Source organism: Triturus cristatus, chromosome 12 (genome assembly GCF_964204655.1).
Source record: "Triturus cristatus chromosome 12, aTriCri1.1, whole genome shotgun sequence".
Lineage (NCBI taxonomy): Eukaryota > Metazoa > Chordata > Amphibia > Caudata > Salamandridae > Triturus > Triturus cristatus.
Genome location: NC_140595.1, coordinates 598,688,909 through 598,977,266, shown reverse-complemented (window position 1 = coordinate 598,977,266; position 288,358 = coordinate 598,688,909). Strand labels below are relative to the sequence as shown.

Below are 288,358 nucleotides of genomic sequence, written 5' to 3'. Positions count from 1 at the left end.
GGAGGGAGCGTCATACGCAGTGGTGTTGCATAGGGCGGCCGAGGCTCTCAACCTTGAGCTTACTATGGTGGCGGTCAGGACTAACCTCCTAACAAGGTGCTTCAACCGGCTGCGAGCTCTTCGGAGCCCTTGCTGCTGTTTAATGAGGTCCTTAACGATGTCCTTTAGGGCACGTGGTCCAGGCCCAACACGGGGGCTCCCATGGAGAGGATGATTGCCCGACTCCACCGCCCGGCTTCGGGCGACCCCACTTTCCTCTCCCAGCACCCCACCCCGTAGAGCTTGGTAGTCCAAGCCTCCACTTCCAAAAGCACATTCCCTAGCGCACCAGCGGAAAGGGAATCAAAGAAACTGGACCATCTTGGAAAGAAAATGTTCTCTTCCACCAGCTTAGGACTGCGGTCAGTAAACACTGCATGTCTCTTGGGCCGTTATTCCCACTCAGTGTGCTGGTGCTGCCTCAGTGTCCGGAGGAGGCCCGGGCAGTGCTCTCCCAGGCCGTCGCTGCCGGGAGGGATGCAGCAAAGATTACCCTCCGTTATGGGCTGGACCCCGCCGATTCTCTGGGCAGGACTATTTCAACGTCGGTAGCGCTTCCTCGCTACACCTGGATCATATCGACTGGCTTTTCAGGTGATGTCCAGAAAACCTTGATGGACCTGCCTTTTGATGGCCGTCGCCTTTTTGGCGACAACGCAGACCATGCTCAAGAGCGTTTCAAGGAGTCATGGGCTACGGCAAAGTCCTTGGGCCTCTCTACCCGCCCTGCGCAGTCTGCTTTTCGCCCCTTTCGTGGCTACGGAAGGTGTGCCACGGTACGTCCCGCCCAGAGCCACAGGCCGCAGCAAGTTACCCAAGCTACGTGCGGCCTGGGACGTGGGAACAACCATCGTAGTTCTGGGGGCCAGCGGGCAGGCCAGTCCACCAACCCCCACCTCTGCAGCATCCTCAAAACGGCATCAAACGCCAATGGGCGGCAGGATTCGCCATCACCTCCCCCACTGGTGTACCATCACGTCGGACAGGTGGGTTTTGCAAATAGTCCGAAGGGGCTACTCCCTCCCCTTTGTGATTACCCCTCCACCCATGCCACCGAGATACCACCGCATGTCGGAGGATCATCTGGCCCTTCTCCAGCAGGAAGTTATGGCTATCTTTGCCAAGGGAGCCATTGAGCGCCTTCCTGTCCCAGAAGTAGGTCGTGGTTGTTACTCCCACTACTTTCTGGTCCTCAAGAAGGACAAGGGCCTGCGTCCTATCTTGGATCTCAGGGATGTCAATCACTTCCTCCGGAAGGAGAAGTTCAAGATGTTGACGCTTGCTCAGGTCTTGTCTGTCCTCGACCCGGAAGACTGGATGGTAGCGTTGGACTTGCAGGACTCTTATTTTCACATCCCCGTCCTGCCGGCCCACCAGCGTTACCTACGGTTCACGGTAGGCGACAAGCATTTTCAGTTCACCGTGCTCCCCTTTGGCCGTACCAGCGCCCCTCGGGTGTTCACGAAAGTGATGGCGGTGGTCGCAGCTCATTTGCGCAGATCAGAGGTTTCAGTCTTCCCCTATCTCGACGACTGGCTGTTGAAGGCGGGCTCACCTCAGGCAGTCATCTCCCACCATCACACTACGGCCAACCTCCTGCATTTGCTGGGGTTCTCCATCAATGTGCTGAAGTCACACCTGATTCCCTCTCAGAAGCTCCTCTTCATCGGAGCGGTTCTGGATACGGCGCGGTTTCGGGTCTATCCTCCCAAACAGCGAGTCTGGGATATTCGGGCTATGATTCTGATCTTTCAACCTCTATCCCGGGTTTCGGTCAGAATGACCCTGAGGCTGCTGGGCCTAATGGACTCCTGCATCCTGCTGGTAAATCATGCCAGATGGCATATGCGGGCTCTGCAGTGGGACCTGCAGTTCCAGTGGGCGCAGCATCAGGGTAATCTGTCCAATTGCGTCCACATCTTGGAGGGCACTGCACGACACCTTCAGTGGTGGCTCACGAACCAGGATTGGGTCAATGGCAGATTCCTCTCCCTTCCCTAACCAGACCACACAGTGGTGACGGATGCATCCCTTCTGGGATGGGGCAGCCACATGGGAGAGGCGGATATCAAAGGCTTCTGGTCTCCAGGGGGAGTCCGGGCTCCATATCAACCTTCTGGAGCTCCGGGCGATTCGTCTTGAACTGAAAGCATTCCTTCCCTCTGTCCGGTCAAGAGTAGTGCAGGTGTTCACGGACAACACCACCGCCATGTGGTACTGCAACAAGCAGGGCGGGGTGGGGTCGTGGACCATAGGTCAAGAGGCCCTTCTCCTCTGGACATGGCTTGAACATCAGGGCATATCCCTGGTGGTTCAACACCTGGTAGGTTCTCTGAACGCCAGGGCAGAAGAACTCAGCCGCAGGTGCATGGTGGTTCACGAATGGCGTCTTCACTCGGAGGTGGTGCATGGTCACTTTCAACAGTGGGGAGAGCCTTGGTTAGATCTATTTGCCACCGAAAAGAATGCGCAATGTCAGCAATTCTTCGCGTTGGAATTTCCAAGGCGGCAATCGCTAGGCGACACTTTTCATCACGAGTGGAGTTGCAGTTTATTGTACGCCTTTCTGCATATACCACTTCTGTCCAGAGTGCTGAAGAAGATCAGGCGCGACCGGGCCCAAGTCATTCTTGTGGCTCCGGATTGGGCACGAAGAGTCTGGTATCCCGAGCTGCTCAACATGGCCATTGATCCTCCAATCTAGTTGCCTCTTCGGGAAGATCTTCTGTCACAGCAGCAGGGGACGGTCCGCCACCGGAACCTGTCCAGCCTCCACCTCCTTGCATGGAGATTGAGCAGCGGCAGTTGACATCTTTCTACCTGCCTCCTGAAGGCTGTGATGTAATCTGGGCAGCCAGGCATCCCTCCACTAAGACGGTATACGCCTACCAGTGGAACAAAGGCTGTGGATCCCCTTTCTGCCCCTCTTTCTGAGGTCCTCTTGTTTCTTTTTTCTTTAGCCCAGCAGGGCTCTGCTCTGGGCACTATCAAGGGCTATCATTCGGCCATCTCTGCCTTTCTTCGGCTTCCAGATCAGCCTTCCCTTTTCAAGTCCCTAGTTGTAAGTTGCTTCTTGAAAGGCATAACTCATCTATTTCCTCCTATTCCCTTTGTTATGCGTCAGTGGGACTTGAACCTGGTTATAACTTATTTAATATGCGCTCCCTTTGAGCCGCTTCACAACTTTCCTTTAAGGCTCTTGACTCTCAAAACTGCGTTCCTGGTGGCCATTACATCTGCCAGACGAGTGAGTGAGCTCCAGGTGCTTTCTTCTAAGCCTCCTTTTCTCTCTGTACATCCCGACAAAGTTGTCCTTAGGACTTGTCCATCCTTCCTGCCCAAAGTTGTCACTGCCTTCCACATCGGGCAGACTATCACTTTGCCCACCTTCTTTCCGCCTCCGCATCCTTTGAAAGAGGGAGAGAGGCTCCACCGTCTGGACCCAAAACGAGCGCTTTCTTTCTATCTGGATCGCACAAAACAGTTCTGGGTGGATGACCAACTTTTTGTTGGCTATCTGGGTGCCAAGAAAGGTCGAGCCGTACACAGGCGAACTATTTCTCAATGGTTCATTTTTTGTATAAAAGCATGCTATTCTCTGGCTAAAAAGGAGCCTCCAGTGGGGCTATGCGACCATTCCACCAGGGCGACGGCAGCCACTACTACTTTGGGAAGAGGAGTCCCCTACATGACATCTGTCAGGCAGCTACATGGGCATCGCTGCAAACGTTTACGAAACACTACAGTCTGGACAGCCAAGTCCAGAGAGATGGCATCTTTGTCCGTTCTGTTCTCCAGGACTTTCTGGTTTGATCTTGGTTTGCAGACCCACCACCGGGGTTGGTATTGCTGGGGTATCTATTCTAAGGTAAGGAATCTATAACTAACGTGTTTCTTTCAGGTGAACAAGTTACTTACCTTCAGTAACGGTATATCTGTAAGAAACATTAGTTAGTTATAGATTCCTTACCGCCCCACCCATCCTCCCCGTTCTGCAAACTGATTTCTAGTGTTAAGGACATCCCTTCAGGGCCCTAGTTTTGTGCACCGGTAATCAGTGTCTTGCTTGGCTCTGCGTTTCGGGTGTGGAAAGTCGTATATAGAACTGACGTCAGCACGCGAGGGCAGCGTCTAAGTAGCTACCGTGGCATCATCCCGGTGACCACGACGCCAACGACGGACACGGAGCCGACCAAAGCTACCTTCCGACGCGCAGAGGTACTGCTGACGAAAAAACTTTCCGGATCCAGTCTGACACCTGGGGGTAATTCTAAGGTAAGGAATCTATGTCTTAAAGACCTCCAGGAGCCCCCTGCTCCCATCATGCACCACAGGTGACAGTTAGGCCAGTTCTTTTTTCCGGCTCCTTCTTTGAGGATCCTGGAGCTTCAGCTCGTCAGTTTTTGATTATTTCAGAAATTGGTTTATTTCATCTTTATTTGACATTTTTGACTGCTGATAACTGTTTTCAGTTATTTTCTGACAAATTTAACAACTATTTTCTGTCAGAAATGCCAGCTTTATTCAACAAATGTTCTTCCTGTGGGAAGAAAATGTGAATATCAGACCCTCACTCTGTGTCCATCGTGTGTTTGCCATCTTCACACAACCCAGAGAAATGGTACTACTGTCAGCAACTCTCCAGAAGAACTCTGCATGACAGAGAGAAGATTAGACTTAATGCCTTGCTGGAGAGAGGAAAAGGACATTCTAAAAGTGGCCTTGAGAGCAATCCTGCCTTCAAAGAGCCCTCCGCACAAGAAAAACACAGGAAAAGGCGTTGAAAAAGGGAGCCGTCGAGATCGACTTTGGAAAACCAAGTAAGGCATGCAACAATGTCGAGGGACAGATCGCCGTCAAAGCGACGAGAACCTCCGTTACCGAAAAGTAAGTCAACGTCGAGGCATACTACTTTGGCTCGAAGTATGTTGGTCCCGAGAGACCTAAGACCACGTCAAAACATCCGTCGACGAGAGGTTCGACGGCAAAGATACCGCCGCATGCCTACAGGCAGCCGGCGTCGAGGACTTCGCCACAGTCACGCCGATGGCTGCTGAAGAGGTCGAAGTCGAAGACACTGCAGAAAGTTCATAGACGGTCGGCATCGAGGACTCCATCACAGTCCCGTGGACAGTCGAAGACTTCCTTGCATAGACAAGAGTCCTCCAGTATCTCCCCGCAGGAGCGGTCGACGTTAAAGGCAGCACATTCCGTGTCGTCGGCTAGATATTGTTCAACGTCGAGGGAGAAAAACCCTGCAGTCACTTCAGGAGAAGTGCCAGAAAGGCTGAGGTCGACGTCGAGGACCATATTTCGACGTCGAGGGAAGGGTCATCATCCCCTGGCATTAACATCATACAGATTACACCGAGGGATCTCCGGTTCCAAGAGAAAAGACTCCTCCTGTCAATCTTTCCCAAAGATGGCTAGAAAGCATGCGACACAGGAAGGTTCCACACACAAGTTCGGTCTCAAATTTCTCCAGAACATACTCTCCCTCCAGAGTCTCTGGTGGGACTTCTCCTACTGCATCCATGAGGGCTTCACCACGCTGGTCCCCGAGAAGGGATAGGTCTCCGTCAGCTCGACGCTCACGATGCAGGGCATGGGGGCCATCAGGATCTCGTCCTTATTCCACACCAAAAGAAGGAGACGAAGGTCACCGTCATGGTCCACATCTTCAAGGTCTTCCATTAGAGACTATTCTCCAACTCTGCTACACCTCCATCCAGAGTGTCCCCAATTGACAATATAGGGACTTTTAAGGAGGTTCTATGCTGGGGTGCCAGCAAACTGAACATTAATATATCAGCACCGACAGTCTCTACATCTGTCATTTTCGAAACCCTGCATCACAGATCCTCAGCAAGACTTTTGCTCTTTTTAGTCCCAGACGTTTCTGACCCCGGCTACTGTGGGTTCAGCTCCCCCACGTATTTCCAAGAAATACAAGGCCCCAGATCAGAATCCGCTTTTCCTTCAATTGGATCCCCCTCCAGACTCAGTCATAGTGGTGGCAGCCAGAAAGGCACATTCAGGGACAACCTCCTCCTCAGTTTCCCCAGAGAAGAACAGTAAAAACATGGACTCTCTGGGCAAAAGAATGTGTAACACTTCGGCCTCAGTGATGAAGGTGGCTAGTGCTTCCGCTCTCCTGGGGAGGTTTAACAGATCACTCTGGGACTCCTTGTCACGGTTCACAGAAAATCTGCCGAAAGAAGATCAGCAAGATTTTCAAGAAATCCTGCAAGAAGGTGGCTTGGTGGCAAACCAAGTTATTAGTGCAGCGGTAGGCGCATCAGATCTGGCTGCCCATGGCTACTCCCATGACATCTGCTCTAGACATTCAGCTTGGCTGCCTCTCACGGGGCTGAACCTGGATGCACAGCGGGGAATTGTGAATCTCCCTTTCAATGGCTCCTCTCTATTTGGATGTCATGCGGACGATGAGATCTCCAAAATGAAAACAGAGTTGGACACTATAAAAGTCGTTGGATTGGAAAAGCAAAAGGAATTTCTACGGAAGTTGCGTCTTTACAACCGGCGCTCCTTCCAGCACAGGGTTCAAATCCCTCACTGGTTCAAACCCCTCACTGGTCCACTCAGCATCAATATCAACCCAGGTCTCACTACCACCAGAGAAGGCCTGGTAGAGGAAGTGGAGCTGCTAGATCGTCATCTTCTACAATGAAACAAACAGCAAAGCAATGAGCTATGGCTTCCTCCGTACCCGTTAACCACTCCGGTGGGGAGAAGTATTATTTTTCATCTGGAAGAGTGGAAGAAAATAACAAAGGACAAGTGGGTGCTGAATATTGTGCAGAATGGCTATTTGCTCAGATTCAAATCCCCACCTCCTTTAGTACCTCCGCGACAAAAAGTTCTCCAAAGACACCACTTGAATGGCAAACTTGAACAGTCTTCTGCAGAAAGATGCCATAGAAGCAGTCCTGGTTCCACAAAGAAGACAAGGAATATATTCTTGTTATTTTCTGGTTCAGGAAAGAGGCCCTACCAGAGAGTACAGTACTGACCAATACTCGACCTGAGGTTTTTAATCAAATTTATCCGCAAAGAAATATTTTGAATGTTAGTGCTGCGCCAAATCTTACCTCATCTACACCAAGGGGCCTGGATGTGTTCTATAGACCTGCAGGACGCCTACTTTCATGTTCCGGTATCCAAGAAACATCGGAAATTTCTGCGATTTCAAGTGGCTCTCCAACATTTCCAATTCAAGTTTCTCCCGTTTGGGCTCAAATCAGCTCCCCAAGCTTTTTCGAAATGCATGGCAGTGGTGGCAGCTTTTCTTTGCAAACAAAGGATATTCATATAACCTAACCTGGACGACTGGCTCCTGAAAAGCTTGTTGCCCACTCTGCTTCAGAGTCATCCCTCAACTACCAAGCAAGCTGGGCCTACAAGTCAACTGCAAAAAGTCAATTTTCAACCCGACCCAGAAGATCCACTACCTGGGTGCTTCCCTGTATACCGCAAAGGCAAGCTTGTGTCCTTTGGAGGAGAGGTTATCCTCAATCTTGGAGAAATGTCACAATCTTCTTCTTTGAACAAAAGTCCGATTGGCCGTACTCTGCTCGTCCTGCGTGCCTGCGCGCCTTGAGTGGTACTTTACGTGAGAATACTTTTTATGGCAGCCTACTCAGCAACCCCACACACATACCTACTCCCTGCTGACGAGAGGCAACTACCTCGAAACACGTGTCCAGGGATGGCTAACGCGACACTCATTTTCACTTTAAACTTTGGCATAGGCGTACTCGCCGACGCTACTTCATGGACCACAATGCTTTGGGGTAACACGCTGGTAGGACGAGCAGAGTGCGGCCAATCGGACTTTTGACAATCTTCTTCTTTCTCAGCATCCCACAGTCAGACAGGTGTCATCGCTGCTGGGATCAATGGCATCATGCATCTTCATAGTACCAAACGCCAGGTTAAACATGCGTTCTCTGCAGCAATCTCTGGAGGACCAGTGGATGCAGATACCGGGGCGCTGGGAGGACTGCGTTTCTCTTCCGCAATCTGCCAAGGATTCCATCAGATGGTGGATGAAGCAATCCCATATACTGAAGGGAGATCCTTTTCACTAGGACCTTCCTACTCAGACAATCGTCACGGATGCTTCCCTTCAAGGCTGGGGGCTCATATGGGTCCTCTCCAAGTGCAAGGGCTTTGGTCAGAGGCAGAACAAAGGTATCACATCAACCTTCTAGAGCTGAGAGCCGTACACAAAGCTCTCAAATCACTGTTCCCTTCTCTCCAGTCTCGCTCCCTATTGGTTCAAACGGACAACACCACAACAATATATTATCTGAACAAACAGGGAGGTACCAGGCCGAGACCTCTCTCTCTAGAGGCTCAGACCATCTGGAAATGGCTTCTCGCAAGAAATGTAACCATTGTGGCGATTCATCTTCCGGGAACTCTCAACGTCCAAGCAGACAACCTAATTCGGGACTTTGTCGAATCTAACGACTGAGTGCTCAACAACAAGGTCATGCAAGACATTTTCCACCAATGGGGAGTGCCATACATCGATCTGTTTGAAGACGCGGCAAACGCAAAATACCCGTCTTTGCATCCAGGTTTCACCAACCAGGTTCACGGGGTAATGCCTTTTTGATAAAATGGTCTCAGACATTACTATATGCCTTTCCACCAATCCCGTTGATTCCTGCAGTGATCAACAAATTCTACATGACCAACACCAGAATGATACTGTTAGCCCCAGAATGGCCTCGTGAGTGGTGGTACCCGGACCTTCTTCAGCTATCAGAGGTTCCACACAAGAGGTTACCATGCCGTCTAGACTTGTTGTCCAAGAACGAAGGAAAAGTGTTTCACCAAATCTTTCATCCCTACGATTGACGGCATGGCTCCTGAAGTCCTTCAGTACGGACACTTAGATTTACCTTCGGAATGTATGAACATACTCAAAGAAGCCAAAAGATCTTTCACCAGAAAATCATAAACTTTCAAGTGGAAGCGATTTTACTTATGGTGTATGAACAATAGTCATCTTCCCGTTTGGGGTCAAGTGAAGGGAAAATACTGGCACCCTCCCAGGAGCAAATGAATGAAACTCTCCAGACATAGCAGGTTTGCTCAGAAACAGAGCGAAATGTATTTATTGGTACCAAATTCATGCATCATTGCTAATTAGCAAGGAAGAAGTCAGGACTCCTGCCTTAGGGGCTCTTAGGCTGCTTCTTCGCAGAGTGGCTGGTTTCTGGGTGCTATATACGTTTAGTAATGCCATGTCAGCGGAACTAGAATAAGGCAACAAGCCAAATATGGCTAACATGGATGTGAAAGATCTGCACCATGGCAATTATAAACAGCTGGATATGGGCAGTCGAGAAAGGCTGGCTCGGCACTGTGTAAGCAACTTGCACAACCAGATTAAGAAATATCATGTAGTCAGGACAAGAAAAGTGACCTCTAAGGGGTACAGAATAGCTGTTAAAGCTTGTCCAGTCAAGGTCAGATAGGAAGCCCTTTGGAGATCCAGGCCTCATGTTACTGTGATATATGTAAGCATGATATCTTTTGAAGTGCATACGCATGAATTTATATGGATATTCATATATATTTTGCAACAATCTTCCCTTTTGGATAGACCTATCCAACATTAGTGTAAAACCAAAATAAAAAATAAATATATATATATATATATATATATATATATATATATATATATATATATATATATATATATATATATATATATATATATATATATATAACATTAGTTGCATATCTTTGGATGGCAATACACACTGTTTGCATAAAACGCATATATTGTCACATTGATACATCCTGATGAGATCATTATTATATCAGCAGGCTGTTGTAATACCGGCAGCATACTCATAATTAGGTGTCCAACAAATATTGTTTGCTCCATGCAATGCATCAGGCTACATTGTCACTACATTGTCCAAATATGCTTAAAGAATGGGGCCATGCTAATTTGGAATCCTCGACTAAATTGCTGCAAATATTGGTCAAGTACGCTATTATCGATAGAGAGGCATTGATGGTGGAGATTCAAGAGATCAATGACCTACTGGCAAAGTTTGAGCCTAATGTTTTAATTACTGAAACACGCAAATCAATTAATGAGAGGCTCGAAAAACAGGAGGACAAGATTAAGGCGCGTAAGGTGTATAAATTCGCCCGTGATAAGGATGATTATGCCCAGGGTCGCATCTACACCTTCGCTAAGAAATTCGATAATGCGAAAAGATCCAAATTTGCGCAACAGGCACAACAACTTAAATCGGCTAGGCCCACAGATCGTGCAACAACGTCTAGCTCTACTGTGCTCAATGAAGCCATAAATATAAACCAGGAGCCAAGTGATGTTGAATCTTTAACAAGCGGACCTTCGTCGGATGAGGAAGGCTGCAGCACATGGGACCCGAATGCTATTGTTTTAGACTTAGGGGAAGAGGTGGATTTTTTAGTGTCGGACAGGCTCCAAACACTTCGACCACGAACCAAACCACCACCGAGGACTCAACAGCAAAAAGAGCAAGATGTAATAAAAGGAGGAGTGAACGTCGGAAAAAACATAAAGTCGCCCAAAAAACAAAAAAAGCAATATTGGCGAAAAAAGCATTAACAAACAATGAATTTATCCACAGTCACCCTTTCTGAAGCCGAGAAACAACTACTAAGTCTTGGATTAACATACTGTCCGGTTTCAGACTTCAACTATACAAGAACAAGGGTTGATATCTATCTTTACATCAGAAAACTTAAATTAAAAAAGTTCTTTTGTGTCAAGGAGGGTCAAAATGAAAATGAAATTAATCCAACCATTGACACTGCTGTTGCAAAGAACCCCTTGAATTTGCATGCGAGAGACACCAAAACCTTTTTGACAATGCATCAACTGGCGACAAATGATACGATTAATCTTGAAATGTCTTCCACTCAGGAGGAGCTTAGAATGGCCTCGGTTGAACAATTAGGAGCCAACCCGAGTCCGTTTAAACCTAAATCAAAATTTGTCCCGGTAATGCCTAGGGATTCTATTGATGTTTTTCAAGATATAATTGTAGATGATCTTAAAAAGCTGCACCATAGGATCAAGCACAAAAAAAGATATAAAAGCCAGCATGAAAAGGACTATACATTGTTAACCAAAAAATTGAGTGATGATTATAGGATTATTGTGGCCACTGCTGACAAAGGAGGTAACGTGGTTATCTGGCCGCAGGAAGCCTACTTCAGGGAAGCAATGAATCAGCTCAACAATCCATCATGCTACTCTAGAAGTACCATCAAGGACTTCAATGAAGCTAGAGAAGTCCTAAAAAAACTTTTGATGAAATGGAAAAGAGAAGGCATGATTTCTAAACAGGAATTTGAGTTTCTTCATGTTGAGCATCCTTTACTACCAAAATTATATCTTTTACCCAAGGTCCACAAACAAGTTGTTCCAGTGCCTGGGAGACCTATTATCTCTGCCATTGCGGGAGTAGCGGAACATGTGACTGAATATATCGACTACTTCCTGCAGGACTTGGTTAAGGGTCTTCCCACTTATATCAGAGACACTGGGGATTTCATTGGTAAGATCAAAGATGCTGGTTGGAGCGACGATATGCTATTTATCACCTTAGATATCGAATCGCTTTACACAAGCATTGACCATGCATCTGGGCTAAAGGCCCTGGAATTTTTTCTGGGCAAAAGGCCGATTAATTGTTACAACCACAACAAATTATTGATGGAACTTACCAGTTGGTGTCTCAATAAAAACTTCTTTCTGTTTGGAAATGACATTTACATTCAGAAGCGTGGTGTGGCGATGGGGGCATGCTTCTCTCCCAGCTATGCATGTTTACATGTAGGCTGGTGGGAGGAGCATGTCCTCAGACTAACACACCATGATATTTACAAAGAACATGTGGCACTTTGGGTGCGATTTATTGATGATGTTTTTATCTTATGGTGTGGTGATGTTGCCAGTGCGACAAATTTTGTCACTGAACTTAATACCAATCAGCAAAATCTTAGATTCACCTCTTCTATCAGCAAGTGTGAAGCTGTTTTTTTGGATGTTAAAGTATTTGTACATCAGAATCATTTGGCCACTAAACTTTATCGAAAAAGCACTGCTGGAAATAACACTCTTCATGCCAGCAGTGCGCATCCTAAACATGTTATCGATAATATTCCGTTTGGAGAATTGTTGAGGCTCAAACGGATTTGTAGTGAAGCGGATGATCTTAAAATATGTACAACTGAAGCTCTGGAAAGATTCAGGCAAAGAGGCTATAGGGAGTCCATTTTGAGGGATGCAGTTCTCAAAATGGAAGCTAGAACCCGTGAGTCATTATTTTTAACAACATCTAACTCTTCTGTTGACAGTGACTCTACTAACAGTAGCCAGACCCCCAGGCTCATCATAGCCTGTAGCAAACAGGCGAGACAAATCAGGTCCATTGTTCAAGAACGATGGCCGATATTAAAAACTGATTTGGTCTTAAAACCCAGGTTATCTGATGGGCCTACAATTACATACAGGAGGGGACCCTCTTTAAGGACCCAAGTTTGCCATGAGTTTCCCGAGCTCAGAAAACAAGAAGGGTGGTTGAAATCCCGGCCGGGATTTAAGCGCTGCTCTACATGTAGAGCGTGCAAATTTGGTAAAAACACCAACCAATATTGCACACCTTTCAGCCCAGATCCATTTAATATACGTGGATCTTTTACATGCAAAACTGAATTTGCTGTCTATGTACTAACGTGTACCTGTGATCTTAGATATGTCGGGAGTACCCGGCAACCAGTACACGTTAGGATTCGTCAGCATTTACGTGCCATTGTAAACAATGATGCAGCGTATCCGGTGGCGAGGCATTTTAAGGCTTGTCATAATAACAATCTACAATGCCTTAATTACTTTGTTATTGCCTCAGTTCCAAAAATCAAGAGAGGGGGTGACCGTGATAAAATGCTGAGAAGATTAGAATCTGAATACATTTTAAAACTAGACCGCAGATTCCCTAATGGGCTTAATGCAACTGAGGATCTACATGTATTTCTTTAACTTTGCATTCTGTACTGTATTAGGTTAAATCTCTATGGAGTGTATTGCCCTGCCTGCTTCCGCGCATATAGATTATGAATTTCCAGTTTTTTTGATCCCATTTTCTTTTTACACTTACAATTCTATTTTTCCTAATGTGTTTAACTACGTGATTTAGGAATAGATAAATGTATATTTTTTTACTTCATTAATCAGACATAGACTCCTAGACATGTCTGTTTGGACCATACTATTAATAATAGTGAATTCACTTGCAATGCTTTACAACATCTTATCATATCTCAACTCTCGGGTGCTTAACAATACAATATGATCATCATTTTGATTATGCTAATTGCATTATATGCGCTTAGATATTTTTTGTATTTTTATCTCCATGGTTTGGTACTTGTATCCACAAAACAAATTTAATCATTGACAATTTTTGCACAATTTTTTGTGTTTACATTATTGCGTAATTTGCACATTATTTGTATATATATTGAATTTTAATCGAGAATATTTGCACTTTATTGCGTAATTTGCACAGTCAATCAAGTTTGGATATTACTGAACCAATGAATATGGAGTTTTATGTATTTCATACTAAATAATGATCCTGAGTTTGTTTGGATTTTAACCTGTTACTCAATTGCACAGCATATTCAATGTGGTCCAAAATGTATTGTTTGGAAAACAGACTTTCGAGGTTGGAGTAGTGTGTCTTCACTTTCTAAATGTCACATGGTGCAAAAAAATGGTGAAAAAAATGCAGCCAATTGAAAGTCTTGTTGTATAAAATGGGCTCATTTTATTGAACTGATTGTCTGTGAGCAAGGGCGGATGCCCGAAACGCGTCAGATATTTGTGAAGACTCGGCTTTAAAATAAATTAACAACTATTGTGCCTGACTTTGGATCTGCGTGGTTTCTGTTTTCCGTGGACACGGATTGTTTGGAGACTGCAAACATGGGATATATATATATATATATATATATAAAACATTAGTTGCATATCTTTGGATGGCAATACACACTGTTTGCATAAAACGCATATATTGTCACATTGATACATCCTGATGAGATCATTATTATATCAGCAGGCTGTTGTAATACCGGCAGCATACTCATAATTAGGTGTCCAACAAATATTGTTTGCTCCATGCAATGCATCAGGCTACATTGTCACTTAGTCACTCAGTTCCCGGGCACTTTCTGCAAGTGTCAGTAATTTAAAGGCACGCAGTGAGCAGTCATCTGCTTCTCCTCCTGGTCCTGTTCAGGGGCGGTTTCACGGACCTGCCCTGCGTTGTCCTCTTCAGTCTATTTTTCTGCAGGTGCAGACCATCACCTTTCTTCGAGACTGCGTCATGTACTTCACTCACCAGCATCAGTTTATGACACGTCCATCTGACACTTTATGATGGGCCCTCGTGGATCGTAGAAATGGTCTAGTCTGTCCTCTTCTTGTGTTGCTCAGGTCCTCTGGTGACAGATGGTCATCAATTTCTAGTACCGTTCTCTCAGGCGTTGAGGTGCTGCCCTGCATTTTGTCTCCTCATTCCATTCATGGCGTTGGTTCACCGTCTGTGGTCCAATCCACCTGGAACTTAAAGAAACAGCTTTTATTTTTCTCACCATCACCATGTCTCCATAATCGCTTTAGAAGTCTTTGACACATTGCAGGCAGTACTAAAGTCAGAGCGTCAGGCCATTTCAGGCCTGTTCCGTCAGCTGCCTTTACTAATAATCTGTTTTTTTTATTTTTATTTTGGAGCTCATTTACTCCTGGCCTCAAGTTGGAGGGTGGTATGGCGTATGTATGTTATACTTTATTCCCCAAAACAACCTCTTTATCATAAATGTAGTCACTAAGTGATCTCCTTCTATCGCTATTTATGCCCTGGTGGGTCCTAACCTTGGAGAGCTGGATTTCCTGAAGCACTGTGCCCCAGTTGCTGCATCATTCTTCCCTGTTGGACACACCTCCATTCCTTTTGAAAACGTATCCACCCACACCAGTAAATATTTAAATCCATTCACTGGGAAGCAACATGCATCTGCGCATTCATCCTCTCTTGTGCAATATCAGAGGGTCCCTGCTCCAGTCTTGTAAGGGAAAGGAACATACTGCGTGGGGACACAGGCATCTCATCCTGGTAGGCCCACACTCTCTTCATTATTCAGCTCACATCCATCATTAATCCACCCTCTATGTTCCTCTGGTGTTGCAGACCATTGTGCTTCCTTTACATTAACTTGCAACAATTGTCTCTGAATGAGCTGTATTTTTGGGAATGCTTTATTCATTAGTCCCATCTGCGCTGGCTGTAACATGCTTTCATTTAATGCTGTGTCAGCGATGGCATCACCTTTGACTAACTTAGTATTAGCTCCTGTGTAGGCTTCACATTTTATTACCGCTATCCTGGTGAATAATAGTATTGGTTTTACCAAGATCCTTACTAAAGGACCATTTTTAATAAGGCGCCCTGCTTCTGTTATGAATCCGTGATACTTCCACAGCTGGCCACAAATAAGAACTGCAAAGCATAATGTGAGTTAGTGTAAATATTAACAGTTTTACCCTTTACTAGTATTCATGCTTTTGTTACAGCATACAGCTCATCTTATTGGGCAAATGTTCCAGGTGGCAGAGCTGCACCTCAGCTTTGTTGTCTGCTATTGCTATGGCATACCCTGCTCTGTATTTAGTGTCTATCAGTCTGCTGAAGAAACCATCAGTGTTCCACTCATATAGTTTGTCTCTCCTAATAGTGTCTAATCTTGGCGTGGTGCACTTTTCTACAATCTCAACACCAACTTAATTAGGGATCTCATCTATCTCTAAGAGAATGGATCTCATTAGAATAACCTATTGCAGGTAATCCTTTTGCCAAATTAACAGGTGGGCCTCTTATGACATTGCAATTAGACAACATGGTGCCATTATAACCTGTGTGCCTGCCAGCAGAAACATTTTGTGTCGATCAAGCAACAACAATAACCGTACCAAATGTGGCACCTAGACAATACAAGTATAGTCCAATACAATGAGAGCCGTCCTCTTCACCATCACAGCTGCTGACCCCTAATCACTGCAGAAAACAAAGTCACATAGTTGTGTCCCACAGGCCTTTCTTTTCCAGTTGTGTCAGCACACCATTGGCAGTACCACTACATTTGCAATGTTATTTTGCTCTTAAACAGAGATGGAAAGGCAGTTTGTAGTCAGGCAGTCCCCATGATGGTGCAGTACACAATGTCTCTTTCAATTTCTTGAAACAGTTTGCAAGTTCATTAGTCATAGCATCTGCATTCATGGACACATTGGTGGCAGCAGTTCATTATCCCCAGGAAGGACATCATTCCTTTCTTGGTGGGCAGGAGCTGAATGCCCTGAAACAATTTTATTCTGTCAGGTGGCATGCGGCGTGTACCTTGGAATATCACAAAAACCCCAGGTAAGTCGCCTCTTTTTGGCAGCACTGGCATTTTGACAACAAGGCTTTGTGTCTTCTCACCTGGAGGTAGTTCAGCAGAGCTAGTGTCTTTTTCACAGGCTTGAAGTGATGGAGATGTCACAAGGAGGTCATCACCCTACTGCAAGACGATGCTGCTACCTTCCAGGCATAGGTGGTCCAAGTCTCTCTTTACTGCCTGCGCCTTGGCATTGGGACTCACAGTGAACGAAGTGTACTGGGTATCCCAGCACGATGGCAAAGAGGCTTCCACTCTGTAGATGGACTTTAATGCTAAAACCCACTGAGGAGAGAAAAATACTCTGCCTCTACAGGTATAAATAATAATATAGTACTGGTGTCAGGCACATCATGCTGTAAGGGAACCACAAGTTCGTAAGGTTATCACTTTATGGGGACAGCATGTTTTCACCACCCTCTCTTTTTTAATTTTATTTATTTTAAATATCACTTTATGGTGAGGGCATTTTTTCAAACCTCTCCGTTCCCTAGTTCTATAACCTTATTGTCAGTTATGTGTACATCCATCCATTTCCTTTTCATATGTAACAAACTGCAGTCTAACAGCATCATTCTTCATCTCTCAACACATCCACACGTACTTTACAGGGGGTGCGTACAACAGAGAATACCTACTGAAGCTGCAAGCAGCAAGTGCCCTGTTCTAACCTATCCTTAGGTATTTGTGAGTAAATTCCATTTATTCAAAATAAAAATATATGCTGCTGCAAAAAATTATATTTATTTATAATAAAATTGTGAAATGTATCCATTTATCTCCCACCTTAGTGGAAACATGAGATTCTCCTTGGGCGTGTTTGATACATTCATCCTGAAACACTGGGCACAATAGCACTGATGCCATACTCCTATCTACTCTCTGGTATCTACGCTGCGTCCCTTGATAATGTTATTCAGTAGGATAAACCCCACCCTACATATCTCCTACAAAGGTATTATTTCTCAAGAAAACAGTGCTATCCCCATCTGCTCCTAAAAGAATATACAATATTTCCTTTAGCTAATGGTACCTAAACAGATCTGTGGTGTCCAATCTAGTTCAAGGAAGGCTTAATCAAGGCCATAATTTCATTGTAACAACTAGGTAAATTCTTCCATTTATTAAATGTAGTTAAATTACTAATGACGATATCCTGAATATTAATTATTAACATGAATTCATCATTAATTTGACCCTAATTGTTCTAGGCAGATGATAGCCTCAGACATCATTAGAGCAAAGTTTACATTACCTGTAGTGTTTTATCTTACCATGCTATAATCAGGAACTTTAATTAATACAAGGTATTAAGTTATTTTTAAACTACTCTTCAACATTACAAGCATGTATTATATATCTATTTTATTTCTATTTAGAACAAGTTGCACTCTAGTGTACGGTTGCTTAACACGTGTTTCATGTTTTCTACACAAAGCATTTGCTGTAGACCGAAATAGAAGCAAAAACTGCTGAAAAGGAATATCTTTCCCCTTCAACCAAATACAGCCCTTATTTATTTATTTTTATTACTACTACAAGGTCTATAGACTAAATGTACAACTTGCATTTACACAATTATAAATGTACATGTATACATCAGGAAATGCTGTGCTGCTTTCATTGTCTAATGTAGGCCCCTAAAAGTGGAAATCACACACAGTCACAGTGGCTAACCTCAGATAAAAAAATGCTCAAAAACTCCCTGTGTGGACATTTTGCTTTCGCAGTGCTAGTTAGGGCTAAATACAGAACTTAGCCTCTGACCCTTAAACCTGTTGTCCCTTGTCTGAGCAAAGTTATCCCCATGTGGCCATCACATTTGAAAGTATCTCTCGAGAAGCATGACTGAGGGGCGTCCGTCCTGATATTTGAAAGGTAGAATCTAACTTCCGTTTTTTTAATACTTATTTTTATTCGTGTGCAGTGCACAGTGTGCTTTCTAGATCCAAAAGAATTGGCTCCAAACTTTATTTTTTTGAGAATACCATAATGCGCCAAGAACTATTGTGCATTAAGGCGTGTGATGTAATTCCCATGTCTCTAGAGCTACTCTTTTTGCATAACTTTTAATTGTATTTGAGACTGCAGCCATTAGGCCATACTAGAAATCATATTTTAAGTTTGTCACTAAGATACAGTAATATTGTCATTGTTAGAAAAACTAATATTCACCCTTTAATTTTAGTGCACAACATATTTAACCATTTAGACATTGAAATCTTAATGCGTACTTTGCACATGGTAATATTTTACATTACTAAATATTATTGAATTTTCACAGTAGTGTTATTAGACATTATAAAGATCCTAAAAATGCAAAAACGATTTTAGTACAATCACTTTTAATAATTTTTACATGTAGTCATTATTGAATAATAATCACTAACCCTTTTGGTTGTGTCTACGTATGAATAGCAAGCCTCATTCCTTTCATTTTGTCTTTAAAAGCATTTATTTACAACACTTACAAAACTTATTTTGAAGCTAAGCACAGAAACTTTAATGAAACATAGAAAGTTTGTTTCACCGTTTAGAAATAAGTAGTTATTTACGGTTTAGAAATAAGTAATTACTTACTTTGAGATTCACAAATGAAGTTGTTAGGAAAGAAAGCAGGAAAGAAAGTCCTAACTTTTATCCCTTTTCTTTTATCCAAAATAATCAACTTATATTTCAAACTTTCAAGACTATTTGTCTTTAAGGCACTTGTTTGTATGTGCTATTTGATACTAATTTAAAACCTAGTTGCCACTGTCTTTACTTGTAGCTTGTGCCTGGGTCGGCCCTGTCTTATTTATCCAGCTGTGTTTTATGACCGGCAGGTGTCAGCTTCTACACTTTTCAGGAGAGAAGGCAGCAGCTGGTGCTGGGACTGAGGTCAGTTCATTCTATTAAAACCTTGGCATTCCAAGCCAGTCAAAATCTATCGTTTGCAGTGTGGTAAAAGGGAGGACGCTTTTATTTTAGCATTTTACCCGTAAAGTAGCCACTAATTACTCATACAATGTGAATGCTTTTAATATTTAATATCATGTATCTAAGGAGAGTGATGTAACCTTTTGCACAGGAGCCTTATTGAAACTCTAGGCCTGTGTGCAAATTTTACTGCTACTTTTAAAATTTGTTTTTTGTCTGTGAGGCCTACTCTTTTCCTATTTAGTGCCTTTTCCTAGGAAAAGTGAGTTTTAACATTGCCATGTTACAATTATTATTATTTTTAATTGTATATAGGTCTAGCTATACTCAAAGGTTTCAGAGCGCTATATTTGTTATGAGAACATTTACAAGTGGTACAGAAAACATGTAAAAATATAGTCAATTGTAATGCAAATAGTAGTCACTAGACATGATGCAATAAATTCTTCTAGAGTCAGATATCACTATTTTGAATATGGTGTGCGTTAGGTTAAATAAGATACAGCCAAGACACATGAGATTTATAATATTATTAATATAATGTTTTTGTTACCTTGAAAACTGTCCTGAAGAAGGTGATAATTTGCTAACTCAGCGAAACGCAGCGTCGACTTCTCGTTTTCTTGTAATCCATCTGTGTACGAATTGGTTTTTATTTCAATATGATATATCTTTGACTTTTGTCCTCATGTGATTCATCTGTGTATAAATTGCTTTTTAAACTAATATGAGATGTTTTTTTAACTCCATTTGTGTAACATTTATTTGAATACATTTTTTTTTAACATTTGATCTTCCATGTGACACTGACTCTCAATATTGAAAAAGTTATAAATATTTTATGTCAATTAAACTTTGGTATTGTAAACTACCCATGATCCCGATTAGATGATATAAATACGGAATAGGGACTTTTTTGATTTCCTTTGTCTGTACAGAAAACATGAACAATCCTTAATACATCAATTATGTACAGAAACAAACACAAAATATCTTCTATGATACACAGGACAATGTATGCAAAGTCCATTCTCTTTTTATATGGAATGCTAGGCATTTCTGCCTCGAGATTTAATTCTAATTTTTACCATTGTGGGAATATAATAATTTAATGTTCAAACATCTATACTTTGTTACTGCTTCACTTTTCATAGTAGCGCGCAGCTACTTAACATATTTTATATAATTCAGATTCTTACCTTTATCTGCAGGGCTATCTAGTGATGATTTGTGTTGAACTTCTTTTTTTCTCCTGCCAGTTTTTAAACAATTTTCTAGTGGGCTTTCCATGATTTTCTTCTGAGATCCACTCTCATGAAATCTTTTTTTTTTTACTCACAATGTGCACTTACACCCTGAAAGATAAATACAAAAGGTCTCCTACGGAGGAAAAGTTGTTAGGTAATGGATAGAATGAGTTAAAAAGAGGAAAATCAACAGTTAAGGACCAGCCTGTGAGAGCACATATAAAACCATTTTGTTTTTCTAATGGGCTAATGCGCTCCATTTTTTATATGAAGATCAATACCCTATTTAAATACAGTCATTCATCCATGACATAACTACGCATATTTCAAAATCATTTCCCTGTGTTCCGGTGCAACCCGCAAATCAGAAGTTCCACTCACTATATTCTGGGAGGTTTTACCGTATGTGCTCTATTTGGTCAAATCGGGCTTTCAGTTTTCCTCTATAAAAGTTAATCTAGCAGCTATCACTGCATACAGAAAGTCCCCTACACAAGTTTCCTTTTTCCAAATTCCTGTGGTTAAGGATTTTCTTGACGGGATAAAAAAGGTTTACCCACTGATCAGATCTCCATCTCCACCTTGGGAGCTCAACATAGTTCTGGCTAAATTGATGGGTGCTCCTTTTGAGCCTATTCACAAAGCTTCTCTGCAGCACTTGTCATGGAAGGCTGCTTTTTTAGTGGCCATCATCTCTGCTCGCAGGGTTAGTGAGATCCAGGCCTTGTATTGTAAAGAGGCCTAAATCGTTTTTCATGCAAACAGTGATTTTGCGAACTCATCTGAGCTTCCTACCTAAAGTGGTCTCGGATTTCCATATTAATCAGGCTATCACTCTCCCCACATACTTTCCCAATCCCTCAAATCCTCCAGAGAGGTCCCTCCATTCACTACACCTCAAGAGGGTTCTGAATTCTATTTAGACAAAATGAAGGCCGTGAGACAATCAGACCTCCTATTTATAAACTATGGTTCCATAAATACTGGTTCTGCAGCTTCCAAAAAGTCTATCTCCAGGTGGATAGTGTCTTGTATATCTTTGTCCTACCAACTAGACAACAAAGCCCTCCCGGGCAAACCTAAGGCTCATTGTACCCGGGAAAAAGCCTCTACCACGGCTCTCCTTAGGAATGTACCTATTGCAGAAATGTGCAAATGCAGCCACATGGCGATCAGTTCATACTTTCACTCGCCATTACTATTTGGACTCCGACACACAGGCGGATGCTCAGTTTGGGCAATCCTCATCAAGAAATTTGTTTGGATGATTTAATGTTAAGTTGCTATATTTACCTTTCTTTGTACTGTTGCTCTTCCGCGAGGAAGTGGGAATGGGCGTGTTACTCTATTCACTGCTTATGACTATTGATGAGTATCACCTGGAAGAGAAGGATAAGTTACTTACCTGTAATCCTAGTTCTCTTCCAGAGGTATACTCGTCAAAGTCATAAGGATCCCTCCCTCCTCTCCGGACGAGTATTGACAGTATAATAGCGTGCTGTCTGCACCTTATGCCCTGGTTCCTACAAGTTAGTACACCGTAAAAAAGAACTGACCTAACTGTCACCTGTGGTGCACGATGGGAGGAGGGCGCTCCTGGAGGTCTAAATGGCACAGTGTCCAGGATCTTGGAATTCTTAAAGGCTGAGTGCCAGTTTTTTAGTACTGTAATGTTTTTTCATCTATGCAGCCTATGGGATAATTGCCTGCTATTACTTGCCTTTTTCTCCGAAAATAAAGGGCTGTGTTGGAACACTATTGGAGTGTATGTTCTCTGTTACAGTATTTATTTGTGAGATTATTTTCTTTTAATGAAAAACCCATGTAATATTGGCATATTAGCCTATTTGAAGTATAATAGGCTGCATGTTTATATATGTATACATGTATATATGTATGTTTTGGAGGTACTCTATACTTTTTTACCTAAACATACACATATATATGTATTTGTGTATATGCTCCGGGGTCCCGCACGTGGGCGGGGATTATTCAGTGCTTATGACTTTGATGAGTATACCCCTGGAAGAAAACTAGGATTACAGGTAAGTAATTTATCCTTCCCTCCCCTCAGTTCCCATCCCTCCTCTCTCAGGCCCTGAACAAGAAAAAATAAATAACAAAAACCAACATATCGAAGTACTCTGGTAAATCCTACATGCGTTTACCTTGTATAGGCCAGACTCTTTTTACAATAAGCCTCTATTCCGAACTGGCAGAGATGTAGTGCTCATATCCTGGAGGAGCATGCCACTAGAGGAACGCCCCTGGAGAGATATCTAATGAGGGCCCCCCATGTATATTCAAACTTTTTGTAATTGTCCCTGAAGATCTCGCTCATTCTTTCCATCATAATGGCCTGCCACAACCGAGCATGCCACTGGGTCAGGGCTGGGGCCTCCCTCTGCTTTCAGGCTGCTGCTATTGTAAGTTTTGCTGCTCCTTGGCAGAGCCATATGAAGTTGCGGTCAGTTTTTATTTGATATTTCAAAGCAGAGTCTCTTAAGCCCAATAGTGCATAGTCCGGGGAGTCTGGGATTGGGTACCCCAGCATGTCTTTAACGTGGACCAGAATCTCAGACCAAAACTGTAGAATTGGTGGTCAGTCTCACCATATGTGGCGGAAGTCGCCTAAGAGACAACAACCCCTCCAGCATCGGTCTGACGCATTGGGCAATAATCTTTAGAGTTTGATGGAGGATAAGTACCAGTCATAGAGTACCTTATAGTGGGCTTCCCATTGGCCTAGCGAGCGATTGTGGCGTGCCACATCTTTCCACAATACCTTCCACTGCCCTCCGATATGTCGCGCCCCAATGCACGCTCCCAAAAGGTAAAGTGATGTGGTTGCTGGGTGGGTAGCATATGGAGTAATAGGGAGCATATGAAAGATATAGTACCCCTGGTTGACATAGCCCCGTTCACAAAGCTCTCCGTTTGCGTAAGCTTCCTAGTCTCCGCCTCCCTAATTTCTGGGCATAGTGCCCAATGATGCAGTTGCATATTGTGAACGTGTTCACCATCTGAGAGTTGGAAATCTCGTTTACCGTGTTAGAAAGTGAGAATGTCCCAAATTGTGAAACAAGTGTGATAGTATAAGACATCCCCCCTCTTTATATGCATCAAATGATCCTGGTTGTAGCGCTGGCGGAAAGGAACGGTTATAGTGTATTGTTGTGAAAGGGGAGGGAAATGTTGTCCACGCTGTCAATTTTACCATCTTATCACCTGCTTTTAGCGTAGTTTTCGTGGGGGTGCTTATCTATGCATTCAGGGGGCAATCTGTCTTTGATTTCCATAGTAGATCCCTTATGACTCTTCCCACTATCGCCCTGCCCACGTGGAGCCAGTGCCTATCTGATTCTCTGGGACCATTCTGTAATTAGGTGTAACTGCGCAGCTTTATATTATAGGTTACAGTCTAGGAGCACAAGGCCCCCTTCACCTTTTGGATGTCTCAGAAATTTTAAAGAAAGGCAGACTCTTTTGTTTTCCCAAATCTGAACAGCAGTGTTCAGAGTGTGGCCAGGTAATTCCTCTAAAGGTCAATTGGCAGGCTTTGGAAGAGATGTAGGAACTTCGGTAAGACTACCATCTTTATTTCGTGTATTCTGCCAAGCCAAGATAAGTTTAAGGTCACCATGCAACTTTCAGAGGAGGAGAGGGTCTGTTGGCCTGAAAGAGTTTTGAAATTTTGGGGGTTAACATGATGCCTAGATAGGTTAGCTCTCTTTGCTCACTGAAAGGCGTTTGCTGACACCAACGCCTCCATCTCCACATCACGGAGCGTCAAATTGAGAAGTGAGGATTTTCTAAGTCAATTCGGAAGCCCGCCACTTCTTCAAAGAGTTGAATTTCTCTCTTCGGAGCAGCCAAGGAGACATGCGGGTCCTTGAGGATCACCAGTACATTATCGGCATACAGTAAAACCTTATGTTCCATTGCTCCAAAATAAATGCCCTTTATCTCCTGTGTTGCTCTTATCCTTGCTGCAAGAGGCTCTATACTCATTGCGAAGAGGAGAGGGGGGGGGGAGAGCAGGCATCCCTGCCTCGTTCCTCTCTCCAAATGAAACTGTTCTGAGCTCACTTCATTACCAATGACCCTGGAGCGGCATAATTGGTCCGGATCATTGCTATAAAGGCCTCGTAAAAAACACATTTGTTTTCAAGTGTGAAATAAAAAGGCCCAATCAAACCGATCGAATGCATTCTCGGCATCTAGACCAAGCATTACTGCTGGGATATTTTTGGGGGTATTCTTCTCTATCAGATGTATCACCCTCTGGATATTGTCGTGTGTCTGCTGGCCTTTCATAAAACCCAAAATGATCTGGGTGGATCAGATCAGGAATCAGGTTCTCTAGTCGCGCTGCCAGGATTTTAGGGTATAGTTTTGTGTCTAGGTTGAGGAGTGCAATGGGACGATAAGCACCGCACTTCTGTACATCTTTTCTGGGCTTCGATATGACCGTAATGGCAGCCTCCCTTATTGTTGGAGTTACTCTTCCAGTTTCTGCAATGTGATTCAAAAATCAAGGTTAAGTGGCGGATCAGATCTGTGCTATATGTTTTATAAAATTGGGCAGTTAGACCATGAGTATATCGTCTGTCTCATCTCCTCCACTCTGATAGGTGCCCCTAGGTGTTCATTTTGGGAGTGTAGCACTACATGTAGATAGTTGAGTTGGGAGTGTAAATTAGTGTGCACTGCTGTGTATAGAGTCTTATAGAATTGTCTAAAGGCCTGTGCCTTTCCCTAGTCTGATGTTTCCATTTCTCCTGTCTGGTGACTTATGGCTCCTATATAGTCTTTTTCCCTGCGTATTTGTAATTGTTGTGCTAAGTGTGCCCCCACCTTGTTACCTAGTGTGTAGGATGTTTGATTATGTCAGAGGAGTGTCAGTTCTGCTCTGTTAGCATATATTGCATTATGTTTCCCTTTCACTGCTGTTACTTTCCGTTGTAGCGCCAGAGTAGAGGTTAGCTTATGGGCCTGTTCTAGGGTGCCTAATTCTCCCTCTAAGGTCCCTCTGTACTTGGTCCTCTGTTTGTTTAGTGTCGAGATTACATCACACATTGGCCACTTAAGACCATCTTAAACGTATCCGAGTTATTAGTGGGGGAAGTATCTTGGGGGTTGTTCAGCTGGAAAGATTCTCTGATGTGCTTGTGGATCTCATCCCGTAACTCCCTATCCCAAACTAAAGCATGGGGAAAGAACCAACGCTTATATAAATGAGGGGGGTCAGTCCACTCAAGGGAGATGACCACCGATGCGTGGTCAAAGATAGTTATTGAGTGGATCATCTCTTTCCTAATTTCTTGAGCCAGAGTCTGGCTAAGAAACACATAATCTAACCTTGAGTAGGTACCATGGATATGTGACTAAAAGGTATATTCATACCTTTGGTGAAGCTACTCATTTGTGCCCTGTGTGGGCGGGTGCTATCCGTGCTAGAGTGCCATGTGAGATTAAAGTCTCCCATGAGGATAATATCTCCCTCAGAAAAGCCTCCTAGCAGTGTCAGTAGGGTTGTCATATGTGCTACCTGGCTAGTATTAGGTGCCTATGTTGCTGCAATAGTGCATAGTCTTCCCTGAATCCTGCTTTTTACCATGACCACTCTCCCCTCCTTATCCGTTTTATACCCCTCTGGTTGTAATTTCAGTGTGGAATGGAACATGGAGTGCTACCCCATTGTGTTTCTTGGAGGATCTGTATATCGGGGGATATGCCTTGTGTTTTAATCTACGATCCTCCCATCTCCTAATATGAGCCTCTAGTAATGCCACAATGTCATAATGATGATCTAGTAAATATTTCCATATTTTCTGACGTTTGGTCGGTGCATTAGGCCCCCTAACATTCCAAGTAAGGACTGAAGGACTGTGACTACCATGGTGGTGACTGAGCGATTCCCTCCTGCATCTGAGTAGTCACCTTTCCGTGCCTTTCCTCCTCCCTTTGTCTCCCCCCCCCCGATCTCTCCTTCCTCATCCCTTCCCTGTACCTCCCCTTCTTATACAGTACCATGAGTATCTTGTAGCCGGTGTTTCCCAGTATACATGGATCCCTGAGTACCTGTAAACAAAAGGTACAAAGACAAAAAAAAAACAACTCCAAAAAACAAACTGGTTGCGACAACCGGTCCCAGATCTGCTCCACTAATATGACTGGCAAAAATCATGAGTGGCGATTAGAATCAGGTCCACTACCGGGTCCGCTACCATCGCTGTTGTGCTGTAATTACATGTAGGGATTCCATAGCGATAGTAACATGTTCTTTGTCGATTCTTGTCCGTCGAATAAAGAGTGTTACAAATTGGAGAAGGTAAGGAGCATCGCCTGGGAGGCGCCGGTCCCTGCTATTGTATTTAAAGTGGTCCACGGAATTAAGGCCCCACTCTTTGGCAATGTGTAGGACTTTGTAAGTGCAGACATGGGGTCGCCGCCGGCAGGGCCAAGGCTACTTCATGGGTTCATCCGATCAGTGTTTCTTCTGTTTGGGCGGGCTGCTGTTAGAGCCACGGACCCTCTCCTTGAGGCCCGGCCGAGTCTACTCCCAATGCCGTAGACGTGTCCGGCCCATTTCGGTCTTCCGGTATCCTGAATTCCAAAAGTGTTAGAGCTTCCTCTAATTCTGTAAAGTGGTGGGTTTTGTTGCGAAACTCAAAGCCCAGTCCAACAGGGTACGTCCAGCTGTATTTAATGTTTTCTTGTCTGAGTTTATCCATGACTGGTCTAAACTGTTGTCATCTGGTTAGCGTCGCCGGTGCTGCAACAACCTGGTACAGTGTGCATGTGGCTCCCGGAAACAACACTGTGTTGAATTTTCTGGCGGACGGTAGGACAGCTTCCTTCATTTTAAAGGAGTGGAAATAAGCTAGGACGTCTCTTGGACTGCTCCCGTCGCCCGGCAATGGCCTTCCTACTCTGTGAACTCTAATTTTATCTTCATTGTGGTTCAGCCTAGGAGTGCAGCGAAAAGACCCTTCACAAAGACCTCCAGATTTGGCCCTTCCGCTCCCTCTTCCAGGTTCCTGATCCTAATGTTGTCTCTTAGATACCTGTTTTCCAGGTCTTCACTTTTTTGTAGGGCTGCTTGGAGTTGTGTTTGGAGGCAGTGTGTGACATACTTTATCCTGTCTGTGCGCTGTTCCAGCTTTTGTGTTTTAGTTTTCTTCTTCCAGCACCCTGCCCCCCACTGAGTCCACATCGTGCCGCAGTGCTGTGAGCTTCTCGTTCAGGTCCGCTTTCAGCCTCTCCAGTGAGGTGGCCGTGTCCGCTTTAAGCTCTTCCCTTAGATCTTTTTTTAAATCTCTTAGTGAGGTGAAAAGGTCTTCCATTGTGAGCGCCATTGTGTCTCCGTTGTCCGAAGCCCGTCGGTTGATTCAGGAGCCCGTGGGAGCAAAGTAGCTGAACACCCTGTTGTTTTGCTGCTTTTTCAGCGCCATATAGAGGGTCACTGTGCAGGAGATCCTAGCTGGGAAAAGGGGGCCCGAGTCCAGCCGAAGGGACTCCCCTGAGTAGGCTCGTCTTAATCCGATGTGTGTAGAAGGGGACATATATCTCGCACAGCTTCCACCCGGGGTAATGCCCTACCCGGTGAAACTACTGGTGTACCCCCCACAAACGTTTTGTGGCGGTTCAGGGCCCCCGGTGCCCCCCTCTGCTTTTGTTGAGCCCCTGGCCTGTGATTGGTTCTGTAAGGGGGCAGTGGGGCCCTATTGTAAATGAGGGGCTATAGTAAATAGTCCCCTGCCAGCTAAGAATCGTCTTCTGTTGCTCCTGTATCTCCTGGGGCCCTCGTGTTACTTATCACTGGCCTCGTGGTGCAGTCATTTGTCCGCCATGTTGAGGTCAGGCATCGTGGCACGGCCCATCTGCAGCAAGCCCCTGGAGTGTCTGAAGACAGGCCTCTGCCCCCGGACCTACCATCTCACAATCCGCTCTGCTCCGGGGTCTCAGCCCACTCCCGCTCTCACGACGACGACGCTGCTGCTGCGCCTCTCATCTACTGGAGCCGGGCTGCCGGGCCACCATCATGAGGTCAGGCAGGCTGCGACCCTCAGCCCTGTCGTCTGTTTGTGGCGGTGCCAGTAGAGCCCCCAGCACCCCGGCCCGCCTCTGCTCTTCTCCGCTGGTGTCTACGAGGATGGAGGATCCCCCGGCGTGCCACTACGTCCTCATGTGGGGGAGCTGCCTCCCTCCCTGTCCCGTCTTGTCGTGATAGGGCAGCATTCAATGCAGCACGGGTGCCGCTGGTCTCCCCGGCTTCTCCACCAGATCCGGCTTCCTCTACCTAACACACCGATGCATTAGCCCAACACCTGGCAGCTGCTCCGCAGTTGGCTCCTCTGCACAGCTGACCGCCAGTCTGCTCCTTAGCTCCTCATCCATCTCCATCCACTCCTGGTCTGCGTCCTCTGTTCACCAGGCAGGCTCGAATCAAGGTCCTGCTTTATCTAATTTTGCATGTTAGATTGGTCTTTGCGGTCTTTACCCTGCATTTCTTTGAAGTTGGCAGCGGAGCCGTTGTGGATTACGTCCACACGGCCATCTGGCTGGCCACGCCCTCTTCGGTGACATTTTAACATTATATCTGCCTACTTGGTTGGATGGTGATGTTTTCATGTCTCCTTCACTAACAATATTATTAGAATGCATGGCACAACTGAAAGACCTGTTATTAAAAAAATATAGTAGTAAAACAGTCACAGAAGTGAATGCTTTTTAAACTTAAATGTTTTCTTGCAAGCATATAATGGCCTTGCCTGGCCTTTGACATATGCTTCCTTTTAAAAACATGAACCATTTCGCCATATTGCCACAGCCAGACATTTTGGCTTTGCCAATGCTTGTTTTCACTTGAAATGCTCTCCACGTAAAATAGTATTCTTTCAGAACTCCAACAGCCTTTTATTGTATGCGAAGAACTGTATGTAGTAAGATCTCCCAACTGTTCATTTACCCTACTCTGAATATAATCATTCTGACTTCCACTTCAGCGCTCAGTTGGCATGTGTATTCTGGTTGTTTTTGTAAATTTATTCAATTCCCAGGCAGGTTTACTTTGGTGACAGCAGGCACTGTGAGTATCAGTAATAAGCAATAGCTACTCTGCAGGCTTCTCCTGCTTCAAGGCCCGAACCCTATCCATCATTAATTCAGCAACGTGTTCCTCGTTATCAAAGATTCAGTTGCTCAGCAACCCTCACACCAGTAAGTTAGGATCTGCAAAGCCTCTCCTCCATTCACCATCATCTCACTCCAAACGGAGAATAATTTCAACATTTACTAAATTGGTGCCTTTTAGTCAAAATCAACACAGTGCTTATGAAAAACGTCTCTACTTGTTAATAAGCCCCGTCTATTACATTCTGCTCTATGTGTTTATGGCTAATTGTTTGTATGTGTGCAGCAGTCGTATTATTCATCCTTCTATTTCTGCCAAAATGTTATGTTCTCTACAACTACGCAGCATTAAAATGCTACTTGGGAACACTAAACGCCCGGGAATTTGGCATCAATACTTTGTTCAGATATTGAGTTGTTTATTGGGCAATCGTGTGACTCATGAGTTGTTTGTGAAAGACAGTAGTCAGCTTGTTTTGTCCAGAAGTGATTGTTCACATCTTAATGATTTCTGGTTTTGCTGTCGAAGGGGGAAGCAGTAGACAAGACGTGGCAACTGCAGAAAGCAAACACAGCTTCTAGATCTCCATGTACTTTTTGTTTCTGCTGCTGCATTTATGACTGTAAGAGTAGACCAGTGTAGACCGGTGTTCACATCAGGGATGCCAGGGATAATAAAGAGCAACACAGCAGTAGCACCTGCTATCCCTGCCTACCCCATATACATTCTATTTCAATGTTTTTTTAAGGTTTGTAGGATGGGGTGATATTAAACGTGCGTTTAATGTCACCCCCACTTCTTGCTGACAATATGTACCTGGCTCTGAAGCTGGTTCCTTAGTATCTTGTAGGGATTATTATCAGTCAGCTTTTTTCATTTCAGGGATCCGTGTCTCTCATACTCTAGAGATTCGTATGGCTTTAAACTTTATTCATTTCCATACTACACACAGTACGTAATATTATTGCAATTCTGAACAACATGTTGAACTGTCCATTGTTTACATATATCTTGCATAACAGTGTTTGCAGGTTAGTAACAGACAATTAACCAGCAGAGAATATAGTACCCACTGCCGTGCAGTGCTCGTATATGTGGTACTATCAACTCTAAATATGTTAAACTATAAATTGCCGCCCACCCCCACCAACCACCCGACTGGTGGCAGTCTTCTTATGCCTTCTTCTCACCCCTCTCTTCTGTAGTTGGGAGAAGCCCAGGTATTCTTCACCATATTGTTACTGCAGTTTGGTGCACATGGATATTTGGCTAATCCGCTATGCTACTTGTTGCAAAGTCATCCTGTGCCCTGGGCACCCCCCAACTTTTTGCTGACTGATACTGATGGTAACTGACTCTGTCTGACCCTGGGCTCTTGCTAACCAGGCCCAGGGCCACTGCTACACTGAAAGAGACACATTAGAATCCAGTTAAAACACCTACATACACTGGAGTACACAATGGTATAGTGGGGTGCCCCTGTGATGAAGAAGTCAGTTTAAAAACAGTCCTGGGTGCCAGGACTGCTTTTAAAAAGTAAATTGTGCCCAAACTCGACTTTGGGGTTTGGGGCACTTACAAACTGATAACCTACAACGTTTTGGCATATTAGGCACCCCCATGGTCTCCCCTAGGTGCCCCAGGGGTGGGGGGGTCAGATATTTATAAGGTAAACCCTTATCAAATGAGTTTTAATATGCCCTGAGTCAAGTGAAATTTCACATTTCACTCCCCACATTGTGGTAAAGTGCTGCTCAAATCGACTTTGATGCTAGGACCACTGTGGAGGGAGGATCTGCAATAGTCCTACAGATTCAGGACTGTAGGAATATTGCCTATAGTCTCCCCTAGTTGCACATCGGGTGGGGTTCCTGTAGATGTAAGACAAGTACTTATAAAATATGTTTTTGTAAGTCCTGGTGCTGGAAAAATGGCCCAAGTCATTTTTCCCATTGCAAATTCCCTGTTACATAGGTTAACATGGTAGGAAGTGATTGATGTATAACTCTTGATAGGAGAGGGCTAGAAATACCATTCAAGACTTCCCAGAACAACATCATATTATTGAATTTCTCCTAAAGTGTACATACAAGAAGTGATAAGACTTTCTTGTTTGTAAGTCCGAATTCAGCATTCCAGGGGTCTGCCCTGATTGGTCAGAGTTAAGTGGATTAGCCAGGCTGCCTTGTAGAGGTGATAAAGAGCCCCTGGGGTTAACCAGCTCTGCTGGCAGGGCAGTGTGCTCTTCCATAGGAATGCCAGGCCAGGGGGAGTCGTCGTAAACTATGTTCTTCTAAGAGGAGAGCAGAGAACAGTATCATTTACTACTCTGAACTTCCCACCTTAGGCAGATCGTAGGATTAAGGAAGGTATGAGCAGATGCAGGGGGGAGAGTCTAAGTAAATTAGCCTCCTAGGGTTGTGTTTAGCCAGCTCTTACCTCCTTGCTGGAAAATCAGCCATTATGGATTTGGAAGATTTGATGCACTCTGGGACAAAATAATGCCACAGTCTACATGATGTGGTCATATCTTGGAGGAGTTACCCGGCTCCCAATGGTCAGAAGTGACCTGCTTGACCCAGAGAACTTGGAATAAGTGTCTGAGAGGGGCAGAGCCCTCCAGATCTGTTTCTTGAAACTTAAGAAAGCAAGACGTTGCCATGCTGATAATTTTGAAGTGCAATTTCTAAGGCCTGCCCTCTGAAGACTGCACCATCTGAAACTACAGACCTGTGGACTACCTTGCTGTAAAAGAACTAAAGAGTGGACTTCCCTGCAGCTACAGGTTAACAGAGCTCACCTGGACATCCCCACAAAGAATTCCCAGCCTGGAGTACCAGTGGATTTGTAACGGTTTTGTTCAAGTGGATTGCGGAATAGAAGTTTCACACTTTCAAGGACCCTCTTGGAGATTCCAGAACCTTGGATTGTGTGTTGGATACTTTGGGACCCGCAAGCAGAACTTCGGGAAGGAGTTCTAACTGGACCCAGCCTGCTGGAGAAGGCTGCACAACACGTTGGTGAGAAATTCTCCAGAACAATTTCAATGTGTGTCCCTGTCAGAGAAAACGAAATGACTAGTGGATTTATTTTCGATTTGGTGTCATTTAAAAGATAAAAATATTACCTATTTTTATAAATTGGTGTTGGATTTTTATTTTGTGTTGTGTCTTAATTATTTACTGAATTTGTGTTTTTAAATGCTTTACATACCTGTCTTTGAAGTTAAGCCTTCCTGCTCGCAGCCACGTTACCAAGGGTTGAGCATAGGAATAATTTTCTAAGACCTATGCTGAGTCCTATCATGTGTTAGTGCCTTATTGCCAGTGGCAGACCTACATTTGCCCCTACCAATAATCCACTTTCCAACACTACTGCAATTGTATTGTAATTAGATTTACATAGCAAGCACGTACTGCCCCTGGTGAGGCATTGAAGTGTTTAACGCTGGACAGGATGCTGCTCCGGGAACTCATGGTTAATAGTTATTTAGGTTTTATTATGTTGCAGGTATGACTTTCAAAAAAGATTGTAATGTTTTTTACATTTTGAAATGGAATGAGGACAGTTTGCAGGAATACAACAATAAAGATTAGGCAAACATGCATGTTACTTAGAGTAGGCTATGCTCAGACTTGAGGGACATGCAGAGAATGGAGATAAAGGAGGTAATTTGAAAGAAAAGAGTATTAAATCAAGATGAGTTTTTTCATATAGATTATTGGGATTACAGAGGAGGTTTTGGAGATAGCATGCACATTAAGGATGCAAAACTGTAGAAAGAAACATTATTTGCATGTGAGATTGTAATTGTATTTGTATAGCGCTTACTACCCCTGACGAGTGCTTTTCGGCGAGTAGCATGCTTCTTTGGAACCTAAAATTGCTGAATTAGGTACTTATCATAGGCACTACAACCAGGGGAACAGTTTGTCCACTGCTAGGCTACCATTAGACCACCGCTTCAGTAAGTGCAGCTAACCAACTCAGGGGTTGGAAACATAAAGTAATGGCTGGGCGCTTATATAGGGAAGTACCGAGAGCTTTAGGCCCTGCGCTTGAAGGAAGAAGGAACCTCATGATCATAGGAATATGAGAAATAATAAGAAATTATGCAAACATTGAAAAGGAGACACTGCAGATACTAGGGCACGTCTTCTAAAGTTCAATGTTTAAGTTTGGCTCACAGTATTAATTAGAAATGCGAAGTGGAATCTCTTTGCCTGCCCTTGGTTTAGCACGGCGCAAAATGGAGGTGAGGACAGCTCCCCCAGAGAATGGAAGTGTATTACCTGCATTCCTGCTGCAGAAGGGTGGAGATCCAGATACGGAAGTAATGAGCTGAGAGGAAGGGCCCCCTTTAGAGATTCCATGAAGATTTTGTTATCATAGGCCTGATGATTAGTTCCTCCTGAGCCCTGTCATTTGGTTGATGGTGAGGGAGAGGGCTGGACTGTAGTTTCTGTTGTTGAAAAGGTGAGAAAGTTTCTAGGTCAGGCCAGCCCTTGGTCTGCCCTAATTGCATCTTCAGGAAGGTTAATAACAGCCAGGTTCAGCAATCAAACACTTCATTGGTCTTGTGTTACGAGTTTTACTTACTGGAAACAGCCCCAGTGCTACCTGCAGTGAGAAGCATCACTATACACAAAGACCTTTTGGACACCAGTCTTAGGAAGACACTTGCAAGAGAACCTAATTAAACCGGTTCGACAGTGTGAACCACTTGCTGACTGTGGCCTACCCTGTATCATAACTGTCACACTACTACAGAAAATATTATGTTATGAGTACAGAAGCTCTGCAAATATGATCTGAATGCTCGGATAGATTTTCTATCATCCGTTTGGATAATAAGGATGGCAAATTCTCTATTAATATGTCTTTACATGCATACATTGAGACACTGATCATGTGGTGCCTATAAATATTTCCACCTAAGCAAGTTTATTGTCATTTCAGATACAAACCAACGATGTTAGTGCAAGTATGAGCATACAACACAAAAAATAAAACATTTTCTTATGTACACCCAATCCAGTAAAAGCCACGAGAGCTAATACACATTGCTTCTGAATTCATAATTCCGAACATTTTGACATCATGATTGTTGTGATATTATTTTTATAAATTATTTTTTTATTTATTAGATTGCACCAAAAAACAGAAACATACATGTCTTGCTTTACAAGTCAGCAAAAATTGTTACACATACAAAATATATGTCTCTAAGCTTCTACATGTCAGAGTTCACTTTGAAAAAATAAAACAATGCAAACCTTTTGTTATAAGACCCAGTGGTCACAGTAGAAATATATATTGGACAATACAGAAACCTCTCTAAATTCCTCTAATACTATAAGCTTGCTAAGTCGGGCAACAGGAACATAGATTGATATCCTCACCGCTTGATTAGCATATCTAACATTGCCCCAGCGCATCTGGTTAAGCAGGAGGTGGACTTGCATTCTGAGGAGCCTGTCCAGCAAGGCACATTTGGTACAAACCCCAGAAATGTTTTGGTCGGCTACGAGGGGAAAGTAACTTACTATACAGTTCTGTCTCTGTGTTGCAGTATAACATATCATGCGACCACTCCTGCATGGTAGGGGGAGGGCCCATCTACGCCTAGCAATAAGCATGCCCATTTCAACTAGTCGCCTAAGGCCTTTTTTGATTCTCTTAGTGTATCCCAGCAGAGCTATTATAGGGTCAGGAAGCAATGGCATCTCAACTATATCGCTCAGCGTCTGGAACACCTTTTCCCAGAACTTGGCAATTAACGGGCAAGTCCAGGCCACATGCAGAAAGTCCACCGGACAAACCCTGCATCGCTCACCTTCAACTGACTCGCAGACCATATCTATGTAACCGTTCTGGGGTGTTGTAAACTCTCTGCAAATATTTAAAATGAATGAGGTGGTGCCGCCCATTTAGGGACTCTCATTGCCTCGCAGCAGCATCTCCAAATGTCATCATCAATGTTTATACCCAGGTCCCTCTACCACCCTAGGCTAGGCTTTGTGTAAAAGTGTTTGCGGTAAGCCTGTGCAATGCCATAGACCCTGGACACTAACTTTACAGGAGTTTCTGCCTGGAGTATACTGAAGGACTCCGCAGGCACACGCCGGGAGCTTCTCTGTGCTATCTCTTTTTAAAAAAAAAACCTGAAATCTATTGTTTTTACTTGTGTGTGCTACTCTCCCTAAGCCCTCCTGAAACAGCCGTGAAGCGCTGCATAGCGCCGGCTGCAACGACCGATACCACGCCATTCAGGCGAGTCCCTGGGCCACGCCCACATCACAGGCCACGCCCCCTCCGTCAGGCAGCCTATAAAAACGCGCCTTGGTGAGCGCCGCCTCGAGAAACTGAAGGACTCCGCAGGCACACGCCGGGAGCTTCTCTGTGCTATCTCTTTTTAAAAAAAAACCTGAAATCTATTGTTTTTACTTGTGTGTGCTACTCTCCCTAAGCCCTCCTGAAACAGCCGTGAAGCGCTGCATAGCGCCGGCTGCAACGACCGATACCACGCCATTCAGGCGAGTCCCTGGGCCACGCCCACATCACAGGCCACGCCCCCTCCGTCAGGCAGCCTATAAAAACGCGCCTTGGTGAGCGCCGCCTCGAGAAACTGAAGGACTCCGCAGGCACACGCCGGGAGCTTCTCTGTGCTATCTCTTTTTAAAAAAAAAAAAAACCTGAAATCTATTGTTTTTACTTGTGTGTGCTACTCTCCCTAAGCCCTCCTGAAACAGCCGTGAAACGCTGCATAGCGCCGGCTGCAACGACCGATACCACGCCATTCAGGCGAGTCCCTGGGCCACGCCCACATCACAGGCCACGCCCCCTCCGTCAGGCAGCCTATAAAAACGCGCCTTGGTGAGCGCCGCCTCGAGAAACTGAAGGACTCCGCAGGCACACGCCGGGAGCTTCTCTGTGCTATCTCTTTTTTAAAAAAAACCTGAAATCTATTGTTTTTACTTGTGTGTGCTACTCTCCCTAAGCCCTCCTGAAACAGCCGTGAAGCGCTGCATAGCGCCGGCTGCAACGACCGATACCACGCCATTCAGGCGAGTCCCTGGGCCACGCCCACATCACAGGCCACACCCCCTCCGTTGGCTACATCATGTGTTGCCACCGGAAGCGCAGCGGACGAGCGCAGCGGGAGCGCCGTTTGCGCGCCGAAGGCGCGCCTAAGGCAAGCCCGTCTGCGCCCGTCCGCGTCCCGGACGCAGCCAGCGCCAGCCCCCTTGCAGCTGCCCCCCTACCCTGTAACCGGCTGCGTGTTCCCTACTCTCGTGAGTATTTAATTGCACTGAACACTAAATCTTGCTCCTGTTCGAGTCAATGGGACCTGGCGGTTGCTGTTCAGTACACTTGTCAATCATGCTCATTCCGCTCTCAACCTACTCTACCAGCCTCCACACAGTGTGCTACTGACCCGTCTAGTCTCCGGGCCGGCTTGATCAATGCCGCAGAGACGTTTTAATGCAGGGGCAAAGTGGGCTCTGGCCCAGGGCCCCAGCCTTTCAAGGGGCCCCCTGACAGAGTCAGCTCCGTTCTCCAGAGTTTTGCCCTAATGACCTTGAATATTTCTTAAACAGATTATTTTAAATACTGTTTTCCTCTAATTTATTTTTTATGTACCTGATGTGTGAGTCTAGTACAGCCATTTTGCAGAGAAATGTTGTGTTTGTTTCATGAAATATACATAAAAAAAGTTTATTTTAGATCAAAACAAGGCCTAACATATACGAAATGGGAGGGCGTCACAGAGATGATTTGCACTAATATTGGTGAGCTGCTGCTGTGTTACAATATTGAAAACACACAGACCTATCCCTGAATATTAGATTTAAACTCATTTAGGGCCTTATATATGAGAAGTGATGCATAGCTGTGTGAAAACAAGGATGCGTCACTTCTTAGTGCGCCCTCCTTGCGACATGATGGATGCATCATATTTACTGTATGACGCATCATGTCGCAAGGAGTTACAGATACATCAGTATTCCTGACATATCTGTAGGCGCAAAAGTGATGCATTGCTGGGGTGTGTCTGAAAATTGACGCAAGTCCAGCAATGTGTCCTTTCACATGTGGCAAGCCCCTTGTGAAAGGGCCTACATCAGTCTTATGCCTGCTGTGAGGCAGGTGTAAGATATTGACGCAATGGCGTCCTAGAAGTGGTGCACTGAGTTCTCAAAGATTTCAATGTGCCACTTCTATGAGGCTTTTTGGGGGGGGAAAACCCACCCTGCATACATTTTACCTGGCGCAGGTATAATGTGGTGCAGGCAGATCTTTTGGCCACCTAGAGCTCCAGTCAGGCGTTTCTGGATTCTTTTATGTTATGTTAGTGGGTTTATAAAGCGTGACAGCTGCACCAGCAAAGAGGCGTCCCGGCACTGACAGCAATGAGGTGACCAAGATCAGGGAGGGCCCAAGGAGGCCTATGAAGTGGGAAAGAGAAAGGTTTTGATGGCTTTCCTAAATTCGAGGTAATTATGGAGCCCCCACATGTGGGCCGGCAGCGCGTTCCAAAGGATGGCCGCTCTGTTCCGAAAAGAACTACCTCCGGCACGAACCCTCCTAACCAGGGGGGCCACCACCAGGTGTTGTCCCATGGAGCAGAGCTGGCAGGACGGAACATAAGGTAGAAGCAAGTCAGTCAATATATTAGGAGAGGCAAATTTTAGAACTTTAAAGGCTTTGCAGAGAGCCTTGAACTCAATCCGCCTAGCCACAGGCAGCCAGTGGGGACGGCGAATAGCGTTTGTCACTGAGCAGGCTCTGTGCAGACCGAGGAGAGATCTTGCGGCCGCATTCTGAACTCTCTGTAGCCTATGTATTTCTGTCTTGTTTGCTCCCAGATACAGTGAGCTAGCGCAATCAAGTCTTGACATAATCAAGGCCTGGATTATAATTTGCCTGGTGGGAGCATCAAAGAAGCCCAGAATGGGCATGAGTCCTCGCAACAACCCAAAGCAGGTTCCCGCCACCTTTTTCATTTGAGTCTGGAAGTTAAGGGAAGCATCCATCCAAACCCCTAAGTTCTTCACTGCCTGCTTGGGAGAAGGGCAGTGCCTAGGCTCTTGGGCCACCAGAGCTCATTCCATAGACCATGGTCCTTTCCTATCAACAACACCTCCGACTTGTTGGCATTAAGTTGGAGACAGTTGGCGGTCATCCACTCGGCGACTACCCCAAGATCGCCTTGAAATTTAAAAGCATCCTGCTTAGAGTCGCTCGAGAGAGCCACCACCAACTATGTGTCGTCGGCATAGGAGACCATGGTCAGCCCTCTGCTCTTGTCTACTGTGGCCAGAGGTTGTACATGTAGATTGAAAAGCAGAGGGCTCAGGGAAGAGCCCTGTGGCACCCCTTGCTTGATGGGAAAGATGCCAGAGGTATACGGGGGAGCTATCACCTGAAACATCCTATCAGCAAGGAATGAGGCCAGCCACTTCAGGGCTGAACCAACAATTCCAGCCTTCTCCATGCATCGCAACAGAATGGCGTGGAACACTGAATCAAACGCGGCACTGAGATCCATAAGGATCAGTGTCGATGTCTGCCCAGCATCCAAAGCTGTCCACAGATGTTCTGTCACTGCCAAGAGCGCCGACTCTGTGCTGTGGCCAGGGCGAAAGCCATTTTGGGAAGGGTCAAGCCTGTTGTTGGAATTCAGGTGGTCCGTGAGGAGGGAGTTAATATAATATTACCAAAGAAAACAACTTCAGTTTTGTAAGGATTGCACTTCAGCTGATTGATCTTAAGTCAGTTAAAAACCTTTGTGAGGCAAGACCTAATCATTGCCCTATCAATGTCAGTTCCTTTTTCACATGTAAAAATCGGCATAGGAAACAATTTTGGCACCCTCTTCCTCTACCAGAAATTCAAGGGGGATAAATATATATTAAAAAGGGTAGGGCTGAGAATGGAGCCCTGAGAGACACCTACAGTCATGGCCGGAACCGGGGCTGGGAAAGGGGGGAGCCAGATGTCCTGAGATCGGTTTTCCAAAAAGGATGACATCCATGTTAAGGCGGTCCTCCCCAGGCCGATGTTAGCAAGTCTCTCCAGGAGCTTCTCATGTGGGACCGTATCGAAGGCTGCCGACAGATCAAGCAGTATCACAACAGCCTTGCCTCCCTGGTCCAGCTTACCTTTGACAAATTCAGTCACTTCCATCAGAGCGGACTCCGTACTGTAGTTTGCCCTAAAACCGGATTGGGACTCAGGAAGGAGCTTCCCATCTTCAATGTGTTTTTGGAGGGCCTTGTTTACATGCTTCTCTAATACTTTGGAGAGGTCCGGAAGAAGGGAGATTGGCCTGTAGTTTGCAGGGTCCGTCGGTTTGGCGGTAGCTTTTTTTATCAGTGGGAGAATCTTAGCATTCTTCCATAAATTTGGCACGTTGCCTGAGGAGAGGGAAGCATTAAAGAGCTGGTTTACCATGGGGTTTATGGTGGGAGCCAATAGGTTCAGGATATTCACTGGACATAGGTCGGTAGGAGAGTTGGAGTTAATGCTTTGGAGAAGGGTCAGTGACTCTTCAAGCTGAAACTCAGGGAAAGCTAGTAAGATGGAGGATCCAAGAGGTAGAAGGTCAGTTCTTCCTCTGAGATGTTAGTGAAGGCTTGTTGGATCATGGAGATCTTTTTGTGGAAGAATTGAGCTATTTGCTTAGACCATACTTCCATGCATGGCTCTTCCTTTGTGCCGGCTTTTGGTGCGGTAAAGGATTTAACTATGCTAAAGATTTCCTTACTCTTATTTTGGGCATTTTTTATCTTGGTTTTAAAGAAGTTTTTCTTGGCTGCCTTCACAAGAATGTAATGAGCTTTTAAGGTGTCTTTATACACCTTCCTGGCCTCAGGTAGATAGGATTTACGCCATTTCTGTTCCATTTTTCTACAATTTCTTTTGCTAGATCTGAGGGAATCGTTAAACCATGGAGCTGGTGGGACCAACCCCTTTGAGGAGTGGGAAAATACCGGTACTGCTGCACCAATGTTGGTTCAGAGCCATGAATCTATTGAGAGGGCGTCCGAGTCGGGCGGCTAGACAGCTCTGGTGAGGAACGACCGAGGGAGTCTGCTAACATCGGGATGGATATTTTATGGAACGTCCTGTAATTAGGAACCCTCTGCCCTGCGTTAGCCCGAGGGGCTGTGGCAGAGTTGGGAATGACGAATTTTAATAAGAGGTGGTCAGACCAGGTAATGGGAAGAGCTAGGCTTACTGATATGTCAAAGTTGTGAAAGATTTGGTCTAGGGTATGGCCCTTTCTCATGGGTGGGCGAAGAAATAGATGGAAACATGTTGCAGGCCTGCAGCATCTCCAATAAGGAGATTGTTTGAGGGTCATTTCATTTCATTAAACTTTATTCGGTGTGTAGAAACAACCATAAAGGTATACAGAAAATACAGTACATCGCGAGTAGTTCATAACATAAAAAGTCATAAAATGTCATTAAAAAGATAGTACAATTACATCAAATCATCAAGAATTCAGCGCTCCATGGGAATAATTATGCTTTTACGTATATTAAGTGCATTTATAATAAAAAGCGCCATGTTAAAACAGACCCTAGCATCGCTGAGCTCGGAATTTTTTTTTGCTGCAGCAAGATGTGATCCACCACCAAATGCGAGCAAAAGTGGTTTAAGGTAGTAAATTCTGAAACCAGTATAAAATTAGCAAAACAACATAAAGTGCACTGTGCTCTGTTTACTTTGTCCATCGCATGGGCACGGAAACGTGTTTGAGGGACAGGATTTTTATGGGAAACGCAACCAAATGATGGACAATACCCAATCTTAGTCTAACTAGGGCAAAGCGATGCATGGGATTGTGTATAGGTCAGCTAATCCTGGCAGCCCTGTACTTGGTTAAGCGTTAGATAAAACATAACTGATGGTTTCTCATTCTCACTAACTAGCCGGGTTTCCCTCCTAATCAGAGACGTTTTAATGCAGGGGCAAAGTGGGCTCTGGCCCAGGGCCCCAGCCTTTCAAGGGGCCCCCTGACAGAGTCAGCTCCGTTCTCCAGAGTTTTGCCCTAATGACCTTGAATATTTCTTAAACAGATTATTTTAAATACTGTTTTCCTCTAATTTATTTTTTATGTACCTGATGTGTGAGTCTAGTACAGCCATTTTGCAGAGAAATGTTGTGTTTGTTTCATGAAATATACATAAAAAAAGTTTATTTTAGATCAAAACAAGGCCTAACATATACGAAATGGGAGGGCGTCACAGAGATGATTTGCACTAATATTGGTGAGCTGCTGCTGTGTTACAATATTGAAAACACACAGACCTATCCCTGAATATTAGATTTAAACTCATTTAGGGCCTTATATATGAGAAGTGATGCATAGCTGTGTGAAAACAAGGATGCGTCACTTCTTAGTGCGCCCTCCTTGCGACATGATGGATGCATCATATTTACTGTATGACGCATCATGTCGCAAGGAGTTACAGATACATCAGTATTCCTGACATATCTGTAGGCGCAAAAGTGATGCATTGCTGGGGTGTGTCTGAAAATTGACGCAAGTCCAGCAATGTGTCCTTTCACATGTGGCAAGCCCCTTGTGAAAGGGCCTACATCAGTCTTATGCCTGCTGTGAGGCAGGTGTAAGATATTGACGCAATGGCGTCCTAGAAGTGGTGCACTGAGTTCTCAAAGATTTCAATGTGCCACTTCTATGAGGCTTTTTGGGGGGGGAAAACCCACCCTGCATACATTTTACCTGGCGCAGGTATAATGTGGTGCAGGCAGATCTTTTGGCCACCTAGAGCTCCAGTCAGGCGTTTCTGGATTCTTTTATGTTATGTTAGTGGGTTTATAAAGCGTGACAGCTGCACCAGCAAAGAGGCGTCCCGGCACTGACAGCAATGAGGTGACCAAGATCAGGGAGGGCCCAAGGAGGCCTATGAAGTGGGAAAGAGAAAGGTTTTGATGGCTTTCCTAAATTCGAGGTAATTATGGAGCCCCCACATGTGGGCCGGCAGCGCGTTCCAAAGGATGGCCGCTCTGTTCCGAAAAGAACTACCTCCGGCACGAACCCTCCTAACCAGGGGGGCCACCACCAGGTGTTGTCCCATGGAGCAGAGCTGGCAGGACGGAACATAAGGTAGAAGCAAGTCAGTCAATATATTAGGAGAGGCAAATTTTAGAACTTTAAAGGCTTTGCAGAGAGCCTTGAACTCAATCCGCCTAGCCACAGGCAGCCAGTGGGGACGGCGAATAGCGTTTGTCACTGAGCAGGCTCTGTGCAGACCGAGGAGAGATCTTGCGGCCGCATTCTGAACTCTCTGTAGCCTATGTATTTCTGTCTTGTTTGCTCCCAGATACAGTGAGCTAGCGCAATCAAGTCTTGACATAATCAAGGCCTGGATTATAATTTGCCTGGTGGGAGCATCAAAGAAGCCCAGAATGGGCATGAGTCCTCGCAACAACCCAAAGCAGGTTCCCGCCACCTTTTTCATTTGAGTCTGGAAGTTAAGGGAAGCATCCATCCAAACCCCTAAGTTCTTCACTGCCTGCTTGGGAGAAGGGCAGTGCCTAGGCTCTTGGGCCACCAGAGCTCATTCCATAGACCATGGTCCTTTCCTATCAACAACACCTCCGACTTGTTGGCATTAAGTTGGAGACAGTTGGCGGTCATCCACTCGGCGACTACCCCAAGATCGCCTTGAAATTTAAAAGCATCCTGCTTAGAGTCGCTCGAGAGAGCCACCACCAACTATGTGTCGTCGGCATAGGAGACCATGGTCAGCCCTCTGCTCTTGTCTACTGTGGCCAGAGGTTGTACATGTAGATTGAAAAGCAGAGGGCTCAGGGAAGAGCCCTGTGGCACCCCTTGCTTGATGGGAAAGATGCCAGAGGTATACGGGGGAGCTATCACCTGAAACATCCTATCAGCAAGGAATGAGGCCAGCCACTTCAGGGCTGAACCAACAATTCCAGCCTTCTCCATGCATCGCAACAGAATGGCGTGGAACACTGAATCAAACGCGGCACTGAGATCCATAAGGATCAGTGTCGATGTCTGCCCAGCATCCAAAGCTGTCCACAGATGTTCTGTCACTGCCAAGAGCGCCGACTCTGTGCTGTGGCCAGGGCGAAAGCCATTTTGGGAAGGGTCAAGCCTGTTGTTGGAATTCAGGTGGTCCGTGAGGAGGGAGTTAATATAATATTACCAAAGAAAACAACTTCAGTTTTGTAAGGATTGCACTTCAGCTGATTGATCTTAAGTCAGTTAAAAACCTTTGTGAGGCAAGACCTAATCATTGCCCTATCAATGTCAGTTCCTTTTTCACATGTAAAAATCGGCATAGGAAACAATTTTGGCACCCTCTTCCTCTACCAGAAATTCAAGGGGGATAAATATATATTAAAAAGGGTAGGGCTGAGAATGGAGCCCTGAGAGACACCTACAGTCATGGCCGGAACCGGGGCTGGGAAAGGGGGGAGCCAGATGTCCTGAGATCGGTTTTCCAAAAAGGATGACATCCATGTTAAGGCGGTCCTCCCCAGGCCGATGTTAGCAAGTCTCTCCAGGAGCTTCTCATGTGGGACCGTATCGAAGGCTGCCGACAGATCAAGCAGTATCACAACAGCCTTGCCTCCCTGGTCCAGCTTACCTTTGACAAATTCAGTCACTTCCATCAGAGCGGACTCCGTACTGTAGTTTGCCCTAAAACCGGATTGGGACTCAGGAAGGAGCTTCCCATCTTCAATGTGTTTTTGGAGGGCCTTGTTTACATGCTTCTCTAATACTTTGGAGAGGTCCGGAAGAAGGGAGATTGGCCTGTAGTTTGCAGGGTCCGTCGGTTTGGCGGTAGCTTTTTTTATCAGTGGGAGAATCTTAGCATTCTTCCATAAATTTGGCACGTTGCCTGAGGAGAGGGAAGCATTAAAGAGCTGGTTTACCATGGGGTTTATGGTGGGAGCCAATAGGTTCAGGATATTCACTGGACATAGGTCGGTAGGAGAGTTGGAGTTAATGCTTTGGAGAAGGGTCAGTGACTCTTCAAGCTGAAACTCAGGGAAAGCTAGTAAGATGGAGGATCCAAGAGGTAGAAGGTCAGTTCTTCCTCTGAGATGTTAGTGAAGGCTTGTTGGATCATGGAGATCTTTTTGTGGAAGAATTGAGCTATTTGCTTAGACCATACTTCCATGCATGGCTCTTCCTTTGTGCCGGCTTTTGGTGCGGTAAAGGATTTAACTATGCTAAAGATTTCCTTACTCTTATTTTGGGCATTTTTTATCTTGGTTTTAAAGAAGTTTTTCTTGGCTGCCTTCACAAGAATGTAATGAGCTTTTAAGGTGTCTTTATACACCTTCCTGGCCTCAGGTAGATAGGATTTACGCCATTTCTGTTCCATTTTTCTACAATTTCTTTTGCTAGATCTGAGGGAATCGTTAAACCATGGAGCTGGTGGGACCAACCCCTTTGAGGAGTGGGAAAATACCGGTACTGCTGCACCAATGTTGGTTCAGAGCCATGAATCTATTGAGAGGGCGTCCGAGTCGGGCGGCTAGACAGCTCTGGTGAGGAACGACCGAGGGAGTCTGCTAACATCGGGATGGATATTTTATGGAACGTCCTGTAATTAGGAACCCTCTGCCCTGCGTTAGCCCGAGGGGCTGTGGCAGAGTTGGGAATGACGAATTTTAATAAGAGGTGGTCAGACCAGGTAATGGGAAGAGCTAGGCTTACTGATATGTCAAAGTTGTGAAAGATTTGGTCTAGGGTATGGCCCTTTCTCATGGGTGGGCGAAGAAATAGATGGAAACATGTTGCAGGCCTGCAGCATCTCCAATAAGGAGATTGTTTGAGGGTCATTTCATTTCATTAAACTTTATTCGGTGTGTAGAAACAACCATAAAGGTATACAGAAAATACAGTACATCGCGAGTAGTTCATAACATAAAAAGTCATAAAATGTCATTAAAAAGATAGTACAATTACATCAAATCATCAAGAATTCAGCGCTCCATGGGAATAATTATGCTTTTACGTATATTAAGTGCATTTATAATAAAAAGCGCCATGTTAAAACAGACCCTAGCATCGCTGAGCTCGGAATTTTTTTTTGCTGCAGCAAGATGTGATCCACCACCAAATGCGAGCAAAAGTGGTTTAAGGTAGTAAATTCTGAAACCAGTATAAAATTAGCAAAACAACATAAAGTGCACTGTGCTCTGTTTACTTTGTCCATCGCATGGGCACGGAAACGTGTTTGAGGGACAGGATTTTTATGGGAAACGCAACCAAATGATGGACAATACCCAATCTTAGTCTAACTAGGGCAAAGCGATGCATGGGATTGTGTATAGGTCAGCTAATCCTGGCAGCCCTGTACTTGGTTAAGCGTTAGATAAAACATAACTGATGGTTTCTCATTCTCACTAACTAGCCGGGTTTCCCTCCTAATATTCATATTTAAGTTTCTCTGATGGACAATTTACTAAGTGATAAAACTTCAAGGGGGTTATTCTGGATTGACATATTAAACATTTTGCTATACACAGAATTGATATAGCTTAGCCAAGGGATCATAATGGCGTTGTCCAATTTAAGACTGTCTTGGATAATTGCTTTGGTAAAGCTGGTTTTGTCTTTGGACCATAGAGAATGCCAAAGCAATAGGGGGCGTGATGCAACTACATCTGTGAGGTACTGTAGTCCGACTTCTCTGTGAATAATCTCAGATGAAGCCGAGGTAGGCAGACAAAGTAAGCGTTTTAGGAAAACATTTTCCTTAGTCTGCAAAACTTTACTATTAAAATAACTCCATGCACCAGCCCCATATGTTGCAATGGATAAAACCCTTGCCTTATAAATTTCAGTCATCTCCTTAACTGGTCTGGAGCCCAACTTGGCAGAAAATCTAAAAATGCCATGTGTACTTCTGTCCATTTTACTCTTAACTTAATGAGTTCACGAGTCCAGGAGCCATTACCCGAGAAGGTAATGCCCAAGTAACAAAATTATTCAACAGGAGCCACTGGTATTTTATTCAAAAGGAACGATCTACAGTTTTTTAACCTTGGACCGACATGCCATTGTGTAAGTTTTACTTTTGTTAATGACCAGTTTCCGTGCACCAATAAAATCCCCCAAAGCATCCCTTAGACGTTGCAACCCCAGAGGGGTCCTGGCCGGCAGGACCGCATCATCTGCGTACTGTAGTATCGGAATGGGGCACCCATCCACTTGTGGGACATCAGCATGGACAGTTTGCAAAGTCTGACCCACCCCATTAATAAATAAAGAAAATGAAATAGGGGCTAAAACACAAACTTGTCGAATGCCACGTTTAACTGCAAAATGATTAGTGCATTCTCCCAGAGAACCGTTGCACTATGGGGGACCCCCTCTAAAGGCTAGGGAAAAGAGGGGAAAGAACCAGAGACCACTAAATATGCTCCCTCATAGCCTATCTATTCCTTACATCAAGGACTTGCTCTCTCTTGAGCTATCTCATGCATATAATCACAACAGTGACACTTGACATTTACATTTTCATTACTTTTATTATTTAATTGCTTTATATATTTTAGAACATTTCACTTTTCTTTTTCTTTTTATGTGTATCTTTCTTTCATTCAAATAGAAAAAACTGATTATGAAAATTCGTACAAAAAACAAAATCATCACAATAATTACATAAAATTTCACATGCACAAATCCATTTAATAGAAAAACAACCCCTGGACTAACTTCAATAAATACATCCATATCACAGCCATTCGAACACATACATACTCTCACAAACTTCATACAACCAGCATCTGAACAAGGTAGAGGTTATGTGTGACGCAGAAAACCTCCACAACCAAATAGATTTTTATGTTCAGAGAACAAGGCTCAACATCAGGTCGACGCGCGTTTCGGCGGTATATGAAGAGTAGTTAGACCACCTTCATCAGGACCTTTCCAGATACCCACATCAATATCACAGCAACCAGGGGACAGGGTCAAAGGATTTATGGAAAATTGACAAATGGCAGCTATTCGTATAGTCTCATTATAATAAGTGAAAGAATCCTCCCTATATTTTCAAGGCAAGTTCCTTAGCAAATGCGTAGTTTCAATATGTATGAGTCCTGGGGCCCAATGCGTGAGGAAGTCAAGCTTTTTCCAAAAGTTGTTGATAGGCAAGACCATAGAAGACCTTCTACGTTTTCTTTCATCAATTTGTATTCCTCAGTCGATTTTTTTCTTCCCCCACTTAACTCTGTTAGAGTTTCAGAGTTGTTACACGACTTGTGCGTTCTGCTTCTCAAAGTACGGATGTCTGCATGCGATGGCCCACAGTTCTCCAATTGAGAACCATAATTGCTTACCAAATTCTCATACAGTCTGGCCCGGAAGCTCACAATTGGTCTAGAGCAGTGGTCTTCAAACTTTTTTGCTCAGAGCCCCCCAAAGCAAAATGTTTTGGAGTCGGGGCCCCCCTGCAAAACTTTATGGCAAGGATCGGAAAACAGGAGATGCAGGGCTGAGCGCAGAGGCAGAGCTTTTGAGATCATATCATGGATACTTTTTTTTTGTGGCTCATAATCCACAATAAATGTGAAACATATAATGGGGAAAATCATCAAACAATAACAGAAATTGACTAAAAACTGTTCTCTCCATAATTTGGTTATTGTGAGCCCCTCACACTCCTGGGCTCCAATGCTACTGCACTTACTGCACTAATGATAGCTGAGGCCCTAAGTAGAAGTCTACCCTTCTCTGCCTCTTTCACAACTTACCGACCATGGCCATGACTCCAATCTCGAATCAGGTTATCCATCAATTCAATCTCAGTGAGAAATAAAAGATCAGGCTGTAGGTCATAAATGTGTGGCTCATGCTTTTGCATAGAGCAACAATTTAAAAGGGTGGCCTTTAAGTCCTCTGTTTTCTTATTGTTTTTACACTTATTGTTCGTGGGAGGATCTTGGGTGCGAGTTTCCTGGGCTGGAGGAGAGACCAGTTGCACTTATTGCATCAAAAGTCTACCTCCAAGCTCATATCAGCCGCTGTAGACTGACATAATGGTAGCTGCCTAAGGCTAAGCAGTTTTACCTGTTGTAATATAGTGTAAGAAACTCACCGGAGGGAAACTGGGCAGCATGGCTGGATCCGGACGCCTCCGCGAAGCTGACGAGCGCAGACGGGCTTGTCTGTTTGCATCGGGAATAGATAGGCTAATGCCTGTGATGCAAACTGGATCACTAACGCAGCTGAGGAAGCGGAAACTGCGTGGGCGGAAGTGAGGAGCCCGGTAGTAGCCCCAGCCCTCCGCACAATCTGCGTATAATCCGTGGCGGACCAGGACTGGAGGAAAAGCGAGATGCGAAACGGAGCAGCTAAGGAGGTGTAGGCAAGCAGAATCAAGTAAAGTGCAAGTGCGCGTAGGTAGGAGAAATTGTTAAAAAGCACAGAGTAATTCAGCCACACATATACAATTTAAAAAGTATTAAAAACCTAGTAGCAGGGCAGGATACACTAAATCCTGCCACTGTCAGCTGTGTGCGTCCGTTTGCAGCGGGACTATATAGGCTAATGCCTATGATGCAAACTGGATTGCTACCGCAGCTGAGCGAATGAAAACTGCGTGGGAAACAGGAACTCAAATTGGATCATGAATTCAAAGCTGTTCTGAAAAGGGGCCCCCAAAATATGTTTGGCCCAGGGCCCCCAAAATCCTTAAGATGTCCCTGCTCCTAATATTCATATTTAAGTTTCTCTGATGGACAATTTACTAAGTGATAAAACTTCAAGGGGGTTATTCTGGATTGACATATTAAACATTTTGCTATACACAGAATTGATATAGCTTAGCCAAGGGATCATAATGGCGTTGTCCAATTTAAGACTGTCTTGGATAATTGCTTTGGTAAAGCTGGTTTTGTCTTTGGACCATAGAGAATGCCAAAGCAATAGGGGGCGTGATGCAACTACATCTGTGAGGTACTGTAGTCCGACTTCTCTGTGAATAATCTCAGATGAAGCCGAGGTAGGCAGACAAAGTAAGCGTTTTAGGAAAACATTTTCCTTAGTCTGCAAAACTTTACTATTAAAATAACTCCATGCACCAGCCCCATATGTTGCAATGGATAAAACCCTTGCCTTATAAATTTCAGTCATCTCCTTAACTGGTCTGGAGCCCAACTTGGCAGAAAATCTAAAAATGCCATGTGTACTTCTGTCCATTTTACTCTTAACTTAATGAGTTCACGAGTCCAGGAGCCATTACCCGAGAAGGTAATGCCCAAGTAACAAAATTATTCAACAGGAGCCACTGGTATTTTATTCAAAAGGAACGATCTACAGTTTTTTAACCTTGGACCGACATGCCATTGTGTAAGTTTTACTTTTGTTAATGACCAGTTTCCGTGCACCAATAAAATCCCCCAAAGCATCCCTTAGACGTTGCAACCCCAGAGGGGTCCTGGCCGGCAGGACCGCATCATCTGCGTACTGTAGTATCGGAATGGGGCACCCATCCACTTGTGGGACATCAGCATGGACAGTTTGCAAAGTCTGACCCACCCCATTAATAAATAAAGAAAATGAAATAGGGGCTAAAACACAAACTTGTCGAATGCCACGTTTAACTGCAAAATGATTAGTGCATTCTCCCAGAGAACCGTTGCACTATGGGGGACCCCCTCTAAAGGCTAGGGAAAAGAGGGGAAAGAACCAGAGACCACTAAATATGCTCCCTCATAGCCTATCTATTCCTTACATCAAGGACTTGCTCTCTCTTGAGCTATCTCATGCATATAATCACAACAGTGACACTTGACATTTACATTTTCATTACTTTTATTATTTAATTGCTTTATATATTTTAGAACATTTCACTTTTCTTTTTCTTTTTATGTGTATCTTTCTTTCATTCAAATAGAAAAAACTGATTATGAAAATTCGTACAAAAAACAAAATCATCACAATAATTACATAAAATTTCACATGCACAAATCCATTTAATAGAAAAACAACCCCTGGACTAACTTCAATAAATACATCCATATCACAGCCATTCGAACACATACATACTCTCACAAACTTCATACAACCAGCATCTGAACAAGGTAGAGGTTATGTGTGACGCAGAAAACCTCCACAACCAAATAGATTTTTATGTTCAGAGAACAAGGCTCAACATCAGGTCGACGCGCGTTTCGGCGGTATATGAAGAGTAGTTAGACCACCTTCATCAGGACCTTTCCAGATACCCACATCAATATCACAGCAACCAGGGGACAGGGTCAAAGGATTTATGGAAAATTGACAAATGGCAGCTATTCGTATAGTCTCATTATAATAAGTGAAAGAATCCTCCCTATATTTTCAAGGCAAGTTCCTTAGCAAATGCGTAGTTTCAATATGTATGAGTCCTGGGGCCCAATGCGTGAGGAAGTCAAGCTTTTTCCAAAAGTTGTTGATAGGCAAGACCATAGAAGACCTTCTACGTTTTCTTTCATCAATTTGTATTCCTCAGTCGATTTTTTTCTTCCCCCACTTAACTCTGTTAGAGTTTCAGAGTTGTTACACGACTTGTGCGTTCTGCTTCTCAAAGTACGGATGTCTGCATGCGATGGCCCACAGTTCTCCAATTGAGAACCATAATTGCTTACCAAATTCTCATACAGTCTGGCCCGGAAGCTCACAATTGGTCTAGAGCAGTGGTCTTCAAACTTTTTTGCTCAGAGCCCCCCAAAGCAAAATGTTTTGGAGTCGGGGCCCCCCTGCAAAACTTTATGGCAAGGATCGGAAAACAGGAGATGCAGGGCTGAGCGCAGAGGCAGAGCTTTTGAGATCATATCATGGATACTTTTTTTTTGTGGCTCATAATCCACAATAAATGTGAAACATATAATGGGGAAAATCATCAAACAATAACAGAAATTGACTAAAAACTGTTCTCTCCATAATTTGGTTATTGTGAGCCCCTCACACTCCTGGGCTCCAATGCTACTGCACTTACTGCACTAATGATAGCTGAGGCCCTAAGTAGAAGTCTACCCTTCTCTGCCTCTTTCACAACTTACCGACCATGGCCATGACTCCAATCTCGAATCAGGTTATCCATCAATTCAATCTCAGTGAGAAATAAAAGATCAGGCTGTAGGTCATAAATGTGTGGCTCATGCTTTTGCATAGAGCAACAATTTAAAAGGGTGGCCTTTAAGTCCTCTGTTTTCTTATTGTTTTTACACTTATTGTTCGTGGGAGGATCTTGGGTGCGAGTTTCCTGGGCTGGAGGAGAGACCAGTTGCACTTATTGCATCAAAAGTCTACCTCCAAGCTCATATCAGCCGCTGTAGACTGACATAATGGTAGCTGCCTAAGGCTAAGCAGTTTTACCTGTTGTAATATAGTGGAAGAAACTCACCGGAGGGAAACTGGGCAGCATGGCTGGATCCGGACGCCTCCGCGAAGCTGACGAGCGCAGACGGGCTTGTCTGTTTGCATCGGGAATAGATAGGCTAATGCCTGTGATGCAAACTGGATCACTAACGCAGCTGAGGAAGCGGAAACTGCGTGGGCGGAAGTGAGGAGCCCGGTAGTAGCCCCAGCCCTCCGCACAATCTGCGTATAATCCGTGGCGGACCAGGACTGGAGGAAAAGCGAGATGCGAAACGGAGCAGCTAAGGAGGTGTAGGCAAGCAGAATCAAGTAAAGTGCAAGTGCGCGTAGGTAGGAGAAATTGTTAAAAAGCACAGAGTAATTCAGCCACACATATACAATTTAAAAAGTATTAAAAACCTAGTAGCAGGGCAGGATACACTAAATCCTGCCACTGTCAGCTGTGTGCGTCCGTTTGCAGCGGGACTATATAGGCTAATGCCTATGATGCAAACTGGATTGCTACCGCAGCTGAGCGAATGAAAACTGCGTGGGAAACAGGAACTCAAATTGGATCATGAATTCAAAGCTGTTCTGAAAAGGGGCCCCCAAAATATGTTTGGCCCAGGGCCCCCAAAATCCTTAAGATGTCCCTGTCAATGCCAGATCTCTGGTAAAACATTCTAATGAAATATTCGAGCTACTAAGTGACAACGAGTTTGACCTTCTCTTTGTCACCGAAACATGGCTCAATGACACATGCAACCCAGTGATCGAACTTGCCATCCCACGTGGCTTTAAAATTATCAGACAAGACCGCCCCCTAGGCAGAGGAGGTGGCGTAGCAGCCATTTTTCGGGATAAATGGACCTTTTCTCTAGACCCTATGGGCCCATCCATTGATGCTGAGGTACTCCATTTTTCTCTCACTTTAGGGGCTCACTTTACCTTAGGTGGATCTCTGGTTTACCGACCACCTGGCCACGCAGGAAAATTTCTAGAGGCACTAGAGGACATGATAGTCCCACGCGCCCTGAAATACCCCACATATCTCCTTCTGGGGGACTTTAATATCCATGTGGACCAGCTTGATCTATCCGACACAGTTCGGCTAAACGATGCGTTTGCGATGGCCCAACTGAAACAGTGGATCAAGGCTCCCACTCACTCAGGGGGTCATGCCCTTGACTTAGTATGCACCAATTTTAATATAAATATGTCCGAACCTGAGAAATTAAACTGGTCTGATCACATGCTAATAAGATTCTCCTGGCCCTTGTCCCGCCCTGCTGAGACCAACCAATCTGTGGCTCATACACAGAAAATTAATTTAACTTCACTCTGTGACCATCTCGATACCTCTCGCCCCTCACTGCCTTCAGAAATTGAACCAGCAGTGAGCGTATTCAACTCATGGATTAAAGAAGGTGTTGCTCTCTCAACCAAATCAGGTCTCGTCTGTAGAGTTCGCTCCTCCCCTTCTAAACCCTGGTTCTCCAACACCCTCCGCGATCTTAAATCAGGCTGCAAAAAACTCGAAAGACGTTGGAGACAAGCATACCTCCCTGAGGCCAAGAAAGAACTTAGAACAGCTCAAAGGAAATACTATGCTGCAATTAAAGTGGCAAAAAGCTCATACTATGAAGGGCGTATTTCCAAGGCCAATAACAACAGCGCGGAAATCTTTGCTGTTGTTAAAAGCTTTGTCTCCCCTTGCGCCGCTCACCCTCTTCTAGCCTCATCGGCAAAATGGTGTGAAGAACTCTCTGTGTTTTTTGTGGAAAAAATCGATAAAATCCAAGATGATCTGCTCACTGTATGCAACAATTTCCCAGCCTCTATGACTACTCCCATTCCCACTATGCCCACTTCTACGGATCAGTTTGCCCTCTTCACTCCAGTGAATCCAACTGAGGTCGCGAAAATTCTGGCTACCCTAAAATCGGGTTCCCCAGCGGACCCCTGCCCAGCCAGAGTCCTTGCGGGCCTGGCCAACACAGTCGGCCAAGAGGTGACGCATATAGTGAACCTCTCCTTTTCCAGCGCCACAGTTCCAGCTTGCTGGAAACAGGCAAAACTGCTACCACTCCTTAAGAAAAATGGCCTAGATCCAAAAACTCCCGCTAACTTCCGACCCATCTCTTTACTGCCAGCTCTAACAAAGATATGCGAAAAAGTTGCATTCTCACAGCTGGACCGATTCGTAGAAGACTCTCAAGCTCTCCACCCTGCGCAATCAGGTTTTAGAGCTGCCTTCAGCACAGAGACGGCCCTGGTTGAGGTCTCTGAGGCTATCCGGGAGTGCCTAGACGGAGGTGGCAGAGCGGCGCTGATTTTATTGGACCTCTCTGCCGCCTTCGATACGGTCCCTCACTCCCTCCTACTGACCAGACTAGCAGACATTGGCATAACTGGCCCTGCCCTCGGTTGGCTGAGATCTTTCTTAGATGACAGGTCCCAGCAAGTGTGGATGCCACCTTTCTCTTCCTCTCCCAAAAAACTCTCAACTGGCGTACCACAGGGCTCCACCCTGAGCCCCCTGCTTTTTAATGTCTATATGACCCCCCTTATCTATCTTGCGGAACAGCTGGGGGCCAAAATTATGGCCTACGCCGATGATACCCAGCTCTTGTTTACATGGCCCAAAAACAACCTTGACACGACGAGAGTCCAATTTTGCCTATCATCGGTCTTCCGCTGGCTGGCCTTGGCTCAACTTAAGTGCAATGAGAGCAAATCTGAGATTCTACTGTACGGCTCCTTCCCAGATAATTTCTATGATTCTCTCTGGCCCACCGATTTTCCCAGCCCTAAATCCACAGGTGGACCTGCAAAAAACCTAGGAATCTGGTTCAGCAATAATCTCAGATTTGAAGATCACCTGAAAAAACTCACCGGAATCTGCTTTTCCACTCTTAAAACTCTACGCAGATTCCTTCCTTTGCTTCCGCGATCAGCTAAGGAGACGGTCATTCGCGCTCTGATATTATCCAGACTGGATTATGCGAATGCTCTCTACAGCGGACTCCCAGCCTATCTGATCCATCGCCTCCAAGTCATCCAAAATGCTGCGGTCCGGCTGCTGTTTAACATTCCCAGAAGATCTAGCGTTCGCCAACCACTCCGAGACCTTCACTGGCTTCCAGTGGCACAAAGGATCTTATTCAAGATTCTTGTGTTAGCATACCGAGCACTCCACCTAACAGGCCCAACCTATTTGAGAAAAAGATTCTCTCTCTATGCCCCCAACCGCCCTCTCAGATCAAGCAATCTCCATCAAATGACTGTACCAAAGTTCAAATATAGCAGGCTTGGCGGACAATCCATTTCTGTTAGAGCAGCGAGAGCTTGGAATACCCTGCCTCTGCAATTGAGAACAGCCCCTTCCATTATGGCTTTCAGGAAAGGCCTAAAAACCTACCTATTCAACACCAATGCCTAAAGGCTGCTCCTCCCTTGCATTTACTGCGATCTGTCCCCTTCTTTTTTCTCTTCGCGCCAGGATACTATACTATTTAGTAGCAGAGCGCGTTATAAAAGCCTCTATAATATAATATGTGTAAGCAAGGTAACCTCAGGGGGCTCAGTCATATCTCCCAGAATCTCGCGAAGGGAATGTCGCACCCTATGGAACTGAAATTGCACTAAAGGAGTGGGAGTAGTGCCAGCCGGTACTGCTTCATACCACGTAGGGCTTTCCTATCCAGGAAAAGATCAGCCACCACTTTGATGTTCAAAGTTTGCAGAGCCCTCATCAGCGCCCTGTCTCCACACACCTGCAGCCAGGAGCACCAGTCCAGCGGAATGAGCGGGGAGTAGAGGATATTGCAGTTCTGCCGTTTGACCAAGTCTCGCCAGGCGTGGACCGTGGAGTTTATAGTCGAGAATTCCCGTGCGGCGATCTAGGAGACGGAACAAACTCATGAGTAATTTGGAGGGAGAGACTGCTACCTACTCAACATGTAAATGTGAAGGATCTTGCATCTGGTGAATCCAGTGAAATGCGTGCAAGCTTTGTGCAACCCTATAATACAGGTCTAGATCCGGGGCTCCCAGCCCACCTAAATAGTAAGGGAGAGTTAAGACCTTCCACTGTTCTCTAGGCTGTTTGCCTGCCCACGCCAGTTTAGTTAAAATAGTGGTGATAGTTTTGAAAAAATGAGCTGGGAGGACCATCGGTATGTTTAAAAATAAAAATCGAAACCTCGGCAGTATCACCATCTTTATCAACGAAACCTGCCCCAAGAGCGATAAAGGTAAACGGGTCCAAAGTTCTACATTGTCTTCTAGTTTAGCAATTGCCCGTCCATAGTTCTCCTTAAATACTACCTCCGGGTCCGTATGAATTTGCACGTCCAGATAGTGCATAGGCTCCGTGGTCCAGGTTAAAGGAAAGTCCAGGTCTATGGGAGTAGTAGTAGCCGTCAATGGGAATATAATGGACTTAGTCCAATTAATTTTCAACCTGGAAAGATCGCCAAAGAGAACGACTTCCCGAAGTACGGGGGACAGATTCTCAGCGGGGTTCCTGATATAGAGCAAGGTGTTGTCTGCATACGAGGACACTAATAAGTTGTAAGAGGGAAACCTAAGTCCCTGGAAACCATCCCTAATAGTGCAAGCAAGGGGCTCAGAGAAGGGGGGACAGCGGGCATCCTTGTCTAGTACCTCTGAAGATGAGCACAGGGGTGGTGACCATGTCTCCCGTGCGGACCCCGGCTGTGGGTGTGTCATACAGCACCGCAATCAGCTTCAAGAAGACCACGCCCACCCCAATCCTTTCCAGAACTGTACGCATGAATGGCCATTTGACCAAGGCGAACGCTTTTTCCGTGTCTATAAATACCGCTGTTGCCTTGACTTCAGGTCTAATATGTTGGAGTGCCCCAAAAAAAGTACGCAAGTTGTACGTTAGATTGCGGCCCGGGACAAATCCTGCCAGGTTTGGAACCAGAGGGGCTAAATGATTAGCAAGTATTTTAGAGTAAATTTTGGTATCTACATTCAACAAGGACAGTGGGCGGTAAGAGGAACATTCCTCGGGAGGCTTACCAGGCTTGAGAATAGTGACTATCATGGCTTCGCGCATTGTATGGGGGAGTCGCCGAGTTTCATATAGCTTTTCAAAGAGTGTAACTAGATGTTGGGTAAAGAGGTCCACGAACTCTTTATAAAAGGTTTAGACAAAAGGTTCAGCACTAAACAAATCTTAAAAGTTTAGCATCAGTGTTCAAAGCAGTAGACATATGGAAAGATATCCAAATCCAAGATGTGAGTTTCTTAACGGATTTCTCTTTATTTCTTTTTTTTCACAAAGGCAGAAGATCATAGCCAACGTGTTTCGTCTCCCAAAGAGACTTCTTCAGGGCTTCCCAAAGTAAAAACTGTATATTCATACAGGCGCTTGTATATATCAATTGTTTCAAAGTCCCGTGTTCTATGTGATGAACAATCTCAGCAGTGGCATGGTAACCCGCAGCTCCGTGGTGGATATGTTCATGTTCCATGGAGTCGACAAGATATTTTGTCATTTACAAATGATTTCCCAAAATTGAGAGGGAAACCAGTTGAATTGTACAAACAGGTTGAAAGGTTTGTGAAGGTTTCGAAGGTTTTGTTGAAAGACTTGGATGGTCTGTTTGACATAGTAGTACCTGCTGATTTATCGACAAAATTTAAGATTACATTTGATTGGCCTAGTGATGAGTATCCAAGAGACTTGAAAACAGGAGCCCCCTCAGATGATTGCTGGAGCAGAGTTTTCATTTAGAAAATTCAGGGGCTTTTGAAGCTCTAGTATGTCTATGCGTTTTATTAAATATTAATAAATAACAAGTAATTATTTGTCTTGTGCAAGTGTGTTTTTTTTTATTAATCAATCCGTTTGTCTTAGCATAAGAGAAAGTTACACGAGGGTTAGCATACGTGTGCTGTTTCTGTTTTCTAAAAAATAACGTGCAAGTTTTCATGTTTAAACGTTGCTGTGTGCTGTTTATTTTGAGCACAAAACGCTGTCTGAATTAATGCTTTTTTATGTTGCGAGAGCTAGATAAATGCATACACATAAGGGTATTAGTGGGGTTAACACTGTTTAATCATTATGCTGTAGTAACGTTGTTTTTATTTCTTTTAATTGAGATGGTCTATTGTGGCCTATGGAGGCCTAGTCCATGATGGCTGATTTTGTGAGCCTGGCCTCGAGTGAATATGTGAAAACTGAGACGAGGGAGACCCCTGCTGGAAATGGTCTTGAAGTTGGCTGACCATGGTCCTTGAATGAAAATTTCCATGAGGACGCAGCAGTTTTGGAGGATCTCCAAAAGAAATGGAACATCATGGGTAGCCTTGGGAGACAAAGAAGTTTTAGAAATGAACAATGAACTGTGGCTCGGCTGCCGAGGGAAGTTGAACAAATCGGATACTTAAATAGTATCTTGGTTCCTGTTCCGTAGTTTCCGTCTTGTGACTTTTCCTGAGCGGAGATTTTCAGATGTAGCAATGTTACATTTCTTCCTTCTCGCTCTGCTCAGTGATTCAATGTATTTTGCAAACTTTATGTGTGTTTCCATTGTAATTTTTACTATAAAAAATGTTAGCTTAGGGAGGGATTTGCCATTTGCCATTTTGCCTTTGCCGCGTGAATCTACGTTGCTGAGGATCGATGCTGAGGATTTCGTCTTGAGAGACTTTACCGAGAGACGTGTCCTGACCCGTTCTGACACTTAGTTAGAATAGGTAACTATGAGAAATGATTTATTCTGATTGATTTACTTTGACTAATTTTAGATAAAGCAATATAATTTTAAACATGGTGTTGAATTTTCTTTCTTGTCAATTATTGGGTTTATATTTCTGATCATTATTGTATATGTTGTGTAGATTATGTTATTGATTAGGACAGTCACAAAACCAGATCTGATCGACCTGATATTGATGCAGGGTGTTTAGGTGTTTTCTTTCCACAGGTTTATTGCTGGTAGAGTATTTGAGCGTATGTTAGTGAAATGGGCCCTAGCGTATGATGAATGTATGTGCGTGTAACTGTGTGATTACTCTATCCGTGGTAGTGGGCATATTTTAGATACCCTGATCTCTATCAATTTCCTGGTAGCAGAGATAGGATGGTTTTGATGGTTGTCTTGATCTGATAAGATTGCTTGTACATTAGCTTATTGATTATTGATTTTATTTTGTCGATATTGGTATATGTACTAATACTTTATGTTGAAGTCGTCATGTTGAGTTATATGTAGTGCTTCTGGAATTTGGAGGCTGTGGTAGCAGTTCCGTAGTAGGGCAGAGGAAGGTATATGCTGCTCTCGGGAAAGACGGGATTGTAAGGAATAACGTGTGACAATTGAAGTTGCGCGTTCACATTGTCTGGGTTCCTAATCAGTGACATTGTCGTATGTTACTATTAGAATATATTTCTGGTATATAAGGAGTGTGTATCGTAGTGAAAGTTATCTTTGAAACTCTGGTCTTAAGTCCCAGGGATCCGTAAAGGATTTCCGTTAAAGCTTATCGCGGGAGGAGTAATAGGTATTCTCTGAGCTTATTTGAGGAACTGGGCAGAAGTTGCTTAGTTAATGTATGTTATAATTCTGTAGTGGAGCAGATTGTGCGCTGTTCTCGGGAAGCAGGATTCTGTGTGCATGTACTATATTTCCCTTGCATGAATGTGTGTGAATGTATATACATTTATTGATTGTAAGACTCTTTGGATAAGTCCTAGAGGAAACAGTTATGAGATGTATGAAGGTTGTTGACTCTTGAAAAATAGACTCTCTTTTACTATTCTGTGGTTAGCGAAGCAGACAATGGAGATGTTTTTATGTTGTAACTAATAGATTTTGTAGAAATCTTGACACAAAGTCTACTGAGAGATTTTGTAAAGGAGGGGTAGACGAGTGACAGAAGACAGGAGACAAGCGACTGCAGCGACTGTTGACGTCAGAAAGTCCGCGCTCTGATTGGATAGTGGATCAGAATAGGGTTCGCGCTAGGATTGGTGCGTTAGTGTGAGTCGCGCAGGGATTGGAAGAGCTGTGTAGTGACGCAGACGCTCCAGGATTGGTGCGTTAGTGTGAGTCGCGCTGCTATTGGTTGAGAAGCTCGTATTGTATATTTATAATACGGAGAGAGTAGAGAGTTTTGGTAAGCGCTAAAATGTATTACCAAGAAGAAAAAAAGAAAAAAACATTCTTTGGGAAAGTTAAAAAGTGGTTTAGCAAGGATAAAGAGGTTAAAACGAGAGAGGGTGAGTTGCTACCTCCAGTGAAAACACCTGCATCCTTCATGGTTGCGAAATATGGATTACATACCTGTATATGGTTGCAGAATTGGGTTAGGTATACTAAAGAAGATGGTGTTCTAGCATTTCCAGAACATGGTTCATTTAATTTGGCCGTGTTGAGAAATTTACGGGAAAAGATGGCATGTCTGGACCCGAAGCCAAGACCTACACAGTTCGAGGCTTTAGTGGAATGGGAAGAGGAAGTTCATGAGCGAGAAAAGCAAAGATCTGGAGGGTATTACAGGAATATGTTTGGAAGGAGACATGATCGTGAAACACATCATGATCGGATGAAAAGGTGGCGAGATGTTAATATGTCAGAGGGATTATATCCTATGAGAACAATTGAAGAAGGAGCAGTTGGAGTTAATGAGTATGATGATGAGGTCTTAAATGACATGATTTACAAGAGACCACCTCCATATAGACCAGAACCAGATGAGAGTACACCAGTTGTTTCTCCGATAAGAGATACAGTCTGTATTATGGAGAAAGAAAAAGTGACACCTGAATCAAGAAGTAGTAGTTCTTTCAGGGAGAGAGAGAATCGAAGTAGTGAGGAAAATGCCAGAAAATTAGCAAAAACGACAACAGAACTGACTGAGAAAATTAGGGAGTTAACGAAGAATCTGGAAGCTGTTACGGTGCCTGTAACTATAGGTCCGGTTATTCCTGTGTTTGACAAACAGAGAGTAGGTGAGAATGGACTGGTGATTCCATATGTTGGGAATAATCTGACAAATTCAGTTGGTCCTTCAGGAGATTCAGATAAAAGAGCAGAAAGAAGTGACCTGAGACAAACAAGACATGACACATGTAGTGAACTATTGGATGCTAGTGAACCTAGTTGTTCAGGGATGCCAATTTTAGAACCGCAGAAAAGAGTGGTTCCAGTGAAAAAAACTGCTGAAATAACAGTTGATGATTTGAATGATTGGATGAAAAAGGATAAGGATTCACAAATTATTGATGTGGCTAGGTTACGTATAGAATTAGAAGAGCTTGTGACAGGAACAGTTCCAACAGAAATCCTGAAGAGTCATCATGATGGTGAGCTGTTGTTTATGTGTAAAAGTATTACCTGGAGAGCAAGGAATACTCATGACAGGCTAAGAACAATAGCAAATGAGCAGGGAGTTGACATTGATAAAGTGAAAGCTTTACAGAAATCTTACAGGATGGATTTTACAGAGAAGGATATTGAAAATTTGAATGCTACTGGTAGAACAGGACAGATTAAAGAAATGGTAGCATTATTGCGAAGATGGGGTGATGTAGAAAAATGGAAGGATAGGTGGTATAAGAAAAGAGAGGAATCTGAAGATAGAACAACTTATTCAGCATTTCCAGTGAGAGAAAAGGAGAAACCGGTGAATAATTATCCTATGAGAGAAATACCTGGAGGAGGATATGTACATGTTCCATGGACCAGACAGGATATTTTATCATTTACGAATGATTTCCCTCGATTGAGAGAAAAGCCTGTCGAGTGGTATAGGCAGGTAGACAGGTTTGTGAAATTGTCAAAAGTGCTGTGGGTTGACCTGAATAGTCTGTTTGATATAATTGTTCCAGCAGACTTGTGGACTGAGTGTAAAATAGTTGTGAGTTGGCCTACTGAGGAATATCCAAGAGATTCAAGAACAGGGGCACCAGATCCAGAGGTAATGAGGAAATATGATCAGGTGATGGTATACCTGAAGAGTAAAGTTCCTCCAAAAGAGACAGACTGGGTTAAGATAGATCGAACACAACAGGAAGCAAAAGAATCAGTTCATGCTTTTTACGAGAGGCTGATACTGGCTTTTAAACAATTCAGTGGAGATGAACACCTGGGTGACAAAGATTTGAGTCACTTTGTATACAGATTTGTATATGGCCTTAGACCTGAAATTGGTGAGAGGATTCGTGAACACACAGTGGATTGGCAGAGTAAAAAAGTAGATGAGATCCTGAGACATGCAAAATACTTCAGTGATGAAATTGAAGCAAATCAAAGAAAGCTGAAAGAGAAAGCAATGTGGGCACAAGTGAAAGTTGCGGAGAGACAGGAAGCACAGTTAGTGGAACAAGCGAATAATCCAGGAAATAATGCAGGAAATAGACCCAGATATGCAGGGAAAGGAAAAGGAAGTCTTGAGGAAGCGAAGAAAAGGTTCCCTTGTCACAACTGTGGCCAACTGGGACATTGGAGATCTGAATGTCCTAATCCACCATTAGTGAGTAATGAGAGTAAACCTTTAAATCAACAGGTGCAGAACCAGAATGAAGGAAATAATCAACAACAACAACAACAGAAAGTTGTGAGACAGCAGAGTCAAGAGCCAAAACCGCCCTTGCCGCAGAATAGAGGGGTACAAAAGTATAATCAGGATTCAGGATTCTACAATGATGAGCAGGTAAACAAACCAAGACGTTCTAACAAAGTACAGCAGTACTTGTTACAGAGTGAAGGGAGTGAGTCTGAGGGTGATTATTGACGGTGCCGAAGAGAGGAGGAAGAGTGCATACTTGGTGCAACTCTAGAAATAGACCAGGCAGGACCATTTGTGGATGGGAAAATAAATGAGGAGAGTGTTACTTTTTTGGTAGACACAGGTGCGACAAGATCAACTGTCAGGTCAACAGATGTTAGAAATCTTCCTCTCTCGGATGAAGCAATCCAAGTAGTTGGTGTAGCCAATACACAAATCAGAACACGTCTTACTGAACCAGTAAAGGTACAGATAGGGAAATTTTCAGACATGCACAGATTTATTGTCTGTGACACGAGTCCAGTGAACTTGTTAGGTAGGGACCTATTGTGTAAGATGAACTGCACAATTTTTTGTACACCAGATGGAATAGCTTTTGAGACACCAGATGATGATGTTTTCTACCGAATGACTCTAGAAAATAGAGAAAGTGAGTTAATTGGTACATTTGCTGTGTTTAATCCGGAGGATTTGCCTCAAGAGCTGAGAGACACAGTGAAAAGAGCAGTTTGGGATTTTACAGGAGAGGATGTGGGATTGATGAATAATGTAGATCCAGTGAAAATTGCAGTGAAAGAGGGAATCACATATCCTAACATTCCTCAGTACAAAATGACACCAGAAATAATTGAAGGGATAACTCCTATAATTGAGAAAATGATTCAGCAAGGAGTTCTAAGAGAACTACTGAGTAGTCCGTGTAATTCACCGATAATGGGACTGAAAAAGCCTAATGGGAAATTTAGGATTGTACAGGATTTGAGAAAAGTTAATCAAATTGTGGTGGCATGTTGTCCTATTGTGCCAAATCCATCAGTGATTCTGTATCAAATTCCACATGATGCTGAGTGGTATACAGTGATTGATTTGTGTCATGCGTTCTTTTCAATTCCATTGCATCATGACAGCCAACCGATTTTTGCATTTAGGTTTGGCCAGCGTATTTTAGCATGGTGTCGTATCCCACAGGGGTATACGGAGAGTCCTTCGATATTCAATCAGTTATTGAAAAGATCGTTGGAAAGTCTGATCATGCCTGAGAGTTCAGTACTAGTACAATATATTGATGACCTGTTGGTGGCATCAAAGACACGAGAAGCTTGTGAAGTGGATACCATAGCTTTACTGAATCATCTGGCAGATGGAGGGTTAAAGGTATCTCCAGCCAAATTGCAATTTTGCAAGAAAGAGGTGCATTATCTTGGACACAATATTGAAAAAGGTCTGAGAAAAGTGACTACTGACAGGATCAGAATAATCAGAGAAATGAAAGCTCCAAAGACCCAGAGAGAAGTGAGAATGTTCCTGGGTATGGTGGGTTATTGTCGTCAGTGGATAATTAATTTTTCTCTGATAGCAAAACCACTGATTAAATTGACAAAAAGTGAAATGACAGATCCATTGGATTTGGATGCAGAACAATTGGCAGCATTTGAAGAGCTTAAAAGTAAAATGTGTGAGGCTCCAGCTTTGGGTATGCCTGACTATGAAAAAGAATTTGAGCTGTACTGTAGTGAGAGAAATGGATGTGTACTTTCAGTGTTAATCCAGAAACATGGACAATTGAGAAGGCCTATTGCGTACTTCTCATCAACACTTGACCCTGTAGCTGTGGGTTTACCAGGTTGTCTGAAATCTGTGGCTGCAACATGCAGAAGCCTGGAACAGAGTGAGGGAATTATAATGGGATATCCTGTAAGGGTATTCGTACCTCACAATGTGGCGATTCTTTTGACAAGAAGTAGAACTCAGTACATGTCACATAGTCGATTGACTAAGTATGAAAAAGTGATTCTGGGAGCATCAAATGTGACTTTAGAGAGATGTGTGAATGTGAATCCAGCGACACTTTTGCCAGACATTGAAAATGTGGGTGTGAAAATGGAAGATGATCATGATTGTTTGGATGTGCTTGAGTACTGTACAAAACCAAGACCAGACATAAGGGATATTCCCTTACCTGAGAATGACCATGTGTTGTTTGTGGATGGATCATGCTTGAGGAATGATGATGGTGTGTTATGTGCAGCATATGCAGTGTGTAAAGTTTCAGAGGTCATGGAAGCATCACCATTGAAAGGAGTGAAATCTGCGCAAGTTGCTGAATTAATAGCATTAACAAAAGCTTGCGAAATTGGGAAAGATTTGAGGACGACTGTGTTGACTGATAGTCAGTATGGATTTGGAGTTGTGCATGATTTTGGCCAACTTTGGCTACAAAGAGGTTTCTTGACATCGAGTGGAACTCCAATAAAGAATGCTGAAATGATTGGAAAATTGCTTGAGGCGATACAGCTGCCTAAGGAGTTAGCAGTTGTAAAGTGTGCTGCCCATGGTCAGGGGGAGGATTTCATAACGATTGGAAACAGGTACGCCAATGATGTTGCGCAATACTGCGCCAAGACAAATCAGTCCATTAATAGGGACAGAGAAAGGGAAATGTCTTTTCTTTCTGTGATGTTTACTAATGTCCTAGAGACCTGGGATGAAGTGAAGCAGTTACAAGATGAGGCAGGAGAAGAAGAGAAACAAGATTGGATTAAGGCAGGATGTGCTCCAAGAGAAACAGACCATGTTTGGGTCTACAGAGATGGCAGACCAGTGATGCCTAACTCAATCTTGTCGTCAATGGCAAGGATGTATCATGGCCAGGGACATTTGGGGAGGGACGTGATGGTTAGGTCGTTTAAACAAACCTGGTACAATGCAAAGTTCAGGTCAATTGCAGAAAGCATTTGTCAGAGGTGTTTAGTTTGTCAGCAATTTAACACTGGGAAAAAGACAGTGGTGAGTCTGGGAACAATAGGCAGAGAAGGAGGTCCTTTTACAAGAATGCAGATTGATTTCATTGAGATGCCCCAAGTGAACAGACTGAGGTATGTTCTAGTGGTAGTCTGTTTGTTTTCAAGGTGGGTGGAAGCTTACCCGACTAGAAGAAATGATGGATTAACAGTGGCGAAGTTACTGTTGAGGGAGTTGATTCCTAGGTACGGGTTTCCAGTTACAGTTGAGTCTGATAGAGGTAGACACTTTCAAAATGAGCTCATGGGTTTGATTTGTGAAGCATTGAAAATACAGCAGAAGCTACATTGTGCATACCGACCAGAGGCTGCTGGTGTGGTTGAGCAGATTAATGGCACGATCAAGAATAGGATTGGAAAAATGTGCTTAGCCACTGGCATGAAATGGCCAGATGTTTTGCCTCTAGTTCTGATGACAATGAGATCTACTCCAGATAGAACTACTGGTTTGAGCCCGCATGAGATAATCATGGGACGTGCTATGCGCCATGCATTCGTGCCTGTCAATAAGTTGGTGACAATAACTGATGACATGATTTTGGATTACTGTAAAGGCCTGGCTGACGCAGTTCATTCTGTGTTTCACCAGGTTGGAGAAGAAGCTACCACACTTGAGAAGAAGCAAGCCCATGATCTGAGTCCAGGAGACTGGGTGAGGATTAAGGTGCACAGGAGAAGAAATTGCTTGATTCCAAGGTGGGGAAGGCCGAGACAAGTTATTCTGACTACGACGACTGCAGTAAAGTGTGCTGGAGTGAAGCACTGGGTACATGCAAGTCATACTCTGAGAGTTCCAAACCCAAAAGAAGGGACTGGTAAAGAGTATTTTGAAGAGTCAGATTCCAGTGATGGTGAAGATACTGAAGATACGGAATCAGTGAGAAAAGAAGCAGAGAGAGCTTCAAGAGAATCACTGCGAGTATCAGAGAAAAGATCAAATTCTGTAAGAGAGCCTGAAGTTTCAAACAGCAGTGAAGGAAAAAGAAAAGAAAAGAGAAATCACACAGAGACTACTCCTGAATCAGAAGAGGAGGAGATTGAAGAACCACTTGAGATTATATTTGAAGAAACAGGGTCAGAAAAAGATAGAGAGGGACAGATTGCGGAAGACCCCCGAGGAGGTGTAGGGAACATTCTTGATGAGCTAGGTGAAGGGACAAGTAGACAGCAAGAAGATTGCGTGTCGGAGACCCGAGGAGGGACAGGAGTAGGGAAGTCTCAAACAGTGGTGAAAAAATCTGTGGAGAAGAAGAAAGCTGCTGGAAAACGGAAACAAGAGGCACTTGAAACAGATGATGAAGATGAACAAACAGAGGGTCGAGTTCTGAGAAAGAGAACTTGGATTGGAGAAAGGAGTAATAAAGAAACAAAGCCGAAAAAGGTGTTAAGAGGAGACCGTTGGCCTAACAACAGAGTTAAGAGGCTGAGATACAGAGTAATAAGAGCAAATTCATCAAAAGCTGAACAAGTGAATGAAGTTTCGAGTCAAAGTTCAAAAGCTGAAGGAGAAGAATCAAAGGAGTCAAACGAACCAGTGGAAATAAAAAGAGTAAGAAGACCCAACCAAAAGTACAGATCACCGGAATGGTCTTATGTGGCACTGTCTGAGGGAGGAAAAGAAGAAACAGTGACTCGAGATAATCCGGAAGTGGTCTTGAGAGAAGTGGTTGAGGAAGATACTGGTGAAATTCTGAAAGTACTCTTGACTGACATTGGAGAAGAGTCGAGTACTGAGGATTTTGATGTTGGAGATCTGATACAATTTGATGTTGAAGAAATTGAAGTGAAGAATGACAAGTATCCAAACTGAGTGAAAGAAGGATTCACTTGGATCAAGTGAACGAAGAGATCATTTGGATAAACTGAAAGCTGAAGAATTGCTGAAGAATTGAAGAAGTTCAAACAGTAGTGGAGTAGTAGAGGTTAAACTAAAATGGCTAACATAGAGGATAATAGAAATAGATGTGCCTTCCTTAAGAGGTGGTGTAGGATGTGCTGCTGTTGTACTGGATTATTAATGCTTCTATGGGGTGTTTTAGTTTTATTAGTTACTTTTAGAGTAGAGTTTGGAATGCATATAGAAAATGTGACAAATGTAGAGAAAAATTCACAAAAAGTAGTTCCAATTAGAATTAGTAATGCTTACATACACAAAGATAGGTCAATTAATAACTTTTCTAGTAATGTTTTTTCGAAACTGTTATATGAATATGTGAAGACAATGGAAGTAAGGGATTTCTACGTTTGTATGCAATTACCTGCATCTGTTTCAGAGGGTGTTACTTATCACCATTTACCAGCTACATATGGTATTTTTTGTAGTATTTTGAGTAGTGTTTTTTATTTGTTAGGGAAAATAGATTATAAGATGTCTAACAGAGATAGTATTTTTGGGCACTTGCCAATGAACAAAGAGCTGAATCCAGCTAAAGAAGCTAACACTTTTGGTGAGATTTTTATTGAAGAAAAAGGATTAACATTAGATTACATTTTTAAGAATAATTTAACTTGCAGTTTGAAAGAAGAGGAGAAAGCTTTTCTGGATATGGTAGAGGAAAGGAGAGTGAACATGCATGAGAAAGGGGGAAAATATGAAGTGAGTGAGACAATTTGGGACATTGAGATGGGAAAAGAGTTGAGAAATGGGGCTAGTCCAACTTTAGCTTTAGATGCACCGCAGAAGGGTAAACTTTGCATTACAAGAAGGAAATCCCAATATGATACATATTTTGTGGGAACTAGTGAGTGCCATGATACATACTTCATTGCGACAGGTTGGGGTTTCAGAGGTGGAGAAGATACAATTTTTCCAGGAGTGTACTATGTTTGTGGGAACAAGGCTTATTACAAGTTGCCTGACCATTGGTATGGCACATGTTATGTGGGCCTGGTTTTTCCTAAGATTTTTCATACAGATAAAATAAGAGATGTAGAAGATATTAACTTATTAACACGTTTTAAGAGAGAAACTTGGTCTGAAATTGTGGGTGATATTTTTGGGGTTTTGATTCCAGCAGTGGGAATTTCTTTAAATGCTTATGGAATTCGGAAACTGTCCACAGTGGTTGATCGCTTATCGACAAATACCGCAGGAGGGTTTCTTTTGGTGAATACGGAGTTAAGTGCTGTACGTGCCATGTCTATGCAAAATCGACTTGCCCTTGATATTCTATTGGCCAAGGAGGGTGGAGTCTGTGGAATATTGAAAGTTCAACATTGTTGCACTTACATTCCTGACGAAAGTAAAGACCTAAAGGTCTATATCAGAAATATTACTGATTTGCATGAAGAATTAGTACCACTTGAAGCTGGGAGTTTGTGGACTAAAATAGCTAATAAAATGATAGCTGTTAAAGATTTTATTGCAAAGATAGGTAGTACTATTATAGGTAGAATATTGTTTCCCTTGTCTTGTATAATTGTGGCTTTATTAATAATAAGATTGGTGTGTGTGTGTTGTAAAAACAGGGGAGGGAGAAAGAAATTGTATAAAAAAAACAAGAGGTTGAAGAGAGAACCTCAAGAAATTGAACTAGAAGAATTAAGGGAGAGTGTTTATTTAGAGACAAAAAGGGATGATGAAAGAGTGACTGGTGTTTAATGTTGTGTAAGGGGAAAAGACATTTCTGATTTCTCCTAAAATGGGACTAAATTTTCACTAATTTTTTTTTGGGGTTTATTTGGTGATAAAATCACCAAAGGGGGGATTGCTGGAGCAGAGTTTTCATTTAGAAAATTCAGGGGCTTTTGAAGCTCTAGTATGTCTATGCGTTTTATTAAATATTAATAAATAACAAGTAATTATTTGTCTTGTGCAAGTGTGTTTTTTTTTATTAATCAATCCGTTTGTCTTAGCATAAGAGAAAGTTACACGAGGGTTAGCATACGTGTGCTGTTTCTGTTTTCTAAAAAATAACGTGCAAGTTTTCATGTTTAAACGTTGCTGTGTGCTGTTTATTTTTAGCACAAAACGCTGTCTGAATTAATGCTTTTTTATGTTGCGAGAGCTAGATAAATGCATACACATAAGGGTATTAGTGGGGTTAACACTGTTTAATCATTATGCTGTAGTAACGTTGTTTTTATTTCTTTTAATTGAGATGGTCTATTGTGGCCTATGGAGGCCTAGTCCATGATGGCTGATTTTGTGAGCCTGGCCTCGAGTGAATATGTGAAAACTGAGACGAGGGAGACCCCTGCTGGAAATGGTCTTGAAGTTGGCTGACCATGGTCCTTGAATGAAAATTTCCATGAGGACGCAGCAGTTTTGGAGGATCTCCAAAAGAAATGGAACATCATGGGTAGCCTTGGGAGACAAAGAAGTTTTAGAAATGAACAATGAACTGTGGCTCGGCTGCCGAGGGAAGTTGAACAAATCGGATACTTAAATAGTATCTTGGTTCCTGTTCCGTAGTTTCCGTCTTGTGACTTTTCCTGAGCGGAGATTTTCAGATGTAGCAATGTTACATTTCTTCCTTCTCGCTCTGCTCAGTGATTCAATGTATTTTGCAAACTTTATGTGTGTTTCCATTGTAATTTTTACTATAAAAAATGTTAGCTTAGGGAGGGATTTGCCATTTGCCATTTTGCCTTTGCCGCGTGAATCTACGTTGCTGAGGATCGATGCTGAGGATTTCGTCTTGAGAGACTTTACCGAGAGACTTGTCCTGACCCGTTCTGACACTTAGTTAGAATAGGTAACTATGAGAAATGATTTATTCTGATTGATTTACTTTGACTAATTTTAGATAAAGCAATATAATTTTAAACATGGTGTTGAATTTTCTTTCTTGTCAATTATTGGGTTTATATTTCTGATCATTATTGTATATGTTGTGTAGATTATGTTATTGATTAGGACAGTCACAAAACCAGATCTGATCGACCTGATATTGATGCAGGGTGTTTAGGTGTTTTCTTTCCACAGGTTTATTGCTGGTAGAGTATTTGAGCGTATGTTAGTGAAATGGGCCCTAGCGTATGATGAATGTATGTGCGTGTAACTGTGTGATTACTCTATCCGTGGTAGTGGGCATATTTTAGATACCCTGATCTCTATCAATGTGATGCAGAAATATTACCAAGTAATTACTTTCTTGAAAGGGAATATTCCTCCTAAAGAAACAGATTGGGTAAAAATAGTTAGAACCACACAAGAGCCAAATGAATCTGTTCATGCGTATTATGAACGCGTGTTGCAGGTGTTTAAACAGTATAGTGGCTTTGAGAACATTGGAGATAAGGATATGGGTCATTTTGTGTATCGGTTTGTGTACGGTCTGAAACCAGAAATTAGTCAGATGATCGAACAGCACATGTTGTGCTGGCAGGGAAAGCCCATTGATGATATTTTAAAGTATGCCAAGTACTGTGGCGACGACATTGAGGCCAGGCATAAAAAGTTAAAAGAGAAAATGATGTGGGCACAAGTGAAATTGGCAGAACAACAGGAACCTAAATTAAATAGTCAAACTGATAGTCAGATGAAAGAACAGGGCCAGAGTGATAATGCAGTCAGTGGTGGTAAATTAAGAGGACGAATGGGTCGAGAGGATGCAAAGAATAAGTTTCCTTGTCATGGGTCTGGAAAGCTTGGACACTGGAAAAACAAGTGTAAGAATATTCAGAATAATAATGGGCCAAACCAAAATTTAAATCCACAGACGCAGAATGAGGTGCTTAAGAATCAACCGCAACAGGTAGTTAATCAGCAGTGTCAGGTGCCACCTGCCCCTATGCCAAATTTTGTGAACCAGCCAAAGTACAGTGCGGACACCGGATTTCAAGGAAGTGGTAAGAAAAATTCTGTGATTTCACAATACCTTTTGCAAAATAACAGTGACAGTAAGCATGAACAATGACGGTGCCTGAGGGGGAAGGAAGAGGAGTGCGTACTTGGCGCATCCTTGCCGGTGTATCAGTCAGGTCCATTTATTGATGGGAAAGTGGAAAGTAATGATATCACTTTTCTGTTGGATACTGGTGTTACCCGTTCTACTGTGAGAACAGCAGACATTCCAAACCTACCCCTCTCGGGAGAAGCCATCCAAGTAGTAGGTGTTTCAAATAAGTAGATTAGAACCCCAATTACAAAGCCTATGGAGGTGCGCATCGGAAATTTTAAAGACATGCACAAATTCGTGGTTTGCGACTCCAGTCCAGTGAATTTGTTAGGAAGAGATCTACTATGCAAAATGAACTTCACAATTTATTGCATACCGGATAGTGTTGTTCTTCAAACCCCTGATGAAGATAAGGTATATTAAATAATGTTAGCTAAACAAGGTACAGAGGTAGATGAAATGTATTCTTTAATGACTAAAGATGACTTACCTGAAGAGCTAAGAATAACTGTGAATCCAGAAGTATGGGATTTCACTGGAAAAGAAATGGGACTAATGGCAAATGTAGACCCAGTGAAAGTGACTGTGAAAGAAGGTGCAGTTTACCCCAACACCGACAGTATAAAATGAGTCCCTAGTCAAAGCAGGAGTAGCTTCTGAGATTGATCGAATGATTAAACAAGGCATCTTAAAAGAAGTAATTAGCAGTCCTTGTAATTCACCTAAAATAGGTCTTAAAAAGCCTAGTGGAAAGTACCGGATAGTACAGGATCTGAGAATAATTAACAAAATTGTAGTGCCTTGTTGTCCGGTAGTGCCAAATCCAGCAGTGATTCTGTATCAGATACCCTGGAATGCAGGCTGGTTTACTGTAATTGATTTGTGCCAAGCCTTTTTCTCAATTCCTTTGCATCCAGATAGCCAGTACCTTTTTTTTCGTTTAAATATGAGGATCCTATTTTGGCATGGAACCGAGTTCCTCAAGGGTATACAGAAAGTCCCTCAATTTTCAATCAAATACTGAAAAAGTATCTAGAGGAGCTAGTTATGCCTAGAAATTCAGTTCTAGTGCAGTATATCGATGACTTACTTGTAGCATCGAAATCCCGAGATGACTTTGTTACGGATTCAGTCGCATTACTGAATCATTTAGCTGACGGAGGACACAAGGTGTCACCAGAAAAATTGCAATTTTGCCTAACAAGAGTTAAGTACTTGGGTCACCAGATAGAAAGGGGAGTGAGGAAAGTGACCCCTGAAAGAATTAAAATAATAAAGCAAATACAGTTACCACAGACCCAAAGAGAGATCAGAATGTTTCTTGGAGTGGTGGGATACTGTAGACAGTGGATTGTAGGTTTTTCCTTATTAGCAAAACCATTGATTCAGATAACAGGAGAGAGAGGGAAAGATCCAATAGTTTGGGATGATGAAAGCGTGGAAGCATTTGTAAAGTTGCAAAATTGTTTATGTGAGGCCCCAGCTTTAGGTATGCCTGACTATACAAAATAATTTTCACTGTTCTGTTGTGAGAGAGAGGGTTGTGCACTTTCAGTCTTAACCCTGAGACATGGAATCAAGCCGACGTCCAGTAGAATATTTTTCTGCTATCTTGGATCCTGTGGCTTCTGCATTAACTGGCTGCTTAAAAGCAGTAGCTGATACCTGTATGAGTCTGGAGCAAAGTGAGTCAATCGTGATGGGACATCCGGAGAAAGTTTATGTTCCACATTCAGTCGAGATTCTTTTAACAAGAACTCGAACACAGTATCTTACCCCTAGTCGGATGACTAAGTACGAAAGAATAATTTTAGGAGCAAAGAATGTGACAGTGGTTAGGTGCACTATGGTGAACCCTGCTACTCTATTACCACATGCACATTGTGAAGAAGTGAAAGATGAAGTAGATCATGATTGCTTAGACGTGACAGAATTGTGTACTAAGCCCCACCCTGATATACAGGAAGAGCCTCTGAAAGAGCCCGGCCATGAATTTTTTGTCGATGGCTCTTGTTTAAGGCTCGAAGGAGGACGACTGAGTGGAGTTTATGCTGTTTGCAAGATATCCGGGGTCATTGAAGCATCCTATTTACCTGGAGTCAAGTCTGCACAAGTAGCCGAATTGATAGCTTTAATAAAAGCATGCAAAATTGGGAAGAATTGAAAAGTGACCATATTTATTGATAGCCAATATGGTTACGGGGTTGTGCATGACTTTGGCCAGTTTTGGATGCAGAGGGGATTTCTGACTTCTTCAGGATCTCCCATAAGAAATGGGAAATTTGTGAAAGAACTGTTGGAAGCAATACAATTGCCAAAAGAACTAGCAGTGGTCAAGTGTGCTGCTCACCAGTCAGTAAAAACGATGTGGCGGCTGGTAATCGATACGCTGACCAGATTGCTCAATACTGTGCAAGAAATAATATGGCAATAAACAAAAAGGTTGAAACATGTGGAATCAACTGCCAACTTATGCTATTCTCAGCTTTTGAAACATGGGATGAGGTGAGACAATTGCAGGATAAGGTGGAAGTGAGTGAATAGGAGAACTGGACAAAAATGTCAGGTTTTGAAAGGAGGGCAGAAAATGATGTATGGGTTTATCCTGATGGCCGACCAGTGATGCCAGACTGCTTGCTCTCACAAATGGCCAGAATGTATCATGGAGACACTCATGTAGGCAGAGACGCCATGATCAGACTTTTCAGACAAGATTGGTATAATCAAAGGTTTAGGGTAGTCGCAGAAAGTCTTTGCCAGCGATGTTTAATTTGTCAACAAATAAATCCAGGCAGGAAAACATTGGTCAGTTGGGGGAAAATCGGAAAGGCAGAAGGACTATTCATAAGATTACAACTAAATTTTATATCTTTACCACCATGCAGGGGAATGAAGTACGTCCTTGTCATAGTATGTTTGTTTTCATGTTGGGTGGAGGCATACCCTACTAGAGAAATGACAGTATAACAGTTGCCAAATTATTGTTGAGAGAGTTGATTCCGCGCTTCAGATTTCCAGTAACTTTGGAATCAGATAGAGGACCTCATTTTAATAATGAAATAATTCGGTTAATCTATGAAGCATTTAAAATTGAACAGAAACTGCACTGTGTATACCGCCCAGAGGCTTCTGGAGTGGTGGAGCAATTGAATGGCACAATCAAGTCAAGATTGGTAAAGGTGTGTGCATTCACATCACTGAGTTGCCCACACGCATTGCCTCTTGTACTGATGGGACTCAGAAGTATTCCTGACAGAAAGACAGAACTGAGTCTCCATGAAATTCTCATGGGAAAAGCAATGAGACAAGCATTTATACCAGGACATACATTTCTGAATATATCTGATGATCTGGTATTAGACTATTGCAAAGGATTGGCTGACCTAGTGCGTTCTGTCTCTCACCAGGTTGGAGAAGACGCAGTTGCCAGGCAGCCGGATCAAGCACATGATTTGAATCCTGGAGACTGGGTGGTGGTGAAGAATCACACCAGAGAGTCGTGCCTAGAACCCAGGTGGGATGATCCATGGCAGGTTATACTGGTCACTACTGCTGCAGTGAAGTGTGCAGGTTTGCCCAATTGGATTCATGCCTTCCACACAAAGAGGGTTCCAGCCCCTGATGAAGAGAGACCGCAACTGACTCAAACATTTGAGGCTGCTGAAGGTTGTGCAGCCGAAGAATCTAGAGTAACACATTCTGAAGAGGCTGACAAAGAACAACCGAGCACAAGTCCGGAGGACTGGATACCAGTGGTTGACATACCTGAAGTGATTATTCAAACAAGAAGCAGAACACAATTAGAAAGACAGGAAACTAGAGAGGACCAGATAGGTGTAGAAGAACAGGCTCAGGAAAGGGTGAATAAAGCTACTGGAGACCCTGAGCTGGACCAGACAAGGAAAGAAAAACATACTCAGGCAAGCAAGCAGTCAAAAGAGCCTGAGCAGGGACAGACAGGTATAGAAGAACACGTTCAGGTCGCAGAAGAACAAATTGTAGTAAGACCTGAACAGGACCAGTTAGGAGAAGAAGAACAAGTTTGGGTGGAAGAAGAACAATTTGAAATAAAGCCCGAACAGGAACAGATAGAGGAAGAAGAACTAGTTCAGACAGATGAAGCCACAATAAAAAGACCTGAACAGGGACAGATAGAGAGTGACTCTGAATGAAAAGAAAACCAAATTGTGCCACAACGTAACGAAAATAAAAGAGCTCTTGAAAGAGACAAAGAAGGTGAAAGTGCAGTACAAGCTAAAAGGGGCAGAAAAGGTGATAACTGGCCAGGTTGAGTCAAAAGGTTAAAATATAATTTGAGGACAACAAGTGAAAATCCTGAACAAGTGAATGTGGTTACTAGTCAGTCAACTGTGAAAAACAGTCGAAGAAGCCAAAGACTGAGAATCTTGAACAATAAGTTCAAGGGTCCTGAATGGACCTACATGATTCTTGAAGAGTTCGAGAATCTAGATTTAAATTAAGAAACTGATGAAGAATTAAATGGAGAACAGATTGACGAGGGGAAGTGAGGTCTCCTTGAAGTAACAAAGAAATAAAATTCATAAAGAAAAGAAGAGGAATCTTCTTAGATTAAAATGGCTGAAGACAGGGTTGCTGGAAGACCAATACGAAATTGTATAAATAAATTTTGTAGGGTTTGCATATGTAGTATTTTATTAGTGGTCATAGTGTGGCTATTTTTAACAGTAGCAATTCCTTATCTTATGATAACAGACAAGAAGAATGACACAGACACTAATGAAAAGACAGCTAACCTGAAAGGAGATAGAGTAGAATTGGAAGCATCAGATAAGATAGGTGTACATCACACAGTGACAGATAATGACACTTCTTTAGTGATTGTTTTTTTTTTTTAATTGGAAACGTAGTTTATTGGTTTTCTGAATATTACAACTTCTGCCGACCTCAGTATACATCAGAACAGATCACTATCGATACATTCGGCAAAGAAGCTCAATAATAATAAACAGGGAGACAAATAACTGTGAGTGACCAGTGGCCTAATCCGGAACAACAATGTCCATGTTCACTGCCACGGAATGTCCATACTCTTCAACCTCGTCCAATGTTGACTCTTGAAATATACAATAACTACTCTGAATGTAACATAAGTCCCCCCCCTCCCATCTCCTCCCCCATCCCAACGAGATTAGTGATTGTTATGTTTGTATGAAATTAGCAGCTTCAGTAGCAGAAGGAGTCACATATCACCATTTACCGTTAACAGATGGTATTTCATGTAGCATACTGACAAGTCTATTTTATAGAACAGGGAAACTTCAGTATTATTATTCGAACTTAGATGTAGTGTTTCCAGAAATTTCTATTCAAAAGAATATGAACCCAGTACCTAGTAGTCTAGATGCACAGTTTATGGGTGAATTTTTCTTAACAATGAAGTCAATAGATATGGCAAAGGCACACGAGAACAACCTAACATGTTCATTACGTGAAGAAGAGAGAGTGTTCTTGAATTTAGTTGAAGAAAGAAGACAGGATTTCCAAAAGAAGGCTAATGAACAGAAAACCCATATTCCACCATGGGCTGAGAAAGAGGGAATTTATACAGTTGGCAAGATTCATGCTGCGATGTCCCTAGACTTTGTAAAGACAGGGAAGACCTGCATCCATAGATTAAAGACAGTCTATAAAAATGTATTTATTGGTTCCAGTGAATGTGAACATATCTTTCTAATTCTGGGAGGTTGGGGACTAAAAGGAGGAACAGACCCAGTATTTCCTGGTGTTTACTATGTATGTGGGAATAATGCTTATTATAAGCTGCCAGCACAGTGGTACTGTAGTTGCTACTTTGGGATTGTATTTCCTAAAATTTATCATGTAAAAAGACTCACTGGAAGCAATGAAAACACTAATGAACTAACACGAAGAAAAAGAGCTTTTTTTTCAGAAATAATAGGTGACATGTTTGGTGCATTGTTACTGTTAGACCTGGCACCTTGGCGTGAGTCTCCCTTCCACTTTTTGTCGCTGTGCCTCATGTGTTTTGCTGGTATTAGCTGCTCAGAGCACTGTGCCACTGCCAACCAGTGCCACAGTGCAAGTGTTCCCTATTTAAAATGTATATGTTGGTTGGATTCCATGATTGGCTTATTTGGTTTACTGTCAGACCCCAGTAAAGTGCACCAGGAGTGCCCAGGGCTTGTAAATACAAATGCTGCTGGTGGGCTTGCAGCACTGGTTGTGCACCCACAGAAGCGGCCTAGTAAAATGTGTCTAAGGTCTGCCATTGCAGAACCTGCGTGCAGTCTGGTACTGTCATGCTGACTGGGCAAGTGCACCCACTTTCCAGTCCCTAAACCTTCCCTTAACTTCATATTAGTCACCCCTATGGTAGGCCCAAGGGCAGGGTGCATTGTAAGCATAAGGTAGGACAAGCCCTGATGTGTGTGGTATGTCCTAATAGAGAATTACAGCCATTTTCGTTTTTCACTATTGCAAGGCTACCTGTTCCCATAGGCCAGAATGGGCTGCTAGAATTGTTACATTCTATGATCCTAACAGACCTAGGGAACATGGTAGAAATTCGAGTTTAGTATGCCTGAACTCAGAATAATAAAATACATCTTTTAGTAAAGTTTATTTTAATATTCTGTGTTTGCAAATACCACTTTTAGAAAGTTGAGATTTGCTTGCCTAACCATTTCAGCCCGCCTCTGCTATGATGTGTATCTGCCTGTCTGGTTTGTGTGAGTGACAGGGCTGGGGAAACCCAGAGGGGCAGGGCTAGGTAGCCTGGTGGTGAATAGAGAGATTGACATCCAGATGGGTGGGAGGAGTGCACCTGGACTCTGAATAGGGCTGTGCTCTGCCACCACAATGCTGGCTCCACCTCCTGTGGAGCGGCTGTCTCTGCCCTGCACCCTGAATAGAAAGTCAGAGTCATGTCAACAAAGTGCTCAGGAACTGGTTTGGACTGGGCAAAGGCCCCTCTACCCCAGAGGAACAAAGGAATTAGGGGTATAAGTATTGGGACCCTGCTCCCAAGAAATTAGATCCTGCTTGACAAGAAGAACCTCTGCCTGAGGAGAAGGAACTGGGAAAGCTGTAAGGAGGAGTACTGTCCCTGACCAGGGGGATTGGCCTGCAGTGGTTGCCTTACTGCTGAAGGAGAGGAGAAAGACTACAAAAGACTTTATTTCAACTTGTGCTTAAAAAGATCTCCAAGGGCTTGGAATAGAGCTTGCCTCCTGCTGAAGTCTCTGGAACAACAGACTTCACCCCCCAGCTCCCCAGAGTTCTTTGGAAGTGCCTGCTGCTGTTGTTGGGCCTTCTGAGGGACTGCGTATCGCAAGGAGCTTGAAGCGCGACTCGAGGAGAAGCGAGCCGCCGTTGGGGCTGTTGTCGTCGCATCTCGTAAAGTGTGTCGCCGCTGCAGCATCGCATCGAGCGGAAGCGTCTCGCATCATCCAGGAAGTGTCTTGCAACGCCGAAGGAGCGTGTCGCCATCGCAGCCATTGTAGCTGACGCATCGCACCGCATCAAGAGAAGGGTCTCGCATCGAGGAAGAAGCGTGTCGCCATCGCAGCCATCGTAGCTGTCGCATTGCACCGCATCAAGGAAAGCGCCTTGCATCCACGGAGAAGCGTACCGCCGTCGGAGCTGCTGTCGTCGCATCGCGTAACGGGGTGTCGCCGCTGCAGCATCGCATCGAGCGGAGGCGTCTCGCAAACGTCGGAGAAGAGTGCCGCTGCCAAGGCCGCTGTCGTTGCATCGCGTAAAGTGTGACGCCGCTGCAGCTGACGCATCGAATCGAGTCTTCTCGCAACATTGGAGAAGCGTAACGCATCTGGAAGATCTTCACGTCTTTATTTCTTTGCACCAAAAACTTAATCGCATCAACATCGTTGCAACACTTTCGTTGCCCTGCGTGTCGCATCTAAAAGGTACATTGACTTAAAGTGTCGCATTTAAGAACTTAAGAGAACTAAGCAAAATTCTACCATCTAAAGTAACAGTATTGTTTATTTTTGTCGTTAATGGTCTTGTGGTAACTCTATATAAAGAATCCTTATTTTTAATATAAAACCTGTGTGGTGTCCATTTGTAGTGTTGTCACTGGGCTACTGTATGTGTTCACAAATGCTTAACCTATAACGCTCTGCGATAAGCCTTGTCTGCTCGTGCCAAGCTACCTAGAGGGTGAGCAGGCTACCCTGACTAGAGGAAAGGTTCCCTGCTTGACACAAGTACCTACCTGTGCCAACCAGAGAACCCGGATTCTAACAGTTACCTTCAGTGGTAGTCATTATGAATTTGCATAGAATCTGTCAATTGTCAACAGTAGTTGATCGTCTATCGACTGATACTGCTGGGGGTTTCTTGATGATTAATACAGAAAATTATTAGCAAAAGAAGGCGGAGTCTGTAAAATGTTGAAAGTGCAGCATTGTTGCACTTACATATTGGATAAAAGCACAGAAATTAAAGGCTCTATTAAGAATATCACGAAACTTAAAGAAGAATTGAAACCAATGGATGTTGACAGTGTATGGGAGAGACTAACAAAAAGTGTTTCTTCAATAGGGACTTGGTTTACTAATTTTGGGAAAGGTATTATAGGTCAAATCTTATTTCCATTAGTTGGTATAACAATAATAATCTTAACAATAATGATATGGTGCAAATGTTGCAAAAAGGGGAGGAAATATGAAGTAAATGTAAAAGGAAAGAAAAGGAAATATGAAGATATACAGCTAGAAGAGATGAAGGGAGAATTATATCAAAAGATGAAAGATTTGAAAATTAAAGATGAGGACGAGAACTAAAAGAATGGAAAGGGAATTGAGATGTGCTAAAGTTGGCATCTGGTTGGGAGGGGCTATTTTGTGATGGCTCAAAATGCCAACTGAGAGGCGATTGATGGAGCAAGGACTCGTAGAAAAGAGACTTGCTCGGAAGCAATCCTATCATGTAACTCATAACCTTGTATTAACTATGTATTGTGTAAATTAATACGCATCACAATCTGACATATAAGATGGAGAAGCTTGCCTACGTGTCTTGCTAACAAGTATCTCAAGTGAAATTCTAAAATGGCCGCTAAACGGGGGAAACTGTATTGCGCATGCGTCAACTGCATCTACACAGTATGACGAGCTGTCGCGTGGAAGAAATTTCTTGCGCCTGCACAGACGCTTTTAAAATGGCTGCTTGAAAAGCTCACATGCTAAGCATCTGCTCTGCTGGAACTAAACCAAGCTGTTTTACTAGTGCTAATGCGGGAAAAGCATTTATAAGTAAATGGGATTAGAGTAGAGATAGGTGGTATCCAGTGAAACCATTTAAAAAAATATATATATATTTGTCTCTTTGACTGTCCTATTAGTATGCATTTGGGCCTCTCGTGTGAGTCTGGAGTCCATAACTCACATGATCTCCGCACATGCGTGGTGTAAGCGAGCCGAAAGAAGTGATGTGACTCTTGAACACAGTCCAAGGTCGCAAAGGATACATACCCTGGGAAACAGTCTGAAGACCTCTGAAATGAATAGGAACATATGAAATTTATACTTTTGTGTCTGATAAGATGTGAATACGGCTGGGAAATAAAGATTTATGAATACAAATGAAGGGGTGGGATCTTTGAACAATAGACTGAAAGACTAAATTGAAAAATAAGCATGGTGTGATGATCACCCCCCCCCCCCCCCCTTGCCTGTCCAATCAGAGTTAGTAATTCTATGGTATTGAAACATTAATGGGTGGTATCTGAAAACTGAAAAGTATAATTGAGGTAGTTTTAGTTAGTGAGAAGGAGTTTTGCTGCAGAGCTCTGGATGCTGTCGGAATGACGAGCGAATGCTTATGAAGGATAGATTGCAGAACCATCTATCTAAACTTAATTAATTTAGAAGATGATCGCGGAAGAATCTCGAGGAGGAAGAGAGTGGCAGAGAGGGGTGCTATGCAAGTGTCGGTGTTAAAAAGGTTATCTATCCTGTCCTGATTCCTGTCCTGAAGCCTTTGTCACCTGATATTTCCCGGGAGACCCTTAACAGCTCCTTGGCCAGGGGGCTGGTTTGCTCACCATTCTTGGTAAATATATTTTCGTGAATGTGCAGATGTGCTTTTCTCTCTTTTCTGAGCAACGTCATTGTTTGAGTATGATTATTTGTTGATTGACAGATTAATTGAATCTTCCTTCCTATGAGTGACGGAGACTGTGCTGTACTTTGAATGGTTCACATGAAATTAATTTAGATAAAGCTTTTAAAATGTTCCTGAGTGTGTGGTCATTTCATTATAAAGAAAAACAATTAATGTCATTTCACCATCAACTAGTTCAACTAATGGTCCATTGACCAGAGGACAGAACTTTTTAATTAGTGAAAGATTAGTTAAGAATGACCGGTAACTAATCTTGAAGTAAGAAACAACTGAAACTTTGACTCCAGCGGGTTTACTAGCCGAGGTGTGTGTATGTGTGTTTATGGGCCCAGGTAAGTATATGGTATTGGAGTATCTGTTGCTGATTCACCGCTGTATCAAGACCACTAGCGCCACCTTCCGTAGCTGTTACCTACTAGGGAATGCTCACGTATAGTGTGATGCACCAACATATCCCGGACAATTGGCCTTGTATGTCCCAATGGGTAACAACGCTACATTTGGCTGGGCAATCAAGATGTAGCACACTCATTGCCTGAAGAAACGATGTTGCTGTAGAACAGAAGGGACAGTCTGAAGTGGTCTACATGCAGACGGAAGTGGTGCAACGACAAACAGATGTACTGTATTGACACGGTCAAGAAAGAACACAATCTAGTCAATAGTTTGAAAGAAGCTATTTTGTGATTCAGTGACCAGTAAAGGACCTGTCAAGTGACTCAGCAGTTGAACAGAGAAACTCTGGTTACATGTGGAAACCCTGACTTTAGGTTTAAACATAGTCAATTATAAACTGTGAGTCTGAACCAAGGGGTAATTCTTCCACTCGCCAAGTATTTGAATGATATGGAGTTCTGGGGATCTGAGTACTTCTTGAAGTAACAATGCACTCTGTGGGAGGGTTTGTGTGTTTGGAATGTGGTAATATTCTGATAGTGATTCCTGTGTCTCTGGGGTGGCTTTGCTAAGCAGTACATTCCAGTTTCTCTCTATTTGTTTAGGGCTAATGAGAGTGTGAGCAGATGGATGACATTCTTTTACATTGTCATGGATATCATGATCAAACTAGGTATGCAAATTTGCCAGAGATTGAGAATGAAGTCTACAAATATAGTGTGTGCATTAAAAGATGAGACACCTCTGTGTCCAAAACATCGTGTGGGTTTTGAACGGCATTATTATGGGTGACATCAACATGTGCGTTTGTGAGTGTGTAGAGCTATGTATTCTAGTTAAAAGATGGCAGGATCTGTTAATGCTTTACTGCTGGGATTTGAAAGTAGGAGAAACAATGTGGCTGAAGGCAGATCTCGTTGTGGCCAAATAAATATGTTGTAAATGTAGTCAGGCAGATATCAACAAGCCATGGCGTGTGTGTGAAAGAACTTGAAGGAAAAACCCAAGCTGAGTTGGAGTCACGCACATTGCAGTGAGTAGTGGAAGTGACCACAAGTTGACTTTGCACCCATAGAGTTTGTTGGAATGGGAACCACTAAAAGAACGAACTTGAAAAGTATAGTGGTGACATGGTGTTGTGTGTTAGAGGGAGAAAACATTACTCAGGACGTCGGGAGAGTTCAAGGTGTGAATATGGACATGATAATAGACTGTAGTTAAAAACGGACACGAATCTGTGAGGAAAAATTCCAAGATGTATTTATTGATAAAATAATTTTAAGTACAGGCTCCACAGGTACCAGGTATATCAAGTTGGCTTTGTAGCTTCAGACGCACCATAGAAAGAGTTTGATGTCAACAGTGATCCCCAAGTGCTTAAGTGTGGGTGTATCTAGAGAGGCTGTCCAGATTATAACAATTAGATTATTTTTCCCCATCTCACTTGGTGGAAGTTGAGGTTCTTTTCTCACCTTACCTCACTGGGAAGAAGGGCTGGTTCCTTTCTCCGCATAGATCACTAGATTGCTCAGCTGGTCTCCTTCAGCCCTTAGTTTGCTGTTTTTGGGAGCAGGTTAATTACTCAAAAATGAACCTCTGCTTCATTCATCCCATTGCTTCACTGAGTAGGTGGGCTAGTACGTTTCCATCAACACCTTTCTCACGGGTAGGAGGGCTTGTACTTTTGTCCACTTACCTCACAAGGTCGAAATGCTGATTATTTTCTAATATTGACGTGTACTGTAAACCAGCTTACGATCTTTCCTTACATCACTGCTTATGAGAGAGAGGTGGCCCCTTTCTCTCCTTATTACACTGGATCTGAAGTCTGGTTCTGCTCTCACTTTACCTCACTGGACTGAGGATGTGGTTCTTTCCTTCACTCTGAAGAAAAGCTGGTTACTATCTCCCTTACTGTGTTGCACTGAAGGGCTGATTTTTGTATCCCCTTGCTGCTCTGTGGAGGATTCTTGGTTGCAATAACGGATAGCAGACTTTGCTCATTATCCTTCCTTTCCAAAAATCTTCTTCGCTTGAATGGAAAGCTGCTTCTCTTTCGCCCTTGCCTTTTTTGAGTGCTCCACAATGCTCACTGTGTAGATGAACAAGTCAGGTTCCTCTTTTAGACGGAGGGACGGCTACATTCTCCTTTTATTTCAGTAGTCTGGATTGCCATTGAGTTTCTTCATTATCTTGCTAGGAAGGAGGTTTGGTTACTTAGTTCTTAACTTCACTGGGTAGGGAGATTAGCTCGTTGTATGCCTTGCCTCATTATGTTGCTCACAAGGAGAACTGGTTCATTGCTTCATTTACCTGAATGGGTATGAGCTATAGACTCTTTCTTGCGTTAAATCACTGGATGTGAGAACTGTTTCTTTCTGCTCATAACTCAGTATATAGAAAGGATAGTTATGTCCTCTAGTTTCTTCACTGGGTGCAAGTGTCAATTAATGTAGCTGCTGTCCTCCCTGCAGCGAGTAATTGGTTCCTCTCTCCTCTTCCTCACAAGGAATGACAATGGATTCTTTTTTCACAGATCTTACCGTGTCGAAGGGACTGAAGTACTTATTGCTCCCTTTCCTAAGTGGGAAGGCGGTTTGGTTCCTTCTCTTTAAAATGGCTGGCTGCTTTCTCCCCTTGCCTAACTAGTAGGAGAGCTGGTTTAATTAACTCAATGAGCAGAATGACAGGTTCCTCTTGCCTCACTGTGTACCTTGCCTCGTACCTTCTCCCCTTACCTGACAGGGTAGTGGGAGTGGCACGTTCTCCCATTTGCCTCACTAGGGAAGGTCTGCCTACTTTCTTCATATATTTTAAAGGATCTGTGCAATGGTTATTCACTGCCTTGACTGGTTACTTTCTCCTCTTATTTCGTGGTTGTGTTCTACTATTGCCTCTGAAGAATGGGATGACTGTGTTCTCCTCTCCCCTCACTGGGTATGAGAGTTTTTTCCATTTCTCATTACTTCTCTAATTATGATAAATGGTTTATTTTATCCTACCGCTGAATGTTATGTTCGCCCTTTCCCTCTCTAAGAGGAAGGACTAGTTGTCTTCTCTTTTTATCCCTACAGGCAAGACTGCTGGTTCCTTCCTCTCCTTACATCACTGTGTTAGAAAGGCTGTTGCTTTCCCTATGGATTTACTAGGTAAAATAGCTCCTTAATTGCTCCCTTACCTCACTTGGTAGGAGACTGGTGACCTTCTCTCCTTACATCTTGGGGTGGTGGGCTGGTCCACTTCACCTATCCTCCTGGCTGGTTCCCTTTCCCATCACCTCACTGGGTGGAAAATGTTACTTTCTTCTCTTTACTCGCTGTGCAGACAGGCGAGTTACTTTATACCATTCCCTTGCTGGGTTGAAAGGCTGATTCCTTTCTCCTCTTGCTTAAGTAGCTAGGCAGTCTCAATGCCTTCCTCGTTAGGGAAGAGAGCAATTTTATTTTGCCACCCCCCCACCCTGCCCCTCCTCAAAGGTTAGGGTGGGTGGATGGGTGATCCCTTTCAGTCCCTTACTTCACTGGGTCAAGCGCTGCTTGTTTCCTCTCTATACCCCAGTAGGTAGAAGGAGTACCGTTGCTTTATTCCCTCAACTCACTAGGTACAGAGCTTCCTGCCTCACCTCAACCGGTTTGGAATGACTATGTAGCTAAAAAGCATTGATACCTAAGCTGCTTACCTTACTAGATAGGACGGCTGGCTCATTGCTGCCCATACATCATTTTGTAAGCAGAATTAACCTCTTCCCCTGTTACCTCACTGGGTTGTGGCGTGTTTCCTTTTAGGCAATACTCTGCTGAATAGGAGGGTCAGCCCTTTCTCAACTTATGTCACTAAATAAGGATTGATTCCATCCTCCCCATACAGACTGGATCCTTTCAGCCCCCATACTACTACTCAATCCAACCGAGCTATTTGATTTTCCACCTCTGTGGGCTCTTCTTCCCTCCATGCCCACCATGTCTTATTACTTCACCATTCGTAGCGCCCACCCTCTTCTGCCTATCTCTCACCCCTCTGCTAGCATTCATTTTTCTCGTGTTCCCTTGTTTTCGTTGTCCATCCCCAGGATCTCTAGCTCAGTCCGCCTTTCCAGCAAAACCAGAGACCCGGGCTCGTGCGTTGTTTTCCATGGTTGTCAACACACAATCTGACACCAGGAGAATAGTTCCGCTCCCGTCTCCGCCCCTGTTGTAGTAATGGTTTCTTCCATTTGGTCCTGGGGCGGTCTTTGGACAGGAGACTGTGGGGAGGCTGGCAGCCACTGGAATTCCTTCCAAGGCACCAGTGCAGGATTCTGGAATTAGACGCTCTGGACGTGTGACCAACCCGTGCTTTGCCCGAGTGAGCTGCTGCAGTGAATAATTGTGACCACACTTCATTTACCGTGCCCCACGCCCATGGGTGGCAGCACTCGAACCGCAAAACGGCAACATAACGAGACTTTTCCTTTAGATTTTAATGAGCAGGTGCCCTTTACGAGACGCTGTTTGTAATATGAGGCAGTTAAGAGTTGGGCCAAGTGTTGATTCTCGTGTGGATTTTGATGAAGCTCCTCCCGGCACGTCAGCTCTCCTAATAGGTCTTTAGTCTGCTCGCTGCGTGTTTGGCCATTAAAATAAGCATGTTTATATCGTGGATGCCGTGACTGAACTCAGGGCAGGCTTTAGGGCGGTGCGACCGGTGCCACCGCACCGGGTGCTGGCTTCCTGGGGGCGCCGTGTTTGCAAGTTTATTATGTTTTTGAAGCACCTGCTGCAGCGTTTCTTTCCTCCGGCAATTGCCAGGCCTCACAAAAATGTCAAGATAACTCGTGTGATTAATTATCCTCCTGGAGAGAGCTCAGTGTTTTGTATAGTTGAGGTTTTGACCTCTTTGAAGTTAGCGCAGAGGGTTAATATGCCTGCTGCAAAGAACGTGTACCAAGTTGATTTCAGAGTACATATAATGTGAACACATCAGCAGGTTACTGCTTTTAAAAGAGACATCCTTTTGTTACTGGCAACTTAAAGTCCTAATATTCAACAGTGAGCTATTAACGTTCATCACAGAACTGCATGCATACTGCAAAGCATACATTAGAACATTGATTAATGTTGCATAAAGGGTTAATCTGACTAGAAATCGATTCTTATTAGTAAAGAAAACTCCCAACTATGCGGTTTCTTTTTCGAGTGTGTGCTTCTCCACACCAAGCACTCTTAAACTATACTGCCTACCAGTATGGATGACATGTGACGCCTACACTTTTAGTTCTTTGGCTTATGTAAACATTTCCTATACTCTGATTTAAAACACGTATGATTGATTGTCTCTGTGTAATGTGTGTGTGATGCAAAGTGCTCTGACACCCTACACTGGTATGAGTGGTGCTATATAACTAATTCAATGTATCTGAGAGAGTGTGGTTATGGAGACTGTTAAAGGGTGCTAGTGAGAGAATCTGTGGTGGAGGTGGACATTGGGGGGCCGCCAACAAACATTGTTGCACAGGGCGCCACCAGCGCTAAAGCCGGCCCTGACTGAACCATCCTTTTCTAGTTAAGCGCTAGTGTAGCGCTATGTAACTTCCGCTATAGTGATGTCACTCATGCCCTGACTTGGCAATATTCTCTGATCAGAAGGTGTTAGGATTCCTCAAGTATCAAGAACACAAATGATAAAACTGATAGCACCACCAGAAAAAAAAACAGTTCATTACCTTTGACCCGACAATGGCGTCATAGGAAAGCACTTCCTATGGGCTCCATGAACTGGCATAGCAAGAATGCCATCGGGCTTGTATGCCAGATTATGGTATACTGAAATATCGTCTGACATAAATATCATCTACAAAAGTATTGTCCCATTGGGTATAGATTTTCTGTAATGAAGTCCAAAATGGCGACATTTTTATAAACTATATTTAGGACACAATATTTATGTCAGATGATATTCAGACCATGCTGGTCTGTGCCACAATGCCACAAGGCCTATTGCAAGCGACAAAAAATGGACTCTCTTGCCCCCTGGGTTGGATATTATGCAACAGCCATTTTCAGATAGGGGGGCTCACACCCCTGTGTATAAACTAGACTTGCACTAATGACAACTACACCCCTGGGACTAGACGGTATGACTGTGTCTTTTTATCCAAGTACAAATGAGATAGAGCTGGCTACCGTCTCCTTCCTTACCCTTTAGAACAGTGCCAGTAACTCTAGCATAGCGAGGGTGCCAGGCATCCCAATGCTGGTGAGGAAAATGACCCTTCGATCCCACATATAGTTAGTAAGAGAGAAACATAATTGAGTTGCTGTGGACTGCTTATACTAATGTTAGCTACCTCCCTGCTGCGAGTCATGTATTTCGAAGCACTGCATGGCCATAATAAGGTTGTTGCTATTTTTTACCTTTTCATTGAGCTGCCATTTAGCAGTTTGGTTAAATCTACAGAGTTCACAAAAAACACTAGGAGTACTCAGAATGACATGAACAGAGTGACTGCATGCTGGTATGTGGCAGCTTTATCAACCAATCAATCAATCAAGCATTATCAAAGTCAGTTGACAGCTAAATGCTTCCTGGAGTGACACCAAGCATTGTCTAAGACACATATCAAAAACTGGAAACAATTCTTGACTGCCTTGTTGAATAACCAAGTATCCAGATACTCGCAAAATCGGGCGCCTCTTTCCTGGCAGCGTCTAAGGTCCTATGGTCGACGGTGTAAAAACTAGCAGGCGCAGCAGGACCAGAGCTGGGCCCCCATTGTTGGGGGCCACAGCCTCAGATCATGTAAGACAGAAGGCAGCACTGTCTCTGTAGCCATTTCTGTAGTAAACCCAATTTGAAATTCATCTGGACCTTCCAAAGCTTCCAAAACATTGCACAGATTCTCAGCAACTACTATTTATTGGGCCTTAGCTTCTTCCGGAAGCAGTAAAACAAGGGGCATCTGCCTGAGCCGCTTGAATCCTAGATATGCAACATGAGAGATCCCTTGTTTAAAGCTGTAGGTACCCACGCCATGCAAGAGTTTAAACAAAGGGTCACGTCCTGGCATAAAGCAGGTGTCACAAACTCAGCGATTCTGCTGAGAAACCGATTTTTCAGAGGATAAGGGGGGGCCCCTGATTTCAGAAATGTCAGTAGATTCTCACCCATATTGAAGTTAAAAATTGGTGAACGTTGCGATTTAGAACCCTGATTGGTTTTGACTAGCGAGCAATGAGAGGCGCCCAAATCCCAGAAAATAAATTTTGATGGGTTATAACACCGACCAGTCTAGCTCTCCATCACTGAGGTGACAATCTGCAAGATTTCTCTGTTTATTATTTTGCAAATAAGAAGTTACTTGAAAAGAGAGAATTCCTAAACTTTCTATGATATATCCTGTTTTGCTCTTTAAAGTTTTCACAAGTTGTGGGATCATAACGCCTTTGTTTTGTTCTTTTGCTGTGCTTCCCTCAGCACAGATTTGACCTAAGCTGAGTCACCATTAATTCAATGTGCAGGTTTTTGATTCACCATTATAATTTTCATTTTCTGTGCTGTGCTTTAGAGACCTTTCTGACATCTGGTTCACAAATTCCATTAAAATGAGGGCAGAGTTAGAGAGCGGTCATTCTTGGACATCACCCAGCAGAAAGCTACAACTGAAAAAGTTCAAACGTTTTCTTCCTATTGGCTCTAATGATCAGGTCATTGCCCCTTCTTCACCATCGTCCCAGTTTGCAGTCTCGCAGTTCGAGCCTCGGCTCCATGATCAACAAGGTCAACTACAGCTACCAACCCACTCTAAACCCACAACCTTAAGCCATGCGATTCTCCAATTAATTGTCTTGGTGCCTGGTGCATAGGTCCAACAAACTTGCTATGCAAGTGCATATTTATTTCTTGTTGTTAACTTCAGTGGGTTAATAATTTTGTGAACAATATTTTGGACACTATGTTTTTGTCAGACGACATGTATGCAACAATATTCTGGTACCATACAACACCTGCAATATGCATGAAGCATGACCCGCTGACTGGAGGGTTAAAGGAGATAGCTGGGAGATTATGAAGTGTAGGGTAAAGAAAGCAAAGGCAGAGCTACAATCAAAGGGAGAGCAGCTACTACTGAGAGAATGGGAACTGGATGGAGAAAGCAAAACACAGGGATTGCTGAAAGACAAGAAAGTAAAAATAATAGGCAGGGTACAGAACAGGGAGAACAGGAATTGCTGAGAAGGGAAAGATAAGAGCAAAGGGGATATATACTGCAAGGGAGGAGAAAGCAGGGGAAGGTGGAACTCTGTGCAGAAGCTGCCAAGATTTAATAGAATGAAATTTTTTCTAGCTAACGTAACGGAAAGTTTCAATTTTATTAAGGACTCGGAGGCGAGGATTATGCCTTCTATTCTTCACTTTATTACACAGCAGCCATCCTTTAAACAACTGGCTACATTTCCCATCAACCCTGGGTAAACTGTAGTCAAACAAATTAACCAATGAGCACTGTCCATAGTCCACCAATAGGGGCCTTCCAGCACCCAGATAGTCTGCCCTCACTGGCCCTTCCTCCTCTTTCTGAGCGCAAAGTCCACCGGCCAAAACTCCTCGGGCGCCCTGTTAATTGGAGTCCGACCCTAAGGAGGCGAAAAAGGAGCCATCAATCCACAAAGAGAAACTGATGTCAGCAGAACACAAACATTATATGGCAGACAATCAAAGTAGAACTTGGTAGAGAAATCAAGGAACAAGCAATGGAATGCATTACAAACATACAGGAGGCGATGTCAGCTGCCACAGTATAACAACTTCAAGCCCACCATCAGAAACAGCACCCCAAAAGAGTTACTTACTGGAATACGGGGAGGGAATCCTGAGATGATCCCTAGGGTGGGATAATCCTCGCCTCCGAGTCCCTAATAGAATTGAAACTTTCTGTTACGTTAGCTAGGAAAGTTTTCATTCTATGTCAGGACTGGAGACAACGATTATGCTAGTTCAAAGCTTGCTCACCACGAGGTGAGCCATATCCAGCACAGGCTTGAAGTAAAACCTCTTAAAGGTTGAGTCCGAAGACCAATCCGCAGCGTTGAGGATATCCTCCAAATGGGCGTCCAAGCCAAAAGCCTTGGAAGCCAAAGCCCCTCTGACCGAGTAGGCACCAAACTCCCTCAGGCTGATTCCTGCTTCCTGCATAACCCACCTAACCCATCTAGCGATGGTGGGGGAAGAAACCGCCTTAAAAGGTTTGTGGAGGGAAATGAGGAGCTGACGCTCCCCCGAAGGACGAAACTCCTTTGTCATCTCCTCGTAAGCTTTCAAGCAACCAAGTACGCACAACTTGGGGCAGTCCGGGAATTCTGGGTAAGAAATTACTCTGGTGTGACATTTTGTCCTTCTGGAAAGAGTGAAGGTCACCCCAGAAGGGGTGAACATTCTAGAGGAAATATCCAGTGCCCTCACATCGGAGACTCGTCTGCAAGAAACCAGACAAAGCAGCATAGCCAGCTTGGCTGACAGTTCCTTCCTGGCGAGGAACCTATTGGGCTGCCAAGATAGGAATAAGGCTGAGTAACGGTGCTCTGGAGGCAAAGATAATCGCACACCCCTGAGTAGTCTGCACACCAGAGGGTGTTCGCCAACCGGAGCATTACCCACAGGCACATGACCCGCTGAAATAGCAGAACGAAAGGTGTTGATAGAGCAATAAGCGAGGCCCTCAGAAGCCAAATGGGCTAGAAAATTCATGATGTGAACCACATCCGTGTCCACGGGATTGCCACCCCTTCGCAGACACCAACAGGATCCCAAGCGGATCTATAACGCTTGAGGGTACTGTCTGCCCATGCCTTAGCCATTAGTTTCTCAGCTGTTGCCGAAAGGCCCGGGACTTCCCATCGTCTCCGGTAATCCTCCACGCGACAAGTCGTAACGAGTTCTGCAGAACTAGAGGATGAGGGACCTCGTCGGGATTGAGAAGAAGTTGAGATAACAGGAGGAGTAGGATTGGAGAATCCCAGGAAAGTTCCAGAAGAACTGGAAACCACACCTGAGACCTCCATAGAGGAGAGAGGACTAACAGCTCTGCTCCCTGCCGCTGGACCTAAGCCGTGACCCGGGCCAGCATCGCAAAGGGGGTAAACGCATAACCCCATTCTAGGCTCCAATTTTGGAGAAAGGCATCTGTGGACACCGCTAGGGGGTCCGACCTCCAACTGAAGTAGTGAGGAAGTTGATGGTCGAGCCTCGAGGCAAAGAGGTTGATCGAGAGAGGACCCCAAAGGTCGTTCAATTGACAAAACACCCCTGGGTCCAGCTTCCAGAGGCTGGAATCTCTGAAATTCCGGGACTGAAAGTCCGCCACAAGATTCTCCCGACCTGGAAGATACTCCGCAGTCACCGAGACGTGATGCTCCAGGCAATACTGCCTAAAACCGGCGGCTAAGTCAGAGAGGGCTTTGGACCTGGTGCCTCCCAGGTGATTGATATAGCGGACCGCCGAGATGTTGTCCATCTTGAGCAGGACGGAAGATTGAATCCAGTCCCTGGTCCAACAACGAACCGCAAAGGAGCCCGCAAGGAGCTCCAAGCAGTTGATGTGCAAACTGCGTTCCTCTCGAGACCATAACCCTCCTGTAGAAAACTGTCCGCACCTGGCGCCCCAGCCTTGATTGCTGGCGTCTGATTCGATAACTAAATCTGGTGCAGACCCGAAGATGGCACGTCCGTTTCAAGTCTCCATGTGTTGTAACCACCAACTTATTTCGCCCCTGGCCTCACCTGACAGGAACACTTTGTGGGAGTAAGGGAGCCCCCTGCGGAGGTAAGACTCCTTGAGGCGTTGCAGCGCGCGGTAATGCAGGGACCCCGGGAATATTGCCTGTATAGAGGCTGAGAGCAGGCCCACCACCCGGGCCAGGTCTCAGAGGGACACCTGGGCCTTGGCTAGGGTACGTCTCAGCTCGTGACGGATATTCGTAATCTTTCGAGAGGGGAGGCTGAGAGAAGAGGACCTTGAGTCGATCACAAAACCCAGAAACGTTAGAGTCTGTGATGGAGAAAACATCGACTTTGTCTCGTTGATGACAAACCCCAGTCCCTGAAGGAGGTTTACCGCCATCTGAAGATGATGAAGGCGGCGACGCGGGCAGGCGTCCATGATCAGGATGTCATCGAGGTAGATAATCATCCAAATTCCCCGAGCTCTCAACCATTCCACTACTGGATGGAGGACCTTGGTAAAGCACCAAGCGGCCGAAGAGAAGCCAAACAGGAGGGAGGCAAATTCGTAGATCTGGTCGCGCCAAAGGAACTGCAGAAAACGGCGGTGGGGAGGGAAGATCGGGATCACCAGATGGGCGTCCTTCAAAACAAGACGGACCATCCAATCATTTGGGCGCAGCATGTCCCGAAGGAGATGGATGCCCTCCATCTTGAAGTGGCGGTATACCAGCCACTCATTGAAGCTACTCAGATTTATTACCGGACGCTTTCCTTCATCTGTCACTGATTTTCTTTCGCACAATGCCAATGCTGACACAACCTTAGCGACGCAGTGGGCGGCACTGAAGGCAGTCCTCAGGGGAGAGTTTATTGCCCTCTCGGCCGCTGACAATTTAGAGCGTGGACGTTAGCGGGAGGAACTTACACAAAAAACGAGGGAATTGGAGCAAATACATCAGAGGACGGGCGCCCACAGAGTGTGGCGCCAGCTCAAAGCAGTACGGCAGCAACTGGCGGCTCTCGATCAAGATAGAGCTGAGTATGCTGCCCTGCGACTACAGCCCGCCTACTATACTGGTGGGGATAGGTACGGGCGCCTTCTCGCCCACAAGCTCCGGGAGGTTCGGAAACGCCAGGGGGACCGCGAGATCTATAAAGAGGATGGCACGAGGGTTACCGAGGACAGGGATATAGCCGAGGCATTCCGTGAATTTTACGCAAACCTGTATGCCAGCTCCCAATTGAATGCTGATGATGGGGCTGCCTTTCTAGACTCGGTTACGCTCTCAACTTTGACCAAGCCCCAGGCGGATCAGCTAGACAGAGACATTCGTCCGGAGGAGGTGATTGCTGCCATCTCCCGGTTGAAAGTGGCGAAAGCCCCTGGTCCGGATGGCTTCACCGCCATCTTTTATAAGAAGTTTTGCACTCTGCTAGCGCCCCTCCTCACTCAGCTATTCAATTCCTTCTCCACTGCGGGTGCAATTCCCCCAGACCTTTTGGGGGCTCATATAGCAGTCATCCTCAAGTCGGGGAAAGATCAGACTCGCTGTGGGGCGTAACGTCCCATTTCGTTGTTGAACATCGATCGTAAGCTTTATTCGGGGATATTGGCCAGTCGGCTAGCACCCTATATGCCAGGTCTTATTGACCCGAATCAGGCAGGGTTTATCCCAGAGCGTCAACGGGTCTTGCATCTGGTTGAAAAGGCCTCCCGTACAACGGGACAATACATGCTGCTCACGATCGACGCTGAAAAGGCGTTTGATCGTGTCCATTGGCCCTATCTGGAGCAGGTGTTGCTACGGATGGGTCTGGGAGAGAAATTTCGCACCCATATTTTTAACTGCTACAAATTTCCGTTGGTGTCGGTTCGGGTGAATGGCCACACGTCCTCCAGCTTTCCTATAACGTGGGGCGCGAGGCAGGGGTGTCTGTTGTCGCCTCTGCTTTTTGCTGCCTATATGGAACCCCTCGCCCAGAAGATTAGGCAAAATCCAGAGATCTCAGGAATTAAGTTTCGGGGCTACGTTCACACCATCAGCCTCTACGCGGATGATGTATTGCTCTCTTTATCTAACCCGCGGGAGGCATTGCCGGCCTGCATGATGGACCTGGACACCTTCGCACGGGTCGCAGGGTTCAAGGTGAATGCCGACAAGTCGTTAGCCCTTAGTCTCTCCCTGTCTCCAACCACCCAGGAGTACCTGCAGAGCTCACTCCCTTTTCAGTGGGCGGAGGATTCGGTTCCATATTTGGGGATTCAGTTGGCCTCTACACTTCCGAGGGTGGTGGCCCTCAATTATGCAGCCCTGCGTCGGAAGTTCCGCAAGGAGCTGGAGTCATGGAAGTATTACCCTCTTTCGTGGCTGGGCAAGATTTCGGCGGTCAAGATGACCAAATTGCCACAGATCTTATACCTATTCTGCACCATTCCCCTGCAGCCACCAGCAGAACTGGCCCAGTTTATTTATTTTACGGGCGGAAGCCGCAAATGAAGAAGTTGTTGTCCACTCTCTCACCTGAGAGCGGGGGGCTCGGGATTCCCGATCTTCAGCTTTACTTCCGGGCCGCTCAGCTGTGTCACCTGGTGGAGTGGAGCCGCTGGGAGTCAGAGAAACATTGGCTGTTTCAGGATCAAGCGGTAGCAGCCCGACCTCTGCAGGAAATCCCCTTACAGCGTAAACAACATAGGCCTCCTTATCGCTATGCCTCCTACATCACCCGTGTCCCTCTGGAGATATGGGACCGCACCAACGTCTCTCATGACTTCACTACCTTCCCCTCCCCGCTTACTCCCCTGTTCGACAATCCGGAGTTCGCCCCCGGGATGGATTCGGTAGCCTTTAGTGGGTGGAAGCCGGCTGGATGCCGTTTTCTCTATCACATGTATGATGCCGATGGTGTATGCCCGTTTCCGCAATTCAGGCAGGAATACGGGCTGCCGGAAACGGAGCGGCTCCGGTATCTTCAGGTTCGGCACTGGGCGCTCGATGGGAGGGTTTGCCCATTTGCAGATCGAAGGCTTTCTCAGTACGAGCGATGGTTAGTGACGCGCACGTCGGACAAACAGTTAATCTCCGATCTGTATAGAATGCTGCAAGCGCGATTCTTACACACTTACAACCCGGGTAAGACGCGATGGGAGAGGGAGCTGGGCAGAACTCTGACACACAAGGAGTGGGAGGTAATTTATTATAGGGCCAGACATTCAGCGTATCATATGGGACTCACGGACAAGTTCACAAAGGTTGCGACATATTGGTACTACACCCTGGAACGCTTACACGCTATGGATCGGACGAGGGACGCAAAATGTTGGAGGGGTTGCGGGCAGATAGGCACCCTGTCCCATTTACTCTGGGAATGTGAGTATGTCCAGCCATACTGGTCTCAGGTGCTCGATGAGGTGGACAAGCACTTTAACACTGTGATACCGCGCTTCCCGGCATATACACTATTAGGCCTCCCCAATCCCCTGACCTACCCGCTTAAATCACGTAGGGGTTGGCAGATAGCCATAGCGCTGGGCTCAGCGACACAGAACATACTGATCTATTGGCGCACTCCCAATACTCCAACTTTCACGGGATGGCTATACCGGTTGTGGCATGTCCTAGGTATGGAAAAGCTAACGCTGGCGGGGGAGGGCTCCCAATACGGGGAGCTGTGGAAACCCTTTTTGACGCTGTTGTCCTCCGAGTTTCGAGAGGTTACTTGTCCCTGCTATCTGCGCTTGCTGCGCTTATCCGAGGAGCAGAAGGGAGAGTAGGGTTCATGACCTGCAGAGGCAGCGGGGGGTGGGGCTGATGGACGTGGAACGAGGGGAGGGGTGGGTAGGGGTTGGGGGAGGAAGGGGGAAGGGGGGGGGGTTTAGAATGTTTTATTTGACGGCACCTTGCTGGTACTTCTTATGGCGTCTCCGGTCTGGGCAAAGTCTGGCTTGGATCTCAAGCATAGGGGTAAGGGGCCTACCCATTTCCTTTGGATCCACAGGGTGTTGATAATTTCCTTTGTTGGTGCTTTTCTGTGTGTTTTGAAATATCAATAAAAGGTTTAAACCATAAAATGCACGCGCCGCAGGAAAACACCATCGCGCCCCCTGACGGGCGGAGGATCAAGGGTGACCAGACGGGCCGTGTAGGAGTCAAAGGTCCCGCACGCCAACGACATGCGGGCACACACACCACTAAATCATCACAGCCTGACAGAAAAACAAAATTGAGGCCGGTGCGGGCTCGTCCCTGTGCCGCCTCGGCAGGCAAGAAAACTGAAAGAATGGGCGGCAGGCCCACGAACACCACAATGGAAAAGCGCGTCAGGCAGCTAAATGCGAGCGCAGAACAAGCCAATAATAAACAACAGTGGCAAAGTATGCAATAACGCTGCATAAACCAAATGGAAAGCTCCTCAGGCAGCTGAACAGCTAGCGCATAACAAGCCAATATTAAATAAACAGTGTCAAACAGGCAATATAACAGATCATAAGCAATGAGGAAAAAACACTTAGCTTGGCTGCTGAGCGGCGAAGAAAGAGGAGGAAGGGCCAGTGAGGGCAGACTATCTGGGTGCTGGAAGGCCCCTATTGGTGGACTAGTGACAGTGCTCATTGGTTAATTTGTTTGACTACAGTTTCCCCAGGGTTGATGGGAAATGCAGTCTATTGTTTAAATGATGGCTGCTGTGTAATAAAGTGAAGAATAGAAGGCATAATCCTCGCCTCCAGTCCTGACATAGAATGGGGAACAGCAATTGCAGTCAATAGAGAGGAAAGAAGAGATAACTGGAATTCTGAGTAATGGAAGGGCCTACTGATAGGAGAACGAAGAGGAGACTGGATAAAAGGTAAAGCAGGGACTGTCTAAAGGAGACAGCACAGGCACCAGGAACTCCTGAGTGCTAATCATTAGAAGTGTTTGGAGGCAATTTCTCTCAGCCAAAGGAACTATTGGATGAAAGGCTATACTTTATACAGCCACGTGGAACTCGGCGTCTCTCATGGCGCGTACCTTCCCGATGATAACTTTCCCAATCTACTGGGATGGTACGTGAATACTGACACTTTCTGAAACCTTGCTGATTAAGTTACACTAACTTTGGGTTATTCTTGGGTATTACCTTCATATGCATGTCTATTGGATTACAGGCACATTAACTTTTAGGCATTTCTCAGGTCTTCGCTTTGTAACCGCTACCAGTAATTGACGCTCTAACACCAGGATCCCTTTGAGGCTGTTAATTTAACTTTTCATTTGTTCTTTGTTGGTTGAACTTGAGACGCTTTATTTATTCTTTCACTTTTTTCATTTTTTTAATCTACCCTTTTAGATCGCATGCTTAACGGTTGCGTTATGTAATTGAGCTCAACTTTGAGCCTACATTTATCGCACCTGTATATAGTGATACTCTTTGATTTGGTTACTTTTACACAAGGAATTCGTTTTTCAGCCAACTGAGGCTAGCAGGCATTGATTGTATTCACAGAGTGATTATGTTTTCCTTCACTTTCCTTTGCACGTGTTTTTTCACCTTTTTTGTCACTTTAAGACTACAGTATTGATTGCTGGAAAAAGAAAGGCGCCGCCGCCTGCAGCCGTGGTTTCAAATGAGCGCGCAGCAGGACGCTACGCTGCTTTGGGGGCCTTGGACTGCCTAAACAACGGGACTGCGAGGACCTTGGTGCATTGCGCTCCGCTAACTCTGCTCACCTGCTCCTCTTCCCGCTGGTCTCTCCACCCACGCCACGCCTCGCGGCCCCCGCTGCGCGGGAGCCGCTCGTAGGCTCCTGTATTTAAGATCTGGGCTGCTGCACTTCAGGCTGGGTTTTCTTCACGCTCCTTGTGCCCAGGACGCTACACTGCTTTGGGGGCCTTGGACTGCCTAAACAACGGGACTGCGAGGACCTTGGAGCATTGCGCTCCGCTAACTCTGCTCACCTGCTCCTCTTCCCGCTGGTCTCTCCACCCACGCCACGCCTCGCGGCACCCGCTGGGCGGGCGCCGCTCGTAGGCTCCTGTATTTAAGATCTGGGCTGCTGCACTTCAGGCTGGGTTTTCTTCACGCTCCTTGTGCCCAGGACGCTACGCTGCTTTGGGGGCCTTGGACTGCCTAAACAACGGGACTGCGAGGACCTTGGAGCATTGCGCTCCGCTAACTCTGCTCACCTGCTCCTCTTCCCAAAGCCCCGCCCCCCCTCATTATTTATTTCCGGTCACGTATTTCCGCAGCGCAGATCGCAGCGCGGGCGAAGCCCGGGCCAAGGGCGGGCCCGTTGTATCCCGTTCGAGCCCGCAAGAGACCGGACCGGGCCACCTCCCTTTCATTCACGGACTTGTGAGTAGGTTCCTATAGGGGTTAGTAATCACACTGTTGTATTGTTGCTGGTTGACAGAGTTTAGCGGGTAAAGTGGGTGTTGGGCATTGCATGTCATAGCTTTGGGTGCTCTGGCGCTTACTCCTCCCGATATTCTGATTATAGCGCAATGGCCACCAAAGTGGGCAGGAATCTTGCCCGTAATGACAACCTCACGGGCACCTTAGATAATTTTATTATCAGAGCTAACTCAGTGATAGATCAGGGCATAGTTCTAATGGAACGCAGAGTTTCGCAAGAACTTGCACAGGCCAGACGTTCCTCTCTGGGTCCTCTGGCCTCTGCTTGTACCCCCCGAGCCATCGAGGGTACTCCTAACTGCCCAGGCGCCATATCATCCACACTCCCACTGACCCAATTTATAGATGACACACCACAAAGTGACACTACAAGTTGTGATGAATTATTATCATCTCCGAAAGCTAGATCCCCCCCACCGTTGTGTTCAGGCCCTACCCTGCGAAATAAGAAGGTTAAAACTCTGACAATGCCCTCGAAAAACAAATCCAAAGCTCCGAGTGGGAAAAGAACCTATCCTGGGGCTACTAAAACCCTAAAGCGGCGGGATAATCTAATCATTGAAGCTCCCAGTATGTTAAATGAAGATCCCGAGTCATGTACCCCGCACCTAGCTGCCCCTACTGTTACAGTTGATGCAAGTGCCTCTTCTAACATCTCGCTTCAAACTGAAGGGGTTGCAACAATGTTGCAATTTAACTCATTGCTGCACACCTTACTCGATCCTATTATTAAAAGGTTAGATAGCATAACAACCCACCTGGCACAGCTTGAGACTCACATTAATGGTGCATTCGGAAAAGTCCACAATACCACACACTTGCAATGCTCCTGCCAATGCATCCACAATAGCAGGACGGACGGAATAACACCAGCTGCACCTCTAAACCACCCAAACACTCAGCTACTGTCTAACCACCCTGCAACAGATCAGGCAGCTTCTGATCATATTGCCAACTCAGCACCTTTCCAACTTGAAGACAGGCTCACTAACACCCAACTACCTGTTCCTATCATTCCAGCATCTGTTCCTGTGGCAAAGGGTGGTGATAGTGGAAGATCGTCAGGAAGGGGAGATCTGGGAGAGGTACTTGGGCCCACTTTGACAATTGATTTACCTCCCGAATCATGTCCCCTTGTGGTCGTTCTCACAGGCGTCCCTGAAATCGGTGAAGCCACCACAGAAGATTTTAACTCCCTAAAGAATAAGACGATGCAATGGCTGTGTATCCACAGGCCTCTGCCCCCCCACGCCAGCAGTGAAATTATTATGGTTAGAAGGGTGGGTTGGATAGGGCGCACCCCTAAAACTATACAAGGTGACTGCGTCATAGTCAACTTCAGGGACCCCAAAACAGTGGAGTACATATGCAGGTGGGGATCCTCCCACCCTGAAACTAAAATTGCAACCTGCCCACTTACTTCTTTTTACCCTAGTGAATCTGTGTCACGGCAAGAAACTGAATGGACCCTTGTACCCCATTCCCGATGGGGGCGTGTCGGGAAAACAAGGCGAGAAGTCCATACCCTGCAACGCACTTCCATTCCCCTTTACAACAGGTTCAGCCAGTTAGATCAGGTGGATTGACTGATTAGGTCGCTAGATGGAACTCAGGTTTCCAACCAGATTGAGGCAACTCGCGAAGGCGGTATGCTCTCCTGCATCAGGGAGGTTCCTTCCCCCCCTGGAGGGCCCAGTTCTGGCCACTTCCTAGAGTGTATTGGCTGTAGTCCCAGCGAGCAACACCTCACAGAAAATCCAGCCAACGATAGTATTGCTTCCGTGGCCCCCATTGATCCTAATCCACCGGAGAGTTCTTCCAATTTGCCTGTACTCCTATCCCCACCCATAACCCACGCTCAACACATGACTATAACATCTTGGAACGTGGCGGGAATAAGTACTAAACTCAAGTGCCCTGAATGAGGCACTTTTGTAGATACTTTCGATGTGATTCTATTTCAAGAGACTTGGGCTAGGGAGGGAGCACACAGATTGGGGTATGTGGCCTTTAACACCCTGGCGCGATGGGGAGGCATTGGGAGGCCGTCCGGTGGCCTGACCACGTGGGTTGGTATCCATCTGGGCTGCAAAGCAGAATTAATTCAGACCAACTCAGCTGACATCTTATGTGTCTTACTGACATGGCCACCCTCCTTCAAACTAGCACTAATTAACGTCTACTCCCGCCCTACAGCACTGGCAAGGGAATCCAACACCATCAGGGAACTCTCAGCTTTTCTCGACTCTTTAAATCGGGAAACCAAGTATATAATTGCAGGAGATTTCAACTGCCATTATGAGCCCTTACTAGGGATGAACGAGGGGGCCCTGTTGGAAGAGGATGAGTTCTGGGGAATTCCCCCCTGCAACTCTGCTCCAGCTAAGGCTTGGTCCCCGCTAGCCACACAGATTATGTCCCTTACCCTCCACAATTCAGTTAGGGCGGTTAATGGTAGGAAACCTTCGGACATCCCCTCTAGGTCCACGTACAATAAAAAAGATCATGAATCTCACCTAGACTATGTCATGGCTGAGACTAGGCTTTGGCCAAAGATCGTGGATCTGGAGGTACTGCCCACAACTGACAGCGATCATAACGCTCTGGTGTTAAAGATGGTATCCCCCCTTGTTTCAAGGCGACAAACCGAAGTGCCAACTGATCCTGGCCTTGTTTTATCCAATAATAGGCGGCGAGTCAAATGGGTGAAACTGCGAGAGAAGAGGGATGCACTCTCCAGCTTATATTCAACCATCCTCCCTTTCCTCACCATGGCAAGGGACATCCTGATCGCAGAAGAGCGTTCTGTTCCTCCTGCGAACTTGCTTACTCTCCACCAGGATCTGGTGGATACGCTAGCCGATATTTTTAATCCAACTGTAACGACCAACAAACCTACGGCGCCCCGCCCTTCCTCCTGGTATAATGCTGCGTGCAGGAAGTTAAAAACCACACTGGTGAATGCAATTAAGGATGGTACTGATAGCTCAACTATTCGTGCTCTCAGACGCTCCTATAAGGAAGTAATGGAACAGGCAAAAATTGCCTGGGACTGGGAGCGCTGGCACAATCTTGCCTCTGCACTTACTAATAAGGAATCGCGGAGATCCTGGGCAATTGTGAATAATGGGACTGCTGAACCCCGCAACGCAATAGAAGTAAATTTAGATCCTGGGGTTTGGGAATCACACTTTAAGTCTCTTTATGCAGGATCCTCCGACCTAGACGTTCTGCATTCACATTCTTACACACCTGGAGACGATGAGGATGAGACCCTGGTTTTTACTCACGAGGATATCACCACTGCCCTGGGAAAACTGATGTGGGGCAAAGCGCCAGGTTTAGATAAGCTTCCCGGTGACATGTTCAAGGATCAGCCCTTGATTTGGGCACCGTACCTGTGCGCTCTATTTAATACTATCCTGCGAGGTGCAGAAGTTCCAGGCTCATGGTTGGGAGCTGAAATTATACCTATTTTCAAAAAGGGATCACCCCTGCTCCCAATAAATTACAGACCCATCAGTCTCATTGATGTCCCCCAAAAAATATTTGCGTGACTCATTCTAGATCGTTTGCAAGAGTGGATCAATGAGAACGAAATTCTGTCACCCTACCAGGCAGGATTCAGGAGTAAAACATCTACTACGGATCAGTTATTCCGTCTAGCTATGCTGTATTGGAAGACTGTCACAATAGAGGGTGGCAGCCTCTATATGGTGTTTGTTGATCTCCGTTCAGCATTTGACACCGTGCCAAGGGGGAAACTGTGGGCTGTTCTCCGGGATATGGGTGTACCCAATGTTCTGCTGAATATACTAGTGAGACTGCACACACAGAATTTTGCACAGGTCAGGTGTGCGATGGGGAGGAGTCTTATCTGCGAGGTTCCCGGTAAACAAGGGAGTCAGGCAAGGGTGTGTCCTTGCCCCCACCTTGTTTTGCCTATATGTGAACGGGTTGATTTCCTGCCTGGATGCAGTACTAAACAACGACGCACCCAGGCTGGCAGGTAAGAAAATCGCGGCCATAATGTTTGCCGACGATACTCTTTTACTATCTAAGTCACCCATGGGGATACAGCGCATACTGGTAGGGTTTCATGAATTTTGTATTGATCATGGTCTACAGATCAACGTAGACAAAACCAAATTCATGATTTTTAATCCTCCACGTCGCACCAGACCCCCTCCTATCTTGGACACAGTCTCGCTTGAGAGAGTGCAGACCTTTCAATATCTAGGTGTCACATTGAGCGAAAACCTTTCCTGGGTGCCCCATCTCTTAAAATCCCAGCTCAAATTGACTCAAATAGCGGGTGGAATACTGAAAATGAACAATGCCTCAACATACAGGCCCATAAGCCCAGGGCTTGAAATTTATAAATCCAGGGCAAGGGCAGCGTCCTTGTATGGTGGGGAACTATGGGGGCACGTTGTGAGCCCCGAACTAACCAAAGCAGAGAACAGATTCCTGAGGCAGCTGCTAATGCTTCCACAAAGTACTCCCCTTATTCCTCTAAGGCTCGACCTGGGCTTACTCCCTATCCAGGAGGAACTATCTATTAAACCCCTTAGATTCTGGAGGAGATTATGGTTAACTCCCGAACTCACACAATATAGAACTGAACTGCAGGAAGTATTAAACTTGAGCAAAGCTGTGCATATTCCCTGGCTTTCCTATGTTAAACAGGAATTAATGTTAATGGGTCTTGCAGACATGTGGCATCAGCCAGCGATTGCCTGTAGTGAGATTTCAGGAAAACTGCTTACCCAGTCATATAGATCTAGATGCACTAGTGTATGGTTGCATGATTCACGTAATGGTCTTATGGTAAATTCATTCCTAGAGATAAAAACTGTATACCTTTTTGAGGACTATTTGAATGTAATCTACCCTATATTGGCCAGAAAGTTATATATCCAATGGAGGTTTGGCTGCCTCCCTCTTGCATGCCTTACTAACAAGTGGTCTAGCACCGGGGTTTCTAAATGCCCAGGATGCGGCACGGACATAGAGAATGAATGCCACATCCTCTTCTTCTGTCCCATGTATAGCAGAGCCCGGAAGCACTGGATTGTACCTGTATGTAGGAACCTGGGCTTCCGCAAACATGCTGATGCACTTAGAATTTTTAAATCGAACACAACAGGTTATATTGTGTTTGCACTTTCTAAGTATCTTCATGCATTTTGGATAAAAAGGAGTTTTTTAATTCGAAACAGTGCCTAGACAAATTTGGGTTGCCAGCTGCAAATTTCAGTATTGATGTGTTTTTTACTGTGTATTTTAATGTACTGTGTTTTAAATGCTGCTTTTATGGCCGAAACTGGTAGAAATAAAGTATTATTGATTGATTGATTGATTGATTGCTTGTTTGGTAGTACCTAGATTCATTTAGTTTATTGCATCATTCTAGGAATTTTCCCCTGATGAAAAGCTGGTCCCGAAATGCATTGGGTTGTGTTAATACGGATAACTGATGAATACATGCTCAAATAGTGTGATTAGATAACACTGTACCTATTGATGAAATTCTAGGCTGATAAAGAAGATTGTATTTATTATCATTGACAAAATTGTGTTATTACAGAGGAATCTACATTCAAGAATTCTTAATGGTGTGCTAGATGGGGACGTTTCTCCTTCTCAAATCTGATTCATACTTCTATTGATTAGAAGGCGATACTCACTTGCACCCTTCAAATTGTTGACAAGGATTACCATTGTTTAGTACTCAGGAGTGCGATTGTCTCTTATCTTGTTCAACTCCTTAGCAGCGAAGTTTTTAGTTTGCATGTGTGTGATAGTGTACTCTTGTCATGGTACATATGTGTGATGATGCAATGCCTTGTGTGTGATAGTTTGGTGTTTTATGGCAAGTAGAACAAAATAGGCATGGTCATGTAATAAGTTTGATACACAGCATCCCATGTGGTGAATTACTAAGAGCAGAACGTAATATCTGAAAGAGACAATTAGTTATGGATTCCTCACCTTAGAATTACCCCCTAGGCGTCAGACTGGATCCGGAGAATTTTCTTCAGTAGTTACTCTGCGCGTCGGTAGGTGGCATCGGTCGACTCCGCGTTCATCGTTGGCATCGTGGTCGCCGGAATGACATTGCGGTATCTACTTAGACGCCGTCCCTGCGTGCTGTCAGTTCTTTCTTTTTCCGCGCCAGCCAGCGCAGATCTGGAGAGAGCGGTACCTTCAATCACGTTTTGACTCTCTTTTTGCGACTTTTTGTCGGCATCTTTTTGAGTTGTTTGACTCCTGGTGCACGTAGGGATGTCCCATTCTTGAACCGGCTTCAAGGCTTGCTACTCCTGTCGCACATTGATGTCTGTTACGGACCTGCACCTCGTGTGCCTTTGGTGTTTGGAGCTTGAGCGCGACCCGAAGTTGTGCTCCGACTGCCAGGCCATGAACCTGAAGTCTTTGTGGGAGCGGCCCCGGAAGCTTCTCGAGGCCCGGCAGTCTGCTCCGTGCCGTTCAAGTTCCCAGTCAAGAAGGAGGTCGCGGGACCGGTTGCGGAGCCATCACCACCACTCCTCGTCGAAGTCTTCGTCTTCGGGTAAGTCGAAGCACAAGAAGAAGGGGAAGAAGCACTGTCGCTCTTCGCGTTCTCCCCGTCCGTCGGCCGACGCGAGGATGGAAGTGGAAGATAGTCGTCCGGCTCCACTCGTGGAACCTGTTGGGTCGACTCCGGCCTTCCAGGAAGCCGAAGCGACCCCTGCCCAACTTCGTAGCTTTTACGAAGCCCTCCATTCGATCTATGGGCAGCCCGACTCTGCCAGCGTGCCTTCGGGCCCCGCGGACTCGGCTGGGGGCTCTATGCCTTCGATGCCGGCGGCTTCGGCTACAGTGCCGCAGGGCCCCCAGGGATCAGGGTGTGGATCCGTATCAGCACCGGTCGACCTCGTGACACCTCCTCCGGCGCCGAAACCAGTGGCGACACCTCCACTCCCTCCGATGACGGTTGTGTCCCCAGCCGACGTCGAACCTTGCCTCCCCCTCGACGTGGACACGGACCTGGACCGGTGTCAACCGACGTTGGGACCGGCATCGACCGGTACTTTTGTACCACTGTTCTCCCCTGGTGTTCCCCATCGCCCTGAGTGGCTACCAGAGGAGGGTGAGGAGGACTGGGAGGGGTCTGTGGACCCTCTGGCAGACCAGTTAGAGGAACTGGACTGGAGAGAGGAATTGGGTGAGGCCACCTCCTAGATCTTGGCATGCTATCTCCCCCTACCGTGGCTACGGAGGAGGGTGCATCTTATGCAGTGGTGTTGCGTAGGGCAGCTGAGGCCTTAAACCTTGAGCTTCCTACGGTGGCAGTCAGGCCTAACTTACTGACCAAGGTGCTTCAGCCGGCCGCGGCCTCTTCGGAGCCCCTGCTGCCGTTCAACGAGGCCCTTACAGACATCCTATTGGGCACTTGGCTCGAGCCCAACAGAGGGTCTCCTGTGGACAGGATGATTGCCCGACGCCACCGCCGGGCCCCGGGCGACCCCAGCTTCCTCTCCCAACGCCCCACCCCTGAGAGCTTGGTGGTCCGAGCCTCGACTTCCAAGTGTACACTCCCTACCACACCATCTGATAGGGAATCCAAGAAGCTGGACAATCTTGGGAAGAAAATGTTTTCTTCCTCCAGCTTAGGACTGTGGTCGGTGAACACTGCATGTCTCTTGGGCTGCTACTCCTACTCTGTGTGGGACACGGTTGCACAGGTGCTGCCGCAGTGCCTGGAGGAGGCCTGGCTCTGCTCTCCCGTGAAGTGGCCGAAGGGAGAGACGCAGCAATTTTCGCCATCTGATATGGGCTGGACACCGCCGACTCGCTAGTCAGGACGATTTCAACATCAGTAGCCCTTAGACGCTACGCCTGGCTGTGGTCCACTGGCTTTTCGGGTGATGTCCAAGCTACACTTTTGAACATGCCCTTTGATGACCGTCACCTGTTCGGTGACACAGCAGACAATGCCCTTTAGCGCTTTAAGGACTCCAGGGCTATGGCCAGATCTTGGGCCTTGCTTCCACCTCTCACCCCGTGCAGTCTGCTTTTTGCCCATTTCGTGGCTACGGAAGGGGAGCTACAGGCCTACGCAAGCTGTCCAGCCTATGTGCATCCGGGGACGTGGGACCCACCGTCGTGGGTCTGGGAACCAGCGGGCGGGCCAGTCCACCAGCGCCCCCTCTGCAGCAGCCTTCAAACCCTCCTAGTCCGACCTCTCAGGGCCACCAACCGCCAGTGGACAGCAGGATTCGCCATCACCTCCGCCACTGGCTCAACATCACGATGGACAGGTGGGTTTTGCAGATAGTCCGAAGGGGCTACTCCCTCCCCTTCGAGACTACCCCTCCATCCATGCCACCTCAATTCCATCGCATGTCGGAGGATCACCTGGCCCTTCTCCAACAGGAAGTTACGGCTCCCTTGGCCAAGGTAGCCATTGAGCGAACTCCTGTCCCATTAGTAGGTTGTGGTTGTTATTCCCACTACTTTCTGGTGCCCAAGAAGGACAAGGGCCTGCGTCCTATCTTGGATCTCAGGAACGTCAACCACTTCCTCTGGAAGGAGTTCAAAATGTTGACACTAGCTCAGGTCCTGTCTGCCCTCGACCCTGGATGGTAGTGTTGGACTTACAGGACGCTTATTTTCACATCCCCGTCCTGCCGGCCCATTGGCGTTACCTACGGTTCACAGTAAGCCATGAGTACTTTCAGTTTAATGTGCTCCGCATTGGCCTTACCAGCGCCCCTCGGGTGTTCACGAAGGTGATGGCGGTGGTCGCAGCTCATCTGTGCAGATCAGGGGTTCCAGACTTCCCCTATATCGCCGACTGGCTGTTGATGATGGGCTCGCCCCAGGCTGTCGTCTGCAGACTACGGCCAACCTCCTGCATTCGCTGTGGTTCACCATCAACGTGCCAAAGTCACACCTGATTCCCTAACAGAAGCTCCTTTTCATCGGAGCGGTTCTGGACATGGCGCAGTTTCGGGTTTATCCTCCCAAGCAGTGAGTCCGGGATAGTCGGGCTATGATTCCGATCTTTCAGCCTCTATCCTGGGTTTCGGTCAGAATGACCCTGAGGTTACTGGGCCTCATGGCCTCCTGGATCCTGCTGGTGGACTATGCCAAGTGGCATATGCGGGCTCTGCAGTGAGACCTGAAGTTTCAGTGGGTACAACATCAGGGGAATATTTCCGATTGTGTCCATATCTCGGAGGGCACTGCACATCAATTGCAGTGGTGGCTAACAAACCAGGATTGGGTCAACAGCAGGTCCCTCTCCCTTCCCCAGCCAGAATTCACAGTGGTGACAGATGCATCACTTCTGGGGCAGGGTGGCCACATGGGAGCAGCGGAGATCAGAGGCCTCTGGTCTCCGGCGGAGTCCGGGCCCCAGATGATCATTCTGGAGCTTCGGGCGATCCGCCTTGCACTGAATGCATTCCTTCCTTCTATCAAAGGGAGAGTAGTGCAGGTGTTCACGGACAACACCACCGCCATGTGGTACTGCAACAAACAGGGTGTTAGGAGGCACTTCGTCTCTGGAAGTTGCTGGAACATCAGGGTATGTCCCTGGTGGTTCAACACCCGGCAGGTTCTCTGAACGCCAGGGCGGACAAACTCAGCCGCCGGTGCATGATGGATCACAAATGGCGTCTTTACTTGGAGGTGGTGCAGGGTCTCTTTCAGCGGCTGGGAGAGCCTTAGTTAGATCTATACTCCACCGAAGAGAACGCTCAATGTCAGTAGTTATGCATGTTGGCACTCACTCAGCGACGCTTTTCGTCGTTAGTGGAGTTGTGGTCTTCTATACGCCTGTACCACTTCTACCTAGAGTGCTGAAGAAGATCAAGCGTGACCGAGCCCAAGTCATTCTTGTGGCCCCGGACTAGGCTCGAAGAGTATGGTATCCCGAGCTCTTACACCTGACCATCAATCCCCGATCAGACTGCCCCTTCAGGAGGATCTTCTGTCGCAGCAGCAGGTGACGGTCCTCCACCCAAACCTATCCAGCCTCCACCTCCTTGCGTGGCGATTGAGCGGCAACAGTTGACAGCTTTCGACCTTCCTCCCGAAGTCTGTAAAGTTTTCTTAGCAAATTTGTGGCATGGTGCGCAGCAAAGGCTGTGGATCCCCTTTCTGCACCCCTTTCAGAGGTTCTCCTCTTCATTCTTTCTTTGGCCCAGCAGGGCTCTGCTCTGGGTACTTTAAAAGGCTATCTTTCGGCCATTTTGGCCTTTTTCGGCTTCCTGATCAGCCTTCTCTTTTCAAGTCCCCTATTGTAAATCACTTCCTTAAGGGCATTACTCACTTGTTTCCTCCAATTCCTTTCATAATGCCCCAGTGGGACATGAACCTGGTCTGACCTACCTAATGTGCCCTCCTTTCGAGCCACTGCATAACTGTCCTCTCAGACATTTGACTCTTAAAACTGCCTGTTTGGTTGCCATCACCTCTGCTCGCAGGGTGAGTGAGCTTCAGGCTTTTTCTTCCAAATCTCCTTTTCTGGCTGTTCATCCTGACAGTTGTCCTTCGCACTAGGCCTTCTTTCCTTCCCAAAGTGGTTACCTCTTTCCACATAGGACAGACCATCACTTTGCCCACCTTATTCCCGCCCCCTTCTAAAGAGGAGGAGAGGCTCCACCGTCTGGATCTAAAACATACGCTTTCATTCTATCTGGCTCGCACAAAACAATTCCGGGTGGATGACCAGCTCTTTGTTGGCTTAGTGGGCGCCAAGAAAGATCGGCTGTGCAAAAACGAACCATCTCTCGATGGGTTGTTCTTTGCATCAAAATCTGCTATTCCTTAGCGAAAAAGGAATCTCCAGTGGGGTTGCGTGCCCATTCCACCAGGGCGATGGCAGCTACTGCTGCTTTGGGACGTGGAGTCCCCCTTCATGATATCTGCCAGGCAGCTACGTGGGCTTCATTGCACACGTTTACCAAACACTACTGCCTGGACAGCCAAGTCCCGAGAGACGGCTTTCTTGGCCGTTCAGATCTCCAGGACTTTCTGGTGTAAACTTGGTTCGCAGACCCACCTCCGGAGTTGGTATTGCTGGGGTATCTATTCTAAGGTGACTAGGTAACTAATTGTCTCTTTCAGATAAACAAGTTACTTTCCTTCGGTAATGATATATCTGTAAGACACATAGATTAGTTATGGATTCCTCCCCGCCCCACCCATCCTCCCCGTTCTGCGAACTGACTTCGAGGTAAGGGACATCCCTTCAGGGCCCTAGTTTTGTGCACTAGTGGTCAGTGTCTTGCATGGCTCTGCGCTTCTGGCGTGGAATGTTGTGTAAAGAACTGATGTCAGTGCACAGGGGTGGCGTCTAAGTAGATACCGTAACGCCACCTACCGACGCGCAGGGGTACTGCTGAAGAAAAATTCTCCAGATCCAGTCTGACGCCTGGGGGTAATTCTAAGGTGAGGAATCCATAACTAATCTATGTCTCTTACAGATATATTGTTACCGAAGGTAAGTAACTTGTTCTGCAGTACCCCCCCCCCCCACCCCCATGAATATGAACAAGACAAAATGGTGATTACTAGGAGATTTAAAGAAAGAGGATACTGTAAAAGATCATCTCTTAAGCGACTGCAAAGGTTGAGATTCATCACTATGTATTTAAATCAGTCATACAAAATCAGAGAAATTTTCAATAAAAAATGTGCATGTCCTGAAAACAGATGAGATGCTAGATAAATATTTACACAAATCATCTCAGATAACATTCAGGAGAATCCTTTGAAGGATTGCCTCAGTCAGAACATGATCACATCAGTACAACCTTTAGAAAGTAACAGCAGAGGCACAGATGGTTTTGCATGCTGTATTAAGTGCAAAGCATGTAGAAACTGCTCAAATTGCTCTAAGATCAAAGTCCCTAACAACAATAGGGAATACACTATCATGGGCAAATATGATTGCAATACTCATTTCTGTGTATACTGTTTGATTTGTCCATGTGGCAAATACTACATAGGCAGCAGCACTATCCATAGGGCGAAGAAGTGAACATTGGAACCTAAACGTGCAATCAAACACAATGATGAGCATTATCCAGTAGCCTGACATTTCAAAGAAGAACATTATCAGAACGAAAAATTGTTGTCATTTGTAGTTCTAGATGCCATATCACCTCAGTTAAGGGGACGGGACAGAGAACGCAACCTTAGAATTCTTGAGTCGAAGATCAATATTATAGATTCTGAAACACTCACTCCAACAGGTTTGAACTTGTGTGAGAAAATGTCAGTATATTTAGGACTGTAATGTCTCAACTTTTATGTGTTTTGTTACTGTCCCCTGAAAATCTCAAAACCCACCTTCTGAGCATATGCTAATTGTAAATTATCAATGTTGTCCTCTTGATAGCTTCCAGTTGTAATATGTAATATAGATTGTTTTTATCTAATTCTAATAGTACGCTTTTGTATTCCTTTTACACAGGCTTGAGCACTGCATGTCACTGGGGAGTGGCCAGATGAGCACAGCACCCACTTGTGTAGTTTGCACGTTGGTATAGATAAGAACGTAAATATATTAGCCCACATGGGCAAGAGGGAACATTGGCATGGAATTCAGTAGCAGTCCATGGAATCTGAAAGGCAGATGCATGCGGGTAGGAACACTAAGGCCACTTATTCCTCCTTCTTTGTATAACACCTTACCTATGAGATGATATGCTGCATGGAGTGATTTTGCTCACCCTAAATATTGTAGCAACTAGGGGATCAGTGAGCTATCCCCGATGGGATCAACATATATGAGGCAGCATTGGGATGTCATACAGTAATGGCTGAATGTCAGACATAGACATGTGATGGTTCAATATCAGCCTTCTGAAGGTGTTAGATTTCTAACATAAGCTCAAGTGGTTGGGTTGTAAGGACTCATGACCATGTGCCTACCAGATCTCATGGATTCTGATGCGTTGAGACTCTGATGAATTTTATATACTTTAGATCTTCTGTAAATTCTGAGATGCAGTTAATTATATTGTTCAATGAGGATTACTGCCAATTATTTTGTTAAGGTATGAGTATTGAATGCCATATATGATGCAAAATATATGTATAACTCCATGGCATCATGCTATTGGAGGCACCAAGAGATATGACTTTAAGATGGCGGTCGCTCTCTCGTGTAATTCTTTCACTTTGCACAAGGTAGTACTACCTTCATGATTATGACGACACCATTGTAAATGGCTTTGCAAGCTCTGTTTCTATACCGTGAACAAGGCTACAGCCGAAAAGCGTTGGTGAGGCAGCACGCTGCGAATAACGTAATTTCAAGCATCCTGGTGTTTCCGTATCAGTGGAGACATAGTGTTGGTAGATTGAGCTTCCGGATCCCGACCAGGACCGCAGCGACACGCAACCCCGGGTCTCCCGATCTCGTGGATGTGGGATAGATATATGTTATTTCCTAACTATAACATCCTTATAACCTTTGTTTATTTCAGTGAATTTCTAAGGTTTTTCAAATTCTATTTCTAAAGAATTATGCCCCTGTCATGAATATTTTTTTTTACTTAATTTCTAGGGTTTATTGTTAATACTAAGTATAATACAATTTTTTTTTTATTTTTAATTGAATTTTTTTTAAACTACAAACATTCGATTTCGCAGATCCACAGCAATTTTACACTGGGGCCGGGCTGTGCTTTGCGGCTCTTCCACGAATTCACACATGAAGGGGGAAAAATACGTATGGGTCAATTTCTTTTAAATCATGGCTTCCTAATAAAACCCTATATTGCACACATAGGGTCAGGGTACGTTTACCCTAGCCCCTTCTATTCAATTTTTTGTCAATTCTCACAACCAGCGACCGTTCCCTCGTATCTGAAATGGCAGCTGCAACTTTCCTCTCAGGTTGCAGTCAGCCAATCACGAAATGGCTGGTGACGCTTGAATCCACGGGTTCCCCGTGGGGGAACTGCAGAGGGTTCACATCCCAAGATATCTGTATTTCTTTTTCTTTAATAACTTCAAAACTACCAAACAGATTTATACCAAATAACAAAAAACATTCTTACTGGAGCAATATATAGCTTTCCGACAAATTTGGTGTAATTCCGTCCAGCGGTTCGGGCTATAGTCGGGTCTAAAACCCTATGGGAAATTGCATGAGGAAAACTCATTTTGGAACCCCCCCATTTTTCGGCCCTCGCTTGACAAAGTACCCAGAAATGTTCGACACAGCAGATAAAGTGAGTGGCAAACTAGTTTCGAAAATGTTGTGAGGATTCGTCAAACGGTGCCAAAGTGATTGGCAAAATAAAAACCACATACTGGCAAATGGCAGTAGGAGATATATATATGTATCATTTTGCTATTAAAAAAAATCTCTTCCCTTCCCTCTGACTTCTCCCAAAGCTTTCTTACTACAATGAACTCCCAAAGTTCCTTCTCAAACTTTCACCCTGCCTTTTTAGCCATGCCACCCAACTAACAAGCACTCACAACGAGAGGTGTGCACGAGGGGAAACTGCGGAGTACAACAGGAACCTCCATTTAAATATTGAATAGTACGACTTGGCTGCCGAGGTATTACGTGGTAGGGAGGAGGCGGCAGAGGAAATGTTTGTTGAGACTGTCAGCATGCAGTTACAAGCGAAGGACAGTGGGAGAGGCAATAATGGTAATTCATCCAATATCCGGGACCTTTACAAAAAATTATTTGAGAAGCTCATGAAATCAGAGCAAGCTAAGTGGTGGGAACATAAGTCCCTTTCAAAGTATCTTGAGGTGGGCCATGTCCCCCCGCGGACTGCGTATCATGCTAGCCCCAAGTTATGACAGCCCAAACCAGGAGATGTTGCGGAAATGGGCCGAAAGCAATTTGGAGTCATCGCGCTGGCTGGTGGAGATCTTGGTAAAATATGTGGACATAGATAAAAAGGATCTGTAGAAACAAATAGACTCGCTAAACCAACAGATAGAAGCAATAGAAGGAAGCGTGACAACATGCAAAAAACGGGAAGAAATGATTATCCGCTTAAAAAAAGAAGACATCATAAAGAAACGGAAAACATTTAAATTCCAAAGAGATAAGAATGTTTACGATCAGGGGCAAATTTTTACATTTGCTCGCAACTATGAGGCAGCAAGGGATTCACATAAGGATCCAAGATCTAGTGCGTACACAGGAGCTACAGCTGGCTCCAGTCAAGAAGTGCAATCAACGACATCGATGTCGGACATGAGCTCATCTGTAGATACAGAATCTGAGGCAGAACTACAAACAGGTCAAATAAGAGGAACGATTGCAAAAAAGAATAAATTCACTCTGGGTGAAGAACTGTGTTTTTTACGAGAACAGAGGCGCCAGACCCTGCGCCCCAGGAATGCACAGTTGGGGCAAACCAAAGGAGAAACGCAAGGTGCAGCGTGAGAAGGCGCCAAAACACAAGGGGACAAGAGAGCGACAAACAGAAATTGGCGACGCAAATAATTCAATCCACCGCAAATGCCAATACTATCATCTGTCCAACGTAGTTCTCGATCAGGTCGAACAACAACTGCTGGCACTTAGACTTTCATATTGTCCCGAACACAACTTTGACTACCCCCAAACTAGAGTGGACATTTATAAATATATACGAAAGCTAAAATTGAAAAAATCTATCCCCTCAGACAGAACAAACAGTCTGAAAATACCCCTAAGGATTCTATACCGAGGAACATTTTCAAGCTAGCTGCCTCGGATGTGACACTGCTTCGCAATCTTCAGGCCCTTGAACGAGATGTAGAAAGTCAGTAACGGCTTGAGTCTACACAGAAACTCATGGATGCGCAACAAATACATACCATGGCCACAATCAATTCAGGATGTAAACTTAAATCAACCTTTGTACCAATCATACCCAGGGACAACATCGATATTTTTAATGAGCAAATCACAACAGAGATCAAGAAACTGTATGGCAAAATTCAACTCAGCAGTAGAAAACTTAGTACACACCAATACAAATATAAACAGTTGGTCCTAAAACTCCAGAACAATGACACAGTAGTGATCAGAAATTCGGACACGGGGGCCACGTTGTCCTATGGCCAAAACAGCAATACCTGGAGGAAGCTATGAGACAATTGTGGGTCAGGAGCTGCTATAAGTTGGCAAACAAACAAATTGTCACAACAGCACAGAATGATTTGTTCTCAAAACTTTTGGCTTGGAAAAGTATGGGCATGATCAATCAGGAATAATATACAATTCTGAAAAAAGACTACCCCGTATTACCAGTCATATATTTCATACCAAAAGGACAAGTTAAGACCCCGGGAAGGCCAATAATATCGGCCAAACAGAGCCTACTTGAGAACGTGTCAGTGTACATTGACTCTTTTCTGCGAGATTTAGTAAAACCATTGCCATCATATATACAAAATACGACAGACTTCTTGAAACAAATGCATGAGGTGCAATGGTGTGATGATTATCTACTGCTAACGTTAGATGTATCTAACTTATACACGTCCATCAATCATAGTGATGGTATAAGGGCACTGGAACATTTCTTGGGCACCAGGCCAATAGAACTATACATGCATAACAAAATGATTGTTGACCGCACTAGATTGTGTCTGGAAAATAACTACTTTTTGTTCCAGCAACAAGTGTACCATCAGACAAGAGGCGTGGCTATGGGGCAAGCTTTTCCCCAAGCTACACCTGCCTCCATATGGGGTGGTGGGAGGAGAAGGTTGTGGCCACCTCATATGCGGATGTCGTAGCAAATCATGTTTATTAAATGGGTACGCTATATTGATGACCTATTTGTAATTTGGCGGGGTGATACACACTGTGCAGAAGAGTTCATCCTGCAACTAAACAACAATAACATAAATGTGCACTTCACACATACTATCAGTGAGAAATCAGTTTGTTTTTTGGATGTTGAGGTCTACACGAGTGAGGGTAACTTAAACACTAAGTTACACCAAAAAGCCAACAGCGGGCAATACTATATTACACTCAACTAGTTTCCATCCAAAACATACAATCTGCAGTATCCATGGGGAAATGCTGCGGATACGCAGGATCTGCAGTAATGAACAGGACCTCATTGAGGCCCAGCGGGAATGTAAGTCCAGGTTCCTGGCTAGAGGATACGCCAGTACAACTATTGATAAAGCCATTAGCCGTACTAGAACAATGACAAGGGAGGACCTGCTACTCAAACCATCCAACAGCAAGGCAAAACAGACTGTAAGTGCAGGACAGGACAGGACACAGGTAATCCAAGGCTCATTATGACGTTCAATAAACAAAAAGATAGCCTTGCTAGAATCATCAAAAAGAACTGGCATCTTGTCCGCAATTACCCTGTGCTAGGAGACATACTTTCCCAGTCTCCTTTGATAACTTATAGAAAAGCTCCCAGCACTGGTGACTTTCTAGTCAGTAGTTGTCCCGAAATTAAAACTGGCACCAGTTGGCTAACTGGTAGTAAGGAATTTGTAAGGTGCACAACATGCAGAGCATGAAAGTTCGGCACCAGCGAAACATCCTTTAGCACAGCATTTAGGGAAAGATTACTGACCATTGACAAACACTTCACGTGCAGAACTGAATTTGCCATCTACGTGCTGGAGTGCTCTTGTGGGCTGCGGTACGTGGGCAGCACGAAACTGCCGGCCCACAAGAGAATTCTCCAGCACTAACGGGCCATAACAAATTCGGATATTACCAATCCGGTGGCCCGCCACTTTAATGAGGTCCAGGATAAAAATCTGGACCACTTGAAATACTTCGTGATAGACTGCATCTCCCCACAAAGACGAGGTGGCAATAGGGAGGCTAACCTGAGGAGACTGGAAACCAAGTATATTTTAGAATTAGACAGTAAGAGCCCTCAGGGATTAAACACTACCAAGGACCTATATACTTGGCTCTGATTCCACAGTCTCACCACTACCATGCCACATAGTGGACATACATTTCCGATAGCCATACCAAACCATTATGGTTTTTATAGGTACCATAGGCAGCTACTCCACTCAACCGTGAAAAAGTAATTTTCCCCTTTCCCTTTTCTTTTTATGAATATGTGTTCATAAGGGACCATTTTCCATAACTTATCAGTTTTAATTGGCACTAGGCCCTTTTTCTGCATATGATATATCATAAATATGCAGATGAGCACTCTTCTCACAGATACGCACATTGCACTTTAGATTCATACAGTACACAGAGTAGGACAGATGCCCACAGGGGCAGTACTCTCCTTGTTTTCGCAGCATTTGCACATGAATCCTTCAGGGGCACTTACAATGGGAATAATGTAATTTTAGCGGATTTTTGGGGCATTATTTATACAAATATATGTTGGGAGTTCTTAGCAAAGTATTAACATTGATGTTTTATGACTGCTTTTAACACACCCACATTTATGCGTTTTAATGTGTCATTTTAAATGCTATGTATGCTAATATTTAAATGTATTTATACAGATTAGTTGCACAATCTTTACACAGTAGTGAGAGTGTGGGACCGTTGTTTACAAATTGTATATTTATTGCTGCTTACTTATGTACTGTAGTATGGGATTTCAGACGGGTAGGCTGTCTTCGCTATTTAGTTGAGCACTTAGCACTTTAAATTCAGGGAGGAAATGACGGTAAACCATGTGATCAAGGCCCTGCGAGGCCGAAACGCGTCATAGCAGCACAGCACAAGCAATAAAGAATTTGCACAAGATAAGAGGAGTCCGTTCCCATTTTTGGATTCAGCATTGCAGGAATCAACAGCAAAATGGTGCAAAGTATTATTTATTGCCACCCAGCTAGTCCGCCAATTTATATATATATTACACTTTGCTATTTAAAAAAATCCCTTCTCTTCCCTCTGACTTATCCCAACGCTTTCTTACTACAATGAACTCCCAAAGTTCCTTCTGAAACTTTCACCCTGCCTTTTTAGCCATACCACCCAACTAACAAGCACACACAACTACTCACAAAAACATCTTAATACTTCCTTTTTTCAAATCCATTCCTATCATTCTATCCCTACTCCAAACTCTACTAATTTCACACGAATTCAAGAGCAGAAACCTAACACAACTAATGCACAAGGTGAAAAAATTGTAATAACCTCCTAACTACTAATCTTGGGTTCAGGAGTAGCATGCGACTCGCCGAAAAAGTGCTTCAAAGCCTCAGCAGAGGTCATTCGCGCTCTATAAATACATTTACAATTTACAACAGGCTTTGTCAGTGGGACCCTTCTCATTAGCCCCTTCTCATCCACTTCTCAGTGTACAACTCAGACGTATTAACAAAGGCACTGTAACCTATCAGCCTGTCACAGCCCCCAAACAACAACCACGACATTAAGGTATGATCCTCCAGTTAACAATATTGACACCCAAGACAATTAGTTTGCCATGGAAGAACTTCATAGATTTCTACGACAGGCATACAAAAAGGCACTAAGATATTTGCTAACTGATGCGTTATAGGACCTAACCAGACATTTGACAGTAAACAAGTCATATATGCCTGCTACATACATAGAGCTAATTGATTATGCACTGGCTGTTAAATATTTCTAAATTGCCTTGAACAGTTCCGGAGACCTGCGGGCCTGAGTGAAACACTTGTCAAATTAATTGATGCATTTTTAATATTTGAGAATAAAAGATTTCACGAAATGCGCACGAAAGAAACCATTTGGAATAATTTCACATTAGAGTGCTGCAGTTGTTCGGCGATTCCACTCCATCATATTTTTTGGTATGGAGGAATAAACCAAGCGAAGCTAGCACCGATGACTATCATTATGAATTTCAATCATATACGACTTCAGAGCTTTTTAGTTCCTGGACTAGCCATAAACCCTGTCATACAGAAGATGCAGTCTAACCGCCCACCAGCAGTTCCCCCTTTAACTACCGATAATGTAGCTATATGGTCCACTATGCTTGTCTGACAATGCCACATTCCTATACTCTACTGAAAGACTCTTAGTCTTTTCGGTCTCGAAATAGTCCCCATTAGTAAATTTGCTTCTGACCAGTGCTTTAAATGGGCAGGCACTGTCCGGTACGGAGTACCTGCACTACTCAGCCCTTCTGGAATACATTTAATGGGAGAATACTGGCACTTCTCAGGCGCAAACAGGTACTCTAAATAGTGAGTACCTGCACTTCTATATTTCTATTTGAAGCACTGCTTCTGACCACATCCAGAACAGTACATTTGCCATGGCTGTGAGCTTCTTCTTTTGCATAGTGTGCATATTGATCACTGTGAGTGACGGTACACTGCTTAACCTCCACAGAGGAGAAGTATATTCGAGTTATTAAGCCGTCTTCCGAAGAACTTGGAGATTTGAGCTTTAATTTCAGCTTTCTATTGACCAAACGTTATGAATCAGGGTGAATTACCTTAACTCCTTTGCCTCACTTGGCTTCCCAACTAAATGAAAAGCACCTAGAAACAGTAGGAGTTACCCGATTATAAAAGCAGAAAAGCATAACATCTGTACACTTACAACGTTTTATTTTTACAGCAGTCATAACATGTTAACATCATTTTTTTTTAAAACAGTGGCGAAATGTATGGTAACTAGTACATAGTGAATAAACGTTTTTAGGTTTGCATACATTTTTATTGGCATTTGAAATATCAATAATGGAATAACAATTCAGAAGTGGGAATAATCGTTTTTACGAACGGGCTCTAAAGTCAACAAGCATTTGCACTGCTTTACGCGTTTACGCGAGATGGAGCTGTTGGCATTTTTAAATGACAATCAGCCTCATGCATCAACCCAAAATCCAGTCGGTAAAATACCGATTCGGTAATAGCTCCCGGTATTAAGTAAAAAATACCCAATCCCAATGCATCAACCCAAAAGCAGAAATCGCTATTTAAGGAATCCTTAAATAGCGATTCTTTAAATAGGGATTCCTTAAATACCGATTCCTTAAATACCGATTGCATTTAAGGAATCCCAAAGTGAGATTCCTTAAATGCAATGCATCAAAGTTAAAAAATTAGCGATTTCGCTAATAGGGGGAGCAAATTACCATGAAGATGAACTGCATGGTAATTTGCAAAAACTTTGAAAAATGCACTTTTGTGCATTTTTCAAAGTTTCATGTTGCGCACACACATGCCCTTAGAGCATGTGTGTGTGCAACATATGTGCACATATCATTTTCAGGGGTGCAACAGGGTGTCCTTTTGACACCCTGGCACCCTTGAAAGTGCTCCCGCTATTAGCGATTCGGTAATACCGAATCGCTAATACAGACTGGCTTTACATTCATTCCTATGGGCCTCAAAGTCCATAGGAATGAATGGGTAGGTATTCCTTATTACCGATTCGGTATTACCGATTCGGTAATAAGGAATATTAAGGAATCGCTATTTGAATAGCGATTCCTACATGCATAGCCTTTTGCTATTCCTTATTAGCGATTCCTTATTTTTCGCTAATAAGGAATCGCAAATGGCATTGTTGATGCATAGGCCCCAATGCCTTTTATTTATGTTTTGTTTTTTTAAATATAAATAAAAGGCATTGTCATTTACAATGCCAATAGCTCAAACTCGCGTAAATGCGAGACCTATTGCATTACAAATGCTTGTTTACACTGGTTATGTGGTTTGCACTTCCGATATTGTGAGGCTTGTGTAAAAATGACATTTGTTTTGCATTTTGGGTGGAGCAAAAAGGGACACACATACCTTCAAACCACTTAAAACTTCTCAAACAAAATCAGTCATGACTTTTTTTTAATAATGCATATGCCGCAATCCAATAAACTGCCTATAAATGAAATGTAGACGGAACTCTGAGCATGGGGAAATCAATAATGGCGAAAAAGTGGTGCAAATACGCACTTCAAGCCAGTGACGTGTCTGCCTACAGTAAATTGCCGTAGTGGACTGTTCTGCATTTTGACACGTTACCGCCTGCTCTAGCACCATTTCAGGAGGCGACATTAAAAGGAATTAGCTGATTAGTCAAAGACGTGCACGTGAAAAGGAGAGTGCTAAGTTCACTGGTGTGCTAACCTCATCAAACAGTGCGCTTTTGGAAGTGACGGCTCGTCCCGTTTTGGGAGACTGGAATTTTGCCTATATTAGAAGCTGGCATGGCGTTATGACTAGATCAGTCGTCCGTAAAAACAGGCAAAATGTGTGTCATTTTACAACCAAAATGACATACTGTGGGATTGTAGTAACATTCGAAAATACTGGACGGGGGTGCTCCAATGTATGGGAGAGGCGTTGGGTCAGGACCTGCTCCCAGAAGTAAAGAGATGTTTGCTCAATGTGTGGGGACCTACTGACCTGAGTAACGAAGAAAAGACGTGGGTAACACTGGGGCACATGGTAGCTAAGCGTAACATTGCCAGAATGTGGGGGGTAAGAGAGGCCCCCAGTTTAAAATCATAGAAACAAGATATGGACTGGTGTATGTATAGAGAAAAGACTGTATATATCTCCAGTGGGTGTCCAAAGAAATGGGTTCAAATATGGACCAAATGGAATGAATATCGAGGAAGTATTTGTACGCCCCCCCCCCCCCCCTCCTCCCTGCCTTATCCCACCACTATGAACTTATAACAACTGATCACCGAGATGGCAAAATGTATGTAAGTGTTAAGATATTTGTTTTGACCAAGAAGAGTATGTATGTAACAATGTCACGCGACCTCATATGGACCAGAACTGTAACCGTGATTGAATTGTTATATTTAACTAATAAAAAGTTGTTTTTTTAAAGTTTGAAATAAAAAAAAAACAGAAAACTAAATGCAAAATAGGTTAGGAAGCGGCTACTATTACCAATTCTGGCACCCCGTGCGTGCTGTGTCTCTTAATGAAGTTAATAGTTCTCGGAACTGGTAATGAAAGCTCCCGAGTTAGGACACAGTAAAAGATCGAGTCCTCATGGGCGGTAACAGAAGGAGACAAGGCGGTAACAAGGAGGGACTAACAAGCCTCATAATGAATCGGAAGTCAACATTTACCAAGGACAATGACACCAGCCAATGAAAAGTATGGGTGGAGAGTGGGTGAGACTTACACAGCATACTCTATTACAGCATGCCTCGCAGAGCATGCGCGCTGCCGCTTGGCTCGACCTAAAAAGGGACATTTTTATCAGTGAACGTGGAATGGAGTTCAAGCGTTTCTTAGTTGGTGTTAAGGGCGTAGTGGTAAACCTATGTTACATGTTCGACCTTCCCTGTATTACCGTAACACAATAATATATCACCACATCTCTCCACGTTATCAACCACCCCTTGCTCCATTCTTCTAATTGTTTGTACAAACCATTTTTGTTTTAGTCAAACTGAGGTAAATAAAGTACGGCCGCAATGCCAAGAATACAATGGTTGGGTTGTTAAATGAAAGCCCAAGGGTGTAATCTAAAGGACTTTGCCGTTGCCTGTTTGTGTCCAGGCCCACAACACTTAGAATCATTGCCCCACAACACTTAGAATCACTGCCCCACCAGTATTGAGCATGTCCTCATATGCAGAGAACAGCGTCGACCCGTGCTCCATGAAACAGTTACACTGCATCGTGCGTTCTGTGACTAGGTCTATGATCCACAAAAAACTTCTATAAGTGTCAATAGCAGAAAACCAGGGGGGAGAAGGCCTGAGCGGGAACCCCATGGGAGGCAGTAATAACTACTCTTTAAGGGTGAGTGAGCTGCCCAATAGGAAACCTCAGATTGTGCAGAAGCGGGACTTAAGGGAAGGCTTGGCACACTCTCTTAGTAGCTGCTGTCAGGGGGGATTTGATAGCCAGCTGACCATAGGGAGGTCTGACCCCCGGGTATTTTTGGGAAGTGGAGTAACCTGACGACTGCTCGGCGTTTGCGATGTTTTTGGGCTATGTAGCCCAAAGGTATATATTCTTCCATTTTGAGTTACCAGGCACCATTTTGTCTTGGTGACACGGTGGCTGGTACATAGTAATTAGCAATTTTGTTTATAAGGCTAGTGCGGGTTAGCTCTCTCTAGCAGCTTGATATCCCCCCATTGTCATGCTCCTTACTTCAGTCAGGATGTCAGTGTCTGGCATGTCCAGCAAAGACAAGGTGGCGCAAGCTATGCGGCTGTTGGCGGTGGTAGGTCGCCTTGATCTGCTGATGGTGAAGGGGCGCTGTTGCATGGCAGTCACCCTGTGAGGAAAGCAGCAGGCAGGGTTTGGGCAACGGTATGGGCCTGCTCACTGCCATGCTGACCCCTGTAACTGCAGCAGGCTAGGTAGGGAGGCAAGACTGCTCACATACATGGAGAGCGGCCCCTGTGAGGGCTGCAGTGGGCCGTGGGGCTGCCTCTGCACTCAGGCTGCTTGTGGCTCCCATGAGCGGGCAGAGCCGGTGCATACGTGTGCGTGTTATGTTATGTTATGTTAAACGGGGTTTTGTTAAGCGCTCAGCTACTCAAGCAGAGTGTCCCGGCGCTATCAGACCCGAAGCCACAGAGCTCTAAACAGGGGGGGGGGGGGCTTATTGGCTAAAGAGCCAAGTCTTGAGCTCCTTTCTGAAGGACAGCAAGCTCTCACTCATCCGTAAAGAGAGTGGGAGGGCATTCCAAGCCCGGGGCGCAAGGTACTTGAAGGAGCGTCCACCAATGCGGGCGCGCCTAATTGCTGGGACCGTGGAGAGAGATAGAGACGCTGAGCGCAAAGCTCTGGCTGGTTTATAGAGGATGAACCTCTTTCTGAGATAACTAGGGCCCATGCCATGAAGGGTTTTAAAAGCAAGGGTGAGCGTTTTAAACTCAATGCGCCTCTGGATCGGCAGCCAATGAAGGGTTTGCAACAGGCCAGACGCATGGGCGCGATGACCAAGACCAAAAATCGCACGAGCGGCCGAATTTTGCACAATCTGCAGGCGCGAGAGGAGAGACTTCGGGAGGCCCAGATAAAGGACATTGGCATAATCAAGCCTGGATCCTATTAGGGCCTGCACTGTCGTCTTCCTGTGGGCAATGGGGAGGAGGGGAAGGAATTTTCTAAGTGCTTTCAAGACCCCGAAACACTGGCCAACCAGACTCATAATTTGTGGTTTCAGAGAGAGGGAGGTGTCCAGCTTAACCCCAAGATTTTTAGCCACCGGTGTTGCATTAGAGGGGGGGGACATGTCCAGCGGCCACCAGGATTTCCAACACGTATCAGGGGGACAGCCAAAAAAGAGAACCTCGGATTTTTCCGAGTTGCATTTGAGTTGATTCATTTGAAGCCAATTAAAGACTGCCTCCAGACAGCCTTTGATGAGAGCACCATCGAAGTCCATATCTTTCTCGCATGAGAAAAGGAGCTGAGTATCATCAGCATAAGAGACAATCTGGGCACCGAAAGACTCCGCAAGTGCCGCCAGAGGGGAAATATAGATATTAAAAAGAGTAGGACTCAGGATTGATCCCTGAGGCACACCCACCTCCATGGGTGGCACTACCGCGGAGTGTGGGGGTGCCCAGACTGTTTGTTGGCGGTTGGACAGAAAAGACGAAAACCAGTTGAGTACCGTACCACCAATACCGATCTCCTCAAGGCGCGCTAGAAGGCGGCCATGGGGGACGGTGTCAAATGCCGCCGAGAGATCAAGCAAAATCAGCATTGCCTTCCCCCCAGAGTCCAGGACTTCCTTAATGGCCTCAGTCACCTCCAACAGGGCCGTCTCCGTGCTCATGTTGGCACGGAAACCGGATTGAGTGTGGTGCAGAATACCATGGGACTCAACGAAGAGCGAGAGGACAGACTGCACGTGCTTTTCCGCAACTTTTGCCAAGGCTGGGAGCAAGGAGATAGGTCGATAGTTGGCATGAGTAGTGGGGTCTAGGGACGGCTTCTTCAGCAGTGGTACGACCATCGCTTGCTTCCAGATGGAAGGAACTGTGCCTGTTTCTAAGGAGCGGTTTATAATGGGGTTCACCATCGGGTTTAGCACATGGGCCACTTTAGCCAACAGCTTGGCAGGGCAAGGGTCCAACGGAGAGCCCGATTTTATTTTTAAGAGTAATTCCAGAGAGTCAAGAGGTTGGAGAGGAGGGAAACTCATCAGGCTGGGTTGCCCCTGCTTAGGCACCTCAGACGGGGTATTGGGCCAGGACAGTCCTCCCAGGTCGAGAGAGGAAAAAGTAGCCTGAATACTCCTGATTTTATTGGAGAAGAAGCTGGCTAATTGAGAAACCCACGTCTCAGAAAAGGAACATTTGAGGGAGCTGGCGGCAGGAGAGGTAAATTCTTTAACAATAGCAAAAATTTCCTTGCTAGTGTTCGCAGCTTCTTCAATCCTATGGGTGAAGTACATTTTTTTGGCTACATAAATTTCTTTATGATAAGCCTTAATACAGGACCTATAGGCCTCCTTTAGTGAATCTAAATAGTTGGCACGCCAAGCTCTCTCGGCCTTCTTACAAAGCCTTCTACTGGTATTGAGAGCGTGTGTGAACCAGGGGCCAGAGGCACGTGAGGATTTCTTAAGGGAACGCTTAGGCGGGGCTAAGTCCTCCAAACACTGTGCTAGCCATGTTTGAAAGCGAAGGAGGTCCAGTTCTAAGTCCCCGGTGAGAGAACAGGGGTGAGATAGCCTATAGTGCTCAATCATCTCAGGTGTGACTAGATGAAAGGGGCGTGACAGGCGGGACTGACATCCGACAGGCCTACCCGTCCCCGCGAACAGGGACTGAATCTTAAAAGTTAGTAACGAATGGTCCGACCATAAGACGGGAAGAGGGGGTGCAACAGAGATGGGAGAGGTGGAGAAGATCTGGTCTGGCTAAGCTGGAAGCATCACAAAGTGAGCACAAGGCTTCTCTGCGGTTAAGAGAGACATCACATTTAAAGAAGGTTGGCGGGCTGCAGGAAGCACACACGGTGAGCATGAAGCCTCTCAGCAGTTGGGAGAGGCCTTGTGGTTTGGGAAAGTGGGCGGGCCACTGCAGATGCGCATGTGACCGTACGAAAAGGGATGTGAAGAGGCTCCTCCAGTCAGAGTGGGTGGGGGCCGGGACAACGAGCATTGGGAAATATATGGAGCTCAGTGGGGATGAAAGGATGCTGGAGGGCTTTCCTGGGGAAGGGGGGCTGGGTATGTCCATGCAGTAGGGATTTTGTGGCCATTTGTCAGGAATGGGAAAAAAATGGTAAGTGGGAGCGGTGAGATAGGCCAGTTGAGTTTGACACGGGGGGCCCCAGTAGCATGGCCAAGGAGCGGTGGGACCCCACAGATTGGGGCAGGAATACTTGGCTGATGAGGGTACCGGATGGGGTAAAAGATCAGTGTGCCGTTGGCCGCCTGGAAAAGGGGAGTAGGCATGAGAAGGGAGTCACAGGGATGGGTACCCAGGGAGGGTGTGATTGGTCCTCTCCTACTGTGGCAGTTGCCAATCTAGTTTGGAGCGATGAGGATGAGGCTGATCAAGAGTAGGGCACGGTTGAATCTTATAGGCCTATGGAGAGGTCTAGGTTCTCTTGTCCCTTAAGGAGGTCCCCTCCTAAAGTGTAGGGGGGCTCGGCATGGGTCATTGAGGGGAGCAGGCCTGTTACCTGCTGCATAGGTTCTTGTCAGTGAATAGTTTGAGATACCTCATTTCCTCACGTCAAGCATTTTTAAGATCAGGCTCTAAAGTTAAAAAGGGACATTTAACAGTAAATGTAGAACTGAGTTCAATAATTTCTTAGTTGGTGTTAAGGGCGTGTTTGACCTGCCCTGTAATACCGTAACATAATAACGCAGACCTGCCAAGTACCACGCATCAGGCGTTAGACTAACACATTTCAGTGTGATGGTCCGCATCACCGCACTGAAATGCAAAGTCACGCATAATAGGCATAGTGCCTGCCTCGGCTGTCAAGCCGTAGCTGCTATGCTGACTGAATTGGGCTGCAGCAGTGGCACTGCTCGCACCACCGTGCAGTTATTTAAAATCAGTGACTGATCCCCGCGACCGCCGGACCCAACCCCACAAACCGCGATGGCCGCAGAACCCCAGAGCACACAGTGTGCAGCTACTGCTGAGCCTGAATGCCTGGGCAGCGCTTTTGTCAGGGAGTCATTTGTTGCGGCCACGAGGACTCTGAGGAGGCGGGCAGCCCAGCCGCAAACCAAATTGCAGAGGCTCGCCTCACAATTTAAGTAAGTGTCAGTCTCAGACAGTGCGCCTGGATCACTAACCATCCATTCTCAGTCTTTCTTAGTAAACATGCAGACAAAGTATTTGCATCAGACCACTGCTCAGTCAAAAGCACAACGATTAGAGTGTGCATACATTTAGCCAATCTGAGCCTGATACTCAAGCAGGAGCCTGTCAGATCAGCAGCCAATAAGAGCCAGTGTAATATTGCCAATCATTTTTTGTACTGCCCATGTGGGCACAACTGAAAAGAGCAAATAGGAAGTAACAGAATCTCCAGCATCTCCTCCGTCAGTCGAATGCCAGGAAGTATGCTTCGTTGCAGACCGATGTTACAGATGTTTTGCAGTCAACAGAATGTGTAGCCCACCTCAATTCTTCACCTTTTTCCTCCTGAAGCAAAGCTCCAGCTCTATAAGGGGATTTGAACCCGAATCCCTTCCATTTGCGGATCTTGTACTCAATAGGTTTGCAAACTGACAGTAGTTTTTGTCTACGATTCCAAGCTTCTCAAAGGGTGAGGTTGAGGAGGATTACAATTTAATATCTAATACTGCACTGTCATAGGTACTAAAGAGTAATGTTATGTTATATACTTTATTCCGATAGCGCTTTTTAGGTTGAGTATTTAAGACCTCTTGTATATACTTATTTACTTTAGAATATACTTATATGTATATGTACTTTGTGGGCTGTGGAGATCAGCCCTGGGACTTGTCTGCTTCCGCTCAGGGACTTTTTTGCTGTTCAATTGCCTCTATTTAACTGTCTTGATAGAAAACGACCAGCAGATGTCAGTAAAATACCAGAATTGCTTTCTGCTAAGCGACTTTCTTTTTTCTATTTTTCTGGCACCTTCCTCTGTTTAACTTTCTTGATAGAAAAAGACCAGCAGAGGTCAGTAAAATACCAGAATCACTTTAGCATTCTGTAGATTCCAGTCCATAGAAATTGTCTTCCACGAGCACCCGTAGCCAATAATATTTTTTTCAAATCTTTTATTTTCTGTGATATGACCACCAAAGGCCCTGATGTTATATTAAAAACAGACGTTTGGACTAAACCATTTCCCACTGAAAGGCAATATCTCTCTCCATGTGTTCCCATACCTGGCGTGTCTCGCAGTTTGGTGCTTACTTTCCCTCCATGTTAAAGAACATTAAATGTTTCAGCACCCAGGCTAATGTTCTGCATAGCTAAATACATATAAGATTCCAAAGGCGAGACCGATTGCATTGCAAATGCTTGTTGTGACTTATGGCTACCTCATTGTACTTAAAGTCAGTTAAATATTAATGAAAATGATGTGACGCAGCTTCATAGGTTTGTTTCAGATAGCTGTATCGTTTTGCACATGCTCTGCTTCTGACCTCAGCGACTGCGTTTTTGCCTAAACTATTACATTTTATTTTGCACGGGCTGTTTCTTTAGCGCATTATAGCGTCATGAGGTCACCTAAAAGCGCCGGGAGTTCCGAAGTTTGATTTAATGTTACACCCAGAGCTGCCATCCGTACGAGAGGGTGCACGTGCCCTGCTCTTCACATGGAACCTAAGCAGCAGATTGCTTATAAGACCTGCCATTCTTACCGGAGCCGAACTCACCATGCCACCACTCCTGCATTTTTAAACGGCCTCTACAAGCATTTTATAAAAACAGTGCCATCTCAGTGCAAGCTCCTGTAATGTCCATTATCAGTTTGTCTAGTACAGAACTATCCGCGGATCTGGCTGCGCGCCACAATGCAGTTTAAGTACTTTACAGGATTCACACTCAAGGTGATTGAAGAAATGCTTGCAAATAGGTTAAACTGGCAGTCGCTAGGGGTAACATTCTAGTGCATCGTTTTTCGCTCTCCGTGCCAGTCTAGACAAAGGCCCACCTTATGCAAATCAGTACTGACCCTGCTCCTCATGATAACAGTCCATCCCTAACTGCCAGATGAGACCCCCTCCAAAAGAGAACACTAGCACCCCCAGAAAATGCAAGCTTTACTCCCATCATCATTTGTTCATCTATGTAATGCCGTGAGTTGCAATGGATATATGACTAGGCGTTAGTCCCTTGCCCACTGTGGCAATGGAACCGTGCTGCACCTCACTAAAGAGGCCCAATTAGGCTGTTTCTAGTCTTGAGTTGTTCGTGCTGCGGTTCACAGAGGGCCTGGCTTGGTAATTCATGCCGGACTTTTCCTACTGGATAGGGACAAAAGCTGATTTGCAGTTGGCTGAAAGCTTCTGTTTTTATAAATGGCAAAAATAAAAACCTTTTTTGAAAAGCAGTATGAAAACGCAAAAGGGAGAAATGGTCCCTTAAAAAAAAATCACACTACCATGATTGATCATGTGTGTGGAAATTTCGAACTACATGGAGCTTTAAAAGACAAGCCTTTTGATAGCATGAAATATGAAATGGCTCCGCTCGGATCCCCTTCCTGTAACCATCAACTTAGAAAGGGGCAGTAGGTTTGTGATTTTGCAATTCAGGGTTTTTTGCAGCAGTTTGAAAGTCTTTCGAAAGCTTATTATTGTTTTAGAGGGTGTAATTTCTCATCATAATAATCTTTTTCCATGGACTTAAGTGTGTGGTTTTATTCTGGGGGAAAACATTCTCTATTACGGAGAACTGCAGCCACACAGTCTGTCTCTGATTAATGCCACTCCCTTTCTGGTGCTTTGCAGCAGTTTTAAGATCTTCTTAGAGTTTCTTGTTGTTCAATTCTGATATTTATATGTTTCCCTCATCTTCATTGCTTGATTTTGCTGGTGAGAAAGTGTCACTCATAGTGGTTGAAATGCCACTCATAATTACACTGACATTGTGAAAATATCACATGTAGCAATCTGAACCCTTGTCAGCTATGATAATGTAATATTACCACATTTCTCCACGTTTACGACCCACCCCTTGTTCTATTCTGCTAATTCTTTGCACACACCATCAGTGTTTTAGTTAAACGGAGGTAAACAAGGCCGGGCGCTGCGCCCAGAACACATTGGTTGTTAAACGAAAGCCCAAGGGTCGAACCTAATGGACTTTGCCGTTGCCTGTCCGTGTCCTGGCCCACAACATTTAGAATCACAGCAGCGCCAGTATTGAGCATGGCGTCATACAGAGAACAGCGGTGACCCGCGCTCCATGAAAGAGTTATGCGGCATTGTGCGTTCTGTGAGTAGCTCTGTGATCCACAAAAAATCTCTTTAAGCATCAATAGCAGAAAACCAGGGGCGAGCAGGCCTGAGCGGAAACCCCAAGGGAGGCAGCCATGCCTGCTCTTTAAGGGCGAGTGCGCTGGCCAATAGGAAGCCTCGGATTGTGCAAGAGCGGGACTTGAGGGGAGGCTTGGCGCGCTCTCTTATTAGCTGCTGTCAGGACGGTGATTTAGAGAGGCAATCGAGCACCGGGGCTTCCCATCTATCACAGAGTTCATCTCACCACCGGCCATTTTATCAAGCGGTGAAAGCCAAGCGATAAAAATGAATTTTTATTTTTCTTCTACCAAGGCAAATACCCCCATTCTTCACTGCCTGTCCTGGGTAGTGCTGGGCTCTTAAGATTAGCAGTAACACAGGGGTCTAGTCACGGAAGGCACATGCACCTGATATTTGAATGAGAGGCGGCGAGTTGCCTGTGACTTACCGTCCTCCCACCACGATATTCCTAGTTTTGTATTATAAAAAAAAAAGACTCGACCGCGCTCCCACAACCTTCACTTGCCAGGAAATTCATTTACACATTTTTGTTTCGGTAAGCGTTTTCTGTGCAACTACAACTGGCCCTTAACGCCAGTGCTAGTCTATTGTGCTATCCACATTTTAATGGCACATGAAGACTTAACGGCGTTTCCAGGATCACACAGTACGTAAAGTGGCCAATGGGGATTAAAAGATCCAGGGTTTAACTGCTGGTTCACGTCTCCTGCCACTGCGTGCATTTCGGCAGCTAAATATGCATCTCTGCTCTACTCTCTGCAGTCTCCAGCGTACTCCCGCTTTGAAACAGCTCGATGTGGAAAAGCTAATTTGAGGAAGAGAATTGTTAAGGGTTGTTTGGTACCAAATGTACGTAATTTCTTCTTCCAAAATGGTATTTTTTATTCAAATGAAATGTAACGAATTTCTGTCGAATTTGGTACAGAATGCAACAGTTTCCAGCAGATCTGGTGTAAGTGTAATATGTCATCAGAGTGCCAATTATTTACCCAACAAGGTCACTGCAGTAGATAAATCGAGAAAATAGAACTAAACCCCACTGCAGCACAGTGATGGAACTCAACCCAGAAGCATCAATTTGGGAGGGTAGCCATAGCTCTTTGCCCCATTCCTCATGCCCTTTGGGGCCCTTCTCCAGCTACAATATGTTTTTAAATAATTAAACGGAAGGCCTGACCTGTTCCTTCTTGAGGCGGTTAGGCAGCAACACCACTATGTGGCACGATATACTGTTTTCTCTTTCCTTAGCCTGCACGTCTTCTTACCTAGGAGCTGTACCTTGGCCCAGAAAATTCCCTGACATGTCTGAATCAAACTGACTTTGTACCTCCAGACAGCATACAGCTGAAGAAGCACTAAAAAAACACAAGCATTTGTAATGCAAATTGCTCTCGCATTTGCAAGAGTTAGAGGTATTGGCATTGTAAATGACAAGTCTTTTACCTACCAAAGGAGTGAAAGAGGAAAGAAAATGGAAACAGAAAGGATGCTAGAAAAAGGAGGAAAATTATGCAGAGATGGAGCAAATCTGAGAAAAGGGGACAGCTAGGACGAAAAGAAAATATAGGGGAATTGGCTTTGCCAATGTTTTTAAGCTTTGTTGTAGAGCAGTGTGGCTTCTGTGCAGCATGTTGAAAAGTTATAATAACAAGGATGAAGTAATTCATTTTGTGGAAGTGATGGTATAGCAGGGAACATTTGGAGGCAAATAAGATACCTACCTTGGCTTCCACACCAAGCTGGTCATGTAGAGAATAAATAAAACAACTGCAGTGTAACCTTGTTGGAGGTTTCTTAGGCTCCGAGTCGAAATCTGATATGTAGATCTGCATATGCGATGTACACTAATAATAATGATTTATATAGACTATAGAACAAACTGCATTAATGCATTCACTAAATAATAAGTGATTATTAATTTACTTTAGAAACCACTTTTTCAACTTTCTAGTAATGAAAAGTTTCAGTTAAAAAAATCCTGGCTCTTAAATTCATGCCGTGCAGGTTAAATTGAGATTTCTATTTTTTAATTGAGACTGTAAAAACTCAGCTACTTTACATGGCTCATAACTTGCAACCTGCCAGTGACACAAGGATCTTTGTAACAAAAGCTTGTGAACCCACTGAGCTATCTTACATAAAATGCAAACTCTTGACCCCTGTTAGCTCTGTGACAGCCACACTACCTCGGATGACACAAGGGTGTGCACAAGCCCGATTTTATCACCAGTTTTCTATCCTCTAACTTTCTGGATTTGCATAGATATCAGCAGTAGTTGCCTTAACCGTTGAAACTAGTTTTACAATCATTCTGTTTGGGACCAGAAAACAAAACTAAAGCAATAGTTGATGCTTCGTGGTTCAGCCAACTCAACGTGTAAAACGTTATTGTGCTTTATCCAACTTCACGTAAAAACTTCTGAGCGCAGGGAAGACCAGAGCTTCCAATGAACGCACGCACCCGCCACTATTCACATGAATAAAGCTCAAGTGCAAAGACACGACGATTTAAGTCATAAAGTGCATTATACGTACACAAACAACCTCCTCTGTGTACATGCACTGTACCCAATGCTTTGAGGGGGTGCTCTACCAATCAACAGGGATAACATGTTTTTATAACTTTAAAACTCTGCGGTGATCCAATATGAGATCAAGTAGAAACAACAACATATAAACTAGAGAGAATGTGGAGAAAAATGCACAAGTAATCTAGAACAGCCAATTGAACACTGCAGTCACTACAAAGGAACTCAAACAGCATCGCACAGGGTGCTAGAGAGCTCCTTCTCAGACCAGTAGAATGCTAAAGCCCATTATATCACGGTACTCGAATGGGTCGTGATCCATCCCTCTTGCTGTGTCCCCTTTCACTCTAATTTTGATGCAGAATATAGAGTTACAAAAAGAAACCAGTCGACTAGCAAGCAAGAGAGACCTTGACAAAATGTTCCTTTAAGTCTAATGCATTTGCACTTTACAGCCAGTGTTGATATTAATTTTAAGGTTTTATGTTCTACCAGTTTGTAATAATATGCGTAGGATTTTAACTCTGTTCTTTTTAATAATGACAGTATATTGTAACGATTTTAAGTAATTGAATAATAAAACTTAATACAATACACCGTGTGATCATGAAATATTGTTCCTTGGTCCATACTAAAGGATATTATGCCCGCCTCACCAATACCAGAAGTTGTTGAGGTGCCCAGGAAGAACGGTGAGCGCATTCTCCGAGTTTCCCCTATAATTTTCCTCATCTGTGTACCCTTTAGATACCGGTACCCAAAGATGTTCCTTCCTTAAGAGATTAGACGTGTCCCTGTTAAAAAAACAATGCCGGATGTTTCTGCTTCCCCATAACCGATAATGGTACGTGTCCTACTTCGGGAGAAAGATAACTCGATGATCACTCGATTATGCCATGCCCAGAAAAAGACACAATTTCGCTGACAGCGTTTGATTAAGTTTTGAGTCCCCACCCGTAAGACTATCTAGTCCATAGTCTCCGATGTTCTGTTCCAAAGGGTGGTTTTGCCTTTCTCCCTTCCTGAGGATGTTGTGCTTGTGCCGATTGAGTGGAGGGTCGTTGGGGCTAGCACCTGCTTCCGGTCTGCTACCGGAAGCTGCAGGTTAGCATTGCAGCTTCGTCCGCCCTCCCTTCTACTTAACCTGACGAACGGCGCGGACGCGCGCAGCGCTGCTCGAGTTTGGGGCCGCTGCTGGAGCTATTTTGACTCAGGCGGTATTTTTACGTAGTTCAGCTTACGATATTCCTGTTTTTAAATAATTGCCATTTTGCACATTCTGAAAATCGCTATATTTGCACAACATTGTTTTTAAATACTGTAATAGTGAACACGTACCTAATTGAAGCTCCGCCCTGTCCGGCTGCCCCTGACCCCGTTCCGTCACGGCTTGTGCCGATTGAGCGGAGGGTCGTTGGGGCTAGCACCTGCTTCCGGTCTGCTACCGGAAGCTGCAGGTTAGCATTGCAGCTTCGTCCGCCCTCCCTTCTACTTAACCTGACGAAGGGCGCGGACGCCCGCAGCGGCGCGCCGGCGGCGCTCCGAAGGCAAGCCCGTCCACGCCTGACCGTAGCCAGGAGCCAGGACTTTGGTGTTTTTTAGATTGTACCTCATATTGGCTTCTCCCCAGCTACTTTTTCTGATCCTCTATTACCACCGTCTTAGCACGCTGCAAGCGATAAGGGTTCCATCCAATATACTGGCAAAGAACTACAAGACCTAAATATCTATATAGGCAGCTATACGGGCGCCTGGGAAACAGATCCGTCTAATGTCCCGGACATCTGGCGTTCTTCTGTACCCATTGGTTGTAAGACCCCAAAATGTCTTCACAAGCCCAGCCAACACAATGCACCCCTTAGAGCGATTTATTTAAATGCTCGCTCTATTCCCAAACACTCTATTGAGGTATGGGATGTATTAGATTTAAATAACCCTGACATATGTTTCATTACTGAAACCTGGCTTCACGCAGACGCTGGTCCTGATATACACGTCGCTTTTCCTTCGCAATACAAAACTATTCGAGTGGACAGGAAAGAAAAAAGAGGGGGCGGTTTATTAATTGCCCATAAAGATACTTTAACGATTACAATCCTGGATAATATAATGAATGCCCAAATGGAAATATGTGCCGTCAAGATCACTGGCCTCTCGAATGGTATTTGTAGAGCGGCTTTGGCTTACCGACCCCCTGGTGTTAAAGGGAATTCTTCTAATCAGTTACTAGAATTCATTGCACCTCATGTGTTAGCCTCTGATAACTTCCTTTTGATTGGCGACTTTAATCACCATGCAGAGGCGCTACTAAATTCTGACACGGATACATTAATCGCCAACATGGATTTGCTAGGACTCGCACAACTGGTCGATGGCCCCACTCATCAGGCCGGGCATACACTAGACCTCCTGTTTACGAATATTTCTGAAATTGTTATGGAACCCCCAGAAGTATTGATATGGACCGATCATTATTTACTGAAACTTACTATCTCCACGGCCTTAATAGGGAAAAATAATTCTGAAAATGAAACTGTTCTGCGCAGATCCTGGCGTAAGGTCACTCCCCATCTTTTTCAAGAACTCTTTTGTTCAGATCAAAAAGTCTTTGGGCCTCATGTAGGTGGCATACACTTTACCGATTCTAAAATACCGAATCATACCGATTCGGTATTTAAGAATCGGTAAAGTGTATGTAGGTAAAAATTCGGTAAATGTTACCGAATCGGAGTGAGTCGGTAATTACCGAATCGGTATTTACCGATTCGGTAATGAGGCATACCTTCCCATTGAGGGGAAGGTATGCCTCGTTACCGAATCGGTAAATACCGATTCGGTAATGGGGGAGCACATGCAAGGGTGGCAGGGTGTCACATTGACACCCTGTTGCACCCCTGATTCGGCCATGTGTGCACATGTGGCACACATACATGCCCTAAGGGCATGTATGTCTGCCACATGTGCACACTTCTAAGCGCTTTTACATGCTTTTACTCATCCATACTTTATTTACCACCAACTATTTGTTGGTGGTAAATACCGACTCTAAACAACACCCACACAGTCCCCCTACATCTGATTTCTGTATTCGGAATTTACCGAATCGGTAAAATTACCGAATCGGTAATTTTACCGATTCGGTAAATTCCGAATACAGAAATTCACCCCCTACATACCAAAAGCCAAAATACCGGTCGGTAACGGTATAATTACCGAAAATCGGCCGTTACCGACCGGTATTTGGCTACCTACATGAGGCCCTTAGAAACTAGCATTAACCAAAGGGCGTCACAACTTAATAAAGACATTCTGATTACTCTTGATGAAATTGCCCCCCTGAAGAAGGTAAACCCTAAGACCAGAACCGTCCCCTGGTTTACCGATCAATTAAAAACTGCCAAAAGTTTGTGCAGAAGGGCCGAAAGATTATGGCGGAAAAACAGAAGCCCTGCCAATGATGAGGGCTATAAAAAACAGCATAATTCCTACATGAATAAAATAAAACAGGCAAAAAAATCCTATCTGCTGAACTGGATAACTATGGCAGAGAATTCTTCATGAGAACACTTTCATATTTTAAAAGATTTCTCTACCTCTACACATCCGCCTACCATACCCATATCCCAAGGCTGGACCGACTCGCTGTCACATTTTTTCGAGGAAAAAATTATGACTATTCATAAGACCTCTCCCCCTACACCCAATTATAGTCATCTAGTAGAACGGCCCTGTTTTTTATCAAACCCATCGGGTCTCTTAGATAAATTTATCGAATGTGACCATAAATCTGTCACTTCAGCTATGCAAAAAATAAAATCCGGTTCCCCAGCCGACCCTTTCCCCTCTAAATATTTCGTTAAAATGGCCCCCACTGTCCTTGACAGTCTGACTGCACTTTTCAATCAATCACTGTCTGATGCGGTCTTTCCCTCTGTCTGGAAAGTAGCTAGTGTTAGACCAATTCTAAAGAAACCAACAGCTGACCCTAAGATGCTTCTGAATTATCGTCCAATTTCACTGCTCCCCTATTTAGGAAAAATATTGGAGTCAATTATAAATCAGCAACTGGGAGGCCATCTGGAAAGGTATGAACTCCTGGACCCCTCTCAATCCGGCTTTAGAGCAGCACACAGTACAGAAACGGCATTGGTTGAGGTTACTGATAATATCAGATTAACCCTAGATAAAGACTGTCTTATTAGTGTTGACGAATGGATGAGATCTAATCATCTCCAGCTAAACGGGGCAAAATCAGAGATTATGATTTTCGGAAAAGCCAGCAACTATTGGTCACAGGACTGGTGGCCTTCTGAGCTTGGACTCTGTCCTGCTCCAAAGAACACAGTCCGAAATTTGGGCTTTCATATTGATGACTGCCTATCTATGCGTAGCCATGTTAAGCACATCATAGGCACCTGTTTTGGTGTCATGCGTAGCCTCAGAAAGGTTTTTAGATGGCTCCCTATGGAGGCGCGTAAACCCCTGACACAAGGACTGATAACAAACAGATTGGATTATGGTAACGCTCTACTGTTGTCTATGAATGAAGATCTTATAGACAAACTTCCAGGTTTTACAGAACACAGCTGCAAGACTGGTTCTGGGCCGTCCATATAGATCTCCTTCTGCAGTCTGTTTGAATACCCTCCATTGGCTCCCGATCAAAAAACGAGCCCGCTTTAAAGTATTATGTCTTACGCATAAGTCCATACATGGAATCGGTCCAAAATACTGGCGCAAAAAGTTGCAGTGGTATCACCCGTCCAGAACACTACGTTCTGGTGATGCGGCATTGCTAACTCCGCTAAGAATCAACACCGTCAGACAAGGAGGACGTTCGTTCTCTTTTCTGGCACCATCGCTTTGGAACAAAATGCCATTCCATCTACGTAGCATAAAAGAACATGGTAAATTCCGCAAAGAGTTGAAAACCTGGCTCTATGTCAACTAGCCTGGTCTTATCCACTTGAGCAGTCTGCAAGCGCCATGAGACTCTTGCTGAGTGATATGTGCGCGATATAAACTCTCCTGATTTGATTTAATTTGATTTGTGGGCCTCCATGCTCCGATTCTGGTTAATGTAGCAAACCACGGCCACTCGGAGAGGTGAGGCAGGCATTCTACTGTCCGGAGCCTGGGGCCTCCATGACCTAAAACCTCCAGGAGGACTCAACAGCACCACCGCTTCTCACACAAAATGGCGCCGGCAAACTCAGCATAACCGGAAGTGACGATACCCTGTCAACGGAGGTAGGAACGATGAATGTACATAGAAACTGCCTGAGTGCAGAGAAAGAGAAGACATACACATAAACAAAGGGACTCAGTTGGGATAAGAAAAAAGACTGCAAAGGCTAGAAGAACACGGAGTTATAAAAAAAAGAGATGAAAGATTATACGCTGGAAAACATTTCTCCCCATGTACACGTAGCAGAGGACTGTTTTCTGTGAAAAAAGGGCTCAAGAAGAAAGACCACCCACCGACGAAAACAAGCATTTACAATGCAATAGCACTCGCATTTACACAAGGCCTATTGCATTGCATCACGGACATGGGGGGGGCACGGACCAGGGAGTGCGGGCAAGGAGAGGGATGAAAAGGGGGCGAGAAGGCAGGGACAAAGTAGTTCTCACAGTCTAAACATGTAACACTTGAAGTAAAGGGGACAGTAGCCATGAGAGGGTACACATGACGACATGGCCATAATGGGAGGTACTAACAAGCCTTATAATCAATCAGAAAGCAGCATTTACGAAAGACAATAACACAAGCCAATAAAAAAAAAATGGGCAGAGAGTGGCGGAGATTCCACTCCATACTCCATTCCTGCATGCCTTGCAGAGCGAGCAGCGCATGTGCGCTGCCGCTATAGGCTCGACCTAATCAAGAATCTGCAGCCCATGCAAGCATAAGAAGAGAAGCTAGGTTGGAAATTGTGCCTGCTGCCTACAATTGCGTATAGAAAATAACACAACCTTTGAACCCTACTTCTCAGTAACAAACTACCAACAACCAACCATAGACAACATAAGGGGCCAGACAATGCAGCCCCTTTTGTATGTGCCCTAGCATTGTTCATAGCAACTAACAAAGTGAAATCCTGAGTAAAGTATTCTCCAGCTGCGGCATTATGTGAAAATGTAAAATTTTTCAACACAGAGCAATAACTGCAAAAATAAAGTCAAGAAATGCCATCACCACGGTTTTTCAAAGTAGCAAAAAAAAAAAGAAATATATATTCAGATAGGATTTATAGGTGAAATGTTGTGATAGAAAAGTAAAGATGAATGTTTAAAGTTATTCTGCAGAAATATGATCTGATAAGCTAAAAACAACCATTACATCTGCATTAGTAAACTATTTTATTGCCTTCCTTAGTAAGCTAAACTTAACTAAATGACAATCCAGACTCCCACTTTAAAATTCTCCCCCTTAAAACTATTGATAAAATAAACATGATTAGGCTGATTTAGTATTTGAAAAGAGGTCCTATGTGGGAACAAGTATTAGTAAAAGAGCACAAAACACAATGGATGGGATTTGTGAACTATTCTCAGCCACTGGTAATCAATTACTCAGGGCTGTTTTACAGTTGTTGTTGCTCACCCATGCCATTACAGATCGGGACAACCCACAAAAGTCTTGGCCTCACCTCAAAAGGGATAGACTAGCATGCACGGCTAGGCCATGTCCCCTCTGAATGGGAACACAAGCAACCCCAGAAGGTTTTCATCTTTGTTAGTCCTCATCAGTGAGGTGCACCTTGAGACCTCTAGCACAGTGAGCTTGTGACCCATATCTGGTCATACCTGTTATATCTGTGCTAAGAATGGATTTGAGAGCTCAAAGGAGGCCCTCTGTGCGCTGAAGATGAAGAAATCCTGATCGCGTTGCCATGAAACATCTTCATAGATGCCTCACTCAGTGTGTAGTTGAGCACTCACGTTTTCAGAACCATCGTAGAGTGTTTGTGATCATGACTGCCCAGACCTGTTTGGGGTATAGGATGTGAATGGTAGCAGAGGGATTACAGAATGCAGTGCTGAATGAAAGATGTCAAACTTGGGCTTCTTCCCTTTCCAAGCAAACACTATGATTCCCAGAATGAAGTGTTGTCAAGCTTTATTACACACCCTTTCCAAGATGGTGGTCAGTCTACAGGATGTTATCTGAGGATCCCAGTCTAATATGAAATAAGGTATTTTTCCTGTGATGTCAGTTCCTGTTAGACCATATGAGGAGGCAGTTCTAAATGAAGATTGCAGCACATTCATTCTCTTATTTTTCGTCGCAGTCATCGTCATCTGGTTTCCAGCTCTTTCCCTGACAATGCGCTTTGTAACTGAAACTTCTACTGTATTCTACTCCTGGGCTTTAACGTAGCTCTTTTTTCCTTCCTGTTCCTTCCGGGTTAGTTTAGTACTTGCCATTCTCGTCGTTTCAATCTTCAATTAAGAGCTATATGACTGCCATGAGTTCTTTTCCCATATGAAGGTTATCCATTCCATTTAGGATTGCCTTAGAGAGGCACTTGACACCTTTTACAAATACTATTCTTTGCATGGTGCACCATTTCTGCTACGAGCAAGGTGGAGCACTGAGAGGGGTAAGCAAACAGGCAACAGAGAGCAATGTGGAGTGGCAGGGAGAAGCACAAAAGTGAGAATGCAATGCAGAGGGACTGGGAGTGAAGCACATGGGCAAGACCAAGGAACACCTGAACTTGAGGGGCAGAGACGTACACAAGGGAGACAGCGGAAAACACATGCACTTTTTTGGAGTGTTTAAACAAAAAGTAGTGCCTGAAAAGCGAGCATGCAGAGATGATTTTGACTTTATGAATACCCACTCTTGTCTATCCCTCCTTAAGGGCATACCCCATAATGCACTCGAGCAGCGGGGCAACGCTACACAATGTGTATATTCCATTATCTTGGTTAAAATTCAGACCAGTGAACTTTATTCTTGCATGATTCATTTTGTAATATGTTGTTATGCACTAAGACAGTGGTTCTTAACCTTTTTTCTTCTCTGGACCCTCACTTAAATATTACTAAGATCCGGGAACACCCACTGAATCATTATTGGAATCCGGGGACACCCCACTGAGTCATTACTGAAAGCCGGGTACCCAAGCCTAAGCATTACCGATGATTTGAACCAGCAAAACAATACACAGAAAAGAATGAAACAAGCATTCATTGAAGAAATACAGAAATTATTAAATATTTTATTTAATTCACAAACAAATAAAAATGTTAATTTTAATGGGTAAGTTGAAGATTTTCTAAATTCAGTTGAGGCCCCTCATACTGTATTCTGTTTGATACAAATGCTCCCACAAATCTATCTGAGGATACTACATTTTTAGTCTCCAATATCAAATTCCTTCATGTTTACGGAACTTTTCAACATTTTCAAGTTTACATTCTGCTTCTTTATTTATATACATTTCATGAATCTGCTAAGCTTATTTAATTTTCTAAGCAGTCGCAGACCCCTTGAGCAGGCTTCCCACACCGCCAGGGGTCCCCAGACCACAGGTTAAGAATCACTGGCCTAAAGACTGAGGTCATTCTTGATTTGTGCTTCAATTGACGAGCGCGAGATCTCGGCGAGCGCGCCCTTAGGGCCCGGCCCCCCGGACCGGCGCCACACCCCCATAGTCCGGTCCAGTAGCCTGATTGGCTACTGGCCGGAGGTAGTACTTCCGGGTCACCTGTGACGGGTGTCCGGGTGTCCGGTCAGAGTAGGGAGCTGGAGGGGTGGAGCCAGGGGGGGGGGCTACTTAGGCCCCAGATCCACCTCCTCTCTTCCTCTTTTTTCCTGCTTGTTACACCTGGACCAGTGGAATTACCCGATCTCGTCGGCTCACGCTCTTAGGGTTAATCGTTCGATCGGGGTTTGCGGTCGGCAGCGGAGTCTTGTCCCGGTTTCATGAAGCGTCTCGGGCGTCACGGATTCTGAGGTGAGGTGTCTGGGGCGCGGGGAGCGCTGAGTAGCCTTCAGGGGCACGGTGGGCGGCCAGAGGTGAGTGTGTTTATTGTCCCTTGGCCCCCGCTAGACCCCGGTGGCGGCACGGTGTCCTCTTCGCGTTAGGTTCGGGCGGGGAATCGTTGGTTCGACGCCTTCCCCTAGGCTCTAGGTTGCGAGCGGGGTATTTTTTAGGCCGCTTTAAGCGTGGGGGGCGAGCGGTGGTGAGCTTGATAAGCGCAGCTATATTTTGCGCACTTTTGGCGAGAATTACAGTGGCGTAACGGTTAGGGTCTAAGACTTGCACTCTCAAGGTTAAGTGTGCAATTCCTCAAAGTTGCAATATAGTGTGAGCGATTATTTAGAGTCTTTTCTGTAAGCGGATCTGTTCCAGCGGGAGCGTTGCGTAGGCTGTCTCGCATAGGACGTTGCGTGGTGCTTTCGGTTTGTAGCGGGAGCGGGCACCCGATATTTGAACTACGGGTCCCGCGTTAGCTCTGCATTGATCGGAGTAGCGTGTTGTGCCTAATTGGTGGCGGGGCGAGCATCGGATATTTAAACAGCGGGTTTTTAGTAGCAAGGTTACGTGTTCAAATCCCTGGTTTTTCATTTTACTGGTGCTTTCGGTTTGTAGCGGGAGCGGGCACCCGATATTTGAACAGCGGGTCCCGCGATAGTTCTGCATTGATTAGAGTAGCGCGTTGTGTCTAATTGGTTGCGGGGCGAGCATCGGATATTTAGCAGCAAGGTCACGTGTTCAAATCCCTGGTTTTCATTTTTGCAACTAAAGCAATAGGCAACGGTGATTTACTCAATTGAGGTTTGATTTCCGCGTTTGCTACGGTACGCGAGCACTTCTATTAAGGCGGCATTTGAGTGAGAGTGCTCGAATAAGTGGTTTGGAAGGGCTACTGGGTTGAGTAAGGGGAGTGTGAGTGAGAGTGCTTGCCAATCTTTTCAGTTTTTTAGCCCTATGATCGATCTAGCGCTTCTTTTAGCCTGTGGTAGCACGTGTAGGGAAGTGGAGCAGCGTGTCCTTCACAGGGCATTCAGTAATCTCCGAATGCTACCCAAGCTCAACCTGAAGAGAAAGGAAGGCGAGTCAGAAATAGCGCAGCTACTGAAGCTAGTGCTAGCAAAATTAAGCAGAGATGACGATAGTGAAGAAGAACACGGGGGAGGCTCCGGTGTCAGATAGCGAGGAGGTCCCTGAGACAGCGACTGGGGCTCGCCCTCGTAGGGCCATATTCCCGCCAAAGGCGGCCTTTCCTCCATTAGTAAAGAAGCCCAAGGTGAATAAGAAAGGAAGGGGGGGGCAGGGAATTGGACGTGCAACCTCCTGCACCGGCTACCCCAGTGACCCCTTTGCAGCCGGTACTCCCGCTGCCTAGTGGGCCCACAGCGCCAATAGCTAACTTGCCAGAACCAGTGCTCCCATTGCCTCCTGGGCCCCCAGCGCCAGGGCCTATTTTTCCCTTACCTATCGTACCTCCAGTGCCGGTGCCCAACCCAGCCCCTCAGCCTCCGCCCGAAGTACCCCCACAGCCAGTCAGTGTGTTACCAGGAGAGGGACGGGATGAGGTGGGCTTAATATTGGCCAAAATTAGAGGGGTTTTGAAGGCCTTGACGCCAGCCCCCAATCCCCCAATACCCATAGTACTGGAAGGGATACCAGTAGTAGCGCCAATACTGCATGGGCACAGCCAGTATATTGGCTACAGTAGCAACTCTTTTGGCACAACTGGGGGCTCCTGCAGTAGGGAACCCGATTGGCGGTGCGACGGTAGCACCATGGTGGTCATGATCAATGTTCCCTCTAATTTTATTCCTCTGTGTGCGGCAGTGTAGGGTCACTTTGCGCTGCAGCCATGGCTATGTGCACCAGGAACCAGACCGTGCTTGTGCGCAGCGCCAAATATCACTCCAAATTTTTTCTTTAAAAAACTGAAAAGATAGTGCATTTCCACACATACAACCCACGTTAATAGGCTCAAGGCAGATTTGGATACACATACAATGACATGAATTGTTCCCATGAGGCACAGGGTCAAGACTGATTTGCATATAGCTGGGTCTCAACTGAGGTGTCGAAGTGAGCTAAAGAATGATGATGGATTCAACCCAGATCTGTGACTGAGGGTGAGTGTCTGAAAAGTTTCAGCGCTCTCCTTGTGTTTGCAATTTGCACTATGCCTTCTGAGTATCATTGCATGACACACATGAGTGATGTATGTTTTTTTTTTTTTATTTCACAGCCCTGATGAAGTCCTAAAGGGAAGAAACACGTTGGCTAGGCTGATTGAAAAATTTGTTTATCTTGAACATAAATAAAAGTTGGGCTCTGAACATATTCTCAAAACTCCCGGGGGATTAGTTTTGTCAAATTCTGCGTATTAGATTGAATTTTGGAATTCTGGCTAATGTTGTTGAAAATGTATGCTTGGAATAGAGCATATATATAAAAACAAATCTGATATAATTACGCTTCTTTTGAATTTGCTTTGAATATTCAACTCTGAGTACATTGTCCTTGAAATCAAGCGACTCTTCTCCTTCCTTTACTGTAATCATTGTATTACGTGGGGGATTCACATGCCTGCTGAAGAGAATCCCATTCACAGTAAATGTAATTGGTTCCAACCAGGCGCAAAACGCCCATTAGACTCAAAGGGCTTCAGCCCCCCCCCCTCTTGTGTGTCAGCCCTGGCTGAGACAGCTTCCCGGGCACACACAGCCGCACCCGAGTACATCACAGGTCTTTAAAAGACCATTTACTTGCTAACGAGGCATTGTTGTGTGCTGTGTTGGGTAACAAGCCACTTGGGGCCATATTATCAAGAACGGCGATAACATTATCGCCGTTTTAGCGGCAGGAAACTGCCGCTAAAACGGCAATAGTGGGCTTGATAATATGCCCTTGTGAATTCCTATTGAAGCCCAGGTTTGCTGTCCTCCACACCAGAACCTGGGCTTCTGTTTGAATTCTGTAGGGCATATTATCAAGCCCCTTATCATCGCTTTAGCGGCAGTTTCTTGCCGCTAAAACGGCGATAATGTTATCGCCGTTCTTGATAATATGGCCCTCGTTGTTTACAGACACCAGTGCTTGATTTGCGCCAGTGGCTGGAGGCGGTGGGCATCGGCGTTTCTGGATGTATTTATTATAATAGGATCTCCATCCAAATAGAGAAAGGCAGAAAGGGCGAATGGGGAATACAAAGACAGGAAAATAGTAGGAAATGGTGAAAGAAGAGATTAAAAGGGAACCTACATGCGTAAAAATAAAGAGACAGGAAGTGTAGAGAGGTGGAAGAGTCATGATGCGTCATCAAGACGAAACAGTCCTGGTAATCTGCGACGTCGGAATTCAATAACTCCAGCAGCCAGCGCTTAATAAATACTGTGGGCTCTTTCACGTAATAATACTTTACATATTAAGTACTGTTTACAGTCCCCACCCAACGTCAGTGTACGTGGCGCCTGTCACCATTTGAAAGCGCTCTCTATGTTTTGTAATGTTGTGCGTTGTTCATAACTGTTTGTTTATAACCCTGGTTTATTTAATAATTGGCAGCAGCCTGACAAGGTTTCAGAAATAAATGGGCCTTTCGGTTGAGAGACGGTGCTTTCCCGCTGCCAAAGAATCTCGTGTGCGCCAGATGAATTGTTAGCGTCTTTTATTCCCTGTACACTTTAGCGTCTTTTATTCACCACACACTTTTTACTTTAGACCCAGGCAGGCAAATGTGGACTCGCCATTTTACAACCAGATACAGCAATTCGAGACACTCACGTTATTTTGAGAGGAGTCATCTATTCTGCATTATAAGTATATGTAGATGCAGTTGGGTTGTCTCTAAATATGGGAAAATATTACGAAATGTGTTTTTAGAAAATTGTGGACAACCTCTGACAACTAGGAAGTGAAAACGAAAATGTTTTTCACAGTTTATCAAGTTAGTTCCAAGCTAATGAACAAAATTAAACTAAGCTTGTTGTATATTAGTATAATTATCCTGAATTTTTACGGACCAGCCTAAATGATATATATTTAGAACGTGAGTGTCTCTTTCTCGCGCACAATACCCTCCTGAGCTACCCGGGGGGCCCCCCTTTGTGGGTCTTGATAACAAAGTGCTAATCTGCTCTCACCACCCCATACACCTTCTCTCTGCGTCCTGCTACAAGGGGCTCTGCACCATCGCGTTCCTCAGTTAAGTGCCCCACTGCAACAATGCCACTGATACAATCATGTGATCCAGTGATTCAGTGTGAGTCACTCTATGTTGAGGTGCTCCATGTCCGGCCCAGCGTGCCTCAGCTAATCCTCCATCACGGCACCTCAATCAGTGCCAATAGCAGGGGTAGTCTATATTTACAGCAGCCCCCTTCTTTGGCCCCTGTCATGCCTCCTTTCTTTCTGATGGGATTTTTCCCTACATTTGTTAATAATAATATTATAACAACTATTATTACTACAGGGAGTCGGAATTGTTTTTTGGAGCTACTTCCGAAAGGCAGGGTAGCTGAATCCCAAGGCTGCCTAGTTTTGACAGTAATGCAGCAAGCCCAAAAGCACGACGTGTGCTTTACACGCCGTGCTTTTTAACTTGATGCATGTCTTCTCCTAATGGAGCGCGGCTGATGGCTGATTGTGGGCACTTGTGAGTGTATTCCTGTTAATTGCAGTACCCTACTGCACTACAATTAACAGGGATATTTTCACAATGGCCCACAATCAGCCCGCAGCTGTGGCCCATTAGGAAAGAAATGTAGCAAGTGCAAGAGCCAGTTGCTATGGAAAGCGTCCACACTTCCTGAACATTACCGGTTTTCGCGCCTCTCGCGTTTTAAAGGTGGCGGTACGAATTCTTTCCCGGTATGTGCGCGCTTCACTAAGGACAGTGCGCGCTCAGGGTCACTGAGGTGCGCGGGAGCGCACGCGCGCACATTACAGGGAACACTGGTCATGATTCTGTGTTATCCAAGCGTGGTAAGTTGGCAGCGCATGTTACGCTGGACACAAGAGAGAAGATTTGGAAGGGGGAATTTGTTGATATATTCTCCTTAATTAGACCAAAGAGGAGGGAAGTGGAGCCTAGAGAGAAAGACGGGAGAGAAGGTTCCTTCAGGGAAAGGAAACCAAGGGTAGAAGAATCAATCACTAATTGGTTGTTTGGTTTCAATGTTTTTTCCATAGTGATGTTGGAAAAGAAGCCGGAATTGGCGATATCCCTGATATGTTACACAAATAAGATTTTAAAGGCACAGACCATGTATGGGGGAGTAGCTTGGTTGGACTATGATAGGGATTTTAGATGGCCAAGGTAGATGACCCTGACATGGGCTGGGACCAAACAGAGGTAAATGTAGGGTTGGAGAGCGTCAATAATAAAGCACCCATGAAACAGCCCTTTCGGAATTCCCAAGGGGGCGCGTGGGAGAAAAAAGGAACATGTTGGGCTTTTAATCGTAAAAACGTGTACCTGGTCCCCAGGGGCATGCAAGTTCAAACACGCATGTGCATACTGTGGCCACCCTTCCCATCCCGAGTTTAAGTGTATTAAGAAGTCCAAAGAGAAAGGGAGGGAGTCTAAGCCACCACCTCAACAATAAACTACCCACGCCAGTGGATTTAAGGAAGCTGATTTTCTAGCTGAATCAGTACCCTGACAGGAAGGCAACCAAGACATTATATGAAGGGTTCTCCACAGGCTTCCCCATTCCAGCACAAGGGGTGCCCCCAGTAGGTTACTGCAATAATTTGTTGTCAGCGTGCATGCACCCGATGGTAGTGTCACAGAAGGTAGATAAGGAAAGGGTGCTGGGGCGGGTGGCTGGCCCGTTCACTGCGCCTCCATTGCCAGGATTTGTGTGTTCACCTCTGGGCGTGGTTCCTAAAAAGGAGCCAGGCCACTTCAGGATGATTCATAACTTATCAGCGCCAAGGGGGGCATCGGTGAACGACGCCATAGATCCGTCCCTGTGCTCTGTGACATATTCTTCCTTTGATGCGGCGCTTCAGAGGCTGCGCGACTTAGGGCCCAACGCCTTCATGGCAAAGACCGACATCGAGTCAGCTCTCCGGCTCTTGCCGGTGCACCCTGAGGATTATCATTTGCTAGGTTTTCAGCTGAATTTCCACTTTTATTATGACAGGTGTATGCCAATGGGCTGGGCAGTGTCATGCAAATATTTTGAGATGTTCAGCTCTATGCTGCAGTGATTGTTTGTCTTCAGGACAGGGCACAGTGACATAGTGCATTACCTAGATGAATTTATGATCATGGGCCCCCCAGCATCAGGAAGGTGTGGCCAGGCCTTGAGCGAGCTAGTAGCTATGTTTGGAGAGCTGGGGGTGTCACGGGCCCGCGGTAAGACAGTGGGTCCTGCTACTAACATGTCTTTCTTGGGCATTGAGATAGATACAGTATTGGGGGAATGCAGGTTGCCATTAGACAAGGTACAGGCCTTCTCGCAAGCAATAGATTCTGCAATGGTGGGACCCAAAGTCACGCTGCATCAGCTTCAGGTTTTAGTGGGCCAGTTGAATTTTGCCTTAAGTATCATCCCGATGGGACAGCCCTTCTCAAGGTCAATTGCACGGGCAATGGCGGGGTTGACTCAAAAGCATCATCACGTGCGACTGCAGGCTGATGTGAGGAGGACCTGAGGGTATGGCGTAGCTTCCTGAGTGACTTCAATGGTAAGGTAATCTGGCCTGAGCCGGCAATATCCAACACGGACTTGGGCTTGCTCACTGATTCGGCAGGTAGCATTGGTTTTGGTGCAGTATTGGGGTCCCATTGGTGCAGGGCGATTGGCCTGCATCCTGGCATGAGAGCGGCTTGACCAAGAACATAGCCTTTTTAGAACTATTTCCAATTATAGTGGCTGTAGACATTTGGGCTGGATTCTTTAGGAACAAAACAGTAATGTTTTGGTCAGACAATATGGCTGTGGTAGAAGCTATCAATAGGCAGGGAGCTACTTGTAAACATGTTTTGAGGCTGTTGAAACATTTGGTTTTGGCGTGTTTAAAGCTCAATCTGCTTTTCAAAGCGGCACATATTCCAGGTGTGGAAAATCAGGCGGCTGATGCTTTGTCTCGCTCCAAGTTGCAGGATTTCAGAAGGTATCACCCTCAGGCAGAGGAGCAGATGACTGTGTTCCCGACATCTCTGTGGAAAATTGGAGTCCCGGCCTAGGGGGGCTGGTGGGAGCTTCATTGAGCGAACGCACTAGAAGAACTTACCAACAACAGTTCAAAGCATACAGGATATTTGCTAAGCGCACAGACCAGGTGGCCCTTTTTTCCACAGGGGCGCTCTGCGAATTTTTACTAGAGCTAAAAGATCAGGGAAGGCCAGCATCTTACGCGAGGGAGCACGTGACTGCGATAGGCTTCTTTGCTAAATTAGCGGGGCAACGCGACCCCGGTGCAGCTTTTGTAGTGAGGAAGGCACGGTCAGGCTGGGCTAGACTAGAAGGAGTCAAAAAAGATAGTAGAAGGCCGTTGGATGTGAAAACCGTGGGGGACATTTTGAGGGTACTACAGTCGGTATGCTCCTCTTATTATGAGAGCATCTTATTTGAGGCGGCATTTACCTTAGCCTTTTATGGTGCGTTTCGACTGGGAGAATTGGTGGGGACCTCCAAACTAGATCACACAGGGGGGGCTCCAGTGGCAGGACACAAACTTAGCCCACGGTGGTCTGGTGGTGGCTCTGAGGAAATCCAAGACAGATCCGTTGGGGAAGGGGTCCACAATTCGCTTGTCCCCCATGCCTGGGGAGGAGATTTGCCCCGTAGCCAGGATGGAAACATACTTGGCGATGCGTCCATCAGGGGGTGGACAGGCCCTGTTCATACATGAACAGGGCGAATGCTTATCGCAGTACCAATTCAGAGCCGTGTTTCGACGGGCCCTTGAGTGTCTTGGTCTTGATTCTAGAGGGTATTTGTCACACTCGTTCAGAATTGGGGCGGCAACGCTGGCTGCAGGCGCTGGCTTACCGGCCGAGGCGGTCAAAAAAGTGGGGCGCTGGTCATCGGCCTGTTTTAAGCGCTATGTGCGGCCTGAATTACTGTAGGACACCGGACCGATGTATTTATATGACCACGCTGACTTCTCCATTTCTCTTCCTTCTACTAGTATGTCCTCAAAGGTGATATGGGTGTTGGGACACTCGTTCGTGCGGCGCGCCACAGTTCGGCTACGGCAGAAGCGAGTATCGAAACCACCGGGTTTAAAGGGAACGTCGTTCCTATGGCGAGGCGCCGGCGGCCTGCGAATTCGACAGTTGCGGCAGCTGATTGAGGAGACGCGGGAACACGAGGGACATCAGTCCCCGGATTTAATTATCCTGCATTTGAGCGGAAACGACATGGTGGAATTGGGACGTATGGCAGTCAGGGAAGCCTTACTGACCGAATTCACCTGGCTAGGGAGAGCATTTCCTCGTGCTCGGATTGCATGGTCTTGCATGATACCTCGCCGGACATGGGCCGCTGGAGTCAGATCTCGAGCTTTGAACGTGTCGGTGTGGCGCCTCAGCGGGGAATTGGCCAAGTTGTGCTCAGGACCGGGACGCTTGTGTCATATCCCGCATAGACTAATCGCTGGGGACCTGGTGTTTCATCAAGACGGCCGCTTGTGTCATATCCCGCGTAGACTAATCGCTGGGGACCTGATGTTTCATCAAGACGGAGTCCATTTGTCGGACATTGGCACAGACGTGTGGATCAAGGGGATCTGGTCTTTTGTTCAGAACTTGTTTTCAGGTGGGGAGGGTGAAGGACCTGTGGGCCCTGGTCACCCTAGTGGCGGAAAAGAGGCCACAGAACAGTGATTTTCAGGGTTAACGGGAGGCCAGCTTACATACTCCCGAGGCCAGCACTGAGGGGAGAGACAGTAAGCTCTCCGCAGGGAGAATGGGGACATCGGCTAGAGAGGCAAGGGCGACAGGTCACACAAGCCTCCTTGGCAGCCTGGTGGTAGAGGGGTGGGCCCCCAGAAAGGACGGACAAGGACCGAGGGCTGGGGGCTCACTGCTCAAGGACGCAGGTGGGTTGCGCCTTGCGTGGTTCTCAGATAGGGGATGCGAGCCAGAAGGCTCCTTGGTGCTGGAGTACATAGATATTGCATAACCAGTGGTTTTGATGTGTGATAACGCTTGTAAATATTAAAAGTGTGAATATTGAATTTTAAATGTGAATTTATAAATGTTTTTGTCATGTTTACGGATGTTTTGATGGTTATTCAACATGGCCGTTTTACCCATACTCTTGGACTGGCTAGTTTTGATTGTGGGTTAGTATGAGGTTGGGGCGGGGGTCATCCTGGGGGGTTCGGGCTCTATTGAAGTCAGGATACTATCCTGTCTACACATCCACAATTCTCAGCAACTTTTTTAACCATCATAACAAGAAAGAATGTGCCATCACAATGAACACCACTTGGGTGTATATCTTAGGGCTACAAACAAAAGTCGTATTTCTACAGGATGATTCTTTTGAGAAGCCTACAGCTTAAACTAGCAGGGCCTACGCGGCCATGCTCTGTCCCTCCTCTCAGGTGTAACTAGGAATAAGAAGTCACATATTGAAATAACACTGATATGGGGATCTACACAAAGCATGGCATTTACTATAACTCATACTAGTCAAATGTACACCTGTGTGTACTGTATGTGCATTGTGATGCAGAAGTAAAACTGAATTGATTGAAAGTGCAAATGATTGCCGATATGCAAATGTTTAGTTTTTCATTTCTGCTTTTAATTTCTTCTCTCATTCTAGAGAAGTGTTCCTCATTGCACTGGTATCCCATAGCCAAGAAATCCACCAAACTCATTGCATGAATGTTTGTTACACATGCCGACCAAGTAACATAAGAGGCAGGGGACTGTTTTTTGAAGGGTGAAAAGTGTGTCGCAAGTTTATTAAACAAAGTAATGGATTAACTTACGGGCGATCCAAGAAAAACCTGTCATGATACAACCTAAACTGACTGCCAGCTTAATTGACTAACGATCATTATGGTAATATACTGCTTATGCAATACTCAAACAGTGTATGTGTTTATCCTACCTCCGGAGACCATTGTCCAAGGGAACATAGCTCTCACCAAGGTGAAACGAACAGAAACCAGCCTCCCCAGCTGCTTAGGCATGGAATTGTCCAAGGAAGTACCTAGAATGCCATTGCTTTCACTGGGGCCCCGCTGACTGACTTCAGATGTATTGTCACAAGGCCCCCTCTTCTGGGCACATTTGGAATGATTGCAGAGTAATTGTCGCGAAGCACCCTCTTCTGGGCACATTTGGAATGATTGCAGAGTAATTGTCGCGAAGCCCCTTCTTCTGGGCACATTTGGAATGATTGCAGAGTAATTGTCACGAAGCACCCCTCTTTTGGGCACATCATCTTTGATGGTTTTGAGTACCAAAGCCACTGTGATAGCCTTGTAACGCCGCCTGCAATGCAAACAACTGCACATTAAACAAGAATTAAGGTTGGTGAAGATCATGCTCAGGCAGCTCCTCATATGGGCCTGCATACAACAGCACATTAAGATTGATAAACAGCACTCGTATTAAAATATGTCTTCGCAGAAGAGATTTCACTTGAGGTTTCCCTTGGGGTTTAAGCTTCTTGGCCACAACCCTTAAGTACCCTAACAGCCAATGAGGGTGTGTGGAGTGCCTGTTAGCTCAATTCCCAGCGTGCTGTGGCCACATAGGCTGCTCCCTGGAATAAGGGGGGCTGGAATGGTGCAGGCATGGAAATGTAGTGCTAGCTAAGCTGCTGCTTGTCAACGTTATCTCTCTGTATGAGACCCGTGCAGCGTACAACATATTGATTGTGGAATGGTGCTTCAATGCCATCTGAACACAGAGAAACGTGTCAGTGTAGACAGTAGTATATAAATACATCTGTCGCGAATCTGATGAAGGCTTTTGTACTGTCCTGTATGGGTTGAGCTCAAAGAATGAATGCTGTGTAGTAATAGCTATGGGGGGGGGGGGGGGGGAAGGTGGGGGTGACACTCTTCGAAATCATCGAAGAGCAGTCGGTTCTGTTCTTCCTGTTAAGGATGCGTCCAAGGCTGTTCCTTTACTCATGTTTCTGAATGCCTAGTTTCATCTTTTCATTCTGCTTACCTTATTTGTTTGTGGCTGCAGACAGATTTACGAGGGCTGACCTCAGCTGTTCTGCTCCAATCATGAATAAGACCAACATGAGCTATGAACGACACCATCATAATGCATGAATGAGTTCAGCAGGAGCAACCAAAAGGGGGAGATCATTCAATTAAAATAGAAATAGCCAACTGGAGAGAGAAGCAAGCATTTGTGATTGTTTGCGAAGAGGATACATGCGTGACATGCTGGTGAAATTGCTTACTTAGGGTTTAACAAACGTCGTTGCGACCACTATTTAATCTTGGGCAAACTATTTGATTTGCTCACTCTGAGACTTAATCTGCATAAAATGAAAGTGCTTATAAATAGGCCGTTATGAAGTGCTGTTTAAATGTAACTAAACATTCACATTACTTCTTGGCAGTATCAGAAGAAAGGGCAAGGATTGAATTGCCATTGATCTCAACTCCTACCTTTACCATTGTACATGTAATGCATACTGTTTCTGAATGTGTTTAACAAGTGCAATGCTCAGCAGAACTAACAATTGTTTTTACTGGGGAGCACCTGTCGTATTAATCAGCATGTCTGCTAGTCATTGAATATGTAAGCACTTCGCCTCTTTTTCCTGCCTGGTTCTAGAGCATCATGCTCTCCAGTCCTGGGTCCTTTTATCTTTTTACATTGTTTCCCCCACTAAGCATAACAGCCCATTGACGGTATTCATATATTACTGGTAATAGGTGGGATCCGAGGTAGAGGGGACACACAAAGAGTGCTGCTATTTAAGAAGTGACTTCTTTCTTCGCTAGGGCTATGGGAGATTCATGGTGGTGGCAGCATACGACTACAGAGGAGGCATGCCTTTTTAGGTCTTGCTTAACAAAGCACATGAAGTGTCACTTCGGATACACATTGGTTCCTATCATTGTGCTTGGAGGCCGCCTATTGCTTACCATTGGTTGGCTCAATTGTCAGCTGCTGTAATCTTCATTCCTTTTTGTGCTTTTTTTCCCGCCCCTGGAGCATGGATGCATTACTTTTGACCTTCCACTGCTCATTTTTTTAGGCGCTACTTTTTTCTTTGTGTTTAAGCACTCTACCTGAGTGTACCTTTGTCAGCTGGCTTGTGTGTACTTCTCCTCCCTCAGTGTTCCTCTCACCCGCCCTCCTTCCCTACTGTTCTTTGTGGTGTTGCCTCTGACTCCCACCACCCTCCTTCTATTCTGGTCCCTGTAGTGTTGCCCCCTTCTACCCACCTGCTCTCCTTCCCTTCTGTTCTGTTGTCGGTGTTGTAGCCCTATCAACCCACCTTCCCTCTTCGGTTGCCCATGATGTTCCCAATATGTTTTCTATTCACTTGGTTATCCATACTATCTGGCCTAGAACTACTGCAACCTCTACAGGAGCATGAAGTTTATGTGACACAGATCTCTTTAAGAGGAGAAAGAAACATAAGGCTACCGCACGATTCTTAGACTTGGGCTTCATCACCGCGAAGCGCCTGATCACTAAAAGATGGAAAGCCCCGGCGGCGCCTCATGCATTGGCCTGGCACCGGTCTATGCTCAATTGGGCCAAGGGAGAGGGCATGACTGCAGAGGGAGGACTTACTGGGACTTTGCAGGTTCCCTCTTGCTACATATTGGGGGGCTGTGGTGATTGAATTGCAGAAGTCAGCTACGCCCACAGCAGGCTCACAGGAGGAAGCAGAGGTCGCTTCAGCGCCATGAGGACTCTCCACTCCCGCTAATCCGTCGCCATAATGAGGGCTGCCTCACACGCCCCGTTGAAACACGGTATCTTCAAGCGCTTCACAAGCAGTTATTTAGCCATTGCTGCATTTCAGGGCCTTTGGTCACCCCTTTCCCTTAATCAAATTATTTTGTCCTCATTATTATTATTATGAAATCTGTTTATTGGCATTTTGTTAATATAGACACAGCATAAATCATAAATGGAACATCTCACAGGCAATGAGTCTGGTACTCGGAGGAGTCTCCGCCAATTGTGAATGCGGTGAACCACAGGATCTATCGCCACTATCATGTGTGGAGCAAGGCAAACTGATAAGTGTCAGGGCCACCGCCCACATTTAAACAGATTCATGGAACAACAAAAGGTAAACAGGTTAAACAACAGAAGCCCAGCAGAACAGCAGCAGCAGGTTCGGTCTTTGACCACATGACCCTCAAGATACCTCCCCCCAGTCCACCCCCCCCCCCCCGGCCCGGCCTCCCATCCCCCGTTACATATCGTTCCATTATTATTTTGTCCTCATTATAGTGTATCCTCCATCCATCGTTCAATACTACTCAACATCCCGCATAGTATAGCATCACAATACGCAGCGCTTCGATTATACATTTGCTTATACTTCCTCTCAAGTGTTCTGATATTGTTAATAACCTTACTACACCATATTTGACACAGTACACTCTCGCTATCGCTGCTAATACCGTGCCATATGTTTTGCTACAGTATCCTTACCTGCCATTTGTGGTTATTTGACTATTGTTTTGCTGTACTGTTAAAAATAATAAATGTCAACAAAAAGATTTAAACAAAAAATGAAGATTATGTGACACTTATACTGAGGAGACCCACTTACTGATTGGTTGAGTCGACATTATCTCCGGGTCTGTCCTTTAATTAAATCATTCAAACAAGGGACAATATTTACAGTGGACTTGCAATCAGGTCTTACTGGACTTCCCTGAATGTGTATACGTGTATCATATTGTACAGGTTATAGCACTTTCATTTTTTGAGCACTGCACCATCTTTACTATTGTTGATCGTTACACCTACCGAGGGCTAAACACAAATATAATTGATTTGCACTAAGAAAGATCTCTGTCATTTAATTCACGATGAAAAGTGTGCAGCATACACGTTTTCACAGATGGAATAGACCTGACAAGAAATGAGACCTAGAGAGTCGTTCTACATTTCTTCCATTATAAATATTGCAGCAATGTTGAGAAGTAGCATGACTATCCTTTAGAAGCACAAAAGCTGTGTTGAAAAGTCTTTATTCAATTCATAAAACGTGTAGGTGGGTTGCGTAGACATATTTGCACTTTCTAATAAGGGTATGGCAGCTTTGCTGAGAGCACTGGTACCGTTCCATCAAATTAGAGTGCTTCTCCTGAATAGTGTTTGCATTGTTCAATAACAGTATGTCAGCTTTGCTGAGAACTTTTGCTGGTATGCAGTTAATGAGCAGAAGTCTAGAGAGATATTCGAACCGCTTTAAAAAATACTATAGCCCTGATGAAAGTGTTAAACGTATCTGGTTCCATACATGGCAGCCTCTTGACTCTTGATTCCTTTAAACCCTCTACTATGCAAAAACAGCCAGAAATTTGTTGAAAAATGGTATTCTATTCTCAACAAGTGTTCACTTGACCTCATTTTACTTATTATTTATTTATTATCGAGGAACTGTCAAAAATACTAGAAGAACTCAACAAGGAGACTGCTCAGACCAAACAGGAACTGACAAACATCATGTCCACTGATGATTGGTCTAAAACACTTGAAGATATCAACTCCCAATTGGAGAAATATACTCAAGAAATCAACGACAGAAAGATCCGCAAATACAAGCGCGATACTATAGATTATAAGTTGGGGGAAGTATACTCCTGGGCGGAGTTGTATGCTAGACGCCGACAAAACAAACCATACAGTCAGAACACTGAGACTGAAACTTCATCATCAGGAGACAACAGGCGCAAACCCGGCACAGCCCCCCTAGAACAACTACCTTCCACTAGCACGGAAATCCAACAAACAACTGGTGTTCCTTTTTTAGAGGAGGGTACGAAAGATAAAGACGACCCAGGCGTTGCCAAAGAAAAAGAAGGAGATAAAGAAATGAGGAGTTCAGCAACCATGAGCAAGAGACTCAAAGGGAAGAAAACTACAACAACCTAGTCATCAACATTTCCTACTATCAACTCAACCCCATAGAAATCAACACCCTTCAAAAAGGAACGTCCTTTGTACCGACCAGTCACACTAACAGTTTATAACTTGAGATAAGTCTGTTCAGACTTATGCGCAACCTACGTTTAGGGCACTTATTTGACAACATCGTAACCGAGCACAACGCGGAAGATCGAAACCAACTACGTGATTTACGATGCAAGAGCACACACATACATGGCTCTAGTCAGCCATGAGAGTCTTGACACCTTCGAGAACCTCGTCAAACAACACATCCATAAATTAAACTTTAAACGGCAATCCAAACATCGCAATCTCTCCAACAAAGAATTCACCATTTTGAAAGGAATAGCTGACAACCCAGACATTATTTGTCAGAATGCTGACAAAGGAGGAGCCTTAGTTATCATAAACACCAGCTTTTATCATAAGCAAGTGCAGACACACATTGCAGATACTGATACTTATTGCACAATTGAGTACAATCCCACTCAACAATTCGCCGTGATTTTGAATAACCTAGTGAGAAAGGCCATCGATGATGGAGTCATCAGTGAAAAAACTGGGAAATACCTCATTCAGACCAACCCAAAGACACCCATTTTATATATGCTACCAAAAGTTCACAAAGACTTCCAACACCCTCCCTTTAGGCCGATTGTATCGACCAAGGGTAGCCTCCATGAACCAGTGGGTAAATTTATAGACCAGTATTTACAACCCCTCGTCACCAACATGAGGACCTATGTGAGAGACACTGCAGATCTTCTTTCCAAAATAAACACCGTAAATTTCACCATAGATGAAGAAATTTGGTTGTGCACGATTGATGTAAAGTCTCTTTACACCTTGATTACTCACAATCTGGGCTTGGAAGCCATTGAAGAAACACTATTAAACTCTGAATTAGACTCACATTTTCAACTTTTTCTGATGGAACTACTTTACTTTACTCTATACCAGAGTTATTTCAAGTGGGAAGACCAGTGTTACCTTCAGCTCACTGGGACTTTAATGGGCAATTGTGCCGCCCCTTCATATGCTAATATGTTTATGAAAAAGTTCGAAGAGAACAACATACTCAATACAGCAGTGTGGAAAGAACATGTCGCCATCTTTTTGAGGTACATTGATGATATATTCATAGTATGGAAGGGTTCCCATGAAAGCTTATTGGAGGCTTTGAACGCCTTGAACAGCATCAACAACAGAATCCAATGTACCTATGAGGTCAACCCACAAACAATAGCTTTCCTTGATGTGCTTATCAGCAGATCAGGTAATACTCTTGAGACAAATATTTACAGAAAGATCACTGATAGAAATAACCTGTTACACTATCAAAGTTTTCATCAGAATTCCCTTAAGAACCATCTACCCTACTCACAACTACTCAGGGTGAAAAGAATAGTTTCAGATCCTGCTAAGTTGGAACAACAAGCCGATGACATGCTCAACAGATTTAGCCAACAAGGATATCCCCACAGCGTGCTTGAACAAGCCAAGACACGTTGCGCCATTAAAAACAGAACAGATCTTCTGACAACGCCATTGAAGACGGAGTCCAAACACACAGTTGTGTTGTCGAAATTTTCAACCATGAGCCACCAATACAAAAAGACAATCAAGGATCATTGGTTCATATCCTGGCATTTAGAGCAATGAAGGGTCAAGGGCCTGCTTACCTCAGAGCTAGACTTAAGCATGCCCAGTCTAACCGATCACTTAGATCGAATCATCTGTACCTCTTACGTACTCCCCGATTTCGTTGCTCCAGAATGGGGGGCAGAGCCTTTATAGTTATTACTGCCCAATCATGGAACAGCCTGCCTTTGTCTCTACGGATGATTGAATCTGAATGCCTGTTCCAACGCAATTTAAAAACCTGGCTATTTTCCAACCCTTAGCCATGCTGAGAAACTTACTGCTGCCTACCGTCCGTAGCGCCAGGACACCCCCGTCGGGGGTAGCTGCGCGCTATATAAGCTCCAAAAATAAATAAATAAATACATATTAGCTTTGGAACCTGATTTCAAAGGTATTTTCAATGACTTACCCATCTTCGTGTACAACAGGGGCAAAAATATCAAAGAACTAATAACGAACAGACGCACAGTTGCAACATCAACCAGTTACAAAGGAAACGTACCATGCTATAACTGCAGCATTTGTAATAACATCATCAAAGGATCAACCATCACACACCCCATGAAAGGCACAAAAATCAAACTCAAGGTCAACGCGAACTGTGACACTAAAAATGTCATCTACATGATCAAGTGCCCGTGCGGCCTTGAATATACTGGCAAGACAGAAAGAAAGATTAAAACCCGAATAAATAAACACAAGAGCAATATCTGCACCAGAAATTTAAAATCAGTAATCGCTGAACATTTCATGGAGAACCGACACAACGTTAGTCAATTACACTTTTTGGTCCTGGAAGTCATTGAGAAACGAGAGGGCAGAGACAACAACAATTTTCTCTTAAAGAGAGAAAATCATTGGATCAAGTTCCTGGACTCGATGAAACCACATGGCTTAAACAATCGCATGGAATTCTTATGTTACTTATGACATTTATATAATGTGCTCATATGACATCTTGATCTCATTTGTCTGATGATTTTTCTCTACCTCATATTTTTTTCATTTGTTTCATTTTCTTTATCATCTTTATCATTCATAATTTAATTTGTTTTCATCCTTTCTTTCCAGTACTCATCTACTTCAGCACTCCTCATCTCTACCTACACTACTGCTCACTTCAGCTTCCTCCTTACCGGGTTTATCTTTTCATGCTTATTTGAATCACTCACACACGCTCACTCTATATATTGGCGTTTATACTTATTCTTTCATACTCGTCCTCTTATTACAGTTCTCTCACACATTTCTCACATATTCTTACTCATTTCCAGCTTTGTTTACTCGCTTCTTTCACCACCTTTGGTATTTGGACATACCAATCTTCAACTCTTGTTTCATTTTACATGGTTTTTCTGTTATCTTTGGTACTTTTTCATGTCTGTTGATATTTCATGCTTAACTGATTATTAATCTCTACTAATGTGTTATCTTCTCGTTATTGTTTCCATATACTTGTTTTCCTATATATGTCTGCGCAACCACGTTCCGTGTTTAGTGCTACATCCTATTTTTATTAGTTTTCACGGTGCTTCTCCGATATCTCATGCTTAACGGATTATCAGTCTTCACTAATGTCATCTCCTTGTTATTGTTTTCATATACTTGTTTCCTTATACATGTTTGCACAACTACGTTCTGTTTTTTGGTCTACATCCTATTTTTATTAGTTTTCTCTGTGCTTCACCGTCTGTATTCTCACTGGGTTATGAGTCTTCGTACTACATTTCAAGATGGCACCCATTTTCTGAGTGTCTGAGCTTTCACACACCTTGGTCCTTTTTCAGTTTTGGTGGATCCACCCACCTTAAATCTTATAGACACCCCACGCGTCTTGAAGGCGTCATTTCCAGAACACGCGACCGCTGTAACTTTCAGAACTGAGTTATTTTTCAGTAGATTTTTAGCACCCGTATATTGTTACTATTGATTTTGATTTGATTGTGTACGCACGCACGCCTTGACAATGTTTCACTCTCCTTTATCTTCATGAGTTGGCGGCTTTAATTGTTCCGCTGACTTTCTTCCACCCGAGTTTGACTTTCTCTAGGCAGCGTTACACACATTTTTTTCACAGCGTTTATCGTGCATTATCCCACCATCGCTTCACAATTTAACTCACAGCCCTTATTGCCTCTTATGACATTACATGTACAACACTACGTATAACCCACAACTTTTTCTAATTGATGTAAACATTGCAGTTCGGTCTTATGAAATTGCACCTCTTAATGTGAGCAATAAAGCTCTGTGCATTTGAACATTTCTGATTTCCCCTTTCCATTCTTTTCTTGGCACATTACCACTAGACGCTGCAGTTTGTAGTTTTATCTAACCACTACCTCTCACCAATCCTATTTTAGATTTGTGGTGACTGTGGGGACCTTTCTTCTTTTTTCTTAACATCTTCAGTTTTACAACACCGGTTTCACAGGTGGAGGGACATCGTCCTTGTTTGTTTGGTGTCCTTTGTGATATTCTTCGCTTGTTCATTTTGTAGATACTTCCTCTGATGAAGGGCGACCCGCCCGAAATGCATCGGGAAATATGTCTGAATGAACAGATGGATTTGCGTTTATTCAATTTGTTTACTTTTGAGATGAAGCAACAATACTTCATGAACAGTTAAACAAATGATTATTTGATCAGCCTTCATCCTTCACAAATCTTCATTAAGAATTTCACGTCCTGTTTCTAACAGGCTTTAGGCTGTGCTCAGGGGGATGTCGCTGAGTTCAGCGCCACTACCCACGTGCATTTTGGATTCACACCCTGATCAGAGGGTGATACCCCTGAAGCACGCCACAACCGTTACATCCTGAGACTTCTTTAGTAGTGTGTGTTCTAACTACCCACATTCTTGAGAGCCTCTTGACTCGCACATCCACTTTTTCCTGCAATCTTGGATTGGTAGAGCTGAGTTTCTTTGCCTGTTGCTGACAAAGACCAGGGGAACCTAGAAAATCTGCACATATTGAAATGATGATACTATAGCAATTTATAGTGGATTGATGTCATTTCATTCCCCAATGCTTGAATGCCCATAATGCATTTAAAGTCGTAATAATTTCAAAATAGCATTATTCCCAACTTGTAGACATAGATGCTCTCTTTCCTGGTCTTTTTATTCCTCTGATCAGTGCTCCAGCAGGGATTATCCATTGACGTTGGCTGAATCACCTCCAGCACAGGTCTCTTCTGTGGACAACATAAAGTATTTTAATGAAGTCCTAGTCATGGGTCCAGAGAAGTTGAAAATCCCTATCCTGATGCCTGGCTACTTCCAAGTCGGTCATATTTGAGACTTTACTCAAAAGAACTTCATCCAGATCCATTGACATTGGCTGAATCACCTCCAGCACAGGTCTCTTCTGTGGACAACGTAAAGTCTTTTAATGAAGTCCTAGTCATGGGTCCAGAGAAGTTGAAAATCCCTATCCTGATGCCTGGCTACTTCCAAGTCGGTCATATTTGAGACTTTACTCAAAAGAACTTCATCCAGATCTTTATTGCCATTGGTTCTTGGATTATTAGACCCTGCGATGCAATTGTTTCCAACTTTTGCATCCATAGTTTCGGCCCTGTCTCGACTTAAAAAGAAATGATCCTCCATCAGACACAGTGATAGTTTCTGTGGCAAAGACATCACATGCTATTGCATCTTCCACCACTGTTCCTTATTACACGGATCACATGCCAATGATGGGCTGTCTTGTAGGAAATCTGAGATAGATAGCTTAAAGGCGCTAGGTTTGGAAAGAAAAAAGGAGTACCGAAGACGTTACAGACCTTGGGATAGAAGTTCTCCCCAACAGAGGGTTGCAATCCCTCAATGGTCACTGTAACAGCAGAAACAATCTTACCAGCACAGAAAACCTGTCAAAGGGAAAGGAAGCCACCAACCTTCTGCGGTCGGAGGAACCCTACCTCCAAATTAGTAGCATCTCCCTTCCCCCTCTCCGTTGGTCTCTCCAGTGAGGGGAAGTGTTGTAAATCATCTGTAAGAGTGGCAACACAAAACGTCAGACAAATGGGTCTCAAATATTGTTCTAAATAAATATTTTTTTATGATGAAAGCTCCTCCTCTAGTCAAACCGCTGAAAAAGTTTTGCCATCCTCCTCAGCAATTTCTCCGAAAGACAATAAATACATTGTTGCCAAAGCAAACAGTTAAGAAGGGTCTGAGAAATCAAAAAGAGATGGGGATCTGTTCATGGTACGATCTAGTTTCGAAGAAAGACACAAATTAATAGTTCAAACCCATTCTAGAACTCAGATTAATGAACATATAGAGCAAGAATGAGAAATTAGAAATGCTGGCATTACATACAAGGGGACTAGATGTGTGCCATAGATTTACAAGATGCCTATTTACATATTACCATCATAAAAAAAAGCATCAGCAATTTCTCACATTTATGGTAGGCAATGAATATTATCAATTAAATATTCTCCTTTCAGCCTTAAGTCAGCAATTTGAACCTCCTCAAAGTACATGGCACGAATGGCATCGTACCTGAGGAGGCAGAAGATTTTCATCTAGCCATACCAACAATGGCTCATGAATGCTGCAATGCAGGAGGAAGTTTGGTGCCACTTCCAACAGCTGATAAAGACCCTTTGCCATCTAACCCTGCACATCAGAATGACAAAATTGACAGCCACCCCAGTTCAAAGGATTCACTACTTAGGAATGAAACTAGACCCCTGGGCAACAGACGTGTATCCTTCAGAGGACCGATTATGATCTGCCCATTTGAATGTTTTAGTCTATTACGGCCACCTCATCTGACTGATTGCCAGATTTCCTCTCTGATAGGATTGATTGCCTCGTTCATTTTCCTCCTCCCTAATGCCAGTGTGCATATGAGACTGCAACAGCAGTGCCTAGAAGAGCAATTAAATCTCCTATCATGTAGCTGGGAGAACAGGTTAGAATTTACCCAGGTAGCAATCCAATTGTTTTGCTAGAAGTGCCAATCAAGCAGCCTGCTTAAGGGAGTTTCTTTCCATCAAGAGACCCCAACATACACTAAAGTGACAGACATTTCCCTCCAGTGTTAACATGCACATGGATCCTCTCCAAGTCCAAGGAACACGGTCAAGAAAGGAGGTCATTCCATATCAACATGTTGCAGTTAAGAGCTATCTATACGGCTCTGAAGTCATCCCTTCATTATTCATGGTATATTTCCTTCTTGTTCAGCCAGACAGCACAACAATGTGTTATCTGAGCAAGCAAGGGGGACTCAATTCAATTCAATAGTTCTTTATTCGATGGTTAAAAATCATCATAAAAGATTACACAATTATACATTTAAGACAATATTAAATCAATTCATAGAACATTGAATGATACTATATATGTACAAATAAATCATTGGTCACATACAAATCTCAGAAGTGGGTTGCCTAAAACTAACACATTGCCAATTCTACAGGCTTCCTGAATGGAGCTACCCTCTAGAGACTCTAAGTCTAAATGCAAATTTTAAGAAACTTATCACTGCACATAAAGTCAATGGATCACTAGCCCTTTGTAGAAAAGTCAAGGCCTCCTTTGCCCGAGTGAATCTTTCCTTTTTCAAAATGCCTATCAAAAATCTACGTCTAGAAAGGCTATACATAGGACATAAAAGTACAAAATGAAGGGTGTCCTGCGGAGACCTATTGTCGCAGCCGCAGGGACCCTTCTGCTCAATAGACCTGTTAAAACCAGCTGGTTCAGCCAATAAATAAGGTAAAAAATTGAGCCTAAAACGTGCCATTAAAAACCTCTCTTGGGCATTATAAAGGACACACAGGTATGGTTCCAACCCACTAGTCGTTACAAGCAAGCTATGGGCGCTCACCGAGGGTTTAGTCCCTTCTAGTGTGCTCCTATCCGCTGCTCTAAGTTCCAGGAAACTTCTCTTTAATTTTAACTTATCCTGTGCTGTGATCGATAAAGGGTTAAGAAACATCTCTGGATAACCCATATTTTCCAAAGTGTTCTTGATATAGCTGATCCATGGGATTTTCAAATATTTGTCTCTTCCCCAGCAATCTTGCATGATCATCCTACTCAGTGCTGCTTCAGGATTCGTCCATAATTGGTCTGAACTTGATCAAGTCCTCTATGTAGGGTCTTCCAAGTTCTTTATGGGCAATAACAGCTGGCGTACAATTGGGAGCGTTCAATATTGAACGAAATATTTTGTTTTCTTCCCTTTGTATACCATCCAAGTTTATAAAACCCCATACTTCTGAACCATACATAGTTTTTGGGCAACACATTGAACCATACAAATTTGTTGTTTGTTCTGGGCTCCAACGGCCAACTTTTCTCGCATAACCGGAGATTGCACCAAAAGATGCAACCAGTTTTCCACTTTTTTCTTGTGCAAGGGATGTGAATTTTAAGGATTCGTCAAATAGCACCCCTAAATAAGAGAATGTTTGCACCCTTTCAAGAGTATGGGTACCAATCCTATAGGTGAAGCCGGTCAATGGCCTATGGCCTGCTGTCATAACATATGATTTTTTTAGATTGACAGACAGGTCAATTGTCTCCATGAATTTAACGAACCCATCGATAAGGATCTGCAGACTCTTGGGGGTCCATGCCAACAGGACCGCGTCGTCTGCATACAGCAGCACTGGGATATTACGAGTCCCAACCCTTGGGCAATCTACTTTTAAATTATTGAGGGATTGTTCCAGATTATTAATGTACAGCGAAAACAAACAAGGGGCTAAGATGCATCCCTGCCTCACTCCACTTGTGCATCCAAAAGATTCAGTCAGACCCCCTTCTTTGTTGTACCGTACCCTAGCCGAGGTTTCGCTATGTAATTCCCTCAAAATGTGGATTAACCCAGGGTCAATTCCAAGCTGACTCATCATGGCCCATAACTTCTTCCTGTTGACATGGTCAAATGCAGCGGCCAAGTCCATGAAACCCAGGTACATGGCTTCGTTGCTGGTCTTGGTGTACTTTGCTACCAGCATATATAGGTTCAGGCATTGATCGCTGGTTGACCTGCCAGTCCGGAATCCGTACTGGACATCTGAGATTATATTATTGTCCTCAGCCCACTCGGTCAATCGGGTCAAGACTACCCTACCCAAAATTTTAGCAGTAACGTCTATCAAAGAGATAGGCCGATAACATTGAGGGTCATCCTTACTCCCTTTCTTGAAAATAGGGACTATAATGGCCGTTGACCATGATCGTGGCAAAACGGTCATTATAGCAGCGTTAAGCACTCTAGTGACAATAGGGGCCCAAAGATCCACTTGACTCAAAAATAAATCTGGGGGGATCCCATCTGGGCCCGGGGCTTTGTTCTTGGTGAGTCCCTCGATACCCAGTCTAATCTCTTCCAGAGAGAATGCCACTTGATTACTCGTGATGATCGTCCTCTTCTCCTGTAATAAAGTATCTTTCCCATGGTTGTATAGCCCCTCAAAATGGGCAATCCATTGTTCGGGGAGGGGATTTGAGGCAATCTCCGGGGCATTATTGTCTTGAAAACAAGGAGAGTTTATTAATCTCCAAAATTCGGTGATGTCCCTGTTTTCAGATGCCTCCCTCAGAGCCGCCCAAGCTTCCACCTGAAGCGTGACTTTCCGTCTTTTTAGCTCCTTCCTATAAGCTAGCCTGCATGTTTTAACTACAGCCTGGTCCCTCGGATTGCTACTCAAGGCCATTTTTAGGTTCTTCAGTGCTCGTGTGCAACCCCTGTCAAACCATTTTGGTGAATCTGGATAAGGTTTCTTAGGGGCCTTGGCCAACAATAATTCGTTCACCAAACACGTTATTTGGTCGAACGCTTTTATAAGGCAAGCCCCAGCCACCAGCGGATCTAAGCACTCGTCGATGAAAGACTTGCCTTTTTCCATCAGGGTTTTATAAAATCTGGGCCCATCTATTTTTGACCACTTAAGCCTTCTGCCCTGTGCCGTCACAGTTTCCATGATAGTGCCATCCACTGACTTAGTTTTTTGCTTTCCTTGGAGCAAGAGCTCCATTACCAGAGGATTGTGATCACTAAAAGGACTCCACTCGATGTCTACCTTGGTAATGCGACTTTTTAAGCCTCTCGAGGCAAGTATGTAATCTATATAGGACGAACACCCTCTCCCCTTAAAAGTCGGGGGGAGAGTTCCGTCCGGTCCCAGGGTGATCCTGTCAACTGTATGCTCAAGGTCAAAGGAGTGGATCAACTTACCCCATTCCAAGCCACTTGAAGAGTGGCTAAAATGGGGACCCTTTTCTATGGGGCATTTGGACCAGTTAGCACTAAAGGGGAACAGGCCAGGACATAGATGGCAATTCAGGTCCCCATTACTAATAACAGAGGGGCCAAAGCACCCTGTGCAATGGCAAGTTCATGTTTCAACCTGGCATCCAACTCCTTCAGAGTAGAAAGATCACTTTCCGAGGCAGTGGCATTGTACACATTGAACAAAACAAGGCCCAACCCTTTGTTTCTAAACCTAAGGGCCTGTATGTTCCATGTGAACCAATCCACCTTAGACCATTTGCCTTCTATATTTAGGTCAATATATGTTAGCAGGCCTCCCTTGGCCCTGCCAGATGGGGTTTTCTGGGCGGGTACGAAGAAGCATTTGTAACCGGCTATTTGGTAGTGAGTGTTATCAGTAGCCCAGGTTTCCTGCAGACAGATGATATGGAAAGGCGTCATAAACTGCTGCCATTCCTTGTTGGTAAATTTTCCTGCAATACCTGCAATATTCCACGAGATAATTCTCAAGCCCTCTTTTTCAATGGTAACGGGCCCTACCACTACCAGTTCTTGACTAATAATAAGTCGCCCCCCGTTTTCCTTACCAAGGGATTGGATCTGCGTGTCACTAGCTTGTTTTCTTCGCTTGGTCGCTAAAGTGACTGACTCAGGGGGTATATATGCGCAACCCACACCCGGAGTATCTAATGCTCCTTGGGTTTTTGCTAAAATCCTAGACCTCTCCCCCCCAAGTGCTGGTTGCCCTTCTTCCGTGGGTAAACCATATCCCGAGGAAACTTCATCTAGCAGGCCTATATGATCCATGTCAGCCTGTGCTAAAGAAGAGTGAGAATTGCAAAGTCAATCAATCTCCTCTAGTGACCTTAATGGGGCGAACCTGTTTACCCAGGACTGGTGTCCTCCATCCCATACCCCCGTAGCTTGATGGGCAAAATTCAGACCTCTGTTTAAACCAGGGTGTCGTCCCTCCGCATGTCTCCACCCATGATACTGTCCCTCATTTAATACCTGTTGCTTTGAATAAAAGAAACTAAGTGGCAGGGGCCTTATACTTGTCATACTTCCCGAGGGTCCCAGACTCAAAATATGCTCGACCACCCTGCTGTCCCTAAAATTAGCAATGATGCAGTTTCCCTCAATATTTTTCGGGCTCCTCCCTATCCAGTTCACTCGTCTAACCAAAAGGATTTCCCCAACCTGGTTGTTGGCAATAGGTTTATTCTGGTTAAGCCAGAAGATGAGTTTATTTTTTAACTCCTCTTGGGATTCTTTCTGTGCTTCTTTAAGTTCTGGAACCCCTGCAAACACAACAACCAACGGACAAGCCTCGGGGGGAAGGTTTATCGTGGGGAGTTGCTTATGTATAGGGAAGGGCCTCTTTTCGTGGGCAACTACATCATTTAAGGGACCGGCCAAAGGCTGAGACTGTGCGTCTACGTTCTGTTTTCCTGGTCCTTTATCCGAGCGCCGTTTACTCTCACTAGCAGTGTCATTACTAGCCACTTGTCCGTGAGAGATGGGAGGCTCATGAATTTGTGCTAAAATTGTATGTGTGTTTCTACTCTCATTGGCATTAGTCACCTTTTTAGTGACTGGGTGGGTCACTCGAGGGCTAGTGTGAGTACTTGGGGCACCTGCCAGGGGGTCTTTAGACACTCTATTTTTTATCTCACTTAATATTTTGTCTAGTCTACTTGTGACCGGCTTTAATTGATTAATAATCAATAATTCGACCTGGGCCTGAAGGTCTGACATAATCTTATTTAACCAAATTGGAGCATCTGTCTGGGGACTTGTCTGGGTGGCACGCTCAATCCCGCAGGAGTTTCTATTAATTGGGTTAGTAAGCGGGGCTACACTATTAGTGATCTTTCGCTTTTTAGGGGCGCATTTCTTTTTTATGCGTGTAGTAGTGCGTTTAGTATGACCTACCTCCTTCTTATTACTGGTGAACATAGGTTGGGCACATGGAATGTCCCTCTCACTAGTATCTAGAGTGCTGGGGGGTGAGATGAGTAAAATCTCCTGCTCCTGGTCTCGTGTTCTTTCGACAAGGTCAGGGTCAGTATCAGGGGTTAAAGAGAGACGCCTCTCAGTTCGCTCGATTTCACTGGATACAGCCCCCAGCGCTCTTTTTAACATACGGTCAATAGCCGTGGGCTGCATTATGACTGGAAAAACCGAGCTATTGGCTTCTTTCTGTGCCTGGGAGGCATTGACAATGCAACGCTTAGGTCTTAATAACCGTGTCTGAGTTTTACCGGCCATACTTCCCCCAACTACAGGTCAGTCTCTTATACGAATGTTGTGGATAGTTTTGATCTCCCGCCTTTTGCAGCACAAACTCTATGCCTCACTTAAAATTAACAAGCCCAGCTGCCACACCCCGGGCGCTGAAAGAGTCACAGTAATAGAGGTTATAATATAACCAGCAATGTTCACAATGTCTCAATTGGCATTACTCACAATAAGATGTCCAGGGCGAATGGTCAATAGGGTGGCCCAGCCCAGCCTCCTGCAGCCCCTGACGGCCACAGACGGCCCGCCCTCTGCCCGGGCTCAGCCCGGCGCCGACCGCGCGCGTCCCGCGACGCAGGGGGAGCCTGGATTGAAGTAGCGCCTCCGGGCGCGCTTTCCGCCGGATGTGGGCGGTTGGAAGATTGGCTGCTGGGGGCTGTAGTCCACCTCCACAGCGGCCTCGGAGTGACAAGAGGCGGCGAGGTAGACCAGCGGCGGCAACACAAGCAGGTGAGAGGAACTCTGCCCCCGAACCAGATGCCAGATAGGGACTGCTGCGTGGCGTGGCGCTCTGCGGCAGATTGAGCTGTGGTACGATCAAGTGGTGCAGTCAGTTCACCAGATATGGGTGCCGCTAGTAGTTCTTCGGAATACGGACCATCCGTGAATTCAGCCTCATGTCGGTCGTCCGTAGCCGCTCAGTCCAGACTGCTGTTTCTAGAAGCTCAAACAATCTGGAGATGGTTGATAGCTAGAGACCTTAGCGTCACAGCTTCTCATCTGCCAAGGTTCCAAAATTTAGAGGCAAACTCACTCAGTTGATCGTTTCAGGAAAACCATTAGTTTGTTCTCAATGAAGAGGTGCGTCTAAGCATCTTTGAAGAGTGGCATTCACAATTTTTCGGAGCGCTCGTAACTAATAAAGTAAAGGAAAGACATTCGTCAAAGAATAATGCAAATGAGTAGATTAAGTTCTTGTTAATCATCTTCTTTAATTTCCACAAATCCTCCAATCCTTGTGCCAACGCGTTTCGTCGCTAATGGCAATAGGCCTACGACTTCCTGAGGGCTGGAAGTAACACAAAATTCAAGGTTGTAATGACAAACAAAGTACAGTTCTCATAAATACACGATATCACAATATAGAATTGCCTGTAGCATTACGAATGAGTAATTACCAGTGGTTGAGATTAATTCAAGTATTCCGTCCGTCACTTTTGTATTCTTTAGTGTGTTGTCCTCAGTTGAAAGGGAATGTCCAGACGTGAGTCCAATGCACACTGTCACTGGAGCCAAGATGTTCCCAGTTGATGAGCCCATAACTAGGGTGAAACCAGTTCTAGGTTGTTTGTATTCTGGTTCAGAGAAGACCTAACTTAGCAGTTCGGGCTCAACTGTGCCAATTGGAGCAGGGCCAAGGCTGATTTGCATATAGCTTGTTCCAAACTGAGGTGACACGGTGTACAGAATAACAGTGGATTGGGATGTGGCCTGAGTAATTTACCAGTGGCTGAGATTAATTCAAGCATTCCGTCCATCACTTTTTGCATACTTTAGCAATTCTAACAGAGCAATTGAAACCTGAAACCCACCCTCAGACGGCAGGGGACTTATTACGATGTCGGTCCGAGTTGCCTCTCACTGACACCGTCTCGGTACTGACCTACCTCTTGTCGGCGGTTCCGACCACCTGATTGCAATGCGACCAAACACTGTTCGGTCGGATAATCACTTTTCTCCATGGGAGCTTGTGTTACGGCCGTAATACATGCTCCTATGAATATATGGGTGTGTGTGTGTGTCAAACCCGGCACCCTGTGGCAGGCACCCCATGGTGCCTGCCACTCAGTGCAGGGATTTACAGAGGAGCACCTTTAGGTACCCCCTCGACCACCAGCCGTAGGACTTGAAGGCAAGAGGTTCCTTCTAGGGGCCCCAAAGTTGCTTTCTGACAGTCTTTCCGTGCCGGAAAGGCTGGCACGGAAAGGCTGTGGGAAACTGACATCTTAATCCTGACAGTGCAAACGCCGTCCATAGTGGATTACAGTGCGGTTCCGACCAGCCGGAAGACTCAGAGAGGCGGTCGGAACCGCTTCGGAATGACCGTCCAGCTTACGTTCTGACCACCAACATCGTAATCGGGCAGTCGGACAGCAAATCGACCAACACTAGCTAACACTAGCAGTCAGAGGCTTTTTTTTTTTACCAACATTGTAATCGGCCCCTAAGTGTCAAAAAGTTATAATACTATAAAAGCAAAAACAAACCGCAGAAATGGAAAAATAAAAAATGAAATACCCTGCAGAAGTATAGCAGGAAACATGGATAAATAGAACACTACTTTTAACAAGACTAATGCCAAATGCTTTGTGATAAATGCACCACAGAAGAAAGCAAAACCATGAGAAGAAATCTAAGATCGAAGGAGATAAATATGGAAAGATTATCGTATCTGAAACAGGTCAAAATTTGCAGCTGCTGAAATGAATCTGGCATTAGGCGCCTTAGTGGAACTTATAATTGGAATTCTCCTTCATGTACTGAGCAATCATCTGCCATAAGATGTCAATCTAGACTTTGTGGGTGAGAACTAGTGCCCTTCAGACTTGTGTCTAATAGTCCTATTCCTCAAGTTTAAGCACTGAAGGTCTTTCATTGGACATCCATGAATGTGAGGGACATTGCTATTGCTGTTGCGGCATGTTTTTCCTTTCTCGGATTTCTTTTCATCCACTAGGTCTTTATAGTGATCTTTGCTTTATACATAATGCTCAGGGTTGGCCGTGAATAGATTCTTGTAGTCAGAATGTCCATTGTGCATGTGCCACTGGGAGAGTGAGCCTCTATGATGGCTTCTGTTGCATTGGACGAGGTAGCATCCTCATCCACGAGAATACAAGAGGGTGCAGAGTGTTTATGGGAGTGCCATCCCCTCTAACAAATGATATCATCTGATGGGAAGCTGCTGCACAGACATGGCTTCAGGAGATGGTAATTGTAGGTTCCTTAGAAGTAGACATTCTGTATTTTTGCATACTGCTCTGTGCAGTGCTTAATTTCTGCCGGCGGGGGCAGGTTGGGGGCGCTGGCACTCATTTTTCGGGATCCTGGATGTATTCTTCATCATTAGACTTTGATCCATAGCAGGAGTGAGAAGTAAAAGACAGCGAGAAAGCAGAGTAGAAAAAAGAACCTACAGGAGTGATATAAAGAAACAGTAATTGTAGGGTGTTGTAAGAAAAAAGGCTTGAGGAGGAGTTCTCACTTGGCAGCAGAGTCCTAAGAAAAACTTTGGACACCTGAACTTTAAAAAAAAATTAAAAATTAAGTATTGGCTCTGTTCCCAGGCATGATACATTGAATCAAATTTAGCAACGCTTGGTGATGTTTGCATGTCAACATATTCAGATATGATTGCTTGTATGGTGAAGTGGCCTGGCCCTAAAATGAGAACGCGAATGTTGATAGCAACAACAACCTGTCAGTCCACAATTACAGATTCAGTAGTGTGTTGTGCAAAGATGTGGGTCACCCACTTTGGAAGGTGTGTCTCTTGATCTTTCGTGGAATAAATGATTCAACCTTTGTAGGAACGTGCCTTTTTTTACACAGTCACTTCCCCTTTTGCCTTAGTACTGATGGTTTTTGACTGAAAGTACACTGAGTCCCTGCTAACCAGGCCCTCAGTGCCAGTGCTCTTTCCCTTAAAACAGGCAATTGTCTAATTGTAACCCAGATCGCAAGGACTTTAGCACCCCTGTAAGCCCCTAGTCAGTTGACCTCTGGTAGCACCAGGCATAGGATGCAGCATGTATTATGTCACCCAAAGGAGCCCACACAAAAACTGTGTGTCACATGTGTGAGAAAGTGCCATCTTTCTTGCATGGTATGCCCCCACTTTTTGCTGAATTGCTGAATGTACTTTGACTGAGTGTGCTCTGGGCCCCTGCCAATCAGGTGCCCAGGGCCTATGTTCCTTCCCTAAAATCTGTGCTGAAATCAAAATTGGCAAACCCTGGCCACATGTCAGCCCCTGGTAAATGGCACCCTAGGTACCCAGGGCCTTGTGACCAGGGAAGGCCCCTAAGGACTGCAGCACTTATTGTGCCACCCTTAGGGGCCCTGTACCCTGACACACACACACTGCCCTTGCAGGCTGAGTGTCTGGGTACAGAACAGAGAGTCGACATGGCACACATCCCTGTGTGCCATGCCCACAACACCCACTGCCCTGGCATACATCAGCCACCCCTCTAGCTGGGTGCCCTATACCAGTGGTGTGGGCACAGGTGCATGAGCCCTGTGCCCCTACAGTACCCAGGTCCATTCCTGGGCACTGTAAGTGCAGTGCTGCCATCTAAGAGTATATGGTGCTGGGAGATCGTCAACACGAACTCCACAGCACCATGATGGCTCCACTGAAGACTGAGAAGTTTTGTATCAAACTTCTCAGCACATTAAAACCGCACTGATGCCAGTGCAGGATTTAATGTATAATGCACAACAGAGGGCATCTTAGAGATGCACCCTGAACCTAACCTACAATCCACGTCTTGTCTGTGGGGCTCCTAGGCTGCCACACAGCAAACATGTTGCTGGACCCCTGGGTAGAGAGCCATCCGCTCTCCTGGGCCTGCAACAATGAACATACTGGGCGAGGGGCTATGTCTCCTCCCCCAGGATGGGCAGGGGAAGCTTCAAAGGCATGCCGCCTTTGTGAGCTTCTCCAGGCCACTTGCTGTACTCAGCAACTGGCCCCTACCGGTTCTAAACCCCCACTCTGGCAGAAAGACTGTCCGGAAACCCCAGTGAAGGAAAGGGGGTGTGCCAGCTTCTGCCAACCCCACCTCTCAGGTGGGGGAAGCGAGGTGAAGAACATCTCCGGGTTGTCACCATCTTGAAGATGGGGAGCCCTGCCCAATCAGGACTAGGCTACTGCCCCCCTCCCACAGGAGAGTGGCAGGATAGGGGTGTACCCACCCCAGTGCAGGGACCCATTGATCCCTGCCCTTTACCTACCTGTAACGCCCATAAATTCAGTATTTAGGGGCACCCTGAACCTTCCTTCCTCAGATCCAGATTCCGAAACAGCAAAGAAGGTCAAGAAGACCTACCGTGCAGCTGCTAACAAGAGGAAGACACCAACTGCTTTGGCCCCAGCCCTACCGGCCTGTCGACCCTCGAACCTGCTCCTGCTAAATCCCGGCATCTCTCGTGGCCAGCAACCTCACAAACCCCGGAGGACCGGTCTACCTTGTGAATCTGAGCATCTGGGACTCCCACGAGCAGTGGTACTGCTCAAAGAAAGTAACTGACCCCTGGCATCAGCCAGGAACGGTGAACCCTGCACACTCTGCACCCGCTAATCCTGACCTGTGCTGGAGTGGACAAAGACCACGAGGACATCCCCCCCGGCGACTGTGACCCAGAATCTGGCACCCAAGGACCCACCTTGACGCTCCTGACGACGCCTGCAGCCTCAGAACCAGGGACCCCCCCAACCGCGATCAACAAAGGGTAAGATTTCCCGACACCAAAAGGCACCCCCTGCACCCGGCGCTCGCGGCCCCCTGTGCCCAACTCCTGTGTACCTACCTATCCTCCAACTGCCCAACTTACCTCTCGAAGTGGTGGTCGCACCTGAAGGATCTTCGTCCCCGAGCTTTCAGACTTTGTTCGTTTTTGAGCTTCTCCATTGCAATCCATTGACCGACCGACGGCTCAAAAGCACCCTGCACCCAGCCGCCCGAGTGCCCCTGGAAGTGCAACCTCTACTCCTATCTACTTCCCCATTTGCCATGAGCAAGTGACCAGGAGCCCAGCTCCCACAGCCGCGTGGCCTGCTAGTCAGCAGCCACCAACCAAGGCCCCCCTGCCTCTAATAGGATAACATTGGGCCTAACTCACTCTGCACCCGGCTGCCCCTGTGCCGCTGAGGGTGTAACAACTGTACTTACCTGACCCTGGGAGACCCCTGAGTCTATGCCCAGAACCTTAACTCTGCCAGTCGAGTACTTACCCAAAAGCCGATAACTCACTTTTCTTCCGTAGGGTAACATTGGCTGGTTTCACTTGAAAATTCTTGTGTGTGGAGTTTGTAAAGTTTAAAATATTCACCTAAAATCAACAGAGTAACGAAAACGGAACTACTCACCTTCTACTAGGAGAGACCCCAGTGCTAGATCTTGGTGCCCAGCACTGGCCCTGAAAAGTAATTACAACATTACTTACCTCTAACTCAATTTTCTTCCATAGGAAACCATTGACTGTTTTTCTGTGAAATTTCTTCTAAGTGTCGATTTTTGCAAACTACAAATATTCTTTAAAAATCGCACCAACTATGAAAACGTAATTACTTACCTGTCTTAGATAGATGTCCCAGTGTTGAACCTAGGAGCCTAGCGCTGGATTACAAAAGTAACAAGAACATACTTTGCATATAACTTGAACTTTCTTCCATAGGAAACCGTTGACGGTTTTTCTGTGAAATTTCTTCTGTCGATTTTGTAAACTTATAAATATTCTTTAAAAATCGCCTGTATAACCTAAACGCATTCTCTCAACTGCTTACAGGTGGTACACTAGTGCTAGATCCAGGATCCAACACTGAACTATAAAAAGTAACAATAACCCCACTTACCTGCTAAGTGAATTTCCTCCCATAGGATAACATTGGTGATTTTATTAGAGAAAAGTTTCTAAGTGTCAACTTGTAAAATACCAAAATATTGCTTAAAAATCACAACAGTAATTAAATCGTATTTACTCACCTGTTTTGAGGAACTTACCCAGGACTGAATCTAGGATCCACTCCTGGAGTTAGAAAAGTAATCCTAAAAGTAATCAATTGCATTTAACTTGAAATTCCCATTGAGCTCAATGTATTATTGTGTTTGAAATTGTGTTGCCTATTGCAACAAACTAACTATTGCATTCAAAAGTCAATTGCCTATTGCAAAGTATTTAACTAATGCATTTCATTCTGAGAAAGTATATTTTGATACCTATTGTTGGTTCTAAAATAAAACAACCATATATTTTTATATACAAACCATTGGCCTAGAGTTCAGTTCTTGAGTGTGTTAGACCGTTTGCTGACTGAGTGTGTACAACAAATGCTTTACACTGTCCTCTAATACTGCCTTACTGCTCGACCAAGCTACCACTTTAGAGAGTAAGGTTATATCTAACTTTAGCCTCTGCCAAACCTCTGGGGACTGTGGCCTCTGTGCACACTGTACCTATTTGGTAACAGTATATACAGAGCCACTTTCCTTCAACATGTCATTGCAGAATGAGTGAAATGGTGAAAGCCATTTTGAAAACACAGCATGGAAAATTTCCTTTTGTCCTATGATGGAGGAAAATATGTTAAACAAACACCAAGAAACAAGTTGATGGGGAAATCACCCAGAACCAAAGAGCCTGGAATCTTATATCCAAAGTACAACTCAAAAATAGCCCTATTTATACTCTAAAACTGCTAAGTATTAAGTCCATAGACAGCTATGAAGTGTATATCTTAAGAACTTACAAGATGCTTGTCCAACCGTGTACTCTGACACAAAACACATAAGCAAGTAATAATACCAATAAACAAGTTTCCTAGATCCAAACACTGTGCATGCTGGCTGACAGTTAATACGGATTGTGATCTGTAAATAAAAATAACATAATAAACATGTAATGTGAATAAATAGGAACATAGTCTATAATTAGCCTAGAGATGGGAATCACATTCGTATATATTTCTTGAAGAAGGCGTAACTCACAGCCGCCACTTTGTAATCATGTCCGGTACCCTTGACAACGTGGAATCTATCCAAAAAAAGCCATAACTATGCGGAAAACATTACAGGAATGAATGAGATTTGTGATGACGATGTATGCATCGCAAACATACATGTGCAGGGGTCAATCCCTGCCCCCTTTGGGATGGGCACCAGCAGGGCCGGCTTTAGCGCTGGTGGCGCCCTGTGCAACAATGTGTGTTGGCGCCCCCCCAATGTCCACCTCCACCACAGATTCTCTCACTAGCACCCTTTAACAGTCTCCATAACCACACTCTCTCAGATACATTGAATTAGTTATATAGTGCCACTCATACCAGTGTAGGGTGTCAGAGCACTTTGCATCACACACACATTACACAGAGACAATCAATCATACATGTTTTAAATCAGAGTATAGGAAATGTTTACATAAGCCAACGGACTAAAAGTGTAGGAGTCACATGTCATCCATACTGGTAGGCAGTATAGTTTAAGAGTGCTTGGTGTGGAGAAGCACACACTCGAAAAAGAAACAGCATAGTTGGGAGTTTTCTTTACTAATAAGAATCGATTTCTAGTCAAAATAACCCTTTATGCAACATTAATCAATGTTCTAATGTATGCTTTGCAGTATGCATGCAGTTCTGTGATGAAAGTTAATAGCTCACTGTTGAATATTAGGATTTTAAGTTATAAATTGCAAGTAACAAAAGGATGTCTCTTTTAAAAGCAGTAACCTGCTGATGTGTTCACATTATATGCACTCTGAAATCAACTTGGTACACGTTCTTTGCAGCAGGCACATTAACCCTCTGCACTAACTTCACAGAGGTCAAAACCTCAACTGCTCTCTCCAGGAAGATAATTAATCAGACGAGTTATCTTGACATTTTTGTGAGGCCTGGCAATTGCCGGAGGAAAGAAACGCTGTAGCAGGTACTTCAAAAACATAATAAACTTGCAAACACAGCGCCCCCAGGAAGCCAGCACCCGGTGCGGTGGCACCGGTCGCACCGACCAGCACACATACCCACCGCCGAGCGGGAAATCCAGGATCAAAATCCCGCATATAAGCGAAACCTCCAGAGCTAGTCCACAAGATGCGGGACAACCGAGGCGAGGCAGGTACTACAGAGGGTGAGATGCCTTGACGAAGTAAGTGGGCTGAAAAGTAACGGGTGAAAACTGACTAAAACCTTAGGGGCTTATACTTACTAAAGGGTTTCTCCTCCTTTAAAATCTACAGATTTCGACAACAGGGTCCGCACCCTTGGCCTGTACCATGTCGCAAGAGGCTACCACCGCAAAGTTAGTTCCTATTTAGAATTGTCTTTGAATTGCTATGATAAATGGTTCCTGCACATACGGGTAATAAGCGCTGTCGGCCAAATTATGTACGTTAACACCGAGCACCATATATTTAAAAAGAAAAAAATAATGTTTTTATGGTCCCTTGGAAACAAAGCAAATGTTTGATAAGTGCACATCACCTGAGCTAAAGAGTACTGACCTTAACAGAATAGGACATTCGACCGATATTCAGTCTAGATGTATGATGTGTTGGTGATAATCCTATATACGTGTCAACAAAAAAGCACAGTCTCTATTTTGGAATCCTCTTGAGAAACTGTTTTTCTTGTCCGTTAATCAATATTTCTATATGTGTACCTGAGACACTGTTTGGTTGCATGGCCTGTCGGTAAAACCGACATTTCGTATGCTTAAACATACATACTTCCTTCTCTTAAATGATAAAATATATATGTGAACGATAACATGACATCGAGTCACAATAAGGAACCAGAGAGGAAGGTACCCATCTGGTTCTGAATATATCTTTTCTATTAATTACCACTGCTTTTTTTGATAAACCTAATCTCTTTCAGAAAGAAAAACATACGGTGATTTTCCTGACAAGTCGGTGAGTCATAAGTGCAATCCACATATACTATCCCTGCATGCCATAGCGCTCATGCAGTCCCTTTTTTGGTCCTGACGAAAGCCATTCTGACCTGAGAGGCACTATTAAAAGATGTCTGAAACATGTAGACCGCATTGAGGATAAATTGAATCAATTTAATATTCCACATATATCCTCCACTATATTTTTTTAACATTGACCAAGACTTCCCTCATTAAAATGTACGTCTAATTGACTGGAATTCTTGAGCAAATTTTAAAACTGTACTTTTCACTAATTAACTCACCATCACTGTTCTTCCCTGCAAACCCCCACCCCCGCCCAAAAAACACGAAACATGTGGGCGCTAGAGAGCCCGATACAAAATGGCCGCACACTAGCGCTGCTCTGATGGCCGGAGCGGCAATTTGATAAAAAATCGGTGGTTATACCAACCACAGCCGTACTGAGGCAGAAGATTCGGCAACCGGAACTCATGCGGAACACAATGATGTAAATTTGACCAGCTGTTGCTTCGCCATTCGGGAGAACGCCCGGTCGTTCACTCAGAGGTGAGGCGAACTAAGAAAATGGTGCCAAGCACCGACACGGAGCGACGAGAAACCTTGCCTGAAATGTAGCCGCACTGGCGAAACTAAACAGGAACGATCTCAGACCAACATGCTGTGAGGGCGGGTCGAGATATGGGACTTGCCGTGCAGGACTATGGGAAGATTTGAAAATAACGAAGGACGGCGAGGTGAATAAGATGGCGGCTCGTACTGCGCTGACTGCTTGATCCGCACCGCGGATTCACACTCATTCATCCCTAAGGTACGATCGCTGCACTGCCCCTGTCAGACCTGCATCCCCTAGCTCTGCGCATTGCTTCTGCCCACGTGCCCTGCGCTGAGCGCTGCAGGGCTGTAACACCTAACGCTAAACGGTGGGCGCTTGAGAGGTGCCAGTGCACGAGAGGTACGTAGGGTCAGTGTGCAACGTCGGAAGATAGATAAAGAACACTGCGCGACCCTGTTGAAAAAGCAGCGCAATACCGAAGATTGTTGCAGTAAATGGCTGGACCTGCAACTGCGCCACAACGCTTGGCGCCTGGCTGCTGAAGCTCACACCTTGCGTCAGCACGTGCTCACAGCGAACCACATGTACACTAACCAGACGCTGAGGTGGTACTAGCGCACACAAAATATAGGATGGCAAGATGACATGGTGGTAAATCACATCCTAATCCATATGTAATCAGCAGGTCCTCTACAGTCCTGTACTGAAGCGGTCATCCAGCACTTCCTGCTCTTACCAACATTAATCTCTGTCTTCAACTGCGGCATCAGCATAGATTTTCAAGTCCAACTGCTCTGAGAGGCCGGCACTCATAACTACGAAGTAAGTGTTTAAGAATGGGAAAAACTGACAGACAGCAAACTAAACTGCCATTTGAACCACGGCGTACACCCAGACTCCCAGGCACATCGGCGGATGCAGAATTGGAGACTGACCCAGAACCAAACGCCAAAATGGAGGCAACCCTACAGGCCATACAGCAAAGTCTTCAAGCCATAGATGGCAAAATAGACACTCTCACGATAAGGATGGACCACGTCTCTGCTCGACTCGATAAACAGGGGGAACGGCTGGAAGAGGCTGAACAGAGGATATCAGCGGTGGAGGATGAATCACACGCAACCACGACGATATGGCAAAGCTATTGGAGATCATAAAAGCGAAAAATGAGGATTTAGAATCCAGATCCCGCCGCAGCAACCTGCGCGTCGTAGGCGTGCCAAAGATTACCAACACTGGTAAGCACGAAGACTACATGGAAATTTTTTTGAAAGACATGTTCGGGGCAGAACAGTTCTCATCGATGCGGATTGTAGAAAGGGCGCATAGATCTCTCGCCCCAAAACCACCTCCAGGCGCCCCACCACGACCGAGAATAGCCCGAATTTTAAACTACAGGGACCGAGACACGGCACTCAGACTAGCAACGGAGAAACAACCGTTGATGTACAATGGCTGCGATGTGGCTTTCTACCCTGACTTTACACTAACGGTCCAATTGGCGAGCAAGGAGTACGGTCCGGTGAAAAACAAACTGCGAGACTTGAATATCCCCTACGCCATGCTCTTCCTGGCCAGGCTCCGTGTGACTCATGCGGGCAAAACCCGGGTGTTGCCAACACCCCAAGCGGCGCAGGAATTTGTCAAACACCTCCGATAGCAGACTGCGAGGGATTAAAGCAACGCCACACAACCGGATTCAGATTGAAACGACACACAGGCGAATATTGCTGCACGGTTTGCTTCACTGTTGGACGTCTACACCTGGAAGTTCAGGCTAGCCACTATGCTAGGGTAAGCTGCCACGTTCCACATAACGTCTACAGTTGTATGAGCTAAACTGTCAGGACTATTGAACTAATATGGACATGGAACTACTGTGCCCACTTAAAATGTGTTGAACATTGACATTTGACTAGTGCCTCTAGCCCTGGATACCAGATGACAGTTATAATGTATATCACTGATGCATACTATTTGTGTAACCTTTCTTTAAACATCATACCAATTCTATGTATTTGTCGCTTCGGCCCCATCTATACCTGGATGGAATACCGAGCACCTAGTCACCCCCTATCGGGTAAACCCCACTGATATCCAGTAGTTATTTTCGTTGAAGTTTTGGAAATGTCTTTGGCATAATTGGGATGCTAAAGTGGGTGGGGGGAAATTTGGGTTTTGTGTTGTTTTCTACCAGCCCTCTACATTGTCTCTAGCATGTGGCGCACTAATGCAAAGGCACACTACGCACCATTTCATGACCATGTTGTCGATGCTTTATGCGAACACTCCGGATACTTTTCAACATTACATACATGCCCAAATGCACCCCACTGATGTAACATGCCTGATAATCCCACACCACTGAAATTAATCACGTGGAATATGCGTGGCCTGAACAACCCACGTAAGATTAGACAGGTATTTGCCTATCTCGACAGGCATCACATAAACATCGCTCTCCTCCAAGAAATGCATCTCGTTAAACACAAGGTTGACACACTGGTAAAATAATTGGCGGAGATGATGGTAGCCTCCACATACTCCTAATATGCCAGAGGAGTGATAACACTAATCCACAAGGGGACACACTGTATAAAGGAGCAAACGTTAATAGATGACCACGGGCGCTATGTCATAGTTACGGGCGTTCTTTGTGGCTCCAGAGTGGGAATCATTAATACCTACGGTCCAAATGTTGATGATCCTGTTTTCTTTGCTAACTTATGGAACATCATAAGAACTCTCCCAGCTATGGAACTAATATGGGGTGGAGACTTGAATGTTGCCCTGAATGACACCTGTGACAGATCGCACCACACTACCGAGCAGCATCAGCGTGCTGTCACTACTATATTAAATGGGATGTCGGAATTTCATATGTAGGACATCTGGCGCCTGCGCAATCCACTGTTGCTTGAGAGCACCCACTCCTCAACTGTGCACAATAGCTGGGCCCGGCTTGATTACTGGCTGCTCACCGAATCAGCCTGCATGTGAACGCAAAACGTACAACACTTACCGAAAACGTTATCAGACCACAAGCCAGTAGTCCTCACACTCAGAGTGCCGATTTATACCCCACCTCCATTCATTTGGCGATTCATTGCGGCATCCCTTCTAGATCCTCTATATAAAGAAGCCATACATAATGCCATATAAGACTTCTTCACTCTAAACACAAACTCAGTGGATAGTGCAGGCACTCTCTGGGAAGCCTTTAAGGCGACCTTGAGAGGTATTTGTATCAGTACAACAGCCTATATTCTGCGTGATATACGCACGCAATTAAGCAAGAGCGAAGCTCCTATAAAACAACTAGAAACAGAGTACGAGAATACCCAGAATGCAGTGTTACTGGGGGAAATTAGAGACGAAGTAACGAATTATAATAAACTTGCTGAGGAGGAAATTAAATATATTTCCCGTAGGCATACTGCTCGCAGAATGGGTGAGGGGGGCAGACCTGGTTGCCATCTGGCGCAAAAAATATGTTTGAACACAAACAACACATTGTACTAAAATGCAGGATCTGGCAGGCACACTGCACTATGACAACAAAGGTATATTGAACACCTTCGTAGAAACATATTGTGTATTGTACGCCGCGCGAGATACTGCCAATACACAAGAAATTAATGATTATCTGGAAGACATAGCGCTATTATGGCTCACTGATGGACAGCTTGAAATACTTTCACAACCCATTGCGTTGGAGGAGGTACAGGCTGCCATCAAGTTCCTCCCTAATGGCAAAACCCCAGGGCCGGACGGCTTCACTGGGGAATTTTATAAAACATATGCACATATGCAGACTTGCTCATCCCCCATATTGTGGCAATGTACGATGAAGCCTATAACAATCAGACTCTTCCTCCAACACTGCGAGAGGTGCTGATAGTGGCTTTATTAAAACCAGACAAACAGCCAGATCGTGGGGAATCCTACAGACCACTATCTCTAATAAACACTGACACTAAAATATTAGCCAGGATTATTACCACAAGATTGCAGCCCCGATTGCAGGTCATGGTCCTACCGGACCAGTCTAGTTTTATTCCCAATCGCTCTACCTCACATAATTTACGCACCATATTCGCGTTACTACAGCAACTGAATCCAGGGATGGAGTCGGCGGCGGTCCTACTGGATGCAGCCAAATCTTTTAATTCCATTGAGTGGATGTATCTTTTTACAATTTTACAAAGGATGGGGTTACCGCCTATGCTAATGAACTGGATCACATTTTTATATACCAAACCAACTGCATGTATAAAGGTGAATGGACACGTCTCGGAAGTACTTAATATTCAGAGAGGTACAAGACAGGGATGCCCATTATCACCTTTATTGTTCTCCATTGCGATAGAGCCCTTGGCCTGTACAATATGACAACGTTATGCGCACACTGCGTTGAGATTCTGGCTTCGCCCTATTAGCATCACCATGTATGCGGGCAACATGGTGCTTTATGTTCGTGACCCAAACACAAATTTGGACCCTGTTCTAAGAGAATACATCGCATTTGGTAGACATTCTGGCCTGCAAATAAATTGGGATAAATCTGCTATACTGCCACTAACAGAGACCGCCCGTCCTCACCCACTGGAATTTCCATTAGTGTGGCAGACAGACCCCATTAAATATCTGGACATTTGGATTCACCGCGACCCAGAAATAGTACTATGAACAAATTATGCCACTGCTGTTGATAGAATTGATACTCAAATAAGCAGATGGATCACACTCCCTCTCTCACTGGCGGACCGAATATCCCTGATAAAAATGGTAATCCTCCCCAAATTATTATATCTGTTTACATACATTCCAATACCTCCTCCTACCCCAATATTTAACAGACTAAGGGCCCTTCTGACAAACCTAATATGGGCAGGCAAACAAGCGCGGATCAGCTTGCACACACTGACTTTACCATATGCATCAGGCGGATTTGCGGTCCCTAACTTATTTTTATATTATTTATGTGCACAAGCCCAGTATGCCCACTATTGGTATAATCCAATCAAATATATGCTGCACATAGCGGTAGAAGATAGAGACACCAACCATATTAACCTTGCTGCCATTCTGACGCACAAAAGACCACACTTAGCCAGGCAGGAGATTAACACAATTCGCACTACATCACACGATTGGCTGCAACTTGGCCAAATGGCAAATAAACTTCCTCTGCCCCAAATATGCATTTAGCACAGCACCCATCCCGGTCAGCCACTCAAGACAGAGGAAGCATGGAGCTACTAGAACAAGTGGGCATTACCCTGATGGGCGACCTTTATGTTAATGGATCATTCATATCCCCTGCAGATCTGGCATATGTAAATAATCAATCCATGTTATTTAAATTCACCTACCATAGATTATGAAAAAAGATGAAGACGTTGTACCCTTCGCACCCCGGAGAACCCCCTGCACTAGACTCGCTACAACTACTCATAACCTGTACGACTATACACCATATTGTGACTAAACTGTACAGGGAAATGCATTCAGAAATTGGAGAGGGTACGGTAAAAGCTTGTGAAAAATGGAACTCACTGTTGGATACTCCGCTTGCCGAAGAGGACTGGCAGGCGTGCTGTGCATTAACAGAATGACTCACACACAACAGGAATTTACGCCTTATCCATTACAAGTACCTACATCAAGCCTATCACACCCCCAAAAAATTGTACAAATATGGTTTACGAGATTACGCAAATTGTAGACGATGCAAACAGGACCAGGCTGACTTTGTTCACCTGGTCTGGAGATGTGCACAGGTACAAACATATTGGGCACAGGTGGTAGATATGCTGGGTAAGATTTTGAACTGTAAACTAACCTGTACACCACAGTTGTGCCTGTTGAGTCATTTCTTACCATTGAAATCTGCAAAGAAAAAATGTGCGGCCATACCACTGCTCCTTGCAAGACGCAGAGTGGCGATGCATTGGGACAGTAAAAAATCGTCTGCTCTGAAACAATGGATAATGAACTTTGTATACTGTAGAGACAATTTTCTACTATACACAGAGGAACTGCCCACCTCATCAAAACCGTCCAACTTCTGGGAACCTCTCACGATCTATCTCAATAGTCTCCCTGATTTGTTAACAACTTTTGTATGAGCTGCACTCATGGTTTACCCACACAACATGGTTATATGATCTTGGAGAATACGATGTCAAATGTAGCGTGCTGCACACTGTACCACTTAATGTGCAGTGATTGACATGCTGGTAAGGTTTGTTATTAATGCATTGTAATATTACATGAAAATTCTATTTAAAAAAAAAAAAAAGCAGTAAACTGCTCAGCTGTAATCAGGCGACACACACACCCTGGGAGCACTTAGCGACCTGGGTGGGAAGCCGATGATGAAGCATGTCACCTACTAGGTAGGTGAGTGAGGGTTCTTTTAAAACACCCTTTTGGTTCCAAGGCAGTGCACCTAAAAAACACAAATAAGTGGTGTAGTTACAGTAATGAACAAAATTGGAGATCCATACTCATTTTGTTATTATACTCTAAAACTGCAACAGAAAAGGTTACAAGTTCATTATTTGCATAAGCAACATACAAGATAACATCAACAGATGTAACAATTTCTCAGAAACAAAATCATATGTATGTGGGCCATATGGGCTTCGCCTCACGTGATTAGGGGAAACCCTTCTCGGAATTTAAATGCCTTTAAAGATATATGTTTCTAACTGCACAACGTGTGGTTATATCTTGCTCAATGCTGATTTGGCCAAGCTTATCTGACCTTTTGCTTGTGGTTGCTTTCTCCAAGCCATCTAGCCGTTTAAGTATGAAGTATGGTTTTTAGCAGAAGTGGGCATGTACGTCATTATGTCCTAAGGCAGGATGCACATCTAGTGGTCTATCCTGTGTATGTGCTTAATCAAGGGGTGTTTGTGTGTCTGGAGTGCATCTAGAAAGGAAACAGACTCTAATGTGATTGGCGCACCACAGCTCGTCTTTCTACCAGAAGGGGGTAGTGGTGCCCTATTTCTGTGACATCTTTGCTAATCACTGATTTTCTATCCGGTTTCCTGAGTCTGAAGGAAGATATGGTCTAATTTTCGTGCAGCAGCTCCGCTCATTAAACACAAGAAATTTCCTGTCCTTTAACGTGTGAGGTGACCTGTCTCATTTCTGCTGAACACATTGTGTTTCATCAAGTCTATATTCCTGTGCAAGGGCCTGTGGTCCTTACAGGGTCCTGAAACTATTTATAACCTGAAATATTCGTCTGGGGGTTCTCAGGTCTTAGATCGGTGTGGATCTTTATGTGCTGCATCCCATTTTTCACTGTATCATTCCCCCCTCTAGTTGATTGTTCAACTACAGCTCCTAACTTCCCATCTTCTAGGAGAATCACCTCATACTCTCTACTCTGTCCCCTAACATCCTTAGCACTTCTCCTAACAATAAATGCCCCTCCCATGTTAGCGTTCATTCTCTTGCAGCATGCTATTACCACCTGAAAAATATGACACTTCAAGAGCAACACAACAACCAGAGACAACAAGGCCTTGTACAACCCCTACACCCAGGACGGCACGCACTCGAACCAGCCCTCGATCCACTCATCCAGCGCACCCCCCTCTTTAACCATCTTCTTGTGCAGGTCATGCAGAGTCTGAATGACCTCAGTCAGTGTCCCATTGTCTACGTCATTGGCCGGCACATACGTGCAGCAGACTGACCCAGTCTTCTTGCACACACCCCTCTCCATGGCTGTCATTAAGTCTAGCACATAGCTATGCTGCATTACCATCAGTCTCATGGCACATAGTTCTCCTCTGATCGCATTGAATCTGTCTACTGTTGCATTTATGGCCTTCATGAGCTCCCACTGAGTGATCTGCAGGCAGTTGCTTTTGCCCGGATATACCGTAAGATGCTGCCAAAGAAGAGCTCGGCGTTATTAAAGAGTCTGTATTCTTGCGGAACCTGTTCCCATAGTGCAGTGCCAAAGTATTCTGCAGCTCCTTTCTTCACGTGGTGATACAACAAAGTAGTTGGATGGCTCATGGGATGGTCATGTATCGTTGCAGTGTCCACTCCTGGTATCACTAGGGAGGGGGGTGTAGAGCCACCAATGAGCATAGGAGCATAGGTCTCTCCAGTATGGGGGGTAGCTGTATGTGGAGCCATGCTCCACATTGTCAGTAGTAATCCATAGGTCTGGCGGAGCCCTCCGTCATATTGGCGTAGTCCACTGTGTTGTTGCAGTTGAGGTTACTTCTCACCTTTACTGTGCTATTTCATCTGAAACAAAGAGAAAAAATGTGTTAGTTTATTGCTGTTTTCGGGTGCGTGTTACTTACCATTCATGTATATCGCTGAATGTTTGCATCCCATATTTGTTGACAGTGTCCTGTTATGTTATCAAATCTTAGAGGGCTACGAGTCTCTATGCCATTCCATAATGATATAGCTCTACATGTGAATTTGACCCCGGTATGCCATTTATCATGGGCAAATACTGATCTTGTGATATTGAGTACCAGCCTGCCTGCACAATCGGAAGGAGGGGGTTAGCTAAATAGTTACTACATTCGGACGGTGGGTCAGACCTTCCTAAGATGCTCTGGTGTAATACCCTTTTTTCACAATATGCCAAAGTCCTTGTTTGACCTGCTTTCTTCATTCTTGATATCTCCTTCATTATCTCTACTTTTCTGTCCGGACGTGAGGACTTCAGGGGTGGTGTCCAATTTAGTTGTGCTTACTCAGGCAGTCATGGGACTAACGTGCATTAGTTGTAGCTGTGCTTTTATTCGACATTAAAGGAGGTACAAGAGACTGTGTAATGTTTGGGGATACCTCTTTAGGGTGATGCAATTCATCTACTGTAGCGGCGCGGGGGATGAGGGAGCATACATAATAGCTGGTGTTGGATGTGGATGTGCCTATATCATGCCTGTGCTGGTACCACTTATTTTCTTTTTTCTTTTTTTGCAAAGGAGATAATTACAAAAGATACAAACAAAAGATACCTTATTACATTCTTTTTCGTATACATTTCATTTTCGAGGGGGAAAATTAGTACAAAGAAGAAAGAGTGATGAGAGAAATCAAAAGGTAGGTAACAGACAGTGAAAATAAAGAAAGGAGTATTTAATAAATTAGTCCTGATTCATACCGTGCCAAATAGCTTTACATTTCTGTAGTGCCTTAAGACCTCTAACCTTAGCCAGAGCTTTTTCTCATTCCAAGATTTCAATAAAGATGCTCCACCACTCCATTACAGTGCACGACTTTGGAGAGATCCATGGACGGGCAATGGCCAGTCTAGCAGTAACTATCACAATGGCTATTAGTGCCCCCTTTGCTTGATTAGAATTATCACTGTAACCCATCATTATCTCTCTAATAGTGAGGGCCACATCCAATCCAAGGCAAATTCTTAAAACAGACAAGACCTCCTGCCAGAAGGCCACTAACATAGGGCACATAGCAAACATATGGGCAATATTAACACCACATTTAGGACAATTCGTCCTATTACTCAAGTACTGAGTCATTGTTTGTACCCACTTAGCAACCTTATCAGGTGTATAATACAACATGTATATAGTTTTAAATTGCTGGAGTCTTAGATTGTTAGACCATACTGCGTCTTTAACTGTAGAGAGTGCAGCCTCTAAAGTTGTAACAGATATTTCCTCAACAAGAATTACACTCCATTTCCCAACTAAAAGGCCAAGAGAATACGGTCTTTCCTGGCTAAATAGTCACAACGCAGCACAGATTAGTTTTCCCTGACAGGGTTCATGAAGAAAAGGCAATATTTGATGGGGTTCCAACATCTTGAGTCTTTGTGATCTTACAAAATAATCCCTAAATTGAAAATACATGTAGTAGTGTTGGCGTGGTATAATAAAAGAGTCTTTCAAATCTTGGAAGGTACAAAAGCCATCACCATCGTAGAGATCCGCTAGTTTGTCTACCCCAAGGCTGGCCCACTGTTTAGCGATACTACCCTGGAATATATCTGGCAGTAATGGATTATCCCACAGCGGAAATTTAGTGAAATAAGTGGGTAGAGAGTACGTAATGGCAATTTCTTGCCAAACAGTAGCTAAGCCCCTCGGTGCCTTAAATCGTACCCTCTTGAAGTAGTTAGGATCATGTATTCGGTAAAGAAACCTACAGCTGTCCTGGTTTAGCAAACGTTTATGGCTAAAATCTTGGTCTTTGTTAGAAAGGAGGCTACCAAATCTGCTCGTAAAAGAAGCCAAATAGTATAATTTGAAATCGGGGAGTGCAAGACTGCCTTGTTTAAATGGATATTTTAAGAACTTGATAGCCCAACGCGCACGCCTATATCCCCAAATGAAGCTGCATACTATCCCGTCTAGTTTCTTCAAAAACAGGTTCGGCAGTTTCAAAGGAATAGACCTGAATAAATAAAGAAACTTAGGAAGAATTGTCATTTTAACGATATTACATCGTCCAATAACACTAATAGGAAGCCAATGCCAGTTCTGATTTGATTTAATATTATTTTGAATCTGAGGGGTCATACAAACACCAATATATGTGGCTAATGGGCAGTTTCCCATTATAGGGATATCTGGTTTGTAATTCAGTAAGATCTGAGTCTTATCGATATTCAATTTGTAACCGGAGAAGATACCAAATCTATCAGCCTCTTGAGTAATTGGTTCTAAAGACCAGGCTGGATCCGTTGAGAAAATTGCAATATCATCCGCATAGGCGTTTTAGGTCGTTGAGTCCATGAGATAATGGTTGAATACCTTGATTCATCACGAGTGTACGAATAAAAGGATCTAGATACAAAGCAAACAGCAGGGGAGATAGAGGGCACCCCTGTCGTGTATCCCTGTTAATCCGAAAAACACCGCACTGTAGAGCCGCATAACTTAATTTAGCCTGAGGTGAGCGATAAAGCGCCTTTACCCATATCAGAAACTGACCAGAAACTCCCATTTCAGAGAGAGTAGGCCAGAGATAGTCCCATGCCACCCGATCGAACGCTTTCTCTGCGTCCAAAAGTATCATTCTTAATTTGACATTAATTTGTTCAGCCTGGTCAAATGCCATAATAGCAGTATTAATGTGGGTCGACATATCTCTTACATTAATAAAACCATGCTGTTGCCCTGAGACCAATTGCACCATTAATGGAGAGAGGCGATTAGCCGGAATCTTTGCAAACAATTTGGCATCAGCATTAGTAAGTGGAATTGGCCGGTACGATCTGCAGACTGCTGGTGGCTTCTTCTTCTTTAGAAAGAAAACCATATTTGTATTGTCCCACAAAGGTGGTACCATACATAATTCCCCTATTTCACGAATGACTTTAACAAACAATGGAGTTAGGATATTTTTAAAGGCTTTGTAAAATTCTATCGGGATTTGGTCCTCACCCGCAGCCTTGCCCAAGGGGAGAGATGCTAAAGCCAACCAGATATCCTCAGCCGATTTTTCTCATTCCAATTGGGCAGCATCCTGAGCTGTTAGCGCTGGAATTCGAGCATTGTCTAAATATCGAAAAACCTCTTCTAGTTCTACTGGGTTTGAGGGAGCATATAGTTCTTTAGAAAAAAGCACAAATTGCTCCAAAATCATCCGAGCTTTGATGTGTACATTATCCGCTCCTTTGATTTCAGTGATCTTGCTTTTAGACCTTTTATCAGCAATTTTATAGGCTAGTACTCTGCCCACTTGTTCACTGTGCTCGTATTGTTCAGAGCGAAGTTTATTAAAAACAACTACCGCTCTTTCCTTGATAATCCCTAATGCTACCTCTTTCGCTTCTATTAGTTTAAAATAAATTGATGATTGACCTTCCTCCTGTCCTTTAACAGATTGCGCATGAAAAAGTTCTAAACTAGTTAAAGTCATAAGAGCTGCCTTCACAGAAGCCTCCTTAATCTTATTTTTAGACAGTATACATTGCTGAGTAATGCCTCTTATGAATCCCTCACGGAGCCCCATATCACATGTGAAGACGCAGTGCCAATATTAAAATACAGAAATTCAGCTAAGAGTTTCCCTATATGCAAAGTATATTCCTCGTCTGATAGCAAATATCGTGGAAAAGAAAAAGGCCGTCCTATCTTAACAGCAGATGTCGGCTGAATTGTTAGTAGAATTGGGTTGTGGTCTGAGGTAATCTTTGGACAAGCCTCCATCTTAGCTGTGCTCAAGACTGTGTTACTGACCCAAGCCATATCCAACCTTGAGTACTGCCTGTGTGGGCAAGAATAAAATGTAAACCCCGGAGAGTCTGGATACAAAGCCCGCCAGGCATCCTGCATATCATGCAAGCGAGCGAACTCAAGAATTGCAGCCCGTACTTTTGGCATCCTTAAATTCGGACGCCGAGAGGTTGAGTCTAAAGTTTGATTCATAATGCAATTAAAATCTCCCATGACTATTAAAGTTCCCTGGCATTCGAGTAGATTTAGCATGAGCGTATTAAAGACCACTGGGTCATCTGTATTAGGCCTGAAAATTACAGCTAAATCATATTTAATACCATGGACCACCAGTTGAACAATAGCCCATCTCCCCCTAACATCAGCCATAACCCGTTCAGTTTTGTAATCCAAAAATTTGCTAACTAGTATAGCCACACCCCTTATTGAAACTGTTTTAGATGAGCAGACGACTATGTTATAGCCAAGCTGCTAAAGCAGTGACCAGTCCTTGTACGCTATATGAGTTTCAGTTGCAAAAACCAGATGAGGATGATACATCTTTAACTCTTCGCATACAAGTTGGCGTTTATGAGTGGCATTCAGATACATTCCAACATAAAAATGTGATCACTGCCATGATATAACAACAAATTCCTCATTTAATGCAAATTGTTCTAAAGCACATCCAAAAACCACTCCCCCAAATGGAAAAAATATCATGTCTAGCTCCCTTGCTTTTACCCTGCAACAGTCCAGGGTCTGGAAGAACCTGGATCATTTGAGTGGTCGAATCAGAACCAAAGCCAGAGAGACGAGAAATTATTCTCTTTACTTCGCCCTTTTTTGTAACTCACTTTCGAAGCAGGCTGTTGGTTGAAGCAGTTTTAGCTGGGTTAATAGAGATGTCACCTGGCTTATCAAGAGCCTTCTTTTTGTTCTGTTTTCGAGCTCTAGTTTTGGTAACCACTTTTATTATGTTTGTTCGCCGGGGTTCCCTCCTCGCTATAATCCATAATGTGCTCTTCACAGCTGACTGTTATCCATTCATTACAGGAAGTGTCTATATCGTGAAAGCCTGCCTTGATCCCAGAGTAACTTTCCAACGTATCATCTACCCCTTTGAGTATGGGGCTGGTATTATGTCCCAACTTCTGCGTAGCTGTGGTCTTGATATCCATACCAATTGTAGCAGCACCGGAACCCCTGCCCTCAGGTAATTCTGCATATTTCTTTAGGTCCTCACAGTTACTGTCTACAGAGAGAGATGCTGTTGCTAGTTGATTCTGTGAAGATTGCACAAGCTGTGAAAGCTGACTAACGTTCGAGACCTCCGAATTTGAGATAGCAGAGTATGGGCAGATACAGTCAAGTTCTCCCTTGAGGCTACTATGTCGTCTATTGCTACTATATTTTCCAGAGAAGTTAATGGATTTGTATCCTTCTGCGTCTTTTCTCCTCCAAGTGGCGACACAGCCTCAATGAGTGCGCTCACCATATCAGTTTATGGTGGAAAATTAATTGTCCCACCTGGGTTGATTACAGTGGAAGTTTTCCCATATTGTAACACTTTTAAAATAGGTCGACCTACCCGGGAGGCAGAATGTGTTGAGCTGGCTTTTTCTCCCCTCTCTTTCTCTTCCTCTCCCATGGTAGCGGTTTCCACAGCTCCTCCACTAGCCAATACCGCGGCCGAGCAGGCGCTAGTGCGCCCACCATTCGAAGGATTTGCTTTCAGTGGCCCCATTGTCTGTAACTTGCTTTGGAAGGGTAGGCCAACTGATGAGTCACAGTACACCTGAGCAACAAGTCGGCAGGAACGCCCGGGCATGGCATCCAGTGGCAAACAGCAATACCCGGAGTGGAACTCAATCAGCCAGCAAAATCATTCAAGCAATCTGAAATACCTCTCAAGTATAGAAACGGTTTCGCCTTTGTCCTCCCCCCACATCCACGACTGGTGTGTCTCGTTCTGGCCTGCGGCGCCCTGCAATGTCCTACAGCATGCAGCCATCCATGTTCGTAAAATCTACCAGAGTCTCCCGACTGGCTGGTTCATCAGATCGGTCAGCTCCGATCGGCTTCTCCCTTAGATCACGGGAGCAGAGAAAGGCATGAGTGGAGTGGTGCAAAAAAGCTGGGTGCCAGCGTATCAGCTCGTAGAAGCGTCTCTTCCTTTCAAGTTTTTACAGTTTTTAGCAGTTTTAGAAGTTTTAGCAGTTACCGCCATGCCATTGCAATCGCCGTCGCCTTCATGCCTAAGACATGCAAGTATCACAGGAGCAACTTTACACCGACCTCCTAGCGGTGGCATCAATCTGCCATCTTCCTTTCCGGTACCACTTATTTCCATACAAAGCAGTGCGGAGAGGGTGATGGTCAGTATCATTATCAGCAGTTCTGCTTGTGCGTACAATAGTTGATGTAGGGTAAACGAAATAGACGAGGGCTAAAAGCATCGGTATTAGTGCACTGAGGAGGAAAAACAAAGGTGAAATATATAACTTGAAATACATTTCTTTTGTTGGAGCGGTAGAGGGAGGTTTTACCCAGGTTGCTTCTCCTATTCTCCCCTTCTTTTTCCTGCTCTGACAAACAGTACTACCAGTTATTTTTCAAGGTTACACCCAGTTTACCTAATTTGTTTTTGAGGTGTTCATTGAGGTGCTGATGAGAGCCTGTGTGTTATTCCTAACAGGGTGGTGAGGTGAGAGATCTTATTCACGAAGGGTGTGCCATTGTCGGTTCTGATTCCTTCAGATCAGAAAATTTGCAGCAGACTCAGCATCTCAGTGGGCACAAGGTCCTGCTTAAATCCACCTTGAGAATGGACAGACTACAACTTTGAGTCTTGGGCATTTGTAAGGTCTTCGCACTGCACCACTTCTATTGTGTGTGGCAGTGTCAGGGGTTGTATCAGGTCCTCTACGAGGGGGGTGATGCATGACGGGGCCTCTACCAGATTTGAGGAACCCCCACCTCCTCCACCGCATGATGCTGGAGTACATTGTCATGACAAAGGCTGAATCAGGGTATACTGTAATTGTTTTTACTTCCCCTTGCTTGAGGGCTGCCACCAGTGCTACTAGCTCAGCAGCCTGGGCTAAATAATGAGATGGCAAAGTTATTTGTTCTGTTATCTGCATTGTGTCTGAGGAGTCATGCTGCAAAGCTCTGACCACTGCTGCACCTGTATGTCTTATTCCAGTGTACAGATCTACTGTGGAAGACCCATCCACAAAATATACAACAGTACCTGGAATAGGGACTTCTTGTGCTTAGCTGCACTTATCTGGAGTATATATGGTGCAGTCATCGGTATCATCGTCTGTGTCTGTAATGGGGTTTGCAAAGAAGGTAGCAGGAATGACTGTATGGCACTTGCCTACCTTGAGAAATTTCATAGCCAGGTACTCTCTGTGTTGTTAGTGTCATTTTGGCCTTCTGAATTATTGATAACACTGCATACAGTGTCTGGGGTGCGCCCATAACAATGGGAGCACTTTTCTCCACTGTAAAGGCTGCTTTGGCTAGCACTTGGTTGTAAGGGTAAATAATGGCCTTTCATGACTTCATCATGACTACTGACTCATTGTCAGTGAAATTACTCTCCCTCCCTCGCAGCTCCACCATTAAGTGAGGCCTTCCCCTGAGCTCCTGCACTTTCGAGTGTTGGTGTTCGAAGCCCTCCTCCACCCGCATGTTTCACCTGCGCCTCTTCCCTGGTGGTCCAGTGGACCTCTGTCTCCATTCTCTCGCTCCGCTTTTTCTCTCCTTTTTCACTCGTTTTTTTCCCCTCACTTCTATCTCCCCCCTTCACTCTCCTTCTGGGTCTTTCCTCCATTTTCTGTTGTTTTCCCCTCATTTCAAGCTCCCCCTTCACTCTCCTTCTGTGTCTTTCCTCCGTTTTCACTCGTATTTTACCCTCATCTCAATCTCCCCCTTCCCTCTCCTTCTGTGTCCTCTGTGTCTTTCCTCCACTCGTTCTTGCACTTTTGCTGCCTTATTTGCACTTTTCTCTCTCTTTTTGCCTTTTTCCTTTTGCCTTTTCAGCCCATTTTTCCCCGCTGCTGCTACCCCCGTGGCCCCTCCCCCCAGCACGATCAGTGCGACCGGCCCAATCCAGCTTTCCTCCCCGCTCCCGCCTCCCAGCTGTCCAGCCCTCCCCGACCCCTACTTAATGGCGGCCGCTGTGGGGACAGGCGAGCAAGACCACTGACTCATTGTCAGCGAAATTGATCTCCCTCCCTCGCAGCTCCACCATTAAGTGAGGCCTTCCCCTGAGCCCCTGCACTCTAGAGAGTTGGTGTTCGAGGCCCTCTTCCACCCGCAGGTTTCACCTGCGCCTCATCCATGGTGGTCCAGTGGACCTCTGTCTCCATTCTCTCGCTCCGCTTTTTCTCTCCTTTTTCACTCATTTTTTCCCCTCACTTCTATCTCCCCCCTTCACTCTCCTTCTGGGTCTTTCCTCCATTTTCTGTTGTTTTCCCCTCATTTCAAGCTCCCCCTTCACTCTCCTTCTGTGTCTTTCCTCCGTTTTCACTCGTATTTTACCCTCATCTCAATCTCCCCCTTCCCTCTCCTTCTGTGTCCTCTGTGTCTTTCCTCCACTCGTTCTTGCACTTTTGCTGCCTTATTTGCACTTTTCTCTCTCTTTTTGCCTTTTTCCTTTTGCCTTTTCAGCCCATTTTTCCCCGCTGCTGCTACCCCCGTGGCCCCTCCCCCCAGCACGATCAGTGCGACCGGCCCAATCCAGCTTTCCTCCCCGCTCCCGCCTCCCAGCTGTCCAGCCCTCCCCGACCCCTACTTAATGGCGGCCGCTGTGGGGACAGGCGAGCAAGACCACTGACTCATTGTCAGCGAAATTGATCTCCCTCCCTCGCAGCTCCACCATTAAGTGAGGCCTTCCCCTGAGCCCCTGCACTCTAGAGAGTTGGTGTTCGAGGCCCTCTTCCACCCACAGGTTTCACCTGCGCCTCATCCGTGGTGGTCCAGTGGACCTCTGTCTCCATTCTCTCGTTCCGCTTTTTCTCTCCTTTTTCACTTGTTTTTTTCACTCACTTCTATCTCCCCCCTTCACTCTCCTTCTGGGTCTTTCCTCCATTTTCTGTCGTTTTCCCCTCATTTCAAGCTCCCCCCTTCACTCTCTTTCTGTGTCTTTCCTCCGTTTTCACTCGTTTTTTACCCTCATCTCAATCTCCCCCTTTCACTCTCCTTCTGTGTCCTCTGTGTCTTTCCTCCACTCTTTCTTGCACTTTTGCTGCCTTATTTGCACTTTTCTCTCTCTGTTTGCCTTTTTCCTTTTGCCTTTTTCAACCTTTTTCCCCACCGCTGCTGCCCCAGCGGCCCCTCCCCCCCCAGCACGACCAGTGCGACTGGCCCAATCCAGCTCCCCTCCATGCACCCGCCTCCCAGCTGTCCAGCCGTCACTGACTTCTACTTAAGCGCACCGCCGGCGCGCCATAGGCAAGCCCGTCTGCGCCTGACTGCGACCAGCGCCAGGAATCCTGGATCTCTGCACCGCCAATGCTACGAACCAGCGGCACTCCACGCTCTTGACCCAGGCCGCAACAACAACTGCAAGCTAGCATCACCAGCCGACACCCACGGACCCTTCACCTGTCACCGCTGCCAGCACACCTGCAGCACCGCCAAGACCACGGACCCAGCGCAACCCGCCTGCAAGAACACAACCGAACCGAAGACCCTGCAATGTATCCTCCTCAACGTCCAATCCCTCCACAAACACACCACCGAAATCTGGGACCTCCTCAACAGCACCACCACCCTGGACGTAGCATTCTTCACCGAAACCTGGACTAACACCACCTCGGGACCGGACATCGCCATCGCCATTCCCCAAGGATACAAGATCTCCAGGAAGGACCGCCCCAACCGCCCTGGAGGAGGAATCGCCATCATTCACAAATCCACCCTCCGCCTAAGCACACTCCCCGACGAGCCCACAGACCTGATGGAACACCTTCACTTCAAGATACTGGCCAGTTCTACCTCCACCCTCCGAGGAACCCTCATCTACCGACCCCCTGGACCCCGCGGACATTTCACCAACTCCATCATGGACATCATCTGCCCGCATGCCATCGCGTCCACCAACTACACCCTACTGGGAGACCTCAACTTCCACCTCGACAACCAACTGAACCCCAGCACCACATCCCTCCTGGACAACCTCCACAACTTTGGACTCCACCAGATCGTGACCGAACCCACGCACTCAGCAGGACACACCCTCGACCCCCTCTTCACAACAGGAAACTCCATCACCTTCAGCCACACCACCGAACTCCCATGGACTGACCATCGATGCATCCACTTCACCTTCAGAACACCCACCATCCACAGACACCAGCACCTGCTCCCACGAAGAAACTGGACCAGAATCACCGACGACCAGCTAACCTAGTCACTCAGCAACTCCACCCCAACCACGCAGAAACCGATGACCCCAACACCGCAGCCCGAACCCTGCATCGATGGATCTCCGACAGCGCCAACACAATAGCCCCCCTCAAGAAAAACAACAACACCCACGCCAAGAAAGCTAGATGGTTCACCACCGAACTTCAAGATTCCAGACGCACTTGCCGCCACCTCGAAAAGGCCTGGAGGAACACCAAATCCACAGAAGCCCACAACAACTTCAGAGCCGCCACCAACTCATCAGAAAAACAAGAAAAAAAGCGATTGAAGGCAGAATCTCCAATCATGCACACAACAGCAAAGAACTCTTCAACATCATCAAGGAGTGCGCCCAACCCACCAGCGAGTCCACCGACATCCCTCCCTCACAAGAGCTCTGCGACAAACTCAGCACCTTTTTCCACCACAAAATCAAGAGTATCTACGACAACTTCGACGAAGACAACCAACACACCGAACCCTCACCAACCACCTCCGACACCCTGAAGCCAGCAATTGACAACTAGACAGCCCTCACCACCGAAGACACACTGAAGACAATCCACTCCTAGGCCCCCACAGACCGCCGACACCATCGCACCCATGCTCTGCCACACCATCAACCGCTCCCTGGCAACCGCCTCGTTCCCTGATGACTGGAAACACGCCGAGATCAACCCCCCCCTGAAGAAACCCTCGGCAGACCCCACCGACCTCAAAAACTACAGGCCCATCTTCCTGCCCCCGTTCCCAGCGAAAGTCATCAAGAAAGCCATCAACAGCCAACTTGCCACATTCATCGAAGAGCACAACATCCTCCTAATCCAGCTTCAGAAAAAAACCACAGTACGGAAACCGCCCTCCTCACCGCAACAGACGACATCCGTACCTCACTGGACAAAGAAGAAACAGCAGCCCTCATCGTCCTCGACCTCTCAGCAGTGTTCGACACAGTCTCTCACTGCACCCTAATACGCAGACTCCACGACGCAGGGATCCTCGACTGGATCCGCTCCTTCCTCTCCGGCAGAACGCAGCGGGTCAGACTCCCCCCTTTCCTCTCGGACCCTACACCTACCACCTGCCGAGTCCCCCAGGGGTCCTCCCTCAGCCCTACGCGCTTCAACTTCTACATGGCTCGCTCGCCCCCATCGCCAGAACCTACGGACTCAAAATTGTGTCATACGCAGACGACACCCAACTCATCCTCTCCCTATCCAACGACCCCAACACCGCCAGACACAGCTTTCAAAAAGGCATGGAAGCTGTCGCCAAATGGATGAAAAACAGCTGCCTACAACTAAACACCAACAAAACGGAAGTACTCATCATGGGCCCAAACCCTGATGCCTGGAACGACACCTGGTGGCCCCCCGCCCTCGGAAGCCCGCCCACCCCCACGGACCACGCACGCAACCTGGGAATCATCCTGGACTCAGAGCTCAAAATGGACTGCCAGATCAACTCCGTCTCATCCTCCTGCTTCCACACCCTCCGCCTCCTACGTAAGACCTTCAAATGGATCTCCCTCGAACACACAAAGACCGTCACTCACGCCCTGGTCACCAGCAGGCTCGACTACGGCAACGCACTCTATGCCGGAATAAACAAAAACCTCACCCGCAAGCTACAGAACATCCAAAACGCAGCCGCAAGACTGGTCCTCAACCTGCCAAGCCACTGCCACATCTCCCAGCACCTGCGCACACTCCACTGGCTCCCCATCGAAGCTAGAGTCACCTTCAAGATGATAACCCACGCACACAAGCCCCTCCACGACACCGGACCAGCATACCTAAACAGCCAACTCGAATTCCACGCATTCCAAAGGACCCTACGATCAGCCCAGCTCTCCTACGCCATGGTCCCCGCATCAGAAAGACCAGATCGGGAGGCCGCTCCTTCTCCTTCCGCGCGGCCAGAGCCTGGAACGACCTTCCGCTCCACCTCAGACAGACAACATCGCTCCCCATCTTCGCAAGAAACCTCAAAACCTGGCTCTTCGACAGACCCCCTCCTTGATGGACTGGAACCTGCAGCCCACCCCCCAGCACCTTGAGACCCTTACGGGTGAGTTGTCGCGCTTAACAAACACCAGATTGATTGATTGATTGACTAAAGTAAGCAATTGACTTGTGGCCTCAGGGATATTGTGGGGTGAGGAAAGCCGTCACCACCTGACCATTGCAGCGGCAGAAATGAAAAACTATTTATTGTAGTCTGGTGTTCCCAACACTGGTGCATTTGTTATCTCTATGTTTAATTTGCTAAATGTTTGCTGCAACTCTGCAGTCCATGTTATTCTGTCCTTCTGTGTCTTTGCATGTTTGATAGAGGCAAGCAGTGGGCTATAAGTGGTGTACTGTAGTCAAAAACCAATTGTCTGACATAGTTACATAAGCCCAGGAACTTCTGCGTTCCTTTCACAGTCTCAAGCTCTGTCGTCAGTCTGAAGGATGCTGCACTTTCCAGCGGGAGTCGGCGGCCGATGGCCGACAGCAGCTGCCCCAAATACTGGACTTCTCCATGATAATATTGCAATTTGTCGCGCTCCACTTTGTAGCCTCGTTGGGCAAGGGTGCACAGCAGGGACCCAGTGTTCTTTCTGCATTGCTCTTCTGTAGCACTGTAGATCAGCAAGTCATCGCCATACTGTAACACTGTGCTGTCACATTGAAAATTGTCGAGGCCATTCTTTACCATCCTGTTGAAGACGCTGGGGGACCCACAGTCCCCTGAGGTAAGCAAGAATGGAGGTACTGAGAACTGCAGAATGAAAATGCTGTTAAATAGTGACTGTCTGGGTGCAGGGGGATGCTGGAGAATGCATTTTTTAAGTTTATGACTGAAAAGTATTTGGCATCTTGGGGTACGTTTGTAAGAATGACAGATGGATCAGTCACTACAGGGAATTCTGGTATCACTATGTCATTAAGGGGCGCAGGTCTTGAATCATGCACCACAAATTGCTCATGGCCTTCTTGATGGGGTAAATCAGGGTGTTGCAGGGGGATACACCTGGGTATGTTCTACCAATGCCTATAAAACTGGGACAATGGCCTCCTCTGCTTTAGATAAAGGGTGTTGTCTCACTCTTGGTAGTATTACTCCTTCCTTCAAAGTTATTCTGAATGGTACTGCCATTTAGACGAGGCCTATGTCCTGGGAGCCTTTTGTCCACAAGTTGGAGGGTACCTGCACAAGGTCCTTGTCCTTCATAGGGCCAAAGACATTTGTTAGTCATACAGACCTTATCTCCAATGTGGTGTGTAATGGTATACTGTCTTGGTAAACAGACACTGACCATCTGGATTCATCAGTAAACATCTGGTCATCTGATATATCTCTCACTTTTATGTTGGGATCAGGAAAGATGACACAGGTCCACATCGTACAGGTGTGGTCACTTGCCATTACTATCCCATAGGTTGGAGATCTCTCCAGAGCTTCTGTCTCCAGTATGTTATCTTTATCTGACACTTCAGAACCATACTTCTCAGGCCAGGGGTCTGGTATCAGAAGAAAAGGTTCCTTGGCAATTCAATTAGTCTCCTTGTTAATTCTGGTGTTTCTACGATGATGATATACACTGCTTTAGTTAAAGCTGAGATGTCAATAGGTCTAGCCCTAACCTGGTCACCATATGAGGGCTGCATGACCATTGTCATGATGCATGTACAAGACATTCCTGGTGTTGACCATATCACTGTCCTATCCTCTTCAAAGTGGATGGGCAATTTAATTGTACCATAAGATCACGTCTCAACAAGTTGGATGGGGCAGTTGTGGAAAATAAGAAATTACCATTAACATACCTTGCCCCTATCTCCCTCTCTGCAGGCTTAGCGACTGTAACCCTCATCACAGCCCCGGAGAACCCCTGTGTGTTCATTGATAAATCGGACCTTGAGAGTCTATTCTCACAGATACAGGACCTAGAGGCCCTAGTGCCAATTAGAATGAAGTACTTCCTGTCATGTATGGCTACCGTCACAGTGGGTTCCTCATCTGGCCTGTGGGTTACCTATAAGACTGGACACATGAGACTACTCCGTGGGCACCTTCATTGAGCATATCTTCCCATGTAAATATGCTGAAAGGGGTTCCCTCCCCTGATCGTTACCCCTCCTTTTGAGTTCTGGTGCTGTAAAGTGGGCTGCACTGCCTGTTGTGGCCCATACTACGTTTGGGGCTCTGGTTGCTGTAATTGCTGGGGCTGCAACTGTTGTTGAGGCTGCAGCTGCTTCTGTGACTGCAGGAGATATATCATTTGGGGACTCATGGCGGGTTGTGACACGATGCCACCAGGCGGTGCCATTTGTTTGCCATATGTTACCCTTGCCTGGTTGTTACAGTCATCGTTCTGTTTGAACCTGCAGTCTTTAATAAAACGACCTGGTGTCTTGTAATAGTGTTCTGTCTATTTCCCCCAAACCTTCCTTGCCCTCTTAATCCATTCTTGTTATTGCTTCCCTGAGCATATTGTTGGGGTTGCATTGTGGTGCCCACGGGTGTCACACCTAGGGATACTGCAGCTAGCTGGGTAGCGGCGGTGGCAAAACCTCCCTCACTTTTCTTGGCCAACTTCTGCTGGACCAATTTTGCTGCTTCGTTTTTTTATTCTTTTTCACTTTTTTCCTTTTCCTGTCTCTTCTTACAGAAGTGTATTATGTGTGCTTGTATCTCTGTGCAAGGATTGGCATCCAAGGCCACTATGTTGTCTTGTTTGTCCTGCACTTCAGGTGGTAGTCCCTTTTTCACTATGTTCTAAAACAGTACTTCGTCTCCTCCAGTCACGTCCCAACATTCTCCAACTTCCTGCATCCATTTTTCCTCCATTCTACTAAGAAATTGGTCTGAATCCTCATTTGGCTGCATTGTCTGCACCATAAGGGACCCTATATCCTGTATGTCTGTATACAGTTTTCTCAGTTGTTTCCAAACAATTCCTCTGCAGGTATTGAAGGAGGATCCGTCACACCTAGGGTCAGTCAGTGTCACATTCTGTACTCCAGCCTTCCTGAATAACATGTCTTTCTCATCTGCTACGAGGGAACTAAACAGACTCTTGATATCCCCAATTGCAAGAGTTGTCCCTGCAGTGTGTTTTTCAAGCGCTGTTGTGGATTTCCCTGCCCCTTCAACGAGGGGTGGCAATTGTTTTTAAGATTCTCTTTGTCCATATGGGGCCATGGTACATAAGCTTATACTCCCCATTATCCAGTATTAGGGTATCTTTCATAGATTCACATGCTTGAATCATTCCCCGTCGTCGAGATGGGAGTCCCCGGCACATTTATGAATGCAATGGTACATTAGACATAGAAGGTAACAGGCCCATGGCCCTACATTTAGTAACATATCCAAGTCCCTATTTGAAAAGGACCAAACTTAAGAGAACAACCAATCAGCTGACACCACCCTCTAGAACCTTCCTGAAAGGAGCTCCAGTCCCTCAGATTTTCTACCGCACGTCTTGCTAAGGGAGTCTCCACTGAGCTCTGCTCAGTTGTCCTCATTTTCCCTTGTATACAGATATTTTCTTGGATTCAAGGTATTTTTCTTCTCTAATTCCATTGTCTGAGTGAAGTTCTCCTATTTCTTTATGTCAGACACACTTAAAAAAGGCCTTTTTAGGCCCTGTAGTACCAGTAGAAAGAAAAGGCTAAACATCGATGACCCTCATAAGGACGGCCTCCATTGCCTTTATTCGGATCACAAACCAAAGGACTGCAAGGTATGTTGTACCTTTTCTTCAAAAACATTAAAAGACCGTGCGGGAAGGCTTTTAATTTGGCAGCAGAGGCTTAAAGACAGGGACGACCCTGTATCTACTGAGGAAAGTGAAGGTTCCTCAAGATCCTCCTCAAAGACTCCTCAAAAAAGACCTCAGGTTGTCTCTCCAGGTCACTCCTCGCAGCAACCTTCAAAGAAGACGCACAAAAAGTCTTCAGAGGCTACTAAGAACCAGGATCTGCCTTCCAGGGATTCTCCTTTCCTTCACAGTTTGATTTCTGTCAAAAAATCCACACAGAAATCAGCTTCGGACCCTCCTACTCCTCCAGTGAAGGTAAAACATGCCTTCAAGAAACCTTCCTCAGCCCCGTCGACATACAGCTCGTCGACGGCTGTACCGACGACAACGACAAGAACTCCATATACTGTCGTCGTAGTGACTTCGCCGACGACAACCATTGCCACAATATCAGTCTCATCGGCGTCTATTTCATTGACGACGACATCTTCGTCAACGAGTCAAGCCCCTTTGTCGTCAATGATAAAAATTGTCAAAAAGTCATCGTCAGGAAGATTGCTTCTACTACTAGCCAGAAGACGACGACGAGTGCCTCGTCGGCGGTGTTGCCTGTGTCGAAGACCCTCCTATCTACAGTTTCCCCTATTAGTTGCATCTTCGACGGCAGTTCTGTCATCTACACCTGTTTCGTCTGAGACATATATATCTATGCCCGTCGACGGTTCTTCGATAACGGTTTATGTACCGACGACGACCGCGTTGACGACACCTAAATCAAAAGCAGGAAAATTGTTTTTCCAACACAAAACTATGAAAGAGAAACTGACACCCTCTTTAACATCACCTAGTAGGGTTCAACCTTTATTGCCAACTCATCTTTTAGATGAGGATGAGGACTCTGTCGACGATAGCATGTTTGGGGCTCCAAGCAGTCCCTCTGAATTGAACGTTAAATACCAAGAGGACTCTGAGGATGAGGATCAATGTTTTGATAAACATGTGTGCTATCCGGACCAAAGATGTCATCAGCAACTGCAGCCAGAAATTGTTTGTCTTCCCTCAGCTTTGATTACAGACCTAAAATTCATGCTATCGGACAGAAAAAGAGGTTCCCTACGTCTGCACCGTCTCCTGCACCAGCGCTTTCTCCACCGCCTGTGGTGAAAGTTCAACCTCCATACCTTCTTTTAGCTCAAGTACCTGTGCAGCTGCTTCCATCCACAGACGAAGAGGAGGAAGAGCAACAAGAAAAAGGGAAAATTCAAGATACACAATCACATCCCGACGAATGGGAGGATTACATTATCCCTCCACCAGTGTCACCATCTCCACCTCAGGTATATTCGCCTCCAGAGGATATTGGAGGATTCCATAATCTTTTAAAAAGTGCAGCCAGACGTTTTGAACTTCCAATGCCATCTCACCAACAAGACTGTTTCCTTTACGATTTCAAGGAACCTTTTAAGAATTCTATCAGGTCTGTGCCTATTATAGACTATATCTGGGACAAGGACATTAAAATAAGGAGAAACACAGCTACAGTTCCTCCAGTCTTACCAAGGCTCAACAAAAAATGCAAATCTCCTGACGACGCTCCTGCCTGTCTTATATGTCACCCCAGACCTAATTCTGTGATTACTCAGTCGGCAAAATGCAGGTCAAAGAACCCATCGGCTCCACTGTCAGCACCCCCAGATAAAGAGGGTAGAAGGCTAGACAACATAGGAAAACGTTTTTCCACTATGTCTACGTTGACGGTCCGGGCGTCCAATTCTTTAGAGTTACTGGGACACTACAACAGGCAGATGTGGTCAGATATTGCTCCTTACCTCACCGAACTCCCACAAGACATCAAAAAGGAGGCAAGGAAAGTATTACTGGAGGGCGAACGCTCCGCTTCAGAAATTATTGACTCCGCGATGGACATCGCGTCCACTGGTTTCCGTCAGCTAGCTGGAGCTGCGGTCCTAAGATGCCAAGGATGGCTTATGGCTACAACATTCAGGCCTGAAGTCCAGCCCAAGATTCTTGATATGCCTTATGATATACAAAAGATTTTTGGGAAGCATATCGATTAAGCCCTTCAGGGAATCAAAAAAGATACTGATACTTCCAAAGCCTTGGATACCCTCCAGTTTAAAAGAACCCCTTTTTCGTGGTGCACAGGGTAAAAGTCAATCTTCGTACAGAGGAGGTTACCAGCAGTATAGGTATCCTTCCTATACCTCCTCTAGCCAGCAATACAGAACGCAGTTTGCCCAGAGACAACAGCCAGCGACTGCCTACAATAAATCTTCCTTTCAAAGAAAGGCTGGACGACAAAAAGATTCTGCCAGATGTCAATGGCCTCTCTCTTCTGCCAGTTACAATTTCTTCACTTCCCCCCAAGGTAGGGGGAAGAATATCCCATTTCCTTCAAAATTGTAAACAAATCGCAACAGATCGCTGGTTCCCACAACTAATACAATTCGGTCATTCCCTAGAATTTATACAGCTACCCCCACCAACTCCTCAACCTCTGTCTCACAAACATTTGCACTTTTTACACTTCGGAATAACATCCATGATCCAAAAGGGAGAAATAGATACTGTTCCTTTTCATCAAAAAGAAAAAGGATTCTATTCCCTTTTCTTTTTAGTGCGCAAGAAGGAAAAGAAATGGAGAACAATTTTAGATTTACGAAATCTAAACAAATTCCTCAAGAAACAATTATTCCGCATGGTCACCTTTCAAGAAGTCTTGTAGCTTCTCAATGGAAACGACTACATGGTATCCTTGGACCTCCAAGATGCCTATTTCCATATACCTATCCACAAGAAGCACAAGACGTTTCCAAGATTCACTCTAGCCGGCAGGCATTATCAATTCCAAATTTTACCTTTCGGACCGGCCCCACGCATTTTTACAAAATTTCTTGCTCCAGTAACTGCATATCTCAGACAACATCATCATAAGGTTTTCCCTTATCTCGACGACTGGCTCGTCAAAACACCCTCTCTCAACGCCGCAAAGAAGTCTTCCAAAGCCTGTCTACGGCTTTTCAACAAATTGGGTCTCACACTAAATCCAGACAAGTCAGTCCTACAGCCTTTCCTGGGAGCTGTCCTAGAAACGGTTCTGAAAAAGGCCTATCCAACGGAAGAAAGACAGCAGAAACTTCTGTTGTTAGCAGGCTGCATATAAAGAAGAAAGTCTCTTTCAGTTCGCCTATACAAATCCCTTCTGGGAATGATATCCTCTTGTATTCTTCTAATTCCCTATTGCCGTCTACACATGCGTCCTCTTCAGGAAGCTTTGACTGCTCCGTTGGTTCAGGTGAACGGATCCTTCGACGACAAAATACAAGTGACTCCACAATTGGTCGCCTCACTAAATTGGTGGACTCATCCTCCCCATCTATCTCAGAGCTTACCTTTCCTTCCACAAGCCTCTCCCCTGGTGATAACAATAGATGCTTCTCTGTAAGGTTGGGGGGCTTTCCTTCAGGAACTTCAGATCAGCGGGAAGTGGCCATCTTCTCAGCAGAGTCTACACATAAATCTCTTGGAACTGAGGACAGTCTTTTTAACCCTTCAGGCTTTCCTTCCCAGGATACAAGATTTGTTAGTGCTTGTCAGGACAGACAATACTAAGACAATGCACTATATAAAACAAGGAGGAACTCGATCTCTCTCACTCTCCTAAGAATGTCAACGAATTTGGAACTGGTTCTTATTGAGAGCGGAATACGTTTCGGGGAAGAAGTATATATTAGCAGATTGATTAAGCAGATTACAGACAACCTGCCATGAGTGGGAATTTAACCAAGATACTCTCAACAGAATCTTCTCTCAGTGGGGCGAACCAACGTTGGACCTGTTAGCCACAAAGGACAATGCCAAATGCCAACACTTCACAAGCTGGCATCCCCAACAGGGATCTCTGGGGAATGCATTTTCAATAGCATGGTGCGGCGTATTTGCCTACGCTTTTCCACTGATTCCTTTTCTTCCCAGGGTTCTAAAATTGATGAAAGCTGAACCTTGCAAACAAATTCTAATAGCTCCAGCATGGCCTCGCCAAAATTGGTTCACGGAACCTAATCTCCTGTCCTTACAGCCTCCAATTCCTTTGAAGCCGCTTCACTCTCTTCTCACAATGAACCAGGGACAAGTTCAGCACCCGGATCCGGGCTCTCTGAGATTATCGGCTTGGCTCCTGAGTTCCAGGAATTTCGAGACCTGAACATTCCTCAAGAGTGCAGGGAGATTTTGTCTTGTGCGAGAGCAGACAGTACCAACAGAACTTATTCTTTTAAATGGAAAAGATTCTGCGTCTGGTGTGGGTCTGCTAAAGTGCATCCCCTCAAATCCACCCCGGAGGAAATCTTGCCATATCTTTTCCATCTGGCGAATTCTGGAAACATCGGTTACATCCCGGTGTTTACACCGCAATACCTTTACAACGCGGATATTACAACGCAAGTCATGACAATGACTTGCACTGGGTGGCGCTCTAAACTAAGGAATAGTATGATTTACTATTCCAACACCTTCCCTACTGTACGTAGACTGGAGTTGGAATAGTAAATAATACTATTCCTAAGTCCAGCGCCCTCCAGTGCAAGTCGTTGTAATGACTTGCGTTGTAATGCCCGCGTTGTAAAGGTATCACGGTGTAAACACCGCCACGTAATATGGTATATTCGGCGAATTCAGGTCTGACTCGCGCTTCGATCAAAGTTCACTTGGCTGCAGTCTCCCATTTTCCAACATAGCAACTCAACATGGTACCCACTCAATTTATGAAACACCCATTTGAGCCGATACATAGAGCTGACTTAAAATTCCTCTAATGGAAGACTGCACTTTTACTAGCCCCTGCAGCCACAAGAAGAATTAGTGAACTTCAGGCTTTCACAATACAAGAACCATTTCTTCAATTCAGGAACGACAGGGTTATCCTACGTACAAAACCGAAATTTATACCTAAAGTCCCATCGGACTTTCACCTTAATGAACTGATTGTCTTAAAGACTTTCTTTCCAAATCCTCAAACGGCAGCTGAATGAGCTCTGCATTCTTGGGACTTGAAACGCTGCCCTAAATTTTATCCAGACAAAACAAAATCCTTCCACAAGTCTAACCATCTCTTTGTGGCCTACAGCTTACCCAGGAAAGGTTTTCCCCTAACGAAGCAGAACATATCTAGATGGATCTCTAGTGCTATTCTCTTCTGTCACCAACAAGCTGGTCAACCTTTACAGTCAAAAGTTTGTGCCCTTTCCACCAGGGCAGTATCTACATCTATTTCGTTATTTGCTGGCATGCCCATCACAGACATTTGTAGGCCAGCAACCTGGAAAACGCCACATACATTCACCAAGCATTACTGCTTGGATTCCGAATTGATGAAGGATGCTGCGGTGGGAAAGGCGGTGCTACGTCAACTATTCCAATAAAGGTGAGCCTTCCTTCCCACCAACATTTCGCTGTTCTTTTTCTCCGTTATGCCGAGATTGAAGTTTACCTATTTGCTTTTTTATATTTATATGCATATTTCATTTGCATGTATGTATACTTTTATTTTCCTTGCTCAGGACATAGTTTATGACGTTTTGTAGATGTATTGTTGGTAGGTTCATTGTCGACATTGCTAAGTTAGCATGAGCTTCGCTGCAATGAGGCTGCTTTTGCGCACGTTACTACATGCCTTTATTTCGCAAGATTTTGTTTATGCTTTTCACATGAGAACTTTCTGCTTTTTTCGCGTTCTCTGCTGTTCTCTGGGGTGTAGTCTGCACACGATGTACAAGGTTGATAAACAATGCCCCTTGTTATTTTGGTCTGGTCAGTCCCTCGCACCTAGACATAACACAACACACAGCTGCACTACTGAAAGACGCGTTCTTTAATATTGCAGAGCTGCATGTTGTATACACACTTGGAGAGAGACCTTTCGAGAGAAGAGCTGTGCTGTTCCTAAGATGTAAACCTTTCATCTAGGCCTTGAGGTATGGGATCTGCTGACAAAGCCCAGAGGTCTTCTTTTTTATAATAAACTATTTCTTATCACGGGGAGGGTGGTTAGGTCCTATAGTCCTTTTCCACTGTCTATATAAAATTACATTCCCTTTTGTATTCTATGGAATTGTAACAATGCTAACGGTATTGTGTTTATGCATTTTGCTGCTGGTAATTGCATGTGTACTGCACCATAGAGCATGTTAGTTAAAATAAACATTTTAAACTATACCGTCACTCTGATTACTCTTATTGTGGACAAGTATAAGTGAGTGAGTGAAAGAGTTGTCTTGCTACCGCAATTCTTGAGAGAGTCGGAAGTCCTGTGCATAGTTCTGTATATATGCAGACTATCTGCAACAGTATGGTTTATGTATATGACGAAATGGGCTCATTATTTTCTGATTCAAGCATGTGAATCTATGAAAGATACCCTAATACTGGATAAGATATGTTACTTACCTGTAACTGCAGTTATCCAATATTGGTATCTTTCATAGATTCAAATGCGACCAGCCCGCCTCTCTTGGAAGGGCTAACTTAATACTCTCAGTTGTACCTCTAAATACGCACGGTGCTTGCGAAAGTCTGAGGGACTGGAGCTCCTTCCAGGAAAGTTCTAGAAGGTGGTGTCAGCTGATTGGTTGTTCTTTTAAGTTTGGTTCTTTTCAAATAAGGACTTGGATATGCCCTTGGGCCTGTTACCTTCTATGTCTAATGTGACATTGCCTTTATAAATGTACCGGGGACTCCCATCTCGATGACGGGGAATGATTCAAGCATGTGAATCTATGAAACATACCAATACTGAATAACTGCAGTTACACGTAAGTACCTAATTTCTTCTTTGTACACTAGGAGCATTTGGACAGAGGTATGTTAACTAAGGCTTCATGATGTTCTGGTATACCTTTGCCATATGTGCTGGCTGTTCTGCATAGAGGGATAATCCCAATCAGGATTCCTATGCCCTGCAAAATGCACATCTCTGCATTAGCCATGTCTCAGGATTCGAAAGAACCTTCTTGTGGCCATGGTGTCATCTGTGATGCTAGGTCTTTTGTCTACCCTGCTAAGTTGTCAGTAAAAGGGACAACACTGTAACAACTGTTTTCTTCATCAGCCACTATCTAATTTGTAGTGAGTCCTTTCCTGTGTGGCAATCCGGGACACACCGGAAACTGACCCAGTGTATCCTTATGCAAGATCATGCGTCCTCCTATGTTGAAGGTCCCCCTGTAGGGTCGAATATGCATATCTAGCCTGTCTGCTTCAGTACCCCTTATTTCTTTTTGGTCTGCTGGAGTCTGTTATTATCAAATCGTCCTCATTTTCATCTCCTTCTAACTTTGAAAGGCTGCTCCTTTGTTGTTCTGTTCAACCTTGCATCCTTTCAAAGCATTTCTTTGCACTGGCTAAGAAGTTCTCTGTTCTGTTCTTACTTTCTTCTAGTTCACCTTGCCCTCGTGGAGGGTGGGCTCCAGTTTTGAGGTATGGCCCTGTTGTTTATCCTTATGCCATGCTAGTGCTTCTTCTGATCTCCATCGATCTCTTTGGCCACTAGGTCTGTCATCCTGACCCCTTACCCATTCTACTGTGCATGTCTGACCATGTTGCCATCCCAACATGCTTAGTACAGTTGACACAATTGGTCCGGGGTCATCAACCCCTTCTGGGACCAAGAGGCTGACGAGATAAAGAAAACCTTATTATCCCTATCTCTTAAGTTCTTTTTATTGTCATTGTCGTCATTGCCTTCTCTTCTTGTTCAGGGGAGTTATTTTTTAAGTGTAAGGTTATTCATGTGTTGGCTTGCCCCACATATTTTGTTCCAACATTGCCCTATAAGTCTCTAGGGATATTGGTACTTCTAAGTTGGAGGGTCTTTCGGTCTGAATGTAAAGAGTCTGCTGAGGACTCAGAGGTTGAGGTGATTAGCGGGTTGTGGAACCCCGCTGTGGGGGTGTGCTCTTCATCTGTTTTTAACCGAATTCTAGATTCAAGCTTTTATTTCATGGAATGGGGCATCGAGGTTAAGAAATGTACCCCTTCAAAATATCCTACTGTTTTAGAGGCACTAGTTCCTAGAGCAGAAAAAGAAAGAAACAAGGTTAATAGTAAAAGATCAATCCCATTACTCAGACGTGCGACTGGCCCATTCAATAAATCAGTTTGCAATACAGGTGTGCAAGTTACTAACACATTCAAAGTAGTGCACACCTGTGACTTGTTAACTGCAAATAAAACGCCACGTGATGATTGGACGTGTCTTTAGGAGATTAGGACTGAACTTTGCCTGCTGCAAGTGGAAATGATATACAACTGAGAATATGTTCATTAAATTGAAGAAACACGAATCATCACTGACCTCCCCTAATAAATGGTATTAATTTCAGTTACTTAAATTAAAATGATCCCTTAGTAGAGCTGTACGGGAAGTTTTTTCCCATGAATACCGTCAATCTTACTTTGCTCTTAAGGATAAAATGATGTCAAATAGACAAGAAGTGTGGTTGGCTAAATCACATCATCAAACAGGGCTATGGCATAGATTATTACATGCTTCTAAACTAAAAAATGTAAACATATTTTGGGAGATCATTAACAAACTCAAAAGGGGAGGCAATATGACCTACAGTATTAATATTATGGAGGATGATTAGGGAAGGTTTATTACCAACTTGTATGGTGTGTGCGATTCAGATGCAAATAGGCCAGACTTATGCTACCATTGTGTGAAAATCAGTAAGCCAAATATAGAGAAAGTGAGCAGATCTAATCCAGCAAATGACTTGGATTTTAAAAGCAGTACTGTGAAATTTAGTAAGTCATACTTAGAGCAAGTGAGCAGCCCTAATCGGGAGAATGGCTTGGATTTTATAAGCAGCACTGAAACAGCCACTGCGTCACCTTCAATCAAATGGGCTCCTGGCCCAAAGGAGCTTCCTAACGCCATATTCATGCCAATATTGACATATGGGCCGAAGAGTTGACTCCAGTGTTTAATGAGGTATTGGCATCGAATATTGCACCTGTGTCCTGGCAAGGTAGCATTGTGCAGTCAATTTTCAAAAGTGGCCCAGTCGATAACCCTGCCAATTATCGACTTATTGCCCTAACCGATGTAGACGCTAAGGGCTTTGCCTCCCGTCTATTGATCAATTTGGAAAACTGGGCAGTGATGCAGCATATAATCCCAATTAATCAAACAGGATTTCAAAAGGGCCAATCAACCATTGCCAATTTGCTGGCCCTCACTTTACTAGCTAAACAGGATGTTTCAAAAAAGCTAAATCTGTATATTTGTTTTATAGATTTAAGAGCTGCCTTCGATTCAGTTTTTCGAGTTCTACTATGGAAAAAACTTGTAGGATGGAGCATTCCTCGAAAATTGTTGGATGCTATAATACTCCTCTATACCAATACTTGGGCCCAGGTCAAGTTAGGTGACGGTTTTACTCTAGCTCAAAACATCTAAACATATATTGGTCTTAAACAAGTCTGTCTCCTTGCACCCTGCCTTTTTTTATGTTTTTTTGTCAGATGTACTTCAGCACCTTGAGCCCTACAACCCCCATCCTCCAAAACTTGCTGACGTGCATCTCAATTATTTACAATATGCAGACAATACCATTTTGTTGAGCCAAACCCTGATAGGCTTACAAAGATTGATTTATGCATTTGTTGACTATAGTTTAGAAACAAGGAATACGCGAGTCAGACGCCTCCGGAACTGGTCGCTGAAACCACAATGCGAGTTCCGAAGTAAGAAAGCGATGCCCCACTAAGGAAGCGGCGTTATACCAGAGAAATAAGCTACGATAAGCTACACAAAACGAATAATGAGCCATGCAACAGATATATGACTGATCTGCTACGCAAGAGAACACTTGCTCCTCAATAGCGTCCTACCCTCCAAAAAACCCCAGCCCTGAGGAAGACCTTCTTTGAAACCTCACGGTCCCCCGCACGAAGGTCGAAACGCGTCGGCACACTTTCCATCCCCCCACTGAGGCCAGGAGCCTTTCTGTCTCAATTTTGAAATCGAACTGAAATCAAGGTTATATAAACTGAGGTTACAACCAAAGCAAGACGGTTTCCCTCCTATTGACAAATAACATCTTGAGACCTGCTCCGTTCTCTCAACTATTTGGACCGACAATTGACCAGTACTAACGATAGTTAGGTCTCACTTATCCTGGTACATGTATTAAAAGAAGTAGGACACAACACATTTTTACCATTGTTGCACATGTAAATACTGGTCACTATTTTGGGACTCTATAATTTGCTATTTCTTTGATTCTAGGTATTTTTGCACTGTATAAAAAAGTTTGCATGCATTAGACAAAAGTTTGCATGTATAACACACAAGCATAAATTTGTACAGTATGATATGATCATGTAATTTTGTGTATGTGACTTTAGAAAAAACCCGAAACGAAAAATTGAAGTAAATTACGTTTTGATGAATACATAAGGCATTGTTTCTATGAATTTTATTGCACATGTTATGAAAAGGTTTTGCATGTCTTCTCTCCAGTAAAAGTGTATTTTGAAACCATTCCAGCTCACATTGAGAGTAGATACGAAGGTAAAGAACGTAGACCCTCGTTATTAAAAATTGAAACGATCTATGGTCCAAGAGGTACCCTTTCTTTGCAATACTATATTTTAGTTAATGGCCTGGTGTTTAATGTTAAAGAAACGAAAATCATGAAAATCGGCTTTGTGAAACCTAAGACTGATTCATGAAGGGCTAGAGGTGGGCCAATTGAAGTAGTGAAGATATATATATATATATATTATATATATATATATATATATATATATATATATATATATATAATATATATATATATAATATATATATATATTTTATTTGACAACTGAGTCTTGTTTAAAAGTTATTTTAAAGGTTTGGGGCCCAAAACCTTAATCTACGCCTTTAAATGCTTACCTAAATCATTGAGGTGCAATCGTTTGATCATTTTCTTAAAGTTATGAGAGCAAAGTTATAGCCAACAATTACATATGGCTTGCCTATTACCAGGGGGAAAATGCAAATTTATTGGACCTACTAGTATTTAAGGCCTACAAATACATTTTTGGGATCCCCAGGTCAATTGGCCAAGCCGATATTAGATTTGAGTTTGGCCTCCAAAGACAGTCCATGGTGTTGCATGGGTAATTTGTTTAATGTATGTACTCTGTGTTTTTATCTGACACTGATTTTTTAGCTAGCCCCTGGCGATGTGAAATAACTTGTTCTGACGATAAAGCTGTCTGGCAAATCCGTATTTTAACATGCCTTCAGAATTTCGATCAGCAGATAGGGCTTCTAGGAATGACAATGTGCAGTTTTAAACACAAGGAGATGATGGACGGAGCGCTGAAACTTTTCAGACAGTCACCCCAGTCACAGATCTGGGTTGAATCCATCATCGTTCTTTAGATCACTTCGCCACCTCAGTTCAGACCCAGCTATATGCCAATCAGTCTTGACCCTGTGCCTCATGGAAACAGCCCAGCCTGAACTGCCAAGCCATTTCTTCCCTGGACCGGAATCAAGCATCCTAGGACCGGTTTCGGGGTTTCACCCCTCTTCAGCCAGAATAGCTTGACTCCAGTGGCGTAGTGAGCACGGGACCCACGTCTGGGCATACCCTTCCCACATAGGGCAAACAGCAAAACACACAAGATGATGGACGGAATGTTGCACATTGGCAAAACATTCACCCCCAGTCACAGATCTGGGTTTAATCCATCGTTATTTTGCTGACCACGCCACCCCAGTTCAGACATGGCCATATGCAAATCAGTCTTGACCCTGTGCCTCATGGGAACAGTCCAGCCCGAACTGCCAAGCCATTTCTTCCCTGGACCGGAATCAAGGATCCTAGGAGCGGTTTCGGGTTTCACCCCTCTTCAGCCAGGATAGCTTTACTCCAGTGGCGTAGTGAGCACGGGACCCACGTCTGGGCATACCCTTCCCACATAGGGCGAACAGCAAAACACACCAGGCTTTCCATGCCACTGGAATCAAGCTATCCTTGCTGAAGAGGGGTGAAACCCCAAAACCGGTCCTAGGATGCTTGTTTCCAGTCCAGGGAGGACCTGGCCTGGCAATTCAGGCTAGACTGTTCCCCTTGGGCACAGGGTCAAGACTGATTTGCATATGGCTGGATCCAAACTGGAATGGCATGGTGAGCAAAAAAACGATGGATTTAGGCCCAGATCTCTGTACTGGGGTGAATGTATGACATTGTTCTGCATTCTGTCCATCAACTGTTGTTTTTGCATTTGTCACCCCGAGTGGGACGGGTATGCTCAGACGTGAGTCCCGTGCTCTCCATTCCACTGGAATCAAGCTATCCTGGCTGAAGAGGGGTGAAACCCCGAAACCGGTCCTAGGATACTTGTTTCCAGTCCAGGGAGGACCTGGCCTGCCATTTCAGGCTGGACTGTTCCCATTGGGCACAGGGTCAAGACTGATTTGCATATGGCTGGCGCCAAACTGGAATGGCATGGTGAGCAAAAAAACGATGGATTTAGGCCCAGATCTCTGTACTGGGGTGAAAGTATGACATTGTTCTGTATTCTGTCCATCAATAGTTACTTTTGCATTTGTCACCCCGAGTGCGACAGGTATGCTCAGACGTGAGTCCCGTGCTCTCCATGCCACTGGAATCAAGCCATCCTGGCTGAAGAGGGGTGAAACCCCGAAACCGGTCCTAGGATGCTTGTTTCCAGTCCAGGGAAGACCTGGCTTGGCAGTTCGGGCTGGACTGTTCCCATTAGGCACAGGGTAAAGACTGATTTGCATATGGCTGGGTCCAAACGATGGATTTAGGCCCAGATCTCTGTACTGGGGTGAATGTATGACATTGTTCTGCATTCTGTCCATCAATAGTTCTTTTTGCACTAGCCGCACCAGTGTCACAGATGAATAGTTAAATTTACTCTTCACTTTGTGCTTGTCTTGTTGTGTTTGTGAAGCAGAACATTTCCCCACTTCCCAGAATCGTTAGTCCTTACTTCAGATATGCCAAAATGTGTATTTATATCTTGGCGAGCCTCTTCTGTGTCTATATTTGTTAGCGTGGGGGTCCCTGGAACTTTTGCCCACTTTTTAACTATTTATCCTTGGTGATTAGGATATATTATCCTCAGGCCACTTTCCTCACTACTCATAGAGCGTATGAGTCAATTCCTTTTTGGGCCTTCTGAGGGATAACTTGCATCAGTTGTACAACCGCAACAGGTTTTGTGGATTTGGAAACAAACTCCTTTTTTCTCAGTATACAACGGTCCTTTTTGCAATTTCTTGAAAGGTAGTTAATTATGTTCATATCTATACCGGCTGATTATTCTCCTTCTCTCTGTATACCCTGAAAATATTTATCTATATCCCTGTCTATACTGTTTGAAAGTAATTCTTGTCTCCAGTTTCAAGGCTTTATTTCATCATAAGAATAATATTTGGTAGTGTCAGTATTTGTTATGGGGTTCCTGAAGCTACTACACTACTCTAACCCACTCACATGGAGGACACTGTCCTTCTAATAGCTCTTGGAGTTTTTTTTTAATTGTCTGACAGGGGAACTTCTGTCACGTCAATGTATGATGTCCTAAGACCTAAAGATGATTGTGTATCAATGCCTAGGCGTTCATAAATTTCTGCCATTAAGGGATTATTAGATAGTATTGGTATTGCTGGTCTACTAGGGTCAGTACCTTTTGAGAGGGCAACAGCCAGACCGTTATAAAAAAAAATGATTTACTCAGGGATCTGTTGTGATTGATCACTCACGAACCCTTGAGACATCTGTCGAACTCGGTCAATTACTTAGATTTCTATCCTTAATATTCTACAACCTTCCTCATACAAATAGGAAATCCCAAGTTTATACATTATATAACATAAACAACGTAAAATGACAACACAACATTAATCTGTGGCAACATTTCTTTTTACATCTACATATACATATTTATCAATTCTAAACTACATAGTGGGGCAAAAACCCTACTGGTCCCTTCCCTCCGCATACAAAAAAGGGGTATACATTTCTGCGTTCTATGTTTACAGGAGGGCAGCTTCCAGACTTATGGTCTGGGCAGTATGCTGACTCGAGTTTTCTGCTCTTACTCGGGGTAAAGTTGTAGTGAGTACTGGGTTTCCACCCGTCACTTTGACACAACCTCAGAACATAAGCTGGTTGCCTAGCCTTGAATCACCTACTCTATTTTGACCACTTTTGACTACTTCCAGAATCTTCCGGACATACCACCGAGATGCCTATATATTTTGTCATATAATTTATACACAATCATGCATGCGACTATCAACATATAACATATTACAGTGTCATAATGTTACTGTTTTTACGTAAAACAGAACGGAGTTTGCACCATTCACACCTTATTGATGCCAACTCCCAAGTTCTACCTGTCCACAGAAAAATTAGGAGACTTAAAAACCAGTGTCGCCTTATCTCCTTTGAAAATAGCACTATCTATACTCTAAAACTGCAACAGAAAAGGTTACATGTTCATCATTTGCATAAGCATTCATTGATAACTTTATTTCGGTCAGGGACCATAAAAGTGGAGATAAAATACATACATACATAGAACATTCAATAAAAATATAAATATAAATATGTTCTTAAAAGAGAGGATTAAACAGTAGGTATCAAAGCTATTTCAATGATTTAAAATGGTTTAAAACGTGTCCTTCGGCGCCACATACCATGGAGGAAATGGGAGACAGCAAATACAATGGGGGGAGAAGTGTCATATCTAAGAACTCTGCACGCCTGCACACAGTATCTAAAACTCAAATTTCTACATATTGGAATAAGCCAAGTTTTGCGTATATTACTGTATGCTGGGCAAAAAAATAAGACATGGATAACATCTTCTCTGGTATGGTTGCATGCTGGGCAGTTTTCGTTTTCAGTTTTTGCCCATTTCGAGGTAAATGCCCTGATGGGCAAAGAACCATGCCTTAGTTGGACATATAGTTTCCTCGCGAGAGGGGGTTGGACTAGATCCAAAAATTTCTCCCACCCCATTTCGACTTTAAATGTGAGGAACTCAGTAGAAAGCCTTCCATAGGAAGTTGAACATTGTAGAGCACGTAGATTTTGCTATCTCACCAAATTTAGCAACTGGGCCCTAGATATCCTCGGGCAACTCAGCTCAGGGGACCCCCATAACTGGGGCAAACCTATTTTTAATGAGAAGGCCTTAATGTGGGAGAGCCAAGGAATATTTTTGGTTTTTAACTGTTCCCAGGCCTGCCGAAATTCGTCTCTAAAGGATACCAGCTCGGGTACTGACCAGAGCCTCCTCCAGTAGAGCAAGGGACGTATTTCTGCCAATTTCTCAATGGACTCCAAACCCAAATCCATTCGCAAGGGGATGAGGGGTGTGCTTGTCGGTAGGCCCACCAAATTTCTCATAAAGGCCTGTTCAATCCTCAGGAGGCTTGTTGTAGTCTTGTGGCCCCAAAGTTCAGCACCATAAAGAGAAGCAGTCCGAGCCTGGAGGCCATAGATCTCGAGAGCCGGCGCGACCGGTTTAGATATCGATGCTCTCTGTAGCTTGCCAATACCCCCTGCTATTTGTGAGAGTCTAAGAGCAGATTTGGCAATCTGGTGGCCCCAGCCAAAATCCTCCGTCAATGTAATCCCAAGGTAGACGAAGGTTTTAACTCGCTCCAACAGAACACCGTTCATAAGAGGTTTCGGGCGCGTGCGCCTCGGGGGATTAAAGATCATAAACTTGGTTTTGTCCAAGTTAATCTCCAAACCTCGCGAGGCGCAAAAGCTCACGAAACCATCCAGTACACGCTGGATGCCCGAAGATGTTCGGGATAACAACAAGGTGTCGTCCGCGAACATTAATGCAGGCACCCGGCCAGACGCCAACCGAGGGGCATCAGTGTCCTTTACTTCGTTCAGAGTATCAACAAGACCATTAATGAATAGATTAAAAAGGGTAGGGGCCAAAACGCACCCCTGTCGAACGCCCCTAGAGACAGGGAACCGGTCCGAAAGGGCCCCGTGTCTCCCACACCTGACCTGTGCATAATTTCCAACGTGCAAACGGATCAGGATATTGAGCAGATAGGGTGGAAGGCCCAAATCGGCCAATACCTCCCACAATTTTTTCCTAGGGACCAAATCGAAAGCAGCCCGCAGGTCCACAAAGACAAGGTAGAGGCTGCCACCCTCGACCCTTGTGGTTTTCCAAAAAAGGACCTGGAGCCGGAAGATTTGGTCCAAGGTTGAGATGCCGAACCTAAATCCAGCCTGGAGGGTGGACAATAACTCCCGTTCCTCCATCCAGGCTTGTATCCTGTCCAATATAATTCTGCCCATCAGTTTTTGTGTTGTATCTAGCAAACTGATGGGCCTATAGTTTGAAGGGATAAGTGGGGAACCTTTTTTGTAAATGGGGACAATCTCAGCCCCCAGCCAAGTGTCCGGTGCATCAGACCCCATAAGGACCGCGTTAAATAAAATGACAAGGTAAGGAGCCCATATTTTTGGCTGGGATCGAAACAGGTCCCCCGGCAGTTTATCAAGACCAGGAGCTTTGTTTGGGAGCAATCTGACTATAGCGGATTCTACCTCCTTCAGAGTAATACTCTCTAGGGGGTTAAAGGGGTGCACACTCGATCCCGACTCTCCACCTGAGGCCCCCGTCAGTCGTCACTCGTGGCGGGGTCTGGAGTAGGGGGCGGGCGAGCATAAGCAACATACAAGATAACATCAACAGATGTAGCAATGTCTTGGATACAAAAGTACAAGTATGTGGGCTATATGGGTCTCGCCTCACATGATTAGCTGAAACGTGTTCTCCGAATTTAAATGACATTATTAAGATATATTTGTCTGCCTTCACAGCGCGTGGTTATATCTTGCTCAATGCTGATTGGGCCACGCTTATCTGACGTTTTGCATGTGGTTACTTTTACAAGCCATCTAGCCGTTTAAGTGTGAAGTGCGGTTTTCAGCAGAAGTGCATCTAGCACATCTAATATTCTATCCTGTGTACGTGCATAATCAAAGGGGGTTTGTGTGTCCACAGCTAATCTAGAAAAGAAATGGACTCTAATATGATTGACTCACCTAAGTTTGTCTTTTTAGCAGATGGGGATGGCGGTGACCTATTTCTGTGACATCTGTGCTAATCACTGATGTTCTCTCCAGTTTCCCAAGTCTGGAGGAACATATGATCTAATTTTCGTGCAGCAACTCAGCTAACTAACCACAAGAAATGTCCTGACCTTTAACATGTGATGTGACCTGTCTTATTTCTACATTGTGTTTCTTTAAGTTGCTACTTCTGTGTACGGGCCTGTGTTACTTATTGGGGCCTAACATTATTTCTAACCTGAAAGATTCGCCTGGGGCTCCCAGGTCTTAGATCTGTGTGGATCTTTACATGCTGCATCTTATTTTTTCCTGCATCACATGCCCATGCACACTGCATATACTATATGCAAGTCACTCCTACAGCAGCATTTAGATCCCTAAGGCAGTGTGGAAATGAGCCTATTTAGAGGCCCACCGGTGCAGGGGTTCACCCTTATCTGTCCACTACCAACATAGAAGAGATTGGCATGGAAGCTGTAATATAAAATAAATAGATTTATTAACCTCTCATGAGTGAGACTACGTCCATACAGTACCCTCAGGCCACTGTAGGAGGTAGTCCATAGAATACAGAGGCCATGGGCCTTATATATACATTTGTTGCATAGTCAGCATGGATAGTCAAAGGGGAGGTACTGGCACTTACAAGAATAGTTATTGACTAGCATGGGCATACAAAAATTGCTTTGTCAACAGAGTGGGAGGGGAGACATTTCTGCTTACATCATAGCCTGACAGTTACAGTGTAAGACAGGTGCATTCTAGCAGCTACAGGCCTTTCTGAGCATGTGCAGTGCTCTGGCTCAGTACTGAAAGAGTTAACTATAGTTGATGACTCAAGTGAAATAGAAAGTAGGCAACAGTGAGGACGGAAGAAGCACATGGCTAACTAAAATGGATGCCACAAACAAAATGGCTTCAGCTTATGCTAACGGTAATTTCTGCGATTTCCACAGCTGGGTGCATTATTTTATATGTGAGAGCATATCTGCATGAGCAGATGTGCCCCTGTTATGTCTGGTTCTATTACCATGGCATTGCAAGTGATCAGGAATACATCTTAAGCCTATGTACTGGGCACTGATCATTATGATTTAACCAGCTACATAATGGCTTCACTGAAAATAATGGTGTTTGGTATCAAACACCTCATCTTAATAACTCCACACTGATGCCAGTGTTGGATTTATTATGACATGCACACAGAGGGCACCTTCAAGGTACCCATTAAAACCTACCAGCCTTCTAGTGTGCTGGCTGACTGCACTCTTTTAGCCTGTCACCATAGATGAGTTTCTGACCACTTGCTTGGGAGAGCCACTGCGCTCATAGGTCAGAAACAATCCCTGCTCATGCAGGAGGTGTTTTCACCTCCTGCAGCTGGATGGCTAGTGATTTAGCATATCAAGGCCAGAGGCTTCAAAGCCTCTGCTAACCTTGATATGTGTCCCCACCTTCCTCCAGACCTGGAGAATACCTCCCTCTGCCCTGGGTCCCATTTGGCACCAGAACAGGTGGGAACATTAGCCTATTTTCTCATTCTACGACAGGTTGAATGCCCTAGTATCATATCCTGGTTTTAGTCCTGGCGTAGGGGTGCCCTAATAAAGTTTGTTGTGCACCCTTTAGTTAGTTTTAGCTCATGCTGTTTTTCTTCTTTTACTCCTCACAACACCCTGCTCACCTACAGATTTAGTAGACCTCTCTACCAAAGAAAATATCCCTGAGCTCCTCTTCTCACAGACAGGGTGCCATAGCCCGTATTATTACTAGGCTCATAATGCGAAGTGGTTACTCTATGATGAAGCAAGCCACCCTCTGGTGGGTGAAAGAAACCGTCCTTTAAAGGAACTTACCTTTAGCACTCTTCCTTGCCGCAGACCCAGGGGTCTCTTTTGTGTTGTCGGTTTCTGAATAGTGGAGTCTACCCCTGCTGCTCTTTCAATCTCCTCTGGCCTTTCTTTGTGGTTTAGGTAATATTAGCTAGTCAGTAGGCGTGTGGCACTATCAGGCTAGGCACACCTCTAAGGTGAGTCACCTAAAGCAGACACTCCAAAAAGGGTTTCACCATCTTGTTTTGGTGAAACTAGGAACACTGGGTCAGGTTTATGTCCACTCTCCACTGATTGTGGTCATATAGGGGGTGGAGTCATCCCTGGGTTAAGTAAACTATTGGTTACTACCTTCCACTCACCTTAACACCCCTCAATTCAGTATTTTGGTGGCTCCCTGAGACCAGAAACTCAGATTCTAATACCTGGGAACTGAAGATGGACAGAAAAGATCAGTTACTGCAAGAACTGAAGCCTTATCCTGAACTTGGCACCAAACTCATCCTTATTGCTAGTACCTCAACAATTGTACTGACCAAACTTGTCCGAAAGCTTTGCATCCTCCCAAGCCTGTTCAGAACTGTCCAGGTCTTCGACAACTAAGCAGCATTTCCCTTGGGATGGAGAAGCCATCACTTGCAGCTGAAGGCACCAACCCCACTTGCCCTGTTCCTCGACTTGCCAACCATCAAGCCCACTGAAGGAGCATCTCACCAGGAAGACATCCTTGCTGCTCCAGGAGGTCAACTCCATCTTCCTGCCGAGTTTGGAGACACCAAGCCCTCCAGGAGTTGCCCAGCACCAATACACTGGGTACCGAAGCATTCGCCATGCCGGACACCACCGGAGCCAAAGCCTACCTGTTGACTCGGGACTCCAGAATCACAAAGGCCAACACTGAGAATCTCCCTGCTGTCCTGAGTTCCCTCCTTCTCCATGTCACCAAAGCCAAGTGAGAACTTCTAACTACAGTGACTCACCGGCCAGAACAAGCCTGCACCAAGCCCCCAAGCCCAGGTTCATGGAAACCAACTGTAAACCTGTGCCCCAGAGACCCTCAAGAGCTGAGTTCCCCCTTTTGGATTCTGCCAGTCTTGTCCCCAAGTCCCTACCTGCAGCCTTTCTTTTGCTGGTACCTTTGCCATTGACTTTACTGTGTAGCATTCGAGGATATATAAGCAACCAGCATTCTCCACTCGGATTCTCCAGCGCAAGTAAACCCAAACTGCTGGTGGATTCTTGAACCTTGGCCCCTAAGTACCTTAAGTGCCTATAGGTATCCTCCAAAACCGTTTGCAAGTGTACCAAGGTAGTGTATGTTTCTCCCTTAGGATAACATTACCACGTTCGAGGCTCACAGCTCAAACCATTATTTGACTGTATTTTTCTAATGCTGCAAAAATCTATAACTCCGAAATAGTTACCTGATTCTGATGATCTTGGTGTCTAAAATTATATAAAATCCGTGTTCTTTTTCAAAATTGGTCTCGGATTCCTTTTTGAGTGTGTCTCATTTATTGACTCTATGTGTATAACAAATGCACAAGACTCCTCTGATTAGCCTAAACTGCTCGCCCACACTAACACTATAACAGCACTTGGGATTATTAAAGTAGGCTCCTCTAAACCAATAAGGGTCGTCTGGACTATTTGAATGATGTACCCTACATTTCGTTCTCTACATAAATAGCCAGCTTACTACACCCTTGTACAAATAACTCAAGTCAAACTGGTTCCTCAATGCCAGGACTTTTTGTGCACAGATTGAAGCCCTAGGAGAATTGGTAGTTCAGTTGAGGTCTATTTTGTTTGGATATTTTGACTGCAATTCATCGACCCTACTCCATCCTTAACTATTGAGACATCCCGAATTTATCTTAATAGTATGATTCGGATTACGGCAGACAGGATGATTTTCACCTGGCAGAGTACGTTCACTCAAAAAATTACTCGGTGAACGAACTATTCGTGAAAAGAAAAGAAAATGTCTGATATTCTTGCTTCACCTGAAGAATAGTGCAGTTTCACCCATCCATTACTTTGCCTGTCGGCCTCTCCAGCTTCCAGCGGCGTAGAGTGCCGCAAAGTGCGATCATTAGTACAACAATTTTCTTATTTCCTGTTATTTTATGTGGATATTTCAACATTTATTGGAGGAAAGTTTCCTCACAGCAAAAGGAAGGCCTGCTATTTTTTAATACTGCCCTAAAGGGTATTTTATATAATTGTTGATGTTTATACCGTGAAGTCCCTGATAGTTTAAGAAGGCAATTAAATATGTATTTTTTTATGCTCCAAGATCCCCTTCGCTTTGTAGCTTTTGAAAGATTAATTTTTCCCTGGCTTTTTAATGAAATACTTTGTTTTATGAAGCGGTTCCAGGGTCAGGCCCTCCAGAAATGTGTGCTTTTAAGTCGGATAGTTTAAAGAACAGCTGCTAACAAAAACCAAGGATAAGCGAAGCTGCAGCTTTGGCCCCCATTAGTCATGTTTGAACGTGTATTCAGGCTTCCAGCAGAATACGTGTAATTGAAAACGCAGATGTGGATCCCGATATGTTTCTAGTTACTGCAAATATGAGAAAAATCAACGCAAAGTGCAGCTGGGGCCTAGTGGGGGAGAGAGTGCGGCGAGGGGGGCTCGTACCTGGTGGGAGAACTCTTATCAAAAGTTGCTTGAGGCGATCTGTTTGGCGCCGTTTTGATACACACCTCCAGTGAACAGTGAAAACGTATTTATAATACTTTTTTCGGACACTTAATTTGAGGTGTGGTTATTTTTTACGACACGAAGTGTCTCGTGCAATTCAGCACAAGTTCAATACATCTGGAGGATGCCTTTTTAGGTCCAGGAGATCACCTTTCCGCCTATCATCGAGCTTTTCATCGATAAGGTTCTCTCTGGCTCTACAAGGGGATACATTAGGAAAATAAGAAGATAGGGAAAGAAAGAGCAGAAGCAGGTACCCTGCAGACATTCATCCTCCCTGCAAGTGGTCCATAGTTCCTCATGAAGCCAGTAACTTGAGTTACTAGCACCGCCGCGGATTACAAGTTGTGTGGCAAATAACGGGGTCAGAATTGTGTATTCCAGCATTTACTTGCTAAAATCAGAGAAAAAACATAGTTGCATAGGTGAAGACACATGTTTTCTTGTATTTAGGTGTAATCCCCCACTGGAACTACTGATGCCCATGGTATCAATAATTCAGAGTGAGGTGGAAGTGCCAGCGCAATTAAAAATCCACTTATAAGCGGCCCTTACACTGTAAGTAGGTCGTGGCGAGATTATATTGCCTAGTGGCTTTATAGAGGTCAAAGTCTTTTCCATTTTTGTCATCCCAGCTGTCACAATCCTACCATCTAAGACCAACTGGTCTGCCTCTTCACCAGATGTCTCATAAACTGCTTACATCATTAAAGTGTAATGTTACCCTACACATTTCTTTGTTTCAGTGTAATCGACCCAATATGTATTATAATACCTCGATTTATTTTTTAGAAGCCTAAAGAAATGGCCTACGACCACCAGTTGGGCCAGGGTGCAAAGGCAACTATGCCGAGGCAGGGGGCAAGCAATCCCATAAAACTATTGTTCATGTGGTGAAAAATGGTTCCAACTACACTGAGTATAAACGTTGGGAACAGTGCAATAGAAGTTCTTACACGTCACCCAAAATGGCTACAAAGCACTGAAGTGTTACGGGAGGCCTCATGACTTGTCTAAAATGCCCTCAGCATCGACAGGAGGGGGAAAGGTTTACATCAATAACCCCCCATCCCCACCTTAGGACTGCCATGTAGAAAATTATTGAGACAAACAGAGTAACCATGGAAATAGTGGTATCCTCAGAAGGCAAGATCTTTAACCCTGCACCTAAAGGAAAAGGCTCAATCAAAGAGGGACAAGGTCCGAAACATGGGTAACTGTTTGGTGAGCTAAGCTCTCTTGCTGAATAGGATAACTTAACTTTTTTCTCCCAAGTAAGTTGAAATAGACTGTGACTAATCAGGTTTCCACCTCATTGCAACAGACTGTAAAGCAATCAAAATGGAGTGCAAGACCTTTGATTTTGATAAGAATCAGAATGCCGTGCAATATGTTTCAGGGATTTTCACAAATGCTAACCTGACTTACTACAATTTTTTTAAATAATTGACAGCATATGGAAAAAACTAGAGGAGGAGATAGGGGAAAAAGCTTTGCGATGCTTAGATTTTCGTTTTTTTTGGACTTAAATTGTCAGCATCTGATGGGAATGAACATGAATGGAGAGCTTACTGTGCACATAAGATAAGTTGCTGATTTCACCTCACAGAAAGAGTGTATTATACCTATGATTCGTCTATACTTACTTATATGGTCAAAAAGTAGCAATTAGACTTAAGAAACGTGGGTAAAATGATTCTATAACTTTAGTGTATTCTGCTACGGAAAATCGAAATCTTAATTCTCTCGTAGGGGATTTCCATGTATAGTCATAAGCACTTGAATAGTCCCGCCCACGTTAGGAGACCCCAGAGCACTTCTTTAGATATATCTTCTTCAGTGAGTATTTTTCGCCTTTCTTCAGGAAGGCCTGCAAAGACACTTAAGAGAGAGAGAGACAATAATGCAGCCTAAATACATAGGCTACAGTAGCCGCATCTTCATCTTGAAGTGAAAATAGATAGCAAGTATACTATATTTTGTGCAATTTGTTGTAGTGTTTCACACACAGAAGAATACCCTTCACAAAACTCCTTTTTTCATGATAGAGATGAAAGGGGAGGACAGAATAGCCCCATAAACTGCCATTATATGTCTTAAAAATAGAAGCTGTGCCTTTAAGAATCCAGAGACCACCAGTATTTCATCATGCACAGCCAATGGCAATTACTTCAGTTCTTTTTTCCATCTCCTGCTTTCAGGACCCTGGAGCATGGAGCTCTACCTAATTGTTTTTTTTCATCAAAATTCACTTCTGAATTTAACAAATAGCTATTTCACTCGATGTCTTTGGTCTTTCTCTACCTTTTTCTGTCTTTTTCTGACAGGAAATTTAGTAGTTTTCACTAAAAAATGCCATCTCTTTTTGATAAGTGTCCAGACTGTGGAAGGAAGAAGGGCAAGACTGATCCTCACAGAGTGTGTATACTTTGTATACCTGATTCTCAGGTTCCTGACTCCTGTTCTAGCTGTAAAACCTTCTCTAAGCGTACTCTGCTTGACAGAGAGAAGATTCGGCTTCAGGGAGCAGAAGAGCGCCAAAAACAGCAGGCCCAGTCTTCAGGGGGGACTTCAGAGCGAGGAGAGGGTCAGTCCTCTACCAGGGCTCTGTCTTCAGCCTCTGGGGGGCTCCCCAGCAGAAGGGCTGAAAAACAGCGCCGGTCCCGGTCGACTAGAGGACAATGACATAGAGAGGAGGTACAGCGCAGACCTGTTAGCCGTCGACCCAGGGCTCTGGGTCTAAACAGCATCAGCTTTCCACGTCGAGAAAAAGATCTTCGGCGTAGATTACGAAACCGATGACGAGCACTCCTTGGTCGATGTCAGGAAGCCTACTGCAGATGGTGACAGCTAGCAGGTTGCCGTTGAGGACCTTATCCCACTGCCACAGTTGTTCAACGTTGAGACACATCAGTCGTTCAACGTTGAGACACCACCGTCGATCAACGTCAAGTCACTACCATCGTTCACGATGCACTCCCACCATTCATCGACTCCAAGAGGCCAGCGTTCGACGTCGAGGCGTGATCCTCTTTCGAGGCGACGTCGAAGATCGCCGTCAATGAGTAGATCGACGTCGAGAGGGACGGAAAGATCTTCCTCAGGGACTTTGTCATCCTCTTCAAGGCTTCAGGAGGCGCAAAAAAAGAGAAAACTTGGTTTCACTTCAGATTCGGAGTACTCCCGAACCTATTCTCCATCTAGTATCGTTCCTTCTCCAACGCTTCCTCCTCAGCAGTCTCCACCTCCTTTTCCAGATATAGAACTAAGACTTTCTACACTGCCTCCTCCTCCTCCTGCATGCCACCTCCTCCACCGCCACCTCCACATAGACCAAGGTCTAGATCTCACACAAGACATCTGTCTCACAGTCAAAGATGCTCCTCTACTCATTCACATTGTCGCCGTCACAGACGAAGGTCTCATTCTAGACATCTTATCACAAAAGGCAACTGCTGTTGTCTGTTTTATCCCATATGGATATGCAGACTGTCAAAGAAGGGGGAATACAAGGAAAACGTCCACAGGGTCCCAGATAGATCGTCCTTCCTAAAAACCACTTTGGATTGTAGAATATCCAAAAGATATTGGAGAAGACACCTCACTCACTGATCTTGACATGCTTCATCATAGGCGTCTTTCCACACCCAGGTAAGATGGTACTACCTGGGCGTACTCAACCAATGATGTTATTGGAGTTCTTATATAAAATATTGACTGGTCATGCAGGGAACCAGATGGGTGATGTTAAAAATACCAACAGGTATACCCAAACGTGCGTTTATTCTTAGAGTACCTGGGGTATAAGATAAAATCGTGTCTGAATGGGTTAATATTTGAATTTAATTGGTTCAATTTGTACCCTCTTTATAGTGCCAACATGTTTTGGCCCTCAACGTGAGCCCTTGCGGGTTTGGGGCCTTCTTCAGGGCTGGAATATCTACTCATGGGTATCCCTGCTCTCTGTTCAGCACGTATTTCATGCAAAAATGAGGCCTGATGCACTCACCTGTGCATCCTGTGATCCAGTAGTATTTCTACTTGGGCTTGCTAAAATACACCATGCGGGTCAAAAGGAGAGTGGTGCCGCCTTGTAGTCACACATTTGTCAAAGGTCGATCACCGCCCGAGTACCTAAGTATCTACTTACTAGATTAACCCTGGGAGATTGCAACTGATCTGCTTCTCTCACTCTCTATTGTGAAAACTCATTCCAGACATACCAGGGACACCTCCTCTTCAAGCACAAGGAGATACTCTCCTACACTGTCGGATTCAACTCCCCCGTGGATTTCACCAGTTGATGATATGTCAACCTTTCAAGAGGTTCTAGTGTGAGGTGCTTCAAAATAAAAAATTCCAGTGTCCACTCCTACACCAATTACTTCTGTCATATTTGAAACTCTTCAACAAAACCAAGCTTCACTTCCCTTGCTTCCTCTGGTGCCGGGTCTCGTAAAACGAGCGATGGAACTTTTTTTGACCCCCTGTTCAATAAGTCAGCTCCATCCAGGCTGCAGAAGAAATACCGGCCTCGGAACAAGATTCTGCTCTCCTGCAGACAGACCCAACTCTGGATTCTGTTATTGTGTTGGCAGCGAAAAAGCAACATGCCAGGGCTCCAACCTTGACAATGCCACCAGATAAAGAGAACCAAAAAATAGTCAGTGGGGAGGAAGGTTTGCAGCACAGCAGCAACTACCATGAAAGCTTCTAGTGCCACAGCCTTATTAGGCAGATATGACCGGGCACTGTGGGAATCGCTCCAACAGTCTGCTGACTACCTCCCTAGAGACAAAAGAGAGGACTTTAATGGGGTCTTGACAGAAGGTCTTATCGTCTCTAATCAAGTTATAAGCGCAGCAGCAGACACATCCCTTCTTGCTGTGCATGGGATTTGCCACAGTGTGGCACTACTGCAGCATGGCTCAGTCTTACATCGCTTAAGAGTGAATCACAGCAGCGCATCCTGAATCTTCAGTTTTCAGGTACGACTCTTTTCAGCTTTCATGCAGACGAAGAGATGGCCAGGATGAAGGCAGAAATGGAGACGCTAAAAGCTGTTGGCCTGGAAAGACCTAAGGAGCAGCGTACATCTTTCAGACCTTTTCAATGCTGCTATTCTACACAGAGGGTCAAACTCCTCAGTAGTATCAGGGCCGCCAGTCAGGTACACACCAATAGTACTAACGCTCCTACGAGCCTTATCAGAAAAGACAGGCAAGAGGAAGATCAGGCCAGCAACCTGCTCAAGGAGGCAAGATGTCAGCTGGTTCAAAACCCTGAATCCTGTCTTCCCCCTCCTCCGTTAACCTGCTCCAGTAGGGCAGAGCATCCAACATTACCTGACAGAGTGACAAAAATCACACAAGACAACTGGGTGCTGAATATTATTTGCAATAGATATTCTCTCAGATTCATCAGCCCTCCACCGTCATTACCTCCAAAACAATCCAGATTCCAGCTGGAAGCAAACATTCTCATACCGAAACAGGCCGTGGAACCCGTTCCTCCTTTACAACGAGGCACTGGGCTATACTCAAGATTCTTTCTTGCCAAAAATTAAAAGACAGGAACGAGTTCAGACACATTCTCGACTTAAGGACAGCCAACAAGTGGATTCGGAAAAGAGAGATTCCCGGTGCTAGCATTGCACCAAATCTACCCTTAGCTACATTGAGGAGATTGGTTATGCGCAATCGACCTTCAAGACAAATACTTCCACATTCCCATCATAAGGAAGCATTGCAAGTTCTTGAGGTTTGCAGTGGGGAACAACCACTATCAATACTGTGTACTTCCATTTGGCCTGAAGTCAGCACCCAGGACCTTCTCCAAACGCATGGCGGTGGTAGCGGCCCATCTGAGGAACCACAAAGTGTTTGTCTACCCCTATCTAGACGATTGGCTAATCAAGGCATCCGCGTTTCAGGAGGCCAGCTACACTTCAATTGGACCTCCGATCTTTGCCTTCGGTTAGGTCTTCATATCAACCAGGCGAAATCAACCTCGATTCCTGTGCAGTGCCTGCAATATCTGGGAGCATCCATCGATACTTGCACGGCAAATGAGTGTCTTTCGGAGGAGAGACGCTATCGATCCTTCGGAAGTCTCAGTCTCTCATGACAATGTCTCACCAGACTGTGAGGAAGGTCTCTTCTCTCCTGTGCTCGATGGCATCCTGTATATTTCCCACATCGAATGCACGTCTCCACATGAGACCCCTGCAGGAATGCATGTAATGGGACCAGCGAAAACAGGAGATTGGGAAGACCGGATTTAATTGTCTCAGCATGCCCTTCAGTCCATCTAATGTTGGTATTATTCCACCAATCTCCTATGAGGGATCCCGTTCTACAAGGAGATACCTGTTCAGACCATATTCACGGATGCCTCTCTCCTGTGATGGGGAGCCTATACAGGTCAACTTTAAATCCAGGGCAAATGGTCACACAGAGAATCCACTTACCACATCAATCTGCTAGAGCTACGAGCAGTTCATATGGCACTGAAAGCCTTTTGGCCATCACTCTGCTCCAACTCCCTGCTTGTCTAGATGGACAATACAACAACATTGTACTACCTCAACAAGTAGGGAGGCTCGAGGTCCAGGCAATTATCTCGGGAAGTTAAGACGATCTGGAAGTGGCTTCTGGCCAGAAACTTGACCATAACAGCAACTCACCTCCAAAGTGTTCAGAATGCTTAGGCCAACTCTCTCAGCAGGCTCCGAGAGGAAATCCATGAGTGGGTCTTAAACAACTATGTAGTCCACAATATCTTCGGAAGATGGGGTACTCAGGAGGTCAATTTGTTTGCCACCGCAGAAAACAGCAAAAGCCAAAGCTTTACCAACCGGGAACCCTTGGGAATACCCTATGGATCAACTGGTCAGGCAGATTTCTCTACGCCTTTCCTTCAGTTCCCCCAATCCCAGCAGTCCTCATCAAGCTGTCGCAGTCATGGGCCAAAATGATACTCATAGCCCCAGAGTGGCTACGTCAGTGGTGGTTCACAGACCTCCTTCACTGGTCTGTCTGCCCACATCCCAGGCTTCCATGCAGATCAGACCTACTAACGAAGTTCAGAAGCCAGATGATACACCCCAACCTCTCCTCTTTGAATTTCGCAGCATGACTCCTGAGCTGATTCAGTATGGACACTTGAACTACCTCAGAGCTGCATGGACATTCTCAAGGAAGCACAACGGCCATACACACGTTCAGCTTATGCTCATAAATGTAAGAGATTCTGTATCTAGTGCTCGTCGAAGAATGAGGATCCTACCTCTTGCCAGGAAGATGTCATCCTTCCATATTTGCTCCATTTTGGCACAATCTGGCCTTCAGTTTTCTTCCATTAAGGTTCACATGGCAGCCCTAACTGACTACAGGAAATGCCCTTCACAAACTTCCTTTTTCAGAATTCTTGTCATCAGAGATTTCCTGTTGGGTTTGAAGAAGGTTTTTCCTCCCATTAAAAGTCTTTTTCCTCCTTGGGAGCTTAATGTGGTCCTCTCTTGTCTTAAGCAAGAACCTTTTGAACCCACACATAAGGTGTATCTTCAGCACTATCTTGGCAGACGGCTTCCCTTTTGGATGTTACTTCCGCCCGCATGGTTGGCGAAATCCAGGCTCTTTGCTGTCAAGAGCCATACACAGTTTTTCATTCATCTAAAGTAGTTATGAGGACTCATCCGAAATTCTTCCCTAAGGTGCTTTCGGATTTTCATGTGAACCAGACGATTTTCTTTCCTACATTTTTCCAGCATCCATCTACTCCAGCGGAGAGATCTCTTTATTCCCTGGATGTTAGAAGGGATTTAAAATTCCATCTGGATAAAACTAAGATTCTATGTAGTTCTGGCCAGTTATTTGTAAACTATGGGTCTCTCCGTACAGGTTTAGTGACTTCTAAGCAGTCCTCCTCCAGATGGATTGTTTCCTGCATCTTGCTCTGTTACCAAAAAACTAATAAATCTCTATCCAGTAAGCCTAAAGCTCACTCAACCAGAGGGAAGGCAGCTACTGCGGCCTTGCTTCGTAATATACCCACTGCAGAGATATGCAAGGCTGCTACCTGGAAATCAGTTCATACATTCACTAAACACTACTGCCTGGACTTGGATGCTAAGGCAGATGCTCAAGTAGGGCAGGCTTCTCTTCGGAACCTATTTGCTTAATTCTGCATATCATTTTTCTCTGTTTCATCCACAGCGTTCTATAGGGATGTGATGCTAGTCTATTCAAGTGCTTATGACTATACATGGAAATCCCCTATTAGAGAAGGAATAGTTTCTTACCTGGAACTCAAGTTTTCTCGTAGGGGTATTTCCATGATAAGTCATAAACAACCCTCCCTCCTCCCCAGTGGAATAGACAGAGGTATCCATAACATAGAACATACATTCGCTTCTCATCACCCTCAAAAAGAACTGAAGTAACTGCCACTGGGTGTGCATGATGGGATACCGGTGGCCTCTGGCTTCTTAAAAGCACAGCTTCTATTTTTAAGACATATAATGGCAGCCTATGGGGCTATTCTGTTCTCCCCTTTATCTCTATCATGAAAAAAGGAGTTTTGGGAAGGGGATTCCTCTGTGTGTGAAACACCACAGATAATTACACAAAATATAGTATACTGGCTATCTTTTTCCACTTCAAGATGAAGATGCGGCCAGTGTAGCCTATGTATTTAGGCTGCATTATTGTCTCTCTATCTCTTAAGTGTCTTTGCAGGCCTTTCTGAAGAAAGTTGAAAAATACTCACTTAAGAAGATATAGCTAAAGAAGTGCTCCGGGGTCCCCGCACATGGGCGGGACTATTCAAGTGCTTATGACTTATCATGGAAATACCCCTACGACAGAACTGGAGTTACAGGTAAGAAACTGTTCTTCAGTGGTTCCTTGTATTCATGTTTGGTGTATTTCTTTTTTGATCAAGATCTGTTTATTGAATTTTCAAAAACATTACAATATAATTGCAGTTGGAAAATAACCTTCATTAGACATGTTCATAGTAGTAGCAGTACATTAGGACCACATACAAGTATTACAATACAACTGACCAAGGCTCTTGGGAGAGAGTGAGTTTGAGGTGTACATTTTACTCCTATTGAGAAGCTCAGGAGAGTCTTAGCATGGGCCTGTTCACTGTGGTCTCTTGATGATGCATGTCAATCTGGAGTGTGATACTGCTGAACAAACAATTACTAGGGAGGGGGAGAGTAAAATGTCCCCGGTCGGTCTCTCTTATCAGTGAAGGAGTAGGAGAAGAAAAATATGGAGCGGTCACTTGCAGTGCGAGGGCACGCTAGTTGACCCTTAAGGAGGCAGTGACGAAGACTTTGCGTTGCCCTGGTATGTCAAACAGGGGAAGTGCTTGCAGTCTAGAAGCATAACTATACTAAGCAGGACACATATTCAGTGAGATGTGTCCAGAGATGTGGGAATCTCTTATCTGTGAAGGACAGTTTGCGCATCATCTGCTTCATAGCGATGGTGTGCCAGAGTTGTGTGAACCATGATGCTGCAGATGGGGCTGAAGGAGACCACCAGGCCCGAGCTATAAGCTGTTTGGTTGCGCCAGACATGTGGTGCGCCAGATACCAGACTGTTGACAGGCAAGACCCTGATTGTAGTGAGCACTGTTCCTATTGAACAATCGTTCTGTAATGCTAGACAGCTATTTTTACAAATGTACAAAGCTTACTTGCTAATTCAAGAACAAAAAAGCTAAATTTATTCCGAGAGCTTGTTATTCAGCAATCAATCATTAGTAATAATACAATTCATACATAAATCAGTGTGCTAATACATATCCATCTTATAGCACAAGAAGGTATTTGGACAAAACAAAAAGATCTTTTGTTCCTTGAATGTGGAAAGAACATAAATGTGTACAGTACAGTTTTCTAGTACAATGGAATTTTCTGATACGATATATCCCTGTGTGACAATTCACGTTGCGTGGCCCATAGATGTCACAAGACCGAAGCCCAATGCATTTCGGGACTCTCTGGTCCCTTCCTCAGGGGCAATATTCAATCATCAAAAAAGAATTGACATCGTATGTAATACATAAATTGGATTTAGAGAGAATATAACGTTAAGCTAGAGAGAATGAAAGGTTAACTAGAAAGGTTAAAGCGTACGAAGAGTCCAATATCTTGTGAAAAGGCGGAGCAGAAGAGAGAAAAAGTGAAAATAAACAAAGCCAAAGAAAGACGAAAACCAGAAAGAAACCACTATAATCTATAGGGGTGAATGTACCTGTGAGGCACCTGTGATCGTGAGGTTGTCTAGGATAGTCACATCCTGCCCCAGTGCTGGAAAATTAGTCACTGTGCTGAAGGTGGTAGTACACTGGGAACTTAGTGGAAACCAATGCATGAGTGAAACAAAAAGCCGCATGGTGAATGATATTAGCCCAGAAGCGGGTACTAATCATACCTGTAGAGGTATCAGTAAAAACTGCAACTTAATGCTTGGCCAGTACTCACAGAAAATAAGAACCTGCAATGTAAGCGATAATTGTGAGCAACCGTACTGGTACCAGAGTCTTGCCAATTGAGTACGCTGTGGTGCAAAACAACGAACTGTAGATTAACTCCTCAGGATCAGAATATTTCTGATACCAATAAATGCACAATATTCATTCAAAAATCGTATCTTAACCCCTTCGCCGCGGCACGAATTCCGCCGCGGCGCTGGGGGGGTTTGGGGGCAGTGCGGCGCCGCCATGCTCATGACGGAACCACGCCATGTTTACAATCCGTATAGTTTATTTCTTCCGCTACTTGAATAGACAGTTTGGTCTACATTGTTGTTTCTGCTCACCTTTCTAGAGTTTTCATCGGGTCTTACGATAACGAACTTGATTTGCCGAGCTCCAACCCTGCCCTAAGTAACTAGCGACATACCCAATTCTGGGGTGAGTGCACGTCATTAAGATGCGGTTTTTTGAATGAGTATTGTGCATTTATTGGTATCAGAAATATTCTGATCCTGAGGGGTTTATCTCCAGTTCGTTGTTTTGCGCCACAGCTTACTCAATTGGCAAGACTCTGTTACCAGTACGGTTGCTCACAATTATCGGTTACATTGCAGGTTCTTATTTCCTGTGAGTACTGGCCAAGCATTAAGTTGCAGTTTTTACTGATACCTCTACAGGTACGATTAGTACCCGCTTCTGGGCTAATATAATTCATCATGCGGCTTTTTGTTTCACTCATGCATTGGTTTCCACTAAGTTCCCAATGTACTACCACCTTCAGCACAGTGACTTATTTTCCAGCACTGGGGCAGGATGTGACTAACCTAGACAACCTCACGATCACAGGTGCCTCACAGGTACATTCACCCCTATAGATTATAGTGGTTTCTTTCTGTTTTTTGTCTGTCTTTGGCTTTGTTTATTTTCACTTTTTCTCTTTTCTGCTCCGCCTTTTCACAAGATATTGGACTCTCCGCACATGTTAACCTTTCTAGTTAACCTTTCATTCTCTCTAGCTTAACCTTATATTCTCTCTAAATCCAACTTATGTATTACATACGATGTCAATTCTTTTTTGATTATAGAATATTGCCCCTGGGGAAGGGACCAGAAAGTCCCGAAATGCATTGGGCTCCGGTCTTGTGAAGTCTTTGGGCCACGCAACAAATATGTGAATTGTCACACAGGGATATATTGTATCAGAAAATTCCATTGTACTAGAAAACTGTACTGTACAAATGTATGTTCTTTCCACATTCAAGGAACAAAAGATCTTTTTGTTTTGTCTAAATACCTTCTTGTGCTATTAGATGGATATGTATTAGCACACTGATTTATGTATGAATTGTATTATTACTAATGATTGATTGCTGAATAACAAGCTCTCTGAATAAATTTCGCTTTTTTGTTCTTGAATTAGCAAGTAAGCTTTGTACATTTGTAAAAATAGCTGTCTAGCATTACAGAACGATTGTTCAATAGGAACAGTGCTCACTACAATCAGGGTCTTGCCTGTCAACAGTGTGGAATTTTTGGTGTGTGTTGCCAGCACACACATGTAGTGTAGCACCCTTGTTTTATGTTCAGTAACACTGAGCAACATAGAATCACTGAGTGCGCCTCTATTCGTTTCACATTAGCGCCAGATACCAGCCCACGTGGGTCATAGATGTGGGGCAGATGCCCAAGATGAGTACATGGTAGTCATCTGGAATGGGGTAGCCTAGAGTGCCCCTAAAATGAATAAAACATCTTTAGGGAAGAGCATGCCCACCATATGTGATGGAAGTCGCCCACCTGTGCTCCACATCTCCAGCATACAGCTGAAGCTGCAGGGAACATGGCACGGAGATGGACCAGGTTATAATGCCATTGAAGCATGACTTTATAGGCTGCTTCTTGCTGGAAGTTGCTTCTATGCATTTGTGGGATTTCTCACCAGAGCAAGTCCCACTATTTCTGAGTGATGTCTGGGGTGTTGTCTGGAGTCCATTTCCAAGGGGATGGGTGGAGGTCTCTGTGTTGGGGGCGGGTAAAGGGCCCTGTGTCAGAGCTAGATATATTGACGACTGATAGATTCAGGGAGGTGGAATTCCTTTCTATACTGGTCAAAGGGCTTAATTGTCTGTCCCTGGCAGAGGTCTTGCAAAAGTCTACACTCACCCTTAAACCATGCCGGGAAGAAGTCCTGGGGAAAAGCAGGAGAGAATTTGTGTTTCCACACAGTTGGTGTGTTTGGGGACTGAAAGGTGGTGAGCCCCCTTCTAATACCCAGTCTATCCCTTATCTCCTGCACTGTGCATGTCGAGGTGGCAACGTACGCACTGCGAGGGTGGAATCGGTTAGGCAGCCAAGCGAGGTCCCAGAGACACCGGCAAGCTAAGGTTCCGTCCATGTATACCTAGTGTTTCTTGCTCTCTTGCACCACCCACTCAGAAATGTAGCATAGATGAGCATCCAAGTAATCGTCCTGCAGGTTCGGACAGGCGAGCCCTCCTTGATTTCTTCGGAGCATAAGTAGTGCAATGGATATGCTTGGGAATTTCCCTTTCCATTTGAAGGACCTAAGACCTTCCTGTAGTCATTTAATGTCTTCGGAGGGGATGGTCAATGATTAAAATAGATATAGGAGTCAGGGAAGGACTTCATTTTAACCACATGCATGCGGCCCAACCAGGAGATGTGAAGCAGTCTCCACTGCCGAAGGTCCTCCAGAATTGCCTTCCAGAGGCGTGGCCAATTTACCCGTGTCCAGGTAGCTAAGGAGTTTGTAATTATGAGGCCTAAATTCTGTATGGAGTGGGAGGTCCACTGAAAGGGGGAGAGTGTTTGTAATTAGCGAATGCGCTGTGGTGGCAGAGTGAGGTAAAGTCCCTGCGATTAAGCTAGGTTGATCTTGTACCCTGAAATCGTCTCATATGCCCTCAAGACTTGGACTATTCCAGGGAGGGAGGTGTCTGGCTCTGTTAGGGCAAGGAGAAATCATCTGCATTTAGTACAGTTTTATGGTCTTGTCCCCCAAAGGGAATAAATACCCTTAATGTCAGCTTATTGATGCAGGTGAATGGCAGGCAGTTCTACCACTTGGGCAAATAGACAGGGTGCCCCAAGACAGGGGAAAGGAGCAAGTAATTTGGCTATTTATGCGAATGGAGGCGGTGGGTTGAAAGTATGAGGCCATGATCTTTTTAACCATGACAGGGCCTAATTCTATTTTCTGAAGAACCGCTTTGAAGAAGGGCCAACTCAGCCGATCAAAAGCCTTTTCAGCATCAAGGGAGAGGAGGAGATCGGGATGGAGCGTCACTGGGCCTTTTTGACTAGGTGTGCAAGATGTCTCACATTGTCAGGTTCCTGCCTATGTTGTATAAAGCTCACCTGATTCGGGTCTATTAACCTGGGGAGAAGATTTTATAGCCGGTTGGCCAGCATCTTGGTATAAAGTTTCACATTAGTATTCAAAAGGACGATCGGGCTGTAGGATGAACAGAGAGTTGGGTCTTTGCCCAGTTTGGAAAACAGTGTGATTTCAGAATTAGGCATAGCGGCTATAAGGCCTGTGGCATAGGTGAATGAATTATAGAGCGTTAGAAGGTGATCTTGCAGCTGAGCCGGGAAAATCACATAAAAAACCTAGGTGAGGTCATCTGGGCCAGGGGATTTACCCTTGGAAAATACTTGAAGTGTCCTGCGAAGGGTCCAGTGTCTGCCAAGGACAGCTCTGGAGATATGTAGCTATTTCATTTGGATTGTCCCCCCCACAGGTGCAGAGTTTCCGATAGTAGGCTTGGAAAGTCTCTTGTTTATCTGCTTCCGAAATATATGAAATCTGCACAGAAGTGAGTGCATTCGGTAAAGACGAGGTGACTAATAGGTAGTCAGTGCGGAAGTATACACGTTTGAATAAAATAATAATCTTTTGTGTCTGGGTGTAGGTAACGCCAGGCATTAATTAGGCCTGAATCTCGAAGCTCCTTCTTAAGCATCCCGGACATTGCTCCTGTGCCTTGTACATTTGTTGTATTCCTATCAAGATCGGGGTCCCAAACGCAGTTAAAATGTCCCCCAACTGTAACATCAACTTAAACAGGCTTCAGTTGTTCCGAGAGAGTATGGCGAATGTATGCATCTTGCGCCTGATTCGGAGCTTAAAGGTTGAGAAGTGTTAGAGTTTCTATACCTCGCTCCATAGTCAGAGTGAGGAATCTTCCACCCGTATCCCTGGTCAATTTAGAGTCTTTTGTGTAGAAGCCCCACTCACAAAGTATGGTGACTCTCAGTCTTAGAATCAGTGGATGCCCAGTGTTGGTGTTGGTACTTAGGGTGAGCCATGCTGTGACAAACAGTGCAAAGCAAGTGGGTCTCCCATAAAAGGATAATGTTGGGGTTGCGTTGCGCCAAGTAACGCCAGATCAGGCGGCGTTTGCTAGGGGAGTTAAGCCCACGGACGTTAAGGGAGAGCAACTTCAGGTCATGTGTAGTGGTCATGTAAGAAGTTAAGAACTCTGCATGCCTGTCGATAAGTCCCCCGAGTGGGGTTTAGTAGAGTAAAGCTCCCCTGTCTTGCCAAAACATGGTAGTGGCCCAGCAGTAGTTTAGAGACCTAATGGGGTGGAGAGAGGAAGCACGTGCGGAGGAAAGCTAATGGGGCCAATGGGGCCCAACCTTGTGAACCACTCCATGTAGTGTTGGGGAGAAGTACCAGACCCTATTGAGGTATCATCTTCAATGGAGTAAAGTTTTTGCAGGGGTGCGGGAGGCCAGGATCAATGTCAGTAGGCAATATTCTTGATAAGCTGATCCTGTAATAGGAAATAAGAAAAATGTAATTGGTAGCCAATAAACAGCCGGAGTTAAAGTTCAGAGTCTTGAGCCCTGCTCAAGGTGGGCTGTAGTTTGGTGGGCTGTAGTTTGGTGGGTCGTAGAACAGCAGCAACAGTTCAGGAAAGGGACATAGATATGTTTAGCGTAAGTTAATTTTCTTCGGTCAAGGAATGAGCCTATTCCGGCTTCATCTTTTGGAGGTGTGCAATAGTGGCCACTTTTGTCGAGTCCGAGTCTTGTACAGCCTTGTTGTTACAGCCACAGCCACGTCGCTGGACTGTGTGCCACTTGGGTCGCCAGTAGCCCAGGCGCGTGGAAGGAGGGAGTGACATATCTCTGCTGAATTTGTTGTTTGGAAAGCTGAGGATCAATATGGCCTCCAGCAAGGAATTTGATCATGTGATGTTAACCATTCCAGGCGAAGAGCAGGCCAAAGGAGTGGGCCCATTGATATTTGAGTCCCTGAATGTGTAAGTGTTTTGTCACTGGTTTGGTTTAAAGTCTTGCCGCTTCATCAGGGTCAGCGGGGAGAGGTCCTGGTAGATCTGTACAGTGTGGCCTCGCTCAGAGCAGTTTCTTTGTCTTGAAAAAAAGTGAACCCTAGTGAGAATGTCCAGGTGTGTGTCTGGTAAACCCGAGGTGGCCGCGACACAATGCGCCCTGTCAAGAACCAAGGGCGCCCCTTCTTGCTTGCCTCGGATGGCCAACAGGAGGTCTCTGGTGAAAGACATAATGTCCTCCCTTTCTGCCCCCTCTGGGGATGCCTCTGATGCTTAGATTGTTGTCTCACTCCCGATTTCCAGGTCTTTCTGTTTGACCTGTAGCATGATGTGTTGCGCTACCAATGCTTTGACCCTCCTCCAAAGGGCCTCTTGGTCCTCTGCGCGGGAGTCGACGGTGCGCTCCAGATCATTCACCTGGTTTCCCACCGCGGTGATGTCCTTGTGTAAGTCATTGAGGCAGCTCTTAAACTCTGTCTTCAGGAAGCCTATCTCTTGACTGATACAAGCCAAAAGTTTGTCCATGTAGTCCTGTGTGACGGATAGGGCGAGGGAGGGCATAGAGGGCTGCGTGGAGGGGTCCTTTTTGCTGCTCATGTTAGGTGCAGTCGTTTTAGTCCAAGAGGAGACCACCAAGCTGTCACTGTCAAATCTGGCCTGCGGAATAGCAAGCTAGGCTGTTGTGTTGCGCACCACAGGGGAGCCAAGCAGAGAACCATAGGCCAGTACTCTCCACTGTATTTTGGCAGGTGTGGGCAAAGAAGGAGTCAAGGCCCTCGCTGCTGAGTAATCGTTGTCACCATGGGAACACTATGATGAGGGAGCAGCATAGGGTAAGAAAGGATGTAGAAGGCGTAAGTAGACCAAGCACCACCCGTTTATGGGTACAAAAAGCAGATAGACCCAGCTCAGGCTCCTCTTACGGTGACTCATATTATGCAAAAACAACAGTTAATGGACAGAATGCAGAACAATGTCATATATTCACCCCAGTACAGAGATCTGGGCCTAAATCCATCGTTTTTTTGCTCACCATGCCGTTCCAGTTTGAACCCAGCCATTTGCAAATCATTCTTGACCCTGTGCCTCATGGGAACAGTCCAGCCCGAACTGCCAAGCCAGGTCCTCCCTGGACTGGAAACAAACATCCTAGGACCGGTTTCAGAGTTTCACCTCTCTTCAGCCTGGATAGCTTGATTCCAGTGGCATGGAGAGCACGGGACCCACGTCTGGGCATACCCGTCCCACTCGGGGGGAAAAATGCAAAAACAGTAGATGAACAGAATGCAGAACAATGTCATACATTCACCGCAGTACAGAGATCTGGGCCTAAATCCATCGTATTTTTTGGTCACCATACCATTCCAGTTTGATATTATGCAGTCCGTGCCCCCTCATAGTTATTCCTCAAAAAGGCCAGCTTCAGCAACGCGGTAGGGCTGCGAAGGCCACAGGTTCCCCACTAGTGTTCAACTCCCCCATATGTGTCATCGTTGAGAGGAATTTTCAGGTCACCTCAAGGGCCAGAGGCGCTCAAAGGGCCGCAGTCTCTAAGCGCAGAGCTCACTGTGATCTGCTAGGCCCTCCTGGAGGCAGAAGGAACCGGGCCGTGTTCACATCAAAAATCCTTGCGGGAAAAGCACTAGCTCCCCCAAGGAGACCACACAGCTGGTGAGAAATCCCTGTTGCACAGTGGGGACAGGAAATCCAGTGTTGTGTAGTTCCTAAAAATACATAGGATCTAGGCGTTTAGACAACATAAACTAAGGGATTGGTGTTCAGACTCATTCCAGACAACACCAAAGGATATGTTTGCCTTTTAGACCATATAGCTGACAGTGCCATCATAAGCCCCCTAACCTTACCAAGGAGCTAATAGTTTCTGACAACTATCGAACATGACAACCCTTGATCCTTCAGGGATTGTGGAAACAGTGCAGTACTTTTCGCTCAGTCAATCGTTCTCACTTAGTCTCAGAGAGATACACAGAACAAACGATGGGGACGTTTTTAATAAGCATTTATTGAACCGGCGTCATTCTAGTATAAAACATGTTTGCTGCGACAATCATTGGACAGAAGCAAATGTGTAAGATTACAAGCACTAACAGAGTAAATAAAAGGTAGAATTCTACCATGGTGCTAAAACAGTAAAAATATGCAGGCATATAGATACATGACAGTAATCAAGCGTACTCTTATGATGCAAACCCTACCTAAGTGTACCTAGCATGTGTGTGGGTGTAAAGAGCCAAAAGAGCCAACCCCATTATCTGATGGGAGAGAACGAAGGACCCCGTCTTGGTCTCGAGTTGGACAACACGCAAGGGATGTCAGACCACTGCGCTGGAGCTTCTGCGTGCCGGGACCTCAGCGTCTTATCTAGTGTTGGCATGGTTCTTTTATACCATAAAGAAAGCCTCGGGGCTCCTTACACAATCGATATTTTGTGAGTACGATTATGTAAATGAGCCTAAATCAATACCTGCAACTATGCAAAGTAGTTATTTTGCCCTAGGATGAAGATGACCATGACTTTTATACAGAGTATGCTAATCCTGTTATGTATGTCATGTGCTCAGACTTTTCTATGAATCCTCATGCATAATAAATTAGGCTAGTTTCAAGCCACCAATTGACATTTATTCAGCACATAACTGGCTAAAAGGTCAGTGCTAGAAGGTAGGAATAATGTAGGTAAAAGGTTGTGTAGCTACCTAAGCCTATATTGGGGTACATTGGGGTACATAACACCCACTCCTCATCTGAAGGTCGATAAGGTCAACTAATGCTAAAATATGCCTGTTTAAAAAAGCATAAAAACATTGTCATACCATCAGTGTAAAACATCTAAAAACATGGAATATGTAAAAAATTAGGCAATTTTTTTTTTTAAAAAAGCTCTATAAGTCCACTAAATAGTAAATATACTGTTAGACCAACTGAGCACATCAAAAGCCATGGTGCTCAGTGAGAGCAAAAAAAAATTAAACAAAAACTGTTTTCGCATTCCAATTTGGATTGTTTTGAAAAAAGGGCTAGAGTGTTCCCTTCACACGGAGAGCCAAAAGTTTATGTGTCCTGTGTGGGGGACGCAACATCACTGTTGCTCGCATCCACAGACGACGGTCCCTGTAACACCTCTTGTATCAGGTCAGTGGAACAAAGGTGATCATCTTCAGTTCCCACAGCAGCCGCTGAGGGAACACTTGTTACCTATTAACCTGTTGTAGAGCCGGTGTCCGATTTGACAGGAGATGAAGCATCCCGTGGGGGCTCTAAGAATGCTGTAATTAACATGGGAATATGCTGAGGACACTGTAACACGTGGGCCTTTAAGAGGTCCAGTAGTATGTCTATGTCCCGTGGTGCATTCGATAGAAGAGTCAGACATATGTCCAACGTGCATTCATATCCGCAGAATAGGCAGCGGAGCACAGGCAAGATGTAGTCAAGTAAAACTGGTCTGAATTATAGGAACCAATGCTCGCTTAGCTCCCAAAGCCGAGGTGTTCCCAGGTGGAGACCATGCGTTCACGGCAACGTTGTACCAGGAGTGCCTTTTCCATCTCTTGAGGTACTGGGCCGTCCATTGCGTAGCAGGAAAATTAGAATCAGGATACCCATTACAAGTAGTAGGACCATTCGAAATCCTCCAAAAACGCTTCCCAATACAGAGTGTATAAATGCTGGAATAACTCTGAAGATTGTCTGAAAGGGGCTAAGTAGTCCAGAGCCTATGCTTTAAAAAAAAGTGCATGACCACCCTCGTATCAGATTTGTTAAAGATACGATGAACCATTTCCCCGAAATGGAGTGAGAAGTTTGTACGGACTAGCGCCTGTATCTCACATGAAGATCTTGAGACCTGGAAATCAAAAGGCTCTCGGGCTGAAGTTAAGGCCACATCCTTCTGTAAAAGCATGGCTTTCAGTCTGCTCAGAGAATCAAACCTTATAAAGGAAACATTCAATGAAGGCCATAGCGTTGCCTTCCTAACTGTGTTTGTCGGTGTAAACAATACTAGCATACAACAAGTAACCCTGGAACTTACTGAAACTAGATTTATTTATTTATATAAGTTTTATATAGCGCTTGCAAGACCCGAAGGTGTCAGAGTGCTTCACATGATTGTGATAGAATACTGTAAAACAGTCATGCAATGATCATATGCAGCGAGAGTTCAATAGAAAATGGTACACATCAAAGCTGATAGTAGAGTAACCAACAACTAGAGACACAATTCGAGAGGATCTAATAGACAGCATAAGCAAATAAATAACCGCTTAAGACAGAGGGTCTGGATCTGATCAGGCGATAATTAACAAAGTTCCGTAAACTAGGAGTTAAAGTATTTGTTAAGGAGGAGGAGTTTCAAGTTTCTGTTGAAGTAAGGGAAGGTCACACAGTAGGGAGTTCCATATGCTTGGAGCATTTCCAGAAAAAGAGCGCAACTTGGTTGCTGACTTTTTTTAATTAGGAGGCAGGAGCAGAAGTGCATACGAGCTTCTCAATGATCTAGTGATCCCTGCTTTTGACAGCTTGTTTTCTGAGTAATTGGGTGTATGAGATTGAAGGGCTTTGTGGATGATACATGCAGTCTTGTAGGTACATCTTCCTTCAATAGGAAGCCAGTTGAGGCTCTTTAGTGCAGGAGTGATGTGTTCAAACCGTTTAACGTCTGAGATGAGCCGGGCTGCCATGTTAAGAACTGTTCTAAGGGGGGCGAGGTGAGTTTTCGGCGTCCCAGTGAGAATGGCATTGCCATAGGCTAGTTTGGCTAGTTTGGAGAGGATCAAAGATTGCACCACAATCTTGAAATCACCTGCGTGGATAAATGGTTTAAGTTTTTTGATGTTTTTGAGTGTGTACAGCACTCTTTTTGCTGTATTCGTTGTGTTCTTTCATTGACATGCTGTTGTCCAGGACGAAGCCAAGGGATTTTGCGGAGTTGGATAGAGTAAGAGAGCAATTTAAAGCGTTGAGGTTGTTGAGCCATTCATGGATTGGAAGGTGGTTACTTTTGGGGGAGTAAAGGATTACTTCTGTTTTGAAGGGGTTAAGATTTAAGTGATTAGCGTAAAACCAGGATTGTAACTTGTTCAGTGTGTTGTTTAGATGTAGAATGTCACTGGGTGATTTGATTTTGTAGTAAAGTTGAGTGTCATCAGCATATAGGTGATATTTGATCCCTGCCTGTTTCAAGATGAACGTAATAGGTTCCATGAAGAGATTTAAAAGGGAGGGGGAAATAATTGAGCCCTGAGACATGCCAAGATTGATCATTGAGGGGTTTTGATAGGCATAAGTTGATTTTGATTTGTTGCGAGCAGTCTTGAAGGTAGGATGTGAACCATTTTAATACGGTGCCATTCATACCGAAACGCAACTTCAAAGATTCAAGAAGGGCTGGGTGATGAACAGTATCGAACGCCGCCAATAGGTCAAGTAGGATAAATAGGCAAGCGTCACCCTCGTCTAAGGATCTGTGAATGTCCTCAGATATATTCAGCTGGGCCTTTTCAGTTCTACAGCCTTTCTTAAACCCGGATTGGAAGGTGTCATGGAGGGAGAATTTTTGTATATGATTATTAAGTTGTTGTAAGACACATTTTTCCAAAGTCTTGGCAAGGAACAGGAGTTTGGAGATAGGTCTGAGGTTGTTGAGATCATTAGGGTCAGCCATGGGATTTTGGGGAATGGGAGTGATTTGTCCTAGTTTGAGAGAGATAAGAACCCAACCCGTGGTGAGAAATGTGTTGATGATTATAGTCCAGAACGGGGCGATGATGTGGTTGAGATTTTTCACCATTGTGGATGGGAGGGTATCCTTGCTGTGGGCTGATGGCTATAGATTCATGATTATATTGAAGACTTCCTTTTCAGTAAAGAGTTTGAAGTCTGACCAGTTGGTGTTGTTTTTCAGTTTAGAGAGACTCAGAAAGCTGTTAGTATCTTTCGTGGTCGTTTGGTCAGCAATGGGATCTGGAGGTGGAGCTGCCGCGAGGGGACGTGGGATGGTGAGGGTGGTAAGGATGGAGGGAGGAGAGGACGGAGAGGAAACTTGTAAAAAGGATTGCTCAATTTTGTCAACTTTGTCAGCGAAAAAGCTAGCGATTTCTTTACATCGTTCGTTTGTGGCAATTATCACAAGAGGGGGAGATGACGTAGTTTGTTGTTTAATAATGTTAAAAAGCTCCCTTGGTCTGTTTTTTGCGCAGTCCAGTTGGTTGCAGAAAGAGAATTTTTCTCTAAAGATGTGTTTTTTTGTATGACAGCCTTGGAGTTCTAAGTAGTGCTAAGTGATTAGTTGAGGGGTTTTGTCTCCATGTCCTTTCTGCTTGTCTGAGCTTGTAGATATGCCATGCCTGGTACCTTCCCACAACAGCCTTGATCATTCAGTATTAAATAGCTCCAATTCCAAAGAAATTCGAACACTGGATGAACTACGGCAGCCGGGGAATCCTTCAAGTGACAGGATAAGTTAGCAACCGAAGCATTGCAGGCTCCTTGGAGTGAAATATCCTTACAGACTAGAGACCCACTTAAAGCACTTTCACAGTTTGGACCGCTGAGAAAAACTTCAGTGTCCCCATTCCTGCATCTAAATCTGTACGGTAATTCCCAGTACTCATGTATGTATCCGTCTCCCAACGCTCCATATCTGTCTATCTGGTGATACTGTAAACAATATTGAAATTGGAATGTCGTGACTGGCAGTGTAATATAACAATGGATTAACCATTCGGTGGAAGGTGACTCAGCCACGGTGAAAGATAATTGGTCCAATTTTTCAATGTGCACCATTGTATATTTTGAATCTCTTCGTGCCATTACCATCTGTCTTTCCATTAGATTATATGCAGAAAACAGAGTCGTAGCGTTCAGCTCAATATTAGAATGGATCGCTATTGCGATTGTCCATGTTGAAGAATAGACAAATTATGTTCCATTATATCTATAGTAGAAGACAAAATGTTGCCTAGTGAATAAAGCCTGTATGATCGCTTGGTCATACCATTGTCGACCACTGTCAAAGCATTTTCTATCTCACATAGTCTCTCAGCAGCCTCCTGCTGGTAGATTTTCCACACCTCGTTGTAAATAGCGTACAAAAAAGCGCTTGCGACGTGGCTTCATGGGACCTTACAAAATATACATAAGATCCATGTCTTCTGAGAGAAGAGATAAGTGTTGTTTCACCTGGGACAGTGTTGAGGTCTTTATCCACTCTAGGCATAACTTTCCGACACTGTAAGATGCCACCACCCGAGTGTTCTGAGTGTACATAGCGCTGCACAGGCCTGTAGACACTAAACCCTTCAGTCATTCCCTTGAACCGAGACTGAAAACTATTTGTGTTGATAGGCCAAACCAAACATCCCTTTCAATTGGAGTGCGATGAATTGTACGAACCATCATGTAGAATGCCATCTAATGTATCCTCACTATGTTGTGTATAATTTTGCCATCCCTCAAAGTGTGTAAGTGAGGGAATCTGAGGTAAGTTCAAATCCTTAATGTTGGCTGGCTGAATGCAGGAAGTCTGTTGCACTGTGTTGTTCAGGAAGATCATCTGATGTGACATGTCCTTGTCGGCAGCGTTAGTTATGATTTCACGGTTCCTTTATAGGCACCAACCAGGCGTGCAGACGTCAGTTCTTTTCTTTCCTCCCCAGTTAAGTGCCGTACTCGGAAGAGCTACCACTCTGTTGCTTTTTGTCAGGCTTTTTCTCGACTTTTTGTCTAAGTCTTTTCACTTCGTGTGCAAAGGATGTCTTCGAGGAAGACAGGGTTCAAGCCGTGTGGTGCTTTTCACCACATGATGTCGGTAACCGAAACCCATCTGATTTGTCTTTGGTGTCTCGAGCTCCTAAGACCTTGAGGAAACAGGCATTGAAGCTCCTCGCGGCCCAGCAGTCGACACTGTCAAGCGAGACTCCCCGGAGGTCCCAGTCATAATCAAAAAAGAAGAGGTTGCGGGACCGCTCTCGGAGCCCAGAGTCCACTCGGTCCTCAGGAAGAGGTATAAGAAGAAGAAGTCCAAGCGGACTTCATCTTTGCCTCAACTGGCGTCCGTCGTCGAGAGAGGTAAGAGGCACCAACACTCTAGGCATGGTTCCACAGAGCCTGAGTCAACTTCGTGCCTCCCACCCATTTCGGGAGCCACAGCGACTTCCGCTCAAATGAAAGAGTTTTACGAGGCCATGTGCCACATATTTGAGCAGAACAACCCCGCTGGTGAGCCCTCGGACCCCGAGAAGTCGGAAGGAGTCCCATCGGGTTTGACACCATTGGCTACAGCACCAGTGGGGCCTTAGGGATCTGATCACGGATCCTGGTCGATGCCGGTCATGCCATTGCGACCTTCCCCAATGTCGGACCCGAAGGCGGTGCCTGCGGCGTCACCAATGCCCATCAGTGGTGCCATCCCCATCCCTGATGACATGGAACCAGAATGACGTCGCGCGACCCGAATCCAACACCGAATGAACCCAGAGGTTCTATGTTATCACCTGAGCACTATGAGGAGGTGCTAGGTTCAGGAGAGGAATGGGAGGGGTCTGTGAACTCCCTGGCAAACCAGGAAGTCTCTGAGGAGAACTTGGACTGGTATGGGGAACTTGGGGAGGCCAGTGGTTGGACACCTCCCCAGATGCTGCCATGTTTTCTCCACCAACGGTAGTGAAGGAGGAGGAGGCGGCATCCTAAGCCTCGGTGGTAAGGAGGACAGCTGAGGTCCTTGGACTGGAGCTGGTCTCAGTGTAGGTCAGGACTATCCTCCTGACTGAGGTGCTTCAACCAGGGGCTTCTACATCCGAACCCCTTTTGCCCTTCAACGAAGCACTTACGGACATTCTTTTAGGCACATGGTCCAAGCCTAGCACACCAGCTCCTGTGAATTGGACGATTGCACACCACCATTTCCCACCTCCGGGCGACCCCAAGTTCCTCAGCCAATACCCCACCCAAGAAAGCTTGCTGGTGCAGGCCTCAACGTCCAAGGCGCGTTCCATTCTGCCCCTCCGGATGGGGAATCCAAGAGGTTGGATGCATTTGGAAAGATGTTTTCTTCCTTCAGCCTGGCATTGCAGTTGGTGATAATGCATGCTTATTAGGCCATTTCTCCGACTCCCTTCGGGAGATGGTTGCGCAAGTGCTGCCACAGGTCCCGGAGGGGGCCCGGGCTGTACTTTCCCAAGCAGTCAAAGATGGGAGAGATGCGTCAAAATTCACCATAAGGTGTGGTTTAGACAGAACGGATTTGCTGGGTAGGTCAATTTCAGCTACGGTGGCATTGAGACACCACGCCTGGATCCTTACATGTCAATTGGACTGTCGAACCTCCTGATAATTTTTTGATGGCGGACCTGCAGGTTCTTATTTGTTGTTGCTTCAGTGTTGGCCGTAATAAAGTTTTCCGGAGAGGTAGTAACATTGGACAGGTGCATAGTAGATGGAGTAGTGATTCATTGCCATAATCGCAAAGGTGACATCCCAAAGTAGGCCAAAAGTAGACCAAGTCTGTTTCCATTTTGGTGTAAGGTCTTTAGATGGATAAACTCTGAGCCTCCAACATCAAGTTGAGTTTTTTTGATCTTGAGAAGTGTTCGAGAAGGTACGGTTGAGGTTTTAAGGTTTTATATGTTGGCACAACCACCAATGTATAGGTTTTGTGCTCCAAAATTGCTTTGTCAATTAGCTGTGATTGCAGCCTAATGGCTTTGTTGGTTATTTGTTTGAACTCGGGGTATGCAAGTATTATGTGCCAAGCCTCATCCAACTTCGAAGATAAAGGTGATTGCCTTAAAACAGAATATACTGAATTATTCAATATGGTTTGTTTTTCGACTTCCAGCCAGCAGTAATGGGTGAGTGAGTTTGCCTCTGCTGCCCTCATTCTCCAGTAAAATTTAACAAGGGCACCTTGTCTTGCTGGAATCTCTTTTTTTAATCCGGACTCCAGCCGGATGTGAGCTTGTGATATCTAACGTGGGATTGAGAATAGTTTCTTCAAAAGACTGGATTGTGCAGTGTTCAGGCCTGCAACATCGTTGGTTTTGAGCAGTTCTGATCCGTACGAGATTGAGGGCAAGAATTTTGCTGCTACAACCTTAACAGATGGTTTGTTGAGCAGTTGCTGAGTTTTTTTGCAAGATTTTGAATGCACATAGCAACTGACTTGCTTTTGCTTGCCTTAAGACCAAGTGGTGCTTGTAGTTAAGGTGCTGATCGAGTAATACTCCCAGATATTTATATGTTGCAACCTGATCCAAGATGTTGCTGTTTGCCATCAAGGTGTATCTAGGTTGTCTTTTATGGGAGCTTGAAAAACTTATAACTTTAGTTTTTTGATAATTGAAGTCTATTTGAGCAGCAGCTATATATCCTACGAATTGGGTAATCAACCGCTGCAGGCCTCGAGGCGTTTTCCTGAGCAGGACGATGTCATCCTCGTACTGCAAGCTTACTATTGGAACATTTCCCTATTTCGGGGGTCTCCTTGTGTTTAGCATAGATGAATATCTAGGTCCGCTGTGTAAATGTTGAGCAAACAGGGTGCCAGAACGTACCCCTGTTTTAAGCCATTGGTGGTTGAGATTTTAATACTGACACTTCTGCCATCTCCTAGTTTTATTTGGACCCATGTTCTTGAATAGAGGTTAATGATTGCCTCAAGCAATTTTGTGGGAACTCCCCAGCTTTTCATTTTTCCCCATAGCTTTGTTCTGGGCACCTTATTGAAAGAGGCTTCAAGATCTACAAAACATGCGTACAGGAAACTTGATTTGATGATGGCTTGGTTGGCCAGGACAGTGACAGCTGATAGATTAGTTAAAGTGCTCATTCCAGCGTGGAATCCTGTTTGTGTTCTAGGGATTAAATGTGTGCTGTTAAACCAGTCCTCTAGGTCAGTCAACAGGTTTGAAGCGTAGACCTTAGCCTCCACATCAATAAGAGCTACTAATCTGTAATTGCTAGGGTTTGAGCGCACCTCTGTTTTATATATCGGTTGGCGTATACTTCCTCGCCATGATTCTGAGATGGTATCCGTCTCTAATACATAGGTAAACAGGGGGGTTAAATATGTAGACCAGAAGGGTGGATCTTTTGTAATAGGGCGTTAGGCAGGCCATTTAGCCCAGGGCCCCATAAGATCTTTGCAGTTTTATGACCTGCATTACCTGCTTTTGTGTAAACTGTGGGCTAAACTCCTTATCTAAAAAAAAAACCATATTCTTTACATCCTGAAGTAGCCATTCTGTTGATCATATCCATCAACTCTTTTCTCTTATGCCAACTCAGGTGATTTTGTGCTCCAAATATTATATCTCAGACAGACTGAATCGGCACTTTTTTGCTTTTAATGTGAGACCATTATTCATCAACATTCCAAGTGCCTCGCGCACATGCCTGTTGTGCTCTTCAACATTACTATCATAAATGAACACGTCATCTTGGTATATCTTCACCCCATCTACATCTCTCTCTCTTCATCACCCTTTGAAATACGGCAGCAGCTGAGATGAGCCCAAAGGGCATTCTTGAGAATTTAAAAGTCCCAAATGAAATGATGAACGCTGTCAAATCTTGAGAGTCCTTATGTAGGTTCACCTGGTGATATGCTGAGGCGAGATCTAGCAATGAAAAACACTTTGCACTATTCAACTTAACTAACATCTCAGTGATGTTTAGTAGGGAATAGTGATCTACCACCAAAATGTTTTTGAGCTCTCACAAATCTAGACTCAACCTTGCTTCCCCATTGGGCTTATGTGTCATTACAACTGGAGCATGCCATTCCAGTGCTTCAACTTCTTCTATTATGCCACTAAGTATTAGTCTTTCAACTTGCTACTGCACCTTGTCCCTAACCACCAACGGAACACCTCTGACTTTACTCATAACTGGCACTAAGTTATCCTTCAGTATAATTTTGTGAATGTTGCCCTTGAGTGACCCAACCCATCTTGAAGTACCTCAGGAAATTCCTTTTCATAGTCTTGTTTACTCAATCCAATTTGATTAACCTGTTCTATTTCCTTCAATCGCACTGCTGCATTTCCATTGGGATCAAAATAGACTGATAATCCCTTTAATGGGACCTTTTCTAGGAATTAGAGTCGCTAATCCGAAATGCTTCAAAACTCACTAGACTTTGGAGGAAGGTAACACCCTCTGCGTTTTTACCCGTTTTTGCCTCTCCTCCTCTGAAGGATATGGAGATATTAATCTTGCAATAAAGGGTTTTAAGGAAACGTTTACGCAGGCGTTAGACATCATTGCTCCCTTGAAATTTAGCAAAATTAGAATAAAAAATCTTGTCTTAACCTGGTACACTGAATCCCTAAAGAGTGAAAAAAATCACTTGCAGGAAATTTGAGAGTAAATGGAGAACATCCAAATCGACAGAGGATAAACTCATCTATAAATCTGCCTTAAGAAAATATCTAAAAAATATCCATACAGCAAGAAAAACTGATATTTGATAGAATTATGTGAGAAGTTGGCCTGGCATATGCTGGTCACTAGTTAAAGTGGCCACCTTGCACCAGTCCAATTCGACTCTTATGGTAGATAAGTTTAAGACAACCTTTTAAAGAAAGCAATCCTAGTGGTAGCTGTGGAGCGCAGCCTTCAGGCGAAGTCTCTGAGGAATGTAAAGCAGCTTGTTTTACCGTATAATCTCTTGAATTACCAAATGAAAGGACACCACACAGGTATATATATATAACATATATATGTATTTATTTCTAGACACACTCTACTAATCTCTTTATGAGATTAGAAGTCAGGAACATATGCACAAATCAATGTTTCACAACAAATTAAGCACTTATATGGCTGGGGCCCTAGGGGCGTACCGGACCATATACTAAAAAAGAGGTATAGGAAGAACGACTTGAGAAGGCCTATGGTCTTCAGAAGCGCTGGGGCCTCACTAATCCACCCAAGGCAGGTAAGTAAAGGATGGGGACACTGCCACTCTCTTTGGGCTAGTGACCCCTCCACAGCTTAGATTCACCACTGCCATGGGATGGTCTGTCCTAATTCCATCAATATTGGTCACCTGGTATCTAAACTCAGGTAAAAGCTGTTCTAGGGGCACTAGTCTCTTTGTCACCATGGTGACACTAGCCCCTGTGTCCCTGTAGGCCACAGCCTTCTGACCATTGATCATGGGCTCTTGTCTGTACCTGCCCAAAGTATTGGGACTCATGGTAAAGTTGGCAAACCCCATGCCACCATCACAGACTAGAGTTGCTTGTGTAGGGGACCTGGTTAGGCCAGAGTCCACCTGAGTTCCCCAAGAAAACCCAACTACGTTTTTGGGTGCACTCCCACCACCTGGGGGACTACTACTGGTAGTAACAGGAGCTGTTGGAGCTGCAGTGGGAGGAACATTTTCTTTATTGCCATTCTTTGGACAGCTGGAGTCAGTTTTCCAGTGGCCAGGTTGCTTGCACACATGGCAATATGGTTTCTTATTGGAAGAGGAAGGATTTAGGGACCCACCCCCTGAACTGGATGTTTGGGGCCCTTCAGAGGACTTTTCTGTATTTTTATTATCCCCACCTTTCTCTTTGGGCTTAGTGGAATAGTTCTTCTGGTCACCACCTTGGTTCTTGGGCCTCACCCTAGTTCTGACCTATTTGTCTGCCTTCTTTCCCAATTCTTGGGGAGAGGTCAGATCAGAGTCCACCAGGTACTGGTGTAAGAGCTGTTTTTGACAATTGTTAAGGATCTGCTCTCTCATTATTAGATTATACAATCCCGTAAAGGCAGTTGCTCTACTGCCAATTATCCAACCCTCCAGAGCCTTGGTAGCACAATGTACAAAGTCCACCCAGTCCTGTGTCTGTGCCTTCTGGGTATCTCTGAACTTCAACCTGTACTGCTCAGTGGTTAAGCCAAACCCATCTATCAATGCACTCTTCAGGACTTCATAATCATCAGCATCCTCTTCTCTAACAGTGAGGAGCTTGTCTCTACCTTTATCAGAAAAGGAGAGCCACAAGATTGCTGCCCACTGCTTTTGGGGGACCTGTTGTACTCTACAGGCCCTTTCCATAGCAGTTATCCATTTGTGCATATCATCCCCACTCTGGTAGGGAGGAACAACCTTGGACAGGTTCCTATGGTCTGGAATGTATTCTCTGACTCTAGGGACACTGTTGCTGTCACCAGGGGGTTCTAACCCCTCTTTTCTAGAAGCTCTCTGGAGCTCAAAGGCTTCTCTATCTAATGCCAACTGCTTGGTTCTGAGGGCAAGTCTTGCTTCCTCATACTGGAGCAGTTTGTACCTTCTTTCAGAGGAGATCTCCCTTCGAGGAAGGTATGAGTTCCTCTGCTGGAAAGATTCTCTGCCAGAGGGATAGGAGTGGTCCGATTCCCTAGAAAGGGACCTAGGCCTCTCTTCCACTCTGTCAGTTCTCTTAGGGAGAATTCCTCTGTCCTTTTCAGATCCCTGTGGATCTGGCCCTTCAACCATAGAGTCCAGGTCATCTTGATTTTCATCATCTGACCCAGAGACTATAGCTGACCCACCCCCTGATTCAGACCTATTAGCTCCTAGAGCTAATCTAAGATCATCTGCTGTCAGCAGATCTATCAGGTGTAGTGTGGAGGGACTCTGTCCTAGCTTCAGGTGCCTTGCAGCACACATGGCTTTCAAGTCAAAGAAAGTCATGTCCTTATACTGAGGCTGGGTGGACCCACTGGCTCCAACCCTTAAGGACATTCTAGTGTTGTGCAGTGTTGTACTACCTACACTAGTTTGTGGCCTACTGATCCTAGCTTGAGCTGTAGCAAGGATGTGCTATCCCTTCACAAACAGCTCTAAGTTCAGTAGAACTTGTTGATACTAAGCTTGACTTTATATGTACCTTGAGTACCTTTAGTGGTTTTCAGTTAGTAATTCAAATAGAGATTTTCTGGTAAAACAATGGCAAGCTGGAATCCCACACGCTGCCCACCAATGTGAGAAGTTGGCCTGGCATATGTTGGTCACTAGTTAAAGTGGCCATGTTGCACCAGTCCAATTCGACTCTTATGGTAGATAGGTTTAAGACAACCTTTTAAAGAAAGCTATCCTAGTGGTAGCTGTGGAGAGCAGCCTTCAGGCTAAGTCTCTGAGGAATGTAAAGCAGCTTGTTTTACCTTATAATCTCTTGAATTACCAAATGAAAGGACACCACACAGTTATATATATATAAAATATATATGTATTTATTTCTAGACACACTCTACTAATCTCTTTATGAGATTAGAAGTCAGGAACATATGCACAAATCAATGTTTCACAACAAATTAAGCACTTATATGGCTGGGGCCCTAGGGGCGTACCAGACCATATACTAAAAAAGAGGTATAGGAAGAACAACTTGAGAAGGGAGAAGGCCTATGGTCTTCAGAAGCGCTGGGGCCTCACTAATCCACCCAAGGCAGGTAAGTAAAGGACCCACGGGAGACGCATGCAATGTGAGAACACAGCCGCAGATCCCAATAGACTTCAATGGAGCAAGTCGCGGTTGGAATTTTAAAGTTCTAGGGTACTTCGGGAGAGTCTACAAGCAAGTCACTTACAAGGTAAGTAGTTCGAGGGCCAACACACACAGGAGCACTGGAGCGCACGAGTTACCTCACCCAGAGAAGCCGGGTGCATAGGTGTCTTTTGGTGTCGGGTTGCGGCGTCGTTTTCAATGGGAGACAAAGAAGACATGCTGCTTGTGAAGACTGGAGAAGTGTCCGGTGGAATCCAAGGCTGCTTTCTGAAGAAAGAAGACCTGAAAGCAGAGGAGACCGTGTTCAAAGTCACTTGCCAGTGACCCGGGCCCAGGAAGATGGATGCCCACAGTCATCGGGTGATTTCAGGTGATCACGGGTGTCATGACTCTTCAGCCACGAGGTCCAGGAGGCGTCGACAACAACCAGGAGCTGGATTCGGAGTGTCCCACAATGTCTGCAGCTTACTGAGGTGTCGGCAACCAGATTGGAGGCAACAAGCCTTGGCAACAGCAAGTCTCGTGGAATGTGAAGAAAGTCAGCGGTGCAGGCCAGCAAGGTCTGAGTAACTCACCCAGCAACGGTAAGTCAGGGCAGGTCTGGAGCAAACAGGGAAGCCCTTTGGTTCTGTAGAAAAGTCTTCAGAGGACCCACAAGCCAACGGGCAAGGGATTGCGAAGACACCTCGGGAGGATTCACTTCACAGGAGCCCACGGTCACTTGGGACGAGGTAGGCCTCTGATCTTCGGTGGAAATCCTGCTGGAGGCTTGGAGCACACGTGGTTCAATGCACAAGTTCGTAGAGCGTCGTGAAGGGATTGGACTTGAAAATAGTGCACGGTACCCGGGTATTGCTGTTCCTCGTCACTCGTGGGGTCCACTCGCCTCAGGTTTGCTGGAGACTCACAATGGCCGTCGAGAAGTCAGGAAATCCACTTCCGGGGCTGAAGGGCCTTTGGACTCTGGCGGGAGCGGGAAAGTTTGCGACCATTGATTCAGAGTTTTGGTGCCTGCCAAGCAGGGGAGTCACTCCTTGACTCCAAGGAAGATTCTTCAGTCTTCCAAAGGTAGTGGAACGTCGAAGGTCCAGGATTCTTCTTGTAGAGCGTCGTCCAGGGATATCTAAATGACAAGGGTTCCCTATCTTATACTAAAAGAAAGGGAGGGACTAGCTCTATGACCACTCCTCTGGGAGGGTCAGGGGGGTGGGTGGTTACACCCACTTCCCTTTGTCCAGTTTTGTGCCAGAGCAAGGGCAGGTAGCCCCTGAACCGGTTTGAGCTGGCATATGCACAGAGGAGCCTACTGCTCCCCCAGTGCAGGACTTCAAAGCACTCTAGGAGTGCACCCACCCAGCCCCAATACACTAAATCCTGTCTGGAAGGTGGTGACACCTCCCTGTGACAGGATACCTATTGTTGGGCCTCCTCCACTGCGAGTTTCGGTCAGCAGCAGGAGGGCAGCCCAGTGTCTGTGCTGGTGACATCCATTTTGTGATGGCAGGGCTCTTTCAGGATTCTACCATGTTTCCACAGTAGGTACATGTCTATCCCTCTAGAAGGGTGGGATCATACTCCCACACTAGTTACTGGAGTGGGGGTATGATTCCAAGGCATTTGACACCAAAAACGACATGTTTTGATGCAGCCATCCCAGAGTTAGCATTTACCGCAAGGTTTTAATGCACTTAAGAGTATATGGTTTAACCGCATCCACAAACAGCCACAGAGAATAGACTCTGCCAGCTGCAAAGGGGCCCTGCTCATGCAGAGGCACCACCTCACATGTAAACCAAGCACCCTGCCCTCAGGATTGATAGGGCCTGCCTTAGGGGTGACTGATAGGTTTATATGTGTGTGTAAGGTGAGATATAGGGTACCTATACCTCAGTGAGGAGTGCTAACACTACCTCACCCAGGCTGCAGTAGCAGACCTGTGGTGTCAGATTTAGTCTGCTTCCCGGGGGTGGCATAATACATGCTTCAGCCCCTGGTAGGCCTGTGAAGTACCTATGCCCTTGGTACCATATACTAGGGGCTCATAAGGTACCACAGTATCCAATCACTAGTGCACCTAATATGCACACCATGTCATTTAAGGGAGTAAGCAGATAGGCTGGGGTCTTGGATAGTAGGATCCCAGCCAGACTAGTCAAACACCATCATAACACCAGGAAAAAAGTGGGGGCAACCATGCAGTCAGATAAATAATAATAATAATAATAATACTGATATTTGTAAAGCGCGAACAGCTACCTCACGAGGAGGTGTCCCGGCGCTATAGACCGCTGGGGAACCCGTCCTGGCTATCCCTGTGAGATGGTCCCTTTCTGGGTATCTCCAAGGTGAAACCAGGCATCCCCAGCGTCTGTGGGGGGCCGTTGTAGAGATGAGGCAAGCTTAATGCCCAGAGTTGCCGAGTGTGTTCCTGGTTAGAGTAGGTACTGAGGCGAGAATTATCGAGTCCGTTTTGACCCTGGTCCACGACCCTGCCGCGTCGGGAATTGAACCCTGGTCCCTGGCCAATTCTCTGCTTACAGGTCTGCCGCCTCTAACCAGTGAGCCACACCTCCCACCTTCTTACAAATTAACACTGCAAGTAATTCTTCAAAAGAGCTTTATAAAATTGTAAAAGAATTTACCAACCCAGTGCTGTGCTTTGCCACCAAACCAGCATCTCAGGCATACTTTGAACAAAAGATTAATAACATCTACCAATCTATATTAAATGATGCAGTTCAGTTATTGCAAGCCCCATCGGAATAGATGGCTAGCCCTTGGTTCACAACTCTGGAACCTTTCAATCCCGCCCCTCTGGACCAAGTATTGAGCCTGCTCAATAGGATCAAATCTAGATCTCCTGATGATCCCCCCCCTATTATTGTAACTTTGGCCCTAATACTTCTTGCTCACATTACAGACCTATGTAACCTCTCTTTCAATTTGGAAGCTCTTCCAACTAAATGGAAAGCTTCTTGGATTAGGCCTATTCTTAAAAAACCTACGGCCAGCTCTACAGATTCGGCCAACAACATACTAATATCATTGATCATTGCTTCCTTTTTCTTGGGAAAGTCACTGAGTCTTAGGTAAACCAACACCTTGTTTCTTTTTATAAACCTATTCCCTTTTAGATCCTTCCCAGTCAGGTTTCCGTGCTTCACATAGCATGAAGTCAGCATTCGTGGAGACCACTGACACAATCAGGCTTGCCTTAGATCAGGGTAACTCTGCTATGCTGGTTCTCCTTGATCTATCGGCAGCTTTCGATACCAACTCTCATTCAATCCTGATCCAGAGATTAGGGGAGACCGGTGTCAGTGGCAAAGCTCTGGGTTGGCTGGAAAACTTTTTGTTGGAGCGAACCCACACAGTACAAGTAGATCTCTTCAATTTCAGAACCATGTTCCTGGATAAAGGGGTCTCATTGGGATTTATTTTGAGCCCTACTCTCTTTAACATATATGTGGTTTCCCTGGCTAAGGTTATGAGGTCGTGTGGTTTCAAAACCATTTCATATGCTATTTGACACCCAGCTTGTCATCACTATGGACCTTAATCCGGAATCTAGCAAACTGAAATTTAGGGACTGCATGTTAAAAACCGCCTCCTGGATGACGGCTATCTTTCTTCAGCTTAATTCCAGTAAGACGGAAATTCTGTTCTTTGGGAAGGCACATGCAGTCCAGTGAACGTAACAATGGCAATCTGAATTGGGACCGTCCCCCACCCCCCAAAAGAATTGCCAAAAGTCTGGGTGTTCTCCTGGATGCAAGCCTTTCCATGACTGAGCATGTCAATTCAATTTCTGGGACATGTTTTGATGTTATGCGCATGCTTAGGAAAGCCTCTCACTGCGTTCCTATGCAGACCAGGAAAACCCTAGTCCAGGCTCTGATAGTGAGTCACCTGGACTATGGGAATTCTCTCTTGGTCTCAATGAACAAAGTTCTTTTTTTTCAGACATCAGCTGGTGCAGAACGCAGCAGCCCGCCTTGTCTGCAACCTTCCTCCTCAATCACCGTTACGTTCCCTCCACTGGTTCCCTAAAAAAAGCATGATCTTTTTAAACTTCTTTGTTTGGTCTTCAAATCGTTGCATCAAAACGGACCATGGTATCTTAGAAACAAGTTTCAGCCATACATCCCGGCTCGCACTCTTAGATCTAGAAAGTACTACTCTTATGCCCCAAGCATATTCATACTGTTAGGCATGAAGGCCACCCTTTTTCTTTTTTGACCCCCAAACACTGGAATCAACTACCCCTTAAGTTACGCTTCTGTTTAGACCTACCTCATTTCAAGAAATCTCTGAAAACTTGGCTGTTTGATCTCTAACATCTCCACTGAATTGTGACTTGTGCGGGCCACTTAAGCGCGGAGAGATCTCCTCAGGGATGATTTGTGTGCTTATCAAATTGAATTGAATTAATTTAATTTAATTGATAAGTGAATCACCTTTCACAGATATTGTGGGCCTGATTTACAAAGGGCCTCCCCACTCGTGCAGAGGCCCCGCAGTCGTAGGGGAGTCTCTGCACTTCGGGCTGAATCTTCATAATGAAAAGTCTTGTTGCGGGGATTCCACCCCGAGTCACAATGACTGTGGGTCCTCTGGCACAAGTGCAATAGCCCTTTGTGAATCAGGCCCATAGATTTTACCTGCAGTGTATCTCTCTTTGAAATGAATCGACCCTGTGAGGTAACCCACAAATTTAATTACTTCGCACTTGTATCCTTTTGGACTAATGTCAGGTTTGGTAAGTAGGACTTTTTTTAAAATTCCATATCATATACATCTCTGAGGATCAATGTTATCTTGCCTCCAGAGTCAAACAAATTGCACACAGACAGAACCGTGGAAACTTTGGGTAAAAAATGCAGCTCTTATTTCTTTAGTCAAGTCTCAAATTCATTACATAATGTGCTTTGTCATTTGAAAAATCAGGCAAATGTTCAAACACTTTCTGACGCAATATTCCTATATGAGGCAAAATGTAAAAAACAAAAACCTGTACATAACGCGCTGATTTCTGTGTTACACCCCAATCCAAGATGGCGGTTCTGATTCAATTTCTCAATAGGCGAAGACGCATAGGCGTGGCATGTACCACATGATCAATGCGATGACAAAGGCTTATTATGAGCTGTAAACGTCACAGAAAATGATGAGAAGACAGTGAAGTCAGAAGCACACGAGCGAGAGCTTACTTGTGGGTGAAACCAGCAAAAGACGTCAGGGAGAATGCTGAGAAGAAAGTGACAGCAGTCGGTGCTGATCGCTCAGAAAATTACTTGGGACCATAGAACATCAGTATGTAGGGGACTAAGTCACCATACCACAGCATTATCTGTGAGCCGGAGTAGCTATAGTGCATCACTTGCCCTCCTAACCTTCCTAGAAAGACAAGTGATTTGGCACCCCAGAACACAATACTCCCGAACATCTCAGGGATCACGGTAACAATAGACACCCTTTCGTTCTCTCACTTGTACTTGTCCATAATAAGATAGAAAAGAGACACAAAGGAAGTTTATAATGTTCATTTATACTATTGTGCTCTAAAATGCAATAATTGCTCCTCAATTAGAAAACAAACACATGTCACTAATGTCATCAGCATGGTTAATAAACCCAATACAATGAAAAGCCCTGTCATATTATCTGACAGATCTGCATAAGCTCTCCCCCACTTCTAAAGCTAAGTCTTTATAGGTTATAGATCGCTGGGTTTAGTGGGGGACCCGGTACATCAGCATACAAAATTGGATGTTCTACATCTTAGCTGAAGCAGCGTTTTTGTCTCAGGACCTTTGCTGTGTGTGTGTGGTTTTCCAGCACCTCTGTCCTCAGTTATATGACACAATATGTGTATTCAAAACAACAGCGGCATTCTTCTATTATTTCTAGAATGCTGAAGGGGTGATGGACTAAGGTCTCACTAAGTCTCCACAGGGGAGTAATTACTTTAAGGATGATTACCCTCACCCACCATAGGTGGCATGCTTCATCATATGGGTTTCTACTCCCAATGGGGAGGCCTAGTCCCACTGGGGGCTATAACCCGTCACAGCTCATGTACCGTAACGGGGGACCGACGGAGAGAGCGGGGCCCCCTTCCCTGAGCTGTTGCCAGGTAGAGGTGAGGCCGCTTATTCTAATTTTAGGGTACATCCAGTAAAATCCGACAAGAGATAATTAGGATTACTGGTTTGGTATCACTATTTGATTCTCGTATTTTTCACTTTCACACAGCAGCAGCCAAATCCTACTGGTCCTGATGAAAGCCTGGATACTCTTAGCGATCATTTAGCATGAAGCATGCTGACCTCCTTTTGCCAACACCGAGCCGTTCAAATCCATATTGCTCGCTGCACTGTTTTTAACCTCTACCAGTGTGAGCAAGTGAATAAAGAGTATTGTTTTGCCCACACTACGTAGTTTTAATCCCACCACTTCTGATTCACTATTCTTTTGCGCTGCACCCACACTACACCTTTGTCCATCTATGGGATTTTAGCATCCTTGTGATTAAAAACATACCTGATAAAACATCCCTGAGCTCCCTCCTCACAGTGAGGAGGTTGTAGCCCCAGTGGGACTAGGCCTTTCCATTGGGAGGAGAAACCCATATGATGAAGCATGCCACCTATGGTGGGTGAGGGTATTAGTCCTTAAAGGGATTACTCACCTGTGGAGACTTAGTGAGACCTTAGTCCATCACCCCTTCAGCATTCTGCGTGCTAGCACAGACCCGAGTAATTGTTGTGTTATTGTTGAAAAGGCCAAAAACCAGAAATGTTGGGATGCAGTGGTTTAGTCAAATTGTTAACGTGGAATGTACGGGGTCTCAATAACCCCCAAAAATACGACAGGTGCTGGCATACCTAGACAGGTATGGAATTCAAGTGGCATTTTTACAAGAAACGCACCTCACAAAACACACAGAGCACAATGTAGGAAAGATGTGGTCGGCAATTAGGATAGCCTTGTCATGTTCCACATATTCAAGGGGAGTGTTGTTACTAGTGAAAAAGGGAACTCCATAAATTCTCACTCACAGAGACTGACGAAAATGGGAGACTCCTCCTTATACAGGGATGCATGGGTGGTTCGAAGATTCTGTTTGTAAATATGTGTGGTCCTAATGTAGATGATCCAGCATTTTTCATTGAGGTTTGGAGACGTCTGAGATCATTGCCTTTGTCTATAGTGATATGGGGGGACTTAAAAGTATATCTGGATCCCCAACTGTACTGCTCAGCCACTACAGCATGGCATGGGAAACAAGCAGCTAAGACAGTAAAGGAAATCATGGAGGCTGGGGGGTTTGTAGAAGTACGGAGATTTAGGAATCCCGACTCTTTAAAGGGAACATATGTATCGTCTGTGCAAGGCACATGGTCCAGATTGGATTACTGGCTTGTCTCTGGGGAGGTGTGTACCTGGACGATGGGTGTGTCACACTTTGCCAGGACGCTATCTGACCATGCCCCTGTGCTACTGGAGCTAGCCATTCCTACATACACCAAGATCCCATTTCAATGGGGATTGCAAACGTCATCATTGCTAGACACAGTATTCCGTACAACTATTGGCTCGGCCATTAAAAACATTTTTTATGAGAATGAGGGAACAGTGAAAGAGGCTGGGACACTCTGGGAGGCCTTCAAGGTCACTATTTGCGGAGAGTACATGGGGACTCAGGCAGGGATCCTGAAATCGCTTTGTAATAATTTACAAGGCATTGAGAGCAGGTTACACACCATTGAGCGTAGATATGAACAGAGGCCCAGATGAGAGATTTGGTCACAGAGCACACAGACACTGCTGGGCAGGAGGCACGCCATATGTCCTGAAGGTGGAAGGCACGAGCATATGGGGAGGATGGCATAACGGGGTGTTCACTGGCCTCTAAATTATTGGAGCCTAGTGAGCAGGATCACATAGTAGAAATTGTAGACTGTAACTCCAACACATGTTATATGACACCAGAGATCATAATGGTGTTCACAGAGTTCTATACCATGCTATATAGACCTAGGACCGCAGCATCTGAGAGTGAGGTGTCCAGTAATCTGGAAGATGTCGCTTTGAGTTAGCTGTCCTTGGGCCAGAGAGAGTACCTAAAGCAGCCCTGGACTGTGGAGGATGTGAAATAAGCTATATGGCACTACCGAAGGGAAAGGCAGCTGGGGTGGATGCTCTACCCAGTGAGTTCTATAAAGCTTATGCGGATAGTCTGGCCCTGCGACTGTTAGATGTGTACAGAGAGACATATGAAAGTGGCGCTTTGCCCCTCACTCTCCGTGAGGCTCTTATAGTTACGTTACTGAAGCCAGATAAAGATGCAAGTAGGTGGGAGTCTTATGGGCCATTGTCGCTTATAAATATCGACACCAAAATTCTCACCAAAATATTTGTCACCAGACTGCAACCTCTTGTACCTAGTCTGGTCCTACCGGACCAGTCGGGATTCCTACCTCAAAGATCCACGGCACACAGCCTGAGAACCCTGTTTGCAGTGCTAGATCAATTAAACCCTGAGCTGAAAGCTGTGGCAGTTCTGTTAGACGCTGCCAAGGCATTTGATTCCATACAGTGTGGGGTATATGTTTACAGTCTTACAACGCATGGGGATGCCTCCTGCTTTTCTGAAGTGGGTGCACCTACTATACATTAACCCACTGGCAAGGATATGTATTAATACATTTGTTTCTGATCCAGTAGAGATCTGCAGGGGAACTAGGCAGAGATGCCCCCTTTCCTCGATGCTGTTCTCCTTGGTGCTGGAACGATTGGCGTGTAAAATTAGGCAAAGCCATGCACAGGCTGCACTGAGGTTTAGACAACGCCCCCTTGTCATATCACTGTATGCAGGTGACATGCTGTTGTATGTGAGAGAATCCGAGGTACACCTGGCACCCCTAATACAAGAGTATGTGCAGTTTGAGAGGTATTCTGGCCTCAGTATCAATTGGGAAAAATCTACAATTTTTCCCCTCACACAATGCACCAAATTCTATGATCTGGAGTTTCCATTGGCCTGGATAACCAAACCTGTACGGTAGCTAGGTGTTTGGGTGCACAGTGACACAGAGATGGTGATCTGCATGAATTACGGGTGGGCTGTCTCGAAGCTAATAAATCAGGTCGCAAGATGGGCACATCTTCCACTGACCTTGGCAGATTGAATCGTAGCAATGAAAATGTTGATACTACCTAAATTCTTATATCCCTTTGAGAGTATACCAATAGTATGTAACAAAGCAATATTTAAGTCCATCAAAACATGTCTGTTAACACTGGCATGGGCGGGCAAGCAGCCGAGATGCAGCTGGGATACCCTAACGCAGCCAACAGTGAGAGGAGGCTTTTGCGCCCCATACCTGAGACTATAATATTTATGTGCGCAAGCACAATTTGCACACCATTGGCATTTTCCACAACATTATCTTCCACATCTGGTGATGGAGGCTGATGATTCCCATCCACTCCAGCTCCCTGCCATGGTACTACATAACCGGCCGTAGATTAATAGACAGGAGATAAATACCATATCTAGTACTTCAAAAGCTTGGAGGGAGCTGCGCGACAGGGCGGGTAGGGAATATATCTATGGACTGGCTATGCCACTGGCGGTGCACCCTGGCATATCTGTAACCCATGAGCCCAGAGCATTGGGAATTCTTAGAACTGCAGGGGTGACTACCTTGGGAGACTTATATATCGACTGCCAGTTTATGTCACTTGATGTACTTACGGCTGAACAACCCTATATGGTTATGCTGGGCTTTCTGTATGCTAGACTGCATATGGCTGTCAGTTAATTGTATCCCATGTTCCCGAAAGAGCCGCGGATGTTGAAAGCGCTACAGGTGTTATTGACTACTGGAGAAAGTAAGGGGCTGATAACCAGACTAAATAACACGTCTCTTAGGTAAAACTCAGTGACCAGTTCTGCAGCTGTAGATAGATGCTTGGAGCACCACTAGCTTGGGAAGACTGCGCTCACAGAGCATCTCACCGCCAACTGTATTCTTTGAATACTCCAACTTAAGTTCATTAAACAAACGTACTACACGCCTGTTGGGTTGCACAGATATGGGTTGCAGGAAGATTCCCAGTGTGTGAGATGTGGCGATGCCACAGCCGATTTTAGCCCAAATAATAATGGAAGAAGTGGGATGCACCCCACAAGTGTGCCTGCTAGGTCTTGTTAAATCGATTAAACCATGTAACCGCAAACGGGTGGCTGTTACTACATTGCTAACTAAATAATTGGTAGCTAAGAATTGGGGTAGGAAAGCAGTGCCTACAGTGGCACAAAGGCTGAAGGATGTTGCTTTTTGTAGAGGACAGCTTGACATTTATGCCGAAAAACTACCAGTTGCCTCCAGACCCAAGGATATATGGGGTCCGATGACTGCATTCTTATTAGAACTAAACCCAGGTGGGCAACTCTGCTCCGCATGCGGAGTATACGGAGTTTTGCCTACTCTGCATTCCGTTACGAATGCGGAGTTTAGGCAAAACTCCGCCTCCTTGGCGGAGCGGAGTTAGCCGGCCCCTCCACCCTCCCAAAGTAATTATAATGTAAAAAAAAAAGGCACCTGCCGTGGCTCCCTCCTCCTCGCCATGGCCGCTCTCCTTCCTCGTCCTCGCTGTCCTTCTTCTTTGATAACCCCTACATTGTATGTCTTGCACGAGGATGAAGAAGGAGAGCGGCCATGGCGATGAGGAGGCAGCCACAGCAGTTAAGTGCCTTTTTTTTTTTTTTACATTATAATTACTTTGGGCGGAGGGAGGGAGCGGAGCGCAATTCTACTGAGTTTTTTTCCAACTCCGCGGAACTCCGCATAGAGTCACTACGCCTTCTCCGCCCTCCCTTAATTAGAACACCCAGAAATGTTATAATGATTTGAAAATATACAGTAGCTTGATATAGCCCGGTGGGGTGGTTGATAACCAGCCAGGTAGAGGTGTCGATGAGCAGCGCACTTGATTGAGTGGATGTTAAAGCACTACGGTGATACATGATGTACAGTACTGCACAGGATGTAGTTTTTATTTGTTGATATTCTATCCTTTTTTGTTTCTATCTCTAAAATCTACTGTCAAATGCATATGTAACATGCAATAAAACTCAATAAATAATTTAAAAAATACAGTGTTTTCATGTCACTTTGCATGATATCAATAACAGATGACACAGTTTTTCTAATTATAAATGTGAGAAGACAGCATATTAATAGTATTCGCAACAACAGCCAGCACTTTATCCAAATTATCCTGATCATTTTGTCTGAAACATGCATCGGCTTTCATTTGGGATAGTGGTGGCCGGTAAGTTTAGGAGGGAGTGGGGCGAATGGGACGCACACATTCACACTCACAGCCATGCATTCACATGCACGCACGCACACACACACAAACACATCCATTCAGAACACTCATTACCAAACATTCATACATACACGCACGCACCAAACATTAATTTAAAAAAAAAAAAAAAACACACGCTTACCTGCAGCTCTCCTTTGGAGGTCCCACGAGGCTAAAGTCAGTCAATGAGGGAAGGCAGCAGTCCCAACGTCATGACAGGTTGGGATAGTATCAGTGTATCTGCTGACCCCACCCCACTCTGTGATGAAGTCTCTCTGATTGACCCTGGGCGCTTCAGGGCTTAAAACTGAAGCGCCCAGGTGCGAGGCAATCAGTGACGCTGCCCCTCGTCACACAGGAGATGACCTCAGGGAACATTGCTTGGCAGAGAAGGTCATGCCCACAGGAGTTGTGACTTCCTCAGCCCAGCGAAGTTGAGCTCAGACAGCCAGGCGCCTGCTCATTTAACGCATGTCTGGCTCCTGGCTGCCTAACCTGAAAATGAACAGTGTCTGTCAGGCTGAACTTTGTTCAGCCTGACAGACACTGTTTTTGTGAGGGGCAAAAGGTGGGGGGGTGGCCCCTCAGCCCCAATGGACCAGCCGCTGCTGGACAATTTCCAAATTTCATTATAAGTTGCATAAATAAATCTTTTAGAACGTGGACATTTGGAACCCATTAGAAAATCTGACGAGTCTATGTCTTCGGACAGGAGAGAAAGATGTTGTTTCACTGCCGATAGTGTGGAAGTTTCCAACCATTGTTGACACAATTTTCCCACAGAATAGGTGTAACAATACCAGAATGTTGTGAGTGAAAATATCGGGGATAGGGTCTGCTTGATTTAACCTCTTGAGTGCCCATGACAAGATGGTCTCGTCATGGGCCGCGGTTGCGCTGTGCCCATGACGAGACTATCTCGTCATGAACCCTGCCCGCTAATGAAATGGCCGGCACAGGGCGGGGAAAGGGCGGGGCACTCAAGGGGTTAAACCCAGGTGTGGATTTGAGAAAACAAGCATGACAACCATTAGTGTCTACTGGCTATAATAACCACCCGTTAGGATCTGAAAGTGTGAAATTAAATGTACCATTCTGGACCATGCTATTGAGTTGTTTGTTCTTCAGTATAAACTTCGCTAATTATCAAAACGGGCAATGGAGGGAATATTTGGGGCATTCATGTCTTTAATTGGTGCCAATTCCAGACATGGAGTCCGCTGACAGTGTCATTCAAAAAGAAAATTTGTGTTGGAATTAATCAGGCCAGAAGCAAAGTTTTCGTTCCCTGAACGTGCTAAGGTTTCAAATCAATTGTATCTTTCCAGTAATCATAGCCTTTAAGTGCCAACTGGTTGCCAAATTAAGCTGTATATATGAGCTTAGTCTGTGTAAGCATATAATGTTTTTGTGTGGTAGGGACTAATTGTAAATAATATGACGTAGGGTCTAAAGTATCATAACCTGTAAAATATGTGAATTTGTTTATTTGTTTGAGAGCTCCTTGTGGGGGAGTCAGACAATGGTCCCACTGTGTATAATTAAACAGTGCACATTGACTGCTGGCTCTGTGTAGAAAATGATGTTCGTAATGGTGATAACAGAACATATCAGCATGGTTAGCGGAATTGAGGTATAGATCCTCCGATTCAAAGACAGTATAATATTTCAGCTCTGAAAGTATAGAATTTACGGTTTCAATACCCAATCATCTGAATGTAACCCAGGTACTATTATATCACCCATAGAAACTTTGAACACATATGGTATCTGCAGGATCTCCGTAGGGCCATATTTCTCAAAAGGAACTTTATCCCAAACAATTCCATCAATCACTGGAATGGCTGAGATGTTGACGAGGGAGGGGTCTCTTTTCGGTTTATTGGAAGAAGAATGAGGGGCCAGCACCCCGTTGACCAGTTCTGTAGCAGAGCATTCTGGGAGGTAGTGGCCATTGATAAACAGGAAAAAAACGGTCACAAATCCAATCCACATGAACAGGAAAATCATGGAGAGTGTGGTCCAAATTTATATCCAAGGTAGGACTAGATATGTGCATTTCAGCCATGAAATAAGAACACAAATCCGTGCTGGAGGAGTGTACAAAACAAAAGAACTGTCTGAAGACAAATCATCTTGATCCATATAATGCCCAGAGGCACTTAGTTGAAAAACTGGAGGCTCTAGTTCAATAGCATTATTGAAAAGTCCAACAGAGGTGGATCCACCAATGGTGGATCAGTATAAATGACGTCAGTAGCAAAAGATGAAGTAAGAGAGACTGCACTCGCTTCAGTCATGTTGTCAGTTGAGGACTCAGTCCCCCTACTCCCCACCCCCAGCCCGGGAGTAGCAGCATCGGTGGTGCTCACGGGCTGCAGAGGAATGTCCTGTGTAATAGCACATTGTGTGGCTTAGTTATTAGAATCTGCCACATGGTGTAGTTTGACATGTTCGATGGAGACAAAGTGTTTGTCTTTAGAACCCAGAAGCGTTGGCAAGATTACAGTTCTAGTACCTTGAATGCCAAAGACAGGCACAGGAGCATGGTAGGATGGGCCAAACTCCTTTTTATTGCCATCTTCTCTCGAATGAGATCTCTAATTTTTTTAATCCAGCTGGAGACTTCAGGCTTTATGCCTGTGCTTGAAGATGGAGACGTATGCAAGTGTTTGCTTGATTGAGCTTCACTGAACTTCTGTAGGTCCTGTAGGACAACATAATGGTTATCTACGTCAAAGGTGGTAGCAGCCGCCACAGTGTCTGGACCGTCATGCTCTGGATCATAGATCTTGATGCCAAAAAGTACTTTGTACGTGGTGCCCCCACTCAGAGATCTTTTAGGGAGGTTATTGAGGGCCAGTTGAACCCCGTAGAAGTGATTGAACCAACTACGCCCAGTACCTAATACTCTAGCCATTAAGGACTGCTTTAAGTCATGGTTCATTCTTTCCACGACAGAATTGCATTCGGGTCTATATGGAGAAGAATAAGGCACCTGTACACCCAGGATAGCCATTGAATTCCGGTACGCTTTGGACGTGAAAGCCGGGTCCTGGTCCAAATGGAATGCATGGCATGCATTTGTCCTTATAAAGACATGGAGGTCTTTAATAACAGTTCAAGGGTCAGTCAAGCGCTGTCGCCAAACCAAGAGGAATTTAGAGAAAGAATCAACTGCAACCAAAATAAATTTGAACGCAGTGTCCAAAATCAGTGGACCACAGTGATCCAAAAATATACAGCCAAAAGGCTTGTCTGAGGTCAATAGGTGTATTTGTGGTGGACGAGCCACAGTGGAGCATTGTAACTGTTGACAAATGTCACAGCACAAGACATATTTTTGGCTTGCTGGTATAAGCCTTGCCACCAATAACGTTGCTGCTGCAGCAAAATTGTGGCTGCCACCCCAATATGTGCTGAAGCAATACCTTCATGTGCCGCTACATTTAGAGCAAGTCTGCAGTCTAGGTTGGGAATGAAAAGCTTGCCATTCCCAGGAATTGTTACAAAAGCATCATTTTTGTCATTTAAATAAGAATATTTAGAAGGAAAGCCCTTAGGTAAAGGGGTGCCATTTTTAGTTGCATTTATCTCAGCAAAGATATATTTATCTAAATGAGTTTTAGAGCATATAATTGCTGCAACTGCAGCTGTGGCAACTGAAGATTTGGCTGTTTCATTAGCCAGAGAATTCACTACAGCGTGTGCTCTCACACACTAATGACTCAATGTATGAATTACATGAGACTGTGGCAACCTGTCTTTGAGCTCTGCCACCTTAACCCAAAGTGTTTTGTGCTTTATTGTGTTACTTTTAGAATCTTTGAATCCATTCTGCTGCCAACTTTGTAAATTATCATTAAAAGACAGTACACAGTAATACGAATCACACACTATCAGTCTGGTGAACTCAGGATTCATATGTCCGAGTACAAGAGGCAAAGCCTTTAGTTCAACCGACTGCACAATTCAGTCATCCAAAGACTGCGTGCGAGTGGTTTGAGGTTGGACTATGCCGTCCAACATAACACCAATAACAAAGGCATGCCTCAGAGTATACCTTTTTAGAACCTGTAGCAGGTTGAACTGAACCATCAGTGTAAATAATATATTTATACTGATCTTGGGGCAGAACAGTAGAGGGTAAAGGGTAAACATATTCATACTGTAGAAATTCTTATGTCTGTAAATAAGGGTCAAAGACAAAGTCCATATCAACAGCTGGATGTAGCCCATTGTGTCAATCTAGGATAGAGGGCTTTAGCGGTCGGAACGGCAATGCTGACAACAGCCTCTAAGTCTGGCACTGGAGTAACAACCATAATGCATTTCACTTGAGCAAGTGGCCATTCTTTAAGGTTAGCCATCTGCACGTCAGTCAGTATTTGCTTAGTGGAAGCAAAACGCATCTCTGCACTAGAAAATAAATGTGATTTATATGCTAAAGGCACTGTTTCACTTTCATTAAAGGTGATGTAAGTAAATCCAATTGCACCCGGTAAAATATGAATGAGTAGATTAGTGATATTGACACGTGTATGTAAGTGGTGGGTTTCAAGCAAGTCGGATTGTAAATATCGGAGTGTATGCTCTGATGTACAGCATGTAGTGGAAAAAAAGCTGGGTTTAGTAATTAATAAAGTGGTTTAATGCGTTGTGCATAGTCAGGGAGGAAAGTCCTGCCAAAATTCAGAAATCCCAGCATGGACTGTAATTTTTTCAACGTGTTTGTAGGATGCAATTGTGCACACCTCTCCAAGAATTAAAGAACTAGGCTCTTTCCCTCGTGTAAGTTCATAGCCTAAGACAAGGACACTCAAAAAAGCTATATTAGATTTTTTGAGGTTGAACTTGTAACCAAGCTTAGCAAATCCCAATATAATGCGATCTACTCCAGTTAGGTGTGGATTTAATTAATCGCCTGTCAAGTAGATAGTTATGTAGGACAGTGCGTCTGGGTTAATATCATGGAGAATTGACACAATACGTACTGTAAAAACACCCGGGCTATTCTTATAGCCTATAGGAATTCATGCGTAACGCATTTGGAAACTCAGGGTGCTTAAAGTGGTCCAATCTTGGCTTTCTGATGGATACATCTGCCTGTGGATTCCTCACCTTTTGAATTACCCCAGTGCCAGCATTCCATGCAAACTTTTTTTCATAGCTCTTCCACGTCGACGAGGACGTCACAATAGCACAGCTCCGCTTGCAACTCCGTATGACGTCACCGGAGGCATAAGAAGACCTTGTCAGCCTGCTGACGTCAGTTCCCTTTTTTCCGCACCATCGACGCGTAGCAGTTTTTCTGGGACTCTCCATTTCCTTTGAGATATCACTTTGTTGCAGTTTCTGTCTTTACTGTAGCAGGACGATGGCTACACAAAAGAAGTCAGGGTTCAAGCCTTGTAGGGAGTGTGGGGGTCAGATGTCCATCACCAACCCCCACGAAGATTGCCTGTGGAACCTTTCGTTGGATCACAGCATCAAGGGATGTTCATCTTGTCGGAGGATGAATCTGAAGGCACTCAAGGAGCAAGAGGCAAAGCTATTCATGGCCCGGGCGAGAAAGGAGAAGAGGGGCCACAAGAGATCCAAGTCGAAGTCGATGACCCCTCACATCTGGAGGTGGTCAGGGAAGCACAAAAAGAAGCATCGGCATGGGTCCCGACGTCGGTCTATGAAAGGCAAGTCTTTGAGGTCGGCTTCTCCGGTCCACTGGCATCATGGGAAAGAGGACATCTGGCCTTTTCCCTCTTCTTTCCAGCAGGCGTCTCCGTCACTACTCCTGTGCCGAGTGATTCGCCGGCACCTAGGGAGTCATCTCCAGCTTCTCCGGCTGGGCCTGCCGCAACCTGTCTCCTGGCCTCAGTCGGATCCACAACAGGCATTTCCGAATCCTTAACCTTCCTTTCCGGGTGCGGATCCATTGAATTTTCTCAATGCGATGTTTGGCATGTTTGCCAAAGCAGTTCAACCATCCATCGCGCCAGCTGGCCCAGTGAGTCCGCTTGCATACAATTTGGGCATCCCCCAACAATATGCCCAGGCACCATTCGTGGCCTTCATGCCGATGACACCCTCATGGCATCTTCCGGCGCCGAGATTATCGACGCCGATACCGCCGTCTCCAGCACCATCTGGTTGTGGGCCGACACCTTCCCGGCTTCGAGCGGCACCGATAACCACTACCGAGCGTCCTCCTTTGACGCCAGCACCCATGTGGCCGCGCCTGGTACCGCCGATGCCGATCCCGAACATGCTCTCAAGGAGGGAGGCTCAGAGACTGCTCGAAGAAGAGATGTTCCAGGGACAGCAGGAACAAGCTGAGGAGGGGGAAATCCTTGAGTCCATGGATGACTTCAAAGGTCTTCGGGAGGCCAGTGGAATGGACACTTCCCCAGAGTGTGAGCTTTCTTCTCCAAAAGCAATGCCTTCTCAGGATGTGGCTCCTTATTAGGCTGTCATCAGGAAAGCTACTGACCTGTTGAATCTGTAATTGCCCACAGCTGAGGTTAGATTGAATATTCTAACTGAAGTTTTGCACTCTCCGTCTTCAGTTGTTGAGCCTTTACTTCCATTTAATGAGACCTTAACGGAGCTGATTCTTGAAGTGTAGCAGAAGCCCTTGTCTGCTCCGGCAGTTTCAAGAACGGTGGCTAGACGCTATAAGCCTGCTCCAGGGGATCCGGCTTTTCTAACTTCCCATCCTTCTGCTGAGAGTTTGGTGGTTCAAGTGTTATACGCATCTAAACAGTCGGCAGGATCCTTCCCCACCACCCTGGGGTATAGGGATTCCCAAAAGCTGAAGCAGTCAGCTAAAAAGGTGTTCTCAGCAAGTATGGCTTTAAATTCTACTAATGCCACATGCTTGTTGGGAAGATATATCCACCAAAGAGGTGGCTCCTAAACTGCCTGATAATGTACGAGGGCACTTGACTGATACGCAGGCTGCTTCTCGTCAAGTGATTCAGTCAGGTCTGGATACAACGGACTCGGTCGCCAGGTTGATAGGCTTCTCGGTGGCTACCAGGAAGCAAACCTGGTTGAGAGGTTCGGCGTTTTCTCCGGATGTGCAGGCCGCTCTGCTTGATCTTCCTTTCGATGGATCCAAGCTCTTTGGGACAAAGGTGGATTCTGCTCTGCAGCACTTCAAGGACTGCACGGCTACTGCGAGATCCCTGGGTTTGCAGTCCAAGCCTAGGGGGCTGTGGTTACAGCAGCAGAACCCCCCTGTACAGAGAGAAGAGGAGAGGCTGCTTGCGGGGAGCCGCTCGGCAACAGTCCTCCTCCTTTTCTCCTGTTCTCCCACCGGTTCCACAGGGAAAGAGCTCTAGATCCCCCATCTTGGAGCATGTTGTACTGTAGGAGGTCAGGTGTCCCTTTTTCTACAAAATTGGAAATCTGTTACATCAGATCCTTGGGTTTTGAAACTTGTAGAAAATGGGTACGCCCTTCCTTTCCAGGAGTTCCCCCTCCTTACCCTCCTCACCAGGGCTGGTGTTCGGAGGACCATCTGCTGCTTCTTCAGCTAGAGGTCCTGGCCTTCCTTCAGAAAGGTGTGATAGAGGTTGTTCTGGAGCAGGAAAGGAGTCAGGGGTGTTACTCCGGATATTTCCTGATCCCCAAAAAGGACAGGCGGTTGCGACCGATTCTGGATCTCAGGTTCTTGAATTGTTACCTCACGCAGAAGAAGTTCAAGATGTTGACCCTAGCTCAGGTTCTTCTGGCACTGCAGCAGGAACCACATCCCCATCCTGAGGTCACATCGGATCCCAATACTACCAATTTGCGGTCCTTCCGTTCAGACTTCTGCACCGCGAGTCTTCACAAAAGTGATGGCGGTGGTTGCAGCTCTGTCTGCAGTATTCGTCCATCACGTCTTCAGGATGTGTGGGTTTCCTCGGTGGACCTGTTTGCCACTCACGAGAACGCGCACTGCCCATTGTTCTGCAGTCCCCATTATCCGATGCGTGGAGCGTTGGGGGATGTGTTTCAGTGGATTGGGGTTCGCAACTCCTCTACGCATTTCCTCCCATACCCTTGATTCCTCGAATTCTGAGGAAGATTCGCCAAGACCGGGCCCAAGTCATATTGATTGTTCCGGATTGGCCAAGAACGGTGTGGTACATAGACCTTCTTCATCTCTCAATGCACCCTCCGCCCTGTCACCCTCTCAGGGCTGATCTCCTCTTGCAGTCGCAGGGGCAGGTTCTACACCCCCACCTCCAGAGCCTGCACCTTCATGCCTGGAGACTGAACAAGGCAACCTGAGTTCTTTCTCTCTCCCACCGGATGTGGTGGACGTTATTTTATCGTCCAGAAGACACACCACCAAATCAGTTTATTCCTGTAGATGGGCCAGATTTGTGAGGTGGTGCAGAGAGAAGTCAATTGATCCCTAGAAGGCCCATTTATCTGATGTTCTTAGCTTTTCGCTTTGCTTGGCCCAGCAACGTTTTGCTGTGGCTACTATTAAGGGTTACTTGTCAGCTTCATCAGCCTTCCTTTGTTTGCCTGACCAGCCTTTGTTGTTCACGTCTCCCATAGTTATGAGGTTTATTAAGGGCCTCACTAATTTGTTTCCTCCCAATCCCTTCATTATGCCTCAGTGGGACTTGAATTTGGTTCGTACTTTTTCTGATGGGTTCTCCTATTGAGCCTCTTCATAGTTGCCCATTGAGGCGTCTCACAATCAAGACTGTTTTTCTAATTGCTATTTCCTCTGTCAGGAGGGTAAGTGAGCTTCAGGCTCTTAGTTTTAAGCCTCCTTTTACAACCAAATATGCAGTCAAGATGGTTCTCAGGACCAGAGCTGCTTTTCTGCCTAAGGCGATCACTCCTTTTTATCTAGGGAAGACCATCACTTTACCAACTTTCTATCCTCCCCCTCGCCCTTCCACGGAGGAGAAGAGACTTTACCGCCTGGATCCTAGAAGCGCGGTGATATTCTACTTGGACAGAACCAAGGACTTGAGGCTGGACAATCAGCTCTTCGTTGGTTACGTGGGACTTATGAAGGGCAAAGCTGTCCATAAGAGAACGATTTCCAGATGGATTATGCTACGCCTTGGCCAAGAAGGAGCCGCCCGAAGGTATTAGAGCTCATTCTACTAGAGCAAAGTCTTCATCTTCAGCTTTGGCTAGAGGTGTCCCTGTGGTAGACATCGGTAAGGCGGCAACATGGGCCTCCCTCAACACTTTCGTAAAGCATTATTGGTTGGATTCAGAGGTGAGGAGGGACGGCCATTTTGCACGTTCTGTGCTGCAGGAGTTTTTGGTGTAGGTAGGTGGACACCCTCTGCCGGGAGAGGGACTGCTTGGAGATTCAATTCAAAAGGTGAGGAATCCACAGGCAGATGTATCCACCAGAAGAACAAGTTACTTACCTTCAGTAACGCTTTTCCTGGTGGATACAGTATCTGCTTGTATATTTCTCACTGACCCACCCTCCTCCCCATTGTCTACCTACTTATACTGAAAAGGTTTTTATGCATGACATTTTTTTGTACTTCAGTGTCATTTGCTTTGCTATGATGCTTGTTGGTGGGAATTGTCTTGGCTTTTCCTGTTTTCCTTTTTATTCTTTCATATACTGTGTATATTTGTATATATATTGTATACTGTGTATACTTGCGATATGTTGCCGGTTCACCCGTTCGCATAGAAGGCATGAAAAAAATAGGTGGAACTGACTTCAGCACGCCAACAAGGTCATCTTATGGTTCTGGTGACATCATACAGAGTCGCGAGCGGAGCCGTGCTATTGTGACATCCTCGTCGACGTCAGGAGCTATGAAAAATAATTTCTGTGTAATGCTGCCGCAGGGGTAATTCATAAGGTGAGGAATCCTCTGGCAGGTACTGTATCCACCAGAAAAAGTGTTACCGTAGGTAAGTAACTTGTTCTTCAGGAGCCAAATTGTGACTGGAAAAAACATTGAAAATGTCCAATGCGATTTTGTATTTCTTACAAACTACATTGTTAATGAGGGCCTTACTGTGCATGCCTATAGTCTAAGACAATGTGATAGGAATGATCTGGTTTTAAAACAGGAAAAAGAGGATTGTTCATCTGAGAGACACAGGGTTCAATTACTCTCTGGTACTCCATTTGGGAAAGAATGTCTTTAACAGTGCTTTAGCTTCTCGTTTAAGGGGCTATTGTGGCTGCACTTGCGGGATGGATCTTATGGCTAAGAAATGATAAGGAGAATCCTTATCCCAGCCAACATGATTACAATAAAGCGCAGGGGCTAATGCAAGTGCCCACTCAGCTGCAAAAGCTTGTTTGACTTCTTCAGGGACAAGAGCAGAAAAGGAAGGAAGAATCACATCCTCTCCTCGGGCAGGATGCATGTACAAATGGTAGGGGCCAATCGACCTCCGCCAATAAGATGCATTAAGACAAAGTCAAATTTTCCCAGAATATTGCTATAATTGTGCGTCTAACGTCATCTTCGATTTGAATATCTAAGAATGTAATCTATCTGGTGGGGCCACGTGTGAATCCGCAGTCTCATCTAAAGGTATCAGTTGCTTTTGCTACCAGAAACTCCTGGAGATTCCGGCATGCTATGATGACTTCAGCCCCGCTGTTGAGTAGAGTACTGCCCAGCTCCTGTTCAGGAAGAGGGTTCTAACTGTTTGTGACATAATTAGCAGTCAAAGCTGCAACTTTCTTTTTCTGAAAAGGGGTCTATATTGAGGAGTCTTATCCTCCTTCTTTATCTACACGAGCACTGTGTCTCCTTTTTCGATGTCACATACTCTTCTTGTCTGCGTTCAGATAGTTCTCCTCTGTCATACCTCTGATCAAATGATTCCTGAAAGGAGCGAGGAGAACGTGTATCAAGAAACCTGACACCTGCCTGGAGTCATAGTTTTAGTGCAATCAAGAAAATTGTACTGCCTCTCTGAGGACTCCGGAGGTGGAGAACCTCCACGAGGTTTACCTTTTTGTTTCTGTTTCGATTTATCCCCTGGTTTGTTAGCTAACTCATGGGCTGATCTGGCATCCTTTCCAGTGCTAGGCTTGCCAAATGGCGGTACTTTACAGACTGATTCCCAAATTATTGCATCCCAAGGATGTGTATACATTAGCAATAATTATAGGCAACTTGTGTTCGTGGTCAGCTACTGCCACCACAGTAAGTCGCTGGCATACAGCCAGAGATGCTGCTTCATCTTCAGCATTAGAAAGAATAATTTCAGAGACTACTGGAAAATGACCCATTAATTTAATCCCCAAATCTAGGACAGGACCTGCCCCATGTTCATTCTGTATCTGTTTGAGAATGTTTAGTAAAACGGCAATTGAGGGAGTGCCAGGACAGATAGTATAGACTGTGGAAAAAATTGTCTTCCAAGTGGTACAGTCTCCAAGAGTAGCAATCATCCCAGTGAGTAAGCACATGGTCAGAATTCTGTGCTTGTTCTGTGTTACCATAAGGGGAAACAAAGCTTCAGGTTGATCTTTTTTTTTGGGAGATCCAAAATGCAATTTCTTCATGATTAGAGGGTCTTTTGCATATAACTGAATGAACAATTACAGGGCTAATAACAGGTGCTAGAGGCAAGTGGGCTTGCGCTTGCAGGCCAATTTTAGGTCGACCAGATAAAAATGTACATGAAATAAACTGAGCAAGGTGCCAGTTTAAGACACAGAGAACATTGTACAAACATTGTGTCTGCACAAGATTTAAATTACCTAAATCAGGGTACAGTGTATATCCAGCTAACATTATACAAGTGGCCCCCTCATTACTGAGGGTGCCCATTCAAACTGGTCAAGGTACATGTGGAAGGGTGCCGTTAAACTAAGTCTGGTGTTCCCAGATGGTAAGCGGAATTTTAAAAATTGCATATGGGTTATATGCAGCAAGTGACTGTGCGGCAGTGTATTCATGGAAATTGTTGGAAATGTGACCCAAGAATAAAAAAACGCAAAGCGGTGTGCAACAAAGATTACAGGAGCTCCTGCATTAGGGACTCTGTACTGTGCAGTGTGCTAAATGTGCATTGACTGCCAGTCGGCAGTTGGGTGCAATATTTACAGGTTGCGCCATTAGAATACAGAGATGGCTTCAAAGTGTAACACAAACTGGGTTTAAACCTTTTAGCAATCAAGCTTGAAAAACCAACAGAATCAGGTGAGTCCTAAACACTGTGAAGGATGAATCCACAACACCATGGGCGTCTCCTGAAAAAGGTGTGAAGGTATTGTGGACAAGCACTACTCAAGGTTCCTGCAAATAAGTACGTGACCAAACTTTAGCAAAGCCATGTTACAGGGATTCTGCTCAGGAACCGAACTATGCTTGGGGCCATAGAACATCAGTATGTAGGGGACTGCATCACCATACCACATCAGTATCCATGAGCCTGAGTCCATCTAGCTATAGCGCCTCACTTGCCCTCCTAACCTTCCCAGAGAGACAACACTCCTGACCCTTTCAGGGATCACAGTAACAGGATACACCCTTTTGTTCTCTTACTTGTACTCGTCCAAAATAAGATAGAAAAGAGAGACAAAGGAAGTTTACAATGTTTATTCAAACTATCGAGCTCTAAAATGCAATAATTGCACCACAATCAAAAACAAATATGTCAATAATGTCATCAGCATGGTTAATAAACCATATACCATGAAAAGCCCTGTTATAAGATCTGCCAGATCTGCCTAAGCCCTCCCCCACTACTAATGGTAAGTGGTTATCAATTATAGATCTCTGGGTTTAGTTGCGGACCTCATACCTCAACACACAAAGGTAGATGTTCGACATCTCAGCTGACGCAGCATTCTTGTCTCAGGACCTTTGCTCTGTGTGTGTGTTTTTTCAGCACTCTTGCCCTCAGTTATATGACAAGATATGTGTATTCAAAAGAGCAGCTGCATTCTTTTATTATGTCTAGCTGCTAGTGTCTGACCAGAGCGAATAACAAGGGGCAATGTTGTTTGATCTTGCCTAGGCTGTTCAGACTAAGTCCTAGGAAAATAATAAAATACCAAAACATGTGCTGGTTCTGTGTGAAAACACAATGTGGCACAAAAGCAAGCGTGATATTTAGTAACGTGTGCAAAACAAAAACGGCCTACATGTATAATTAGGCTAACATAGGGAAAATGACAATGGACCATCTAAGAAACTACCACAACATCAACACCTTGCTTGTTCTCACTCTCAGGCATTCTGTCACTATGCTCTAGAACACCAGGTCATTACAAGACATTGTGTGACACTCTATGGGAAGACAATACCACACACAGGTGTTCCTGCAAGGTTCTCTGGTGGAACCTCAGCATGGCAACCTACCACCACGAGCTTGCTGATCGCGGATACACCCCAGAACCTGGGGAATTCTTATGATTCAAATGCTGCCATATCTGTGCAATAGTGAGAGAGAACCATAGTCATTCTCCTCTCCCCTGAGGAAGTGGCTGATTCCTATGCTAACTGCCCCTTGGAGCAGGCTCTACCATTGGCATGTGGAAAACTACTCACCTCTCTCAGCTTGGTGACAGGCAACCTGGTCCACCTCCCTCTGCATCAGGGAATCCCAGGGTTTCTTGTGGCAGGATTCCCTAAAGCGCGTTTAAGGGAAAGAAGGGAGATGATGATGTTTCTAGCTGGCATGGTTTTCTTCCACCCCTTTGTATCCTGAAGGCACAGATGGAAGTTTTGATTGGGTTCTCTGGAAAGATTAGGATTAAACTGCATATGGCACAAAGTCCTGGTGTTCAATTTCCACGACGTGAAGAGATCTGTCAATATCATACATGTCCTGATGGCCAGCTCTGGCTCCTGCTTGGAGAATGGTTGCACTTCAGAGACTTTTGCCAGGCTCATGAGGCCCTGCAGGCCGTATCTCTATTATTTGGCTAGTTAGTTCTTGCCTCATCAATCATTCAGAGTGCTAAAATCTGCCTCACCTCACTGGGTCTTCACCCAATGCAGTACAACAGTTTTGATGGGAAAACTCTGCGTACAAAAGGCTCCACCCTTTGAATTCTACACTCTACACATTCACTTGGGTCATGCAGATGTGTTAACTTCTAAAATGTTTTCCCCATGTAGCGAGGGAGCATGGTCTTGGAGGGGTGGACTTTGTGTAGAGCAGTGCTTTTGAAGCATTTCTCCCCTCCTCCGGATCACTGACACAATATCAACAACAATATCATGTAACAAAAATATTGTGCCAAAAATATGTTTTTCAAAATTATCATCTCCCTATACTTATAATGGTAAGTACAAACATTTCAAAAATAAATATTGTTTCATACTAAAATAGTTTTTAAAAAACATACAAATATATAGTTTTTGAATATATATATATATATATATATATGTATATTACCTACTGGCGGTCGCCAGTAGGTAGTTATAGTTAGGACCCTGTTTCCATAGGAAATCCGCAACATTCTATTTTGAATAACTTTGGCGCCGGTTGACGAATCCTCGCGAAATTTTCAAAACTAATGGGGCACTACGCTCCGCTCCTACCCTGAAAGTCTCGGGGTGATTCGTCAAGCGGGGGCTGAGAAAAAAGGGGGGTCCCAAAACGCGTTTTCCCCATGCATTTTTCCATAGGACGTTTAGACACAGCTACAGCCCGAATGGCTGAACAGAATTACTTGTAATTTGGCAGAGAGGTAGCCATAAGGTCAAGGAAGTGCCTTTTGTAGGTCTGGTGTAAATCTGTTCAGTAGTTCCTGAGAAAATAGCATTTAAATCAATATATATATCTGTGGCAGCGCTCCGTGCGCTTACGGTAAGCTTACCGTACGCGTACGGTGCCTTGCGCGAGCGCGTTTCTGATTGGTTGTTAGATCAAAGTAAACATTCGAATCGGTCGAAACCAGGAAGTGTCGGCCGCCATTTTCTCTCTCGCACTCTGAGGGGGGGAGGAAAAACAAAGTTGGATAACATGAAAAGGGGCAGGCTAGACAGCTCCTAACCACCTAGCCATGGTTAGGATGTCCCAGAAGGACCCCCAATGCCAAAAATTAATTTTTTTTTTGAAAAAACGCCGAATGTGCTTACCGTACGCGTACGGCAAAAAATTCATTAAAAAAAAACAAACTCCACATATTCCCCCCCCGTGTGCAAAAGGTGCCTGCAGGTCCCCTTTTGTGCATGGCATATATAACATTTGAACATTTAATAGATAACCTTTCACAACGAAGCGCATAATATGTCCTCTGTGTGCGGACGGTGCGCGAAGCGCATCGTGCGTACATGGCCCATCCAGCGTAACGTGGGCACGCGGTGCGCGTAGCGCACCGCGTGCCAACCGTGCGTGCACGGCACTAACTGCGTAAAGTGGGCGCGCACGGCACGAACGGCGTAAAGTAACTTAGCATTTTAAAAAACGTACAAATTCACTGAAAAAACCATAGGTTTCACACGTTATAGTTAGGAATTAGCATTTAAAAAACCTTGCAAATTCACTGAAAAAACCATAGGTTTCACACAAGTTATAGTTAGCTGGACATTTCACTCGTAAAAAACCAATGAAATTCCACGTTATAGTTAGTGCAGGCAACTATAACTCACGCGACCGCAATCCTCTGCTGATGCTAATACTGTATTTAGACACTTATTTGCCCATGTCTTCTTCCATTAAATTTTAGCTATACGTATATTACAAATATTTTATTTTCATAAAGACACATATGTCATCAGCAGAGGATTGCGGTCGCGTGAGTTATAGTTGCCTGCACTAACTATAACGTGGAATTTCATTGGTTTTTTACGAGTGAAATGTACAGCTAACTATAACTTGTGTGAAACCTATGGTTTTTTCAGTGAATATATATATATATATAGATATATATATCCTACTAGCAAAGGCAAAATTATGCGCGCTCTCAGGAAACGTAAGACTCTGTACTCGAAAGTGTTCACCTCCGTTTATTAGTGAAGAAACGGAGGTGAACACTTACGAGCACAGAGTCTTACGTTTCCTGAGAGCGCGCATAATTTTGCCTTTGCTAGTAGGACTTCTACAGCTGGTTTGCTTCGCCGGAGTGCACGCCACTCTCCACGGGTCCGCAGAAGTCCGGAAGGAGCGCTGTTCAGTTGGATATATAGATATATATATATATATATATATAGTTTATAATAGTAAATATTTGAATCTATAACATTATTATAATGTGAATACAATAAATGTAAATAATAGTTAATACTATATATATATTTATTTATATAAATATACGTGTGTGTGTTTATATATGTAACACTATTATTAAAAATATATTTTTTACTTTAGATAAAATAATATTTTTGTAAATGTACATTAGATATACATATATATATATATAGAATAATGTAATTAAGGGCGCTTGTTCGGCTGAAACGCGTAGTGGCAGGCAAGGACAAAATAAAATAATTGCAGCACTTACTTGTGGTCTACGCTCGTTTTTCCGAGGAGATTGGAAGGTGCAACGAGGTGTTGGGATATATATACACACATATATATATGAGTGAAACATGAAAAATTTATAAATCAATTTAAAAACTTACCAAATAAAATATTTGGAAAAGTATTGGAGTCTGGGAATAATAGATAAAATATTCCCACTCCAGTTTATGCAACAGTAGGGAAAGCGTAGGCTTTTAGAGGGGTTACATTTACTATTCCCAAACCAAACAGGACAACAGTAGGGAAAGTTTTGGATTTACAAGGTTTAAGACTATAGACTTTGGAGAGGATACATTTACTATTCCCCCTCCAGTCTTTGCAACAGTAGGGAAAGAGTTGCACTTCAAAGGGTTACATTTACTATTCCCACTCCAGTATAAGCAAAAGTAGGGAAAGTACTTCACTTCAAACACATTACATATTTGAATAACCTTTTTCATTTAGAACAAATATTAAATTATTAATATGAAAATTATTAAATAACCCAAAAAATACTTCTATAAAATAAAAACAATTAAACAATTTACATGATTATTAAACAATGTAATAATTATCATTTAAAAAAATATATATTTATTGCTTAATGAACTTCCCACAGTATACCCCTACAAACCTAGCAGCTCTCAACTAAAATATAACTAAAATAAATCAGTATTACATAATATACATAATTATTAACTAAATTATTGTTAATAAATACATAATTGATATTTATTACTTAACTTTCCACCTTATTCCCGATAAACTCAACAGCCCACACCTAAAATATAACTAACATATATAATAATGACACAATTTACATGATTAATAGTCAATTAAATAATTGATAATTAATTGTTAATTATTATTTAAATAACTTCCCACACTCCACCCCTACAAAACCAGCAGCCCACACCTATAATATAAATATAATTATTACACAGTTTACATAATTAACAATCAATACAAAATTTACTAGTAAAATAATTGTTAATTGTTATTTAATTAACTTCCAACCCTATACACCTACAAACCTAGCAGCCCACTAAAACACTATACATAAATATTTGTAATTAAAATAATAATGAAAAATCATTTAAAATTACAGACTAGGTTTAAACATATTATTAACAACTATACAAAAAAAATAACACATAAAATGAATATATGAACTAAAAAACATTAAGATAATTACAAATCGATATTTGTTTACAACTATATTATTTAAAACTATATTAACAACGATATTGAAAAAAAGGAAAAATAAAAAATGAAAGCTTCTCAATCTGCTACCAAGGTCCAAGGGGGATTTAAAAGCCTCTAATGGACATCGGCTGAGCAGATCTTCCAAACAAGAGCTGGAAACCCACTATAAGCTGGGGTTTCCAGCTCATTTTGTGTTCCACTATATGATATTGGTGTTTCACTAGGTGACTGTATGAAAGGAAGCGAAAATGTGTGGCACACTGTGTATTGGCAGGTCTAGGCATGAGGTCATTAAGTTCAGACGTGTACTGAATATCCTACAGCTCCATGTTGCTTATGGCCTGTCTGTGTTTAATTTGTGCTGGTGGTTACAGGTGGTGGACATGAGCACCTTTTTTTCATTATCAAACTTTTACCCAGAGCAAGAGAGAGGAAGGCAGAATGGGAGAAAGAAGTAGGAAGAGAAACATGGGAAAACAGTGACAGAGGAAAGATCAGGTATGAAAACGAAGCTGCAAGAGTGGGAAAAAGAGACAAGAAGTATATGGTGGTGAAAGAAAGACTCATGAGGTGTTCAAAACTAAGAATGCTTCGTAGTTAACAACCCTTGTATTCTTTCGCACCAGTGACACCCTCCTCTTGGCCTGTCTTTTGTATTTTATTATAATTGTATTTGAGGAATTTTTACAAATTCAACATTGTGACTTGTTATAAGTTGGCCCGGGCGGAGTTTGTAAAGTTGCGCTATGCTGAACTCCGCGAGGTGCCCAGAAAACACAGCTTCGCCATGTGGAGTTCCGTGAGCGGGTGGAGCTGCTCACCACGCCCATTCACGTGGCGTTCAGGTCCTACATAGCACACTGTGCATTCTCCTGCCGGAAATCGCAAGCAAACTGCACCACGTGGTTTTGAATTGGCGCAGCCATCTTGTTTTTGCTCTGTTTATGGTGCCGGGTCTACTTTGTAATCCCTTTTCAATCTCTTTAATCCTCCCCTATCAAACTTATCTACCCCTCATTTTTATTTATTATATTAGTGTGTGTCTTTGTGTATTTTACGTTTTCTGTACTTTCTTAATTTTTCTCTTTACTTCCTCATTTGTTTTCCTTCCTACATTTTCCTGTTGATTATATTGCACCGCCCAGTGCCATGGCAGAGCAGGGGAGCGGCAGTGTCAGCCCCGCAACTCAATCCACCGGGAAATCCAACAACCTACCATGCAGCCGGTGGCGCCACAAAGGGATGCAGTCTGTGCATTGTTTTCCAAGGTGGCTGCGCTAGTTTTCTATGTGCAGCGCCACCTCCGTTCCACCCTCGGACTAGGTGGCAGTCCTGCCAGTGGCTATGGCCTCCAGGAGCATTGGCACTGGTGAGAGATGGTGCTTTGTTGCATATGCCTCTGGGGTCCGGCGTACCAAATAGCATGCTGCTAACACTCAGAGCTAAGTTAAGTTTACGTTATAAATATTATGTGATCATCATCTACCCAAGTTGTCGATGCTACCTAATCGTGCTCATTAGTGCTCGCTTGGGCTGATTAGTTAAGAAGTGATCCAGAGACTCGTCTGTCCTGTCACTAAGATAATTGTAGTTAATAGTATTAGTGAGTTAGCATTCTCCAATGATATGTGCCTTTCTTTTTGTAGCTTCTACACTCCCAAGCAAACTCCCAGTGATGCAGACTGAGTTGGCCTGTCAAAGGAGGTTGAGATTGAGAATAAGACGAGGACCAAAGATCATTTGTTGCAATTTATTATTTGTTCCAAAATGTGGTTTAGGAAACTTGGAATATGGTTGGTTTAGGAAATTAAGAATGGGTCCACTCTATACTACTACTATAGGCAAATAGATGTTCGAAAAGTATAGCGTTACTGTGTTTGCCTTGGCCTGTCAAAATATTTTGTGGAGATTATTAACTGTACCACTAATCATTTTTATCTTCCTTATTTCTTACATCAGCATCCAGGGGTAAGAAGAGGGCCACAGAGGGGGGCGAGGAAGCTGAGGCTACATTGACAAGTGCCGGGGTAGATGGATCTGCTGGCCCCAGTAAGTCCATCTGTTGATGTAATTATTATTTCCTAAACTTTTACCTCTCCACATTTAGAATAGTTTTTCCTTTTTATTTTTTATTGTGCCTGTCTCCTAATTTTTTCCAATTCCTCTTCGTTCTATCTAATGTTTGCTAATTTCTTCCTATCCCAGCATTATGCAATTGAATTATTTTCTATATTTTAAGTACCTGTACTTGACTTCAAACTGTCTGAACTAGTCTGTCTGTAGCTTC

At 44.8% G+C, this 288,358-nt stretch overlaps 1 pseudogene; it reads right to left on the bottom strand.

Moving 5' to 3' along the window:
- Positions 1-269,818: 269,818 nt before the first annotated feature.
- Positions 269,819-270,600, bottom strand: LOC146776347 (uncharacterized; annotated as a pseudogene).
- Between the last annotated feature and the right edge of the window lie 17,758 nt (positions 270,601-288,358).